The sequence below is a fragment of the Sceloporus occidentalis genome, unplaced genomic scaffold (genome assembly GCF_023333645.1).
Source record: "Sceloporus occidentalis isolate IW3139 unplaced genomic scaffold, rSceOcc1.0.p SCAF_338, whole genome shotgun sequence".
Lineage (NCBI taxonomy): Eukaryota > Metazoa > Chordata > Lepidosauria > Squamata > Phrynosomatidae > Sceloporus > Sceloporus occidentalis.
Window position 1 is genome coordinate 311,721 of NW_028317318.1, and position 288,358 is coordinate 600,078.

The 288,358-nt window shown below is 38.7% G+C and overlaps 1 protein-coding gene across 1 annotated transcript; it reads right to left on the reverse strand.

Annotated features, from left to right (window-relative positions):
• Positions 1-73,962: 73,962 nt before the first annotated feature.
• Positions 73,963-238,036, reverse strand: LOC149274292 (sperm-tail PG-rich repeat-containing protein 2-like). Its single transcript, XM_089505676.1, has 14 exons — positions 238,030-238,036; positions 228,223-228,348; positions 227,457-227,563; positions 225,895-226,050; positions 224,926-225,090; positions 202,766-202,881; positions 196,599-196,710; positions 161,122-161,229; positions 158,770-158,929; positions 157,714-157,877; positions 157,401-157,493; positions 89,672-89,810; positions 87,026-87,141; positions 73,963-74,067 (listed from the first exon to the last, which is right to left on the reverse strand). Exons 1-14 carry the CDS (start codon positions 238,034-238,036, stop codon positions 73,963-73,965), a joined length of 1,674 nt encoding a protein of 557 aa, XP_089361802.1.
• Between the last annotated feature and the right edge of the window lie 50,322 nt (positions 238,037-288,358).

A 288,358-nucleotide genomic window follows, 5' to 3' on the forward strand; every position in this document is an offset into this window, starting at 1 on the left:
TGCACCTAGAATGAAAAAAATGACTTGCTATTTGTGCCCCTTTGCACTCACAGAATTTTCTATTGCACCCATATTGCAAAGTGATGGACTTGCCACTCACCCACTTTGCACCCCCATAAATTGCACCCACTTTGCACCCATGTTGCACCTAAAAGACTTGTTTTATTCATTTAATATTATAAATATGTGCAGGAATATTTTCTCTGTTAAACATGTTATGCAAACAAATACATATTTTCAGGCTGCTGCTGGCTTATGCTAATTTGTTCAAAGTTACATCTGAAAAGCTGAGCAGAAGAGTTTTACAGCAGCTTGGATGTTATTAGCGTTTAAAGGATTTAAAGAAACATTTTTTCCCCACTATCGTTGTCCTTTAACCCCTTAATGACAATTGCCGGTTCTGGCACGGCACGGAAAAACAAGTCGATTACGACAAATGACGTGCCAGAACTGGCACGTCTTTAAATGGGTGCAGAAAGCGATCTACATTCGCTTTCTGCACCCAAACGGCGTTGGCATTCAGCAACGCCACGATCGGCACCAGGGGCCATGTCTGGCCCCTCCCTGGGGCGTCAACAACCGCCATACATTGTATGGCGGCGGACGCTCGTTTTAAAAGCGTTTAGGAGGCGATCAACGATCACCTCCTAAACTTAAATGGTGTCGCTGGAATGCCTCGATCAGGAGGCATCCAGCGACACCAAACACTTACCTCTGGATGGGCTGTGACCGCTTCACCATCAGCAAGATGGCGGCGGCCCGGGAGAAAAAAATAATAAAGATGAAAAAGTTCGCTAGACGGTCTCCAGACCCTCTAGAGAACTCTGGCTCCACTTGCAGGTTGAATACAGGTACTGCATTCAACCATGCAAGTCAATGGAGCCCAGCTTTCTAATCACAGTGTGATTAGTAAAAATAAATTAAAAAATAAAATAAAATAAATAATAATTAGAAAAAAATTGTAAAAAAAACAGTAAAATGTAAAAATAATTTCCCACTGATGTCACTATCAGGGGAACCTTCAAGTTAAAAAAAAAATTGTAAACATTTTTTTTAAAAAGGCAAAAAAAATTAAATATATATATAAAAAATATATTTTTGTGAGCAAGTCCTAAAATTAGCACATTAGCTTAAAACAATTCTCGCATGGAAAGAGTTAAAATACTGGCATATTAAATGCCCATGGGGTGTCTACTTTAAAAAAATGTATGATTTGATGGGGTAAATTGAATTGGCCGGGTTCAACAATGTCCCAATTAACACGGGGGGAAGGATGGCCACACATCTAATTTCCAATTAGAAAAATGCACACGTACCAAATGTGGCCTTTTAGTTCCCCCCAAAAATGACAACCCCATGCATGTGGGGTATCACTGTACTCAGGAGATGTTGCTGAACACATATTGGGGTGTCGTGTGACAGCGGCATATACCAGGAGCTGTAAATTCATACATAACATAGGTGTGGGGGGGGGGAATACACACAAAAGGATACTACTGCAAACTTTGAAAAAATTCTGGTGGTAAAATGTGTGCATGCAAAGAGTTAAAATACCAGCATTTAAAATACCCTGGTGTGTCTAGTTTTCAAAAATATATAGCTTTATTGGGCATACTGAAATGGCCCGGCTCAAAGATGTACCAAATAGGGCATGGGCAGTTGATCGCCAAACGCCAAAGTTCAACATTGAAAATGCGCATGCCCCAAATGTGGCCCTTTTGCCCCCAAACAGCCAGGCAAAATCATTCATGTGAGGTATCGCTGTACTCAAGAGATGTTGCTAAACACATATTTGGGTGTTTTATGATAGTGACATATACCAGAACCTGTTTATTCATACCTGAAGTAAAATGTGTGTGAAAAAACAAATGCAAAAAAAATTACTACCATAAAGTTTGACAAAGGTTGATGGTAGAATTAGTGCTTGGAAAGGGTTAAAATACTAGCATTTGGAATACCCTGGGCTGTCTAGTTTTCAAAAATATTTGACTTGATGGGGTAAATTGCATTGGCCGGCTTCAAAGATACCCGAAATGGCACATGGGGGGAAGAATTACCAGATTTGGAAAAAATGGCAAAACGCTACCTGTACTTATTGCCCCATAATGTGTAGAAAAAAGCAAAAAAACATAAAAACATTGGGTATTTCTAAACTCAGGACAAATAGTAGAATCTATTTAGCAGGTTTTTTCATTACCTTTTATAGATGAGTAAAAGATTTTTCAACTAAAAGTTAGAAACAGTCATTTTTTTCTAAATTTTTCACCATATTTTATACTTTTTTTAATAGTAAATAATATGATACAATCAAAACAATGTCATCTAAAGAAAGCCCTTCTTGTCCTGAAAATAACAATATATAATGTGTGTGGGTTCAGTAAACGGGAAAGAAGAAAATTACAGCTAAACACGAGCAGCGCAGAAATGTTAAAACGGCCATTGTCACAAATGGTACAAAAAGTAAAATCAGCCTTTGTCACGAAGGTGTTAAAAATGGCGAGATTCTCCTCTTATTAGTGTAGTTAAAAGGGTGGCCCAATGAATGAAGGAAGATTTTCGTATTGCGCATATTTGTTTGCTTTCGTCCATTGTCGCATTCATTTGTTCGTTATTCAAACACATTTTTACGAAAACGAATGTGTCTGATGTTAACACACACCTATACATAGACATTCATGCATAATTCTGTAAACACCTATTTCCAGTAACATATATGATACTATGTAATATTAAAAATAGAAATTTCACAGCAGATAAAAACCATTCAACCCATTTATCTCAAACATTCATCAGTCCTTGGTCTCGTCTTAGATTCAGTTTGGTCTTATGCCTCTCCCACACATGTTGACATTCCCACACTATTAGCTTTTACCACTTCTGCTGGGAGGCTCTTCTATCTACCACCCTCTCAGTAAAGTTAAACTTCTTAGAGCTCAAGATTCTAGGCAGATATACACCGATCAGCCATAGCATTATGACCACTGATGGGTGAAGTAAATAACACTGATAATCTTATTATCATGGCATCTCCAAAACTGCAGCTCTTGTGGGGTGTTCCCTGTCTGCAGTGGTCAGTACCTATCAAAAGTGGTCCAAGGAAGGAAAAGCTTTGAACCGGTGACATGGTCATGAACGGCCAAGGCTCATTGATACATGTGGGGGGCGAAAGCTGGCCAGTGTGGTCAAATCCAACAGATGAGCTACTGTAATTCAAATTGCTGAAAAAAGTTAATGCTGATTGGATGACCAGGTGCGTCGCTTACCTGAAGAACACATGGCACCAGGATGCATGCATGGAGGCCTCACCTCGCTACTTACAGGACTTAAAAGGATCTGCTGCTAACATCTTGGTGCCAGATACCACAGCACACCTTCAGAGGTCTAGTGGAGTCTATGTTTTGATGGATCAGGGCTATTTTGGTGGCACAAGGGGGACCTACACAATATTAGGAAGGTCATAATGTTATTGCTGATCAATATATATATATAATTTTACCCCAACTCTATAATTCCTGTGTGCATTACCCAGTATCCAGTAACCTGTCTTGTCCCATAAGATCTGAGAATTTAAGCTAGCAAATGTTAAAGAATAAACTTTTAATAAGTAATTCCTACAGTACTATTCTGCAGTTATACCACATTTTTACTACATATTCTCCTTAATGAACATAACTTGCAATAGAATTATAATTTACCATTAAGTTTGTAATCTAATTGAAAATTGAGTTAAGCTCAGTACTGTGTTCATTGAAGTTAATAAGCTTAGAAGACTAATGGAGAAATACAGTGAAAATTATGCTTCCATATACCAATCACCACTGCTGAATACTAAAAGCCAGGAAACCAAGTAACATGTTACATTTGCAAATACATGGAGATATGGCTATCTATACTAACATTAGATGTAATTAAATTAAGCTTTTAATAGAGAACAAAATATTACCCACATTTTAGTCAACACAAGCCATGTAAAATTTAGTCATTTTTATCGATTACTACCCAAGCTAGGAGCTCAATAATTAATTCATTAGGAAACATTGTAACAACATTATTACTTAGGCACATGCATCTGTTTGTTGCATGTATTGATAGATTCATGATTACAGTATTTTGGGAAGGTTGTACAATTCATAAGTGTCACAATCCATCGTAACGTGTGACCGTTTTATACAACATTGTGGTACATGGTACACAAAAACTGTGAAAGAGCGAGAGAGTTTTGAGGAACAGCATAAAGGACACCTGCATACTTCAAAATTCAATAGGTTTTTTTCCTATATAGCCTGTTAAGCTGTATTTTGTATTATAGTCAGCTTGGCCCTTTTCAGGGGTGGGGGCTACAGAAACGAATTTAGAGCTAAGTACAATATTTGTACGTTTCCTGCAAGATGTGTTAATTGAGTCTTTATTAAGAGCAATGCATGCTTGCTGAATGTAGTCTTCATTTAGTATACCTCACTGCCTCAACCTTTCTGTCCTGTAGTGGGCCATGTTGGAGGCAGACTGGGTTGTTGTTAGAGGTGGGAGGCCTGTCTGGAAGCCTTGGTGGGATAGTTACCAAACATTGGGGAAGTTGGAAGTATGATACTTGTAGAGCACTCAAATAAACAAAATTCTGGATTTATTAATTAGACCCTATAACAATTTTCTATTAAAGACTTTAAAGGTAATTAGTGATTTCAGCTCATCATGCCAGCAAAGTTCACAGAGATGCTTATATATACAGTATATCAGATGCCAAATTTTGAAACCGGGTAGCATTAATAAAATGTAAACTATGTGTGTCTGGTTACTTTTACTCATGTATACCAATTTCTCTTTTTTGTTGCTGTTAATAGCTTCCTAAACATCGGCAGTTTCACAATTAAGTGTACTATTTTTCAAATTCTTTCAAAAGAGCCAGACACTCCATGTATGATCCTAATGTCGAAATACATCATCAGTTTATAAATAATTAAGGTCATTAGGCCTCTATTAAACTAATTAGAAACTTGTGTTAAATTACTGAATCCTACTACGTTATATTAACAGTTACATTCCAATTAAAGAGCAATATAGCAACACTAATTACAATAAAAGTTCTTATTTTTCAAACTTCACTATTTATGAGAAATATAATCATATTTATATTTTTATAGAAAAGCTCACAATTAAGTTAGAGACATTATATTTTGCATGAATAATAACACCAATGTTAATGCTAATAGTAATGATAAATACTAACATATGTTTAAAATACATAGTAATATTGATATTGATATATATATACATTTTTAGACAATTTGCATATTGAATGACCTTTTAAAACAATACATTTATAAAATTATTATATTAATAGGGAGTCCCATGTAAAAAAAAAGTATTTTTTTCCCTGGACATAACATACAGTGTTGTATACAGTAGTGTACAGGGCCGGACTGGGACTGAAAAGCAGCCCTGGAAACATTTGGAGACCAGCCCCATATAGTTTATCTCGCAGTCGAGCTCTTGTACCCACACGCACCCCTTATACATACCCGAGTCACACTATTTGCCATACAAATAACTATAAAATATTCTTTTTATCACATTATTTGTATTAAAAGCATTTAATGCAAAATGGAGAAATATTTCTTTACCTAACGTAACAGTTTGTCATAGTCTGTCAGTTTTAGTTTTGTCATACCCTTTTATTGTATGTACTGTAAGAAGTGCTGCATAAATTGTTGGTGCTATACAAATAAAATATAATTATAATAATGATAATTAATAATGAAAAACAGGACAGTGTTTATAAAAGCTTATTTTCATTCTGATACAATAAAGTATTTGGTTGAAGTTCCCCTTTGAATGTTTTTAAATGTTTTTTTTTTTTATGAGAAACATTTGTGCTTCCAGGTCAACCAATTAGAAGTGGAAATCCATGATTCCTAAACAATGTCTCATGTAAACATGAAATTAATCTAGGTAAATTACACTAATCTAAGGTTACATTTACCAGCATGTAAAATTAAAATGGCTGATGGATGTGGCAACTCAACAGACAAGACCACTGCTTCCTATTGAAAAGTAATTATGGTTCTATTACTGAAGCTGGCTGACAATAGAAAAGGGTTTCTGAAAGACAATTTTGTTGTTCCATTGAAAAAAAAGGGCCTTTGTTCACAGAAGGCAATTACAGTAGATGAAATTACAACTTTAAGAATGGCTCTGCATCATTATTGAAGTTATACAACATTTCTTGGAGAAGACTTGTTCTTCCAAAGGTAAGCTAGCTGAGTGAATGTGAAAAATAGGCTTTAAAATGCAGTTAAATAATTTGTACATTTAAAATAAAAGCCCCACTTTAGATTTTCCTGTAAGGAAAGTATAGCATAATTGCCATTTGGAAATCGATGGAACAGCCACATCGACGTTTAGCGCTCACTACGTATAACTGACTGAGAAATGCGGTCTAACGACTCACGAAAACACACAACAAAACCATATAAAAACTCTCTCTCTCAAAATTTTTTTATTTTGATTACAAAAGTAGACTACACAGCAACAAAGATATGATTTTATGCCTCCTAATGAATTTCTGCATTAATAGAGCTATCTACAGTATATCACTAGAAGTCATACATTTCAAATTCAGTTCTTAGCCAACCAAACCTAAAGCAGACCAGTGATGTGATAACAATAGAGCATAAAAAAGCACACAACTAATAATAATATGATTGCTGAAAGGCTCTCTTTACCCAGGTATATCTAATGCATGCATTGTTAAGTATATATTATCTTTTCTTATGCATGAGCATGCATATCCAGAGCTACTAGACCTTAAGTTACTATAGTCATGTAGACCATACATATCAGCTACAAGCATGCTAATTCGACGTATACTAACAGCTATGTTAAAAAAAATGACTTAAAAATTATCAAGACCAAGTGATCACAATATGTATTGCTTGGTGGGAGATGTGATAGATGTGATATAAACATATAGCTGCATAAAGACATTTCACAAAGTACAGGAAGGATGTTTACTTCAAATGAGGATAAATGTTATAACAAGAGGTCATAATCTAAAGACAGAGGATCAGAAGCATAGATGTAAGAAACTTTAGACAGTAGGTGAGAAAAACAGCCTCATAGTGAAGTGGTAGATATTAACATAGCAAAGGATTTTTTAAATTCATAGGCAGACTAAATGGGTCAAATAGTTCTTCTCTACCGTCAAATTCCATGTTTCTATATTGTCAGAAATACAACTGTATTAAGAGCTGAGTGATAGTTATAATGTTACACATTTTGAGGATATCTTAAAATCATTGGAATTGGGGATAATAAGGTTTATGTGCAATCATATCACCACAATTTGGAATGTTTTCTTGTTTTCAATCGGAGTCCTATCTTTAGTTTAAATAAAAATGCTATTGTGTTTTCTTGTAGCTTGTACAGAAATAAACTCATCTTGTATGAGTGACTCACTTACAAGGTGAATGTGACTGTGCATACAACATGGAGGATAACGTCTAGAAAAGAAACAAGCCAAAAAAACATTACAGGATCAATTTGTTTGCCTGCTAAATTGGAATGAAACATGAAGATAGATGTATCAAATAAAATTATCTCCACTGAAATCTATATTTCACCTGTTCAGAAAGTGCTTGAAATTATAATAATGATGTCGTTTTATAGGATTATATGATGTGTAAATGTACGAAAAACTCCAAATAAAATTTAACCTGTTATTTTTAAAAACTGCAATTTGGCTATTTTAATCTACTGTGCCAAATGGCCTTTCATAAATTAGTTGCCGTAGCGTTATTATGAATATTGTTTTTTATGTCTAACTATTTTGTTTCTCTCCTGTAAAACAAAAATATATACGCAGATTTACAAAAAAGTTAATCCAATTATTCTGTTTTGCATAAAATGGTTGTACATTTTTATTGTTATAGAAATACATTTTTTATATTAATATAAATATTAAGTAGATGGATTATAATAGTTTCCAATAAATTGGAATACAAAAAGGAATATTGCTTTTCTTCCAGCATATCAAATGGCCAACAAGCAGCAAATATGGTGGTCAGTCAAGTTAAGGGTTAACATACCTGACAAGATTCAACTCCAATCACATTCCCTTGCATGCTAGCACAGTCACACTTCACTAACCTAGAAGTTGTTGACAGCATACAAATTTATTTTTTTGCGATTCTGGCAAGGGCATAGAAGGCCACATGAGCATGCATGTCCTCACCTTAAATTCAAAAAAAATCATAACCCACAGAACACATACAAAGATAATAATATTCCTTTGGACCCCCATTAACCAAGAGGGGACCAATGACTGTCTCTTTTCCCTTCACCCTGTGAGCTAACAATCGAATAGATACCAGAAAATACTATTGCAAATTTGGGTTCATTTGCAATAACAAATTGTTTAATGAGCCAGATTTTTGGGAACAAGGGGAAGCAGCATTGGTCAAATGAGTATGTACATGGTCAGGGTCATGACCATGGCCAGCTCCCCCATACATTTTTAACTTTCTCACCACTGTTCTTTTCATATGTCTCATACTCTTTAATGTTAACATCATTTTTAATGGTGGATACCAGATATGTTTCTGTCTTTAGTGCCATACCAGGTCACAGAAGGGATAACAAATTTGGCATGTATTGTCTTCCATGTTGGCATGTATAGAAATCAGAACTGAAGATGTAAGCCAATAGCTTTTGGGCATTTCTGCCTATCATTTTTGTGCACAAAGGTACCACTATATGTACATTCTTAATTTCTTTTGTGATGAGCATTTCTGCCTATCATTTTTGTGTAGAAAGATACCACTATATGTAATTTCTTATACAAATGTATACATTGAAAGACCAAATGTAAAAGAAAAATGCTACAGAGTGCTTCAAGTTTAAAAGTCATTTAAGCTATACTGTTAAAAAGCATTACACATAAAACATACCATAAAAAAAATAGGTTTTAGTGTTATGTAAAGTAGTAACTAAAAAAAAAAAATTGAGCTGATAAATTACAGTAAGCTCTCTAGACATCAGAGCAAAATAATTTATGATTTCATTGAAATGTTATCTGTGAAAGATCCATTTTTGGCCTATTAACTCAGAACATGAGTATAAGCACTAGTCTAGCATCACTCAGACTAGACATTTTATTCGATGGATAAGGTGTGATATACACTCATCTACATGTAATACACATGATAAACTTCAACATAAAAAACTATATGGGTCATGTAATTGTTGTACCTGTATTGAGATGATATAGATAGATAGATAGATAGATAGATAGATAGATAGATAGATAACCTATACCTAATTATACCATATGTATTGCCCTATTAGTGTAAAAGTAATGTATTGAAAGGTGTTGTTCTTCCCTCTAACATATCAGGGAAATAAATCGTAACAGATCTGTCCCAGGAGCCTTTCAGTTTCACATGACAGTTAAGCATTCCCTGAAAATTTAAGAATGAGGAAAAGGTGTTACATTACTACTAGCAAGAAAGGGCATGGCTTCAAAAACATCACTTACAGTATGTCCTTCAGGAAGTTCTAAGACCCCCAATGTTAAAGGTTGGAAAATTAATATTTCTAGTTTCCCTGCTACTTTTTTGTTATTTAATTCACAAGGAAATAAGTAAAAATTTCTCCTTAACTATTCCATGATGTTCCCAGTCAGACAACTATTGTGAATGTTAATAAACCGTTGTCACTCTTATTCTCCACCTGAAAGTTACCAAGACAGGATTAAATTATGGAGCTGCAAAGCACTAATGGACTGCATGTAAAACTGACAAGGTGCCTTTAAATTTATGGAAACTAAAAATGGACAATAGTCACTTTCCGAACAAGAGCTCAATGGACGAGTGCTGTTGACTAGAGTCCATAAATTAAGGACATGTTATTTATTTAGACAATGGATATAGCTCTTGTAAACTCTTGTTAAGCTGTTTAATTACTTTTATCTAGCTGCATTCATTAAAAAGATTAGTGTAAGAATGGTGTACTCGCCTTTTTAATATGTAATATTGATTATTATGTTCCTTGCACTCATGTTATACATATTTGCTCATTATTCTTATTTTAAATATTTGATATGCTATTTTTGTCGTGTATTTGTCTTAGCACATTGAATTACATTATATTGTGTTTTTCCCTCTCTGAAACAAATTATTTTTTAATTAACAATGATCTCATTAAATGCTATGATTTCCCATGACAAATAAGGGCACAATTTCCCAAGATGGTGGCAACATAAGATCCATCAAATGTTCTAAGAACATTTCACGTAATTGTCTAATAAAATTTCTGTTAGACAGAGGTTGTGCTATGAAATTGAGTTAATGGGTTGTATGTGTTTTTAGCAAAGAAGAATATATAGCTATGTCAAGGTTAATATGGACATGATTAATTAATTAAAAAGCTGCTCCACTAAAACCACGCCCACATCCATTAACACACACAGAAACTCATACTAATGCTCTCATTCAGAGACTCACACTCACACAGATAATCAGGTACTAACATGCATGCACACGATAGCATACTCAGATACACAGAGTCACACGCACTAACATATCAAGACACACTAAAATACTCAGACACACAGACACATACCCACCCAGACACTCCCGCAATCACAACCAGGCACATTAACACACACTGACGCTAACGCAACTGCACACACGTCCAGACACTAAAACATTACCAAACACACACTAACATACCCCCACACACAGTAACATACCCACACGCATACAGTAACATATCCAGACACACATACATAAGCAGACACCAACACTAACATGCCCAGACACGCAGAAACAGACACACACTAATATATACAAACACACTATAAAACACGCAAACTAAAATGCCTAGACACACACTAACATACCCTAACAAACTCACAGATTCAGACACACACAATAATAGACCCAAACCCCACAGACACACACTAGCAAACACACGCAGTCACCACACTAACATACCCAGACACACACAGTCACACACACTAACATAACGGTGTGAAGCCTCAGCCTGTCCTTAACACTGCTTGTAGGATGAGCTGCCGTGCTACTATCGCAAGGTCACGCAATGTGATGTGACCCTGCTTAACCCATCCTAGCCTCCTACTTTATAGTGCCAGAGAGAACTTGCACTGTCAAAGTCCTGCCTGGGTCCCATGTAGGGGCTCTGGTGGTGTATTCTGTGGTTTCATACAGCAACATTGTTTGGTGCTTAGAAACATGAAGAAAACTATAAAAAGAGGAGTAGCAAAAACTATACAAGGGGTATATACATTGTGTATAGATTTAAACCATTTGATATATGAAAATCCATCACCAATATCAAGAAACATTTATGAACAAAAGCTGTACATCATCAAAAATGAGGTTGAAATGTCAAAAGGCATTGGGAAGCTTGAATACATAATGTCTTTGAATCTTCAAAAAAATCAGTCTTTTCTATCACATTGACGCTTAGCTCAGTAAATTTTCAAAGCAGGGCATGGCAGAGGAGCAAAAAAAATCCACTTAAAAAAATAACAGGATTTGTGTCTCTCCATCCTATATGCTTTGAAAATGTATCCTGCTGAGTTCAAATGTGACTCTTTTAATCTTAAGAGTACCAAGTTTCACCTGATAACACAAACTGTAAATAAAAAATGTGAAATAGCAAAAGCAGCTCTATTTAACTGAGTTTTTATTCATTGACCCACTTGTCATGTCTTTAAATTAATGCATTATATTGGTGTCACCTTTCTCAGTAATTAGATTAGCGGGAATATTTAATATTCTGTGAAAGTGGTGTAAATAGCAAATGCTAACCTATAATGACATTTTTCTTCATCCTGCATGGAATTATCGTAATAAATACAGTATTAAGCCATAAGTGTAGCCCGTAATCTTTGACTTCACTTCTTAATGCATAGTTATCTGCCCTTTTCTCAGAAAGAGTAGAATTTTGAAAAATGTCACTCTGAAAATGTGTTGAAAATGACCGGTCATAATGAGTAGGTATATTTAATATCCCATTTTGAATGAACACGTGCACTGCATTTCATGAACAGCTACAGCATGTCTAGAATGTCCTCCTGTTCGTTTAATGAGAAAAAGGGATGCTTATAATCTCTAAGTGAGGAGTTACAAGCAAAGAAGGAGAGTATATTCATTACTATTGCAAGGGGGAGCACTGTGTTTGTTGGAAAATGTCCTCAAAAACAAGAGTACAGACACTCAATGGGAGATTTTTAAGAATATCTTAAATTGTCACTGTGAAAGGTACATACCGTATGGGAATAAAAGAGTCAGGAACAAGAGAAATAATAATAATAATAATAAATAAAAATGTAAAGGGGGCAATAAATGGCAAAAAAAGGCATTTAAGCTACTAAAACAGGAAGGCAGTGAGGAAGCACTAAAAAGCTATCGGGGAAAAAATGAAATATGTAAAAATCAGATAAAAGCAGCAAAATTGGAGACAGAAAGACTCATTGCCAAAGACAGTAAAACAAACCCCAAAATGTTCTTTAACTATATAAATAGTAAAAAGGTTAAAAATGAAAGCGTTGGCCCCTTAAAAAGTAATGAGGGAGAAGTTAGACGGGGATCAGGAAAAAGCTAATCTATTAAATATATTCTTCTCTGCTGTATTCACAGAGGAAAATGAAATGCCAGGTAATATACAGCAGGATGAGATAAATGCCCCAGTACATGTCGCCTGTCTAACCCAGGAAGAAGTGCAGTGCCGCCTAAAAAAAATCAAAATAAACAAATCACCAGGTCCAGATGGCATTCACCCCCGCGTTCTAAGGGAGTTAAGTAATATAATAGACAGACCCCTATTTCTAATATTCAAGGACTCTATAGTGACAGGGTCTGTTCCCCAGGACTGGCGCATAGCAAATGTTGTGCCAATATTCAAAAAGGGGACAAAAAGTGACCCGGGGAATTATAGGCCTGTTAGTTTAACCTCTGTTGTGTGTAAACTGTTTGAGGGTTGCCTAAGAGATTATATTTTGCAGTATCTCAATGAAAATAAATGTATGACTCCTTATCAGCATGGGTTTACAAGGGATCGGTCCTGTCAAACTAATCTGATCAGCTTTTATGGATCGGGGTGAATCGCTGGATGTCGTATATCTTGATTTTTCCAAAGCATTTGATACGGTGCCACATAAAAGGCTGGTACATAAAATGAGAATGCTTGGGCTGGGGGAGAATGTGTGTATGTGGGTAAGTAACTGGCTCAGTGATAGGAAACAGAGGGTGGTTATTAATGGTACATACTCTGAGTGGGTTACTGTTGCTAGTGGGGTACCACAGGGGTCAGTTTTGGGTCCTATTCTTTTTAATATATTTATTAATGACCTTGTAGAGGGATTGTATAGTAAAGTATCAATCTTTGCAGACGATACTAAGCTCTGTAACGTGGTTAACACAATAGAGGACAGTGCACGATTACAAATGGATCTGCATAGGTTGGAGGCTTGGGCTGGGATGTGGCAGATGAGGTTCAACACAGATAAATGTAAGGTTATGCACATGGGGAAGAAAAATCCAGGCTGGGAATATGTATTAAATGGGAAAACACTGGGGACGACTGACATGGAAAAGGACTTAGGAGTTTTAGTTAACAGTAAATTTACCTGTAGCGACCAGTGTCAGGCAGCTGCTGCTAAGGCAAATAAAATCATGGGGTGCATCAAAAGGGGCATAGATGCCCACGACAAGGAAATAATTCTACCACTGTACAAGTCACTAGTCAGACCACACATGGAATACTGTGTACAGTACTGGGCACCAGTGTACAAGAAAGATATAGTGGAGCTGGAGAGGGTTCAAAGACGGGCAACCAGAGTAATAAGGGGAATGGGAGGACTACAGTACCCAGAAAGATTATCAGAATTAGGGTTATTTAGTTTGGAAAAAAGACGGCTTAGGGGGGATTTAATAACTATGTATAAATATATAAGGGGACAGTACAGAGATCACTCCCAGGACCTATTTATACCCAGGACTGTATCTATAACAAGGGGACATCCTCTACGGTTGGAGGAAAGAAGGTTTCTACACCAGCACAGACGGGGGTTCTTTACAGTAAGAGCGGTGAGATTATGGAACTCTCTGCCAGAGGAAGTGGTTATGGTAAACTCAATAAAAGAGTTCAAAAGGAGCCTGGACGTGTTTCTTGAAAGCAATAATATTACAAGTTATGGATATTAGATTAATAGGGACAGAACGTTGATCCAGGGATTTATTCTGATTGCCATATTTGGAGTCGGGAAGGAATTTTCCCCCTGGTATGGGGCAATTGGCATCTGCTTCATAAGGGTTTTTTTGCCTTCCTCTGGATCAACACAGTAGGGACACAATATGTATATAGGTTGAACTTGATGGACTTTGGTCTTTTTTCAACCTTATGAACTATGTTACTATGTAATATACATGGAAGACTAATCAATATAAAGCTTATTGATTCTGAATTATCATTTCATCATGTATTATATTTTGGCAAAAAGAAAACAAAAACATGTTTAGATCTGTTTTATCAGCATGGAACAAAATGATTTGGATTATGTATTGATTTATTAAAGTAATTATTTATTTAATATCCAGACCATGTAACTAAGTACTGCAATACTAGACCCTATAGTTTCTATCACCAATCAATTTAGATTGATGCTAGGAGCTATAAAATATTGGTACAGAAATAAAGGGCCTCTTAAAAGTAGATTCCAATACTGCACTCTCAGAAACTTAAACACAGGTAAACATTATTAATTATTATTATAAAACTCATTAATTAATTTATTAAATATCAGAATTCATAAACAAGCAGCATTTGTGTGAATCACCACAAGAATAAATAGAAACCTCATATGCATGATTATACCAACATATATAAAGATCCACATCGATAGATATAATAGATGGAATATAATTTAAATGAATATCCATACAAAAATAAACTCTGCAAATAAACACTATGCAACAAGTCCTCTCCTTTCTCCTCATCCACCCTTATGAAGACTGCCTGGTCTAATCAATAATGGTCAATCAGCAACATCCAGCATACATAATATAAATAATCTTGCAGATCCTGAGAGAAATTAGAAGTTAAGATACCTTCTAACCATGGTTTACACATTATTTAGGTTTTTAATTTTATTTTGTAAACACCAATACATTCATTTTGCATGCCTTAGTTGCTTCGTGTGCTCATGGTAACGAATCTCCACTTTATATCATTTTAGTGCATTGGATAAAAACCCACACATTTATTTTCTAGAAAAATAAGAAAAATATTACATGATATATAGTGCATACAATATATATATATATATATATATATATATATATATTACACATATGATAATATGTATTTAAGGTATAGTATTTCAAATTGATATAAGATCAATTAAGGAGACCATTAGGCCCTTTTTTAAGACTGTATGTATCTTATACAAGATGCTACATAAATGCAGTGTAAGTAAATTACACAGATTATACGATATTGAAGATCCTTGAGATAATTTCTTCTGTATGAACATTCAGATACATACACTTTAAATACTAATTGATAGAAAATCATATTAAATTGTACTAAACAGGCTACGTTATGATGTGTTCACCATCTGGTCAATCAACGATTCTAATTTAAACTATTTATGATTGCCAACTTCTAATGAGAGGGACAGATATAATACAGTTAACATCTGTTTCTGCATTAGCCAAGTAAGGTCGGCCTATGCCGCTCTATCCAATCAACATATTTGAATTCCACAGTTGTTCAGTTAAATTCATTTGAGATGACATCGAGGAGGGCAAGTGGGCGCTTGGAACAGTTCAGATAAATTGAGTCCACCTGCACCAAGCAATCAGCTAAATGATAGGATGGCTGGCTGAATGACTACAAAGGAAAATGTATGAATCACTATAGCAGCCTTCCTGAAAATGATCTGTACAATTACTAAACAGAGGGATAAGCTTGCAGAAGAATTACAATGATAAGGATGTATTTGCAAATGCACACAGAAGAGGCATTTTCTAAGTGAAAGATTGACTATAATTTAAGTTGAAATGGCCTGATGACAAATGGTTTAAAATCAATTTTAAGCACCTAACTCTCAAATTCACCTTTATATATATATATATATACACACACACACACTGGAATATAAAGTGGCTACATTATGTCTCTGTTGTTGGGACTGTTTTTTTCTATATTATAATATCACACACTGATGTAGTGATACAGTAAATTAATAGCACTCATCCTACAGACTATAATTTAAAAAAACAAACAAAAAAAACCCCAGATTTTCTGTCTAGATATTTTTTTTTTACTTATTATTATTATTATTACTTGTTTTATATAGTCCCATCATATTCTTCAGTGCTGTAAAATGGGTAAACAGGACATAACTTGTTATATATAACGTAATAATTTTACTTACAGGAACAAAAGGTATCTCCTTTTTTCTATTGCAATATATGAGAGAATTCCTATTCAATTCATTGTTACATTGTTGTGGACATCTGCCATTTACAAACTTTTCATTGCACTCATAGACGACTCTACGAGATAGAACTTTATCCCCATACTGAGCACACATGCGAAGATGAATTTGTGCTCCTTCCATACTTTCTGCCCACAAAAATTGTATGACAGTATGCTGTTCCTCTTTGGTGCAATTCATAAGTTTCGCAGCCATCTTAAACCCTGGGTGAAAACTCTTATACTAAACTGCAAGGGTGGCTGGCTAGCCAGACAGAACTAGTCACATGACCCACTAAGACAAGACCAATTACTACTCCTCCCGCCTTCACCGTTTCCAACCAAAATATAAAAATGTGGAAACCTTTCGAACCTCCCTAGTATATCATGCAGCTAACCTGGATGGATAAGACATTTTGTCTATCTGCAAGTACTGCGCACAGGAGGGAAATGGGTGGCAGGTATGACTTCCTGTCATATCCAGTGGCATCGCATCAGATGGCAGCCATATCGCCAGTAGCCACAGGGCATCCCCAGGGCAAGCGGCCTACCCTGAATTTTCTCAGTATGCTGGTAAGCCAGTCTAGCCCCGTGGTTTGACCCTTAGTCTTTTGTACATCAATCTCAGACAAAATGGTACGCTGGTATATCACAACTGATATTCCTGCTTTAAAGCATGTGGCCTACTTAGTAATATTTTAACCTGACAAGTAATCAGTTTAAAAACTGGTGGCCACAGAGTTAGTGACTCAGTATATAATCTTTGTGATGGACTTTTAAAGGGTCAGAATTTGAGTCCAAGTATCAGTCTATTTAAAATGTTCCTAGATATGCCCATTTCCTTGTAGTCATACCTGGTGTGACCCGGAGCTTCTGGGTGAAGCCCTGCTTCCACAAGTCTCGTGACACCCACTCCCACCTACTTTCTCTCCTACCTTCCCACTCTGCCCCACACAAAGCCACTATCCCAGAAGGGGGAGACCTCCAGGTTGCATACCCATGTTCTCATGTATTTTAATAGTCTTTTAAAGTATTTCAGTAAAAACCATCACTTAGTAGATCTCAGATACTCCCTATTCTTATCTTGTACCCACTTCCCCAATCAAAGCTAAGCTGGTAATAAATATGATGAGGAAAATAACCACAATTGTCACAAGAAAAACTTTCATTTCAGCAGTCCAATAAAATTAATGTTCTACACAGTTAGCCCTGTGGCGTGTACTAAATGTACCCTTATCCTATTATATACAAGTATAATCTGTGCTTTAATTTTATCTGAATGAAGTCATTATATATGCTTGCAATTTAAAGCAAGTAGTACCCAGGGGTGAACAAAAAATGCTACCTTTTCTTCACTAAGCGAAAATAAAACAGCCTGAGGAAGACATTAAACATTCCAGCCTAGGCCCCAAGTAAATTTAGAACTTAACAGCATGGCTTTTGTAAGAAAAAAATAAAACCTCAGATTTCACTTTCATTTATAAGCTTCCTACAGCTGGTGAAATCTAAGCTGCGTTTCATGAAACAATTCAGCTTGTGAATAACAGAAGTGCTATGACTGGGGGGGGAAATATATATATATATATGTCACACTCCAGGGGCCAGAGGGGAAGGAAATATACTTTTTAACAACCATAAAGAATTCTTGTATTCCAATCCACTCATATGACCTTACGCACCTCAGTATGTTTTCATCTGCCACGTTTAATGTGAATCCAGAAAGCCAGCTAGCAGAGGTCTACCTAACATGCAGCACGGCATGCACGGCCGAATCCTTTGTGACATGTGTCTGTTGTGAACTAAGGCTTGTTTTATTCTATTTAGATGTTCATGAATGTATCAGAAGACAGCAGTCTTGTATTCACTAGCTTAAGCACAACAATGACCATCAATACAAAGGCTCAATGGTGACGCATGCCTGGGAGCTATTATGTCCACACAATTTTCTTTCAAGGCAAAAAGCATAAAACATTTTTCATGTTTCTCTTAAGTTGTCTTTTTTTTTACCTAAGTAATGTTGCTGCAAATTGCAAAATGGAAAAAAAACACATAGTACTTTCAATTTAAAAGCTTAGATTTCATTAACTGAATTGTAGTCTGAATGGTTTATATGCAATGCATGTGGCCTAGCCTGAAGATTAGTTGTTAGCAATTAAAAATGAACTGTCTGTTGTATTGGAAAAAAAAAATGGCTAAATGGTTAAAAGCCATAAAAACTGCTCTTTAGTAGAATGTAGAACTGAACAATACCATTTTCCTAGAAATATCTGATTGGCTGTACACTACTAATTATTTTAATGGCTACTGCAGATTAATTTTTAAAAAAAATATATGAAATAAATAGATAAAGTAGATGTATTGGAATCCCCAATTACCCCACCATTGCTTCTGTACAGAAGAAATTAAGGGGATTCTTGTCACGTTGTATCAACCATTTACATTGAGGTTCAACATTTAGAGCTATTAGAGACTGACCCATCAGGCACTGAAGGTATAGAATCAGACACACAAATCCTGTACTTGCAGGTATACAATAATAATGTATGGAAACATAGCATCGCAGGTATAGATCAACAGAACACACAAGCCCAGCATTGTAGGTATAGTTCAAATGGAAATCACATGTAAACTCAGCACTGATGGTATAGATAAAAAACACATGGAAACTCGGCAATAAAAGTATAGATAAAACCTCCTTAATTATAGGCATAGATCACAGGTTGTACACCCCAAAGCCAGCCTTGGCATCCACACTGCCCACATAGAACCTGACCAGCACCCAGATAACACACATAAGACTTGCCATCTTTGTCCCCAAACAGCCCAGCATGAGTCAACTTTGTCCCCAAACAGTCTGTCCTATGCCATCTTTCACCCACTAACACCCTGCCTGCGCCATCTTGGTCCCCAAGGCTCAAGCACCCTGCTTGTGCCAGCTTTCCCTTTGCACAAATCAATTATACATCTATGATACACACAAACACTTTTACAGTCACTCACTAATTCACACTTTCATTCACATAATAATTTATTCTCTCCCTCATTCAGACAATTCATCCACACATTAATTAATACTTCCTCATTCAGACAATTCATCCACACATTAATTCATACTTCCTCATTCAGACAATTCATCCACACATTAATTCATTCATTATCGCCCTCATTCACACAAATTATCCACACACTAATTCATTTATTCTCTCACTCAATTTCAATATTCTTACTACCCCCTTTCCCACTATCTACCCCCCTCCATCTCTATTATCTACCCTTTCCCCTCTTTGCAGTTCACTTACCTTCCAGAAGTCCTGCGGTGAGTGTGCGAGGCCTCTGACTCCCTGCTCTGACGTGGTGCGCACTGCTTCACTGCTGAGTGCCGGAATATGACGGCATATTCAGGCACTCAGCATGACACGCCGGCACCGCAAGCGAGCTAGAGGCCTTGCAGAGGAGACGGAGGGGCGCTGAGTGGTTGCTGAAAAATTTATAAGCGAAAACCACTCGGCGCCCCACTCTCTATCTCCCCTCCGCGTCAAAAAAAAAAAAGACGGCACTTGGGACTTAACCCTACCTAGCTGATCCTATATATTTCTCTCTCTAAGGTTCCTTATGTTAACCATCATGTGGGGTCCAGTTAATGAAGCAGGCTTGCAACACACTGGAGCACCAGGAAACAAAAGGCAGGAAGGTTGCAAAAATTGGGGCTACTAGCAATATATAAACTGTACATTCCAGAATTAGATAATAACTGTTACAAAAACTAAAATTGTTTACTCTTTCTATAGTAAAAAATCTACAAAAGAAAAAAAATATTGATGTTAGCTGTGATTTCTTCCTTGGTCTAAAAGAATTAGATCTTTACTGCCACTGGCATTTTCACACTGAATTCTGGTAATTGAGGAGGATAGGATTACTCTGAATTGGGAATTCTTATGCCTTTGAAGTTATTACATAACATCCTCGGAAGTTAAGGCACTTCATAATTCCTATAAAATATTGCCAAGTGAAATGTTACACCTTTATCCTTCTCAGCCCAAGGACATACAATGTGTACTAATCCAGTAGTAATATGGTTAAACATACCGGTGGGTTGGTTTTCTGATTTCTTCAAGAACCTTAACCCCCAGCTCTGATGAAAAATGTGTAACTTAGCAGCATGTATAGGACTCCACATGGTTTCTAGCTTCCCTTGCCAAAGATAGGGTAATTTAAAACATATTTGCTCATTCTGTGTACTAATGAAGTATGTGCATAATGTATTGAGTAAAATAACAACCTAGCAGCAAGATACTCATGCAGCTCAACTTTTATTGTTATAATGATACATCTAGTCACTTAGACCCAATCCAACAACACAACCTGCTTGTAATTTTATCATGTAATTACTTTCTAGGTTAGCTCTGTTTCATAGACTCATATACCACCTGTAGCTCTCTGCCTACCTTTATTTGTATTATCGCCTCCAGTTCCCCTGTACAGATATTATGGCTATCTATGAGTCTAGCTATATGCCTAATATTGATTATTTGGAAGATCTGGCCATAGTAATAAACACTATTTTCAGGCACACTTTCTACTTTAATCCTTGCATGTCTATAATCATATAAATAAGCCTTTTGTGAATTGTCTTTATCATTTTTTCAGGCTCTGCATTTAAGGCATTATCAAAACGTATCTAGCCAACTAATGAAATCCCCCCAAAAATCAGACAGCTTATGGAACGTTTTTATTTTAAATTTCACAACTAGAAAAAGCAGGGCATTTATAACAACTCTGAATTATAACAGATTTTTAGGTATATATGTTACTACAGGTGAAATGCAATAAGCAGTTTACTCCACTGTACATGTTTCAATATCCTTACATCACCCAGAAAAGGAGTAAACAACCTTTGTTCTCCAGAGTTTTGGTCTAAATCTCTCCTCGTGCTCGCGATTCGTCACTCCATGATGAGATGTATGAAACGACTATTCATGTTTCATTTTTGTCATTTTAGCTTCTTTAAGCACCCACTCCAGAGACAGCATCACAAGCCGCTTGTGGTTAAAGGTTTAGCCCGACACCTTCTTCTTTATCAAGGAAAAACACTGCCGGGACAGTAGTAAGCATACCTGGGAACTCTCCGGGTCAAGACACGAATCCTCCCGGTCGCGGGACCGGGGTCTTGACAGGCCCCGGCCCCCCATTTTCCCTTTAAATGGGGATGTTTCCCACTGCCGTCAGCGGGAATGCCCCCGGCGTCTCCGGGAACCCCCAATGATGTCATCAGAAACACCCCCGACATCAGCGAGACATCCCACTGACATCAGGGGAAACTCCCACTGACATCAAGGTACCACCCCCTGACGTTAGTGGGCAATCTTGGCCGCTTCCCGCAAGGGGAAGCTCCGGGTAGCCGGAGCCCAGAAGTTCCCAGGTATGGTAGTAACTGTGCATTATACAGGATCAGCCAAGCTCTTCCTGCTGCAGAAGGTCACAGGGGTTAGACCTTCATAATATTTGGTGAAGCCATACCTGAACTCTCATGACAATGTTCCTATTTGTGAATAAACACCAAAGTTGGGGAGAATGTTTGTAATGCAACAAAAAATGGTTTTGCATGCTTCCGGAACATGCAATACAACAACAGCTGAGTGGATGGTCGCTTCTGGATATCCCTAGATATATTATCATTAAAATCATACTTTTTGGTACTACCTGCAACCCTGGCCAACTACTGCCCCACATGATTATTGTCTAGCAATAAAAAGAAGAATCCTGAATGCTATCCTGTGGAACATCTGACAACATTACTTCAGATGATGACATTAAACCAATTATTTTATTTAATAGCATTTCCTAAACATAGTTAACTAAATGTGTTAATAGCTGTAAAACGGCAAAGTAGACGTAATACTTTCCAAAGACAAAGGCTAATTTATATTATCTGAGATGGAGTTTTAAATGGCTCTTGAGGAATTAAATACATACATCTCCTTAACATTGTGTTTGCTTTGATTTTTAATATACTGATGACATACTCATTTGCATGAATTACATTTCAATTGAAAGCATAAGAGGATCACTAAATGTGTTGGGAGCCAACTAAGGGTAATTGGGAATATAATTCTGTAACTTCATTTCCTTTTTAACAAACAAAACCCTTTAAGTGCCGGAGGAATCAGTTTACCACAGAACACATCAAACGTAAGTACACATATGAAAAGACAATGGTCATTACTGTCATTATTACTTAGGCTTGTTCCAAGATACGGCTTTCACAAAGCCCATATTCTGATTACAGAGATTGCCTGCAGTACCTTTCTATACATAAAGCTCACCATTGTACAGCAAGCAAAATAAAGTATATTGATACCAATATGTCTAAAAACAAAGCTATATTGGAGACATAAAAACGCAAGCACACGAGATATGTCACTTTTTTGACTCCTTACCTGTGGTTACATGACCATATGTCTGCAATTCTATACATAGCTTTTAGAACAGCTTGGGGTTGGAATTACATGAGCCAGAGGGTTCCATCTAGAGGACTGCATTGGGATGCAGGTTCCGTGGGTCCCGTCAAAAAACTTGCGGGTGTGGGCGGTTTTCGGGTGTTGTGGGCGGGAGCGGGCGGTCAGACAATGTACCTGCGGGTCCCAGTAATCCCGCGCACTCCCGCAAGGCTGCCTTTGCATTGCTCACGCAACGTCTCTTCTGTTGTTCTGCCCAGGAACCCAGCATCATGTGAATTTGCGTCACGTCACATGACTCTGCTCCGTTCCTGCGTCCCCTGGGCGGAACAAGAGAAGAGACACTGTGTGCAAACAACGCAAAGGCAGCCTTGCGGGAGTGTGCGGGAAATCTTCAGTTCAGGTAAGGGGGTGGGGGTTTGTATGAATGAGTATGTGTGATTGAGGGAATGAATAAGTTGCGGGAGTGGGCTGGAGTCGAACACACACGTTGCGGGAGTGGGCTGTAATGGTCAGAAATTCAGCGGGACCGAGCTGGAGCGGGATTAAGAAAACAGGCCCATGCGGGGCTCTAGTTCCATCAACATACAGAGCTGTTTATGTAGATATCATCAGTGTTGGGCAGAAACAAGCTCAAATAGGTGAACAATGTTATACCAGTCTATTCCTTAAATAGAATAATGGAACAGAATAAAACTTAAAACTTAAAATGTGCCGTGCTCTCTGAAAATATGTTCACTTGGGTGTGGTTGCAAAATCGCATCCATCCGTGTAACGCTCCGTCTCCTATAGTTTTCAAACCCACAGCGCCTGGTTTAATTTCAGGAGTGATATTTCATTTATTTTCTTCCTTTTTTTCCTATTTTGAGTGTGTTTCTTTTAAAAACAGAATATCTGTCCCAATTTAATTTTAATTCATTCCCAATTTCTACAAATTAGATTGTTCATAAAAAATGATAAAATATATTTCTACCTGTTCAAATTACAGAGGAATTTACAGAATTCTACTACACTTAAATGACATCTTCATTAAACTGGGCTGGCTGCTGATTGGTTGCTGGAGTCAATTACCATCACGTTTGCCACGCCCGACCTTGTGTGGGAACAAGTCAGCAGTAGCCAGATTTGAACTTACGAGCAACAGGGTGAAAGTTGAACACCTTAAACACAACTCCAAGTCAAAGATACTGGAAACTGCTTCACTCTGTAGCATATTGGGTAAGGTGTTAGCATGTTCTGCCCCTGCAAGCCACCATACTTTCGTTTATTTAGTGTGTTTGATTGGAGGTCTTACCTCTAGTCTCTGTAGCCTAGTGGCTTAGGTGTTGGACTTGGTGAATTGAGGTTCTGAATTCAATTCCCCTAGGCTTTAACTTTGGCTGTTCTGTTTTTTTTTTTGTTTTGAAGTAAGCCCATAGACCAAAACATAAGCCATCTTGTCTTAGCCCTTACAAGCCACCCTTCTTTAGTTTATTTAGTGAATTTGTCTGTGAGTCAGGCTAGCTAAAGCACTGTAAAAACTAAAGGATTGTTTCTGTAGGGCCTTATACCTGTTCTCTGTTGTGCAATGGTTGAGATGTTGGATTTAGTTTTTGAGGTTCTGGGTTTAATTCATTCCAATTGATTTATTTGGTGTGTTTGTTTGGGAGGAAGGCAAGCTACAAGATTGCATTGAGGTAAAAAAGCAATGGATTGTTTGCAGGAGACAGGTTTGCTAGTTTATTAATTGTGTTTGTGTGGGGGACAAGCTAGGTGCTGTTTCCATATGGCTATGTAGAGTAATGGTTAAGGAGCTAAGCTAGAGTCTGTAAGGTCCTGTGTTCAATTCCTCTGTGCTCCATCCTGAGCTTTTACTCAGCTCTCTTGAACATTGTATTTTTTTTGTTGTTGTTTGGTGAGGGAGAAAAAAGCTATTGTTAGCCACCAGGTAGACCAAAACACAAGCCACCCAGTTCATGCATTAAAATTCAATGATATAGTCAAAGGGATTTGGGTCACTCTGTCAGCATTAGCCATTTCCCCCACATCTGGATATTTATATCATCATTCAGAGGCCATACAAAATTATGAACTTAAAAATTACCCCTGCATTGTATATTTATCCCACCGTACATCCCCACATTGTGTATTTATCCCACCAGACAGCCCCACATTGTGTATTGATTTATGTGATGACCCTCCATGTAAATGAATGCCCCATTGCCCCCCCACACCCTTGTGTATTGTTCTCATCCATTTTCTTTGAGAGATCCAGGTGCTGTGGTTGCAGTAGAATGTGTCCAGGCCAGGGCTTATATTTGTACAATATTTCCCCTGTCTCTTCTTTTGTGCTTTAGTTTTTTTCCTGCCTCCACCTTTGCTATCCCAGTTTGGAGTTAACCGAAGTATGGAAAATGCTACACCCAATCACAAATAGTCTTGCTGAGCCAATAGAGACTCAACTCCCACCTAGGAAGTGACTTGACTTTATAGTATAAAAAATACTAATTTGGTTAGTGAACCAGTTTGGTGAAGCCTTCTGCTTACCCTCCTCCAGTGTGAGGATTCGTGGACTGTTGTACAAAAGCAAACATAGGGGTTTAATGTGAGTGAATTTGCAGCTCTGGGCAAGATTGTCCTGGCTATTTGTGGATTGTTGCTATAACAGACCACCTCAATATCAGAAGCAAGTCTACGGCAGAGACCTGATTTAAACTCCTTGACTTTGCTATACATTCTAATTTTCAGATTATTAATACGTTTCTGCTGCGTAAAGAGCTTGGCTGGCCCTGTATAATGCATAGCTAAGTCAATGTGATGTAGCTGGAAAATCCCTGACCTATTAATTATGCACTATACAGGAGCAGCTGAGCCCATCTAGCAAGAGGAACCTGTAAGTAGGGGCCCTATGGACTCTCCCGTCAACCCTCCTTCCAGGGAATACTCTCCAATTAAGAAAGTGACCGCTGGAGACTTTCTCCTGCCTGATGAGCCAAGACAGGCTTATCCTAGTCAAGCAGCAGCTGCCTCTCAGTCCTAGCTTCCTGATTGATCCCTAGCCACCTGATTGGTGGGTGATGTCACCTGACCAGGGCTGACCAATCAGAGAGAGGGGAAACTGGGCTGGCTGCTGATTGGTTGCTGGAGTCAGCTGACTAGGCTCGGCCAATCAGGGGCTGCCCCTCATCCCTAGCCTCCTGATTGGTGGGTGATGTCATCTGACCAGGGCTGACCAATCAGAGAGAGGGAAAACTGGGCTGGCTGCTGATTGGTTGCTGGAGTCAGCTGACTAGGCTCGGCCAATCAGGGGCTGCCCCTCATCCCTAGCCTCCTGATTGGTGGGTGATGTCATCTGACCAGGGCTGACCAATCAGAGAGAGGGGAAACTGGGCTGGCTGCTGATTGGTTGCTGGAGTCAGCTGACTTGGCTCAGCCAATCAGGGGTTGCCCCTCAGCCCTAGCCTCCTGATTGGTGGGTGATGTCACAGAGAGAGGTATCATATTGCATGGACTTGTTTATAGAGTGACATACTCCTAATTATTCAATGGAGCTGTAAACATACTATGTGTAACAATGGCGACACGAAGACATTGAAAAACTGTGAGCCTTGTGTGAGTTTCCAATTTGCATTTAGTATTTTCAGACTAGTATGTTCAATCACCTATAATTCATCTACTAAAATTAAAAGCGCTGATAGATCCAATCTCCATGAAGCAATATGTCAGAAAGATAGTTTTATAGCGTTCCTCTTGCTTACAAATCAATTCTGTGGAGTTGGGCTACCATTAGGAGCTTTTAAGTCTGTATCGCGCTGTGTCATTCACTGCTGTTTTGACACGTTAATGCATAAATGGTATGTGTAAGCTGACATAACTTCACCAAAGTACTATAACAGTAATTACTGGGACTTTTTCATGAGACATTTAAAGTTAAAAGGTGACAAAGAACATGTAAATACTGAAATATTTCTTACATACCAATTCAACTGACAGTGCATAATTAACATGCAGCAAACGCATCAAGATAATGATTGTCTACCGTGAATCCTGCCAGATCTCAGAACAATGAAGAGATAGTCACTTATAATGATGGCAGAGTTGTCAAAAGAATCATTTTGTTTCTGTAATAAAGCAGTAGAAAGAGTAGTGAATGAAGAACATGAAGTGTCTGACACTGCTACAGTATCGTAATCTTCCCAAATGGTATAAAAGGTTTTGATTAACTGTTTGACTGCCATAAAGACAAACATGTCTTACACCAGGGCCACCTTCAATATTGATTTGACCCTCAAAAACATCCCCAAACAATGAACCTTCCTTCACTAAACTTTACAGTTGACACAATGCCGTCAGGCAGGTAATGTTCTCCTGGCATCCACCAAACCCAGACTGCCAGAGAAGCATGATTGGTCACTCCACAGAGCACATTTCCACTGCTCCAGAGTCCAGCGGTGGTGTGTTCTACACCACTCGATCCGAAGCTTAGCGCTGTACTAGGAGATGTGAGGTTTGCATGCAGTTGCTCGGCCATCGAAACCCATTCCATTAAGCTCCTGCTGCATAATTTTTGTGCTGTTATTAATGCCAGTGAAAGTTTGGAACTCTTCAGCTATGGAATCAGCAAAGCATTGGTGACTTTTACACCCCAATGCGCCTCAGCATTCAGTGACCCTGCTCTGTGACTTTACGTGGTCTTCCATTTCGTCGCTGAGTTGCTACTGTTCCTAAACATTTCCACTTTCCAATAATACCACTTACAGTTCACCGTGGAATATCTTGCAGGGATGAAATTTCAGAAATGTGGCATCCTTTTAAAGTTCCACGCTTGAATTCACGGAGTTCTTCAGAACAACCTTTTTTTACCACAAATGTTTGTAAATGCAAATTGCATGGCTAGGTGCTTGATTTTATACACCTGTGGCACTGAGTCTAATTGATACACCTTAATTCCATATTTAAGAGGTGTCTCCCAATACTTTTTTCCATAGAGTGTATGTATTGTAAGAAGCGCTGTGTAAATTGTTTGTGACATTAATAAAATATAATAATATTAATAGTAATAATATTAATACATATGTTGCTTTCCTGATCTGAGTTAATTTAGAAACCAAGTTACTTTTCCAATATCACACTTCTTTAAGACACCGAAGAAAAGAGACTTTAAATTATAGGCCACTCATACCCTTTACAGGTGTCACTCTCCTATACATCTAGTATGAGCCATACTTAAACTATGCCTTAATTGCTGATTGTTACTTATATAGTTTGCAAGATCCACAAAAACATAATTGGACTAAACAATACAATTAGGAGATGCAATTGGGAGATGTTATGCTGCATAAAGATATAATTAAGAACCAAACATGGACTACCTTGGGTGTTTCCCCTGTTGTATAAGTAAAGGGATGAAATGGTAGAGTCACACAGACTGGAGCTAAATCCTTCATCTTCTACTAACACTAGACCCCACTTAAATATAAGTTAAAGGGAGACTGTAGTCCTCATTTAAAAAAATAATAAAATAAAAGGATATTGAAGTTAATTATTCATGCACGTAAATTGATGTAAGTGTTACAGGGCATGAGTGAAGAGCATACTTAAGTACATTTCCTGCTTCAGCTTAAGGCAAGCAAGAGGAGGAGAAAAATTAGACAAAAGCATTCCATGCATGTTACTTAAATGGGAAGCTGGAGTGTGTTTTAATATTTTTATGCATTTCATAAGGACTGATTTTGGAATCATATGGTTAATGGTAACTAGCACGCAGTGTTCAAAAAATTATGTTGAAAAATGAGGAGTAAATATGGCCCCTATAGACAAATTCTCAACAAGCTTTAGTATGGAAACTTCACACAATTCCAGTAAGTGTCTGGTGATCCATTGCAAATGTACAGTACGTAATGCTTGGTAAGCAGATTATTGCTAACGGTGCATAAAAAATAACTTCATATCTTTTAACATTCAATCAATGTAAATCGCTAAACAAAAACTTAATCTTTTTTCCAGTTATATGGGTCACCATATGGATATATAAGTATTAGCTGCTGTACAATACAAAAAACACACAACTGAGAGATTTCACATTTCTGCAGATTAAAAGCTAACAGGATATAATGCAAAACAATGCCAAAAAAATAGATTTTATCTTCAAAAAGTCTTAATGCCAGTTTATTGAGTAGAACACGTATAGCTGTTGCTGTGTAAGTACCTGGAGCACATTATTAGAGGAAACTCTACAATATGAAGCCCAAAAGCTTGGGATCAAATTCCACTGATTACAAGTTGGGTCTTGTTAAGTGCCATTAAACCATCCTGGATCGTAACATTTTATTGCTTTTTCTGGAAATCTTTTCCTCTTTATTACACAGTTACCATGATCCATCAAATTTCATATTCTGCTCATCTGGCATTTCATTAAAATAAAACAGAAAGAAAAATCTTTACCATCCATTATGTCGACAACCAATGACATTTTGGTTAAGTACATTTAATCTCCTTAGCGAAAGAAAAAAAAAATCATATAAAATAAAGTTGATTTTAAGAGCCGCTATGTTATGAACAGTTTGCAAATAATGGACACATTTGTATTTTCAAAGATAATCTTACATGATTATCTGAACCCATTAGTTATTAGGTTGTAATTGCGGTTTTGTTGCATTCTATCAAGACATACAATTAAAACCATTAAAGATGTGTCTGTTTTACTGTCACAGTTAAACCTTTCTATGCTACCGGCACTAATGAGATTATTATAAAAATAGAATTCTGTGTATCGTTCACAACTAAAATGTAAGGGCACACAGCTTTAGTCACTAAAATCACCTAATCTCAACAACTTTTATTGTTTTCAGAAACTGTCAAAGACCAAATGTATTGCTCTAATTATCCTAGAAGTGGTTCACAGCTTGACAACCAGCTACTTTTAAACTTCCAAGTGCCACGGAATTTAATAACTTGCTCCATAGTTTGTTCAGCCACCAGTACGGATTCATCTCTACTATATTTCCTGTCACATACAAAGAGTTCTACAAGGACACTGTGTTTCTCCAGCAAAATCGAACACAAAACTCGAGAAGAAAATTATGTCAAGCTGACATTCTTTGCGGTTTCATTTACATATATGCAAATTATATCACCTTGTATAACAAAAGGTCTGAAATTAGATGCCATAGAAACGTAAAACTTTGTTTTACAGTTAAGAGTCTTGTGGTTATGTCCTGGAAATGCTAACGTCATAAAATTCGAATTGGTTTTAACAAATCTTTTTTTTATGATGCTACATTTTGAATCCGTTTACCCATACCTCTCAACCATCTACTTTCTGTAGGTAAGTCCCTGTTCTTGGACACTGTTACACCAAGCTCCTGCTTTTGGAGGATCATGGGCCAGTTAGACTAGAAGATCTACCCTTACCAACACACCAAGCTGTAAGATCAACTGAGGTGAAGCATAGACCTCATCCACCGTTCCAATGTGGCCCCTTCACAGTGCATTAAAGTTGCATCCATGTTATATATAACAGATGCTTAAAAAAAACCTTAGAGCAGATTTATAGGTAGACATTGCTACTTTATATACTGTAGGTATAATGGTATAATGATACTGATGAACATTACTGTATGTACTGAGAACTCGCAGAGAGCACATTGTGTATCATGAGGTTTTGGCAATGAACATCCTTTGGAAAGTTTAATTGGTCTAATATATATATATATATATATATATATATATATATATATATATATATATATATATACACACATAAATAATTTATTGTATTAGGGTAATTGACATGCAATGCATTAGAGAAAATTGCCTCATCTAATTTTCTGATTCACTTGGTCCCATGAACTTGAATGGAAAAAGTGAAATAGTAATAATAATTAGATTATTACACATACATACTGTGACAGAAAGCAGGGGATGATAATGGAGGGAGTGTATATATCCCCTTATGGTTAGGTTACCCACAATAGTTTTACTAATTAATGGGAGAGGCAGTTAAGTAGCCTCCTGGTCTCAGGGCAAAAGAGAGATCATTTGGCTCCCTGAGAGAGAGCTGCCAAAAACACTGACTGCTGCAATTATTGCATATATTGTGTTATTTTGTTTTGTTGGAACGGATAAGCCGTCCAACTGCAGTTAGGTTGGAGTAACTTGTATTAGTTAGTGCTCACAAGAGCGAGGCTTTTTGTTTTGATTTATTTATTTTCTGTTATGCCTGTGACGAAAAATAAAAACAGGCCCAGCCTTTTATTTTACCCTCCTCGTGTCTGAGCTGTCTCTGCAGCCTTGAAGACTGTGTGTAAGTAAAGATTCCCGGACAGAGTACCAAAGTGAAGGGGTATTCTGTCACAATACATAGATACAATGCTTGCAGACTGAATTCTTCACAGTTAAGTGCAAATGTCTGTATGCAGTGTTTGTGCATAACCTTTGCACTCATTGTATAACCCATTGTATAACCCATTTTCAGCGGCATTAGCCATGGCAGTGCCACCAGCCACCAATATCTGTGCATGTCATCATACCTAGGCTCTCCATTTTTTAAGGCCACATGACATCAAGAAAGAAGACTTTGAAAGATGAGTTGGCACTGCCCTCCATAGTGTAAATGTGCCTGCTGGGGAGGTAAGTGATCTCCCTTTTAACTAGCTCATTGAACAGTGCCTCTACAGGGAACCTGATCGCAATAAGACAACTAGGACCCTGTTATATGGCAAACAGACTGTGTGCCCCGGACCTACCAAGAATCAGGTTCCTGTGGTGTCTGAGCAGTGAAAGCCAGATAAAATATCACATATCTTACAACAAGGTCTGCAAGCAAAGAAAGTTTTTTTGGAATAATATGAAATAAAAATGGGAAACAGCATTGCTCTAAAAAACACAAGGAGATTATTTTTTGACCATTGGAGTTTTCCTTTAGTGCTATGTACAGCAACGTTTCTTACAATTTCTAGCGTTTCTATAATTAATTTTTAATTAGCAAGAAAAGCAAGTCCTATTCTGTATATCAGGTATTATCGCTGATTTATTTAAACATGTTAAAATTATCTAATGAATATATAGTTTTAAAGCTAGTTCCTAATTTCCGAGCCATCACCTGGATGAAATATACATACATGATCCCTTTTTTTTACATCTTACATTTCAAAATGCAGTACACATAATAAGTATGTATTAAAAACTTTGTTATATGTATTCAGTTGGGACTATTGACCTGAATTTACTGTTCCCGGGATGTGAGTAACTATCACAACTGGTGGCAGCTGATTTGCTGAGGCTGCATTTATAAGGGGGAAAAAATGGAGGAGATAAACTTGGGAAGATAAATTAACTGAGGTGCTGTCTTTGACAACTTTGGCCACATACATCAGCTTTCCCAAGGTAAAGTAGTTTATCGTGTTAAAACATTGAAACAATGACAATGAATGAACGATGTCAGACCGGGTGACATTTCCCTTTAACCCTTTGAATGCAGTGTAAGTACTAGTAGATAATATAATATAGAGAAAGCATGCATAAGAAGGTTAAATATCATAACAATTCTAAATAAACATAGTATTTGTATAAAATACACATTTCCAGTTGTATGACATTCATCCCTAGCCTTCGAGGGTTACTACTCCATCACCCTCAGCATACTTAAAAATAATTTTTTTTGATATATATCAATTTTTTTTATTTTCCTTGATGGGGAACAGGGGTTTTATACCACCAAGTCTGATTCCCTAATACTCTCAGGTATAAACCCTTTACCTCTGCTCATTCATACACCCTCTCCCACCCCCTTACCTGAACTGCAGATTTCACTATGCTGCTTGCAGGGGCCAGCTGCTTCCCTCTGCATTGCTCGAACAACTTCTCTTTTACCACCCAGGGGAAGCAGGAACGCATCATATGATGTAACGTGACCCCCTTGGTGGTACAAGAGACATTGCTCGCACAATTTGTATATATTTATAGCTTGGAGGAGAGAGGGCACAACAGGTCTTTTAACTCAAAAAAATAAATATTTATTTTATATTTGTTTTATTTTACATAAAAAAGCTTGACGTTTTATTCCCACTGTATGACTTATCTATATCTATATATATATATATATATACATACAGTATAAATACACACACACACGAGTTGTGAATGCATGAACAAGTGATAATATCAGAGAAGTGTAAATTTTTAATAAGCAACAAAGTATTCCACAAGGATGCCAAACAATTATCTGCATATTCATAAGTACTCATTATCCTTCAATGTGTCAAACAGTTCACAAAACTATAGGAAACAAATTAACAAGTTAATGCTCAAAAACACTCCTTTAAAGGTTAGAAACAGTTTATAGTATGGCATTTAAAATAGAAGATATAACTTAAATAAAGCAAGTTATGCAAAACAATTGGCCCAGACATTAAACTGATTGATTTAAAGGGAACCTCCAGCCATCATAGGCACTTTAATGCATATGTTAGCTGCACAGTCCCAATTTTTGTGCTGTTGAATACTTTAATATGTATCCATCTTTAGAGGATATATAGCAGTAACCTGAGCTATGTGTTATAATTGTCAGTCTCAAAAAATTGGATTGGCCAATAAAGATGGGATCATTTTCTACCAATTTTGGATTTTAAACATGGATGAGACTTGCCCATGCCACATATTGAAAGCAAAGGATGCATTGCAGTATATATATTTTGAGGGCACCATAAATAAAGTGGGTTTTTTTTAAAGAAACCTATAGGTGGTTAGCATATCTCCCAGCATTTCAAACAGCCAAAGATGGACACCTTTGTTTCAAGGGGTGTTAGAGGGTATTAGTGGGCCTTACTAAGACTTTGGTGTAACCGTGTGGCCTCAAGTTATTTAATGCACTTCGAAGAACAACAACATATTTTATTCACAGTGTTTTTCAGCTTCAGGTATGGCACAGCATAAAATCACTGGAGCCTATTAACTTGCTTAGAGCCTGTAACATTTCCAGATTTCTTTTAAATATAAATGAGTGTTCCTTTAAGAAAGTTGCGTAAATCAAGCCTGGGAAGATAAGTATCATGAAAAAGCGATACCTATGGTGGGTACTGTTATTTCAGTCTATGGATTAACAAAACAATTACACCTTTGACCCTGTGGTCATGAGAACGTCCCCATCGGCTCTTGTAGCTCCCACGTTGTACTTTGACCTTGAAATATTTTTTAATTTGCCAGCTCTAATGAATGCCACAATCCTTGTGCATTGCAAAGGTCCCAAATGGAAAAAAATGTTCATAGCTAAAGATATTCTTTGTGGAGATGTTTTAATTATATTAGACTAAGCTCAGCTTCACAACACAGTAATTAGTTCTCATTTCATTTTTTCCCTCACTTCATTGTTTTTTATGTTGCTAGCATGCTATTCCTATTTATATACTTTAAATGCATTAGAAAAACATTTTAAAAATACAAGTCATTTAAATGAATCTGTGGCTCATAAAAACAATCCAAGTGCTTCTGTAGAATGAAGTAAAGTGAAGTATTTTCATTCCCAAACGCTAGTCTTTTTTTTTTTTTTTTTTTTTTTTTTTTTTTTTACTAACTCATAAACACCGTTTATATACCAGACGAACAAAACATTCAAAAAAGTGGGCTCAGGCAAGAAGGGAGAGTTCTAAAACACCAACCTTCAAACAGTCCAGATTGTCTCAGGATAGTCACGATTTTCGGGGCACTATCTGACACAGCTGCCCCACTGTTGGTCAAACGGATGAAATCATCAAAGTTGCCACGAGCCCCCTAACTTAAAAAGTGAGGACATACTCCAGCAGCCTCAAACACCAATAATATGGCGTTCCTCTGGGTGCTACAACATGATAGGAGTCACTTCCAGTCTAAACATAGAATACAAACAATGAGTGGGTGCACATCCAAGAGAAACCTGGAATGAAGGCAATCATCAAAGTGATAAAATCAAAAATGAAAAACTTCATTTGTGTCCTTGAACACCAGCAATAAAAAAGGCTTCTGCAGGGTCAGGCCTCATGCTTGACGCGTTTCGCATTAGCATGCTTACTCCAAAGCAGTCTGCTTCCTCCTGGATGTGCACCCGCTCGTTTGTTGGTTTGTAAAAAAGTGGGGACAAACAACAAAAGTATCCTAAAACAATAACTACAGAATAATTGTAGAAATAACTTCTAAAATAGAATTTAAAAAGTGAAAATAAATAACTAGAAAGCAGTGGGTAAGTCTAATTATCTAGGGTAATTCTAGAAGTGAGGAAGTTAATTAGCCCTGTTTATATCTAAACAGGACTGAATGTTCAATTAACCCGCCAGTGATGGGTTATTGCTCAACTTGTGCTTTCCCCGTTTAGAGCGAAATCGATTCTCTCCCTCACTACATGCAAACCCTTGATCCAAAAGAGGGAAGCCCAGCCCTGCATGTTTGCTGATAGCCCTACAACTAAATGGATCAATAAAATAAATTGGGGAGAAGAGAAAAACCCAACCCGGCACACGTTTGGCCGAGGCGAGGTTTCGTCAGGGGTATAGTGAGCATTAAGCAGCTCTTTAAAGCTTTCTAAAGCAAATGACTACTACTGTATTCTTAAGTAGATACAAAATATTTGTATACCATATTGTTTTAAAAACATAAAGATGAGGCACCAATCATTTTTTCTTAGGACCCTCAAAAGTAAATCTTCAAGTGTAACTATTGATCTATTGTTTATGCATTTAGAAAGGTACTTTTTTGGGCCCCCTGTCAGCTATAACAAACAGCATTATTTAATTGCCGCAGAAACAGTAAGTAAACTAATCTGCTCCAGGCAACCAGACACAAAAAAGCTTATTGTTGGAATTTGGAGGGGATAGTAATGACGTATTAAGGATTTACGTATTAGATATCCTTTTGTTTAGATTTTGTAGTGTATGGACTACTACATTTCACTAGTTAGTACTGTGTTCTTTGTTTATTTTTTACTGCAAGTGTGCAGAATTATGCATTATTCCATTATAATAGGGTTGCCCCATGCAGGCACCAAGCATAGGTTAGTCTGTCCCTAAAAGGAAGCCTGTCAGAGGTATTCCCAGAGTTTGTTCTGAAGACTTACCTCAGGAAGGAGGAAGAAATCTTGTTGGGAATTTATCATTCACTGAGAGGTGGACCCAAGAAAGGCCTTCTGGCCCGGGGCACAGGTAAAACCAAGTGGCTCCTTCAGCCTCTTGACACCCCTGGTATCTCACATACACTCTCGCAAACACACACATAAACTAACACACATTACATTACATTTATTTAAAACGCGCTGGAAGATTCCGCAGCACTGTTACAGTCAGTAGAACAATTTCACATACAAAAACACATACAATAACAAACTGGTGCAAAGGAGAGGAGGGTCATGCTCTTGCGAGCTTATAATCTAGTCGGTGGTTGATGGGTAAGGGAGAAATAGTAAAGGACTGCTTGGATGGGGATGAGTTGATCTGGTTCCAATGATGCGTCGAAGCTGTTGATTGTTCAGATGGCTTGATTATGATGGTTGGGAGTACTGGGAAGGAATGTTGTAAGCTTCCCCGAACAGGTGGGTTTTCAGAGAGGTTTTGAAAGTGGCGTATGAGGCAGAAAGTCTGAACAGAACCGGGAAGGGAATTCCACAGGAGGGGTGCGGTGCGGGTGACATCCTGCTTTCTGCAGTGGTACATGGTATGTCGTTTCCCTCTGGCTTAACTCCAGTATAACGCTTAACTGTCCACTTATGAAGAGTCCACAACAGTTACATTTCCAAGTGAGGCCTAGGAATTTATAGGGCTGCCTCACAAGTGGTCAGATAAGGTGATTGCATACAGGAGGCAGATGTTTAACACCTTGGCTAACAAATGCAATTAAGCTAGACTAGAGGGCACCAAATGTTACCATTTGAGAGCAGCAGGGTATGGAGACATGCAGGATAAAGACACACCTGGTGGAAAACAGGGGCAACAGCAGGAAATGAGGGGTTCAGGTGAATGGTGTGATAGTCATACATGAGTGATTGCCAGAAGAATAGTTGGATGAAAGCCTGAAGACCAGGGATGGATGTCTGGATAGTCCATGTAACTCTTAACTGCCCACTTATGAAGTGTCCATTTGGAGTAAGGCCACAACAGCTACATTAATGCACTCTTGCTAACACGCATGTATACTAGACTTGTGTAAATGGGCCAAAAGTTTAAACAAAATTAGGAGGGCTTTTTCCATTTGGAAAAGAGATTTGTTGTCATTCACCCTCATTCATTGTATCAAACTCTCTCTAATGCTCTCTCACATTCTCTCACTCACTCTCTTTAACATTCTCATGCACATTCTCTCACACTCTCATTAACCTCTCTCTGAATGTCAGGGATCTCATCTCTTCTCATATCATTGACAGAGTACATCAAGTATCTAGAGACCTGTTTTTTTGTACAGTACATGCACACAGCAAAATATAGCACCACATCAGCTGATTGATCCAGGGAGAAATTGATCACCGCATTTGGGGCCAGGAAGGATTTTTTCCCCTTCTGAAACATAATTTGTTAGAGTCTCAGTGGGGGTTTTGTTTGTCTTCCTGTGGATCAAGCCATAATTAGATATAATGTAAAGTAGATGCAAAGGGATGTACAGTCTATATGTATAAATCAAAGGGGTCATAATAAGGGAATAATAAATAGACGTAAAGTGAAACCAATGGCTAGGTTTTCATGCTATGCATATGGTTATAACTTCTTGTAAAGAACAAAACCCCTTAAATGGACACTGTAGCTATCATGTGCACTTCAATGTAAATGCATGCTGCGTGGCTCCTTTATTTTTTCAAGGTGTCCCTTTTTCAAATGCATGGGGAGATTTCCAAAGAATCCCACCATATGCATTTGCCCCCCCCATGACAAACGCAAATGGTTAAATAAGGGGCAGGAAGGAAGATAGTATATATATATACTGCTTTATTTCCTCATCGTTTCTTCCCATATAATGTGATTGCATTGCATATTATATAATGCATTCCCATAGTCTGTTTATGTTTTTATATATACACTGCATAAATATCTATTAGTATTTCATATACACGCCTTAAAGTGGGAATGACAAACTATAAATAACGTACATTAATAAATGTTAAGACTTCATAAATGCCGCACAGTGTGTAAATTTCCTGAAGACTGTTTAATCTTGCTAAATTATGTACATATTAACCTAAGTAGCACCAAGCAGGCAACTGTCGTGCAGAAATTGATATATACAATTAAATGGAAAGTAATAAAATCAGCAGGAGTTACAGGGAACACCTGCGTTCTAAGGAAATTCTGTGTTGGGTTCTCATATGTAAACTCATTTTCATTTACTGGAAGAACATACAGTATATAATAGTTATAACTGGAGACATGTTTTGTGCATCAAAAGTTATAGAATTGATTAAAAAACAGAAAAATAGATATGGACCAAAAATAGGTTTGGCCAATTGTGGCCAATTGTTTTTTCAACTACTGTGGTTTCCAGACCCACGCTGGAATATCATACGCAGCTCTGTACACAACAATGAATATGTAAATATCCTTACTTTGCTGTCTCAGCCTTCTTAAGAACCAAGCAGTATTTCAGTGGAGCAGGCACTCCACACTCCTGACCGTGCCCACCCCAGGGACTGACCCTGCCTAATGCTGATGCTAACCTTGCTCCTGACAGTCTCCTGCCCACCCCCCAAAAATATTCTAAAATGTAGGGGTATGTAATGTGGCTGGATTCAGCCAGGGATATTGCACAAGCACCCACAGCCTTGGCAGTCGACAAATGGCCCCTTTGAAATTGGCCCCGATCTGAGGTTAATGACATCTGCAATATTTTATTTTCAAGTATGCAAAAGATAACTGATGACTACTTTAACCAAAATTGTGTTTACTGGCTCCATAGTAAGCACTAGACTTGTGCATTCGTCTTCGGGCGAACATGAAAACAAACACGAAGAGTGTGTTTTCGTGTTCGTTCCGAAGACACGCCGAAGAGAAGACAGCGGCGGTAAAACGTAGGTGAAGACGAAGACACACACCACGAAGATCTTCGTGATTGTCTTCGTCTTCGTCTACCATTCTTCCCTCCCCTTCTAACTTACCTTGTCTTTGCGGCATCGCGGCAGTTCCTGGAATTAGAAATCCGCAGGTTCGCCATCACGGGTTACAGGGCAGTGCGAATGAGCCTATTGGTCGCCTACAGGGACCTCCAATTGGTTGATGCCAGAGGAAGAACCTGCAGGTGACCAATAGGCTCATCCCACTGGTCTCCCTCCCTGTTCAATTAGTTAAATGTCCGTACGAGCGACCAATAAAGTCGCTCGTACGGACATTTAAATAATTGAACAGGGAGGGAGACCAGTGGCATGTGCAGGGTAAGTTGCAGCATTGGGGTTTTTATTGGTCGCTCGTACGGACATTTAACTAATTGAACAGGGAGGGAGACCAGTGGGATGTGCCATTGGTTGACGAGCCTCCTGCTGACGACCAATAAAGTTGCTCATACGTACATTTAAACTCCTGGCGCCAGAGCTGCGTTAACCCCGTATTAACCCCTTAACTGGGGAAACGAAGAATAACCGAACACGAAGAATGTCCACGAATATTCGCCCAAAGAGAAGACAGGAACAGGCGAATATTCGCAGAATGCGGAGATTTTTTCCCCCCCAAAGACGAGCACGAAGACGAACACGAAGATCCCCCTGGTGCCCAAGTCTAGTAAGCACTAATTTTTGAAGTTCAATAACATTTTCCATGAAGCAGCCATTTTCAAAATGGGAGGGCCTTTCAAGGACTTTGGTGATAATTGACCTTAGTGCACAAAGCATTTCTGAGTAAAACGATGCGATATACAACATTTACTGCATATGTCTGATTACATGTAAATTAAATAAATCCTAAATGCTGGCACGAATATCGTAGGCAAAGAAACTAAGGTATGGTATCAATGTTGTAATTTTACAGTTTTTCATTTAGCAGCCATGTGTTCACCGTAAACATTGTTCTAAATACTGCAGTAGCTTATAAAACTGTCTCTGTGCCTTTTATGGCCATATAAAAAAAAGTGATTCTTTATCGTAAAACAACCAAAGGAAACAAATAATCGAAAAAGCCCCCTTTCTCTTGGTTTTACATTTATCTAAGCATATACAAAGGATATTATCAAGAAATATTTAAGATTATCTTTGTGTTGTAAATAAGAAATACATAAAATGCATCAGTAAACTGTTTCCCTGCTGTGATAAATGGGTTGAAATGCAGTACAGGACTATCTATGCAGGGAAAAATGTACAGTACATAAAATTACAGTAATAAAAAAACATATGTAGCCCAATATACTTAATGTCAGTGATGGTCTGACAAGGTCCCGATGTCACAGGGACCAAGGAGGTAAAACACCATCGCCACGGATATTTTGTTATCTCCATTTGAGTTGGACTTATTGCCCTTGACAATATGTATTGTTCTATATGTGATATACCTCTATTTTTGGGATCAAGTTAAATATACTACATTAGCAGTTAAAAAGAAAAATGTTATTTTTGTAAATAATATACATATTAGGTACGAAAAAGTCTGAAAAATAAACTAGCATTATGAGAGCATAACAGCGACCTCTTTTGGTCCTGATTTCCAGACTGTCCCACTTTTGCAGCTCTCAATCGATTTCTCAGCTCAGTGGGCTAGTCTTAGGCGATCAGAGGACCTCTCCAATCAGCCCATGATCCTAGTTGTTTGGCTTTACTACATTGAGAAGGGCAAGCTAGGTGCCCATGGCCCTACCTAAAGCCCAACTCTCCATAGAAGGTGACCCAGTTTGGGTCACCTGAGATGTTAAGAATGTGCTAACTATATGTTGTATTAACACATTTGAGACATTATAAGCATTACAAACACAATAATAAAATATTTGCCTTTATATTTGTCTCCCTTTTTGCTCTCTTAATATGATGTACCCAGTATATTGGCAAAGGGTTCCAGGTCCAGGAGGGGACCGCAGAAAGAGTGATTGGATGCACCAACCAACTGAAAGTAAATATGAGGCTGGATCTGTATCTCAGTATGCTACTGTCTTGGAGACCTCATGAAAGCAGGACTTCACCTCCCAAACCCAGGGTTCAACCCAGAGAATTTACAGCTAGGCATGTTTATTATTTGTATGTGTTCTAACTCTGTTGTTGTAGTTCAATAAGCAAGACAAATACCATGATTTGTTATAATACAACCTTGTGGTAAACAATAGAATGTCTCAGTCGTAATCATCCAGGCACTGATACTCTCACTAGAAGTTTATAGAAGAAACTGTTTCACTTTACAACCAAAACTGTATTAGCACTGCCATAAAGCATCACGTCTATCAACAATATTACATGACTGACAACAATGGCAGCCTCCACGTATGCTGATAAAGGAAGTTAATTGGAACAACATTAAAAAGCATTACTGCATACAGCACTCTATTTAATGTTTAAAAATATTATTTTTTTCCCCATAATGCCTTCATTTAAAACCTTATTCGGAAACTGCCTGTTACAAAACTACTATTGTATTTCCCAATTAATCTGTGTCTATGTAATGTTCACATTTAGTTTGTGCCTAATCCATTATTGTATTTGTTTTGTTCTCAAAAGAGCGCATCACTTCACAGGATCGACAATTTATTGCAAGACTCACTTTGTGTTTATATATCATGAACCATGCACTAAAATCCAAACACAACTATTACTGAAAGCCTTAAGTTCTAAACAAGCAATTAGTTTCTTGGTGACAGATTATTTTTTCCACAGGCCATTACTTCTGGAGACTATAAACTAATGATTACTAGCAAATGATTAAATGCATCACAACAAAAAAGCTTAATATATATTGTTGCCGAATATACAGTATATTTTTTCTCTCATATATCAACGTCAGAAAACCGTGTTTGTACCTTGTGAATCACAAACTCTACGAAATTTACGCATCATACAGTAGAAAGTACTTGATGCTGGATTTTTAGGAGTTTAGAAAATGTAGCCCCCCTAAATAAACACCTTGTCCTCCTTGAAGAAAAAAAAATGCCGTGTCCCAATTATATACTTAATTTGACAATACTACTGTCAGGAAACAATTTTTCGCTGCCTCAACCACGGCTTTTTTATACCTGTGGCGTTTACATCTGCGACCACTAGTGGCCACCCTCCGCCCTCTGGAGCACTCAGAACTCAGGTGTGCCTTGTTACCTGGGTTGAGCCCTAGTCTACATCCAGCTGGGCCTTGTTACCTGGATTACCCTGCCTTTATGAACCTGCCCTGCCTTTCAGTCAGGGCCTTTTTGTATTGAAGTCTATGGACCTTCCTGCGGTGGCTCTGCACCTGTACTGTTCCTGGTTCCCTGCTTTGTGTCCTTCCAAGTGGACTCCCTGCTATTGTGTCCTTCCAAGTGGACTCCCTGCTATTGTGTCCTTCCAAGTGGACTCCCTGCTATTGTGTCCTTCCAAGTGGACTCCCTGCTATTGTGTCCTTCCAAGTGGACTCCCTGCTATTGTGTCCTTCCACGTGGACTCCCTGCTATTGTGTCCTTCCAAGTGGACTCCCTGCTTTGTGTCCTTCCACGTGGACTCCCTGCTATTGTGTCCTTCCACGTGGACTCCCTGCTATTGTGTCCTTCCACGTGGACTCCCTGCTATTGTGTCCTTCCACGTGGACTCCCTGCTATTGTGTCCTTCCAAGTGGACTCCCTGCTATTGTGTCCTTCCAAGTGGACTCCCTGCTATTGTGTCCTTCCAAGTGGACTCCCTGCTATTGTGTCCTTCCAAGTGGGCTGTGTGCCTTTCCGTGCCCTTCCAAGCGGGCTCCCTGTCAAAAGACTTATTACCGGTATTTATTTTGCCATACGTCCGGTTTCTTGCTTTGACTGTATTACCCTTATTTGCTGGTCCTGTTATACATAAAATACACTACATTACCTAGAATTCTGCTTGTGGTGTCTTTGTTTGCATAATCATGCACCGTGGATTACATACTGAACCCCAAGTATCCCCTGCGCATGGGCTCCTACCCGACCTGATCACCCGAGTCCTGACAACTACCATTGCATTCTTTTTGGCCAAAATTGATTGCAGTGAGAGAGAGAAGACATAGAAATATACATTAAGGACAAAGTTATTGGGACACACCTCTTAATTATTGAATTCAGGTGTTTCAATCAGACCCATTGCCCCAGGTTTATAAAATCAAGCACCTAGCCGTGCAGTCACAAAGAAGAAGAGCTTAGTGACTTCACGCGTGGTACTGTGATAGGACACCACTTTTGTAATGGGTCAGTTCGTAAGGGGTATTATTGGTAAGTGGAAGCTTTTAGGAACAGTGGCAACCAAGCGGAAGACCATGTAAAGTCACAGAGCGGGGTCACCCAGTGCTGAGGCACATGGTGCGCAAAAGTGGCCAAAGTTCTGCTGATTGGATGGCTGAAGCATTCCAACCTTCCACTGGCATTGTAGAACATTTATCTAAAAAAAGTGGCGGGAGCTTCATGGAATGGGTTTCCATAACCAAGCACCTGCACGGAAGCCTCACGTCACCAAGTACAACGCCAAGCATCGGACCGAGTGGTGTAAAGTATGCCGCCACTGGATTCTGGAACAATAGAAACATGTTCTGTGGAGCGACAAATCACGCTTCTCTATTCGGCAGTCTGACGGGCGAGTCTGGGTTTGGCGGGTGCCAGGATAACATTACCTGCCTGCTGCATTGTGCAAACGGTAATGTTTGGTGGAGGAGGGATAATGGTATGGGGCTTTTTTTCAGGGGTTGGGCTAGGACCTTTACATGAGGCCTTTAGTTAAAACTCTTCGTTCTGAAATATATGGAAACTGCCTGTTACAAAACTAGTATTGTATGTCACAATTAATCTGTGTCTATACTGTATGTTCACATTTAGTTCCAGTGAAGGGAAATCTTAATCCCTCAGCATTCCAAGACATTTTGGACAATGCTATGCTTCCAACTTTGTGGGAACAGTTTGGGGAAGGCTCTTTTCTATTCCAGCATGACCAGTGCCCAGGGCACAAAGCAAGGTCCATAAAAACATGGTTGGATGAGTTTTGTGTGGATGAACTTGACAAGGTGCAATAACTTGCAGAATTACCCATTTTTTTCACAAATGTTTGTAAATGAAGGCTGATATACGATTTTATATATATATATATATATATATATCATATTGTTCATTTTAAAATATGTGTAATTTAATCCACTGAAACAGCATGAACAACACTGAACATAAAGCTCAGCTATTCTAAATGACTGATAAAGCTTTTGTGATTTGTTTGCAGCAAAATGGCTCCATCTATCTGTAACTCAGAGACAATATTTCTACAGTGCGTATTAAGAGTTTTTCATTTTGAATTATAAACTTGCATGAGAAAAGAAAATCTTTTTTTGTTTCGTTTTTTTAAAGAAAATGACATGGGGCTTTTTCTGTTGACAACAAACTTCTAGAACCTTCATGTAAAAAAAGTGAATGTGCATATCTGAGAACCTTATAAATGAGCTGACCAAACATTCTTTAACTATTAACCCTTTAATAGTCCATCACTAAGATTTCCACTAATTGTGTGACAAATGGTTAGCTAATTACGAAAACTATTCAATTCGAGCAAGTAAAGATATTCTGAATTATAACCTGTATTGAAGCTGTAATATAAGAGAAAATGTCGGGATGATCAGGTATTTCATAAAATCTGAGTAGAATATATAAGATTTAGTAGCCCTGATAATCTGTCCTGTCTTTAAGTCAATGAACATTGAGGCAGTCAATTGCATGTATACAATACAATGCAATTGGCTGCCACTGCACCCATGTTTTTTTCTTGAAATAGAGACTGTATTTTATAGTCATTAGGTGCTTGAGGGTAAAATAATGTTACATAGCCCTAGACCTAAACCAGCGGAATCTAAACACATCTCTTAGAGCATGGCTCAACAAAACCTAGGCACCAGATTGCCATGGAAACCAGGTACTGGAGCCTAGGGTTTCCCCTGCTGGACAGATGATACAGGGCTGGTTTGTGTGTACAGAAATCAATTTTATAGGGCTCATTCTCTGCTCTGCTGGGAAGAGAGGTCATGTGATGTAACATCATGTGACTCCAAAGTAGTAGCAATGCAGCTCCTGTTAATAAGAGCTCGATGCAAGCAGCAGCCAAGCGTACCACTTAGTTAACATACATGCGGTAGGCAAATCTGATTTCGACCACCGTTGCCGAACAACAGCATAGGAGGAAGAAACTGCCAATATTTTATCAGATTTCTCACTTAACAGTCACTTAATTTCACCTGCACAGATCCAGTAACATAAACAACAAATTTACATAAATAATATTTATTTATATATTTTGTTGCAAAACAGCTGATTAAGGAACTTTGAAACCAGACAGGTATTGTTTAAAAGCATTGAGGAGATTTACTGCAGCATAAGTCATATTTTACCCAGGGAAATTAACAAATGACAACATAAGGGAAATAACAAAAGTTCACATTCATAGAAAGGTTGAAGTTATCATACCAAGTGTGTATTTTTGCCGATAACATCACCGTTAAATGTTTTTCTATATAAAAAAAAGTAAGATTTACATAATGAAATACTCCATATAACTGTTCAACACAGTAAAATAATAGAATATAGAGTCTTCTGTTAAAGTGAATCATAACAGAATTTCGCCTTTAGTTGAAAACAGAATATGACCTATACAAAAACGTTCACATATTATATAGTCAAGCAGTCTGTGATAAGTCAAAACAAAAGGAATGATTTGTTTTCCATGTGGATAACAGCTTGACATTTAACATTCCTGGTCTTTAATAGCTTTGCAGAATGGCTAAGATTCATTATGTTTCTCAATGCTCTTAGGCATAGCTGGGAACTGTCTCGGCTTGACCCAGAGTGTCCGGGTGACGCACTACTTTCCTGGGTCTCTGGGTCACTTTTTTCTTTCTCCAGGCAGATGAGCCGCATTCTAGCTACGCCTACAGCCACCCAACCACACTCATAACCCATATAAAGCTTTCTAGGGCTAGCAATGCCTTTGTGTGAAATTAACCTCATCCCTCATGTGGTTAGTCTAGCCCCTTACAAAGCCACTTCTGCAAAAGGGGGAAACTCCAGGTAGCATAGCCTGGAAATTCCAAAGCTATGATTGTAAGCAACACAGTGGGACTAGGATTCATCTAAATGGGTTTAGGTCAGTCACTATAAGTCCTAATGCTTTGGCCAAAGCATAGTTATTTTCATGTATAATAAATGTATTTAGATAATTTATTCTGAAGATCTGTACTGATCTGTTTTTATGTGCTTGCAGTATGCTTGTTAAAAAATATTTGCTATAAAAGAAAGATTTATTTGTCACATGGTATATCACAAAGTGCCTGTATGCTATTTGCAGTAAAATAATGCCGAATTAAATTTTAAAATAAACAGATTAAACTCTGTTCTTTTTTAACATTGTTATTAATACATGATGTTCCTTTTACACATTCTAAACATTTTATTTTACTAACTGTATTGTAGCTAAAACTTCAAGCCAGTCTCTCACAGAAAATAATTTTAAAGGCATCTCCCAACAGGTTTTTCGTTCCAAAAATGTTTCCCTAGCCGAGCTGCATGTGGCGTAAATGCATCTGTCGAGTGTTAATGTGTCTGCAAAAGTGGTACTTTTGCTGCTCTTTATAAAGTCATGTCTTGCGTTTGTGCTCTTAATAAGAGATTTTGTTTCTTTTACTTGGGCTGTCATTTCATAAACAAGAAATAGAATTGTCTGCTGGAATTATTCCTAAAGTCATATAGCAGGCAAGAAGGTTCTAGTTCAAATCCAAATAAGAGTTTTTACAGTGTGAAGCTGGTCTATAATTTTCTCTGTCACATGCTGGTTCTGTAGATTTAATTCTAATTACTCTACTCATCGCCCAGTCTTTTCTTATAGTAGCAACACACCTTGTACTTCAAGTAGTAATGGAAGGCCCAGACTGCCCATCGGACACACTTGATACATGCCCCAATAGAACTACATACTAATTAACTGAGTAACATGTGGTTGAGCATACATCATATGAAAGCCACTGGCCTTCAAGTGCCAAGGCCACTGAGCCATCCGCAGCCTGACCCTGAGTGAGGACACAAAGATATTTCCAGGTCACCACCAAAATCTGTTACTGTACCTTCAAATTCCACATCTTAATATCCACAGTATATTTTAATAGTTCATAAAATTCCCATTCAAGCATACAACTGCCTTTATGAAATGTTTACCTAATAAGCCAAACAAATCAAATATGACAATTTTAGACACAGATTAGTCTGAAGGATTCAAGAACATAAATCAGCGTCACTTCTGTACTTTATTGTGTTATTAGCTGATACAAAAAAGGATATTATTTTAGTTCTAGTGTGTAAAATTCTATTCTTTTCATACAGAAAATTAATAAAAAATTAAACAAATGTGTTGCATTCAAATAGCAATAATTACAATTGCAACAGTAACTTTATTGCAACTTTAATACTGAATTTACATATGTATGGAGCTATGTATGGTATCGATGATGACCAATGATGGTCCACCCCATACCATTTTGATAACACTGTCAGCATCATGCAATATTGGGTTTGTTTGTCATCAAGGTGGCTAATTATAAAGGTACACTTTGCTACTAAGACAGATATACATTAACTTACCATCAATTACATATCTAACCTAGAACTAAATTAAAGTGATAGCAAAGCCTGCTCCGGTTAGGAAATATATCTTCAGGAAGAAAAACCTAGCCAAGTTCAATATTTTAAGAATGTCTTGAAAGTCCAAACTTGTTTAAATATTTTTCGCATGTTGCTATGGAAACAAAACAATTTCAAGGAGTGAAACAGAAGTTAAGAACTAATGGCAAATATATTTTCTAAAGAGTTGAAGGCAACCTGTTCTAACATTAGCCTTATGTGGAACTGGAAACAATAAGTATTTAATGGGGCAGTATTGCACAATTTGAAACAATGTGAAAAGCAGACAGTCACACTATTACTGAGCTGTGTCCCTATGTTGAAAATATGGGAATTCATGTGAGAAATAAGATAAAGAATGAAGGAATCTGACCATCAAAACATGAAGGTTTGTTAGAAAATAGTCCAGCCACGTAAGGACTGTAGACTTTGTCACGAGAGTTTTAAATATAAAAGAGTTTGCGGCTAAGTGGTCGACAAACTCGAAAGACCAATTTTCTTCTATTTTTACTATGAACTGCTTCTTTATGTTTGTACTGATTTCCAGTAATGTGTGATTAGGGACTTAACAGCAATTAGAATGTGCATGACAATTTTCCTAGAATTTCTTCACATGATTTCATTTAGATTTTTCTTCTGTTCACTCTCTCTGCATTTTGTTAAATGATAAAAATAAAGTATCAACATGTCTGTTTTTGTAAGCATTCTTACTTTACTTTTTACACCTGCCTAAAACTTTTGCACTGTATATACTACCATTCAATGGGCCACTCATGGAAAACAAAAACATTTCTAGCTGTGTAAGATAATTGCAAAAGAGTTTTCTAATGATAAATCAGCCTTTTAAAGTTAAACTTGGATTAGCGAACACAACGTGTCATTGGATAAAGGGCCTCTGTACGCCTATGAAGATATTCCGTTCAATTCAATGTTATTTAGTGGACAGAATTTGGGGGTTTTTTTGCGACTTTTCTAGGTGACTCCAAACTTTAACATTAAAATGTATAAGTCGGTATCAATTAATTGACGATTAATTGTCTAAGATGCCCCTAACAACTTCAAATCAATGCGATTAGTATGATTGCTGCTTGTACAATACACTATTTGTGACATCTGGGTGCTTGCTTTTATGTCACATTTATTTCCCATAGCAAAAAACTAAATGAAACAAAAAGTAAATCGATTGGCCAGTCCATCATCTTTACCCTCATCTTCTTTAGCAAGGCAGTGGTCGTCTTGGAGGTGTGTTTGGGTTCATTATCATGTTCGAATACTCCCCTGCGGCCCAGTCCACAAAGGGAGAGGATCATGCTCTGCTTCAGTATGTCACAGTGCATGTTGGCATTCATGGTTCCCTCAATGAACTGTAGCTCCCTAGTGCCAGCAACACTCATGCAGGCCCAGACCATGACACTCCGACCACCATGCTGCAGGCAAGACACACTCCTCACCTGGTTGCCGCCACACACGCTTGACACCATCTGAACCAAATAAGGTTATCTTGGTCTCATCGTACCACAGGACATGATTCCAGTAATCCATGTCCTTAGTCTGCTTGTCTTCAGCAAACTGTTTGCGGGGTTTCTTGTGCATCATCTTTAGAAGAGGCTTCCTTCTGGGATGACAGCCATGCAGACCAATTTGATGCAGTGTGCATATGATCTGAGCACTGACAGGCTAACCCCCCACCCCTTCATCCTCTGCAGCAATGTTGGCAGCACCCAAAGACAACCTCTGGATATGACGCTGAGCATGTGTACTCAACTTCTTTGGTCGACCATGACGAGGCCTGTTCTGAGTGCAACCTGTCCTGTGAAACTGCTGGACGGTCTTGCCCTCCGAGCTGCAGCTCAGTTTCAGGGTCTTGGCAATCTTCTTATAGTCTAAGCTATCTTTAGAGCAACAATTCTTTTTTTCAGATCCTCAGAGAGTTCTTTGCCATGAGGCGCCATATTGAAATTCATGAGAGAGTGTGAGAGCGAAAACACCAAATTTAACACACCTGCTCTCCATTCACACCTAAGACCTTGTAACACAAACGAGTTGCATGACACCGGGGAGGGGAAATGGCTAAATGGGCCAATTTGGACATTTCAACTTAGGGGTGTACTCCCTTGTTGCCAAGGTTTAGACAATAATGTGTTTAGTTATTTTTAAGGGAACAGCAAATTTGCACTGTTATACAGGCTGTACACTCACTACTTTATATTGTAGCAGAGAGTCATTTCTTCAATGTTGTCACATGAAAAGATATAATAAAATATTTACAAAAATGTGAGGGGTGTACTCACTTTTGCGAGATACTGTATGTTCATTTTTAAATGCAGAATCTTCGTAAATAATTTAATGTATATTTGCCAAGGGCTCATCCAACTTGGCTGATTCTATTGGTCTGTTTAGCAGGTTACAGGGTGACTGGCAGTAGTTCATAATGCTTGAAAATAACAGCTTGCAGAACAAAAACGTTTCTGGATTTAGTCAATTTCAGATGAAAAAGTAACTAATGGGAATTAGACAGAACCACAGCTATGGAGATATATTTGCCTTCTTGGACTGATTTAGTCGTGCCTTAGCTTTAGAAATTAATAAGAATCATTAATATCTTTATTACTTTGTTATAATAAAGATAATAAATGGAAATTGTTCTCTAAAATATGTATGTGTCCATCATACACATAACATCTTGTCAATATATGTAATATAATCAGCATTCCATATAATACAGACTCAGTAGAAAAAACAAGAAAAGTTTCATGACAACTCCCATTTGATTATTAATCCTATGCTAGCATCCATTACCCTTCCCACATGAGATCTTGGCATTTTCTTGTGTGTGTGACCTTTTGCAACCTTCTGTGTGGCATACAAGTTTCTATTTTCTCTTTTCTGTCACATCTTCTTAATCTAATTTGAACATACAGTGGGATCACTAGGCTACCAACATCTTTACACACCAGTGATTTGATTGATTGTTGCTAGTTCTGTAGAGTTTTGAGCTTCTTTCAGTAGAGAAATAAGTGTCATTACACAAGATTGAAGCATTTCTGCTGTTGTCCAGTTCTCTCCATTCTACCTGTGATTCGTACTGATTAATGATCTCATTTCTTATGAACTCATTCATTATGAATCATTCATTATTCACTCTTCACTCTCTGTAGATAAATTTTAAAGGGGGAAACTACTATTAAAAGTATCTTCCGTACATCAGTGTTTCTCAACAGGAGGTATTTCAACCTTTGATCCAGAGGGGTCTAGCATGTTTCCTAAATATTTTTAATTGTAAAAAATAATTGTGTTTGGAAGGAAAAAAACAATGCTTACTGAAGAGCATTACATAATGGGAGGTAGTGATATTTAGTTGGAAATTATATGTGCCCTAACTAATATTTTGAAAATATAATAAATATTTCTCCAACTTGGTTGTAAAAATGTTGGTACATGCTGCTCCATAACTTGGAGTCTTTTCAAGATGTCATAATATACCAAAGAGCTATTATAGCAACATAGTTTGAATATATTACATTTATCTTTAATACAAATGAAGTACACTATTCTATCTGGTTCAATATTCCATCAGAATTTATTATGCATCACTCAAGATATTTTATCTGTATATAGCCTACCAAAAATTTGAGTTGAATGTGAATTTGAATTGGATTTCATTCATGTAACTGTGCATGTAGGGCTAGTTCAGTCCATGGCAGTAGAAACTATACATAGATAGAAGGACAGCAAAATGGTCTAATGTGCGACTCTCAGTTTAGTTACTAAACTCCAGGTTACATGGTAGTCTAGCAGGCAGAGATCTGTGTCCTTGATGGTTTGCATATCTGTTGACTAGGGGATGGGTTAGATACAATGCCAAAACTCAGCATGCAGAGAGGTCTGTACATTAAGGTTCAAGATGAGTCAAGGTAGTGGTCAAATCAATTAGACTTGACCTCAGTTTAAGTAAACTTGACCATAGACCATCAAACATAGAGCAACTTCTTATGATAAATCATAGCGGCTTATCTATTCACTGAAATTTGGATTAAGCTACCTAGGTACCTAGACTCACAAGAGTTCATTTGACAGCACTCAACTCAGCACAATTTGCCTTTTGTGAATGGTTGCTGCATGAACTAGCTTTGTTGAGTATTACTGACTGTTTTTTCGCCAGTAATTTTCCAAACCACACACATCCGCAGTGAACAAAGTCAGATCTGTACCAGCAGAGACACAGATTTTTGTACTCATCATGCTAGGCAAACATAAACATCTCCCCCAGGACAATCATGGCCTCCCTGAATGTAAATGCAACAAGTCAAAACTTTTTGATCTCCCATGCCCTTGGACAAACTTAATATGATTCCCCCTCATCCTTGTTAATGCCGCTGCATATGTAAAATGTAGAAATGGGAAAGTACAAGTATTTTCAATTTATTTTCTGCATATTTTCTTACTTTAAAATGGCAGAATAAAACATATCTAATATAAAAGAAGGAATGGAACATTCGGCCCTCTTATTTTCTCTGACTATAGAGTTTCTTGTTAAATAGGATAAAGCCCTTGGTATAACACCATTCTAAATTGTACTGAGCACAAATCCATTTCCATAAAACTGAAGTCCCCTTTTCTCTAGATAAAGCAGTGAGTGTAGTGGCTTCTATTAATACTGAACAATACTATGGTACTTATCATTGAAAGACAATCAGCAGCAGGACTAAACCTGAATTTTATTTCAGAGAATATATAGAAATATCTCTTCAGTTCATACAAGGAAATGTACTGTACTGAATATTATATCTGCAAGCATATTCCAAAACTGAAACATAGGTTATGCGTGTAATACTTCTGAATATACTCTAGTTAAAAAAGGATCAGTCACAATATATATTTAAATTTAGTAAGGGAGAAATGAATGACAGGATAGAGGGAGAGAAGAAAAAAGAGGGAAGGAAGGACAGAAGTAGAAAGTAGAAAGAAGGGATAGAATGAAGAGAAAGGAGGAAGGATGGATGGAATGGAAAAGTGATTTCCATAGGAAGGGGGAAATGATGGACGGAAATTTAATAACATAAACCTATGACAGCAGACTAATCTTCATCTGCGATCTCCAATTAGCCTTCTCCATTACAAATGATTCTTTGGCACCCTGTGATCCTCTAAATGCTGTCTTAATGGGAAGCCTTTCAATGACGATTGAATGATACATCATGCCATTTCTGGCATATCATATGGTACAACAAAGCCACCAACCTCTATATGAGAAAGAATGCATGGTTACATCATTCATCTGCACAGCTGTCCTTGTATACAAATGAGTAACTTGCACATAAATGAGCTATAAGATAGAGGCTGTAAGCATTTGACTATGGTATCAGTGCTACCCATTCCAGCAAGTGCGGCTAACCCCTCTACCACATGTCATTAAGCATTGCAGTCATGTCTGCATCTCACTGTATCTTGACAAGTGATTTATTGGACACCATAGTGTGCTAAACCATGCATAAAGCTTCCTGATGTTTTAGTCTATCATATATTACAGTGGCATGTATTATTAGAAATGTATAAAAATAATGATACTTTTTTTTTTTTTTTAAACAAATCGCCAGAAAATGCAGTCTCCTAATTTCTATAGGATATAGATTCCCACTGATTTGGATTCTTATCACAATTACCAAGGCAGAAATCCATTCAGGTTTATATAACCTCTGACCAAGACAATTTGTGTTACAAATTAAATCAACCTCTGAAATAAAGTCAGAAGTTGTAAACCGGTCTATTTAGCTTTACCAAATAATTAATCTCATGCAATAGGAAAATGAATGAATCAAAAATACCACCACAGCAAAATCATGCTGCCGTACTTATGAGTTACTGGCCCATTTAACGCTATATTTGATTCTAATATGGCCTACAGCTGCCGTGCCATTTATACAGTTTCCAATTATGGAAGACTGCTTCAGGCACCTGAAACCCTAGTATTTGTATTATTATTCTGAAATGCTGTAGGTTTTCTAAGAAAATACACAGAATTAATTTCAAGTAAATTAAGTATGATGGCCAAGCTCTTCTAAGGACTGTGTGATGCCCCATGACCCCATGCTAGCTGGTTGATATTGCTAAACCCAGCTTTTTCTCACAGCAGGTACAACTTGTGGTCTGCACTCAAGTATTAGTTTGGGGAACTGGATGCAAAGAATGCAAAATGCAGACATGGCAAAGAACTCAGTAAAGACAGCATTCAGTTAAGACGTATTCCAGAGGCCCCAAGCCCCCTCCCCCCCAAAAAAGTCATTGTTGTTAAGCCTTTTATTGATCCAGCAAGATCCACAGATGGGTTATTTTATCCCAGTGAGGCTTTCTTTGGTTTATTCACAAAGAAGTTGAGTGACTTTAATTTGACTGACCAGACTCGATTGAGGTTGCACGCCCCTCCTTACATATTCCCTAGTTCCATCCCAGGGCATGCAAGTGAGAGGGTTCCCAGAGCCCCCTATTAATTAAGAGGGGGGAAACTATCACATCATGTCTTCCTCTACCCTGTGCATGGTTGGACAGGGGTGATAAAATATACCTTGGGGAGCAAAGATCACAAGAACACCTCCTCACACCCCTATCTGCTGTTCAGAGGAATTTTAATACATTTTAATAAAAGTAGCTTATTGGATGCATGGACCCCATTCCGTGCCCCCCGTTTATTTTAAATAAAAAAATCTTGACCAACTGCCCTCCTCCTCCTGTCCACCGGGTGGTGGGTTAAATTGCTTCAAAATCCTGCCTTGTGAAATGGAGAGGTTAGACAGTTTAAAGAAAAAAGTTAAATATTTTAAATACAGAATAAAAATTGCAAATAAAATAAGCAATGATGTAAAAACTCAAGTGGATAGTGTTCGTGAGTTCAAATTAATTTCTTTAATATCTTCTCTTACTCAAGAAAGAACCTTTGGAAGAAGGGCTGGGCTCATACTTATGCTTTAAACACATTTTTATGACAAATTACAATATACAAGGCACCTGGCGGTATTTTATATTTGTTAGTTTTCAAAGTTACTTATTTCCCTTTTAAAATCTTGTTCCATTTTATATCTCCTATCAGTACAGATGGGTTTTTTAGTGGGTAAATGGCAGCTTGTGATAAACTGGTTTTGATATCAAACACCTTTATATTTGTGTTAATTGTTTAGAGACCCAAACTGAACAAAAAAAAAAAAGTAGCGTGGCTAAAGAAATGGCACAAACAAAGAATTCTGCGATATGAAGGTTGCACTGTGCTTCCATGCAAAACAGCATTGAATGACTTTGGAGGGACCATACTCAGAGAACAGGCTGGGACTGTCACCTGGTCCAGAGAGGATGTTGTTAGATTGTGTTAGGTTGGGTGAGCTGTCAGAATAAGATAAATGGTGTTCAGTTGTGCCATTAACCTCTGACATTTTTGACAGTACAAGGCTGTGTACTATAGGAAAGCAGAATATTTACTTTGCTTCTCCTCATAATGTAAAAAATAGCAGAAATCAAGGAAAAGTAAGAAAAATAAAGGATAATGTATAATCTATATTAATGCACTGGCAGCACTGCAATCTTTAATTCTACAAAAGTATAAAAATGACAGAATACAATAATATAATCTAAAACAAAATATTTACCTTGACACATACGATCATACATTTAGAAAAGAAATAACAATAAACATCAACAAATGATTTATATTCTAGTCCTATTAACTGTAAGGAACTGGCTGAAGATAAAAGGCTAAGCAATCATGTATTGACAGAAGCACAGAATGAGAGTCTTTAAGTCTTGAATTAAGTCATAATAATTAAGTCGTAAGGACTTTTTTCATGACAAGTGCACATGAAGTGCACTTTATTCTATATATATATATATATATATATATATATATATAAAGTCCAAAATAGTTACCGGCACTCCAGGGACTTTCCAAATAACCACACAAACAACTTCGGTTTTCAAGTCAACGTTTCAGTCTTGTTTATTTCAGACTTTCATCATGATGTCCTGATGAAAGTCTGTAATAAACAAGACTGAAACGTTGACTTGAAAACCGAAGTTGTTTGTGTGGTTATTTGGAAAGTCCCTGGAGTGCCGGTAACTATTTTTGGACTTTATATTGTTTACTGCTGCAGCTATTTGGCACCGGGCATAAACTTGGCATTTGGAGTGCAATTGTTAATTTTGGACTTTATATATATATATATATATATATATATATATATATATATATATATATATATATATATATATATATATATATAAACACTAGTATAGACATTTTTTGAGTTAGTGGCCAAAGTGACCTTACATGTTTTGTCTAGGATATGCTAAATATTTTTTTATATAGTTTCACAAAAGACAAAGAACATTTAATTTATCTGAAGAAGTTAGTTAGGAAGCTAAATAATAATGAAGGATTCGAAAAAATTGATAGATTTATAAAAAAAAGTATAAAATAATTGAAGTAAATTGACATTAAGTCTTTTTATGTGATATAAACACTTTAAAATAAAAAGGCAAAAAGCATGCTTATGCCTTGATTTTCTTTGTACAGCAATACAAAAAAATCCAAATATTGAATCAGAGAGCCATGAAACCAGTACTGCCATGAATGATCATCTATAGGTGCACAGGGTCAAAGTAAGACAATAACATTGCCAATTTTTCCAGGAAACTTTGTGATTCAACATGTTGCAGACCAACATATGTACAATGATATCCTGTAGCATATGGGATGTATAAGCTCAAAAAAGGCAATAACTTATTTGTTTATACATTCCTCATTTTGCAAGGCATCTTGTGATGGAAAGTAACATGAAAAATGTATGCATTCTGGAAAAATTAGAAACGGCCAGTGTGGTAACCCAACGAACAATCTTGGTAGGGCCACTCATGACTTGGACTCCAGTGATTGAATGCTACCATAAGCAGCAGCAGACATCCTACGTACAGTTTCTTGGATACAGAATAATCGTAACCTTAGGCTTGTGATTATGGAATTATGAAAGTAAAATACAAAAAACGAGAATCCCAAAATATAATATAACTGAATAAGATTTTGGGGCTCATATGCCGTAACCTTGTTTTTTAAAACTACATGACACTCATGCAGTGTGTCTTGGGTACTGTCTACTATAGCAAAGTGACCATGGAGGAATGCTAAAGGAGCACGGATTAATGATAAGTGCCTCGGGCGGGGGACTGACCTGGCCCAGATGTGGTTTGGCGGCCGTTTGTCTACTTGCGCTCCTGACATGTAAAAAAAAAAGTGGCGGTATGAGCGTGTCATTCTCTGACCACGCAGGCTGACAGAAAGTATCCCTCACCCATCCGTCCCTTTGTACAATTGGAAATACTTGTATTTAATATATACATTACTTATATTTTTTTTTTTCTTATTTTTTGCACTATTAGTGAAATATGAGATACATTTAGGGACCTATACATGTTATGTATGCCAGTGATGTCACAATGAAGCTTATTTTATTGTTTATTTTTATTAAGTTATTTTATAATTTTAGTGATTTTTTTTCTCTAAATAAATGAAAATAAACCTTTTTTTTTCTTTTTCCACTTGTGGGAAGAGGGAGAAACATTATTTCTCACTCTCCTCCCTGCAACCCCACTACACTGATCACACTGTGATCTTATGGGAGTTCGTATCTAGTATAGGCTAGTTAGGAGGAAATGTGTACTCTATCTAAGATGTCTTGAGTCCTTACATCATCTCATAGGTATTTTGCCTTTGTTTGTTAACCAACCCCAACCAGGGCTAGATAACCCCTCAAATTCATGCCTCTTTGCTATTAGCTACGCCATCCACTGCGTCGTTCTCCCGTTCTATTGCAGAGCTTGTTTTATCTCAGGTTGTATGTCTGAACTCGGGTTACTATGCTAATTAGGCTCCTTTCTATAATTATTTGTAGACATGTCGCATTGGTCAGACCAAAAAGACATGTGGTTGCTTCTCTGTTCACCTGCTCCAGTTTCAGATGTCATGGCCTGACCATCGGTCAGAGCTTGGACTATTCCTAAACTGACAGCCAAATTATTAAGGAAGGGCATCTTGTTTTTGACCACGGCCAGGAAGGTAGAATTATCCCAGCTGCTATTTACCAGACCTTCATCTCCTCCGCCCTGGACTGGCCCCCCTCAAGCAGCCTCTGTCGAAATAGCTTAAATGAGGGACATGCTCACCTCACTGTTTTCTCTATCCGGGATACATTAGAGAAACTGGAATCCCAGCCTTTGGCTGCAGGTCCTTCCTTTTTAAAAAAAAAAAAAAAAAAAGTGATTTTCGATTTGATAGCCCCTCATTCCTCGTAATTTCCCTGCATCAGTTCTTTCATCCCTTAAATATGTCTCCCTAGATAACACCATTCAAGCTATAGTAAAATCAAGGATAGGAGCATGGTTGTCCAAAGCTAACATCACAAATGCTTTTTAGTTGTTACCAATTCATCCAGGACATCTGCATGGGATCAACTGGAAGGGAAAGTATTTACTCGCTACACATTTAACTTTCGGTTCACTGAGACCTTGTGTTGGCTCCTGTTGAATTCCTGTCGTTGTTCCATGGTTATCCATTACCTGAATGTTTTTTTAACCATTGAATCCCCAGATCCGTCCCCTTCCAATTTGTGTATTCTTCTGGAGTTGTTTGCTGAGCTTGGAATTCCAGTACCCCAATGCAACACAGCAGGACCAGACACCTCTACTGAATTTTGGGGTATAGTTTTAGACTCTATTAGGATGGAAGCCAGCTTACCTAAACCTAAGCTTTTAAGAACTCAGAAAGAAAATCTGAGTTTTATGAGTTCTTCAACCTGCTCAAGAGTCCAATTACAGTCCTTTTTAGGACACTTAAACTTCTCTATGCATATAATTCCCCAGGATAGGCCTTTCATTTCCTATATCCTGACCCTTTTGTCTAAATCCCATGAGTCATGCAAAATTATCTGTATAGATCAGGTAGCTAGGGCTGACCTGGACATATTGTCTAGGTTTCTTGGGACATGGAACAGACGTTCTATGTTTATTCCTCCTCCCTTAGGGGAAGTCATTTTCCCCATTCCTACCTATGTGCCCCTACCATAAATATAAAGTAAGTCTTTGAACATCTGAATCAATATGATTTATCTTGCTTATCCTATGTTCTTTAAATCAATGTCACCACAGGTTCATTGTTATGGTTTAGTTAAAATTCTCGATAGACTCTTTAGCTTCTAAACACACATCACAGTATGTTGATGGACTGTATTATGGAGATGTGGCATTTACTTTTTATATATATATCCCTCTTCATTAAGATATATCTTCAAATAACAGACATGAAATGTAAAACAGTGTATTATTAGACAGCATGATCTTTCTTGGTATATAATGTTCTGAAGTGTTTACTCGCCGCACTGCATTAGGGAAATAGCTTCTAAAAAGGTTTCTATTGAACCAGGAGACATTATTGTACAAATGCATTTACTGCAGATAGAAATTAGCGAGAACAGAATCCATTTTCAGAGAAGAAAAAACTAAGCTAAAACCCAGAACCTATTCGCTGTAACTTAATCACTGTAAAGAAAATAAACATTGCTCATTTAAAGTGCTTTCAATCTGACTTAGGGAACATTTTATATGTAGTTGGTTTTAAAATACTTAGAAAGGGGAATGATATATTCTATTGTACAGGGAAAGTTAACCTCCTGAGGAAGAACACACCAACTATGCAGCTCTTTTGACATGGTCATCTTGCTACAGTCTGAAGCTCAGCCCATAAAGTGGTTCTTTGGGTAAGGTGGGTGACTCTGCCCACTACTGTATGTATCAAGGGTTTTTAAGTAATTACTTTTTGGTCTCTGGGATACTTGTTATCAGCTATACCTCCTATACTTAGAGGAGGTGGGTTGTCCTAAGGTTGTCCTCATGTATGAGGATATCAACACCTCATTAGCAATGTATTGGCAGCAGTAATAGAGACATATTTGCCACCCACCACACCATTAAGCACAGAGATCTGTGAAGTGCATTTGGGCTCCAGTTGTTTCTACAGCACCTGTACTTGATCCAGTTTCTCTTTGATATACACTGTGTAGGCATAAGAAAAGTTTTATAGATGCCTATTAAGACACAAGCTGACTGCTGATGCTGTAGTTTGGGATCACTTTAATTTGTCCAATATCTTAAAGTATTAAGTTTGCAATTTTGATAAGGCAAGTGGTGTAGATATCAACTAGTGAAACTGTCTTATGATCAGGGTGATGCCATTGATTGTTATTGTCATAAGAATATATAATATAAATATATAAATATATTCGGGGCCAATACAAACCATTGTGTGGAAATCTGTTCATAAACAGGACTATGCATAGGACACGTGGTCATGTGTTTAGACTGGAAGAAAAGAGATTTAGTCTAAAGCCGAGGAAAGGGTTTTTTACAGTAAGGACAATAAGGATGTGGAATTCTCTGCCTGCAGAGGTAGTTTTATCTGAGTCTGTACAGACGTTTAAACAGCAACTGGATGGATACTTGAAAAAATATAATATTTGGGGATATAATCTTTAATTATGGGGAAACAGCTTATTGATCCAAGGAGAAATCTGACCATTTTGGGGTCAAGAAGAATTTTTTTCCCTGGTTAGTGCAAAATTGGAAAGAGCCAAACTGGGGTTTTTTGCCTTCTTTTGGATCAACAGCAACAAATTAACCGATATAGGAAAGGCTGAACTTGACGCATGTCTTTTTTCAGCCTATATAACTATGTAACTATGAATACTTTTCGCACTTTGCACCACTTCTTACACATAACATTTGAACTCCACAATGCAATTTTTTTAATATTTTATTGTATTTAAAGTGTGCTGACACACATTGGAAATCTCACCTACAATCTGGTTGGCTAAAAAAGATCAGTAGACTATAGCGGTAACAAATTTTGCTTCTGTTCGTCTCCTTTTTCGTAGGTTTTCTCTACCATTAAAATCATCTGCCTTATTTAAGATCAGTATATGCTGGGGCAGAACATTAATTGGTTAGTAAAAGTCTGTTCGCCATAGATTTTCATAAAGGTCAGTCTCATGGAACAACCAGTGTAATATTTCAGTAGCACGCTGTGTGAGCACAGCTATCACAATGTTATTATGAAGAATGACCTACAAATCTTAACACTATGAAAGAAATGCATGTAACTGCCAATGTTCCTGTGTAAACACACGATATCTATAATATAGTGCTGTTTGTATACAGTGCAATTACCTCAACTTATTTGGCGTTTGTGTCAACAATAATTGAGTCAAAAAGGTAAAAATTGCATATACGTGCATTCACCAATATGGCTGTGGCTGCACAATCAGTTTGGCTGCTGCAAAATTCGTTACCGCTATAGTGAAACGGCTATTAAGAAAGTTCGGAAAACTACATTATTTGGGCATTAACCTGCCCATATTTGTAAAATTGTATTTATAAATACAGAAATAAGGATAAAGTGACCATGGTTTCTAAAAACCTCATCATCGAATGCTATTAACATGGACCGCAAGAAACGAAGAGACCTACTCACTTAATTATAGGCTTCCTTTTCATTAGACGAGAGATTAAGGGAAAGGCTATATATGAACTCTGTACAGGTTCTTTGTGAAGCCACTTGATTCACAAAAGGTCTAAACTGTTACATTTTGTTTCACTGGATCAATAAAAGAAAGCATTTGATTGCACGATTGTCCTAAATTCATTGTCTTTGTTTCTAGGGCTTTGTCTTGGATTGCATAAAATTGCTATGTGATGTGTTAATTGCAGTAGTATATTAGTAACTAGCACAGACACCTGCACTTGCCTTTCTTCGTAGGTTAATAGCAGAAGAATTAACTCATTAACAAACAAGTTATGCACTGCTATTACTTATTCTATGTTGATTGGACCCATCTCCCCTTTTAAAAGCTCACTACACAACTTACCGATTTTGTCATCTTGCCATGGGAATACAATGGCTTCATTTTAACTCTTTACCATTTTTATTGCTTCGGGGGATACTTATAATCTTACATCTGGAATCCCAGTTAAGTCTATTCCTTTATATCTTTATGCATATTGAATAATTTCTTGTGATTAGTTTGAGTATTCCATGGAGAGGTTGAAGCGGACTCAAGTCCAGCTCTTGACTTTTATCCGGCCAACAAAGAAAAAGATGTGGAGTCACGTGAGCTTTTAGAACCTCACGGGTCTCATATTGCTAATATTGTTAATATTAACCCGTGATACTGTATTAACCAGTTATCAAGAAACAGATTCTCTCTGATTTTAAAATGCAATATTCACATGGATTTTTTTATTCTTTTTTTCTCTTTGGCATTTTTCTTTTTTTAGTTTATATGTGCAATGAGATTTGAAACCTCACAAAGATGGTACAAGGGTATTCTATATTTTACAACTGTGAAAAACTCTGAATAGAAAGATTGTAGAAATAGCCTACAAAGCTGGTGTATTTTATACACAAGTACTTATTTTTTTCCTACAAACTTGAATGTAAAATTATATCTGCGTATTATACAGAGATTCGTATTATACCCAAGATTTAGTTGGGTTTTGGGCCATTGATACATCATATTTGAAAACTCTTTCTTTGAAAATGATAATAATATTATTCATAGGCAAAGAAAAAGTCCTCCGATGTTGATCCTCTGGTAATTAATTTGCTAGAGGCATGCTGTCTCTACAACTTCTGTTTAAACGCATATGATTCTTTTTAGGTTGCATGGTAAGCTAATATTAACATGCAAATAGCTGGTGTAATATTGGTTTGATATTATAATAAAGAAATGGATTAGGCAGGATGATTAGACATTGGAATGACAGTGGAAACTAATAATAATCTTAATTCTTGCTTGATATAGGTTTGCTGTCTGTTTGAATGAACACTCTTGAAGTAAAACCCAACGGTAGTTATTGAGGAAACCCTCCAGCCATCCACTCCTCTCTTCTGAGACATACTTTAGAAGTGCAATCAATCAGCCATTTCATTTTTACTTATTGTTTAATTTGAGCTTCTGTCTAGGGAACGCACATTTGTTTTCTCCTGTGTGTGGAAATAAGGAAACAGGCTGCTCTTTGCTAAAAAGGCGGCTTCTTGCTTAAGTACTGAACATGTAGAGTTCTAACACTATCCTTTAAAGGGACAGTAAAGATTTACTAAAAATAAATATTTCTTATATATCCAGACACTCAGATTAACACACGTGCACACACAAACACAATATCATATCTATACACAATTATACACAAACATGTACTAACATACCTACACACGCACACACACTAACATACCTACACACACCATTACCCTCTGTAGCCTCAGCAACCATGTGGGAGCTGCTGCTGCTACTACCATGAGATTACGCAATGCAATGTTACGTGACCCCACTCAACCCTGCCTCCATCTTGAAATTAGGCAGACAAAGTGGATTGTCTGGAACTCAGGATTTACCTCTTTATCCCTACTGGCTGAGCATGCTTTCATCTTTCAATTTAATTGCCCCATTGCTGCCCACGCATTCCACGCATGGTCTAACCATGCGTCTATAGACATCCCATTGTAACCTCTACATTGTATTTTTAAATATAAATGCTTCACTTTAAAAAAAGGTTGCAATCTGAAAATTTGTAGTGTATTTTTAAATGTTAATTACCATTCACATTTTACAAAAGTACTAGTTGAGTTGCATTTATTTTAGATATGCAGCTATTATGTTTTACATCATATATCATTTAACTTGGCTATATCCAAATCACTATAGCAATTTGGCTTAACTAGTCACTTGTCAAAAGTAGCACCATATGCTGCAATGACAGCCAATAATAAAGAGGACCATCTGCAAAATGATGTGTAGCTTCATCCATCATTGTATTTTGTCTGTTCTTCTTTATTACATGTTGGAAAGTGTGACACAAGAGTAACCATAGCCAAAAGGATGCCACTATAGACTCATTAAATCAATACCTTGCACAAGTAAAACAAAGGATACACTTACAGCCAGGCACCAATTCAAACTGATCTTTCATAAAGTTTGCATTAAATTATATGCAGATGACCTAAGGTAAACAGAAACAAGGACTCAAGTTTAACAATGTCCAAAACAAGCAGCTTGCTGTATTTCTCAAGTAAGAATTATATTGTAAGCACATGTGAGCAGGCCCCTCCTAATATGATAGCACTATATAAAATAAAAAATATTTTTTTGTTTCTGCCACATAGACTATTATTAATTACTTTTTGACCTATAAGCAAATTAAACTCTGCTGGGTGGCTGCTTTACAAAATGATTGTCCACCCTTTATCTATTAAATAGAAAAAAACATGTAAGGAATTAGAGGTAATGTTCTAGGACCCATGGCTACCTGGTTCCAAGGGTTGTGCATCTCTGGGGTCTATTCACAATCACATAAAAGTGTTGAATAACTGATGTAGTGATGTGACTGAAGCCACTCGTATACAGGTAAGCAAACTGGGCTGTGAAGTTAATGACAAAATCACAAAATGTTGAGAATACTAACCAATACTGCTCTTCTATTTAATTAGGGTTTGAATCAAATGCCATCAATATGAACGTCATGCTGTTGAAAGAACGTCAATAGATTAGGTATGTCCAGAGGGCCATATTGTCTCCTAATGCTCACTGGACTTTCTGTGTTGCTTGCCGGAGGTGATTTCAGCAACATGCAATACGGAATTAAAGTCAGGATAATTAAATAACAATGAAGTTACAGAGGGACGCTTAAATCAGGAAAGAGAAAAAACTAGGGAAGAGAAAAGCCAAATTTTTAACAGCACTGTTTATTTCATTGTAAGTATCTATTAGGTTTAATGCAGAAAAAAACTTTTCATAATCTATCGAAGTAGAGAAATTCTGGATGAGTTTTCTTTTGTCATAAGGTTATGTTGCAGATTCTAAATCATTACCATTAGGACTGAGATGTTGGACCAGACTGTTAAATCCAGACTGGTAATGACTTTACAGTCTACAGAATCTCACAAACATTGACTCAGGGGTTTTAATGTACTTGGAATAAAACAAGGTGAACTCTGAAGATCAAAAACTTCTAACATTTTTAGTCCTGACCTATATATTCTAATAACTAACCATAAATCACACGCGTACGACAGCTCAAGGAGTCTATAATTCTAAAATATGAATAGAGTGTTGGACTTTGGGTCCGCCAAAAGGTTAAGTTCAACAGTGCAGTTCTGGGTAGTAAAAATATGTTTTTGCAATTAAATTGTAGTTATTATTTTTTAATGGGAAACCAAGTCTCGGTGAATAGTGCTATAAAACACAGCTTTTGCCAAGTAAAACAACACAGCAATCCACATAGGTCAATGTTGTCTTGCACAATAAACATGTAGTATAGGATTGTAAATAAAAAAGGGAAAATATACAATAAACGTGAGAAAGGTTGCATTTCAAAAATGACACTTTATAAGTGATTGGGCATGGAAATTCCATCTAATGAAAATGGCAGCATTTATTACTAAAGATAGTAATAAATATTAATTAAATTAATCTGTTGAAGGGTTTTAAGAAAAAAATGGTTCAATCATATCAATAAAAGTTGGAAATAATCAAGAGTAATTGATATATCATCAGTGGCGTCGCTACAGGGGGGCAAGGGGGGGCAATTGCCCCCCTAGGATATTCCTTGCCCCCCCTGTTGCCCCCCCCCCGCCGAATTTGGAGCCACCCAGGACAGTCCCCTTGACTGCTAACGACCGCATGGTGCCGTCGCTAGCAGTCCAAGTCAGGTGCTAACGACGGCACCATGCCGTCGCTAGCACTATCTTACCTTGATGGAGGTCTGTGGACCCCCATCACCACCTACCCCGGCGATCTGCCCCTCACACTGAAGGGCATCACCGGGGCCACCCGATCCGGCCGGTGACGGCACTTTATTAATAACTGACAATTGTCGGTTAAAGCGATATGGGGGCATGCTGCTTAGATGCCTGTATCTCAGGCATCTATGCCGCTACAGACCCCCAACATATACCGTTAGAAAGCTTGTAAAAAAATAATTTAAAAAAATTATGTTAAAAAAAAAGTAAAAAAAATTATTTAAACATAAAGTAGTTAAACTTTAAAAAAAAAAAAAAAAAGTTTAAGTACTCTAGCTAAATGATCACTGTGGTAGCCAATGTTACCACAGCGATCATATAGCTATAAAAAAGTCACATTCCCTTTTTAAAAATGGTCGATACTAATTTTTAATCCCATGATCCCTTTGATCATGGGGTTAAATTAAGCCAACGGTAGAGGGAGGCAATTTTTGAAATCCTGATGAACTGCAAATATTATTAAAATCAGCCATTTAGCCTGTGCGGTACGTGAGTAACCATCTCATCCCTGCAGCGCCTTGCATTTTTACTGCAAACCTTTTTTTTTCCTGTAAAAGTGATTTTTTTTTTCTCCCTTTACCATCATTTCTTTGGGATTGTAAGGGGAAAGAATGGTGTGTGTGCTTCTGTGAGTGAATGTATGGAAAGTATGGTGTGTGCTTCTGCGAGTGAATGGAGATATGAAAGGCGTGTGAATGATCAGTAATTAGGGTTGAAGCCTTGACGTGGCATTACTGCTCATGTAGGAAGTTAAATTATGGCACAAAAAGTACACATTTGCAAGAACTACACCCCTTGGCGCATCTAATGAGGGGCTGTATGTGTTTCTAGTACAAACCTGGAGTGCGCTAGACACAAATGAACATGTCGCTATGGTTAGAAAAAACATATTTTCTAGCCAAAGCGACATATTCCATCATTATTTGTGCACTCAACTTTTGTCCTAGAAATACATGTAGCCCCTTATTTGAAGCTCCAAGGGGCGTAGTTTCTTTAAATGGATGAATTGTCTGAATGAGGGAGAGCATGAGTTAATGTGTGGATGATTTGTCTGAATGAGGAAGTGCATGAGTTAATGTGTTTGTGTGTATCATAGATGTATAATTGTGGAAGGGAAAAGATGGCACTAGCAGGATGTTTGAGCCTTGGGGACCGAGATGGCACAGCCCGGGTGTATATGGGACAAAGATGGCAAATCGTATGTGTGTTATCTGGGTGCTGGCCAGGTTCTATGTGGACAGTGTAGACGCCAGGGCTTGCTTTGGGGTGTGCAACCTGTGATCTATGCCTGTAATTTAGGGGGTTTTAAATATACCTTTAATGCTGTGTTTCTATGTGAATTCCAATTGATCTGTACCTGCAAAGCTGGGTTTCTGTGTTAATCTCTAGATCCATATCTGCTATGCTATGTTTCCATACATTATTTATGTATACCTGCAAATACAGGGTTTGTATGTCTTGTTCAGTTGATTAATACCTGCAATGCTGTTTCCATGTATTTATTTGATCTATACCTGCGATGCTACGTTTCATATATTATTATTGTATACCTGCAAATACAGGATTTGTATGTCTGATTCTGTTTATTTGATATATACCTTCAGTGCTGAGATCACAAGTGAATTGCAATTGATCTATACATGCAAAGCTGAGTTTATGTGTTAATGTGTTGATCTATACCTGCTATCGGCAGCAGGGTCTAATATTTATATATATATATATATATATATATAGTAGAGGTTGTAGCCGTATTAGTCCAGTGGTGTCAATATCAAATAACAGATGGAATAAGTATCTTGTGATAATACCTTTTTTATTGGACTAACAAAATTCTGTTAGTCCAATAAAAAAGGTATTATCACAAGATACTTATTCCATCTGTTATTTGATATATATTTATATATATATATCGGCAGCAGGGACTAATATTAATATATATCGGCAACTGGGGCTAATATTAATATATATGGGCAGCAGGGGCTAATATATATATATAAGCAGCAGGATCTAATATTAGGCCCTGAAATCATTTAGTGCAAAAGTTAAGGTATTGTGTTGTTTAAAGGATTTCAAGGATTAGTCGTACATTCCATAGCACATTACTTTTGGCAATATATATATATATATATATATGTTTTTTCAGTGGTATGATTTAATGGTGGAAATTATTAATGCCCCCCCAGTTTGACTGTGGTATCTTGTGTGCCCCCCCTATATACTGTTTCTAGAGTCGCCACTGTATATCATTAGTATTTTATATTAATTCAGTATTTAAAGCTATTTGAGGTGACATGATTGGTTATTCTGATAGCCTTTCATTTCATAATTTGAGCCAAGGCCAGATATACACAAGACAATGAGATTAGAGGACTGCCCACTTTTCTCTCTCCGGGACCCCCCCATTCTACCCACTGTCTGATCTGGCAAACTTCATCCTATGGTAAGAATGTCTCCTACATGCAAATATGTAGCCATAACTTTTCTTATATGCTACTGGGTGTGTTAATGTATATCAATAAAAGATGGATTTTATATACAGGATTCTAACTATTTAGTTTTAAGTAAGCTGAATAACATGGAAGAGTGAAAGGTAAGATGTTGCAGATGTTTTATTGCAGTTTTTTTTAATACAGTTATAGTATAATTGTACCTTGCAAAAGCAGAAAGGTCTTCAAAATAAAGTCACAACCCATACTCATGGGATACATTATTGTATTACAATTCGGTAATATGGCTGCTTTGGTATTTAACACATTTGAGTGTAAAGACATTAGCTACTCTTCTATAATAGTATGCAATACACATGTCCTTATTTTGGTGGGGGAATGCATAGTTCATGGTGGCACAAATGTCCCTTAGTAGGATATGTATAGTATGTATATGCCAAGGTCTCAGTGCAGCCCCCTGCTGGATTATGATGCTCAGCACATTAAAATACCTTTATAACCTTTTCCATGATAGACTACCGTAATAAGGAACATGTCTTACTTTCTGCAACACCTATCACTATAAAAAACACTAATTGCCATGCAAATGAATATGCTATAGTGATGAAAGCTTTTTCCTGACAATTAATATTTTTGAAAAGCAAAATGAATTGCGCTTTATGCAATATTAAGCAAACTAATCCCCACCAATTTCTCTATAACTGCACTCCCTGGTTTTAAATCAGGCATAATTATTAGTAAGTACAAAATATTTCACATTTTCCTTGGCTGCAGAACAATTAGTCTAAATCCCTAATCTGTTTTAAACACCTATAAGGCTGATTAGAAATGAATAAATGTATTCGGTTTGCTATGATGGTTTGCGAGAAAACACACTCTTGCAGATTTATTTTTATTCTTCACGGATCAGCAGAATTTCAAACTGGGCCTGGAAAATATTTATTTAATTGACGCAGCTCTTTTTTGAACTAGCTGAGAAAAAGTTCAAGACAAGGGTGGTGGATAATATGCCTATAATGGAAGTACAGTAGGACAGAAAAGTAACACTGGGACTTAGAATAAAGGTACGTTAGCAGTTCCCAGTACTTTGATGTGTATTCTCCTTCACTGAAACAGCAGGAGACTTTTTGTTACAAGCTGTACAGAGACTTGCTCTCCCTAAGTTTTATTTGTACACCAGAAAACTGCTGGATCCATATCCAGTGATCCTCATCTGTAACCTTAAAGCCCTATTTATTGTTATTTTTTTTATTTGTTATCCTTTTAAAATTGACCTGTAGAATAAAATGAATCTCCAAGGACTTCTTTTTTTTTAATCATATGTTCCAGCGCAGCTCCAAGATGTGATTTTCTAATAGGTCGTTAGCTTGCAAGTGCAGGGTCATCTTCCCCTCCTGTACATGTGTCTTATTTTTGTTCATATTTTATTTTTTAAATTATGTCTCCCCTCATTGTAATAAGGCTACCACATTTGCTAGCCCCCTTAAATAAATAATAATAATAATAACTGAATTAGTGGTGTAGACATCTAAAGGACACTGCATTTAAAGGGCATGCATCAAAAGAACACTACAGGGATCACAATTTAAGTCATTTCAAGCTTTAGGTCACTTTCCTCCCAATTACCTACTTATGTGTCATAGAAAATATGCTGGCCAGTTTCTTGTATGTTTTCATTTTGTACAGAATAGAACAGACAATGGATTCTTTTTTTTTGGCAAGAACAGAATGGATATCGGACATTAGTCTTCCTAAGCATGATAGTTGATGATGCAATAGTGGTTTGTAAATGGGGGGGTCTCCTGCAGAAACCTAAAAATTTGCCTTTGCAGACTGAATGCAATATAGTGCTGTAACTCCAGTATAGCATTTCTTGCCTCCTGGATACAATGTATCTCGCCTCTTGGGTATAATGCGTCAAGCTGTCATATTGATCAAAGAAAAAATCCCATGCAGGCTTCAAGTAGTTTTACCTGTACCATATTATTTTCTTTAATACATGTTTTTCTTTGCAGATTGAACCCAATTATCAGCTGGGTTAAATTATCAGGGACATATGTATCCCTGCTTTGCTATTTTCTTAAGGTTCTTTTTTTTCTCTATAATCAAAAAGGGGTTATGGCCATATATACAGGTAGGGGTTTATACATAAAAATTACATTATTATGACCATGTATGTCCCTTCAAATGAAGATATGTACAGAGATAATTTTAAATATAAAGAAAAGACTGGTAGTATGAATGGTTGTTATGATGCCATGACAGCAGTTGCTAGGGGGGTGAGCTACTTGGGTTAAAGCCCCAAATCCCAACTGGTTGAAGCTCCCAAATGGAGACTCTAATGTAAAGCACACTCACCAGGAGGATGCCACAATTGCACCCGGGCCAGTCCAAAATTGTTCAAAGAGCCTGTCAGTTCAGGTCGGACCACCCCTTTTATGAACAATTTTGGACTGGCCCAGGAAGGTTGGAACAGATCATTGTCAAAGAAAGGTCATCTAAAACATGAGGCTGCTTGCACTGTGAAAATGTGAAAGCACCAAAGAAATTATGCAGCTATGCTAAGGGGGGGGTGAGTGAGCAAAGAAGAGGCAGTGAGTGAAGCAAGGAGGGAGTGGGTAAGGGTGGGAGGAGGGAAAGTGTTTGTGGGCATGCATGTATGTATGTTTGTGTGTGAGTACGTATGTTAAGCACAGTATGTGATCATGTATGTGTAAGTGGGTGTGAGAATGGATGCATGTGAGCATGGATGTGTGTTTAAGCATGGATGTGTATGAGCGAGCACAGATATATATGTGTGTGTGTAGGCATGTATGTGCATGTGTAAGGTGTGTGAGCATGGATGTGTATATGTGTGAGCACAGATGTGTATGTGTGTGTGTCACCTTTCGCCGGCGGGTCTGTCCAGGGGGCTCCGCTGCTGCCGTCCGCCCTTCTCGCGTCCCGCTCCCTCGGGTGGGAGCGTCCTCGATGGTGCCCGCCGTCGGGTCCTCCAGCGATGCTCGCCGCCTGGGATCGTCCTCTTCGCCGTCCTCGGCCGTCCTGGTGTCTGTCTCTCCTGCCGGGGGTCTGCGGCGGGGGTCCTGGAGAGGTTCTTCTGCCGTCCTCGGTGTGCTGGAGGTGCGCACACGTGCACGCTGTCATGGCGGCCAGGAATCCCATACCCAGCAACTGCGTATGCCACGCTAGGGGGCAGGTCCTCCCGCTTTTTATCTGATTGGCTGATTATTGGCTGCAGCTGTTTGGCACCAAATTTAAACCCCCTGCTCACTCTAATCTGAGCCCTTGTGTGGTACATACGTTATCACTGTCTCAGTGTGTTATATTCTGATTTACTGGTTTCCTGACTCTCTGATCGCCGCCTGGATTGACTTTGGATTGCTTTTTGGACTTTGCTTGTTTGCTGCCTGCCTCGACCTTGGACTGTGACCTGTTTATGCTATTGGAACTTTCCTGCTGTTGTCCCACTATTCCTCCTGCTACCACCTGTCCTGATATCCCACCATTCTGCAAACGGGACCCGTCTCTCGTCGGATCGTTACAGTGTGAGCATGAATGTGTGTGTAAGCATGGATGTGTATGTGTGTTTGTGAGTACGGATGTGTATGTGTAAGTGTGTGTGAGCATGGATGTGTATGTGCGAGCACGGATATATATGTGTGTAGGCATGTATGTGCATGTGTAACGTGTGTGAGCATGGATGTGTATGTGTGTGAGCGGGCATGGATGAGTATATGTAAGGGTGTGTGAGCATGATGTGTATGTACAAGTGAGTAGAGATAAAGGGAAATGGAAGAGATTATGGCAAAGGGGAGGGTCAAAGAGAAGAATAGATAAATATAAATGGAACAGATCAATGGGGGTAACAGGAAAAAGGAGAGATGGGCAGAAAGGGAAGAGATAATGAGAGAGATGAGAGATCATAACACAGTGGAAAAATTATGAGAAACGGGAAAGAAGAGTGCTTTTGAAAGTGTTTGTATATTAGAGTAAGCAAGTGTGCGCATGCAACATAAGTGTAAGCCAGGATGTTTACGTAAAGGGAAAGTGTGTATGCATGTGTTCATTGGCAGGCATTTGTAAGAATGGAGTACAGTATATGTGTGTATTTTAACAGTCTATACATGTTTTGGGCCTAAAGGGTATGGAATGAATAAAGGGTGTGCCAGAGCCAGACTAATAGGATACCTGAATGAAGACCTAAAACTCTGTGAGGAAACCACAGAGGGTGCAACTTGGGGGCCGAGTAAATCTTCTGGATGCAATCTGAGCAAGTCCTATGGGTGCAATCTCAGTGCTGGGGCAAATTCTGTGGGTGCAATCTGGGTGATAAGGCAAGTTCTCATGTGCATATTATATAGTAAAAATGGTATAGCTAAAGAAGGTAGACTTATTGCATATTTCACAGAAGTTGCTGGAAATAAAGAATTCAGAATTTTGTTAACTTTTTCTAATATATATATAGATATAGATATATATGGGGGCTTTTGCATTAGAATCATCATGTAGTATGTCATAATGATATGTTTGGCTTGGGGATATCTTGCACTAAAACTGCATGGAAAATTGGGTAGTGTATCCTAAGTATAGCATACACAGGAACATAAAATACATGGTGGAAAATAAAAAAAATAAAAAGCGGCCTATAGCTAAAGTAATAAATATCTAAGGATTTAATAGCCAAAGAACTGGAACACGTGTCTGTAGGAGGAAGCTATCACCTAAGGGCATATACTGACATTTCCAATTTACAAGGTTGCAGGTATAATGTAACATGTATAGCATTATTTTGATATAGGAATAGAAGAAATACAAAAGGGTTGATTTAATGCCCATATGATGTTCACATGGTATCATTCATTTCTTGCAACTGCTTTAATCAAGTTTCACAAGAAAAATAATTTGCTTTAAAATAACCCTTATTGTATTGTTTTATTAGTTGTAATAAATATCTAGACTAGCTACTTTGGATTTTATGTACCTGCTGTCAACAAGAAATCCTGCAGCTTATAGTTAACGACGACTATGTCTTTCTGCCTATAATTTTATTTATTTATAATTTTACAAAATTTCCTATAAAATGTTCAATACTTTTTTAATCACTCTGTGTATAAGCTCATTTGGGATTTATTCACTAAACTGTGAGATGTTGCAGTAAAACTTTTTAAAGGGCAAGTATTGTTAACATGATGAATCCCACTGAAACACACCCAAACAGTAAAATTTAGTGGTTAAAACCCAGAGAGAAAGTGGGTTTCGCTAGATTAAAACTTAAATAAATTACCAGGTTTTCTGTTTAATATTAAAACTCATGACTAGTGTGACAAAAAAAAAAAACCTAGAAAATGCTGATTTGACATCTATATAAAGCTGAAATCTTTATAATAACAACAATAATAATAATAATACATTTCTCTTAGGGTTTTTTCTTTTTTACTGCAGTGTATTGTGAAATTTGAGGAGGAAATGTGTGCTGAATGTATAACAGGTAATACATCCCAGCTCTTCATTTATAAATTAATCATACTCATGACTAATGAGGGCATGTAATTAAATTCTCTAATAAGCCCCCTACTATTTTTGAAAAGCTTAATATTCCATTGCGATTATTTGAATGGAATTGAGGAGAGCATGCATTATTTCGCTGTCAAGACAGAGGTGCCCCTACCCTCTTTCAATTATTTAACATGCAGTGGTAATGTGCGACTATACAGACACATTTATGCCACAGCGTAATGAAATCCGAAATTGGCGTTATATATATTAAAATATATTTATGCATGCTAACAAATTTAAAAATTCAAACTGTTTTTACAACAGATTGGGGAAAATAAGTTGGCTTTCCTTCAATTGCGCATAAATATATTCTTGACCTTAACTATAAGTACAAAAGACAGAGTATACAAGCTTTTCTGGCTAATGCAGCCATCAACTCTGAATATCGCTTGCTTTAATTTCCAAGAGTATGCGATTTGCTGTCATTATCTGGGATATGGAAGTGGGATGCACCGGCATCTACACGATACACATACCGCTTAAAAGCTACGGAAAATAGCTGCAGGAAAAAAAAGAAAGACATTTCTCATGTCAACTCATCAGTTATAGAAGTGTCATCCTAATGACTGAGCAGGAGCAGGGTAGCATTGGCATTATCCCCATTTATCTTGTTTTTTTTCCTGCAAAAAGGTGTATCTGTATCCCGATGCACTCTGTCTCCTGCTGTCGCCATGATGTGTGCCCACAATGACAGTAGACCGGATAGTCAGAACGCTACCTATCTGTCATTTTCATCTACTGAAAGGCACCTTGACTGTAGTTATGGACTATAGAAAGAAAAAAAAAACCAAGCATTGTGTGATGTAAAATGCACAGTTTTTAACATTATTATTGTTAGCACGTAGATAAATGTTCAGCTATCAGACACGATTATCTTCAAATACATTTCATACAGATTTAATTATGAAATGAAATGAGTAAATGGAATTTAGGTAACCGGTGAGAGCAGGTGCATAAAGCCCATTATCCTGATAGTGTTGCATGCTGTGCTTGCTTTCACTTAAAACAGAAATAACTAATTGGAAATCTGGTTAGATCCTTGTTTTGTTTTAGATATATTTCAATATTTTTTTTTTACATGAAAATAAAATATTCCGTCACAAGGATGATTCTACTTGACAGGAACCATGGAAACGTTATAAACAGTACTGTGACATTTACCTCCGATCATTGTACTGACACATATTGCAACAAATTATCATTATCCTGATTGACCGCTAATAGCAGTTATTAGGTGATACTTATTTATGCTTTGTTCTGATAAATGCATAAGTATTGATGAGAAGTACAACGTGGATAATATATTGTTATAAGTTACTACTGACAGATGTACCACCAGAATAATTAATACCACTGAAGTCTTTATTGTTCAATGCTGTAGTTTAGGAATATTCTGGAAATATATTTATATTTATATACTATTTTTCACAAGGTATTATCAGAAGCCCCATTTATAACTTACAGAGTAAAGGTAAAGACAAAGAGCAGTATAAGAAGCTGTTCTTGTTTTGTTATAAATATAAATTATAATACTTTATAAATAGTGTGTTTAACTACCGGTAAAACAAACTTCACCCAAACCTTTAGACAGGGTAAGGTATACCAAGATCTTTCATTAAAGTAAACTTGTCTACAACCCTCAATAGGATGAACAGATAAACTAATTTTATGCTGGTTCAGACCCTAAGATTAAGGTAGGCCTAACTGAATGGCATCACCAAATACCCACCTGATCTGCTCCAAAATACTGTGATATGTATCCTTGCTTGGTGGGACTGTTTGGAGCACTGGGGTGTCCCTTTGACAAACCCTCCTAATATAGACACCTGTGTTGGGGGGCATGAAAACCAGTTTGGAGGGGTGGGCGAGTTCTGGAAGTGAGAGTAGTTAGAGGGAGGGCTCAGCCAGCTGTATAGGAAAAGCAGCTTTGTGGCACTCAGTGGCAGCATTTCACAAGCTGGACATGTGGGAGCTCCAGTGGAGGTCTGTGTTACACCAGCACAGACCTCCATTAATTTTGGAGCTCCCTGGTCCAGCCAGAGGTGATCAAAGGATCTCCCTAACTGATCCATGATCCCCACTGTCCACAAGCACAGGACAGAAAGGCAGCTACCTGTCCCATGTGTCCACAAATCCTGATTGTCTTAAATACAGGACTATTGGGAAGTATACTTGACTCCAAGCCTTAGGGGCTGCATAGAGCACATTTTTGAGGACCAGGAGAGTGACTATATATATATATATATATATATATATATATATATAACCAGGTAAGCCTGGAATAAATCACTATTTCTTTAAATATCAGTGTGTATCCATCTTAGCTAGAGTCAGGGGCGTACCTAGAGTATTTGGCACCCGGGGCGGATCCTGTAAGTGGCACCCCCCCCCAAATGTAAAGACATCTACAAAATTATGTTGGCAAGAATATTTATTGCACCAATTTGTAAACTCTATGTCAACTGTAACCAACAAGAAATCTGAAAAAATAAATTAATAACTTATAAGTAAAATAAATACGTTTAAATAACATTTACTGAACATATAATAGTGCTTTCTTTAATAACCCTCAAAAAAACCAGCGTCCACATTGCCCACATAGAACCTGACCAGCACCCAAATTACACACACATAGGACGTGCCATCTTTGCCCCCAAACAACCCAGCATAAGTTAGCATTGTTCCCAAACGGCCGAGTGTACGCCATCTTTGTCCCATAAACACGCTACCTGTGCCATCTTTGTCCCATAAATACCCTGCCTGTGCCATTTTTGTCCCATAAACACCCTGCATATACCATCTTTGCCTTTTGACAAATCAACTATACACCTATGATTAACACAAACACTTTTACAGTCACTCACTAATTCACTTTCATTCACACAATCATTTATTCTTTTACACAAATTATTTACACATATTCATTGATGCATTCTCACAAATTCATTAATTCTCTCACTCATTCACACAATTCATCCACACATTAATCCATTCATTATCGCTCTCTCATTCTGACTCTATTTCAATATTCTTGCTACCCTCCTTTCTCCCTATCTAACCATTCTCACCCCCTTCTGACTCCCTTCTCCCTATCTACCCCCTATCCCCCCGTCTCACTCCCTTCTCCCTATCTACCCCCTCCTAACTATCTACCCTCTCCCCCTTTGAAGTTCACTTACCTTTCAGGAGTCCTGCGGTGGGGGTGCAAGGCCTCTGTCTCCCAGCTCTGCCACTGTATGGAACAGTATAGAGTGATGGGAGTTATGATGTACTTTAGAGCATAATGAAAAAGACATTGGAAATGGTACAGCATAACACTCATCACTCTCACACATTTACCAATCCACATTTACCAATCCACATTTACCAATCCACATTTACCAATCCACACTTACCAATCCACAGATTCCACACATACCAATCCACAGATTCCACACATACCAATCCACATTTACCAATCCACACTTACCAATCCACAGATTCCACACATACCAATGCACATTTACCAATCCACATTTACCAATCCACAGATTCCACACATACCAATGCACATTTACCAATCCACACTTACCAATCCACAGATTCCACACATACCAATCCACACATACCAATCCACAGAATCCACACATACCAATCCACACTTACCAATCCACAGATTCCACACATACCAATGCACACTTACCAATCCACAGATTCCACATTTACCAATCCACAGATTCCACACATACCAATCCACATTTACCAATCCACACTTACCAATCCACAGATTCCACACATACCAATCTACAGAATCCACACATACCAATCCACACTTACCAATCCACAGATTCCACACATACCAATCCACACATACCAATCCACAGATTCCACACATACCAATCCACATTTACCAATCCACACTTACCAATCCACAGATTCCACACATACCAATCTACAGAATCCACACATACCAATCCACACTTACCAATCCACAGATTCCACACATACCAATCCACACATACCAATCCACAGATTCCACACATACCAATCCACATTTACCAATCCACAGATTCCACACTTCCCAATCCACAGATTCCACACATACCAATCCACCAGGGGCGTAACTAGACGCCTCAGGGCCCGGGTGCGAGAATCTGTTAAGGGCCCCCCCACCCCCTCACCCCCCAAAAAAAACATGATTTTTACCCAACAATTATTTTTCAACTAATTCAACAAATTCAATTTACATATTGAATCATATCTGTAAAAAAATCAAAGAAAAAGGGGCGCATGTACAAAGGGCATAATCCAGGGGTGTCCAAGTTTTTTCTGCAGTGGGCCACTTCATCAGAATTGTATACGTGCGCGGGCCGCACTCATTTTTCACTGTGACAAAAAATATGGCCTTTAATAAAATATGCAGATTAAAATAAAGTAAAATGACACAAAACCTTTACTCTTCCTCTCACTGATTTCTGGGCCTTGAAAGTTTTGCGACTACAAATTCAGGATTCCCTAGATTTATTCTAGGGATGAACTAAAATGAAAATTCTGGACCAAAACATTCAGGGTTCACTTAGCCAAAACTGAAAATGACCCCCACCTTTAAAAATAATAATAAAAACTCACATGTTTAATAAAAGTAGGTAACACACAATTGGACAAAATTAGCAATTTGACTTGGCATGATAGGAGTGTGATTGCTAACAGCAATCACACTCCTATCATACCCAGGCAACCAGTAAATGCTGGTACCTAGGCATGATGGGACTGTGCTCGCTGTGATTGCTGTTAGCAATCACACTCCTATCATGCCAAGTCAACCAGTACATGCTGGTACAGGGTGGCTGTAAGTGATGTGCAGACCCCATACTGCTGGCAGCATCACTACACAAGGGGGGCAGCTAGCTAGGTTTCTGCATGTACTGGCTGACTTGGCATGATAGGAGTGTGATTGCTAACAGTAGTCACAGTCCCATCATGCCTAGGTTCCAGCACTTACACATCCATCCAGTAAATGCTGGAACCTAGGCATGATGGGACTCTGATTGCTATTAGCAATCACACTGCTATCATGCCAAGTCAGCCAATACACGCTGGTACAGGATGGCTGTAAGTGATGTGCAGACCCCATACTGCTGGCAGCATCAATACACAAGGGGGGCAGCTAGCCAGGTTTCAGCATGTACTGGCTGACTTGGCATGATAGGAGTGTGATTGCTAACAGCAATCACAGTCCCATCATGCCTAGGTTCCAGCACTTACACATCCATCCAGTAAATGCTGGAACCTAGGCATGATGGGACTGTGATTGCTGTTAGCAATCACACTCCTATCATGCCAAGTCAGCCAGTACATGCTGGTACAGGGTGGCTGTAAGTGCAGACCCCATACTGCTGGCAGCATCACTACACAAGGGGGGCAGCTGGCCAGGTTTCAGCATGTACTGGCTGGCTTGGCATGATAGGAGTGTGATTGCTAACAGCAATCACAGTCCCATCATGCCTAGGTTCCAGCACTTACACATCCATGCTATCACACACACACACACACACACTCATTTATTCATATAATCATTAATTCACAGATTCATTCCCTCAATCACACACACTCATTCAAACACCCTCCCCACCCCCTTACCTGCACTGCATCTCCCTTCGATGCCGCTCACAGACTTCAGCAGGGGGCGCGGCCTCCCTCTGCCTTCTCTGCTAAAGCACAGAGGAAGTAGGATGTCACGTGAACTCCGCTTCCTCTGTGCTGTCCAGAAGTCCCTCCCACAAGTAAGTAGCAGGGCTTTAGGTGCGGCTCGTGTAAGATCGGTTGCCCTGGCTGCCGATCTTACGCGGGCTGCACCTCGAGGTCTCATGTTGGACGCCCCTGCCTTATTTAAAAAAAATAAATAAATAACTTAAAAAAGATTTCGGGCGGCCCCTTGGCTTGGGCCCCCCTGCCGCCGGGGCCCGGTCGCTGTCGCGACCCCTGCGACCCCGGTAGATCCGCCACTGCAATCCACACTTACCAATCCACATTTACCAATCCACAGATTCCACACATACCAATCCACACATACCAATCCACAGATTCCACACATACCAATCCACACATACCAATCCACATTTACCAATCCACACTTACCAATCCACAGATTCCACACATACCTATCCACACTTACCAATCCACAGATTCCACACATACCAATCCACACTTACCAATCCACACATACCAATCCACAGATTCCACACATACCAATCCACACATATCAATCCACTCTCACTGTCACTCTCACTGAATGATTTCCTACCTTTCCTCTTTTCTTCTAACAGCAGTCAGCTCCTTTTCTTCCTCTTCGCTCCTCTTCTTCTGTCTTCTTCCGGTTCAGAGGGCACGGACGGCGGTGGGCGCGGCTTCAGTGTTGTGCGCCGGGATCTGACAACAAACCCCGGCTCACAGCAGCAGTTGCCGCGCAGATCCCGGCTTAAAATCACTCAAGGGAGCCGGAGGTCTGTTAAAGACCTCCGATACCACTCCCTCGCGAGCCTTCTCCTGCAGCGGCGGACATTACTGTCCGTCTCTGGAGGGGTGCCGGGTGCCGGCAAGTTGGCACCCCCCTGATGAGCGGCACCGGGTGCAGACCGCCCCCCCCGCCCCCCGCTAGGTACGCTACTGGCTAGAGTATACCAGCAGGCTTATACAGAAGAAAAGGGCAATAAATACATAGAGATGAGCACATGGCTGGGAGAACAGGGGACACAAATTCAAATGATCTGAATAGTGTGCAGTTAGTAAAGATAATGACAATGTTCTAGATGTGTTATAGTTACGAGAGATGTGAATAGGTTACGCTGAATATGTGTTTGAATTTGTATATGTGTCTTCTTGCTAATCCTGTCTTTATTTTCTCATCCATGCACACAGATGCAAATCCCCAAATCAAAAGATTCATTTGTGATACTTACAATTGTAGGAAAAAAATATCATCAATTATTTTAACATCTGCTGATTATGAATAAAGATGAGATTATCCGTATCGCTGGCATAATTGCAGTACATGAGATTTCTATACTTCCCTTACAAGTTAATAACTTTCATTTCACATAATACTCCCTTTTCTAATTTGTATTTTATTTGTTTCCGTGCTCTTCGGCTTTTGTCTAATAACATGTTCTCTCATTTAAACCTGTAGAAGTTAAATATGTTCTGGGTGTTAGATCACGGTTCCAAATAAAAGGAGACTTGCGTATGCCAGACAGTTTAGCATCTTTTTTTTTCTTATTTTTTTACTGGCTTAGCGGTCTTTGAGAAAATAATGCAGAGTCTGCAGAAGGCCAGAACCATTTTTGACATTGTCGTCACTAGATCATATTTGCTGAGTTCTTCACAAAATGGAACATAGAATAACTCACAAACTATAATAGCCTTGGAACCAAGTGTGAACATTTTGAAACTATATGCTGTTTTTATTAAAGCATCTTTGGGTAATCACCATGGAAACCAATGGAATCGTCTCACTGATTGCTTTATATTAAGCACTTTATACCAGCATTGCTATTTATACATACTGCATGATCCTATATATCTTTAAAATAATGTATTTGCAGAACTTCAGTAGGGCTGACTATATAATACTATACTAGATAGATAGATAGATTAGATTTATATATTTTTTTCTTTTCCTGGAGGCGGCTCCTTGTAACAGGGCCTCAGTTGACCTTGACCTTGATCCTCCCTTGCTTCAGACCACAACTAGACTTCTCCTCTTTCATTTCTCTTCGGTCTAGTGTCTAAAGCAAGAGTTAGCTAGAGAGTTTGTAGAAGAGTTGTGTTTTAGCTGCTTGACTCCTCTACATTATCAGGAGCGAACCCTAACCCCCTTTACAATGCACAGTCAAATCAGTGAAGGTCTTGAAAATATACATACACATAGATGTGTGCATTATACAGGGCCATCTCAAACCATCTTGCTAGACAAACTTGCTGGTGATGGCCCTTTATAATGAATAGTGCATACCTCCCAACTTCTACCCCTGGCAAATTGGGATGCTAGGGGCAGAGTTTAGGAGGTCGAGTGTCACTCAAACCGGCAGCAGTTTCTCGAATCTCGCTCTCCTGCAAAATGTTCCTGACAACTCCCCCTTTACTGAATAAACCCCACTGTCATTACTTTTCTAAGAGGAAAAAAGAGGAAAGAGGAAAAGAGATCACAGAAGATTGCACAAGATAAGAATTGTTAGAAACGTGTTAAGTGATACATAAAGCTTATGCATCATTTATTAATGCAAAATATAAATAGTAGCACATTAAGCTTTAAAAGACAATTTATAATTCTTAATAATTAAGTTACTTCCTTTGAGAATTAAAAAAATATAAAATACGTTTTATAGTCTGTCAAAATCATGCATCCGTTATCGCAAGACTACGATATTACATTTTCAGCAATTTTATTAATATAATAGCGTCACAGGTTATAAATAAAGTGACAGAAGCAGAAGGAAGAGAAAAAAGTAAAAGCATTCGGTAAGAAAAAAAAAAAGAATCTGGTTTGCGAGGCATCAACACAATTGTATGTTTTATATTCAGAGTAGCTTAGATGCTAAATGAAAAGCACAGTATTTATAAGTTACAAAATTCAAAACAATTTAACCCAATGGCATGCCAAGCACAGAAAAACACACAGTTGAAGACCAATGAGGTGTCATGGTGACATGTCATGGAAAAAACATACAGTAAAGGACCGATGACATTATGGGGCTAAAAGAGCTTAGAAAGCGATTGCTTTCTTCATTTAAACAGTATTGCTGCAAAGCATCGAGACAGTCAGCAACACTGTAGGGCCCTACTTTTTTAACACGATAACATAGGGCCCTACAGCGTCACAGGTTATAAATAAAGTGACAGAAGCAGAAGGAAGAGAAAAAAGTAAAAGCATTCGGTAAGAAAAAAAAAAAGAATCTGGTTTGCGAGGCATCAACACAATTGTATGTTTTATATTCAGAGTAGCTTAGATGCTAAATGAAAAGCACAGTATTTATAAGTTACAAAATTCAAAACAATTTAACCCAATGGCATGCCAAGCACAGAAAAACACACAGTTGAAGACCAATGAGGTGTCATGGTGACATGTCATGGAAAAAACATACAGTAAAGGACCGATGACATTATGGGGCTAAAAGAGCTTAGAAAGCGATTGCTTTCTTCATTTAAACAGTATTGCTGCAAAGCATCGAGACAGTCAGCAACACTGTAGGGCCCTATGTTATCGTGTTAAAAAAGTAGGGCCCTATGTTATCGCTCTATGGAGCGATCACAATCGTTCTGTTGAAGGACCCCAAGTCTTTTAATATGGTGGCAACTTTCTCCTGGCAGAAGCTTCAGTAGTGATCAATGATTGCTACCATCGCTCAGTGGGTGTTGCTGAATTGGCAACATCCAATCAGGAATGTCCAATGATGTTCCTTGGCATATTCATGCATAGGCAGCACTATTTTTGCTGTCTGTGCATTTTTTTTTTTTTAGGGTTCCTCTTAATGTGATTTATTTTTTATTTATTCATTAATTAAATTATTATATTTTTTATTAAATACATTGCAACTAAATTATATATATATATAACATTTTACTCAGTTTGAGTCAAATGTATTATTTATAAGTTAAATAAATACAATTTAAAAAATAATTAAATTTAATTAATCAATTGAAATTATTTTCGGGTGCACGTTTCAGGTTTTCGACTTGGAATTTTTAAATTTTTTCATCCTGTTCGCATTTCTCACATGGGGCGTCTAAAAAAAAATAACCAAAAGGTTTACCTTTGGCAAATTTTAGCAAACATTGGTGGTAAAATGACTTCATAAAAAGTGTCAAAATTCCCCAAGTTGAAAAAAATGATTCAGGGATTCTTGACAGATATCAGTGTTATAATGTCAGAATATCTTATTTTGAAAGAAAATCGAGAAATTTATATTTTGAAATAGCAATATGCTACTTGTAGTTATGTCCCTATAACTTGCAATAAAAAAGCAAAACATAAAAACAAACATAATCCATTTAGCAGTTTTTTTCATTAGCTTTTTTAGATGAGTAAAATATTTTTCAAATAAGAGTCAATTTTTATCATACATTATTATTTTTTTATAAGAAATTAGATGATATGATTAAAATAATGGTACCTAAGATATCCCTTCTTTTCCTGAAAAAAACCCCCAATATATAATTTGTATGGGTACAGTTAAACACAAACACTGCAGAAATGTTAAAACAGCCAATGTCCTGGTATGTTTTAAGCCCTCAAGGCCTTGAGTTGAGCCCCACCGAATTAGAGGACATCTATGTGGCCAAAGGCTTATTTACCATAGCATTAAGATGATGTGCTTAAATAAAGAGACAATAGAGGAGGGAGGGTCATTGCTATTTTAAAGTGAGTGAATTTCATCTATGTCTTCAGGCATAAAAATCTCACAATGTTCTCACGTTTATGTGCTCTGTCCAACACAAAACCCCAGGGTATGGTGTCATATCAAGCATCCTCTGCATCTTGTGACGACACTTATAAACACAATATAGAGGTTTGTTAGGAAGGAGACACATACTTTACTCTCAGGATTTGTGCCTCCTGGCAAAAAAAGACTAGACATGTAGGCAATTAGGCAATATATCTTTTAATTACTGATGCCTGGGCCCTAAGGAACATTTAGTCAGCAATTGTTCATTTATTCGCAAGAAATGTGACGGGTAATAAATAATTAACAGTGGCTATAGTCACTACCTAGAACCACCTTGAGGACTAGGGACTTCAGGGCTCCAAATTTCAACAAATGCTTCAAAACCTTGAACCCTGATGTTTATTCAAACTTGTAATATCCCTACCAGGGCTCTAATAAGATTCTGTACTATACAAAATCAGTCTTACGTCATTCTTTTTCATAGCGAATGAATTATGTAACCGGGCTGTGAGAACACTAACCAACTGTATAGATGCAATAGAAAGTTAAGTGATTTCTGAAATCCCTAATGCCTACATTAGCATAATTATTCACAACCTGCTTGTGCATTTTTATGAGGTAGGACTGACATTTATAATCATTGCAGATTCCGTACAAAGGTTAATATTTTTTCTTTATCGATTGTGGAGGCTTGTTAAATAGCTAATTACAAACCCGAGGGTGAACTTTTACAGAAACTGAAAAGTAAACATTTTGAGAGAGCTGTAAAAAATTTAAAACATTGACTGAATTTGTAATGAACTGAAAATTAAGGCAATATTTTGCACCGTGCAGTATCTACAATTTCAAGCTTATTAGACTTCAAACTGGAATATTAAAAAAATATAACATTTTAAATAAGTCAGCCATACTGTAACCATGGAGTGATAAAATGTTTCTGGTCGGGTGTAAACATAAAAATAGTTTTCAATGCAAATTCATAATTTTTCGATTCACCAATTTTGCAATATCTTAAATACTTTCCCAATGGTAAAGCAATATATATACATAATCTTCAGATTCCATTACAAAACTATCCTCATTTATATGGATAGCGTACCAATGATGTGTTGCCCCACTGACTTCTGAGTAGTGGGGAAAAGTGTTTTCCCCCCAAAGCATTTATTATAGAGATATGTTTGGATCAAGGAGCCAGTTTTCTCCCAATTATGTTTTTATTTTGATTCATTTAAAGTTTAACCATTAACTGTTATAATGAGGGAAACCTTAAAAGAAGCAGTGATTTGTTTAAAAATATTATGTAATATAATAATGCTTTTGCTGTGGAAATATAATATCAGGACACCCAAAATGAAGTGCAATGTGTCATATTTAATATTCTTAACTCGTTGTACTGTTAAATATTGGATGTGTGATTACATTCATTATAAATTAATAATGACACATCAGATATTCTCCCCTCAGCCAAACAGAATGTTGGGAACAGTATCTAAAGGGTTAAATATATTGGTAGATTCTAAAAACTACTTTGGGGCATTAAACCCTCCAGTGACTGGCATTTAAATAGTGAATGAGCAGACATTGGCAGAAAACAGGATTTCACAGAAAAAAAAAGTTACGTATTTGCCACCACTTTGCCCAGATTCTGTAAAGACCGTAAAATGGGGACCTTCCAACCGGATCTCCATAAATTAATCTAGTGTCATCCCATATAATAAAGATCAAGAACCATTTATAAAATATTATCAGTACTGAGAACACTGACAACAGCATGAATCTTTATATAAAAATCTCCAATATGAGCCACACACATGATAAATGCCAGCAAGCGACCTCAGATCACACGGAAATGAATTTTCCAGAGTGCCACAGTACCAACAAAATGAGATTTTAATCTGCTCTGCAAATAGTGGGTTAATAAACTGGCAGGATTAACCCCTTCTGTGTCAAATCTGATATGCCCTTGTGTAATCAGTGAGGTAGGGGTCCCAGATGGACTTTGTCTGAACTTTGCAGTAAATTGCCCTCTTGCCCTCTGTTGCTCCTGTTATCGTTCTGCCTGATGCCATGCTGTCCTTGCTGGGGGTCGTCGGCTACTCTCAGTGTGGTTCCTCTGCTGATTTCCCTCCTAGCTCGACTAAGACATACAATAGGGAATATTTTAAATGCAATGTTGTACTTCATAATTGTATAACTTTACTTAGAGCATGAAGTAGAACATATCAGCAGATGCTACAGGGACATAGAGAATATTGTTGCATACACTAACCCTCCCCTTACTTCCTCAGACCTGTCTGCATGGCATGTAAGCTGTCCACTGCTGGCTCCCTGCGGGCGCCTGCCTGAGCTTCCCCTATAGCCAAGCCCTAGGGGGACACTGAGGTAGGTGGAGCACTCGCACGGCACCCAGGTGCCTGCATTACATGGCCCAGACAGTCAAGTCTGAGGAAGCAAGAGGGGTGCTAGTGTATGCAACAATTCTCTCTATGCCCCAGTTGCATCTGCTAATATGTTCTACTTCATGTTCTAAGTAAAGTTATTCAATTTTGAGAGCAGCTGAAAGCCCAAAAGCTGGGGGAGGCAAGCCACAGCCAGGCAAACCTCCTAGGCGCCAGGTAGCGATTTTGAGTCACCAGGGATTTGTCGAGCCCTCAGATACGCTATTTTTGCACTCCAAAAGATTGGGCAGATAGTTAAATGTCTCAAAATACCATTACATTTGTACAGCTTATTGCAAGGACCATAGGGACTGGGGACGGAGAAGAGACATTGTTTGCATCTTTTCATTTATAGTGGACCTACCATACTCTTTACCACAGTTCTTTTATGAAAAAAAAACATACCTTGTGGCTAACCCTTCCCCCATTAACAACCAGTCCATAGCCTTTCTACAGCTGGAGTACATGGAAAAATGGGCAGACTAGATGCTCTGAATGTTTTCCCAACAAATCCTATGCTTCTGAAGACATGGGCTATATAAATTACCATGTTCCATGCTAAACACAACAGACATGCATTACACAATATTTCAGATACCTTGTAAGTCCCAGGTCCAGGTGTGTCTTCCTTTGGCTCCTTGAAACGTTCTTCTTTTGGAACAGATAAAGCAACTTGAGAGACCAGTTTCATCACTGGGTTATAGGCACCTGGTCCTACAAAGTAAGTGAATTGCATTTAGACACTGAAGATGTAGTTATATAGCTCGAGATATTCTTCATACATATCCCCAAAGCATTGGTAAGAGCACCGGTAGACCATACCTCCCATGCCTTGTCTTGTGACTGGCTGGTCAAGGTGAATATGGCACGTTTGAACTTTCATTTATTACACCATGAACATTTGTTTTTTGCACATATATCATGTTTCAAACCTAACATTTATTTATGTTATCAAGACTGGGGCATAATGTGTCAATCAATGTGTTTCAGCCTGTTCGAAACCTAGTACATTGTAAGATGCTACAGACCCTGTCGCTATTTGATAAATTATAATAATAAACAAAATAATTGGCTAATTAATAAAAAAGAAAAAAAAACAATAGCATATGCCATCTATAAACTTTGGACGAGTATACATCATTTCCATATTAAGGAGCAGAGCTATTGTCTGTACTGCAATTGTAGAATCATCTTTTTTCTTCTTTTACAATGCAGTAATTGCAAATGAGAAGAGCAAATGAGCAAGACAGTATTGGAATCAGCTTATGAATACGAAACAAATGAGTTGATAATCTAGTCTGTGTACACTTTTCAAAACAATTATAAAGCATGGGGACACGGAAATCTATTAGCTGTAAGAATTAATGAATGTGTTGCTCTTTGTTACCACGTTGTACGTTAAAAAAAAGACTTCTGATGCAGTAGAATTTAAAAGTACAGAGTGAAGAATTTTATTTATCAAGCATAAAATCTCCATTCTCTGAATATCAAAAATATTTTATGATTATTTTATGCTTACCTATTCTGAAACAACTGATCAACATCAAAATGGTTAAGGAAAAATATGCAACGTAAGGCATGACAAACCATCAATGCCAAATTTCCTGTGATGCTTTCTTTTAATGTATGTTTGCTACATTAAAACCACATAAAGGGGTATGTGAACAACTCAACCAATAACGGACAATTGCCTTTCACGGGGCCTTGCCAGTGGCATGCAGTTAGTATCTAATGGCACAAGTAAGCAAGGAGATCCATGTGTGGGTTCACCTTTATTACACTAGGGGTATATACCAAGAGATCCCCAAAGGAAGAAACTTCTTACAAAGACGCATGAGAACAACTCAAAAACCGAACAGACCGCAACGTAATATTGCGCCCTACAGTGTGTCCCCACCTGAGAGCATCTTTTGCTGACTTGTGCCCCTACAGAGGAAAAATGCAAAACAAATTTCTTCTGTACAAGGATCTCTTGTGTGACTATGTAACTATGATCATAGCAAAACTATAAAAAAAACTGCCCAAGCCTCCCAGGGGGGAAAATGTGTAAGAAAACAATCCTGACTGTATGTATTCTGTATCTCAGTATCTGGACATACTCTTAGTAGCCACCTTAACACACCATGATTTTTATGACCCCAGTGACAGTGCTTTTTGAGAAGTGTTCATTTTCTAGTTTTACATTTGCACGCAGTAGCTACCTGCTTTGTAAGGTCAGAAAGTATGCGTTCCTTTTATGAATATTTCAGTGGTGACGGGAACCTTTGTGATACGAATTGGCATCAAAGCCAACTAGATGTGCGGCATGAGCCAAACTTCTGCATACATATCAGTTGCATTAGTGGAACCTTTTTGTGCTGTAGTCTTTGCAATACCTTTTATCCTCTTGAGTATTGCGCACAGATCAGCAATAAAGTCAATTTGAAAAATGTTAAAGTGCATTAGTATAGCTCATATTATGCAAATATTAAGTGCTGCTTTCATCCTTTCTTTAATTCAGCATGAGATTGTCAATATAAATTAGGCATTGCTTTTTCTTGGACATATTTTTGGACAAGGTCGAGTTACGCTTGTCTCTGGTTTATGTGTGTGTTCCATAGATTTTTTTTTTCCCCCTGGATTGTAAAATATTCATTAAGTAGAAAACATTAAATGTAACACGACCTGTTTATTTAAACACAGCAAAGAAAAAAAAATAGCTATTTTTTAAAACTTAACTTATGCAAAAGCAATATGTTTATTTTCTAAAACTCCAGATTTTTAATCACAGGTCAGTGAAGAAAGAAAGTTATAATTCCAAATCAAACATATCTGGCTGTATCATAAAGTGTACGAAATGGGAAAATCAAAAGCAAGTGCTTCCTGTAATTATATTTTTTTTTCCACCCGGTGCTGGCTCACTCTCTATGAAATGTCAGCCAATGCTACAGGGCAAGAAATGTAAGGAAGTGAAAAATGTGAATAATTTAAAAAGAAATCACATGTTTTAGTAAACTAAAATGGTAGCAAATGAATACATAATAAAGACAAAAGGGGTAATATTAGATTATAGTTAATGTATGTATACATTTTAGAGTGGGTTTTATAAGGCACGATATAGTGAGCTGAGTGTGTAATGTTTTTTTCACATAAGTTTTTTGTGTGGCATTTTGTGGCATCATCATACTTGGGAACTCTCCAGGTTTGACATTTCCATTAATTCCAGCCAGTGCAGTTGTGTTTGGTCAACGGCCTACCCACTTACCAATACCAGCCCATTTAAGACTACCGGGGGCTATACTCTGTGCATATACCTTGTGCATGGCTAGCTCTGCCTCCATAAAGATGAAGAGCTTCAGGTAGTCTACCCTGTGATGTTCCCAGGTATGGTCATCATAGCTGCCCTGAGGGATACAACACTTTTTTTTTTACACTTTTGGGGTTTATTTACTAAAGTGAGAGTTGGTAGGTTCAGCTCAACAACATCATGTTTTAGGTGTAGGGTCGAAACGTTGTCACTTAAACGATGAAATAAACAGCACTATGACAAAGAGTGTGGAGTGACATCTTTATTTGTTAAATACATTTGTATCCGGAGTTGGTAAAGTCCCACCGGACTTATTATTTCATTACAAAATAGTTTCTGTGTCATTATATGTATCCTCTGTTTACCTCTAAATCAGGACACATACGCAGTACCCAGGGCCGGCCCTACCATGGAGCAGAGTGGGTCAATTGCCCCAGGCAGCACTTTTGAAAAGGCGGCACTTTGCCACCCCAAGCGCCTTTTTTTTTTAAAAGTGGAAGAGTAATGCTGAGCGCCAGAATATGACGTAATTTCCAGGCGCTCAGCAGTAAAGCAGGGTGCACCGTGGCAGAGCAGGGAGACTTGCCACAGGACTGCTGAAAGGTAAGTGAAGTACAACGGGGGGGAGAGGAAGGGTAGATAATGACCCCCGGGGGGGGCAGTATTTTAAACTTTGCCCCAGGTGGCATTATGTCTTGGGTCGGCCCTGGCAGTACCACTCCTTTTGATATCATACATGTGACTGGCAGATACTACTGCCATTGACCAGAATCTGAGCTCTACTGAGCATGTGCAAGAAGCATACAGAGTTATGCCCCTTACGTAGAGGCAGTTTGTGGAGGAATGAAATGAGTCTTATTTACTCGCTTCAATAAATAAATAAATTCCTCCAATGATGGAAAATACACTACAGAATGCATGAATGGGGACTTCTGATAAGTTAAATATATCTGCTGTTTGCCAGTAAAGCGGGTTGTGTACATGTACATTTTACAGAGCCAATATTAAGCATTTTAAATAACACAGATATTCTAAACAGGCCCTGGCTCCATTCTAGATCAAATGAAGACGTGAGAAACTGTCTTATTACAAATTCACACTGACAATTAAACATAATTATTGTCGATCAATTGGCTCTCACAAGTGAAAGGAATGTTTTGTGGTTCATATAAAAAGCCCTTCGCACTACATTTATTTTGGTGACTATAATTTACACTGCTACAAAATAATTCCCTCTAACCCACTTGAAAGCCTTTTTTGATTTAAGCAAATTTTCATTTATAGGAAAGGATTTTTCCCCCCATTTTTAATTGTTCTCTCCAAGTTTGTTTAACAAGTACAGATAATTGCAGATGTTGATTAATGATTCATAGATTTTATTATGGGTAAAAAATGCTAGCAGAAGCTTCCTCTCCACTTGTTTCTCTATTTCTGGTTGCCTAGCAATGCTTATTAAGCAATACAATGGCAAGCATTTTAATTGTGAATATCAAGGCTGACTAGTAATACATCATTAACCAAATTTCTGTCAAACGTTACATTACACTAAAACAACCTATGCTAGTAAAAGAGGTAATAAAGACCTAGTCGTTAAATGATAAAAAAAAACTGTTGCTGTTATAAGAAGAAAATGACATGCTTTTGATCGTACAATAATAATACACTACTTTTCAGGATGCTCGTAGTAGTAATTAAAGTGTATAATTTCAATCAATGGTTATATGTTGAAGATGGGGACTGCCTTGACCAAATGGAAACAGTTGGCATGTACAGGCATGGCCAAAAGTTTGCTGCTTCAGTGTTCTTAGATATTTTTGTCACTTATTTACGTTAAGTTTATGAAAATATTTGCAATCTTGACCTCTCTTTTTCAAGACCTCTGCAATCTATCCTGGCATGCTGTCAATTAACTTCTGGGCCACATACTGACTGATGGTAGCCTATTCTTGCATAATCAATGCTTTGAGTTTGTCAGAATTTGTGGGTTTTTGTTTGTCCACCTGCCTCTTGACCACAAGTTCTCAATGGGATTAAGGTCTGGGCAGTTTCCGGGCCATGGACAAAAAATTTTGATGTTTCATTCCCCGAGCCACTTAGTTATCACTTTTGCCTTATGGCAAGGATGTGTTGGTACCATTCTTTATTCATGGTTGTGTTCTTAGGCAAAATTGTTAATAAGCACACTCCTTTGGCTGAGAAGCAACTCCACACATGAATGATCTCAGGATGCTTTACTGTTGGCATGACACAGGACTGATGCTAGCGCTCACATTGTCTTCTACGGATAAGTTTTTTTCCGGATGCCCTCAACTGTCCGTGATGTTTTTCCCGGAGAAAAGTGGCTTCTTTGCTTCCCTTCCAAACACTAGGCCATCCTCCAATAGTCTTCGCCACACTGTGCGTGGAGATGCACTCACACCTGTCTGGCACTTACTGAACTTTCTTGGGTGACCTGACGCATCCTTCACAACAATTGAACCTCTCTCCTTGAAGTTCTTGATGATCTGATAAATGGTTGATTTGGGTGCAATCTTACTAGCAGCAATATCCTTGCCTGTGAAGCACTTTTTTTTGACAAAGCAATGATGATAGCATGTGTTTCCTTGCAGGTAACCGTGGTTAACAGAGGAAGAACAATGATTTCAAGCAGCCCTTGCCTTTTAAAGCTTCCAGTCTGTTACTCTAACTCAATCAGCATAACAGAGCGGTCTCCAGCCTTGTCCATGTCAACACTCTCAACTGTGTTAACAAAAGAATCACTGACATGATGTCAGCTGGTCCTTTTGGGGCAGGGCTGAAATGCAGTGGAAATGCTTTTTTGGGGATTAAGTTAATTTTCATGGCAAAGAGGGACTTTGCAATTGATTGCAATTCATCTGATCACTCTTCATAACATTCTGGCCACGAGTGTACAGCAATTTACTTGAAATGTGTATGTTACTATTTAACCTGTCCAAAAGAGGATTTGTGTTTCAGCTTCACTATATTATGAAAGGCTAACCTTAGTAAACTTCTGCTGTAGGAAGAGCTCTGCAGGCCCTGTATAATGTTTAGCTAATAGTGATATTTCTTCCAAGTCTTCTTACACATAAGAGTATGAATTATAGTGTTGGCCTTTCATATTATTATTATGCTGCTTTATGTATTGTTATATTTTATTTATTTAGCCCTAACAATTTACACAGCACTTTATTACAGCAAATACATTCAAAAAGGAAGACAAAACTAGAATTGACCCTCTAATCTTGACCGATACATGGGGTAAAAAGTTCAACTCACAAATTTACTAAATCCAACTCATTTATTTAACTCACTTATTTAAACTTACAAAAAACACTCACACCTGGCTTACTCTCTGTAACGGGTTCACCAAGAGAGCTGTAGTAACTCCCAGAGATCACCCAGATGTATCCTCCTGTTGTCCCCGAAACCACTTCCAGCTCCAGCCAGCATGCACACCTTGGAACCCTGCTATGTGTACCCAATAAGTAGACACAACTACCTTCAATTGAGTACAGCAGGAATGAACACTTTATTGTTGTAAAACATAGCCTCATATATCCACAGAATTGCATTAACATAAATTAACATTGATAAACAGGTACATGTATACAACCCAACCTTTAATTCCCCTGGCAGCAATCCTATTAATGAGATTAGTTAAACAATGGAGTTACCTGTTCTATCCTTGTTTGATAGCCAGACTGGAGCCATCTCTGAGTGCCTTGGGGCCCTGTATGACAGGTCATTCTGTCCCATATCTCCCCTTTAAAAAGAAGACTGAACTGGGGCAGGCCCCAACCGGGTCTGCAACCAGTTCAGTCGGGGAGCACCTAGAGTTGTGCATGCAGGGGACTGGCAAGAGGCACCTGTCCCACTAACCAGTACTGGGGTGCACTTAAAGACTGGGGAGTTCAGGTCCAAGGCGAGGACAACAGTCCCACTCACCAGGGCAGTGAGACAGGGTCCATAATCTGTGGGTAGTAGGCTTGCTTTCAGTCCTATCTAGGGGCCACAGTGTCAGACAGTTCCATCACACACTCATCATCCCAAACTGGGGTGAAGCGTTTTAAGAAACCTTAGAAATAATAGAGATGTACAATCTCCATCCCATGCCTTTCCCCCTCCTCCATGCAATTTCAGATGAGGACATGCAAAGCTTTATGTAACTTGTCAGCTCTTGCATACCCTTGCCCAAAGCCAGCAAAATGTAAAGTCACAGGCACTCACAAACACCTTGCATTTTTTTCCAAGTGTTTATATGCAAGGCCTATGTGAATTCAGTTGTGTCTGGTAAGTCAAGTTAACCCTTAACTCGACTGACCACGAAACTTGGGTCAATCAACCCAACCGAAAAGCAAAGTGAGTTAAAACCAAAATTCTCCTGTCAACCATCTGTCACGAACCGAGGACACAGGTAGATAAGGAGCCCAGGTGCAGGGGATACGAGGGGCTCTGTCTGTACCCCACGATACATGATGGCTTGGGGTTGGTACAGACAGGCGCAGGAAATAACTCAAGGACAGAAGATGCGGATTAAGAGTTGTATTGCATATGATGGTACAATATATATATACACAAAGAAAGTCACTTGGCAGGAAGCCCTCGGGTTGGGGCACACACACGGCAGGAAGCCCTTGGGTTGGGGCACACACACGGCAGGAAGCCCTCGGGTTGGGGCACACACACGGCAGGAAGCCCTCGGGTTGGGGCACACACACGGCAGGAAGCCCTCGGGTTGGGGCACACACACACGGCAGGAAGCCCTCGGGTTGGGGCACACACACACGGCAGGAAGCCCTCGGGTTGGGGCACACACAGCAGGAAGCCCTCGGGTTGGGGCACACACACACGGCAGGAAGCCCTCGGGATGGGGCACACACTCGGCAGGAAGCCCTCGGGATGGGGCACACACTCGGCAGGAAGCCCTCGGGATGGGGCACACACTCGGCAGGAAGCCCTCGGGATGGGGCACACACTCGGCAGGAAGCCCTCGGGATGGGGCACACACTCGGCAGGAAGCCCTCGGGATGGGGCACACACTCGGCAGGAAGCCCTCGGGATGGGGCACACTCGGCAGGAAGCCCTCGGGATGGGGCACACTCGGCAGGAAGCCCTCGGGATGGGGCACACTCGGCAGGAAGCCCACGGGATGGGGCACACTCGGCAGGAAGCCCACGGGATGGGGCACACTCGGCAGGAAGCCCACGGGATGGGGCACACTCGGCAGGAAGACCACGGGATGGGGCACACACGGCAGGAAGACCACAGGATGGGGCACACACGGAAGGAAGCCCTCTTGCAGGGCACACGGCACAACTAGAAGCCCTCTTCCAGGGCACACGGCACGGCTAGAAGCCCTCTTCCAGGGCACACAGCTTGGGAGTCCACTTAGTGGGGCGCTGGCCGCAACTCAGGAACACGGCAGGTTGCCCACTTGCAGGGCACACGGCAGGTTGCCCACTTGCAGGGCACACAGCTTGGGAGTCCACTTAGTGGGGCACTGGCCGCAACTCAGGAACACGGCAGGTTGCCCACTTGCAGGGCACACGGCAGGTTGCCCACTTACAGGGCACTCGACTTGGGAGTCCACTTAGTGGGGCGCTGGCCGCAACTCAGGAACACGGCAAGAGACAAAGCAGGAACCAACGCAGGAACCAACGCAGGAACCAACGCAGGAACCAACGCAGGAACCAACGCAGGAACCAACGCAGGAACCAACGCAGGCAGTCCTCAAACTTCAATGTCAAGGCCCAGACTGCAGGGCTGGGCAGGTTTATAAATGCTGACTTGATCAGGTAAGCAACTGCAGCTGGACCTGATAATTAGTCTGAGTGGTTCTGAATGGCAAGGGCGGCCACTAGTGGCTGGAAACATTAAATGAATGGCACAAAGTTTAACCAAGTCCATACAGCAAAGGGTGAACGTTACACCATCCTTTTAGTGAACAAACCCCTATGTTAGCTACTAGAATTCTTACACATTTAAGGTCACCACATTTTTTCGTTTTATGAAATATTTCAGAAAACGAATAAAATATATAAATGTTTTTGCTATTTTTTCTATTTCTTAAAAAAGCTTATTAAATAATTCTATTTTATAACCTTAACATGAGACTGGTCCTCTGTCGCACTTTAAAGGTTCAAATGCAAATTAAGTTCCCAGCATGGGACATTTACATATATATTTATATGCCATCTTTTTTTAATATTGAAGTAATCTGCCTTCATTATTTTAAATGTCATATTTCTCTCTGTGCCAAGGGTTCATGCAACAAAAAAATATTAAATGTTCTGATGTTGGACCTCAATGGATTGAATGTTTAATGGTCTGAAGGAAGGCTCTGGTGTCATTGTGATTAATGTATGGTAGTATCATAGTGTGCATTTGTTCATGTGATCTATACAGTAAAATGATTTTCTACCCCTCTGTCCAGTATAGCTTTCATGTCTGTAAAGAGAATTCTGGTTTGCATGCATCAAAAATCTGCTTTGATGGAGTAGTCAGGCATTAATAGCTTAATCAAAAATCTTGCCTTAGCACTCTTTTTTTTATTTAACCCTCTGCTAACCAAAAGGTTGAACAGACCCACCAAGCCCCTTTCTTTATCAAGTATGGTGGATAGAATAGAAGATTTCTTGTTTACCCACTTAGATGTCCTAGTTTAATACTTAATCAATTCAAATGGAATGCCTTTCTTTTCTTTCTTCTAGTTAACATTATTTGTTTTAGAACCCCAACCCTGCAATATCTACAAAAACAAATGAATGAACAAAGTTTTTGCAATAAATCAAGGTCAAAATAGGCAGACATGAGCCAGAGTTGACATTTCCTACCACTATGATCCAACAACAACAAACTTGTATTGGATTCAACTCCAATGGCGCATAGTCATGTAATAAGCAATAACTCCTCAAATTTGCATACACATGTAACAAACATAACTTTAAATTTCCTAAAAGGACTACCTTCAATTCAAAATCCCCAACTAAGAAGATCCGTTCTGGACTTCAATGGGAGCACGTTCCTGTCACTGATTGACTTCTTGGAGAATAGTCAGACCATGGAGGAGGGGGCCGCTGTTGCAGCATTTTCGTTTCATTCCATTAAAGTACACACAGAGTACTTTATTATGTATTTGTCTATAGTGGAGCTGTCAGGAACATTAAACTATCTCTTTAATGAACTTCTGTGATACTTTCCAGTAATGTTTTAAAAAAATCTTTATAACAAACAATATGAATTTTTTTTTTTATTGTACACCTTGTTACAATGTATTGATATAACGTATAAGACAAGGCTTTCACCTTGGATTGTACTGTATTGATACATGGCTTAGGTGAGGTTGTTTCAATTAATGTCTTTGTAGCATTTTAGAAGTAACGGCCTCAATTTAGTGCTAAACAGGTCATTAAATTGTAGTCCATATATTTTTCACCTCTGTTAAATCCAATAAAGGTTATGAATACTTATTAAATCAGGCCCACGTTGTTTGATTTTGTGAATGTAAAGGTGCTGGAATTTGTGTGTTTTATTTGTGTAAAAGGTAAACTGAGCATATGCAAAGAGTAATTTATATAGATTTTATTGACTGTCTCTTGAAGCAATTGAAGAGCAATTTTTGGGATCATTGTAGATGTGTGTGTGTCCTGTACCTCACTTGTTTGAGTCCGATGAAAAAATGTAATGTATTCCATGTATATGTTTCAATAGAGGCAACACGGTGTAGGAATGTGTGTCCAAGTGTTAATTAATTAATGCTATTTAAAATTATATTATGTAATAATTATATTATGTAATAAAAATTCGGACAGAGAGAAACCTGTAATAGATGCTAATGGGTTATACACCTTTACTTTCTATAGTACATAGCTTGGGGGGACTGCCTGCTAATTTCAGGGTAGGGAAAATATACTTCAAATTACAGGAAAGAGAAAGCCAGACAGTCTATAAGACTAAGATTGATTTGATTACCTGTAATACTGCAAGGCTTTGGAACTGGTTTTGGGACTACTCCGGGGCTTCATCCATGTTTATCCCACTACATAATAAAGCTATGTATGTAGAAGCAGAGGTGTAAAAAAGGGGGCCCTTGTAATAGTGAGTTAAGAAGTGACATACTATGCCTGGTGTCCTTATCTGCATGTCTCTGCCTAGAACTTTTTTTTTTTATGCCCAGACATAAGTGTGTTTTCATTTTCATTCCATATCCTGTACAGAGGATTTTTGTTTTTCACCAAAAGCTTAGTGAATCTGTTAATAAACAGAGTAGACATAACTTGCTATAGTAAGAAACCTAACTAAAAACATATTATTATTCAAAATGTCCTAGGGCGGTCATGTGATAAGAAAAGACAAACTTCTAGTCACGGGCGCTGATGCTATCTGAGATTCCTGTTCACCTGAGGCACCACAGTTAGCATTTGAACTGCAAGTGCAGTTTACTAATTAAACAGTCTGCTAACCCCAATCAGGGTTAGGCAGCAAGCTGAGACTGACGGCTCTGCTTGATTTCCTAGTTTAATTCTCTTTTTATACCTTGCTGTGAGACCAGAAACCTGACTGCCGTAACACTAGCAAGTGAAGAGAAAACAAGATGGTGGGAGAGATTTTTCATGCTGTGTACCAGATCCAGCTGGCTGTCACTTCCATTTATAGGAATTAACCGCGTTGAAAACGTAACAGTATGAGTTTTAACGGCAATGCATAGTTTCCCTGTTTTGTGTTAGATCATGAGCAATTTGTTGCAGTGCTGAATTCAAACAAAGACAAAGAGGTTGGTTTCAATAATCTAACCCATTACAGTGTACAACATCTATGTGCACAAGTGAAATTTTGAACTGTTTTTAAAGCCTTGTGAATTCTGTCATATATTAAAATCAGGGGTTTTTTTAACACATATTTGAATTCCCTCTTTTCACCTGGGTAGACACACACTCGCTGCCTTGTTTGTGTGGGATACCTTGGATGTCCTTGGGTTTGACCTGGTATCTGAGTCAATTTCTTTTTTCATCTGGCAGGGAATTTGTATTTGGCAACATACACCTGTCTCCCACCCTGTAAAGGCTGTCTGGGTCTAATTCTACTCCTATATGCAGCTATCTCTGCCCATTCACAAAGGCACTCCCAGAGGAGAGAGAAAGTTCAAAGGTATGGTGCTAGGGAATATAAGGTAATCTTTGAGTCAGGCAAAAGGGATATCTCCCCATATATTAAGAAATCCATAGGAGTCTACAGCAACTGGCCTTTGAAAGCAACTTAAATGAAGAGAGTGAAATGTGCCGATGAACGTAGGGGGGAAATAGAGTACTGCAGACACCCACAGCCTTTGTCCTGCTTGCTCTTATACCCGTGGAAGTGATTACAAATTTCATTAAGAACACTATTGTTAGCAAGGTAGGAACCACCAACCAAGAACCAGCCCTTCTCTCCAGATCAATGTAACGGCACAAGAAAGACACTTCTATCTACAAAACGCATCAACTCTTGACACCATGAGATCAAAACTTCATAGCATGAGGTTGCTGATCTGCTGGCCACAAATCCAGTAAGCTTAATGTGAAATAAATAACATCACCATTCCCATTCCAAAGGCAGCAAAGACATGTTATATATATTTATAAAATGTGCAAAAATGCTAATCCTAACGTTTTAATTTGACATTAATATTTAACCTTTTGGTTCAGTTGCTCTTCATTCTGGTCATGAAATGAATATATACGCAAAGACCCACAAGACCTACAAAGACTGAAGTGTTTACATTTGAAAACAACATGATTGCAATTCATAGCTACTGATCACTGCTGATCCCCTTTTATTTAGCAGTGTCCATGAAACAAGAAAACAGATTACACCTGTGCTTCGGCAAATACTAAAATCTATTTATATGCAAATAAGCTATCCATTATTACTGGTATGAGAGGAGACTTAAACTGAAAATGAGAAATAAATTATTGCCGGAAACCATTAACAAATTCCATTTCTAAACATAACATTTTACAACCCCACATTCTTGTACATGTTTCTTTTAGTTTAAAGGCAAAATGGTGACTCCTACACAAAAGTAATTTCAAGAGTAACATTTTGTGATATCCTATTTGGCTTAGTGTGTTTTGTCAGAAAAGACGTAATTATAAAATTACAAGGCCTTTAATGATGGATTGCTAGGTAGGCATAACAACGCAATACAGCTATACAGCAACATAACAAAAATCCTACCCATGATGTCACAGATATATGCTATAAATGTAACTCCCAAATTAACATGATAAATCACCCAGCTTTTGAAGCCTACCAAAGTACCCCAAATAAGCATTTGTAAACAACAACATATAAAGGTTTAGGCTATGCCTTAATCTACCAAAGAGCGACAAATTTCAAATATTGTGCCAACGTGTGTTACTCACTGGTGCTAAATAAAATATTCCAGTTAATAATAGCGATCACCATCACAAGGAAGTTAGATAACCTAGAACCTTGTTATTATGAGAGACTCCTTTAACTGGCTGCAAGTTCAGGAGGGAAGTGACTAAACAAAAAATACCTATTCTAGGGCATTTTTGGTTTGGGAAGGAAATTCATTGCTCGGTGCACACATTCGCTCTCTCAAAAATTCTCACTCTCATGCTCTCTAAATGTTTCCCTACGTTCTCTGCCAAGCACTTCTGCTTCTGCATCTTCTACATCTTCTCCCTTCTCTCTCTCCTATCTTCAAGAACGTCACCACAAGTGTCTCCTCGTTGCCCTCAGATTGCGCTTGGAGGATCAGGGTGGTGTCAATGCAATTGCCGCCATTTTGACGGAAGTTCCCACCTGGTTATGTCTCAACAATGATAGCAGATTGATGATTGAAGAAAGAAGAGAAGGTAAAGAAAATGCGTAAGAGTAAGTGGTCAGCAAAGAAGGTAGGCAAACGTTTAAAGAGCATAAGTTAACAAGAATGAGAGTGTGAATGAATGTGGACCCAAACATTTTAGACAGAAATAGTTTTCGTCCGATTCTTGTGGGGGGGGGGGTTATTTATGGGTAAATTTGCAATTTACAAATTCGATCAAGTTTGCTGAATGTATCACATGTATAACAGAATGTTATCATTCTTACTTCTGTTTAGTAGCCAAGACCCCTTTCACAAATTTTGCCTGTATGTATGGTATGTTTGATTGTCACACAAAGCAGGTATTGATAGATCTAGATTGTAAGCTTGTTTGAGCAGTGCCCGCCTCACCTGTTGTTTCTGTAACTAGTTATATACTACTTGTTGTGTCCTGTCTAACCATTGTACAGAGCTACGGAATATGATGGCTTTTATATAAAGCAAAACTTAATAATAATTTGATACAGAAAAAAAATAAGCTTTTTTAAAAAAAAAAGTCTCTGTTGCCTTTTACCAAGCATCTGTAAGTCATGTCAGCTTATAGTTAATACAGCATCTGCGATAATAAGTGGAGATAATTCATTTGACACAAGCTATGCAGCTAAAGCCACTTATTAACTGCCATAATAAGTTACTTAAAAAAGAGATGTTTAAACATCACATCAGTGCAAGAAAATATATCATATATATAATATAATATAAAGATTAATCATTATTATGCTAAGGCTAATGTATTCTGCCATTTTTCTGACCTGCAAACCTGTTGCATTTGATTATCAACACAAAACAGATTTTTTTTCTTAAATAATTCAAACGTTGGAAGAAGGAGGAAAACATACCCTTCTTTAGCAATGTCCCTCTGCCAATTTTCAGTTTTATTTCCTTTTCCTGGCGGGTTTTTTCCCCCCACCAATTTCCAGCCCTCGCATAACAGCAGAAATGTTTTGATTAAAAAGCACTTCTGAGCACTGAACGAAGAGCACTTTCTGCTTCCAAATGAAGAATAGAGCTGGAAGATAAGTGGTTATCAAAACTGCTGGAATTAAATTATTTATTTATTTTGTATTTTTCACTATAACTGGTAGCACCACAGCAAATATATTTTTCTAATAACATTTTAAATGTGCTACTGTCAGATGCCTAGAGATACAGTATAGAAAAACAAGGCTAATTATCAAGAAATGATGTCCTTGTCATCTATCTTTACACAGTGACCAAAACCCTGCGAGGATAATAATTTTTTTTATTTTTACTTTATTTACATAAACCACCACTCTCAATGCTGTTACATTTAGAAAAATATAAATTGTAGATAACATTTAACAGATTGCATTGTTGAATTAAGAATGGTTACCTCAATGTATGCTACAAATTCCCAAGTTCAACTAGGCTAGGGTCCTCGACTAAACCCCAGGTAAGTTGTCACATTCTGGTCAATATGAGCAGTACAAGTTTAAGTACACCTCGCCTTTCAGCCACCAAAACCGGTAGGTTACAAATCCCCGAGTCCATCTAGACTAGGGCTGTCAAACTCCAGGCCTTGAGGGGGGGCACAGAGTACTTTAATATGTGTTCTTCGTTAAAGGGGGGTGTCTTGATTATATTGTCCCTGTGACATCTGCCAACACCCCGGAGCACACGCCATGGAAGTTATTCACCCTGAGACACCTAACAACTAGTTGAGCCACAAGATAAGAGAATAGGGACTTTGATGATCCCAACAGTGTGGAGGTTCAGGTATGGGTAGGCATATATCGGCACTAAGAATAATACACAAAGCACAGAGAAATAGCCACATATCTGTTACAGTCGAATTGACAACATGTGCCAGAGGGTAATGCAAAACGGATAGTCAGCCAAAGCCAAGTTCGGTACACTTAGCAGAGATTCACCCAAGCCAAGGTTGGTACACGGAGCAGGTAGTAAGCCAAGCCAAGTACGGTACATAGATCTGAGTAATAAGGTAAACAATGGTAAAAAAAAACAACCCAGGAGCTAAAGTATAACCTTTAGGAATAAAATCTCAACACAGGACCACACTACGGTCCTCCTGCATAGCAGTTCTGGATTTTTATATCCAGCTCCTCATCTGTTCCACCCCTTGCTGTGCGTCTCTAGCACGTGTTGAGACGCTGTTACTGGTACGCCTCCAGCCTTTTCTACACAACAAGACTGCGCATCAGGCAGTCATCGGGTAAGTGAACGCCGCCTGGAGATCTTGCACAGTCTGGCAGCAGCGTGATGATAGCGGGACCCAACAGCGTAACGGTCCCTTTAAGTACACTTTATCAGCATGGGAAAAAAGTCTGCATTACAAAACATTCATGTTAATCTATACAACAAAAAAAACTTTTATATCCTCATTCAGTTCTACATTTGGTGAATAAAAAAAATGTTAACCACCTCCGCATGTCATTTTCAGTGCTATATTAATATATGCTGGAACATTATATTTTTGTGTTTAGAAAAAGCACCATGGAATACTGTATATCTTATTTTCTTTCAAACATTGGTTCATTTCGATTTGTATTAAATAAAATGCTGCTACTTAGATCCAAGAACTATTATAAAAAAGAAGCAATGGTCTGGAAAAGTGTCTCTGTAATGAAAGAAGGTGTATTTCTCTACGCCATGTAATGCATAATTTAAAATAGAAGATATTTTCTGGTTCAATCAAAGAATGTATCTAATTTAAACTGTTGAAAACAACTTTAACGACAAATACCTTGGAAGACTTTGTAGTGCATTTACCATATTGGACAAAATAAAGTATTTTATTCTCTCATTGATTTATTTGATTCCACTGAATTGATTTTGAAACAGTTTTTGATGTTCATTAAAATGCATTCCTGAGTGTATACTGTATAATGAAAACTAAGGTTAATGAATATATCTGCATATGAGTCTAGAGATAACGAAAAATGGCTTGCCCTGTGGTTGAGTCCTCAATCAGAATACCCTTTTGTTCAGTTTTGCTGTTACAGAAGGAGAAGAAGAAAAAAATGTTCATTAGCAAGTTTTCCCAGCATAAAAAAACAACACTAACATGCATATTTGCTTCGATTGGCTTTATCATGAAAGTGTGGATGGTAGCGCTCTCTGATGTTTGAACGACCCTTTACACTTTAAGGGAGAGACATTTGCTTCTTCAAAGAAAATGCAAATTAGTCTCAGACTACTGGCATCAGCCTGATATGTTTGTAGAAATTTCTGATCTGTAATTGCACAAGAAAGGATACTTCTTGAGAGTTTCCATAGCGAAAGGTAAAAAGTAGACTTGTGCAAACGGACCAAACTTATTTGAACTATTTTTTTTTTGTTTTGCTTTTGGTCTATTTATTTTTGGACAACACAATCTGTTTCCTTCCCTTTCTGTGCAGACCAAAATCGGAGAGCATTTTACATTTGGAAATTAAATTTTCCTCTCACCCTCTTTCACACTCTCTCACCCTCTCACTCATTTTCTCAGACACTCATTCACGTTCTCTCACACTCTTACTTACTCTCTCTCCTGGAGGCCATGTCCATGGAGAAGCAGATGAAGAAAGAAGGCACAAAGAGTGTTAGGCGAAGAAAGAAGACAGTAGAACAAAAAGATGCAAGAGAAGAACCAGAGCTGCACTGCAAGGAGACAGGGACACAGAAGAGGCTGGTGGAGAAGGTAGGGAGACATTCTGAGAGAGCGTGAGAGAGAGTGAATGAGAGTTTGACAGAATATAAATGAGATGGTGAGAAAGTGAGTGAGCATGAAATGAGAGTGAAGAAACCAATGAAATTCAAATGAAAATTTGGAGCTCTTTGCTTCATTTTTGTTTGTTTCATTGGTGGTCCGTCCTCCTTTTCGGAGATTTGTACAAATTGATGAAATTGCCAACATTTTAATAAAATTTAAATCTGTATAAATCTGAATACACAAGTTTAGTGTAAAGCACTCCCCATTCTTGATCCAACTAGTCTGAGAAATATCTAATTTTTTCAATCTAAAAAGTAAGGTCCAGGCATAAAACACATAAAAACATAAAAAACAGTGGTAACAAATATACAATGCCGGGAAACTTCCCAAGGTAGGCAAACCCGAGCTCTCCCTCTTCTGGCGGAGTAGTGTTGTGAAGGGGTGGGGCTAAGCCCAGGCAGCCTTTAGTACAGGGGTGTCCAACCTGCGGCCCTCCAGCTGCTGCAGGACTACATCTCCCATAATGCTCTTTCTGCTAAGGGGCTGGCAGAGGAGTATGGGATATGTAGTCCTGCAGCTGCTGGAGGGCCGCAGGTTGGACAACCCTGCTTTAGTAGGTAGGGAGTAGGCAGAAAGTGGGTGTGGTCAAACATTGCACCCCTGGCACAGAGAACAAAGAAACTGACCCAGTGCCCTGAGAAAGCAGGAGCTCCTTGGTATGGTAACGGCCCAAGGAAGCAAAAACCTGTTAAGACAAATGTAAACTTGCCATAAAACAAGCTATTAGTTTTTGTCTTTTTTTTTTTTCATTTTTGGTTCAGTTTCTAGTTTTTCATAACGGTTAAATAATTGAAACTGCACTATCACTGCTAAAGCAACAACCACATTGACCAGTTTGATGTCACTCAGGACTATAGCTGAGAACTAACAGCCTAGATACATTAGTAAGAGCTGCTGCTTGAGAACAGGTACATTTAAGACATTCAGATTAAGTGATCTTCAAGTTCAAAACAAAAGGGAAATGACACATGGTATGATCTTAAGAATTTGCTCCTTAACCAAGATCTGTCCTTCAAAATCCCGTTCCTACATCCTGATATCTGGAAACTGTATAGTATTTCAAACATGTTTATAAAACAATATATGTACTACTAACACCGTTGTGTAGTATCTAGGAATCTGTAGTGTCATTGTATCCATTAAAATAAATAAATCACATTTCTACAAAGAACGTGTTTGACTTGTCTACTGTTAACTCATAAGTAATACATTGCTGTCCTGTTTGCATTTATTTTATTCTGATCCTGCTGATATCGGTCGAGATGAACCTATATAATGCACAGTTAAATTGGTGAGATTTCATTAGTTTCATCTTGCTGATTTAACAGTTTATTATACATTATCACCCTCGGGCTTCGTGCAGGGGAAGCTCACTGGGATTGGTCATTCCTAGTGCAGTTAACGCTGTAAGACGTCATCTTTCATCTTATTTGCAACTCACCCTATTGCCTTATTCTTTGGGTGTAATTACGGCTATGGCGCATATGCATATTATAAGAACTTATAGAAGTATTTAAGTCAAGTTTAGGAGTATGTGGGCAAAAAACAATGAATGGCAGTAAGTGTCCAAAACCCTGCAGTTACTAACCTTATCACACCTACCAATAAGCTTGACTGGAGTGCGATACCAGGGTTGGCCCCACATACAACTTAATTACGTGGCTGCCTACAGTACTGACCTGGCTGTTTTTATCCCAGTGCAACAAAGGGTAAGGGTAACAAATAAAAAATGTTTCTCTTTTCAAAAGGCATAAACTAGTGATTGTACATATTATGTATTCATTTTCCCTTTTTTGTAACTTTTTTCCAATTATCTGGGATCATCTTGAATGTGTCCTAAACTGCAGAGATGTTCTGCAAACAAAAATTATACGCCTGTGCTTATGAACTGCTGAGCTTTTGAAGCCTATACATCTATTATCGCTGGCATAGAGTGAAACTTGCCTTCAGAAAGAAAGATTTATTTCCAATAAATAAGATTCATCTTCCAATACTCCAGTAGCATCTTATATAAAATTCTCATCGCCAGGTTCATAGCTCATGAAAAAGATCTTCGACACAGAGCATTGTTGACGAACAAGATTAAATAATAATTTAATTTCCAGATTCTATACACTTTTTTGCTTGTTAAATGTCAGAGAAAAGTCACATATGAATGACAGGCCACTCCATTTGCCATTGGCAGTCAGACAGCGAAAGCTGAACATATTTTAAGCAGAGGAAAACAGATTAAAGAAATTATTTCAAATTAATTGTAAAAGATCGTGCTCTGCGGTGCATATCTGTATAGTATTAAAATAGGGTATTATGCTCCATGTGCAAACTCAGTGAACCTTAAAATGTATAATGATATTATAAAAATAGATTCGTGCGTAGAACTGCGTGTATTTTTCAGAAAGACCTTGTATATTAGTGATGATAAATATAACCCCATTTCAGAAAAAAAGCATCTAAAAATGTATAAAACTATATTAACCTCATATAATAAAGTGCTTTTAATATCTCGCTTTTGCCAGCAAAGCTCACTGAAAATTTAATTATGCCCTTAAATTGTGTTTATATTTTCATTATCATTTCACTTTAAAATCTGATTCTGCAAAGCTTATCTCTGTTTCAATCCAATACACACAAGCAGGCATGCAGGCAGAAGAAGACGAAGAAGAAGAAAAAGACAAAGCATGAATGTTGTGTAGAGAAATTTCTTTTACATTGATTGTGTAACAGTCCGATATGGAAAAAATGTTTATAAATTAATTTGTTTTATCAAGACAACCTAAAGATTCCTTTAATTAATACAATGTCTGCTTTACCAACCCCTTAACCAACTCTATGGTTATTTAAACTGCTAGGGAGTATGGATTAACAGTAAAAGGTATAATAAAAATATTATGCTTAGACTTCACCTATCAATGTAGTTTACTAAATAAATTAGAAGTTTGCAGGAGAGTTGCAGTTTCAACACACAATTGCATAATACATTATGAAGGACTGACCCCAGTGAGCTTGGAATCCCCCTGTATAATGCATAGTTAAAAAGGTGACATGACTTTCTAGAAATCTCCCCACATGAACTATGCATTATATAGGGCCAGTTCTCGTATGAGAAGCTCACTGGGGTTCAAAACCCATTGTGAAGTGAAACTTCAGCTCTCCTGCAAGCTACCACTAAATAAACGCAACTGACTCGGAAACCCGAGGTTTAACACTGCTATTTCTACCAATAAAAAGGCCAGCATATATGATATCATAACTTAACATAGAAACGTGTTGGCCAATGCTATCTTATAAGGTCTGATTTAAAGGAGTTTTGAAAGCATACATCTCAGGCTTTCACTTTATGTATTTTCATTTCATGCATATATCCATAGTTTTTTTTATGTTATTCAATGTAACCTAACCCTTACAAAAACAGAGCCATTAAATGTACATTTATACAGAACTTTCTGCATCTTGAATGCTGTAAAGCACACCATGGGAGAATTAAGCAATAGGGGATTTAAGATAGTGTTGATTGTCGATCTTCCTTATAAGTGCACCAATATTTCATTTTGTTCATTCTGCAATAAAGTAAAGTGAATCTAATTTTTTAAATCACTGGAGCTGTGTAGTAACTCTTTGAGATTTGCTGTGCCTCATTACTTTTAATTTGAAAAGGGTGCAATGCTTCAAAAGAATCATAAAACAACTAAAACAAATACTGTTTAATTACTAGAACATTCTATACCAGTAAATGCTTAAAAGGAAGCTAAACCTCAACTTTTGCAGTTCTTTAATTGTTACGCACATGCCAAATAACACAGTAATAATGGCTTTGGCAGTGTGCACTGTGTATTGACTGCCATGTGCATACTCTGCCTGACAGATAGAGGGCACTGTTGAGCAGCAGTTGATGTATTTTTCTTTATTATGTTTACTGCTCCTTGTAAGTCTCTTTGGTATGTGATCATTGTTTTTCTTTTCCATGTCTTAAATTGTCTTAAAGTGTGTTAATGTATTCTTCTATGCTGTGAGGTTATGTTTAGCAGCTTCTTTCAGAGGACTAGTTGTGCTAGAATAGATACACACTATGACACTGCATCACACATACAATGGTTGGTTATTTGAGAGTTACTCAGGGGTAGCCAGAAGCTTGCAGCATGTCTGTTGAAGATACTTGGCATAAATAATACTAGCTGTACCACTCTTAGCCACAATGATCTCAGTTTTCCTGAAATGTACTGATTAAAATTATATATATATATATATATATATATACCTTTTGTGTGAGTAAAGCAATCTCACCCCCGTTGTTATTGTTGGTTATTGCTGGTTCAGGTAACCTTCGTTAAGGTGGGATCATGAGAAGGGAAAATAATTAGATTCTTTTCTGCCACTGATCTCAGGTTCAGTGAATTAACTTCTAAACTATATATCTCCAATTATGCTGATTGCCAGACAAAACTCATAAGGTAGTTTTGATGAATGAATGAGTTATGCTAAAAGCTACAATAGTGACAATTGCACTATAAGGTTCAATTCATACTGAAGGTTTGCTAGGTAGCCTCTGGGCTACATTGTATTATATTTGTGTTCTCACATTCCATGTATTGATTAATAAGAACGTTGATTCCATAAAAACCACTGTGAATAATGCCAGACATTTACAGATTCCTCTAAGCACATATCTGAATTCGTAAACTTAGCCGCATGTGTATGGATAACGTTACAATATATCTAAGCAATAGGTAAAATATAAGCTCATAAAATTATAATTGTCAATAGGATGGGCATATAAATTTTACTGAAAACTGTGAAATCAATTAATGAGCAGTGCTATAATATCCATTGAGGGGTAAGAGGGACAGCTGTTGCAGGCACTGTAAGATGAGGGACGCACTTGAGTAACAGCTCTGGGTATGGGTTTAGACAGGTGATCAGTCCGGGTTAAACAATCTAATCTGAATAACAGAATACTTGTTAGATGTGAGATTAGCATAGGGTATGGTGATCATATGTATTATAGAGAACACTGTTATATATATAGTCAGGTATTGCAGCATTGAAGAAAAGTGGGTTTTGATGATGTATATAAAATCAGTTCTTATTGACAGACCTATTGTTTTATTATATTACATTTCTCTATTCCATTTTATTAATAGAGCACTAGTAGATTCATAGGCATTATTAAAATGAGAGAAGGATAAAAAATTAAGTTATATCAAAATATTGAATATGCAAGATTAAAAAACATGCTGTGCAGAAGGGAAAGAGAATCCTGCTCTTGTAAAACTGATCTATTAGACTTGACGGTCACCATTGTAGGTAGTAGTCAATTACCAAATCATCATACATGGGAACCCTTCCAGCGTATGCTACACAACTCTCTCCCTGGGTCAAGTGGCAAAGTGTCAGGTCCCCGCCGCGGTACTCACCTTGGTCCCACGCCGCGTCCTCCTTCTGACCCACACCGCCGATATGGCGACGCACGAAGAGGGGTCCGACGTGGCAGAACTGCTCACTCCCCGCCGTTGACGATGCCGCGGTCTTCTTCCCGGCCTGGTGATCTTCAGGACGGCCGGAACACAACTGCAGGGCCGTCCCAACAGAAACGGAGAACATTTTCCGTCTCTCGCACGCCCTCTAGTGGCGCGCGCGCATACAACTCCTTTTCTTAAAGGCACAGTCACAATATTCCCAGGTGTATAGAATCAGGTTAATCTGGACATCAGAGGGAGTATCCCTTCCTCCTTCTTATAAATCTGTGCCGTTTAGTTCATTCATTGCTCAGATATACTGTGCTCTCTACGTATATACGTCAGTGCTCCCTTATCATTGTTTCATTCGATATTGACCCTTCGCTTTCCTTATCGTGTCTGAACTTTCGCTGCCTGAACTGACCTCTGCTTATCCTGACTTCGTTTACGTCTCATCCCTATCGGTACCTCGCTTTTGATTCATCCACGTCTCCAGCCTTGCATATTGGGCTCCGACTACTAAACCCGACACAAAGTTAGAACACACAGGGCATGGCTAGCTGCTAATTGTGATGGGGCTAGTCCTAGACATCCTTTAGAAGATGGACGGAGTTCAGGGAATAGGCAGCCAGTGGACGTGGCCAACACCACTCCCTACCCAGAGAAAGAGGAAACTGACCCCGGGACACGGGGAAGCTGGATCAAACACTGAGAGTACCCAGGTATTGTAAAACATCTTCCCTAGGCCTTCTCTAGTCAGAGGACCCATATGGGTGATTCAGGACAATACATTGTCTTGTTTGCCACAAGATTGAGTGGTATGGTAAAGACAAGTGTGTTTGTCTATTAGGAATAAGATAACAGAACTAGAACACCTATACATAAATAGTAAATATGAGATTATAAAAAAACAAAAGAATGTCCATTTCAGAATAGATAGGAAATGTGGTTATTACCATCCATCTACTGAAAAATGTGAACACAGATTGGCAATGTAGCAAAAAATGTCCATTCTAAAGGTATAATTTGTGTTGCATTAGATCTGGAAGGGATATTTATTTGCATGATTTCACAATGTAAATTGCTTCAGCTGGGTATAATTCACCTGATTGTTTAAAACTGACATGTGTTGAATAACTATAACTTTTACTTAGATGAGCAACAATGTAGAAGAACAGATGACAGAACAGTCACCAAAATGTGAAATCTATGAAAATGGGAATAAAAAAGGCGATTGTGATTCAGACAGCGTTTAACCTTATTGGTTTCATATTTACAAATGGAGTCTAATGATTCCCTTTTGCGGTAGTTACAAGGCTGGATCATTATAGTGTGTTGGATAGCCTGAGGTTTTCTGTTGCCAATCCTTGTCAGAAAAGAGGAGTTTTAATGTCATTCTGAAATGAGGTTTGGATGTCTAAAGTGTTTTTATATATTTCAAAGCAAAGAGGAAATGAAATTGCGTCACTAATAAAACCTGCATGATCTTTGCTGACCTACCATCGCCTTGCAAAATACCAACGTCCTGAGTATTTATAAGCCAAAAGATTAACTGTACTTTAGGTTTTGCCAAGCAATTCAAATGGGAAAAAATAATATCTCTATGAATTTATAAGCACATATTATGCCCAACATTTGAAAAAGATGTTCTAAAACAACCTCACAAATTGAGGTTTTTGATCATAACAGTAGATTCCATAAATCCCAACAAATGAAATGGCCAACTTTGTAAATGACTTAGTAACTCAAGTACTGCCCTGGAGCATTATGTGCAGGAGCTGCATGAACTGATATGGAGGAACAGAACATTAACCAATTGGTTGATGCCAGAGGAGGTCCCTGTAGGCGACCAATAGGCTCATTCGCACTGCCCTGTAACCCGTGACGGCGAACCTGCGGATTTCCGCTTCCGTGAGCTGATAAGGTAAGTTAGATGGGAAAGGGACCGGGGAGATTAGTAGGCGAAGATGAAGACGATCACGAAGATCTTCGTGGTGTGTGTCTTCGTCTTCGCTTACGTTTTACCGCCACTGTCTTCTCTTCGGCGTGTCTTCAGAAACGCCCGAAGACGAATGCACAAGTCTAGTCAGCACCACCCTTACTACAGATGTTCAGTTGGACTGGGCATCCAGTCATGTTATGCTTAATTTCTTCTACTTTTTTGGATGACTGGATATTGTGGGTGATTTAGCCAAAATACAGGAAGAAAACTAAATTTTTTCTATCATACATTAAAAACCTGCCTTGTGTCTACACAATGTGGTCAAGTGTCATGTCTTCATGTTCTCTGGATTTGAATGATTATACCACCCCATGAAGTTATATTTACCATATTGTTAAATTGTTAATTATTTTTTGACTGGTTCAGACAGCCTTTACAAAAATGGGGTATAAAGAGATTAAACAATTTCAAGATTAATTAGACCCAGTTTTTCCAAGACAAACTAGTTTATTAAATGTCTCCAAAATAGCTACACTGCAAAAGCAAGTTTTATATAAATGAATCTGGTTATCCTAATAGCTAATGACAGGGACAGCTGCCTATTACAATTAAACATTGCTTGATGTTTTGCTGTTGGAGCAACCCGTAAGCAGTCAGTGATTTGTGGTTTATAGAAACATAGAATTTGATGAATGAAGGTTGGATGATGTTAAAACATAATAGGATGTCTAGTACCTGATATTCAAAGAGGTTGCTATGGAGGCAAGACCATCAATTCTTCCAAGAAATGAGCATTTCTTACATTGAACCCAGTAAGTTTCCCCCAACATCTTAGATATTCATTGAAAACTGATGAAAAAGAGTTCATCGGATGAACTCGTTAGGAACTGAAATCTTGGGCTACATTTTGTTTTAAAATCTTTTTAGCCCCCCAAAAATGCATGCTCAGTATTTGTGTACATACCTTCCCATGTTTTTCTTAACGTTCTAGCCAAAATACAAGACCTACAGAATAGACTTTGGATTTTTATCATGATACAAACAGAAGTGAACTCCTTCACTAAAAAAGCTAATTGCATGGTGAAATATGGATAATATTTCTTATTTGCAGAGTCATATGTTTGATTGAGTAGCCTCATTTTTGGAACAAAACACAAAAGAAAACAACATTTTGTAGTGGAGCACACTATCAGAACACAGTTCTCATAAATGAAGGTTTTCTTGTACATAAGAGGTCAATGGTAGTATAAAGTTAATGTTTTTAGCTGACCTTTAATATCAATTACACCCAGGACCAATATACATTTCCTACATGCATGCCTGTAAAGAATATGTGATTGTTAAACCAAAAGAGGTGCTGGCCTTGCTGATCTTCTCCAGTTACTAAAACAGCAAAGCAAAGTTCATTCACTTGCACAATAGTGCTGGTCATTTAACAGCAACAGAATGTTCATTATGAAGACCTTATTAACTTAACCTTGTAACAGTATTGACTACACATAATGAAAGCAAAATGTGCTTTTTACTTATGGCCAATAAAAAAGCAAAACCTGTCCTTGAGAATGTATTTAGCGGTAAACTCATTGGAGGCTAATGTATGTGTTAAGGGAGCTGTTAACTATTCTTGACTGGGTAAAAAATTCCTCTTAATTAAAAACATAATAAACAAGAGTTTGTATGATCCCTGAGTTATGGTATACCGACTGGTAAACAACTGGTCTGTTTTTTCTACATACTGTTGGAGGGTAGTTTTCTGAATTATACATGTAGGATGTTTGGCCATTTCTCTTAACTATACTCAATAGAATGAGCAGCCCTAAATGAGAAGAAAAAAAATCATAGTACACTGAACTATGTTCAGTCTTTTCACCATCCTTTAACAAAGAAAATGTTTCATTAGTAATTCTCCATCATCCATAACTAGGATGATCATCTTTTATTATTAAGGCAGCTATCAAACAGCCTGCCTTAGTCAACTGCATTTCAGTGATTCTAGAAGCACTGGAATGCAGTTGACTGAGACAGGCTCATTGAAAATCACGGAACCTGTAGTTGAGAAACAGCTGCAGAACAACCTCTATAAATGAAGGGAAAGTAGAGGGAAAAAGCCATTTTCCTAGACTCACACCGCATGATGCAATCTTGTTGCGTGCCCATCAATGGGGGGCTCTTAAAGGCACCACATTCCAATTTCATCTGCAGCATGCCCAGAAGCCAGGTATTGTGTGCCTGTACCATGTGACTTAGCTTTCTCTACCTGCAGAACTTGGTTTTCCCTTCCCTGTGTCCCTACTTGCCTGGTTACATGTTCCTGTTACCTGTCCCAGTTACCTTTTTACCTGCCTGTGACCCGAGCACCTTAGAAGTTATGATAGCGGCCTGTTGGTAAGCACCTTTGCTATTTGACTTCTGTGGCCAATCTCCTGGCCTGACTGCTCCTGTTACATGGATTTCCTGACCTCTGTCCTGTTTGACTTCACTCCTGAGTTATCTTCCAGCTCTGACACTGCAATCTGCCTTGTAACCTCAGCATACCTAAACTGCCATATGAGCTACAGTTCCCCTGTGTCTGTGGTTCTGCATCCTGACCTTTTGAGGTCATTCCTACCTACAGTTCCTCCTCCTGTGCTAGGGACCAGGTAAGGTCCTAATAGCTGTTTCGCTCTATTGACCAACATTAAAGGTTTGAGAGTAGACACCATTACCACCTATGTAAAACTGAGTATAGAAACAAGAAATAATCTGTTACTTGACCACAACTACCGGTATATCTGCAAGGTTTGGGTTCTTTGCAGGAAATAGGTTTTGGTACTTGTTTCTGTACTAATGGGTAGTACTTGCTTGCCGTATGTTCGTATGCAGGTTTCATACATGGTAGTTTTAAAACAAACATTGGGTATAAGGTGGCTTTTAACCTCTTATGCTTACTAACCTGATGCTGGACAAAAAAAACCCCAACAAATATAAAATAGTTTGATGTCCACTTAGAGTGATAAATCTATTAGTTTATAGTCTTTCAGAAGCTTTGTGAGGCATTATAATTCTGATATTTCATTTTTATGGCAAATAGTTTAATGAAAAAAGCAAGCGTCTTACATGAAGTATTAATCAAATCTAGTGACAAACATTATACTATTTCTCATGGAATGTAAAGCTATTCTCATTTTAATTACACCTCTAATTTAATTGTATTTATTAAATTTTCGTGGTGGGTTTATGTTAAGACAAACACCGCAGGAATATTAAATAGGTGATTGCTAAAAAAATCAATAATCAAAAATAACAAAATCAAAACATTTTGTAAAACTGCATTTATCTACTCATATTGAACAAGCTATCAATTACATTGAGGTTTTTAATCTAAGGGCTCTACTCATGGGATTTTGTAGAATATGGGTGAAAAAAATGCTTGTTTTGAAGGAGATAAAATCACACTGCTTCTCTTCAAAGGGAATTCGGAACCTATTTGCTTGTGATAGTGTATAAAACAGAGCATACAACTGCCTAGACCTTTATTAAAGGCAGGGCTTGTGGGAGAGTGGCTGAACTGGTTCTGCATAATGCATAATTTAATGGGTGAGGGGACTTTGAAGAAATCTCACTAAAGCCAAGCTTTCTGGCAGTAGAAGCTTATTGAGGATGGGTCTACATTATATATATATAGGAGCTGAAACACAACTATCCTTTAAACTCTTCCTCAAATCTATCTTTATGCAGTAGACCCTATTGTGTCAGTGTAATTGTGTATTTGTCAGGGTTGCCTTCAGGCTTAGCGGAACAAGAGGCAAGGAGGATTTGCAAGACCCTTTTTGGTCTTCTTAAGAAGGGGCAAGTGTGCGTCCTGCGTTAAGCAGTAGAACCAGGGCCGGCCCAAGGCAAAATACCGCCTGGGGCGAATTTTAAAATGCCCCCCCCCCCCTTATCTACCCTTCTACCCTTCCTCTCCCTGCAGTCCTGCGGCGAGTCTCCCTGTTCGGTCTCGGTGCCGGCTTGTAATGCTGAGCGCCGGAAATCTTCCGGCACTCAGCATTACAAGCCGGCACTGAGACCGAACAGGGAGACTCACCGCAGAGGAGAGAGGGGTGCCGAGCGGGTACTGACAGCTTGGTAAGCGAAAACCACTCGGCGCCCCTTTCTCTCTCTTTCGCTTTAAAAAAAGTGCCGCCCCTTCAAAAGTGCCGCCTGGAGCGGTTGCCCCACTCGGCTCCATTGTCGGGCCGGCCCTGAGTAGAACTGTGGAGCTCTCCTAAGTGTGGGCCCAGACATGAGTCCCAATTGTCCTAGCCTTAAAATGACCCTTAGTTAATCTACTGTTTTATTTAAAGATATTACATTTATTATGAATCTTCAAATCAATGTCACATGGGAATTACTGTTCCCTGTACACATCTAATTGTTAGACTTACTTTAATTGGCTATACCCTTCTTATTACACTTTCAATGTCACATAGCTACCACACACAAAGTTCCTACCAAAAACAATATAATAATTACAGGGCTGCAATTTATCCACTGTTTACTGGATTTTAAAGACTTTGAGTACCATGTATAATAAGAAACTTATGTACAAAAACATGTTAAACATACAGTTACACTACATGTGATTATTGCCTGAAACTGTCATAGATTTTCAGTGATTCATGTAACACGCAGAACTCATCTGGTAAATACGGTAAAATCCTGATGTCTTTATCATTTCACCAACATTTTTATTTCATAAAATATGACTATTGAAAATGTATTGAGAAACATAACTGTACCAAACAATGACATGTAAAAGAGATGTTTTATTAGTCCTATGAGTTTGTGCAAATCAAGAGGAAAATTATTGAACCATGGTTGCACACTTATGATGAAAAGCTCTTAATAGTACAATCTATTTTTTGGTTTTATGTTATGGCAAAATCATATCGTATGACTGTGTACAAAAAGCAAATCGTCTTTATTGTCTTCAGTGCCAGTGTTCTAGAATCCAATTCTCATTTAATCCTGTCATGCTGTCTCATTATCATTTCAACGTAAATTACCACTGTGCTGTTTTATTCATAAGGGCTATCTCACAGTGGCCATTTTCAGTGTTAATCTGTTTTTTTGTTATATCTCCTTTACTGCTTTAATATTGGGCTAAAAAGTATGTAAGGTGCTTCATGTTTTAATGGTTCATGATAAAATAAAATTCATGCAGAGGCATATTGCATTTCAATACAATAAACTGGATGTCTTTTTAGCCAAACCTTTTTTTTATTATTCTTTATGAGAGAGATAACCTTAATTGTGAGGCTGCCACACTGCAAAATAAATACATAAATTTTTATGAAGCAAAAATGATTACTCCTGGTATTTTCTAAAATTACAAAGGTGTAAAAGGTGCAAACACCATGTGGATTAAACTGTTTTATGTGATAAATAATAAAAGTAGAAGAAAAAACAATAACTACATGAAGTACATAAAATGTGCTAAATAGATTTAAAGCGGAATACGGAGTCAACCTGCAAATGGATATAGAGATAATCTTTCCCAGACTATTAAACAGTAGCAGAGTCTGCAGTATTTTACACTATGACTCACTAGATTAATCAAACTACTTTTTAAGTCTGACATTTCGTGTGAACACCGCGGACTCCTGGGCCGAACCTTGGGTCACTGATGCCTGGGTGCAACAACGTTTTGGCGCTCCCCCTCAGGTGGGTGTGGCAATATTGCTCCTCTTAACAAACATAACCTCTCTAACCACACACCCATTTTCTACTCCATCTCTTTGAGCCCCACGATTTCACCATGTAACATGTCACTCACTTCCTACAGTGCAAGCTTTGTCCCCAAACAGCTTTTCTCACTATCTACCCCGTCTCCCCCTTCTCACTATCTATCCCGTCTCCCCCTTCTCACTAGCTACCCTCTCTCCCCAATTCTCACTAGCTACCCCCTCTCCCCCCTTGACCCTTCACATAATCTATAGTGAGGTGATGTAGCTAAAACATTTCAATTTTGCTATATGCTGTTTCTCAACAAATGAAACACCAAGCCAGGATATTCAATACTTTTCAATTAATATTTGTAACATAGTAACATAGTTCATAAGGTTGAAAAAAGACCAAAGTCCATCAAGTTCAACCTATATACATATTGTGTCCCTACTGTGTTGATTTGATTAGATTTTTCTTTAAAACTAAGATAGAAAACAAGTTGCATTCTTCTTCTCAAAAGTCATACACTTTTTTCATTTCTTGAGAACTATTAAATGAAAATAATGATGTATTTGCTTTTTCTTTCTAAAAATACAAATGTCTTCCAGTAAAACTCTATTTTGAAATGCACTGAAGTGTATTCATAGGAAGCAGCCAGCTAAACATCCAACACCAAAAAGTCAAAGAAAAGATAGTTTCAAATGAATTCATAAAACTTGAGCTCCTCGGCCCAGGCCAAATACATTAATAAGGCAGTGCATGTTCTAAGAAGTAACACATACAACTTCAAGCTAAAAATAAACTTGGAAACCGTGGTGAGATCTCCCTCCAGTGCGAAGGTTTCTGGAATAATGTTATGATATAATATACCCTCGATAGTTAAGATCTGGAAATGAGCTGAAGTTGTACCAGTGTCCTAAAGCTATAAAACTTGGAAACATTAGCGGAAATAAAACTCGACTGTGTTTATTATGGCATAACAATCCAATTTGTTGTTTTGAAACATGCCCTTTAAAGAAAGAAGACACACAGTTTTATACCTGCTATTAAAGAATGATTTAGGAAAGGTATTGAGCATGTTTTTTTCCTGTATATGGTATTAATTACTGTATATATATATATATATATACACTGTCTACCATCCTCAATGTATTTTACGTAATGATAGTTTATTGTACAGTAAACCATTAAGCTGTTGTGAAATTATTGCTGTAACAATTTACGGATCAATCTCTAGTGCTAGAGACTGTCTGCTAGAACAATCTAACTAGAGTATTCCTAGATTGTCTTTCTTATACTAATAGTAGGAGTACAATGTAATCTCCAGTGATCATGTGGAAATGTCCATGACATGCCATGGACATGCCTTTAATGGACATTGGTGCCCGTTGTAAAGCCTTGCTGAATATAACTGGGCTTTATTTATAAATGATAACAAATAAATATATAAATATATAAAGCATGCACAATGTGCCCTACAATTAACTTGTGTAAAGAAGCACAGAGGTGCATTCAATACAATTCATACATAGGCCTAATGACATTGACTGACTGTGATGTTTAGGATGACAAGAGAATTATAGGGAGTCACATAACTGTATTATCTTTGCATGAGTGATGTCATCAATTGAGAGGAGTTTCAGTTTGTTGCTGTTAGGTATGTGGGGATGCCATTATAATATTGGGCAGGAGAAGCTGAGAAGAGCTGAGAAGTAATAAACAGTTAATTAGTTTAGTTTTTAGTACCCTAAGTACTTTATGAGGGGGTTGCCATTTTACCATAACTTGGTTTAATCAAGATTCCCCTTTTTAGTGTTTGATGCATATGCGTTCTCATAAAAAAAAACCTGTATTTTCACCTATCCTAGAAGATTTAAATTTAGTCCATAGTCCGTAGTAATCCAGCATATGGAGAAATGGTTAAATGAACACAAAAACTTTGTTCTTAAAAGACCAGTGTAACATCCAGACATCAATTCAATAAAGCAATTGTCATGTGAAGAAAACAGTAATCAAATAAAAGACAATAAATCTGATTTGGAGAACTTCCTGGAGGAGAAATCACAAATCCTAAGGCGAACTAGAAATAAGCAAACAAGCTTATATAAAAACTATGGGAATGTTTCCTCTGGGTCACAAACAACAAAGGTGAATAACATATATTGTATACAGAGAAGTAAACAATTTTGATCATTTGTGTTTTTCTGAAAACATCAGTATATATATATATATATATATATACACTATGTATACAGTATATATATATATATATATATATATATATACACAATATATATACGACACAGTTGGTATAAGTCACAGTCTGCACACAGAAGATTTTTTATTTTTCTCTTAGGTGAAATCATTAGTTAGATAATAAATATAATCAACTATTTAAAACAAGTACCACTGACAATTAGTGGACAATCATTCGCAGGCTGTGTGATACCAGATTACCACCAACTATGAATTAGGTAATGTTATGGCATCTGTGAAAACAGTACAGAATATTTAAGTCTACAAAAGTCCTTTACAATACGGGACTGGGGAGACAATGCAAGAATTAACTCTACATGATCAATCTAGGTAGACTAAACTAGACTTTAAACAACAATGGTCAAATCCTTGCAAAACTATGCGAAATCTTCTGCATGGAACTGGTGCATGAGACCCAAGATTTATGACTTGACTGGGTGATAAACATGTTATTCAACCATTCCCCCTTTTTTCATCTCTGTTTATAAGACAAAGTGAAATTTGGCATTGTATGAGCTCAATGTCATAATGACAATAATAGATTGTAAGCTTGCAGGTCCTCTTCCTTGTCTGTAAAAGTATGTCTTAACATGTGTTAATGTTACTGTTCATCTTGTATATTGTCAGTTTTATTGTTTTTCGTTTTCACTTGCCTTTTGTAACATCGTTACAGAATCTGCTGGTGCTGTGTCAATAAAATGTAATGTAATTTGACGAGACTAACCCTTTCTTAGCCACAATTTTATTATGTGATATGTTTTGATAACATGATGTTCATTTCATTGGAATGTAAGCTTGCCTGGAGCTTAGGGGTTAATAAATGACATATTCGAGCAGAAATTTCACACATACTGTAACAATACATATATGTTGTGCTACATTTTTCCAAAGCTAAGCTGTACATTCTTGTGTTTTGATCCCCTGTTGGTACACATTGTCAGTCACCATAATTGGATAAAGCTAGGAAAGGCTGCCTGCTGATTGGGATAAATGAAAAAACTCCAATAAAGACAAATTACAATGGCCATAGTTTTGTGATTAATCTTTATTGAGCATTTCCTTTCACCCTAAAACTAACCAATTTAGATTTTCTTCAAAATGAAGAAATTAGATTTTCTTCAAAATGAAGTTAAACTGAAGTGTAGCTTAATTACCTGTAAAAGGTTGTATTAATGTTTTCCACATCCCCAACAACACAGGAAGGAGGAAACTATATGCACTATATACATTATATGGACAAAAGTATTGGGGCCGCTGACCATTACACCAAGAGGGACATTTATGACATCACATTCTAAATATATATGCCCCATTTCCAGCTATAACAGCTTCCACTCTTCTGGGAAGGCTTTCCGCAAGATTTTGGACTGTTTCTGTGGGAATTGTTGCTCATCCATCCAGTAGAGCATTTGTGAGGTCAGGTACTGGTGTTGGATGAAAAGGCCTGGCTCGTGATCTCTGTTCCAGTTCATCCCAACGGTGTTGGATGGGGTTGAGGTCAGGGCTCTGTGCAGCCAGTCAAGTTCTTCCACATCAAACTCAACTAACCATGTCTTTATGGACCTTTGTGAACTGGGGCACATTCATGCTGGAATAGAAATGGGGCTTCCAGCCAGGCTTTCTTGTCCAACATTTTTCTGGGGGTTAAACTTACACTTCACAACTTCCGACTGAACTGGCATTAGGAGTCCAATGCAATCTTTACTAAGCGATCATAGGAAATGATGGGGGATTCCCTTACGAAAAATTACTGCAGTTTTTCTGAAGTAATACTGCAGTTTTTTGGACATGAAAAAACTGCAATACTGCACTTTTACTGCAGTATTACTGCACATTTACCGCACTTTTTTTTTTAATACTGCAAACCTGCAGTTGTACTTCAATGTACTGCAGCTTTATTGCATTTGTACTTCCGTACAAAAATAACTGCAGTAAAACTGCAGTACAGTGAAGTACAAATGCAGTAAAACTGCAGTAAATGTGCAGTAATACTGCAGTAAAAGTGCAGTATTACCGTTTTTTCATCTCCAAAAAACTGCAGTATTACTTCAGAAAATCTGCAGTAATTTTTTCGTAAGGGTTTGCTTGAAATGCTTTAGCTATGCCCATGTAATGCCTTTATACAAATTAAAGCTTTCTTGCAGATGCGACAATACCTCTAACAACTGTTTCAGGGACCTACTTGGAAAACCAAAGAAAGGGAGTAGCCTGCAGAAATAAACACGCTTTATACTGTTTTTTCATAGGAAACAGTATAAACTAAGAGTTGCATCACAGAGACCTTTAGTTTAACCTAAAGGCCTAAAGTTGGTGGAGGTACATACTCAGTACAGATATTGTTAGTACTACACACGTTTAATATGTATTATTAATTAAGAATTTGAGTATCCAAACAAAGCAAATAAATATATCACTGTGCTTTCAATGTATTTTCAAACTATTTGTGCATTATTTTCATTATTTTCAATTTTGCTGATTTAGGAACCCTGAAACTTGTCATTTTGGTTATGGAATTATTACACTTTGAGCTGTGTCAAGTTAATAATGGAAATATTCTGTTCAGGCTAACTAAAAGGAGTTTATTAAAAATCAACTTGTCTAATCACTAGGTGCTGAACCTAACAGCAACCTGGTTGAGAGGTGTCTTCTATAACTTGATTGACAACTTGAACTTTAGTGAATTAGTGTTTATTTCTCTTGGTTATTCAGCTTAATACAGCATTGTTATGGCTAAAAATGGATGACTTTTCTCAGATATCCTTGGAACTCATTGAGGCTGCCTGTGCTCCAAAGAGCTTAGATAGCCTTTTTTTGTGTGTAGGTAACTAGTTAGTTATTTTAACAATTAAGATTGGCAGATTATAATATTCAACCATTACATGAGTACAGACACAAGCTTACCTGGCACTTCCGTGTCAGTCTTCAACTGAATGGTTCTAGGAGCCCCACTCAAAAAAGAGGCATGTTTTCTTTTGGCTTGCAGGGTCCTGGGTGGTTTGTATCTGCCTTTACCATGCAATATTTCAAATGATTCACAAATGTTATAGGAACCAGGTGGTGGTGTATCCTAAAGAAGTAAAAGTAATGATTTGTTAAATGTGAAATGTTCACACGGGTCATCACAAATACAAAAACAAGGTTGGAATACAGCACTCAGTTGTGATATGGAGCCCGAGCCTGGGCACCACCAAGTCCTCCAATATACAAAATAAAAAAGCAGAGGCTCAGCACTCAAATAATAAGGTGCCTGTGTGAAATAAAACTCACCTTATTATTTGAGCGCTGAACCTCTGCTTTTTTGTTTTCTATATGGGTCATAACAAGACATTTTATTTCAGGCCAGTGGGTGCGTATCCATAGGTAAGTAAAAAAAAACTCATTGAGACTGCAAGTTTCATCTCTAAAAAGACAAATGCAAAGAGAAAAACTAATGCTAAAATATAAGTTCATGTTTACATTAGCTAACATTTTAGCTAGTCAACATTGAGATGAAACATTAACCCCTTCAGGACCGGTGTTTGTGTACTGCGTCTTCAGTTGAAGACCGCAGTTTTTAAAAAAAATATTTTTATTCCGTGCTCGTGATTCGCTTCAAAGCGATCACGTGCACGGAATTGAGGGGGAGTGGCTGCTACGGATCGCTGGGGACACACAGCGGTCAGTAGCAGCCGCCCCTCGCGATCCCAGCGTTCATAGCGACGCTGGATCGTGCATCATCGATGACGTACCTGGTACGTCGCGGTCTAGCGGTGACCTTTGACCAGGAAGTACCAGGTATGTCCCGGTTTTGAAGGGGTTAAAGGGGAAAGTCTACTGTCTCAGTCAGCTGTACCAACAGAGAATGCATATTGAAGTACTTTGAAAGCACTTTAACCTGTAGAGAAGAAAATAAAGTGGCTTTGTTTTAGGAAAAGCTGCAGCCCAACGATCCTTATGTGGTCGCCATTTCACTCCACTGATTGGCTCCTTAAAGCATTAGAGGTCTTTTGGACCCTTCCCCAGAATCACACATCTTCTGCAACGGGTGGGAAAAGAAAGAAATGAATATAGGGGGAATTCTGCATATTCCCTCCATGCATTTGTGAGAGGGAATTACACAAAAAATTATAGGGACCACTCAGCTTCCATATGCATTAAAGTGCAAATAATGGCTGGAGTGTCCCTCTCAAGCTGTTTAATAGAAGTCCATGTTCATTTTCTTTGAATGATTTTCTTTAAGCCTCCAAAAAAAAGTATTTGTCCAAAAGTTGTCCATGGTGTATTTACTGTTAAACAGTTAGACTGATTGTAAAGTAAAATCAGGGCATGACATTAAACACTACCACCAGTTCAGAATGTATTACAATGTACAAGCTTATATGGTACATTAATTGAAAATAAGTATGTCAGAATTTTTATAATATGTATAGAACAGACATTTCTATGAAAATGACTTATAACCTAAGCGAACATATAATTACAGAATGTAGTACTTTTGACATAACTCTTAATAATCAGTTAAAGAAGGTTGTAGTTCCTCCATTAATGGCTGAGAAAATTACATTAGTTGCTGTGCTATTACTTAATAACAAAGAGGCTCTGTAATAGGTCACAGTTATCCATGGAGGTGCAGAGCTGACAAGCAATTTATTTCAATGTATAGAGCAAGCCAAAGTGAACAGAAAATGGGAATGCTCTATATGCATATTGTTACAGAAAAAAAAACACTGCAAGGAAACAGGTCGTTATGAAAAGTATTTTAGGAAAATGTGGAAAAGGCTTCTGCGTCTGTGTATTTGAATTGGTAGTGAAAATGAAAATAGTATTCTATTGTGGCAAGGACTACATTGCAGGTTCAAGATCTCCATTAAAAGTGTGGTACAGCAAATAAATGTATCTCATGTGGAAGATTTATATAAATCTAGATCATGGTTATGATATATAACATTATATTACTGTACCTATCCTATGCTGAGCACTAGTTAAATCATATTGAAAACAATCACGAGTCTTTGAATTTCTTTGAATGGTAGGGAGCACTCCAAAAAGGGAAATACTCCTGATTTGTTGGCATGTTCTCTGTAATTAGCACAAGCAAATCACTTGTTTCAAATCATGTCAAGTAATTAGTACACATACTGTACATAAAAATGTAGAATTCACTCCTTCCTTATATTCTACAGAACATTTGTTCTGATTTGCGTCAAGCAGGAAGTGCCCTCTAAAGGGCTTTATCTAATACCTGGAAACTTTTTAGGGCCGTTAAGTTCTCCCTCTTCTGGGGAAGTGTTTTCATAAGGGATGAGTCCAGGTTTCTGTGGATGCAGGTAAATATCACTGTTTTACCTCATCTTCCAATAGGGTGCCAGAATGTGTCAGGCCAGTTTGTGTACTTGGTCAATACACAGCAATAAAGCCCCATGCTTAATTAATGTATATACAGTATTTAGAGGTTCGTAATGATCTCTTCTATGTTTGTTAAATATGGCTTTCAAAGATTTCAAGTCATTTCATGCTGTCACTGAGTAATTTGGCATTGTGCGCAGACATCTTTTGTCCCTATGTATTCTGCAGTAGCCTCCAGTCCATCATGACATGCAACATGTGTTTATCCTCTCGCACTGCTTTCTCCTGTAGTGCCAAGGTTCCATCTCTGCCATTTGGCGGTGAAGTCTACTAAATGAAACGTCCGAGTTTACCAAAGTCAGAAGACAATGACAAGTTAGACAATATGTCAAGGGGTTGCAACTGTATCAATGATGATGTCAACTGTGGCGTTAAAAGTCCTCAAATATTTGCACCACTTCTTGCTGTTTTCTTGATCCCCCACTGTGACATACATGCAGCCAACTTGGAATGAACCGGGCTATAGCAGTGTCTGTGCTACAGAGTAGGATTGATGACTGCATTGTGGGGGAGAACCCCTCATACAAGACCAAGGATAAATTAGTAGATTATGTACACAGGTGCACAAATGTCTGCCTCGTGGCTGGGAAGGTTATGTTGATGAGAACTGAAGATAGTAGATTATAGAAACGATGTTTGAAAACACGGCCTACAGTAGTTTTAATATCCGGCAATTATCCCTATGTGAATAAAGGGAATTTGCCTGCAAAGTGATTTTAGAAGCCATGTCTAGACATGCACTCTCGAGTACAGTGAGATTTCTTTTTAAATATACTGACATTTCAGAACTTTAAATGTGCCTTTTCTATTATTACAGTAGCAAAGTAATTATCTTAGCTGGGATTCAGAGTTACTGGAACTGTAGCTTGACATTTATATTCATAAAAGTATTCAGTTTACAGAGAATAAATACTTACTCAAGCTAAAGTTTAAAAATCTGAAAAACTCCCATGTACTACTTGAAATAGAAAGCCTTAAATTACAGAAGCTATTTAGGCACAGAAACCATGGCAGTCACTAGATACAAATTGTATGAGTGCCAATATTAGCCCAAATGGCAATTTGCTGGGTACAAAGACTGCATGTACTTTTGCTAGGTACAAAGACTGCATGTGTTGTCTGCTACTAATATTGTCCCCATCTCGGCTTATGTCACTCTTGGGTCTATTCAATAGAAGGGTGAGTCGACTTGAATGACGTGGCTCAACAATCATACGCTTTTGTGTGTTTCAGCTCTCAAAGCAATTCAAAGATCCATTAATACACTATATGACCAAAACTTTTACAGAACCATCTCATCTCTATTGATTTAGAAATGGGTAATTATGCTGGCATCGTTCCTTTTAATGCACATTTGCAATTGACTGATATAAAGGAACATCATTTTGGGGTCGATTTTGTTTGTAGCTATTAGAAAATTGAGATGGCTTATATATTATTGTGTTGGGTTTATATATGATATACAGAACATAAATGGCTGCTTATGGGAAACACAACATACGTCATCTAAGTGTATACGTGTATTCACATTTATACCATGTACATTATTCATATACACAATTCTCCTTTGTAAAATAGAAACTATACGGGGTATATCTGAGCTTACATTGCGGGAACTAGACGAGCAACAGATCATCCCAGATGTTTGTAGTCTCAAGTGCGTTTTTGAACAGCAATACTTTTTTGAACATAAGAGCCTGATGTTCAGAAAGGTATTAACCCTTTGCACGCCAGAGCAGCATACAAGACTGTACTACATCGCTCAATAGTCCCTGCAGCAGAGAAACCTTCAACTCAAATTCAATTCAGGGTCATCTCCGTTAAAATATTTTATATTTACCATTTATTCGAGGTTTCTAAGAACTATACTGCTTATAGATTACCAAGTCCATTAAATTCAGTAGGTCTATAAATTTTAAAAATGCCTGTATTAGCAGAAGGAATTGCTGCCATGTAAAGACTCTGTTACTCATTTATATAATCGCTGATTTGTCAGGATGAAGAGTTAGTTGAGACATATTCCATGTATTTTTAAAGATTAAATTAAATTATGCTTGCATTATTTAATAATGGATTTTTTAATAGTAACACCAGCTCATTCTTACCCTCAGTCTGTACATTTTCATTAAACTAGTTACCAGCAGAATATATATAGATATATTAAGCATGCCCTATTTTAAAAAGCACTATGTGTATTAATGAGCAATTTGTGGACTGAAATGTTGACCGTTGCACATTTAAATAGCACCCACCTCACCTGAAGGTGAAGAAATTTAAACACATATGCAAAACAGTGTAAAACATCTGGTATCATAACAATAAATACCGTATTTGTTCGATTATAAGACGACCCTGATTATAAGACGACCCCCCAAATCTGAATATTAATTTAGGAAAAAAAGAAAAAGCCTGAATATAAGACGACCCTATATGAAAAAAGTTTTACCAGTAAATGTTAATTCATCTAAACTATTTTTTTTTAATAAAAGCTATGATTGAGAAAAATATTTTGGTTTTATTTCCTTCTATTTTCCAACCTGCCCCCCAGTTATGCATATCTGCCCCAGAAATGCCTTATACCCCCTATATGCCACTGTGCCCCATGATATGCCTTTTAACCCTCTAAATGCCACTGTGCCCCATGATTTGCCTTTTAACCCTATATGCCACTGTGCCCCATGATATGCCTTTTGACCCCCTATGTGCCACTCTGCCTCCAGAAATGCCTTATACCCCTATATGCCACTCTGGCATTTAGAGGGTTAAAAGGCATATTATGGGGAAGAGTGGCATATAGGGAGGTTAAAGGCATTCAGGAGGCAGAGTGGCGTATAGAGGGTTAAAAAAGGCATTTCTGGAGGCAGAGTGGCATTAAGGGGGTTAAAAGGCATTTCACAGAGCACTCTGCCTCCAGAAATGCCTTATGCCCCCCATTTAACACTCCCCCACCCCCAAACTTACGGGGGTTGTCTGCGTCCATCGCGCAGACCTTCCCCGACTGTCAGAGATCAGAGTTCCCGCACCGATCTCTAACAGTCGGGGAAGGTCTGCGCGATGGAGGCAGACAACCCCGCTGCTAGCCACGCCTCCTTCCTGCTGCAGCGGAAGTTGTCTACGCAAATTGCGTAGACATCTACACGCAGCCCCAGCTACACACCGGGGACTCAGAAGTACCGGTAAGTGGGGCGGGGGGGGGAGACAGGATGATCCAGGTCCCCTGCAGCTGCGGGGGATCTGGATCTTAGTCGTCTCATAGTCAGACCTATTTGAGGTCTGATTATAAGATGACCCTCATTATAAGACGAGGGGTATTTTTCAGAGCATTTGCTCTGAAAAAAACCTCGTCTTATAATCGAGCAAATACGGTAATATATTTTATATTTTAATGCAATAGTTTCCTGTTGCAAATTTTGTTCTGAATTTGAATTAATGTATGTAACGGGTTCACCAAGAGAGCTGTAGTAACTCCCAGAGATCACCCAGATGTATCCGCCTGTTGTCCCCGAAATCACTTCCATCACCAGCCAGCATGCACACCTTGGAACCCTGCTATGTGTACCCAATAAGTAGACACAACTACCTTCAATTGAGTACAGCAAGAATGAACAGTTTATTCTTGTAAAGCATAGACTCATATATCCACAGAACTTCATTAACATGAATTAACATTGATAAAGAGGTACAACCCAGCCTTTAATCTCCTTTAGCTACTGAATCTCCCCCTGGCAGCAATCCTGTTAATGGGATTAGTTTACACAATGGAGTTCCTGCCTGTGGAATCTTTGTTTGGCAGCCAGGCTGGAGCCATCTCTGAGTACCTTGGGGCCTTGTATGACAGGTCATTCTATCACAATATCTTTATTTTTTTAGAAAAATTATCAAATGATCATAAATACTGTTGTAAAGTTAGAAGTATGGCAATGAATTATACACCAGGATATATTGGTAGAGAAGAGTAGGAGAGTGTGATATGGTTTAAACTCCTACTCCGCTGTAATGTTTTGGTCTTTACAGGGATCCACATGGATATATACATGGACTTTCCCTACACAACGAAAGAGTCCAGCTAAGTACACAACTCAACAAGCCAGTGCTGGTGTCTTGCTTGTGATTTACCACTGGCCATTTTCACCAACTTTCATCCATGGGCTTCATGTTTTTAGGAGCGCTGTGGTAGAGAAAAGGGGTAAAAGGGTTACCATGGCTACCTATTTCTACTTGTCAGTTTTATCCCCTGCGCTTCTTGTCATGTGTAGTATATAAACTCACTTTCCAGTCTGATTTCCTGTCTTACATTGGAGCAATGTGGGCCATAATTAGATGCTTTTAGAAATAGTAAAAAAAAAAATAATAATAATAAAAAAAAAATCAAGAATGGTACTGTGATAGGGTGTCGCCTTTGCAATAAGTCAGTTTGTGAAATTTCATTCCTGCTAGATATTCCAGGGTTAACTGTAAGTGGTATTATTGGAAAGTGGAAGCATTTAGGAACAGCAGCAATTCAGCCAAGAAGCAAAAGACGACGTTAAGTCACAATTCAAGGTCACCGAGTGCTGAGGCGCATTAGTGCGTAAAAGTCGTAAAAGCTGAAGAGTTCTAAACTTCCACTGGCATTAATATCAGCACAAAAACTGCAGCTGCATGCAAGCCTCACATCACCAAGTACAATGCCAACCATTGGTTTGAGTGCTGTAAAGCACACCACCAGGACTCTGGAGCAGTGGAAACGTGTTCTGTGGATCGACATATCCCATTGTGCCAACTGTAAAGTTTGGTGGAGGAAAGATAATGGTATAGGGCTATTTTTAGTGGTTGGGCCCCTTACTTTCAGTGAAGGGAAATCTTAATGCTTCAGCATACCAAGACATTTTGAACAACACTGGTACAATGCTTCCAACTGTGGGAACAGTTTGGGGAAGGACCTTTTCTATTCCAGCATGCCTGTCCCCCAGTGCACAACTTGGCTGGCCCGCAAAGAGCCCTGACCTCAACCCCATTGAACACCTTTGAGATGAACTTGAACAGAGATTGCGAGCTGGGCCTTCTCGTTCAACATCAGTGCCTGACCTCATAAATGCTCTGCCAGATGAATGGGCAAAGATTACCACAGAAACACTCCAAACTCTGGTGGAAAGCCTTCCCAGAAGAGTGGAAGTCGTTATAGCTGCAAATGGGGGACCAACTTCATATTAATGTCTATGTATTTAGAATGCAATGTCATAAATGTCCCTGTTGGTGTAACGGTCAAGTGTCCATATAGTGTATCTTAAATGTTGAAATCTGTTGGTAAAAGGTGTATTATAGACAAATGAAGTGAAAATGTTTAGTGCAACATGAATATTTTGTGCAAGCACACAGAACCCATTTGGTATTGTAGACTACATCTAGTAGTTACTAGACTTGGGCACCAGGGGGCTCTTCGTGTTAGTCTTCGTGCTCGTCTCCGGCAAAAAAAAAAACTTCGTATTCCGCGAATATTCGCCTGGTCCTGTCTTCTCTTCGGGCGAATATTCGCGGACATTCTTCGTGTTTGGGTTTTCTTCCCTGGTTAAGGGGTTAATACGGGGTTAAAGCCGCTCTGGCGCCAGGAGTTTAAATGTCCGTATGAGCAACTCTATTGGTCGTCAGCAGGGGGCTCGTCTGCCATTGGTTGATGGCAGACGAGCCCCCTGCTGGCGACCAATAGGGTCGCTCGTACAGACTGTTAAACCCCTGGTGTCGTAATTGTCCGGCAGATCCCGCTGGTCTCCCTGTTCTATCATTTATTAACTGATAGAACAGGGAGACCAGTGGGATCTGCCGGGTAAGTTGAAGCATTGGGATTTTAAAAGTCTGTACGAGCGACTCTGTTGGTCGCTCGTACAGACTTTTAGGCTCCTGGTGCTGTAACTTACCCGGCACATCCCACTGGTCTCCCTGTTCTATCAGTTAAATGTCCGTACGAGCGACCAATAAAGTCGTTCGTACGGACATTTAACTGATAGAACAGGGAGACCAGTGGGATGTACCGGGTAAGTTGCAGCATTGGGGTTTTAAAAGTCTGCACAAGCGACTCTGTTGGTCGCTCGTGCAGACTTTTAAAACCCCAATGCTGCAACTTACCCGGCACATCCCACTGGTCTCCCTCCCTGTTCAATTAATTAAATGTCCGTACGAACGAACAATAAAGTCGCTCGTATGGACATGTAACTAATTGAACAGGGAGGAAGACCAGTGGCATCGGCAGGGTAAGTTGCAGCATTGAGGTTTTAAAACCCCAATGCTGCAACTTGCCCTGCAGATGCCACTGGTCTTTAACTAATTGAACAGGGAGGGAGACCAGTGGCATCTGCAGGGTAAGTTGCAGCATTGGGGTTTTAAAACCCCAATGCTGCAACTTACCCGGCACATCCCACTGGTCTCCCTCCCTGTTCAATTAGTTAGTCTGTGCCAGGTTAAATATCCGTACGAGCGACCAATAAAGTCGCTCGTACGGACATTTAACTAATTGAACAGGGAGGGAGACCAGTGGCATCAGCAGGGTAAGTTGCAGCATTGGGGTTTTAAAACCCCAATGCTGCAACTTACCCTGCCGATGTCACTGGTCTCCCTCCCTGTTCAATTAGTTAAAGACCAGTGTGTAACACTCCGACGAGAGACGGGTCCCGTTTGCAGAATGGTGAGCAATCAGGATGAGTAGTTGTAGGAGGAATAGTGGGACAACAACAAGAAAAGTTCAAATAGCATAAACAGGTCACAGTCCAAAGTCGAGGCAGGCAGCAAACAGGCAAAGTCCAAAAAGCAATCCAAAGTCAATCCAGGCGGCGATCAGAGAGTAGTCAGGAACAAAGCAGGAGTCAGGAAACCAGTAAATCAGAATATAACACACTGAGACAGTGATAACGTTTGTACCACACAAGGGCTCAGAGTAGAGTGAGCAGGGGGTTTAAATTTGGTGCCAAACAGCTGCAGCAAATAATCATCCAATTAGATAAATAGCTAGAGGACCCACCCCCTAGCGTGACGTATGCTGTTGCCGGGTATGGGATTCCCGGCCGCCATGACAGTGTGCACGTGTGCGCATTTCCAGCTCACCGAGGACGAGCGAAGAACCCCTCCAGGACCCCCGCCGCAGACCCCCGGCAGGAGAGAGCGACGCCACGACGGCCGAGGATGGCGAAGATGGTGATCCCCGGCGGAGAGCAGCGCTGGAGGACCCGACGGAGGACGCCCCCACCCGAGGGAGCGGGACGCGGGACGGACGCGCGGCAGCAGCGGGGCCCCCCGGACAGACTCGCCGGCGAAAGGTGACACAGTTGCATCTGCAGGGTAAGTTGCAGCATTGGGGTTTTAAAACCTCAATGCTGCAACTTACCCGGCAGATCCCACTGGTCTCCCTCCCTGTTCAATTAGTTAATGTCCTAGTTAACTAATTGAACAGGGAGGGAGACCAGTGGGATCTGCCGGGTAAGTTGCAGCATTGGGGTTAACTTTTTCATTAGGGGTTAACTTTTTTTTTAAAGGGTTAAGGGGCCGTGCAAGTGAGCCTATTGGTCGCTTGCACGGCCCTTTAACCTATGGATTTCCGCTCCCGTTAACCCCTTTGATGCCGTGTTAGATAACGCAGCATCGAAGGGGTTAATGGGAGCGGAAATCCATAGGTTCGCTGTCAGGGGTTACAAAGACCGTGCGAGTGAGCCTATTGGTCACCTGCAGGGTCTTCCTCTGGCATCAACCAATTGGTTGATGCCAGAGGAGGTCCCTGTAGGCGACCAATAGGCTCATTCGCACTGCCCTGTAACCCGTGACGGCGAACCTGCGGATTTCCACTTCTGGGAACTGCCGCGATGCCGCGAAGACAAGGTAAGTTAGAAGGGGGGGGAATGGTAGACGAAGATGAAGGCAATCACGAAGATCTTCGTGGTATGCGTCTTCGTCTTCGCCTACGTTTTACCGCCGCCATCTTCTCTTCGGCGTGTCTTCGGAACGAACACGAAAACGCACTCTTCGTGTTCGTTTCCATGTTCGCCCGAAGATGAATGCACAAGTCTAGTAGTTACATCTTGAAGTGTTCAAAGAAAAGACCTATTAATTTCCCATGAACAGTTGAGGGCATCATTCCCAGGTCACTATATGTCATCCAGTTAATTTCAATTGTTCAATTAAACTATGTAGTGTGATTTATAGAACTAGATTATAATGATTAATGACATGCTGCAAATGTTTTTTTTAAAAAGAACATGCATAGATGTTGTGTAGTGATTTCCATGTTACAAAAATCCCAGCATGGATATAATTCATATGGTTTATCGGCATGTCTAGTCATCTAAACACTGCTGGGAATGCCCTAGTCTACAAAATTCCTATTCCATTTTTTCGACTTTTTACTATCTGTCACTATAATAATACAGGTCTCTTAATGAAACCTTTAGCCCCTAATCTCAGTTGGGCAAGGACCTATCTTGTTAAATGACAAAATGGGTTCCGACAGGCAACAATTTCAAATCAATAAACTTTCTTAATTTAATAGAATAATTCTGGGATTTATGATACATTCTATTGATTTTAAGTCAGCATTAGTAACATCTGATATTGATTGGATATGAGGACATTATAAAAGCCTGCAATGTTAGTGACTTGAGCAATTGATGTGGCTACTGCTATAGTAACATCTTAATGCCAATCTTAATTTATGCTTTGCTATGAATTAATATTAGATCTGTCATCCCATGCCACAGTGTCTACAAAAACAGAAACAATATACATAATGAACTATAAGGAAAAGAAAATGTCAAAATAAATGTTGAAAATATTTTTTAATTCTGATAAAAGATAATGATGCATATGTGTATTATATATTGTGCAACATGCATTTTCATATGGGTTCTGACATATGTGTGAAAGAATGAAGAATGTGAGAATCCTCAGTATATGAATAACAAATTGGGTATATTATCTATTGTGGAATATTCACTAGAAACATTTTAAGAACTTGGAATAGGTTGTTGTGTTTTAACCCACATACCATTTTATAGATGCTAACAAGGCCCAGGACATAATGAGAGGCCTTTAGTTGTAAGGTGTTAGTGGTCTTTTCAGTTAATGGCTATTCTAAGTGAATCACATCATTACACAATGCTATAGTTTTAATGAGTACAAGTTAAATATTTATTGATTTTCTTTAACAACACAGTAAATATGATGGCATATGAAAAGTCATTAGCTAGATTAGTTTGGGAAACACTTAATTCAGGCGGCAACAAACCGCTCGTAAATAAGTAGAACAACTATTTTATCAGTACACTGAAGGATTAGCAGTTTTGTACTACAACTGCCTGCTTATTTATGCCATTAAATGAGTTTTCTATATACTACCCAATTGATTATTTCTTTTGAAATGTCACATTGAAGAGAAGAGGTTAATTGCTAATTACAAGCATCTATAATACTTGGAGATTTTCAATCCAAAATCGAAGCCAGCAGATTGTTTAATAGTCCCAGAGCAAAGGGAGGCTTTACAACCCACCACCTTAATACTTAATGTGGAAGATAATTACCGATAGCGCACAAACATTTAAAGGTCTAGTGTCATCTTCACATTTAACTAATTTATTTGTCTGTCCTCAGGTTATCTCAACTTCACACCTATATAACACACTACCTCTCAACATACATGGGAACTTTTCAAGTACAGGCTACCTGGAGTCCCCCTTACGGGATGCGGGTAGAAGGTCCCACAGATGTCGGTGGACGGTCCTGGAGTTATCCCTTAGTGAGCTGGAGACCAATGTATGTATTTCCCATTTTCTGTGGGACAGTAGCGAGTTTTGGGCCAATTTAGCAGGCAGAAGGGATCATGGACCTTTTGGGAAGGCCCTCTGATCTCCCCTGACTGGCCCAGGGAGCTATAAAATCTATAGAGGTCTGTGCTCTTGTAGCACAGGACTCCATTGCAGCTTCTTCGTGGCCACCTTGAGACATTATGCTGCTGAGCGTTGCAGCTTTTGTACTCACTGAGTACTTTAATGTGCGCTTTTCTTTAGTGGTGCTATCAGGGATAGTAAACGCTGAGGGAATTTAAAGGCACATGGGATCGGCATAAGGCTATTCAACACATATAACAGTCCTTTCACAGTGGCAATTTGTCTCGCTGGGAACATGCTGCATTCTGATTGGTATCTGTCTGTGCCACGTTTCAATTACCACAATGACACATGTTCCCTGTTGCCCTCCCTATCCTCTGCTGCCCACTGCAGCCTCTCCCCGGCCACTGGAACTCCAGCCCATTCCCCATTCAGCTCTGACCCAGCTAATCTTTACACCAGTAGGGCTAATTCCCTCCTGGTGCACATGAGATCAGACTGTGGTATGCTTGCCTTTCATACAAGTCAAGATCTCCTAACAAGTATGGTGTACAGCAGGTAAATAGGCAGTCTAGAATAATATTACCTGCCAACATATTCTTAACATTAGTTGCAAACTAAAAAGTAAAGTAAACCTGCACTGTACCCACAGTGGAAATATGAAATCACTGTGCTCAATCAGTCTTAGTCATAGGTATGATTCCCTTACCCGTTCCCCCACAACCTCGCAATAGGTTGTAAGAGCAAGACCCTGTTCTTATTCCATACCAGTACGCCTTTTGAACATTTATGGTATTGTTCATTTTGTATTATTTCCTATTGTAATAGCACGGTGAAATCTGCTGGTGCCCAATTAATGAAGCATAATGATGTTTTGGGGCATAACAATGAATTTATAAAGATTTGTATTTAATGAAGTTTCCACACAGCGACCTGGCATTTTCACTGCAGACAACATTATAACAAGCGCCTCTTTGGCATAAATGCTGTGCTGTGCAGATCTCATTTTTTTTAATGAAAATTATTATTTATAAAAGCCTCTTATTTCTTCTTATTTCTTAACATTAGTCAAGATGAACTCTCCACTAACAATAATAAGCTTTTTATACAGGATTAATGTAATAAGAAAAAAAATATAGTTGTTTATGACTCTTAAATAAAAGCAGAAATATGCAATGATTGAAGTCTTGAATTTAACAGGATCCTTTGGGATAGATTTAGCAAGTTTTATTTAAGCATTATTTGGTCCAGTGCTAACTAGCATTTAAAATATGGGAAAATCCAGCACTGCGGATCAATTAATCCAAGTGTATAATTTTGTTGTGCTCATCACCTCGAGAAATCCTTTTAACCGGTTCTTGTGACTTTGAAGCATATGGTATTCACGAGCTCACAGAATGCCCTTTGGAACTGTCCCTTCAGATTAATCCATTGTCACAAATCAAGTTGTTGCCTTTTTCTGAATGTCTCATGCGAGCCAAATCGTGACATTGATAATGAAAAGCAAATAAACTCACAAAACCGCTATTTTAAAAAGTCCCAGGAAATCGGGCTTTAAATCAGTGGCAAGCGAGAAAACTAGGAGCACCCTCTAGAGGGAATCTGGTTTCTCAACGAGCAAATCTATCATCTTTGTCACACATCAAAGACGTTAAGCAGTTAATGCTAGGTTATTAGTCACTCTTTTAATAACTCCTACCATGAAGCATAAGGAGATAGTAGCAAAATCCAATACTGACTGGCACAACACCATGCTGATTTTCATTAAATTTGTTCAAAGGGGACCCAGCATGGAATTATTAAACTTCTTTCATAGGCAGATGACTAAAGAGGCTTGTCTATTTATAGCGATCACACTCAATCTTTATTCCCACATACACGGGTGCCAGCCGGCAGTTAAATCCAGTAACGCTTTACATGTTATCTAAGCACAGATAAACATTAAAGGGATTCAGTCAAAAAAACGAGGCACGGTCATATATAAATTAGCTTCAAAATCAATCTATATCACGTACAAGCAGAACAACTAGTAAGTGTCTAAATCTCTTGGAAAAAAAATACTTACATATGCATTGACCTTTTTTTTGCTCTGTGCCACATCAGGTACATCTACTGTTCTTGTGCGTGTTTGAGCACGCAATGCATTTTCATACAACAGATTTCCTTTTAAAACAACAATTGAACGCGCCTCGTGGCCCCACCAAAGAAGAATGCATATTAAAGGACTTAGTATATGTAAGAAACATGCATTCTATATTATAGCGCCGCTGGACACATCTCCTGTAAACCAAGTGACTGATAAATAGCGCAAGCGCATAGGTGGGATTCCAGTGAATCTGTCCTTTCCTTTAAACGTTTTCAGTCTACATATTTATTTTCTCTATCCTTTAGCGTACAAGAACAATCAGTTCTAGGTATCCATTTCATTCTGCTTGACTTTTCATTAACTTGACTGGACTGGACAATAACACAGATGTAAATCTTTATTCTATCTGGTTGGCAACTTCATTTCATCATAGATACCAAATAATTAACTAAAACGAGGCCAATACAAACATTCACCACTAACAATACCTCAACTACATCTATTGCTCCTTCTGGTAGCTTCTGCTGGTAAAAGGTATCAATGACACCTCACCAATGTGGTTTGTTGTCCCCTCACCAGAGTTGAACTCTGTTATTCAATATTATTCCTTACCCAGTGCTCTGTAGGTTAAGGCATACATAAAAAGTTAAATTATCAAATGTACACATGTCCTGTTTTCATGCTTCCTAATATAATATGGCATTTGGATAATGAATGAAAGTAAGACTCATTCTCTGTTTCACTCACAAGCTCAAACGGGAAAAACAGCCCTTATAAATATGTTATGGCTGTTTTACACCAGTGGGAAGACAAATTCAGCTACGTTCAAACACGTTCAGCTGGAGGGTCATAGCTTCAGCTATGAGTACATGAAGTCAAAAATAAACCCCCCCCAAAATATATAAAGTTCAGTCCCTTGAGTTACATGATACAAAGTGGCCTTAGTGATGATACAAGTCAACTTGCTCTGGTTTCATTAATATATGCGGCAACAAACAGCCCATAATGAGGTTGATGTATAATGATGTGTAAAGTTCATGTGGAAAGTGGTAAAAGGGGAGCAATTAGCAGGAACATTTCAATAGTTGCTTGGGTGACTACATCACTTTTACAGCTTTGCACCAGAATTGCTTTATATATACATATATATATAGTCCTCAAAGTGTGCATTACTTTTGTAGCAGACCACAGTGTATTTAAGAATAATTGTTGAAAAGAGGATCTTTTACCTGTTCCAAGTTATTGTTCTGCACAAATTATAAGCCAATGTGAAGATATTTAAAGTTTAAAATAACCAATACACATAAAGACTGTTCTTACACGTTATAACGTACAGGAATCGCCTTGCACTGTGTCTGAGTGTGTAATAATGCTTAGCTGTGAAGATTTAATCACATCTAAATCTGTGTGCTAATTAGCATACCTGGGAGATTTGTAAATGAGCTGATCAAGTTCACTGACAATACTGACTCATAAAAGTCAACTACAATCATTCTATAAAATGTCACCTTTACTGCTAATAAAACTGGTTGAATGGCGAGTCACCTATGAAAACTATACATACCTATGAAAACTATACATATTATTTTGAGTAACATGCCATTTTTTATTCTATCAATCAGCAGTGAATATCAGGATGTGTAGAACAGCTATATAGAGTGCTGTAAAGTACTGGGTAACATTGGAAATTCAGTTGTCAAAGCCTGGAAGTGACGATCAGGTCTTCCCTTCAGTAGAAGCAAGTAGGGGTCCCACCATGAGCCCAGCAGGAAAGACAGATAGATAGATAGACAGATAGATAGATAGTCTTGAATCAGTGGTTTCAAAATTGTATAAAAGTCTTTAGGATAATATGCAAGAATACAGAATGAAATGTAAAAAAAATGTCCCAAATTAATCATATAGGCTCTCCAATCTGTCATATGGCAATCTAAATGATCTTAATATGTTTCAAGTATGTACTCTTTCTAATGAAGAGATTTAAACCTTTCAATGATGTGTAACAGCTAATGAATCAGGACTACATTGCAGATTGTAAGTAATGTATGTTAATTTGCATATGGGGCAATTACTGGCAGCTGACTGCTGAGTTTAAATTAATTACTGCAACTCAATTTATGATAGTCTAGACTGTATTCATATAGAAACATAAGTTCTGAATAAAAATAAATTGACTTTCAGAACAGCAAGATGTGTGGTACCCAAGCAGCTGGATGCTAGAAGCTCTTGCCAAATCCTTTTTATGTGAAAATGCCGCAGTAGATCTTTTGCATAGAGTGGCATGTGTTTCAGTACTGGTCCAGATGACTGTTGTTCTGCATTATGTTAATAGGTTGGCATTTACTGTATATCAAATGTGCACTTTGGTTTCAAGCTTTCGTCGAAGAAAATGATAGCCCATTACAACAAATGGAAGGATATTTCCAGAATAAACATTAAGTAAGAAAGGTTAAAAAGCAAAGAATACCCAAGAGCCAGAAAAAAAATCTACAGATTAATTGTTGGAACGGGAAAACAAATAATACATTTTTATTGTATTCGATTATGAGCATTTTATCAGGTCTTCGGTTCTAAATTAAGACTATCATTGATTGAAATTGCAGTGTTATTTCTTGTTTACTCAGCTTGAAATAGAGCGATTGTGAAAATAAAATGTGCCATTTTGCATTGTAACACTTCTTTCAGCCCCAGTTATCCAGATGTCACAAGTAAGTCTGCCACTTCATGCCAGTAAAGCTTGGCACTTGTGATTGATTTGTTTTGCTGGGCTGTGCCTTGCTGCAAGATAGATAGATAGATAGATAGATAGATAGTCAGACAGATAGATAGATAGATGATAGATAGATAGATAGATAGATAGATAGATAGATGATAGATACATAGATAGATAGATAGATAGATAGATAGATGATAGATACATAGATAGATAGATAGATAGATAGACAGTCAGACAGTCAGATAGATAGATAGATAGATAGATAGATAGATACATATTCTATTAAAACAATGGAGTTTGGAAGCTATTCGTATTTTTTCAAAGTCCCATGTTTGTACTTATTGTAAACACTTTTCAGGTAGCGTTTCCCAATTAATCCATTTATTTCACATTTGATTACTGTTTTTTGTTTTTTTTAAATGACTTCTCCGTACCTAATTAGATGACTCCTGAGAACTGATGTAAAAATACCCATTCTATGACAAATTTATTCTGCCGATGGGATTAAAAACGACTTCATCTAACATTTAAAATGAATCAGTTTGGGACACAGCTTTTCTACGTTAACTTGTTTTGCATATTTTAATTGCCAAAATATCTTAGACTAAGCATTCACGTTTCCTAAAGGAAAAAATCCCAAAACACTTTTTGTCAGTTCTACAAAATGCATCACAATAATTAAATATACCGCATTACACAATTGAACCCATTAGTTTTTGATAAATGTTAGCGTGTTGCACATTATTTCTAGTTCTCTTTGTCCACCCCTATGAGTAAAGATAATAGGTAATTGAGACTTTAATTGTACTGAGCAATCTGTTCACGTTCTGATTGCAAGAGGGCGGTTCAAATAATCCCCAATGGCACAGTTGTAACTGAATATAATGTTTAGACACAATTAGGCACAAAGATATAACCGATATACTCCTATATGATGAAAATATAGTCTGATACGTTTAATCGTTTTTTGTATATACAGCACCAGGAATCTGGGAAGTTCCAGCCAGGTGTAGGAGGTTTGTGTCACACAAGTACAATGCACACCCTTGGTAAATTTCACCATAGTGCAAACATAGTTGTATTAAACAACTTTAACATAATTCTCTTTCATCTGCTGCCAACATAGCTGTTGAAAATGCTTCAGTAGATATAATCGATTGCTGTTTTCTTTTTCTTTTTCTGTTCTAACCAATGAGAGGACAGAAATTCAATTACACTCCTGTTTCTTCTATTTTTGCATATTGTTCACACTTAAATGTTTTAGTTTATGAACATAACAGTACTCTTTCATTCTAATCAATATTAACCAAGCATTTCCAACTGCCTAAAGGTAAATTCCTATTAACACACCAATCTATGCAGGTTCAATGGAAGTTAAAGTACACTGTACAGAACGGCAATGACGTTGAATTATGCTTAATAAACCAATTAACAGCTCTCAGCTATGACATAGGTGACATCATTTTCTGCTTAAGTCTAACTTCTGTTAGATACGTTAAAATATATGTGTAAATGCTATGGGTCCTGCATAGTTTCATGGTTTTTTTTTTCATCTATTTTAAAAATAGATGCCAGCAGTTTATTCTCATCTGTTTATCTTCTGGTCAGTTGCCATGATTACAAAAGCAACTATTTCCTGATTGGCGAAACCATTAAAATGCCAATTAAAATGTCACGCACAGCTTTAGATAGAACCTGTTAGTCAGGTAGAACAACACGTGCAAGTCCAACAGACAGATAAGTCCAGTGCAGAATAGCCGAGGAGCAAGCCGAGGTCAGGAAGCCGGAAGTCAGGATCGTTGCAGGGTAAGCCGAGGTCAGGGAGCCAGAAGTCAGAATCGTCGAGGAGGAAGCCAGAGTCAAACGCCAGGGAAACAGGAACAGGAACAAGCCGAGTCGGTAACGGGAAATCACACAGGAACGCTTACCGAGGAATAGACACTATACAAGATAGGTACGACCATCAGAAGGCAAAGCTGGAAGTCCCTTAAGTAGGCAGAGGAAGTTAGGTATCAATTAGCGTTTTCCCGCCAAATTTTCAAAGTGCCGTTATGTCACTTCCGGTCTGCGGCCATCTTGGGATTGGCGAGATCGCAAATTCCTAAAAGGAGCGGTAGTACCGGCTGGCGCCACTAGGTGGCGTGCAGAAGAACGGGTACACGCAGCAGGAGCTGTCTTGCGGAGGCGGGAGGTCTCCCTCTCCTCCGCGGCGGTTGAGGCTGCTGTGTTGAGGTGGGGGGTCTTCCCCTTCTCCGCGGCGGCTGCGGCTGTAGCGGCAAGGCGGGGGCTCTCCCCCTTCTCCGTGGCGGTTGAGGCTGCTGCGGCAAGGCGGACCGGGGTCTCCCCCTTCTCCGTGGCGGCTGATGCTGCTGCTGTGATGAAGCGGGGAGTCTCCCCCTTCTCCGTGGCGGCTGCCGATCCGCGGAGCCGGAGGAACCGGCAGCCAGGTACGTGACAAAAAATGTATATTTCTTCCATGTTCCTTTGCCACTCTGCTGGCTTTCTCTAAAATGCATGGCTGGTTGTAGTAATAAAGTGAGAACTTCAAAACTTTTACAGATTTATTTGATATATATATACTTTATGTATACTACAATATATTTTTTAGACACTTGAATGAGAATATAAAACAAATAAAGAAAAATAATATGGTCAATTTCGGCTTGACACATGACACATTACAAATATACTTATACTTAGACTGGTGAAATTATTTACCCTTCATATATGTAAACTGGCAATACATTTCCAGACTCACAAAATACATTTTGCAACAAATCATTGAAATTTCCTCTTGCAAACAAATAACGACATCAAATCTGAAAGCTATTTTTTCCTTTTGATATCGTGGTAAATATTAAAATATTACGCTGGCCCTGAGGAATATGTTGGTTTTATATATCAACAGTACACATGACAGATAAATGGAGTGATTTCTTAGGAGAAGCCTACAATAATAAATTCAGATCGGAACAAACGATAATGATTTGAAACCTTGAGTTTTATGTCATGTGGTACATGAGATAAAGGCCTTGACGTGTCTCATGCATAACCAAGATAAGCCTTGACACAGAGCACGTGTAATTCATTTGTATTGCTTAGGCTTCTGATGCCAAATGTTTCCCAGCATGGTTTTCTGATAGTTAGTCACATGTCACAAGGGTAACAATCATATCATTTGTCATCAGAAATGTCCTACAAATTGAGATAGAAATATGTCTGTCATACAAATAATGCTGTTAACCTGTAGTGTAAAATGTTAATATTTATTTAAAGAAACCCATCATTTTATGTAGCACCATGCTTGGCAATATATATATATATATATATATATATATAAAGTGTATATATGTATATATATTCTAAATGTTGATAAAACTCTACACAAAGAATCCAGGTAACGAAAAAAACTGTTGTTTCCATTTTAGAATTTTCACTTTATATCATAACTGTACAACTCTTACATTATTTATTAGAAAAAGGAGCATATCTGTCAAACTTTGGTATCTAGGTTTGTCATAAAGCAGGGCTCGCCATGGCGACTGAGAATTTTGTCCTGGCGCCTAGGTGTTTGTCAGCTTGTTAAATCCCCCAAAAATGCCCCCACGTCGCCACAATCGTGGTGATCGCAGGGACACTGTTGCTGTCTGCCCAGGTGTCTGGGCAGACCAGCACAGCCACCCCGAGCCCGCCCCCGAGCCTATGATCACTCTCAGTGATTCTGTAGGCTGAAAACGCGATTGCCGGCAAACCAGCAATTGCGTTTCCAGCTGCCACAGACAGCTTCAGGGAAGGGGGTTGTGTGTTGATTGGGTCCCCACACAAGTGTGGAGACCTGACACAACATCCCCCTGCTGCCTGATCGCTCCATGACAGCGACAGTGCAGCGTTAACCCCCCCAATGCCACAATTGTGTATGACACATTCGTGGCATTGCAGGGGTTAACATTTGTCCCCACAAGCTTGTAGGGACTAAATATCAGTCACTGCTGTGCTCCAATGGAACATCAGCATTGAAAGAGTTAAAAAAATTATTTATCAAAAAAAATATTTTAAAAAAACCCAACAAAAAACAGCACTGACCTGAACGTCCAAGGTGCTTCCAGGTCAAATGTGGTGAGTTTAGTAAGTGGGCTGACCAACTGTTAGTTTAAAAAAAATCCTGGCTCCTAACTTTTTTAGCTGGAGCCTAGATTCACGACAAATTTGTCAAGCCCTGTCATAAAGTGCCTACATCATGGTCACACAAAGAAACACAAAGCTACAGCATACACTGTGCAGTGCAAAAATTCATTCCAAAATCAACTTTTAACAAGAATCTTTTTAAATAACACCCCTTTTAATAGAAATATTATGAATTACAATCAAACTGATAAATAAAAGAAACATAGTACTAATATATATAACATCTCAGCTAGAGGACTGAAATGAATTTGGAACAAATTTCTTTCCTGTCAGTTAAGACCCAGTTGTCTCAGTTGTTTAAGAATTCTCTATAAACATAACATTAATTTTTCCATAGTCCATGCCTTGCTACAATCGCACTTTGTTTTAGATATAGTAATTTTTACTTGTCCAGAATGACAAGACCAGTTGATAAAGAAATGTGATTCCCAACATAAATGATATGATCCACAAATGTATTTGTACTATTAATTAGCTATTTTTTTTGATTGTATTAAAACAGTATTTTTTAGATTTATTAAAAGAGCATATTGTAACATGTTTTTATAGATTAGGAATAATGACATTCAATTATAGGATGATTAAATATATACAATCTTTGGGGAATGTATCTTTAATATAACTGATATTTATTCCATAGTTTTTATAATTAATTAAAATAATTACATGTATTAATTGTAATTAATTGTATAATATGAATTCATTACATTTAACATAATATTTATTACAATTTATTTATTCCTAATTTATATCCATTTTACACTTCAATTGACTGTGTATAATTAATTCAATAACCCTTTAATTGTACTGTGTGTGTATATAAGGTAGAAAAAGAAAAAGGTTATATTTTACGGTTAGCGATATATACAACCTTTTGTTTTATCAATATTCCAATTGAATGGTAACTTTAAAAATCAAAAAACAGGAAAAATATATAGTGTAGTCATTTTTGTAAATGTTGATTCATTCTATCTGGTTATGTCCTGTATACAGTGGCGACTCTAGAAACAAAATATAGGGGGGCACACAAGATACCACAGTCAAACTGGGGGGGCATTCATAATTTCCAAAAGTAATGTGCTATGGAATTATACTTTTGTTATTGGGCTAAAATAATACTTGATCATTCAACATGGGAAGCCTGAAGCCACAATTGAGTGCGACTAATCCTTGAAATAAATATTATAACACAATAAATAACTTTTCCACTAAATGATTTCAGGGCCTTGAACGTTTTGTCCCCTGAAGTCACTACAACTTCAGGAGGGCATTTTATCTCTGGATAAATATAAATTAAATAATTCCTACTGTAAGTTAAGTGCCAGGAAACAGATGACCAAACACACACACCAACACAGGTTCTGTCACACCGACACCCAGACACACACACACCAGGACAGGCTCTGCCACACCGACAACCAAACACACACACCAGGACAGGCTCTGCCACACAGACACCCAAACACACACCCTAGGACAGGCTCTGCCACACCAACACCCAAACACACACCAGGACAGGCTCTGCCACACCAACACCCAAACACACACCAGGACAGGCTCTGCCACACAGACACCCAAACACACACCCGAGAACAGGCTCTGCTACACTGATAACCAAAAACACACAAACAGCAGGACACAATCTACGTCACAGACGTCTACATCAGGATGGATTTTTCACACTGTATTGTCGTTTATAACCCCCTTAGTGTTTTTGCCCCTTGTGTATTGATGCCCCTGCTGCCCATATATATTATTAGCCCCAGTTGCCGATAGCAGGTATAGATCAACACATTAACACACAAACCAAGCTTTGCATGTATAGATCAACTGAAATTCACTTGTGATCTCAGCACTGAAGGTATATATCAAATAAACAGAATCAGACATACAAATCCTGTATTTGCAGGTATACAATAGTATATGAAACGTAGCACTGCAGGTATAGATCAAATAAATACATGGAAACAGCATTGCAGGTATTAATCAACTGAATAAGACATACAAACACTGTATTTGCAGGTATACATAAATAATGTATGGAAATATATAGATATGGATCTACTGAATAACACAAAAACCCAGCTTTGCAGGTATAGATCAATTGGAATTCACATAAAAACACGTTATTAAAAGGTATATTTAAAACCCCCTAAATTACAGGCATAGATCACAGGTTGCACACCCCAAAGCCAGCCCTGGCATCCACACTGCCCACACAGCAATCACACTCCTATCATACCCAGGCAACCAGTAAATGCTGGTACCTAGCCATGATGGGACTGTGCTCGCTGTGATTGCTGTTAGCAATCACACTCCTATCATGCCAAGTCAGCCAGTACATGCTGGTACAGGGTGGCTGTAAGTGATGTGTAGACCCCATACTGCTGGCAGCATCAATACACAAGGGGGGCAGCTATCTAGGTTTCAGCATGTACTGGCTGACTTGGCATGATAGGAGTGTGATTGCAAACAGCAATCAAAGTCCCATCATGTCTAGGTTCCAGCACTTACACATCCAACCAGTAAATGCTGGAACCTAGGCATGATGGGACTGTGATTGTTGTTAGCAATCACACTCCTATCATGCCAAGTCAGCCAGTACATGCTGGTACAGGATGGCTGTAAGTGATGTGCAGACCCCATACTGCTGGCAGCATCAATACACAAGGGGGGCAGCTAGCTTGGTTTCAGCATGTACTGGCTGACTTGGCATGATAGGAGTGTGATTGCTTACAGCAATCACAGTCCCATCATGACTAGGTTCCAGCATTTACTGGTTGGATGTGTAAGTGCTGGAACCTAGGCACGATGGGACTGTGATTGCTGTTAGCAATCACACTCCTATCATGCCAAGTCAGCCAGTACATGCTCGAGGTGCGGCCCGAGGTCTCGCGAGCCTTATTACTTTCTACCCCCTCTCCCTCCCTTATCACTTTATAACCCCCCTCCCTACTCACTATCTACCCTCCCCCTTTGTAGTTCTCTCACCTTTAGGTCCAGCGACGGGAGCACGAGGCTTCAGTCTTCCTTCTCTGCTGCGGTGGCCGCTGCTTCACTGCTGAGCGCCAAAATATTACGTCATATTTCGGCGCTCAGCATGAAATGCCAGTACCGCGACTGAGGTAGAGGCCTCGTGGAGGAGAATGGGGGGCGCCGAGCAGTTGCTAGGCACCCCTCTCTCTCCTCCGCATTAAAAAAAAAAAAAAAAGACGGGATTTAAAGTCGCATTGTGACTTTATCCCAAATTCGGCAGGGGGGCAACAGGGGGGGCAAGGATTAACCTGGGCGGGGAAGCAATTGCCCCCCCTTGCCCCCCTGTAGCGACGCCACTGCCTGTATACAATCACATTTTATAGGATTATTTTAAACACTTCAAAGTGGGGCACTTTAGAACTTCTCTGTTAACCTTCGGATGGGCGTTCAGGCTCAGAATTGAAGGAATGATCAGCAGACACATATTCCTTTATATTTACTAAATTTAATCTTGGAACTTCTGTAGTATCAGCTACAATACATCAACATGAATGATTTATTTGTATTATTTAACACATATACAAATACACTGATATATTCATTTTAAGCAATATACACGTATCTTTACAAATCATTTGTATAATTGATTATGCCATGATATGGTCTGCTGGTTCCATTTTTTTCTTTTAGTAATTTCTGTCATTATTGCCCAGTAGGCGACACTACTAAGGGATTTCTAGCTGCAAGTTTTCTTGATTGCATTGCTTGTTCTTTCTTTTCATTCAATATTTGACCAACTTAAAGGCTTAGAAATGGTATTCAGGCACCAATACGGATAAGCTTTGATGACAAGTACCCAGCAGTACAGAAGTACTAAGAGAAAGGACACATGACAAAAGGCAAAACTTCCAAGATACCAACCAAGTTGCAACTTTATTATATCTTATAAAATTCTATACCAGTCATCAGCAATATACTAATACTACACTATACTAATAGGTTTTAGTATAAAAAAAGCAGAGAAAAACTATGGTCACAAAAAGCAATCACATTAAAAATTATGGATCAGAAGAAAAATGTCAGGTGTCATCACTGCCATTATAAGCATCAGCATCAAAGTGGATCTTATGCTCTACTTTCTTGAGGATGTATAGTGTGTGAAGTGGAAGCATTGAATGGATTCCACTGAATCTGTGATGGCTCATGTACTACATTCAATTTCTTTTAATGTAATAACATCTTATAATTGCTTTTCAATACACACTATATTTCATCTTCTCTTGCTGTTTATAAGTTTGAGAAGATAAAAGATTTAAAGAAAAGTATAGATGAGAGGTTGATGTCCATCTAGCACTTTGCACAAGAGCTGTACATCACCAAAGCTGTCATGATTGCAAACTGCATGGTGCTTCGGAAGTATTTAAAGAAGATATTGCAGAATATGGAATATTCAAAATAAGTTTAAAGAATACATGTAAGATGGTTGTGATTCACACAATAGTGTCTGCAGCTTTACATACTCCCTTGAATTTGAATACTTGCTGACCTAATACTTGAATATGTAGCCATGGTTTGAATTAACTGGATCAAATGAATCATTAGTAGGTGATTAAAAAAGATAGTATTGCATATTAGATTGTGACAAAGATCATATATGTATACAGTATATGTCATATAAACTGAGCCTCTGAAGCCACACAATAAATAATAAATAATAATATAATCCTATAGACTTCTATTAAATATATATTTTCAACAGATTAAAGATTTCTGGAACCTAAATCACAACCCCTATATTTGACATGAAAAACACATGTAATTACAAAATGCCACCAACTGCTTTCTGCTGGTATATGTAGTGGTTATAGGTTATATGGGGACTGATCCTTCAACCAAACATAATACAAACAGATGCATGAATTCTATTGTTACAGATAAAGACAAAAAAGCCAATTAAAAGTGATTTGTTGGAATTACAGTTTTTAGCAAAAACTATTCTAAAAATGTACTATAGTACACTATAGTGTAACTTGACTTTTTGATTTGTCAGTGAGTATATTTGTACAGTTCATAAATTAATCTTGTAGAATATAAAATCTGGCACTAAGAGTGGCAAAACAGAGTCTAGTCAATGTCTAATCTTTTAATAATATCACCCTTACAAATGCTGCATGAGCCAATCAACAGTAATCAGAAAGTTAACAACAGGGGAGAGATTGCGTATTTTTAATCAGTAACCAGCACATAGGTTAATCCAGTGCATAGAGTTGTAACATGTAAGAGTTGGAAAAAGTGAGAAATCTCATTCAGGAATACAATGTTTAATGGTTCCCATGGCAAACCGCATTATCCATAAATTAAGCATTAGAGTGCAAGTTCATGCTAAAAGGAATCCAGTTTATTCTCAAAAGACTACATACTAGATGTTGTGTCTATCTCCACCAAGGGAGTACATTCCAAATCTTTACCTCCCTCACTTACAACAAGGCTGTCTCTGGAACTATTATTATTATCTTTTATTTATATAGCGCCAACAATTTACGCAGTGCTTAAATACAATACTATGCCTCTTCTACTGCTAATTGGTGACCTCTAATAATCATTTTAATTATTTAGCGAACATACACATACCTGGGAACTCTCCGGATGAAGCACAGCTTCTCCAGTTCTTAGGGTCAACACGTGAATCCTCCGGGTCGCGGGAGCAAGTCTTGACACACCCCATTCCCCGCCCATTTGACCTTTAATGCCAGCAGGAATTCCCACAGACATCAGCATCCCGTCCACCGACGTCAGTGGGACTGCCCACCGACTTCAGTGGGAGTCCTGAGGGCGTCCCGCTAGTGAAGGCTCCGGGTAGCCGGAGTGAAGACGTTCCCAGGTATGAACATAGAGAGCACAATAAATACATGTATTACAAACATAAAAGAAGCATCCAAAAGAATAAATATTTAAGTAAGAAAAAGATTCCAAAGTCCAGTTTCACAAGTCCGTAAGCACATTACAATACCATTCAGAATGGTGTAGTGATCAACTGTTTGGCAAAACAGTAAAATTCACAAGTGATTAGTAACATTGATAATCCACAGAAAGAAAGGATCATAAAACATTATCTAGTCGAATATGCACAGATGATTATTAATAAGCCTGAGTTTCCGGGATTTCATGCAAGAAAAAAGTCTTATGTTAGTAGCCACAGAGCCATGGTAAGAGTCTTTTTAGGCATAAATCTTTTAATTGTGCTCCAAATTATTAAAAATAAAGGCTATGGCAACTAAACATCAGAATGACTGTTGGATGAGATAATTATGCCTTTTTATTATGTATTCAAGTGAAAGAAAAATCAGCACCAAAATCATAAAAAAACAGCTGCTTTCTGAAAGCCATTGAATAAGGAAGAATAATGAGCATCATTCCATCTATACCAGGTTACCAACATGAAGAGATTTTTCCTATACAATTCATTATAATATCCATGGGAGTCTGCACTGATCTTCTTATTCAATTCTCTAAAAACATACACCACAGTGATAAGAAAAACAAAGAAAAGGAAAATAATCTGAATATAAGAAAACTAGCCTTATTATTTAATTTCTGTGCTTCTGGCAGTAAAATGTATCACATGGCGCTTAAAGCCAGAGAAATCTATGACATAACATACACACTAGTGCGTTTGAGCTGGATCCCACAGGACTGAACATCTATTTCAGGGACAGGATGGCAATGGGTTGTTACTGAAGTACATCACTACCTTTACCTTTAGCCCATATAAGAAGCATGTACCACCAGCGTGCATTAGAAACTAAGAATATACAAAGCTGAAAATTGCTCTTCAACAGAAGACCATTTGTGGTTATGAAGGTTGTCATTTAAATGTAAGCTTCACATTATTTGAACTCTGCATTTACAAATCAAAGCCATGTATGCATATACTTTATATATCTGAGATGTGCAGCAGACAATTCATAAGGTGAGCCTTGAAAGTTTAATCTGTAGACCAAAACGAAGGAGCCTTTTATTGCCCATTTCCCATATCTCAATGAGTCATCCACCCAACAGAAGTTTTGGTACCTTAGCTACATATAATACAATTTCTATAGGACAGGGTGTACAAACCCTTGGTGGACACAATATCCTCTGTATTCCATTTCAGCCACCAAGCCTTATTGTACCTCCATGCTACTTATAGCTTGATGGTGCAGTTGGCAGTTCCAAAGATAAAAAGGTCAAATAAAATCCAATGAACTGGAATTAATATTTAGCTAGTAGTAATGTATATCTTGCTTTAAGCCACTCTATGCAGATGACTACTATCTGAATGCAAATATGAATGCCATATTACAGAACACAGTAATCATACAAAGTATAACACTGTAAAATGCGTCGGAAGAAGTGTAAAGAGTCAGCATACACCATGTAGACGGTTGTAACCAGAACCATCTGTTTATCGTTGGTTTCTTTGGTAATAAATAACATAAGTCTCTGCAACATTATATACATTTACACCAACCGGCTGTCACTGGCATAGTTAATCCACTCAACCATTTCACACAACCAGAAGCCTAAATTCCTGAGCATCTGGTCATCATTATATAGCAAAGCAAGCTCTAACGATCCTTCTGTTGAGAGTTTCAGATAAAACACAAATTTAACAGGCAATGTACCAGAATAAAAATAGACTACTTATACTACATCAATAAAAAAAAAAGGTGAACCAAACTCAGATTCAAGTGGTTACATTGTAAATTGCATTAATATCACTTTGGAATGCACAGGTTTTTTTTAACATTAATATTATATCATTATATGCATTTAAAAGGAGAGAAACTGGGTAATGTATTGGTTTGGTACTCCATGTCATCAGACATTCTCAAATTTTGAATTCAATATCTATATGATAATTAAATCATACATAGGCTAGTTCGTAAAGCATGTACATAGCTTTAAGTATTTTGTATACTTATTTATCAAAACTAGGTAATTTTTTTCTGTATAATAACTATAGATATATTAAAAGTAATAATATTACCTAAGTAAAGCTGATATCCATGGCAAATACAGGAAAACTTTGCACCAATAATTGTTTTTTTGCAGAACGCCATCCTCTCTGCTTTGCTTCCTAAGTCTTACACATCCCATCAACATCTAGCAAAGTAGAGGAAGAAATGATCCTCGATCACAAAATCAAGATGGCTGCTGAATCTGTTCTACAAACTAGCATATTTCCCAGCATAGAAAACAATTGCCCACTGTCCTGCTTTTGTGGCCAGTGGAGATCAAATGTCAGTTGAGGAGATCCTCTGATTTCCCACCACTGTCCTAAGTAGCTGACAAATCATTAGTGGCACAGTGTTGTAGCACAGACCCCCACTCCAGCTCCTACATGGTCACTTTGCGAATCTGAGCACCCCAAAGTAGCCATTCGTGCAGTGCAGGCACTCCCCAGCCCAGCGAGCTTGCAGTGCCAGCTCTGTCCCTCCCCATCTTTTGTAACACACTCCAACACAAGACCCGATTTGGATGCCTGAAATGTTGGAATGAATTAGCTGAACTCTAATATGTAGGACTTGGGTGGCTTTATTTAATTTTCCGCTGAAAAGTGCCTGCATTTGAATGAGAAACATAAACATGAGATTAATCTTCTTTTTCTTCTTTTGTGTATAGCAATTATACCATGTAAAAAGCAAGCCCTGTTTACCTTGCTAGTGCCAATGCCAAATGAAACACACAATTTAATGGTATCTATTACACCGCATTTGTATTGTTCAATGGATGTAAGAAGAATACAACTAGGAGTTATATTAATTGCACAAATTATATTGCTGTAACATTACTGTTCCAGTTCTAGCTCACTCCAGAAAATTTCTAATGAGCAATAATTCATATATAGCCCACAAAAGGCTCCTCTACATGGAATGAAAGAAAATGGCGAGTCAAGCCATTTAACACAGTGGCATTTTGTTCCGACACAAATTTGTCCACTATTATACCTTGCTTTCTTTTGTTCTAAGGAGTTCAAAGGGGCTTTTTTGACTAAGGACACTGGTTTAAGGATGGTTTTTCATTTTATTTTAAATGCTGACCCAAGAAGTAAGCAAGGACACAAAGTACGAAATAGAGAAAGAAAGGAAGATTATGACCTTGTCTTTGTTAAATTTTGAGAATGTTCCACAGGAAAATAAGCCTTATAGAGAAATGCAAAATGTTATTAGTCAAGCCAACTATTTACGAAGTACTGAAGTTACACTTTGTTAATATTGTGAGTCAGAAGAAGCCAAAGAAAACAATAAAATAATTGACTTCAAAATGTTATATTCTGAACTTTGAATCAAGAATATACATGCTTTCCAAACCCACAAACTCAGGATGATAAGCAGACAATAAGGGTAATTTATAAAAAGTTATTTCAAGGTAAAGTTTGAAAAAGTAGTTATATCGCCATCAACAAAATGGTCCATTTGACAGGGCTTGATTTGCTAGGGTTAGATAAGGTGTGGATACCACTGTCCTCTAGTATAGTATATCTAACATATTTTTGTATATATATATATATATATATATATATATATATATATATATATATTTGCACATATATGTAAAACACTTAATGGTGCTTCCAGAACTCATGCACTAGAAGAAGCTGGTTATGACAGTAGCAGAGAGATACAGGGGAAAAAAATGAATTCTGACATATTGATGTTTTCAGCCAGTTGGAAAACTGAAGAATTTCAAATCATGATCACTGACTGGAAAATGCATAAATGAGAATAAATTGATGGTAGCCACTGTTTGCTTTGAAATCGTTTTCATAATACTAAAAATACCCAAACCCTATATCGTTTGGACATAGTGCACAATATCCTGTTGCTGTTACAATACAAGTTGGTAAGATCAGAAATCTTCTCAGGAAGGTCCACAAAGTTTTAGAGAGAGCAGAGCAAGGTCTGTATCTCCATTGACACCGACCCGCATTCCGCCACTTGCTGCCATCTGAGGCTCAGAGCCAGCAGAAGACATCATATCATGGTTCTCTGAGGTTGAGTGTAGCATGAAGAGGGAGCATGAATATCTGTGCTGAAGAAGGTACAGACCTCCATTAGACATGGGCTCCATTGTCAGCATATGCTTGGTACCTTATACACCGTTGACCACAGCAGTGGGTGCATTATAGACAGTTTTTCTCATGACTCATCATTATAGAATAAGAACATCTCTGACTTTTCCTAGTATATCTATTGAACAGCTATTGTATAGGCCATAGATAAGACAACATATTCAGTACACTTAGAATTAGAACACATTCCTTTATGGGAATTACTTTTCCATATAACAAAACTTTAAATTTATGAAAACCAAGCTGCCAAACTTGATTGTTTTTAAACCAACACTAATACAACAAATTATAGCGTACAAGTCTGCACAATATTCTATTTGTGTTCACCTCGAGCTAATAGAAAGAAAAGACACCAAAGCCCCAAAAGTTTACAAATGGAACCAAATGTATTGATGTAAGATTTGTTTTCCCGTGGCTTGCAGACTTCTGGATTATCTTTCATTTATTCAAAAGAAAATGTGTTAAAACAATTCAACACCATGCCAGCTAAAGCAATCTGCATGGCCTAGCATTTTATAGATGAATAATTGTTCCTTCGGGAAAAAACTAAAACAATTAAAATGAGTTTATAGAAGCAGAGCTAAAATGTCATTTTCGATTCTTCTGAAAAAGTATAAATAGGATTAACTTGTAAAGCAATGTTTAGCTGCAGGCCAGTTCAAAGAATTGTTATCATCTGTTGCATATGGCTGTGCCAGAGATAATTTCAGTAATATTTCTTTTATTACTTTTCACTGCAAATGCATTTGCTTGAATATACTCTTTAACTTGTTTAGTTACAGTTAAAACGGTTCTTTTTACTAAATGTTATACAATACCATGGGATCTTTCGGTATTCTTTTTTTTTTAGCTAAAACTATGTCTTTGGTACAATTATTAAATGATGGATAAGAAGTGGATGTGGGACCTTCACCCACTTAGTAAACTAAATAACTTTATGAAGTTCAGTTTCTAATTTTATATATTATATATTTAATGCATACTGGTGTTAATTTTATATTGAATTCAGTGTACTTTACCAGATCAAATTGCTTAGTGTTTTTTATTTTATTTTATTTTCATATTTTGTTTATAGAGTTCCAGCAGACTCCACAGTGCTCTTACAATTATGGAAAAATACAAAATGAACAATAACATGAACAAACATAAGACACACTGGTAAAGAAGGAGAAGAGGGTATTACTCTTGTTTGCTTACAATCTATTGTCTTATTTTCCTCCTCCTCTGCCTGTTTGTACTTTAGCATGAAGTGTAACATGCTCAGCTTGTGTGTATTCAGGTTTAGCTCTCATTGAATAAATACTTTGTTCAAAAATTGCCTGCATTAAAATGCACTGGGGTCCATTCTAATTAGATTCCAATCTGCATATTACATGATGGGGGGTTCTGAAGTGTTCTTTTAAACTGTTCTTCAAAAGAGCTGAACAATTATATTAAAAGTGAAAATCAAATTTAAATTACTTCTTATTAAAAGTTATAAGTGTAGTAATTAAAAATATATTTTCAGCTGCAGGAATGTAAACAAAATGTGATAATAAAATACAACAAGGATTGGTTTTTATTTGTACAATGATACTCCTGTAGACCATGCAACTTGACCAATGAAGAACACATAATAAAGTAGGTTGTAATTACCGTATTTCCCCATGTATAAAATGCACCTTTTTCAAAAAATGTGGGGTCTAAAAACTAGGTGCGTCTTATACAGTGGTTGTAGATTACAGTTACTACTTCCCAGTACCTCCCTGCAGTCACACTGACAATTGGCCCTGCCCCTTTCTGATTAACAGTCTCTCCCTAGAGTCACACTGACAAGTGGCCCCGCCCCTTTTCTTATAGCGTCCACATGGCTCAGCAACTCATCTAACAGGAAGTATAACATTAATATTTGGGCTGCTGAAAGTTAGGGGAGATGGGGGTTAATTTAGGGGCAGTTATGGTTAATGGGGCGTTTAGGGTTAATTTAGGGCAGCTATGGTTGATGGGGTCTTAAAGGTTAATTTAGGGGCAGTTATGGTTAATAGGGTGTTTAGGGTTAATTTAGGGGCAGTTGTGGTTAATGGGGTCTTTAGGGTTAATTTAGGGTCAGTTATAGTTGATGGGTCTTTAGGGTTAATTTAGGGTCAGTTATGGTTGTGGTTCATTTAAGGGCAATTAATGGATGGGAGTGATGAGGATGATGAGGATGAATTTTATGATAAATAAAACTTGAGTTCAATAACTATGTAATACATTTTTTTTTCAAATTTCGGGCCCCAAAATTAAGGTGGGTCTTATACATGGGGAAATACCGTACATAAATGTGTTCTCTTTACATGAAAGAATGGAAAGAATTCAGAACTGCAGCCCACTGCCCATTCAGTTGTCTGCTTTTTTGTACCAGTTGTATTTGGTTTACATCAATGGGAGTGTTTTCTGTGATGGGTTTCATTAGATTCCCCCGGAGCTCTCGTTCTAGCCAGTGCTAGACTTGGCTGGTGGTGAGTATACTGCAAGCACACACTGGCAAGCAGTAGATGTGTACAACCAAATGATTTAAAATGGACCCTCAGTTATTACATACAGTAAAGTGCATATGATGGCTGGAGTGTCCCTGTGTTGAAGATTATCATTTTCTAGCTGATTTATAAAAACATGGGCAATTTTAAGGGCAATGTGCATTTTGAAGCCGTTACAAACAAAACCAGTGTATTGTTTATGGTAATTGCTATAAAGTATATAACCGTTTAAGCTGCATAGCATAAAGCAGAAAAACAAAATATGGCCACAAGAGATACTATTTTTCATTAAACTCTGCCGCTTCTGCTCAAATGTTACAGAGAAGCTCTAGAGATCCTTCAAGTATCCGACTTGTTCTTCTAGTACGGCGTGAAGACTTTAAACACTTCTTTGTTGCTAAGCTACAAGATGCTAACCTCTCAGATCAGATTCTGAGACTTATAGCCAACCAGAGAAGATACCATTCACCCAGAATTCAGTATTTCGTAAAACGATAGCTTTGACATTAGCTCAAGACAAAGAAGAAAGAGTCCCCTACTGGGACAAGAGCTGGAAGAACAATAGGAAATGTTATATTCTGCTGCTGCTTTTCAGACACTGTTGAATTGTTTATTGTGGAGTTTATTTCTGTGAGGATATCTTTTAAGTGTATTTATTTTGTTTTAATGATTCTATTTTTTCCCAAAAGTCAATAATGTCTAGCTTGCTTTTGTGTGTGTGTATCATTCAGTGCTGCTTGGGGCCTTATTAAATTATTGATGGGATACAACAGAATCTATGGATGTAGTGATGCATAAAAGCCTTGAGGCCCAAATGTTTGGTTTTTTTTACCTCCAGCTAAATAGCCCTGTCTAATGAATTAATGAAAACTGCCCATATGAAACACAATAAATGCATATTATTTAGAGTTAAAGGTGTATAGATTATGTCATACTGTACCTTCAACTCTGTATTCAATATCAGCCTCTCTGTTCCTGACGAAAATACAGAAGAAGTTCGATGCTTGTATGGCTCTGCGATTTTGTCCTTGACCTAAAATAAAATAAAATGAAGGGAAACATGAGATAAGTACTCTGTCTGTATATTATTATACCATTATATCATTTTCTCCTCGAGCTTAACTCCTATAAAGAGTCCCTATTAAATTCAACAGATCATCTACCGATTTAGTAACATATTTTATTTATTAAGAATCACATTATTTAGGAAACGGAATGAAAATGGTTAGAAGCTTGTAACATATTTAACTTACAACATAGTGAGCTGGACCCGGTGTTGAGATCACATCACGCTTTGATATAGAAGGTGCCCGAGCAGCAGATGATCCAAGTCCTCCATTTTTGGCACTGTCAAGATTAGCTTTTTTCATTATGTCTCTTGCAATTCCATAATTGAAGATATTATAAGATCCTGGACCTAAAAAAAAAAAAGTTTACTTATTCATTCTGTTTTGCTAAATACAGAAAGTTTGCAGGTTTTCCTTTTAATAACTCAATAGGTATAAATAAACCACTTTGGATATAGCACATGCTGATCATTAGTGCTAATTATGTTAACTGCAGGCTCCGTGAAGCACGGAGTATGACATTATAATAAAAAAAATGAAAAAAGGTTAATGAGAGCAAGTAAAATCGTTGATGCAACATAAAATATTAGGATACGTGTTATTATCATTCTCACAATTATTCGGTTGCCAAATTATAAGCAAATTCTAGGAGGATATGCAAAAATGTTTGCCTGTAGGGTACCTTTTTCTCATAAGAGATTTGGAGTAGGTGGTTAAGATGAAATGTAATTATTTTTCAGTTACACATTATTTTCTGCTGCTTGTTTTCCTCATTTATGGTTTAAATAGAAAAACTGGCAAGATGTATAACCATTGTGTAGAGTTTTTGGAACGAAGCAGCCAAGAACAACTACACACACTGTAGTAGGTCAAATACTGCATTAAAATCACAAATTATTTCATTTATCTTATTTATTTTATCTTAATTACATGGAATTTGGCAAAAATGGTGCAGTTAGAAAGTTGTGTCGTGCAAAATAGGCTATAAACACATTTTGTGACATATATCCTTGAGATCTGCAGATTCAGATGACAATGCCGACACGTCTACTAAAATATGATTTGATTGTGAATATTTTTGGAGGGGTTACATTTGTCTTACGTAGGTTCATATTGAACAATATTATTCAATCACTAAGGTATTTGTTAATTGGTCAAAAGTCTACCTTTTTGTAATAAAAATATATATATATATTACAGTTATGAACGTTGTAGTAACTGGTTCTTAGATTAATTGCGTACCTGGTGTTTTTTGCAGCCTTGACTCTTTAGTAAATCGAGCTGCAGTTTGGCCAAACGGAGTCTGTGCAAAACTTGATGTTTTCTTCAAGGACTCAAAAGCTGTTCGCTGTTCATTATATGTGCCCGGGGCTGGGGTGATTGATTTCACAGGTAGAAATCTCTAGTGTAGCAGATAACAAAATGCTGATGAAAGACTTTAAAAATAACCAGCTATTGCTTTGCCAACAGAATCATTTGGTGACATTAATTTAAACCCCACCTGAAAGATCTGTAGAACAGTTTAATAAAACTAACACTCTTGTAAGGCACCCCTGCACAAGAACACAAAAACTACTCCCATGCACAGAGTGTACAGTCTGTTTGGAGACTTAACTATAATGTGCATGAAAATGTCAGTTAAACATGCCTGTGTATATATATATATATATACACACACTATATGGACAAAAATATTGGATCAGTAATCCCTCGTCCACCAAACTTTACAGTTGGCACAATGCAGTCAGGCAGGTAACATTCTCTTGGCATTCGCCAAACTCAGACTCGCCCATCGGAATACCAAACAGAGAAAAATGATTCATCTCTCCACAGGACACGTTTCCACTGCTCCAGATTCCAGTGGCGGCGGGCACCACTCTATCCACTCTATGCCGTTGAACTTTGTGATGTGGGGCTTGCATCCAGCTGCTCGGCCATGGAAACCCATTCCATGAAGCTCCTGCCACACAGTTTTGGTGCTGATATTAATGCCAATGGAAGTTTTGAACTCTTCAGCTATGGAATCAGCAGAGTGTTGGCTACTTTTACGCACCATGTAAGTCAGCACTCAGTGACCAGGCTCTGTGACTGTACGTGGTCTTCTGCTTCATGTCGCACTAAACATTTTCCCTTGCATCTTTTTGTTCATTTGTCTATAATAACCTTTTACCAACAGATTTCGACATTTAAGATACACTATATGGACACTTGACCGTTAGACCAACAGGGACATTTATGACATTGCATTCTAAATACATAGACATTAATATGAAGTTGGTCCCCTCTTTGCAGCTATAACAGCTTCCACTCTTCTAGGAATGCTTTCCACAAGAGTTTGGAGTGTTTCTGTGGTAATCTTTGCCCATTCATCCGGCAAAGCATTTGTGAGGTCAGGCACTGATGTTGGACGAGAAGGCCCAGCTCGCAATCTCTGTTCAAGTTCATCCCAAAGGTGTTCAATGGGGTTGAGGTCAGGGCTCTTTGTGGGCCAGCCAAGTTGTTCCACGCCAAACTCATCCAACCATGTCTTTATGGACCATGCTTTGTGCACTGGGGGACAGACATGCTGGAAAAAGGTCCTTCCCCAAACTGTTCCCAAAAAGTTGGAAGCATTGTACCAGTGTTGTTCAAAAAGTCTTGGTATGCTGAAGCATTAAGATTTCCCTTCACTGAAAGTTTTCTTTCCTCCCGCAAACTTTACAGTTTGCACAATGCAGGCAGGTAACATTCTGGCATCCACCAAACCCATTAGACTGCCAGACAGTGAAGTGGGATTTGTCGGTCCACAGAACACGTTTCCACTGCTCCAGAGTCCAGTGGTCATGTGCTTTACAGCACTCAAATCGATGGTTGGCATTGTACTTGGTGATGTGAGGCTTGCATGCAGCTGCAGTTTATGTGCTGATATTAATGCCAGTGGAAGTTTAGAACTCTTCAGCTATGGAATCAGCAGAGCGTTGGCGACTTTTACGCACCATGCGCCTCAGCACTCGGTGACCTTGAACTGTGACTTAACGTCATCTCTTGCTTCTTGGCTGAGTTGCTGTTGTTCTTAAATGCTTCCACTTTCCAATAATACCACTTATAGTTGACTGTGGAATATCTAGCATTGATGAAATTTCACAAACTGACTTATTACAAAGGCCCATTATATCACAAAACCACACTTGAACTCACAGAGCTCTCCACCTGTGGCAATGGGACTGATTCCAACTGAATTCAATAATTAAGAGGTGTGTCCCAATACTTGTGTCCATATAGTGTATATCATATTAAATATATAATGTATACACATAAAAGCAAGAAACCAGAGCACACCCAACAAACACTATTTAAAAGCATCTATTGAGGCATAAATATTGACTATATGGTCAAATATTGCTATTTAATCCTAAAATGGCTGTATTGCTTGTTAGGATTAGATAGGACTCGCCAAAAAATTTGCCGTTATTTTGGTATGTACTTTGTAAAATAAATCAAACAGTGAAACACTTCCACTAAAAACACATCATACATACGTTCTATTAGAATTAGGTTTAATTAAATTAAAATGATCATTTAACATAGTCAGAAAAGGTTTTTCCTATGTCTTACGTCAGCTTTTGATAGAAATGGTGGTTGTGGAATATTTGCAGCTTTTGAAAGTCTTTGTTCTTTTTCAAACTGACGTATAATGTCATAGTTTCCTGGCCCAGGTACACCCTGAAATATGAAACATCACAATTTAATCAAGACTCTTACTGTTGTGTAAAGGCAGCATTTTCTAACACATGACAATATTATGGATAACAATAGATAAAGTCCACTTGAAGATGGCATTTTTAATTGATACCTTTTATTGGAACAATGCAGAACAGAATTGAGGGTCACAACATTTTCTTCTTAAAGTCATCTAAAGAAGAAATCACTGAGGTCCCAAAAGTTCAAGTCCTATTCATGTTGCCAGAACTAAGTTACATTGTATCTCAGTTACAGCCCACCATCCATGGTATGGTGTGCCCTGATGTAACAGGTGACCTTACATACTTTGTCTATAATAAAGTACTAAAGCCTCGTATTTATTTAATGTATGTATTTGGATCTGAGTGTCGTTAAATTGTTTTTCTGTGATAAATATAGCAAGATTTCTTGACATTGCTTGTGTGCATTAAATTACGATTAGGCGCAGATAATGGGCTTGATTCGATGACCCATCTATTTCCTGCACTATTACATTAAAAAAGGAACAAGGGAGAAACTACTACAAAGTATACAGCAATTCATCTCCCAGGGCACACTCATTGCTAACTGTTTAACCACACGTTCACATTTAGCGCATGTTACATTGTATAGCCTCACAACGAACATTATTTTCAATTTAAAAGCATCTATGTAACCATGTGTTTAGTGATTATTGTATGTATTAGAATATTTTTTGCAACCACAAACATTGGTAAGGCTAGCACAGTTTGCCTGTCCAGCTTCAAAGCTTAAAGTTCCCTTCTATTTACATAGATACAGTTTAGCAAAGTTCAATAAAAACTGGTGATCTGGTTATTTAAAAGTATACCTTTGTAGAAATGCTGACACAATGAAAACAGACTGAGTATGAGTAAAGGTAAAAAATGTTTTACTTTTTAAGATTAATTAACTCCAGGTATTTAATAAAGAAAGGAGGTGTATTGTGGGAGGTGTATTTGAGGTGTCTCAGGAAGTATTTATACCCCTTTATGACCCTCTCCTTCAAGGTGTTTCATAAGCACTGTAGTGTTGTTGGGGAGTTCCAGTGACATTCCCAGGGTGTCTCACAGGTAGGGGGAGGAGGACAGGGTTTAAGGACAGCTAAAAAACAAAAACAAAACCTCTCTCCCTACATTTGGTTACACCCTTTGCCATCTTCTGCCACACTAATCTTAATTTTCCCCCCAATACTATCAAATTATACATAGCGGGCATACAACAGAAGGTTTCCCTACCTCACCTGGATAGGCCTACCCTTCTTAGCGCACATCCCGAACTCAGAAAAGGAGTTGAGAAGAGCCTTTAAAGACCTTGCAAACGATAACACCGATGTAACACATCCTTTATTAATAAATCTTACTCTACTTTTACATTCCACATTAGTTAACATCTTTGGCCCCTAACCTTCCTACAAAGGGAGGCATTTTTGGGGCCTTGGCACATTTCAGACCCACTGGACGTTTGCTTATGTTTTAGCCCTAACACAATTATATTTATTATTGTTATTTAATTAAATTATATACATATGCACTATATAAACTACACTATTATGTATTGCACTTTAATGCTGCCAAAATTTCAAATGGCACTGAAAGGTTTAAGTGTTTGCGTTACATATTTAGCAAACTCACATTTTAAATGTGAGTTTGCAAAACTTCTACAGATAATGTTTGAGGGCCTAGAACATACATTAGATTATCATGTCATCAACACAGAGGTGGTGCCCGAATCTAGAATAATAATCCGGTTCTCCAAGAGAGGAGATGTAGACAGAGAAGAACAAAACCCTAAGGCACACCAAGGAAGAGTGGTTAGGGAGAGGAACACGTGCCATAGAAGGTGATGCTAAGGTATGGTCATGAGGACTTGAGTTGGGAGAGAGTGGTGTCACATGCCATAAGAATAATGTGTTTGTAGGAGATGAAAGTGGTCAAAAATATCAAAGTTTGCCTAGAGGTCCATGAAGATAAGTAAGGAGAGGTGAACAAGCTATGGGTTGTTTAATAGTGCCAATAACTGGTATGTTCACTCCTTGCATTCAGCATGTAATGTTTACATGCCTTTAGTTAAGGAGACTGATGGGATAATTTAAAAAAATGGTAGTGTGAATGGTAGTCAAGTTACATTAGTCATAACTTGGTGAATAGACCCAAGTGCATAAAACAAGACTCATATTTACTGCACCGCATTGTGAAAATGAGTTGTAATGGTACCACAGAAGCATGGGGCCAAAACTAATACATCTCCTCCTATAACTGCAAAACAGCATTGTATATCAATCTATCTATCTATTCTACATTCTATATATTGTATCTATTTATTCTATATATTGTATCTATCTATCTATCTATCTATCTATCTATCTATCTATCTATCTATCTATCTCTGTTGTACAAAGCTGCAGCATCTCTTGGCTCTACGTAACTATAATGAAAAACAAACCAAGGGAATTATTTTGGTCGATACAGAACAAACAGAACTAGTTTATTGTTTTGTATTATTTTTAGTTCTTTTATATGAGCACTGCTACATTAATACATTTTCTCCAAATAAACCAAGCTTTCTTGAGATAAGTGTGTGAAAATGCTTCCTTAAGTAGAACATAATAAAGGTTCCTGTTTTATGTCAGTGGCACTTAAGCCTCAATTTCTTTGTACCTTCCTTTGTAACAACACACTGTTCTTGTTATCTTTTGCAGAGAACATTGAAATACCGGTATATAGGGTAGTCAAGCCAATATTATAAATCAACTTTCTACATCGCTAAAAAATGTTCATAATGTAGGATTTTGTGATCAATTATTTTACAGTTTCAACATTTCTGTCCTTAAAGTAAAAATAATGTCATGAATTTAATATACTATTGTGGATGAGTAGTTAGTTACCATCTCTAGGACAAAAAAATTAAAAATATAATTATAATAATAATAATAATCATAAAGCATGCAGTATGCCTTGCAAGTAAAATGTGCCAGAGGACAAGACTTTATGTAATTCTTGTAGGAAGCATCTTTTATTTTTGAAAATGAAATAACATATTTTACACAATACTTCCTCAGTTTCATATTGACTACAGTTAACTATGTCTGTGCTGGCTTGAAACCTTTATATATTAAAGCACAAAGACAGACCTTTATTTATTGCACACAACAGTACCCTATAATTTAGCATAGCCTGGAACACAGTCAGTAGTGCTTTAGACCAAAGGAGTTTTAAATAAATGTATTTCCATTAAACTGAGTAGTTTTAAAAATACAACCGTGGAAATTAAGAAATATGTATTGGATAATGATAAATATTAGTGAATCACAGGCCATTGTTCATTCTGAAATTGATTAAAGAGATTCCGAAAACGAAATGACTTAATTGAAAAATGCAGCATCACTTCTATTATCTTTGCACATCATAGTAATCCAAGCACCTAAGGAGAGCAGCTATATCTGCAAAATTCTGAGTTAGACCTTTAAATAGGCAAAAAAAACACATATCCATAGTTATTAAACCCTGACTAATACCAGATAGACATACCACCTTAGGGCCACAATCCCCTTTTTGGGTATAGAATGCAAGCAGAAACTTGACCAGTAAATCCCAGTAGCGCTGCAGATTGATGGCATCGCAATTTTTTGCGATTTTGCCATTTTGGAACTTTTACCAAGATTTGCACTGTGCACCCTCCGAGCACCCAAAGTTTGATTAGATGGGCCTAATGTCCTCTACTTTAGAGGGTGTGTGGTTGATTTTAGAGGTAGGGTGTAATAGGTAGAGTTTACATAGAAGTTATAATAGTAGTTATAATATATACCTTAGGGAGAAGTACAAATAAAATACAAATTGGGTCCCTGGGGTGGAGTATTAGAAGATAAGGGTGGTCATTTTGCTCCACTCCATATACTCCTACTTAGCTGCTGCAGGTACAGTAATAACTAATTACCTGCTGTACTAATTAAAGAAACAGGCTGAGTAAAGAAGCTTGGTTGTGCCGAGAAGACTCTGAAAATACTGGTTTTGGAAAAGGGATTTGTTTATTGTATTGGGAAAACAATGTAGCTGTACCAATTGTAGTTAGGACTGCAAAAACTGTATAGTTTTGGTTTATGATTTGTTTTTTTTGTGTGTTTGGGGCAAATTAAAGCCCCAAATTTAATATTTTGGATATTTGGATATTTTAGATTTTCGGGTTGTCCATTTTGAAAATGAATGATGGGATTCTGCAGAATGCCCCATATGCATTTGACCCTTCAGATATACCCCCAGCTAAATGCCCTACAGGCATTTCCCTGCATGTGGTTTACTGCATATACCTCCAGTCAGATCCAGAGCTGCATGCAGAGCACTTTCCTGACACTGATTGACTGCTTTAAGCTGCCAATCATTGGCAAGAAATGTCAGATCATAGTTGCAGCTTTTGCAGCAGGACTGCAATGGGTTAAATGTGTACGTCAAACAATCAATCTCCTGAATAAATACCAAGTGGAAGAAACCTTCTTGGAAAAAGCAACGGAAGACCCTAAATCTTTCACCTGAGCACTAATGCCTTTTGCTTACAATATACCATAAACACTCCAGCCATTTCATTAGCTAATGAAACACTTTAAGAGCTGGCAAGACATGGTTTATCAGCATCAATAACTCACAGGTTAACAGAAACGTCCCTACTTAATTCTACATTTTTGTTTAGCACTATATTAAAGCTTTTTGGTATTGGGCACACATTTTGGTGATCACTTACAATAACTTTCAATAAATGCTTGTAATCGTGTTTGCTAATTCACAAGACTTGCATATCAATATACGTCTTCCTCTTCCATTTGGAGTTCAATTTAAAGAAATATGTCAAGGAGAAGTAGCCACGACAGCTGCAACATTTTTATGGATTTTAATTTCTTGAAAGGGGATGCAGAAGTTTAAATAACGACAGAATCCCGCGAGCCACATTAAGAAATAGGTGGTCGCCACTCCTGCAGTGTAAAACTGTTTTCGAAATGTTATGAATAAAATTGTTAAGAAACAGAGAAAATTAAGCAATAAGACATTGAAAAAATGGGTGTTCACAAAATAAAAATACACTTACGCCAATATGGATATGTCTAAGACATCCACAGGAGGTTACATACACAACAAAAATCTTGAAAGAGAAAACCTACTATTGTATATAAAATAATGACTAGAAGCCCTAGACGCACACATAAAAATATATGTGTACCAGCACAGGACACCAAACTGATGGGATATGGATGAAAAATGAAGAAACTGTGCTTTTATCGAGCAGGAAGGTACAATTCATTGCCGACGTCTAGCGCATGATCTGACAAATGGGAATATGATTTCCTAGATGATAATAACGAGTAGCAAAGTAATGATGTGTGAGCAAGTTGTCTCTGGTGTATCTTGAATGACCAATGAGAGCATGACAAGTAATATTAGACTACATGTGAAGTCACCTTGAGAAGGGTTAGTCTGAGTGACATCATATAATAAGCGAGCAATTAGATTACTGTGCTCGCGACTCTCTTGACCAAAAAGGTCATAAGAGCACATTCCATTGATAAAGATTTATGGATTAGCAAAGGACATCTAGCAAAATTATGCCTTTCTTGTACAAAGATCTTGACACGCACCACATATCACAATAGGATAATTGCATTGTACAGTTTTGTTCCAATAAGCTTAAGGGAGTGAGTTTGTTTTAGGACATTATGGCTGATAATGAACTCCCAATGTTCTCAAACAATGGACACATTACTTACTGATATAATTGCAGGTCTGGGTTTTTAAACCTCGAATTAATTAAGGTCTAAATGCCATTCTCAACCTCATGATTTGCATGATTGCAAGTTTCCATTGTTTCCAAATGTCCATTGTTATATAAATGTATGTAAGACTACACTTTAATAATGTAGGGCTAACTGCCGTATTTTACATTGGATAAGTCCTCAAAAAATGACAGCACTACTACATTGTCACTGCAGTTGAAAGCATAAGCATGCTTTAGTGGATAACCCCACCACTGAAGTGCCACCTAGTTGTAGCACAAATACAAATGTAGTTCTCAACACACCTAACTTGACCCCATTGGCACAGCAGCTCACATAGGGTGAAAGGATGAGGGCCTTTGGTCACGTATGTTTGTTCAGCCATGATTCCCCTTTTCATGTTTAATTACATTACATGAAGAGCACAATATTAACACAAATGCACGATCATACATGGATTTATACCTGTGCTGTAAAAAGACCTAGCCTATGGGTTCAAATTGTAAATTTGAAATTCAGCAACATTGAGCTGTTCTCAAAAGGGCTCCAAACAATAAATAACGTGCAGAGAAAGTAGTGTATGGGCAATGCTCTTGTGCATTCTAAGAATATAAATGCGCTGGAAAAAGGGTTTATAGATGATTAGTGATTCAAGGGGGCTGCTCTTCATAAAAAGACGAGTTCAACATTTCATTTGTCAGTATAATCCTTGCTTATTAATCCTGACCAGCACCCGTCATTGATGATGATAATGATCCCTGGAACAACTAATATAGAACATGGCCAGCGGCAAAGCTTCAATCTCAGTCTCACCCGATACAGTTCACGCACACGCACTTCAATCAAAACAGAATACGAACCACTACTATCCAGTTATAAATCTCCATAAAAATATTCTTGCAGTAAGCTTGTTACCCTAATTAGGGTAGCCCTACATTCTGTAAAAATACCCCATTCCTGCCTTATTTAGTTCATTATTTTTATTAGAAAATTAAAACATTTCTGAAGAACTCATTAGAAAAACGCAAATATAATAAGACTCACTTTGACAGATATGTATATATTCTGCTACCTTGGAATGAGTGATCTGTGTTCACATTATTGTTTAATTTTCCAAGACATCCAGAAATCTTAATCAACTTTCAATCACTTCTTAATTCAGAGCCAACTTCAAAATGTCACCAAATTTCCTGCGCACATGGAAATGAATTGCTAACAGTAAGGCTTAAAGGCTTTAGGTTAATCTAAGGTTCAGCCATCATAAATTTGGATAAATTGCGTTATTGCAATGGTTCTGCTTGCTGCATGCTCTCATTTCATCGTAGAGAAACAATTTCACAAGCCGGTAGCAGCGCAATGTATTGTTGAAAAACGTATATAAAAACCTAGTGGTTTTAAATGGGTTGCCGCAATTAGAAACAGATGTTTACAGATGCTTTAATAGCACTTATTTCTATAGTTTTTGTGTATTTATTAGAAGTTTATACCAGAAATATGAAAAAATCTTAACTAAGGTATAGTAGCATGCAGCAAAATATTTCTAAACAACAATACAACAGAGGTTTGTATGTATTAGTGAGAGTTAATTTTCCTAACATGATAGACATTTAACTTGTGACCCCGTGAAAATGTTATAAAGACAGCTTTCCATAATTCTGTGTTTACAGTGATCAGTGAAGCAAACTATGCATGCTTCACTGTATTACATACCTGGTGTTTATATGCACCTAACTTGGACAGGTACACAAATACTGTATGCTCCTGGTACGCTGACCACATTGGCATGTGTATTTATACAGTATATACTGTAAGTCCTGGAAAAGAAGGCCACCACAATATGGTCACCCTAGTCCAGAGGACCTTTGTGGCTAAACAGGGTTGGCTACAGGCAGATTCTGTCTGTTTCTAATGGAAATAATGTGCAGGGAAGATGATATTAATACTTTTCAAAAAATACTAAGGAGGAAACATATGGTTGACAAGGGCAATATCAGTTGAAGGAATTGGTCTACTACTTTTGAACGTGGGGAGCCCATTGGGGACGTAGGTAGGGCTGCTATGTCAGAATTCCATTCATGGTCATCACCCAAGTTAGTGAGAGCGGTGCCAAACAAGTTTTAAACAAGTTAGAAATGTATTCATGATGTTACATGAAGCTACATGTTTTTGATGATTATGTAAATCACAACAATCTCAAGCATTTATAAGGCATGGGGTGGCAAGGGCCAGGAGGCAAGGACTTCCTTCTTGTTTTCTTCTTCTTTGTTTTGCTCCATGCCTATTCTATTTTAACATGAACACATGCACTGGATAAAAAGACATGGAATACTCAGCAAATGACTCCTTCACCAAAAATACACACCTATGATATATTAAAACTAACAGATTCTATTGAACTCTTGTGCGTCAATTGGATATGAAACAGAATGCTGTGTATTCTTATCCTCACAAATAATAAAGATATTATTTTCTGGTCACGGCGTTTTATGCATTGGCTTTAGTTTATTGACTAAGTATTTTTGCACATTTTATTATCAATTGATTTATTTTGCTTTTAAAATAAAACATCTCTGTTTGGGGGACATGGCATTCCAGTTGTTTTTTTATTTATTTTTTTTATTTTTTTTTACAAGAACAGTCAAATCCTAAATTTTACAGAGCAGGCATTGTAGTAGAAAAAATATTTACTTCTATAAGAGTTATTAAGGAGATGAGTCAATATGGCAATGCCTGGAAAGGGAGCAAAGATATACGGAACACCTGTGAGAGGAACAATTACCTAGCTAAGTCTTTTCCCATTAACATGCAAAGCAAGCTGTATGTCACTGCAGGGAATGTAGTCCTAGGATATTCCCAAGATAAAGATGCTGTTTCCTAACACAAATACAGCACAGCTATGAAACTAAATGCCTTTTATACTTGGCACACAGACAACTTTCAAATGTTAAGATGCTGTGTAAAAGCTAAAAAAAAAAAAGGAGCAAGATGTTTGAATGCACATCCACATAAAAGCTAACGTACACTGCACAATATGCTGCCTGACTTTACCGAGGCCTGGAAATGTCAAGAAGGGCAAAAAGTAAACTTCTCCGAAGTTGCCAGAGTACTTTATTAACACTGTATTTTCGTTGTCTTAATCCGTTTAGACCTGATATCTATAGCTACTAGGGACAGACTTGCAGATTACAGGCTGGACTTGTAACTAATAGCCAAAACACTATGTAATCAACGAGGATTCTTACGATTCATTCAAGATCAAGGACTGATTAAGATCCAAGTCTTACTTCAGGAAGATGCAGAGCGGATGAGCCAAATGGTTCTTATTTGCCTTCAAATTCTATGTTTTTAATAAAAACCCTATATTGTGGTAAAATCATTATTAATTAGACAATGTGCTGGTAGACTAATTATTTTTATTAATAAAGCCAGATCATGCGGCATAGTTGCAAAAAAGCACAACAAAATAGTACTATTTCAATGAAAACAAAGGTTATTGGTTATACAGGGGATTGTAAAGTCATCTAGGTAAGTGCACCGCGCGTTTCACCCACTCCCTGTACAGCTTCCTTACGGACTCACTAGCAATACTTCTATAGCATATAATTTACATTGGGACTTAAATGATAACAGTAAAAATAACTTTAGGGTTTTTTATCTTTAATTCATACTTGCAATATACATACCAACCAATCCCATGTGTTTGACTTTTGAATTATGTTTATTTCACACATATTTCTAACATAAGTATTTTTTGTATCATCCCATATTTTATATTCTATAATAAAGTTAACATTTTAATTTATTTTAAGACTTTCTTGTGGAACATAAAAGCTATTTAGTTGGAAGTAAACATACACTTCCCTTACAATGTAAAGCAGAAACCTACAAGATAAAACTGCAGGGGGGAAATATTTCACATATAACAGATTGCACCCCTTGGGTAGCAAGGTGATGTGAATAGAAAGAAATACAGGGGGGGGGGAAGAAAAATTGGATAAGGAAAAACTGGAATAATTTTAAATAAGGGTTATAATAAATAGTAAATAGTTGGCTGAAACATTTTTCAATTTCAGGTAAAAGGTCATTATTCCTATATAGTCGTCAACTGCATCATACAGAAATCCTTGAGCAGCTAACATTAAATTCTGCCGTATAAATGTCATCTGTCCTGGAATTACATTTCTTGCTTGGGCAATTTTTCTCTGTGATAAACTACAATATAAATGACCTGAAATGCTGGGGAGAATAGAGGAAAGGATATTTTTTGCCTAATATCAAATTGTCTATTTTTTTGGTAATTGAGTCAATATGCTCTTGAAATTTAAAGCTTAGGATAAACATGAATATTATATAACATAACAGTGAATGACTGCTATAAAATTAAGAAACTACAAATGAGAACAAATTCAATGACACAGAACAGAATTAAAGAGGCACTTTGTAGACCTCTACAACCTAAAGAGATATATAATTTAGTATGCATTTTGTAATTGCTAGCGGTTTTGCTTATTTTAAATATGAAATTTACATTTTCACATAATGGGATGGATATAATGACAGATTCATTAGCTGAGATAAAACTGTATCACTTTTTAAACTATTTTTTTCCCCTACAAGGATTGCCACTCATGTTGTACTGTTATTGAACCTAGTCCCGTGTTGGATATTCATTTACAACAACTTAAAATGAAATCTTGAATTTATGAGCTCTGATGAACAAATTATGATATAAAGTTGTGTGAAAAAGAAAGTACACTTTATTTGAATTATATGGTTTTACATATCAGGACATAATAACAGCCATCTGTTCTTTAGCAGGTCTAAAAAATAGGTAAATATAACCTCAGATAAACAACAACACATGACATATTACATGTGCCATTATTAATTGATTTATCGATATATATATATATATATATATATATATATATATAAACAAATGAAAAGCTGCGACATTTAGTGTTTGAGAAGTGACGAAAAATGTAAGGCCTATGCACCATAATGAAAAAACAAGCAGACATTTTTATACCACTAGAATGATCACTGAAACCAGCAATTAACAATAAATATACCCAGTTATAGCGGCTATCCAATCAAATGGGTCTTTTAAAAGTCTGTATATTTACTGTCTTGGAGTGCTATAATAAACTCTACAGTCTACTGCTCTACAGTCTACAATAAGGATGTCAGTGATCATTTCTTGCAGTTTGGCCAGTAAATGAACGTGATCCTGCCCTTTGTGCACCATGGATTAATGCAACTAGTGCATTTATCACAGGTAAACATTAGTCCACTATATATACTATACTACAGTATACTGTATATTTTCTTTATCATTATGCTACAACAAATGATAAAAAGTCATGCTTTTTGATTCCATGTCCCAAAAAGAAAAGCAGAAAAGACATGAAAGAATGAATAATGAAAATGAAATATACAGAAAGGTAATAGGCCATTGGAATTAGAAAGACCCTTGCCTTCTATCTAGTGTCAGGACCTGGGCCAGCAGGTCGGGTAGGAGCCCAGTTGCAGAGGATACCAGGGGCTCTGTCTGTACTCCTTGATACATCATGACTGGTAGGTAGGTAGGTAGGTACAGACAGGCACACAACAGACAGAAAAGCAGGACTGAAATAAAAGAATAAGGGGAAACTGTAGCGAGGACAGGGGAAACCAGAGTGGCAAGGCACACGGCTTGGAAGCCCTCAGGCAAGGCACATGGCTTGAAAGCCCTCAGGCAGGACACAGTTTGGAAGCCCTCAGACAGGGCACACGGCTTGGAAGCCCTCAGGCAGGACACACGGTTTGGAAGCCCTCAGACAGGGCACACCGCTTGGAAGCCTTCAGGTAGGGCACATGGCTAGGAAGCCCTCAGACAGAGCAGACTTAGTCAGGCAGGCCAGGTCATTGCCAAATCGGAATCCAAGGAACGAAGTCAAAAGCAAACCAGGTGACAATGGGTTAATTCGAATCAGAATACTGTAGCAGGAGGACTGGGCCAGGCAGTAGGTAGATGAATTGTAATGCAAAGGGCCAGACTAAAGGGCAGAGCAAGTATACAGTAAAAGGGCAGGGCTAAACTCAGGTAACGTGGCTCAGTTGACCCAAGTAATGGGAAATGGGTGCTCCTGAGAGGGAAGGGTGGCTACTAGTGGCTGCAGGTGGACATGACAGGGTGGAATCCTGACAGTCAGCCAATTTACTTCCTGTAAATTAAACTTGTGAAAGGTGTTTCTGTTGTCCTTGTTTTTATTTTACTATAGAGATGGAGGCAAGAAAATTGTGGTAAAAATATACACAACAGTATGGCTACATGGCATTGAGGTTGCTAGGCAAGAGTTAATGGGGCTAAAGCCACCAGAGTTCATTGCATGCCCTAATCTGAAGCTCCAAAATGGAAAACAACTTAATATTCGTGAACAACGAAAGTTGTTTTGTGAGTGTTAGAATGAGAGGCTTCAGTCAAGACTGTTCAGTTGAGTTATATCTTGACTGACCCCTTGCCTTCTTAATGAATAGACCCATGGCTACTTTGCATTTTAGTGGAGACAGAAAAGACTTTGTTTTTAGTAAGAGCTCCAAAAGAAAAATTGTTTGTGAGACCAGTGAGTGCAATGAGGGGTTGAATGGAGTAGTTTTGCTTTAACTTTATATTTGCATATTGTTGTAAAGTATAAAACATGAATCTGTGCACACTAAATAACATCAACCTAAATTATTTAATATATAATAGCCAACAAATGCCCCCCAAAAACATTTTATAGAATGCTAATGTATGATTTGGTCCCCAGATATGACATCTTTATCAGGGAAGCAAGGAATAAGTATAAGCAAAAGGAATACATAAATCACATAACTTTGAATATCTGTTCTCCTAGAGGTGTGAAACAAGATGGTTGTCTGGGTGTTGAATGAACACTGGTGATGAAACACCTGTTGCTTATAGCGTGAGAAGAATGCAACAGGTTACTCAGTGACATCATAACAGTAGCATAAAGCCACAAGAAGAAAAAACGTGCAACAATACGTAATAAATAAAGAACGGCTTGACAGGTGAAAAACAACAACTGGGCCAAACACCTTTTAATTCCTAAAATAAATCTTCAGAAAATGCACCACCATGTATGCGACAGCAATGCACCAAAATAAGTTCCATCTGTCATTAGCACAACCAGAAAGATATCTTTTCTTGTCCAATACCAACAACACTCATAAATCTTCCCCATCTCAAGAAGAAGAAAGACACCAGTATCATCTGATTAATTCTCTGTACCTGCAGGTTCTCCATCTGAAAATTCACAAATGACTGCTTTATTCATTCTCAAGAAAATCATTCCTGACAACCAACCTCAGATAATTCATTTTATCAAATCATTCGAACTGTCACATAGATTTCGTTTTTATCACCATACCACTGTTGAAAATACCAGGTATTATATACTAAGTTACAGTTTAAAGTGTATGTGAATGATTACGGACACTGCTACTGTAATTTGATTTATTCATACATCCCACCTACCTGTTCCTTTTTTATAGATCTAATCTCTTAGCTTGCTGTCTGAGACACCCTGCATATTATTTTTGAGAACTGCATGTTTCCTCTCCTCCAAATTATTTAATACAGATCATATTTTGAATTCATGTGTTATATTTTAGAGTGACAATTCCTCTCTAAGATAAAAAATATTTGCTTTCTTACGCTTGTTGTCCAGTTTTTACAGAATCTGAGATTGTCCTTAGAGTATTAAAATTCCATATCACTAAAACTTGTGAGAATGTGAGAATGAACTGTAAATGTATAGAAACATAAAATAACATCGCTAGCATGCTAATGATACAGATTGACAAAGCCATACACAATGAGAAAATGCATTGGGAGCATTTTAGAATGTTCTTCCTGTTTTGGTGCATGAAGTGGCAAACGATAACAGTGTGAAACAGTATTAGGTGTTTTGGCCCTTTGGACTTATTATTATTATACTGTATCTGCCATTTTCCAGGACACATGTGAAATGCATATGTGCACTAGCATACCTAAGGGGGGGTGTGGTTCGCCCCGGGTGCCACTCGTCAGGGGGTGCCTGGTGGGCCTAGGGCTGGCCCGCAGCTTACCACTATTCGAGAAAACTCTGTTTTCCCGCCAAGGTTCCTGCTTCCCCTGGGCAGGAAAATAGTTTCCTCAAACAGTGTGCGGGCGCCACAGCGGTAAGCTGCAGGCCCATGTCAGGCTGCATTGATGTCTGCATGGCCCCAGTGAAAAAATGAAATAATGAATGAGTGAGTGTTAAGGGGCAGATATGGGACAGGCAGGCTGTCTATAGGGGTTGCACAGGCAGGCTGTTTAGGGGGCAGAGGTGGCATAGGCAGGCTGCTAAAGGGGCAGAGGTGGCACCGGAAGGCTGTTTTATGGGCAGCAGTGGCACAGGCAGGCTGTCTTAGGGGCAGAGGCCTACCATGTCAATGTCTGGCTTAGCGTATGGTGATAGGGGTTATGCTGCACTACCATAAATGTCTGGCTCAGTGTATAGTGATAGGAGTTACGCTGTACCATATCTGTTCAGTAAATGTTATTTATTTAAATTATTTATTTATTGTTTTTCAGTGACATACAGTTTACTAATTTGTATAACAAACTTGTACTAAATGATTCAAGTAATTATACATATACCTTGCTTGTAAAATTATCATTCATTCCCGTCTCCAACAACACTACACTAAAGTGTCATGTTTGGTTATTTGAAATGAAAAAAGAGTGTGTGTGTACTGTTACCTACAATCGTATATACATACATATTAGGTGGAGTCATATGAATTTGCATATTTCATCAATTCGCACGAATCCCCGAAAACCAAGCAAGACCCACTGTGAAATTAAGGAAAACAAAGAAAAAGCTAGGAATTTTCATTTTCATTCCATGGGCTCATTCACTCCCACTTTCATTCACGTTCTCTTACACTCTCATTCTCTCTCACTTTCTCTGAATGTCTCCCTAGCTTCTCTGAATGTCTTGCAGCTCTGCTTCTTCTCTAGCATCATCTTCTTTCTTCATCCATATCTCTGCGGACATGACCTCCTTGTGAACTTCTGCAAAAATGTCAGGCATCCTCTCCCCTGAATAGAGGATGTCACTTGAAACTCTGCCATTTTTGTAGATGTTCCCTGGAAGGTAATGTCTGCTGAAATAGGGGCGAAGAAAGAAGAGAGAAGAACAGGAAGATGCGGATGATGCTAGAGAAGAAACAGAGCTGTGAGACACTGAAGTAGTCGACAGAGAAGTTCTGAAAGAGTAAGAGAGTGAATAAGATAGATAGTATGAGTGAAAGTATGAGAGAGTAAGCGAGAGTGAATTTGGGAGTCAGACAAATTTTATTTACAAATTTAAAAAGCCCCCGCCAGATTTTTGTCAGCAACGAATGGGTAGGAAATATTAATCCAAACATTTTTGGCCATTTGTCTTATCCATATGATCATGAGGCCAAATAATTATCATCATTCTGATATATCAGTGCACGTTTCAAAACGCTTTCCTTGTAAAGCAGAAATCTCTTTACTAGTAAAGTCACGGAATAAAGGATTCTTTTTATAATTGGCACATTGTATACCTACAGTAAGTTAGACTGACAGTGCTACAAAAGCGAGACAATTTAATGATGTTGCTTTATAATAGTTACCAGCTAATGTGTGTAATTATGAAGGCATTTCAAGGCTGTAATTAATACAGAATGCAGCTGAAATTCTGTTGTGCTCACTAAACTAAAACTTTTTGTATTATGACTTTAAATTAATAATTTGGGGAGCTTAATTTTCCAGCTTCATATCAAGAAAAAAATAAACATATTATTGTAATTGTTATTCTTATTATAATCATTTTCTTGTGACAGATCCATTGCCATTTGCAATAAATTACACATTAATGTATTTCAGTCTTTGCAGAACCAAAAAGGTTTAGGTCTTGTAACTTTTTTCACATACTGTTGTCTTTAAAAGGTATCTTAAATTTATGCACGTGTCTGAATATTAATTGCTCTGTAAACAATACAAATAAAGGATACGAATATCAGTCTGTCCTTATTTTTGTTGCCCCTCATTTTTTTGCAGCATGAAAATTAGCCATTAAAAGTAGAGTGTGTCAGAAACACTACCCCTTCTATATTATATTATATTATTTATAGAATTTATGGTACAGAATTGGTACTTGCCATTTAGTAAGTAATTTTACATTTGACAAATTATAATTCCTTTCAAATACCAGATTTTGGGATATCCTTAATTAACCATTTAAGAATAGAGCTGTTTTTTTCGTGACTAAGGCTGTTTTATGATTTCTGCGTTTTTGTTTTTTTCATAACTGGTAATTCTACCCACGTGTCCTATTTGGGGCATCAGTTTAAGTTTAAAACTAGACACTCCAGGGTATTTCAAATACTAGTATTTGAACTATTTTCATGCACTAATTCTACTACCAGCCATTGTCAAACTTTGTAGTAATGTATTGGCACACTAATTGTACTTCAGGTATAAATTTACAGCTCCTGGTATATGTATCAAATAACACCTCAGTAACATCTCCTGAGTACAGTGATTTCACCCATGCATGGGTTTGTCAAGTTGTTTGGGGGTAAAAGGTCACTTTTGGGACATGTACAGTTCAGTTTGTCAACTTGTAATATTGATTTTTTATTTATAACCCATGGACTCCAGTGCATGATTTTTTTGTTAGAAAATGAGACTTCTTAAATTGAGTCATAAATGAGTCTTATTAATCTCCTCCCCTGACTGTCTCTACCAAAACCAGGGAGTATGAACTGGAAGCTTACTTCGTGTACATACTTAGTAGTGCCCCTTTTTTAATCAGTGGGAGTAGCAGAAGCAAATCATACATATGCAAGAAAAACACCAGTGTTCTGATAGCATACATGGGATTGTATTTTGCTACTCCCCTTAATTACAATTGATTGACTAGAATGTGAGTGTTGCTGAGCATGTGCCATAGGCGTCCACACAAAGGTTCCCTGCTTCTACCAGAGGATTTAAATGAAAGGGAGGTTAAATTGTTTATTTAAGCTTGTAATCAATTAACATTTTACATTAGAGTGTAATGTATTCTCATGAAAATCAATCCAAGTAGTCAGTTGACTGAAATGACTAATATGATTATTAATTTGCCTAGTATTTGGGAATCAAACTACAATTTGGGTTTTTGTTGCCTATCTTTTAGAGCTAGGCTGATGTGAGTATTAGCAACCATGGCTTGGAGTCTTCCAAGGGTAGGCTCACCCTCTGATGGGTCAGTGGCTTCACATGGGGCAAGGCTACCTATTCAGGGAGCTGTGGATAGCCACACCTAGGACATGGCTAGTCACACAAAAGGAGGCCTAGTCATAGACAGTGTCAAATGGGCTGGGAGTATAAGGTGAAGTGGAGGAGAAGTGGCCATGGGTAAACACTGCTTCCCTGTCCAAGGAAAGAGGAAAGTGACCCAGAGATCCAGAAAAGCAGTGCTTCACCCGCTGACTCCTGTTCAAATCCAGATAGTTCCCAAATATGCTGGCAAGGCCTCAGTTCAGGTAATGTCACACTACTGGTTAGTATGCCTTCCTCTACTAACTTCTGTCTGTGCTAATTATGGGTGAATTTTAGTATAAAACTTAAAATTAATGTTTGGCTTTATTGTTATCTGCTTTTTGTGAAATAAAACTATAACAACTGTATATAACTGAGCAATATCATATGTTTTATCCTGAAAACTGTTTTTGTACCGCTTTAATGGTAACAAATAGAAAAAAATAATTTCTCTGTGTAACTTGTGATACAGATCGACTCAATTAAATACCTGGGCAAACTGAAGTCATCTGGACAGCATGCAACATAGCTAACTGAAACAACATTTGTCTGTTTAGAGTGTGCTGATGAGTTGAATGTTGCAAGTCTTCTATTGAGTTGATGTCACACCGCTCTGCATAGCAGTAGAGCTGAACTCAACAGCTGTCAAGTTGGTCATGCAAGTTGAAGGTCGGGTCTGTCAGTCTAGCTGTTATATAAGTCTGCCACACGAGTCATCAGGCAAATTGGTGGTTTAGTTTGTCATTGAGTTTGGCAATTGAATTGAATTTAAGGAGTTCTGGGTCAACTCATCTCCTCACAAAGAGTCAAGCTGATTATGCTGAGTTGGAGCCCTTTGTCAACTATTAACTTGACTCAAAGTGAAACTTCTGTTGGCCCTGACATGTTGACATACACTTCATTTGATTTAACAGTTTAGTTCACTTCAGTTAACACATCACTTGCTCGATCTCATCTAGCTTAGTTAAGGTGGCTTGAGCAAAGTACTTAATAGCACAGAGCCCCAAAAACTATGCATATGATTGCAAGTGCCCAAAATGCTAACAAGTTTGACAACATTAGAAAAAATTGTTTTAATAAAATCTGTGCACAAAAAGAAAAGTCTTACGCTAGTCACATCCAAAATTACAGTACAGTTTGGATAAACAAGCTGCAAATACAGTTTCATTATTTGCATGGTGTCTTATAGTTACTGTGTACCAGTGTAAAAAGGCACAAAGTATTTTATGAAAACAAAACTATTTGCAATAAAAAGTACAAAATGCATAAGCTCTTCTTAGGACGACAAACCTCAAAATAACCATCATTTATCAACATGAGAGGGTAGCTTGGTATTTAAAGATGTTTCTTGCCACAGGCTGTAACCAGACAAATAGCTTTGTTTTTTTCTCAGGCCTATGCGAGATGCTTAGTGACCATGGTATTGTTAAAAGGTAAATGGCAAAGGACCCTGCTGGCAACTAATGTACGCAGTGCACAGGAAAAAAAACAGTATTATAAAAGTTTAAGACCTTACCTAACTTTATACGAGACAGAATTAGGTATTCCAAGTAAAGAGAAAAGTGAAATCTAAATTATCCTACTAAACTGCATAGGATAGAGTGATTATAAAAATTATAAACCTAAGTAATTCCTTCCATTTGCACTCTATCCCATGTATATAGGAAAAATGGGGTAATACATATACTTACACTCATGCCCCACCATTTCCTATGAGGTAGGATGAGGATTAACATGTACAAAAAATCAAACAAAAAAAACTACGTTTCATCTCTCTGAATTTCATGCAAGGGGAGCAAGGCCCATCCAATTTTCCTTTGGATACCAGTAAGTTTTTCTATATGATAATCTGGCCCCCAAGCTTATCAAGGTGCACTCCAGCCATCACATGCACTTTAATGTGACCATTTTCTGCAATGCAGTACATATTGGGATTTATCAGAATCCACTCTATCTGTTTGCTCTGTTAATTTTAATGGCAGCACTTTCCTGTTTGCGTCAGTAGACTGTCCATATAATAGATGATCCTAGGGCGTTCTTTTCAGTTTATAAAAGTACTTGTCGAATAGACTAGAAGCATAGAATCTGAGAGCCAGGGCCAGCCCAAGACATTGTGCTGCTTGGGTCTAAGTATGAAATGCTGCCACACACACACAACCATTCCCATCAAAACCATGCCCATGTCCTTTATGCTATATCATGATAAATAAAACCAAACTTATCATTAAGTGACATGAGCACATTTGTCAGATAAATGTAATTTTGTTTAGGCGATATGTTTAATTTAAGATAGCGTGTTCATATTTAGCATTCAGTAATGATGTTTTAGTAGACAGAATAAGTAAATGCCTGTTTTAAAATAATGCCAAATAGAGAGTAAAATTGGAATTCATTTGTACAGGGACATAAATTCACAACTGGAACTTTTGACGGTAAATACAATTGTGAGTCACATCCTAATCATAGCTGTAAAGATATGAATCATGTTTAAAGGGATTATGCCATGCATCTCTAGTGATGCTGTAGTCAGCATGATAATGTTTATTCAACTGTGTATTGTTACAAGATTTGGAGCTTTTAAAGTGGACCGGTTAACTCTCTCCAATCCTACATTTACATTTTGTAATTGTATATACAGTTATGCAGTTGACAGGGCTACTTTAAGTGTCTTTAGTGTAAAAAGCTCTTACAGTCCTATTGCAGCAGCTGCCCTAATCTTCCATGATCCGTCTGTTCTTGCCACTGATTTACTTCAAACTCTCAATCAGTGTCAGAAAAGCGCTTCCATTGAAATCAATACAAGAACTTTCCACACATGCCCACTGGGGTCTAAACAGACCCCTATATGCAGCTTTCACATGAGCCAACGCTGGAGCTGACTGGATGTAAGTATATTTGGCAGAACATAGTTAGCTGGGGTTGGGAAAAGGGGAACAAATAGATGCCAAGGGGTATACAGTGAATTTTACTGTCAAGCCTCCTTGCAACCAAATGGTGTATTGTGTATTGTTTAGATGCCTCACCCTTCTACCTGGGGTACTTAGCGGTAAGAAATGAAGGTAGGGGTTTTCTTTTGTAATTTTATCTTTTAACCGCTACAATCCACAACATAGGGAAGGAGGAAGCATGAGATTTGAGAGTTGTAGGATGCAAATGTATGACTTGACATTTTACTGTCAAGCCACATTTGGTCCTCCGTATGTGGTTATTGAACTCATGGTCTACTTTTGTAACACACTGTTAAGTGAATAAACCATTTGTTTTTGTTCAGAGGCACATGGATAAAATAATAAAATTTCAGAATAATTAAAACATTAATAACTGAATTAATTAATAACTTGTACTGGTGAGCCACATAAATCATATACAGTACAAACAGTGTATTTCAACTCTAGGTCTTACAGATGTAGTTGCTATATTATAGTTGCGCTATTAGAATATTGTAGTGCTTTGCTTTTGATAGGACAATATGGAGTTCTTATAAGGACCACAAAGGCAATCCAGCTTTGTTGTGACAAAACTTGGATTTCATTCAGATGTGCCATTACTCAATGTGAGTTAACGTGCACATGTATGTCCTGCACAGGATGACTTTGATTGTCCTCTAGGTAGGCCCACAGGGCAGTCTAGGCAATAATGACCCATCTGTTCGCTACTTACAGATAGGAACCTTCTAATGAAGACAGATGTGGGTCACCCTGCACTGGCAGCCAACAGAGTGTTAATGAAACCACATAACGGTCACTTTTCTGTCACCTTTTGACTGATTAATAACCAAAAGAGTTTATCCTGATATAAAGAAGGGAGAATCTAACGTGTCATCAGTCTTTCTTAGACATCTCTTTCACTTTCTCCACTACTCATTCTTCACAACACTCCTTTATTCCGTTGTTACAGAATATGCCATAGCCACTTTTGTAACTCAGTGATATACTATAACTTTGCTGTAACATGTCAGGAATTAATTCTTCCCAAACACCCCTGTCCAGTGAAATGAATGATCACACAGCTGCTGAAGATAAGGTCAAAAACACAATGCAACTGGAATGAAATCACTCTATATAAAGCACAACACTTTGCCCGATAAAATGAAACAGTCATTTTTTTCTTCAATATTTTACACTAGTTATTTGTATTCTTGTTCTATGTATCATGATATGAAGCTGGCTGGTGGTTATGAAATGTCAATTTACGTCCAGCTATTAGTCAACTTTGGCAAATCATTTCATTTCCTTGCAAAGAGATTAGGAAAAGTAACATGTCACCCTCACTTTCTATGATAGGAAAACTGTTGCTTTATAACATGAGCATGACCGTAAAAGAATGACAAACTTGAAATAACAAAAAACACGACTTCTAACAAAATTGGGGTTATTCATAAAAAAAGTGATTCTGGTGCAAAGTTTGAAAAAAGCTATTACCACCATGGCAATCAATGGAATGGCCCAACAAGCAGGGAGATTTTGTTGTTGATACCAATATTGCACCAAGTTTCAAACTTCTCCACCAAAATAATTTTTACAAATAACCCCAATATACTATTGTTTTTACTTTAACTATCCTCTAAATATATGAACATATCTCTTGTTGTTGACAAAATACATGTTATGTTTATTATAATAGTTTGGCAAAGATTTAAACTAATATTGTGAAGCAATGGATAAAGCAAGGTCGAGACTATAAACACCGGCACTGTGTACCCACCTCTTGGAACAATGTCAGAGGTGAAGAATACTTTTTTAATAAGAGTACTGGATGTAGTTCTATGGCAAAACTTTAAATAGTGTATTTTCAGTGAAACTGGCATCATTACTACCTGCCTCCAATGTTCATTTTCTTCCTCACCACTGTGTCTTTGTTTTTCCTTAATCGTACATTATTATGTAAGTGTCCCTGGACCTTTTGCCTCTACCTTACAGATATTTACAACATTTGTCATTATCCTTCACAGGACTTCCTCTGGGCCACCATACCGACCACATATGTTAATATATGTCTCCATAGGCCTGATGAGATAGTACCTTGCGTGGTAGAAATGACCATGGTGTAATGTACAGTGACGTCAGCACAGGGTGTGTGAAGCCATTCAGTAATGTTTGGTGCATCACAAGATGGGGTGGGTAGAATCGTTGCAGCTAACCAGGCCCATGTAGTTGTATTGCTATAACTATATGTTCACCTTGAGATCCCAACCAAGCCTTATCTGTAAAAACATAATTAAGAAGCCCCCACCTGGAGTACACTTAGGAATAATTGTTTGATTTCAGAGTCATCAGATTTGAAAAAAAGTCAATGCTATTGAGCCTCCTAAAAAAGTTAGCATTGATAGGAAAGATCTGTAAATGTGGTACACGGTTAAAACAGAGAAATATTATAGTTACCAATTGCAATAAATCAATATCCAAGTCTGTACCAGCACATTTCTTCCTATAACAGTAACCAAATAAAGAAGCTTGGGTTCATAACAATTTAGCTTGTTTGAGGTACTTTAATTGTTGTTGAAAACATCACATTTCATTAAACGCAAAATCCAATAATGTATTAGCCAAAAGATTATTCGAGACTGCCCTTGAGCTAATTATTCATTAGAAATATTGCTGCCGTACTTTAAAGTTATTTCATATTGCCTCTACTTTGTACATAAAGTATGCTGAACTTATTTAAACAGTAACCGAGTACCAAATTAACTCTAGCTGACTGTTTTACAACTTGAAACAAATCTTTTTCATTGCTTAAGCAGCAGGCTTAGTGCTCATATCTTTAAATAATCCTCAGAAATACAACCCTTTCATTAATTTTAGGCAACTTTATCCTTAACATGATCCCATCGTTTAAATTATGACATTGGTCAGGATCATGATAAGATTGAGTGAAGACACATTAAAGTCCTAACTGTAGTATAAATTATTATTTTGCCAGTAACAGACAATACAGATCTCTAAGTGTCCTACATGGGTTAAAAAATAGTAGAAGGGCATATATATTTTATGATCTTGTTTTAATGTCATGTAATAGTGTAGTGTCTATAATGTCATGTAATGTCATGTCTATGTGCAGTGGTAATACATTTCAATATATTATTATATAGCATGCTATAGTAAGTAGACATAATTAATCAAATCTTATTGTTTCCATGCATGCTATAACACACACTGGCGTAATAACAGGGTTCGCAGCAGTCACAGCTGCAACAGGGCTCGTTCCTCTTGGGGGGGCCTGTGCAACCCCTTCTTTCGGTCTTCTCCAGATCGGAAGGGCCCTTTCTAAACTATTTTGAACCGGCACAGGGAGACAGGAACGTATCGGGGTCACGTGTAACCGAGGCTGTCAGCACAGTGTGTGTGAGCAGCCGGGAAGAAAGCTGCAGCAGCAGCGAGAGGTAAGCGAAGGTGGGATGTATGTATATGTGTTTGTATATGTACATATATATATATACTTGTGAGTGTGTGTGTGCGAGCATGGATGAGTACTTGTGTGTGTGAGCATGTATGTGTACTTCTGTGAGTGTGTGTGTAAGCATGGATGTGTACTTGTTTGTGAGCATGGATGTGTACTTGTTTGTGTGTGAGCATGGATGTGTACTTCTGTGTATGTGTGTGTGTGTAAACATGGATGTGTACTTGTTTGTGAGCATGGATGTGTACTTGTTTGTGTGTGAGCATGGATGTGTACTTGTGTCTGTGTGTTTGATCATGGGTGTGTACTTGTGTCTGTGTGCTAGAGCATGCATGTGTACTTGTGTGTGTAAGCATGGATGTGTACTTATTTGCGTATAAGCATTGATCTGTACTTGTTTTTGTGTCAACATGGATGTGTACTTGTGTGTGTGTTTGAGCTAGGATGTGTAATTGTGTGAGATGGAGTGTGTTAATGAGTATGAGTAAGCATGTATAATTTGTGTAAGTGTGTTTACATATGTTGTATGTTTGAAGGGGGCAAGGGGCAAAGAAGGCACAGACCAGTTGTTGAAGTTGGGGGGCCCAGGGCAATTTTTTGCACCAGGGCTCAGTGTTTTCCAGTTATGCCCTGATAGCACAAGAAATGTAAACTACAATTCGACCCTCTTATGCACTTTAATGTAGCATTTAACAATTATTTTTATAGAAATGTAAGAAGTGACTCACTAGAATGAACCCAATACATTTTGCATGTCCCCTCCCCTTTCCTAGCTTCAGTCCTTTGTAGGAGATGCATTTGTACACCTCATAGAATCTGAGATCAAAAGCCAGGGGTAGAGGAAAGATAATGTAACCAATTTTCTGTTCCAAAGTTGTCTCCTTCTTGAATCCATACAAAGGCTGCCTGAACCAACCAAGAACAGTCAGCAACTTAACTATAAGGTAGACATAACCTAACAAGGAGGGAAGACTGTAAGCTTGCAAATTTAATGCTCCCTGCTTCTCCTTTTCTACTAGTAGTGCCATGGAATGTGCTGCTACTCTGTAATAATATGTATATGGGTCCTGAGAACAGAAAGTAGCTGCCACCGTGGTACTTATACTATATGAGTTTTTGATACGTATGTATTGACATTTTTTAATAAAAAAAACAACATTTTATACATTATGTTCAATTATGGTAGAATCACCTGGGAGGCAGGTGAAGGGAGCCAGTAACCCTTTTTGGGTGATCAGGTTCCCCAGTGCACTGCTTTTCAATGTGCCAGTTATAAGGGACATCCTCGATCTTCCAAAGCTTAGCTCACACTAAGGAGGTCTATGCTTAGCAAGCTAGATAGTATGCTGTACTTGGCACTGAGTGACATCATATCCAGAACTCAGTAGAAGTGACAGCAGCCATGGAGTTGGGTCTTCATCTTCGTGGGTACTACCTTAGGTCAGGCCTAGGGAATTGCCCAACTATTAATACAGATTATTTTAGTTTTTAGAGCTATAGAAGTTGTATTTGAGAAAAGTTCCTTTTAAATTAATTAAAAGATTGCCATCAAATCATACAACCTAAGGGGTGTAGATAAACTGCAATGTATTTTAATACAAACTAAACAAAATTCTTATCTGTGGTCACCGAACAATACAGTATATTGACATTCAGTGTCATAATCAGTTGAGCCATTTACAGACTTGACGTCTTTAGCAGTGACATTAGCCCTTTCATGCCACGCTTTCGAATTAGAGAGGAACCTTTATTTTTGCTTTTTGAAGCAGCAAAGGACTGGTCAACAGAGCAAAGGCCAATTACCCTACGGGCTGCTAAGATTCAAAGATTTTGACCCACCACCTGAACGATTAATGCATATATTACTTGCAAATCTGCATATAGTGGCCAGGGTGTCTAGATGTCCTCAGATGTCTTTACATTCTTACTATAATCTTCACATGCTTCGTATACTGGTTTTGTAAGCATTTCTTTTCTGTAAATGTGTGGTGGGCTCTATGATGTCTGCTAAATAAGTATCGGGCTCCTTGATCACTGGGCCACTTGGCAGAACATTCCCCTGGGCTGAGGGCTTACAGTACCGGCCATCACCGAGGCTTTTTGAATGTAACTAAAACAATCCGTACATTTTAAGTTGTAGCGTAACAATCCGTGCATATGTTTAGCAATGTCAACAAGCAACCTTTCGCGATAGTTACTGTAATGCATCATTCCTCGTAAGCTTCCCGTCTGTATAATGTCATTGGTTTTCTTCAGGACCAACAGCCGATACAGATTTGAAGTTAAGTGATCTTGAAAAGCTTTCTGCTGCCTAGAGCTACAAATAAGCTTTCTTAATCATTACGAAGCTGAGAACTAAAATAAATCATCTATGATTCCAAATCCATTCTAGCAGGTACCTTAAATGTTTCCGTCTCTTGCAGAGTGGCACGTCTTCGCTATAATGGCCCCTGAGCAAAGTGCCATATGGCAAGTCTAACACAGTCTGGCTGTCTAAACAGAAAGCAAGTACATGATGAAAAATATATTTGGTTAATAGAGTAGCATCTCTTTATTATTGTTTTGTGGATCACACCACTAATTAAACGAAAATTCAGCGGCAGGTAGGCATTTCAAGGAACTTGGAAGTAAGAGTGTGGAAAGGATGATAATAAATATTCTGCAATAAAAAAACTTTAATACATAATTGCAATTGTTTTTCTAACAATATTAGATGAAGCGAGAAACAGGCATAAATCTAATTATCTCTATAAAATGTTTAGCATTTTTTATTCATCTAATGCACTTGGATAAACTGTAGCTACCACGCTGATTTTAGTTCATAATTTACAGTTTTTAACTACAATAGTACTTGAAATTGTGTACTTGATCCAATTTTGTTTTACATATGTACTCCTGAGTTGCCTTCTTGGTTTTTTTTAATGACGCTTGATGAAAAAAAATATTTATTTATATAAGTAATATATATATATATTTATATATATATATACATTCTAATAATGGTGCTGTATACAGTAATGTAGCATAGCACAACAAAACCAGCCAAGATTTGGTTTATATCTTATGTGATGCAGTAGGAGTATAGGAATTTAGCGTGTTTGCCCTGCAGATAGCAGCCATGAACACATACAAAACAGCTGATTATTTGTAAAATCCCATCGGATTTGACAGCTGGCTGTAGATCAAAGGGCAGGCTGCATTTACGTGATTCAATCCTGAATTATTTCTTGGAATGAGTGAACTTGAAAGATTTGCATATTTTGTAACCTCAATAACTATGTAACTATACATACAAATTTTGGATCACATTTCATATACTGATGTCACAGCAACAGTAGGACCTTCCCTGAAAATGGGGAGAAGATCAAGTTAGCCTTTGGAGATAGGAAACTTTGGTCCAAGTCTACATTGATTGAACTGCTACGACAGCCTAATGCTAGGTCACAGCAAGTATTGATGCCTTCTCTCAGAATCGATGGGTTTGACAGCCCGGGCTTATGGTTTGGAGATTGTCCTGTAATGCTTAGAGACAATCTTAATACCTAATAATGAGGGGCTGGTGCTGCCCCCAAATACTGGTATAAGCAGTGCAAACATGGAGGAGTTTAGTGCATAGCAATCCTTCCATCACAGAATAAATACATTTTAAGCATATGGTATACTGGCAAGGCCCTCTTATTTTAAATACTAATGTTTTATGAATCAATGTTGTGATTTTTACCCATGTAGTTTGATTTGCAATAAAAAAAAAACCTGCTTCATTAGATCTCTGCTCATAGCGCCTAAGTTATCTTAATTTTTGTGTGTGCGTCTGCATTTACTATTTACAAGAATTAATTCCAAGTGTGGATAACACTACTTTTCTTTGGACTCAGCTTCAGATCTCTTATTATTATTATTAAGATTATTATTACGTTCGAACAACATCATTAACAACTCAGCTGATGAATTCCATGGAGTTTTTTTTTAGGAAACTGCATAATGTGAATATCGAAAAGGCACACTATTTTTACCTGTAAAACGAAATCGCCAACCATTTTACCTTTCAAATTGAGCCCTGTTTGTTCTACTGCCAGATCAAGTTTATGTGTAGGTAATCAAATGTTGTGTCAAACTCATGTTCATAGAAATTGAAGTTGATTCTAAAATACAACTGCGCCATTAGACCATCATAATAACCTCTTAAAGGAAGAATATGATTTTCAGCAAAGAGCAATTTGCCTCTATTAAATTTTCATTTTAAAAAATACATTTTATTCATGCCCTAATAAATGAAGCTACTGTGTATCGCTTTATGTACATCACAAATTGAGGCATAGCTGATTCATAAAGTATTGCGCTGGAGATCTGCTGCCATCTAGTGGTTATATGAGTAATGTTTCAGAAAAAAAGCGAAGCTTTCCCACATGTTGCAAGTTACATAGAAACCCAAAGGTTTATTAACAAAAGCAAGAGTTGATAGGAGAGTTTGCATGAGAATTGGCGTTTCAACTCCTTAACTTCCCTATAAATTATCAAAGTCCAACCCCAGTGAGCTCCTGTTGCAGAAGGAGCTTGGCTGTCATTGTATAATGCATAATTAAATAAGTGAGGGTTCTTCAAAGTCTCCTAGCCCATTGAATTATACATTATACATGGCTAGCTCAAACCTTGTTCCTGGAGAAATGTGCCAGTGTTGGCCTTTCGTAATGAATAGTGAAGTGAAGGAATTAACTCTCCTGCAAACTCTCTTGACAACTGTCTTTTTAGTGAATAAACCACAGGAACCAAGAATTTGACCACAGAGAAGAACCTTTCGTCCCATCTAGTCTGCCAGTTTTTTTTCTGATGTAAAGACTCAAGCCATCCAGGTTTAATGGTATATACTGTTTTATTAATTAATAGCTTAAATTACATGCATATTTGAACTCTGGCCCGTTTTTTGGCACTGGTTACTTTTTGGATTTTCATTGCTATGTCTGCATAGAGATTCATCATTTTTATTTAAGTGTGCTATTAAAAAAACAAGCAGAACCGTCCCTGATTACAGTCATCTAAATATGGAAGCAAAAACAGGGGGAAATGCAGAAATGTGCATTAAGATTGAGAGTACAAAATGAAAGAAACGTGTCTAATAACAGCACCATAACTGCACACCAGCAACAACATAAATGGCTTGTCATGGCAGTGGATACACGTGGGGACGACTGGACGAATGATGACGATCTTTCAGCACTTTTGCAGTTTGTTTTTGTCAGTTTCGTCAGGGATCACCCTCGTTATCCGTTATATGGACGTACACACGAAACAGGCAATTTTAAAAATAAAATTCATACGAAAAATGAATGCACACATAGACGTTCCTAGGTAATGCTTTACCCGCCTCTCTTCCATTTAACCCCTTCAGCACCCTAAAGACTTTTTGTTGTTGACATTTTTACTATATGTTGGTTCAATCAAAAATCCTCTTTTCCGTGTTTGATGTACCCACATTTATAAGACATGGGGTTTTTTTCGGTACAAGAAGGGCATTTTTTTTAAAGCATAGAAACATATAGAACATATACGGGAAAAAAAATATTTGCATTTTTGCATAGGATTTCTTTTTACACTGTAGGTGCCATTTCTGAACAGTGACCCAATTTAATTGGCAACATACCCTGATTACAGTGATACTCACATCCATCCCCGTAAATACACTTTTTTTAATTTTCTTTGCTCTTGGGGATCTGTATTATATCGTATGGATGCCAGTGATGTCAAAGCAACATAACAGAGCTCCCTATATTTAGGGAGCTCCCTAACATTTATTTATGTTATTGTCTCTATTTATATTTATTTATTTATTTTTTAAATGTTTTTAGCTTTTTCCATTTGTTGGAAGAGGGAGAAACTTTTGTTTTGCCTTCCCTCCAATCACCCCTACACTGATCACACTGCAATGCAAAGGATCCTGTTGGACCTCCCTTCTCCTCAAATGACCTTCTGGCAGGTGTCAGCGGCGACACCTTCCCGAAGAGAGTGCCTGATCACGCAATCAGGAATTCTTTAACCCCTTCGAGACAAAGGCTGATTTTACTTTTTGTACCCTTTGTGACAATGGCCTTTTTAACATTTCTGCGCTGCTTGTGTTTAGCTGTAATTTTCTTCTTTCCCGTTTACTGAACCCACACACATTAGATATTGTTTTTTTCAGGACAAGAAGGGCTTTCTTTAGATGACATTGTTTTGATTGTATCATATTATTTACTATTAAAAAAATTATAAAATATGGTGAAAAATTTAGAAAAAAATGACTGTTTCTAACTTTTAGTTGAAAAATCTTTTACTCATCTATAAAAGGTAATGAAAAAACCTGCTAAATAGATTCTACTATTTGTCCTGAGTTTAGAAATACCCAATGTTTTTATGTTTTTTTGCTTTTTTCTACCCATTATGGGGCAATAAGTACAGGTAGCGTTTTGCTATTTCAAAGCCATTTTTTCCAAATCTGGTAATTCTTCCCCCCCTGTGCCATTTCGGGTATCTTTGAACCCGGCCAATGCAATTTACCCCATCAAGTCATATATTTTTGAAAACTAGACAGCCCAGGGTATTCCAAATGCTAGTGTTTTAACTCTTTCCATGCACCATATCTACCACCAGTCTTTGTCAAACTTTATGGTAGTCATTTTTTTGCATTTGTTTTGTCATACACATTTTACTTCAGGTATGAATTAAAATGTTCTAGTTTATGTCACTATCACAAAACACCCCAATATGTGTTCAGCAACATCTCCTGAGCGCAGCGATACCCCACATGAATGATTTTGCCTGGCTGTTTGGGGGCAAAAGGGCCACATTTGGGGCATGCGCATTTTTCAATGTTGAACTTTGGCATTTGGGGATCCACTGCCCATGCCCTATTTGGTACATCTTTGAGCCGGGCCATTTCAGTGTGCCCAATAAACCCATATATTTTTGAAAACTAGACACCCCAGGGTATTTCAAATGCTAGTATTTTAACTCTTTCCATGCACCATATCTACCACCAGTCTTTGTCAAACTTTGTGGTAGTCATTTTTTTGCATTTGGTTTTCCACACACATTTTAATTCAGGTATGAATTAAAATGTTCTCGTATATGTCACTATCACAAAACACCCCAATATGTGTTCAGCAACATCTCCTGAGTACAGCGATACCTCACATGAATGATTTTGCCTGGCTGTTTTGGGGCAAAAGGGCCACATTTGGGGCATGCGCTTTTTTCAATGTTGAACTTTGGCATTTGGGATCCACTGCCCATGCCCTATTTGGTACATCTTTGAGCCAGGCCATTTCAGTGTGCCCAACAAAACCATATATTTTTCAAAACTAGACACCACAGGGTATTTTAAATGCTGGTATTTTAACTCTTTGCATGCACATATTTTACCACCAGCATTTTTTCAAAGTTTGCAGTAATATTTTTGTGTGTGTATTTTTCCCACACACACCTACTTTATGTATGAATTTACAGCTCCTGGTATATGCCGCTGTCACACGACACCCCATAATGTGTTCAGCAACATCTCCTGAGTGCAGTGATACCCCACATGCATGGGTGTGTCATTTTTTGGGGGAACTAAAAGGCCACATTTGGTACGTGTGCATTTTTCTAGATGTGTGGCCATCCTTCCCCCCGTGTTAATTGGGACGTTGTTGAACCTGGCCCATTCAATTTACCCCATCAAATCATACATTTTTTAAAAGTAGACACCCCACGGGCATTTAATATGCCAGTATTTTAACTCTTTCCATGCGAGAATTGTTTTAAGCTAATATGCTAATTTTAGGACTTGCTCACAAAAATATATTTTTTATATATATATATAATTTTTTTTTATTATTTTTTTTTAAAAAAAATTTAACATTTTTTTTCAACTTGGAGGTTCCCCTGATAGTGACATCAGTGGGAAATGATTTTTACATTTTACTGTTTTTTTACTATTTTTTTCTAATTATTATTAATTTTATTTTATTTTTTAATTTATTTTTACTAATCACACTGTGATTAGAAAGCTGGGCTCCATTGACTTGCATGGTGAATGCAGTACCTGTATTCAACCTGCAAGTGGAGCCAAAGTTCTCTAGATGGTCTGGACCATCTAGCGAACTTTTAAAATTTGTGGTTCCTGTTACAGGACGGCGGCCATCTTCCTTGATGGCGAAGATTGCCGGCAGCTGCGGCTGTGACCGCTCTCCGGAGCGGTCACAGCCCATCAAAAGGTTAGTGTTTGGTGTCGCTGGATGCCTCCTAAACGCTTTTAAAACGGGCGTCCGCCGCCATACAAAGTATGGCGGATGTTGACGCCCCGTGGAGGGGCCAGAGATGGCCCCTTCGTGCCGATCGCGGCGTTGCTGAATGCCTCGAGGTCGAGGCATTCAGCAACGCTTTTTGGGTGCAGAAAGCGATAGTAGATCGCTTTCTGCACCCGTTTAAAGACGTGCCGGTCCTGGCACGTCAATTGTCGTAAAGCACATGCTTTTCCGTGCCGTGCCAGGACCGGCAATTGTCATTAAGGGGTTAAATAACAGTGTACAAGTGCACACACCAAGCACCATTACACTGTCAGAAGGAAGCTAAAGATACTGCCTTCTGCTGACAAGGGGGAGTTCAGGCTGTACAGGTCCATTTTACCTCACCTTTTACAGACCTACCTGTACGTCTACAGGGCAGGAATGGGGTTGCTGCACAGATACATATACATGCATACACAAGCAGATATCCAATTTGACACATTGCTGTCAACTTTGCACAGGCTGGGATGGTAAGCAAGTGTATGCTTTATATAAGCAAATGTATAAATCAAGATTGTACCTACTTGCCATGAGCTCAAAACAACACACAATCTGTATGCAAATGTAGAAAAAAATGCAGTAATATGCACTGAATAACCCTTGTTAAGTTAACATGCACCTGTAGACATAAAGTCTCTGGTTTCAATTGTGGGAAATTTTATTTAAGAATTTGCTAGGAGTGAAAAAAAAAGATTTGTCAAACAGCAAACCGACCCTCTTAAGTTTTATACTTTTGATATTGTATAGGTATTCCTGGTAACGCTCTGTGTAAGCTCTCTGGCTATTCTCCATCCAGACAACCTGATTTCCATCCAGGGCCAGCCCGACAATGGAGCTGAGTTGGGCAACCGCTCCAGGCAGAACTTTTTTTTTTAAAGCGAAAGACAGAGAAAGGGGCCCCTCTCTCCTCTGCGGCGAGTCTCCCTGTTCGGTCTCGGTGCCGGCTAGTAATGCTGAGTGCCGGAAGATTACCTCATTTCCGGCGCTCAGCATTACAAGCCGGCACCGAGACTGAACAGGGAGACTCACCGCAGGACTGCTGAAAGGTAAGTACGGGGGGGGTAAGGGTATATAATAGGGAGTGAGGGAGAGGAAGGGTAGATAAGAGGGGCGGCAGGGACGGAGGGAGAGGAAGGGTAGATAAGGGGGAGGGCGGCATTTTAAAATTCGCCCCAGGCGGCATTTTGCCTTGGGCCGGCCCTGTTTCCATCCCACAAGCTGAAGTTGCCATAATGGAGGGGATGAATTGTAGGATGCTGAGCCACCACTGGTCAATCCACGTCCCCAGGGATGCTGAAAAGCGTGGTTGTATATTATGTGTATCACTGGTTATAATGTGGTCATTCATAACGTAAAGACAGACCCAACACTATTAATACTGTATGGAATATCCACAATATTGCAGTACTATTTTCACTTGATGTCTCATTATTATTATTGATATTTCTTTATTATTATATCTTTTATTTATATAGTGCCAGTTTACGCAGAACTTCTTACAATACATATATTCAAGGGATTTGGCAAAACTAGAACTGACAGACTAAGACAAATCAATGCATTAGGTAAAGCAAGCTTACACTCTAGTCTTACTCGTTTTACCACAAAATCCCAATAGGCGAAACACCTCATTTAGTGATTTTTGCAAGCACAGGTGGGGGTAATCTTTATAACAGCATTTCAATAAGTCATTCACTAAAGCAAATGGTCATTACAGAGGGATTTCAGTACTTTTGAGGCCACAGCATATGCAAATAATGATTTATCAGCCACGTTCAGGTTCAAGGAATTAAATTGTTTGCAGTTATTTTAATAACTACATTGTGCCTAGGATGAATAAGCATGAAGTAGATGTTATCGGAATTCAAAGCGAATAGCTTTGTGGCTGTGATGAGCATAAAAAAAATCTAATGACTCACATTGGAAAGCCCTGGCCATGTATGGACTTCTTTAAAGGTATTCTGGATTCAAATTTGGTTATGCTGTGGAACCACGTTACACATTTTACTGTTAAATAATCAATTTACCTTAAAAATCATTAACAAGAATCATATTTTCCAAAATGATAGCATAAACTTAAAATTCTGTGCTCTTTTACTAACATCTTCTGTATGCATTACATCTAGGAAAGCTTTATTAGAAAACAGGAATAAAGAAGATATTCCATTAGGGAGAAAATTACAGAGAGACAAACCGATTTAATTAAGTCCAGTAGATTTTTTATAAAGATTGATAGAAGTCACGGATGTCAATATTTTAATTCATATAATAAATGTAGATGAATGTAATCTCTATAACAGATTTTCAATAGGACATTCAGTAAAGTTACGCAAACAATAACTACTGAGGAATATCATTATTGGGAGGTCACACCTTATGTAAATACGCAGCTCAGTGCTATAATACCCAATTATTTGCAGTCTCCCAGCAACCAAAACTTATTAACTTATTTGCATCCATTGTATTATGGCGATATATTGAAGGCAAATAAGTATGAATTAAAAAGTTATTTGAAACGAAAAGTGATTATCAGACTAGACGTGATATCTTGGTAATTATTCGGAGTGATTATCAATGGAATGAGATGGAATGAGAACTATTCATGTTATTTTAAAAAATATTGCACAAAACATTGATTAACAGTATTTCTGACAGCTTATCAAACCTAAAACAAATTAAATGATGGCTGTCATAACCAAAAACACATTCACTGCAATAGCTGAATTTTATAATATAATGAAAATAATTCATTCAAAAAAATCAATAATAAAGCACAAACAAACTAAATGTCTACTAATACACTTAGTGAAAAACATATATATATATATATATATATATATATATATAAAACACTTTTCAAAAAGATGGTCAGTGAAAGTGTTTTACATGGAAACTGCTGGTTACTAGCACCGGGCTTGGAATATTTGGAATGGTGTGCAATGGACTCTGTGAGTAAATATATATATATATATATATATATATATATATATATATATATACTAAATTCAAAAGGCTGATGCTAAGGCTAAAAATGTGATAGAATATAATAAGCCCCACCACATAGGGATACGTGATCACTGGTTTCAATTCTTTCTCAATAAACATAAGACAAAAATCAGTGGAATAATGTATTGATCATCAATGCGGTGCAAAGTATGAAATGCGACGCCATTACCATAGCAACCAGAGAAATGATCCTGCTCACTGGATCATTCTATTGGTCGCTATGGTGATATGACCACCAGAATAGTTTATTATTAATTCCCAATACATGAGTAGTTACATATTAGATAATGGCATTTTTGTATTGTATGTCCCGGTAAACCCCTAAAAACCAGTGAAAGCCTCCGAGAAGATTAAGGGAGAAAAATGCACTTTTATACAAGCTGAAGACTGATCTTTTTTCTTTTTGGAAACAATTTTTCTTTCCATGCTAATACATTGCCTGGTGTAGTCATCTGGTTTCATTCTAATCATAAGGGCTAGGAATTCATGAGTTCCACTCTAACAGTAAATGATTTTATTTAAGTACTATGAACAGCCAAATTGACTTTACCTTCTTCTCTTCCTGTAATGCGATTACTTCGTGATACCGTGGAATGAATGGCTCATATTTCTTCTTGTCTTCCTTCTTAGAGTTGACATTCTCATAATGCAGTGCACTTTCCCTTTAGAAAGTTCAAAGAAAGATTTATGAGTCTGTAGTGCAGGCTGCTCAGACATCTAAACAAGTGCCATGAAAGCCTCTCTCTTCTGTGTTTACAGTAGCTAATAAGGGCCAAATCACTCTCTAATTGAGAGATCTGCACTTACAAGGAATGATACAATGAGCCAGCTCTTAGGGGAATTGGATGCATAAATGAAGTACGGCTATTAACCCATTCGGGAGCCCTTACTCCGCCATTCAAACAAATTGCCAAGGAGGGACATTTTTCTTTTAGGGTTGTGTTTAGAAGTATGGCTAGAGGTTGGCTTTACTGAGTCTTTTAATAACACTAATTTATAAACACATTTGCTGCTTTCACTCCACACCTTATAAATACTTTTAGGGCTGTGGAGCATAATGCACTCATATCCTGAAAACACTATGAGCACCTAGAAAAGATGGACACCGGGAGAGAAAACGAGACACAAATTGTAATGTATTTATGATCGGCATGGCCCTAGGTCTGTCACAGGGCAGATCCTTTATACCTACCTTGGTGGCCATCCATTGTACTGAGCACCAGACTATGATGTCTTTCCAAAGCTCTGCTCAGATGGACACGTGGCACCAGGTACAGCACTACGGAGACTGTATCAGCTAGACACAGTTCTCTATGTAGTAAATGCATCAGCTGGTATCAGGTCATTGATAACACCCGGAAGTATGATTTAATAAGGCTGCCTAATTAGAATATCCCACTGGACAGAGTATATCCCAAAGAGGCTCTGTCTCTTGAAATACAGAATACTTGAAATGTAAATGTGCTTTAGGTATATTTTAAGCAAATAAGCATTTTTAACCGGCGTTTCCTCTAATCTGAGATGTCCAGGGTCAAGACAGTTAGCTAAGATCTTGTTCTAAAACAACACACTGTAGTTCATACAAGAATATGGGGCCCAATTCAATTATCAGTCTAAATCTTTATTGGTTTCATTGGATGTAAATTATATAAAGTTCACAATATATATAAAATCAAATTTTATATCACACAAACTAGACCACACTCGCTAAAACATTCTACAATGAAGAGTAATGGTAATATCTCAATTTATGCAATTCAATGGGATGTACAGAAACTTAGCGCATGTTAAAATGATTCATTTTAGTTTGATTTTCTAGGCTTTCCAAAAGCAGATGTAGCTCAATTAATGCACCCTTAAAATGTATGAAAAGGACTCAAAATACACTTTAACACAAATTTACCCTTCTGTTGTAAGATGAAATTTAATGCAATACTGATTTTGATTTGATTTAATTTAAAAATAACTACTAACAATAAAAATACTAATGATAATAATTATCAATTGATTTAATTGCTTTGCTTTGAACCCCTTAAGGACAATGTGCGGTCCCTAAACCCATTGAAAACAATGCATTTTTAGTCCGTACATGTACGGGCTTTGTCATTAAGGGGTTAAATGACAGAAAATGTGCCCCATTACTGAGATGATATACACCTTGCTACAACTGTATCTACGTAAATTACAAGAGGGCTTTCAGCAAGGTTGAAGGTAGAGAGGTTTAAAAAGGGGTTTTGAAAGAATCCTTTCAATGTTGTTACTTTTTCAAATAAATCTGGGGGTATCAATAATTATTAGCATTATTATTGTCACTGTTACATCAGTAATTATTAACATGAATGATTACAAGCAGTTGTAATGTACCTATGCTGATAATGTGCGGATTTTTAAATATATACAGCACATGTTAAGATTGTATTTCAGTTTCTGTTTGTATCAAGAGGATCTGGACACATTTTAAAGGGGACGTTTCATGAAAAACATATTTTTCTCCTTGAGCTTAAAATATAGTGCTGTGTACAGTAATGTAGGTTAGCACTGACAAACATATACCTTTATATCTTGTCCTCCATTACCCTTCCTTTATCTGCAAACCCAGAGGCTGCCATTGTTATCAGTTATGTGACTTTCCCTGCTCAAACACCACACCAAGCTCATTCTTTATGACAATTCTAATGACGTCTGTTCCTTCATAGGAACGTTGCGTTAAACAGACTGTCCAGCTAGGTAAACCGTTCTACCATTCTGTCATTTACCGCAGGCAATAGTTTTTCTAGTAGATTGGACTTAAATAGCAGAGCTGGAACACATAAAATGATTAATATATAGCTGCCTGAAAACATTGTGTTATGCAAAACTAGTACTGTTTTAAAAAAGAAAATAGAACAATAATTTAATTTTAATCTGATCCTAGTCATAGTTACATAGTACGTAAGGTTGAAAAAAAGACCTAAGTCCATCAAGTTCAACCCTTCTACCTAACCTTCCTACTCTTGATCCAAAAGAAGGCAAAAAATTAAGTTACTTCAAATTCTGCCATTCAGGGTATTTGTTCTTGACTCTAAAAGGCAATTGAATTTCTCCTTGGATCAAGAAACTCTAAAATATTACAATAAGTGCAAATGTAATTTTAGTGTCATCAGAACAGTTGTGTATAAACACTACATGCAGACATTTACTCTTCCTCATTACATTTTATATATATAAATATATATATATATATATATTTGGTAAGTGTACCCCTTTAATCTCTTGTTGAGCATGATTACAGCTGATTGAATTATTTCGATCTCAATTGGCTGTTCGAAGGTTTGCTTTGCTTACACAAGCAGTGAATTTAATTGAAAATTGAAAAGTTTGTTGTGCGGTGATACAAACTGACATGTACTAAACATATACACAATGTTGAGCAGTTAGCACTTGTAACTTGACTGTGTCCGTTTCAGAATAAGTCTTAATTTGACTATTTACATGATGGACTGTTTACATTAAAGAATGCATGACTTCAAAGCAGCAAAATCAATCCACTCGTCGTAAAGAAGTGGCTTCACCAGAAATATGTCAGAACATGTGCGTGATATGTGAATCCACTTATGGTAAATAAGTTGTTTTTCCAGAAATAATGACCATGATTTTGCATTATTTGTATATTAAATAGACACACAGATGTGCTCACCTTGTGCCTTACAATATAAAATACTTGTTTTGCATCAGAGAACTGAAAGCCAAATTGAATATGAAAAACAAAAGATGAATAATTAATTTCTAATGAGTACAATAAAATATTTATATCACACAAGTGGTAGAATTGCACCAAATGATGCAATAGAAATATCATATTAGTATGATATTTTTAAAACATTTATATTTGGCAGAATAATAAAAATCAGAATATCTTGTTTTAAAATAATTTTACTGTTTCTTCAGAGTTGAGTTAATAACTATGATTCAATGTTGTATGAATGCCAGGAATAGCTGCCTCCCTGGAGATCAGATCATACAGAAAAAAGATCACAGTTGGTCATGCCTACTTCCCACAATGGTTCTGTACACTGCTGCCTACTCTCTGCCCACTTGAAGTCCCTCTAAAGTCTAACTGGGGTTACTCATGGCTAGCCTCAACCTGAACCCCCCAGGTGAGAGGGAGAACCCCTGAATGGAAACCCTGGGAATTCTCCAGGTATAGTTATAAGGCAACATATCACATTATTTGATGATTATTTAAAGCTATTAGGTCATCTTGACCTTGTCTTTTGCCAGCACATTGTACAAATGTGTAAATGCTATATGAATGTCTCCCAATATTAAAGTATCATAAAATAATTTAAAAAATCAGAACACCTGGAAACAATCAAGGATTGCAGCGGTAAACAGGGGCTTAAGGGCATTGAGCGTTCTTCAGCCAAGAGAGATAATAAAACAATTTTTAAGACTCAGGGACTCTCCTCTTGATAAAGGTGGGAATAGTTAGCTGGCCGCTATATTATATGGAAATAAATTAAGACATTTAAAAGACAGTGAGGGTACACATGACTTTACAAATATAAAACAAATTTGGTAAAGGCGATCCTTTCATTGGCTGAAGAAGAAACCTACATTGTCTCGAAAGCAATGCAATTCATTATACGTCTGCTAGCCAATAAAGGTATCATCTTTACCAAACTTGCTTTCTGAAATATAAAATGTAATATAACTTATATCCTTAATTTGAGGAGGACAATTCCCATTATATCATTATTATTGACTACTTCTGCTGTGAAGTAGTCCAACACCTTATTTTGGTGTATGGATAACGAATGTGACCATATTGTTTAGAAGCAACAAAATCAATTATTTGATGCATTTTGGGCAAAGCAACAGTCCGAAGGCCCACATGTAGTCCTTGAAATTGAGCAAAACAAGAACTAAAAAAGGGTCCCGTCATTGATTCCCACAGAACATTTTATTAGCTTTACTAGATTTACTAGAGTTAACCCTTTGGACATGCCATACAAAAAAAAGATGATAAACGCACCAAGAAAGCTGCTTAATAGCCTGTCCTACAGTGTATCGCCGCATGGGAGCATCTCAAACCTTAGCTCTCCTGTGCCATTGCAGAGAAAAAATCTCCATCTACATATCAGTCAGATCCCACCCAAAAGGGCAAACTTACAAAAGCATACCCCACTGACAAGGCCTATCAAGGTCAAGACGTACTTCGTACTCTTTTTGTATGGCATTTCACCGTTCTGGGATCTCTTGTGGTGGGTGTGTACGGTGAGTCTAGACGTGGGCCTTCTTTCTCTCTTGTGCCTAAAGACATACTCACGTCCCCCACCGACAAGGGCAATGAAGGCTGAAGCGTAAATCTGGGTTTGTTGGTTCCCTTGGGCAGAGGAAATTTGCCTCGCGTTTTCGTTATGGGCTTTTTTTTGGGTGGGATTAGATATGGAGAGTTTTTTTCTCTGTAATGGCACGAGAGCTGAAATTTGAGATGCTCCCAAATGGGACGCACTTTAGGACAGGCTATGAAGCAGCTGTCTGATGAGCATCTCATACCTTTATGGCAAAACTTTGAAAATACCTTATGTTATAAGAGCATCAAAAATAATGAATTTATATTATTTAGTTTCCTGAACTCTTTTACATTTTTGGATTGCACAAAAATCAATAACTTCATGAATTATTTGACACCACTTCCTATCACAGCAGTAAAATGAAAGAAAAAATATAAGGTAATCACTCAACTTCTGAAGTAAGCAGTTTATCCAAGGCTTTTGCTGGCAAAGATATTAGGAAGCAAAATAGCTGCTAGCTACCATTTATAAACAAGCCCATGGTGATGAATATTAAATTATTGTTAAAGATAAGTTAAACCTAAAATGTAAAAAAATCAGAATGGATAAGTTTTACCATTTGTATATAGCTTCATAAATAGTTTTGTAGGGAAGATGGCGTTCCAAGCTTTTATAGCTATTCAGGCCACTGTCCACATACTTCATCTAGTATAGCCCTTGCATTTTGCTAAATTAATCTCCTCCAAAACATAAAAAATTGCTGAACAGTTTGTTTCTTATCATCAGTGTAAGAAATTGAATGGGTGGGCAAAAAAAGCACATTTTTTGTCACGTATTTTAGAAGAGGTTGGTGGGATGCATTGAAATGAATGGGATCTGCAGAAGACATTCCATCACTGTTTATTATTTAGAAACTCTAACTACACACACTGAGATACAATGAATAATAAATAATTAGAGGCAAATTACTGTGTTATTAGCAGCTTGAGTAAAATAAAGATCTTGTGCGGCTGTACCAGACATGCCATAACAGTGTGGTTTTTTCGACCATCCTTGGATTCTTTCTAACACAAACGTATCTATTTTTGCTGTCTTCGAAGCACAGCATGATTCCAGGGCTCATTTTGGCGTCAATGTTTTGGCTCTCGTCCCTTAGTATGGTTTTTTCTTTATGAAGGCTATATTATCCATTATGCATTATATGCAAACTGGTTTTGACAGCAACTATTACAACACCCGTTGCAGTTAAATGTTAGACTGTAATTCACATTGCAATAAAATCTGCCAGCTCTGAATGCTAAAAGAAGTAATATTATCTATGATTCTCTCTTTAGGAAATTCATATAGCCGAGAATTTATTAAGAACAATGTAAGAGTTAATGAAATGTTTTGAAGGAAAAAAAAACACAAAAGAAAAAAAATAATTACTTCATATACTTACGGATCTATGTCATATTCACCAGGACCCGGTCCCTCTTGATTCCGAAATTCTGTGCGTTTTCCTGAATACTTTGCAAAATGCACGCCTTTATATTTCAGTGTTGCATATGTATCCTTCTATTAAACAAAGAAATGCAATATCTGTGATTTTATGTATAATTTTAACATGTAGGAATCTGTTTTGCATGGAAAATTGGCTTCAAATGTGCATTTCAAAATATAGATTTGCTCATACTTACTCAATAACCATGTCTGAGAATCACTTACAGTGAGCCTGTCCTGAGATCCTACAAAGTAATAATATGTTGTATATTCAATAAACCTCAGTTTGGCCCTGCTGGATACTGAACGAGATGATCACAGTACTATACCATGGATTATCTCCATGCATCTTTGCCAAAATAGCTAATTCAAATCTCTTGTCAAATCAAGCACAAACTGGATGCTGTACCTCCGGACCTGTGCATGTAAATACACGGAATCTCCTGAGACAGGTACCCCTTGAACTAAATTTAGACACGACGTGTGTAGAGTTGCAAATAGGACCAAAAGCTTTAAGTTTATAAAATAAATATGATGTACAGGTTTTAGTAGTAATAATTAAAATTCAATAGATAAATCATTTCGTTATATAAAATATTTATACCTACAACACAAATAAAAGTTTTGTATGTGTGTATGTGTGTTAGTGTGAGTGTCGAGGTGTGTGGTGTTAGTATGAATGTCTGCGTGTGTGTTAGTGTAAATGTGTGGGTATGTTAGTGTATGTGTCTGTGTGCATGTGTGTTAGTGTTGAATGCCCAGTAGTGTTAGTGACCGTGTGCATGTAAGCTTATGTGTTTGGTTGTGTTAGTGTGAGAGCTTGAGTGTATTAGTGTGTGTCTAGATCCGCCCCTGTTCTGGACCCTCGTGGTTCTTAAGGAGGACGTATTTATTAGATTTTCAGAATTATACTTTAGCCTGAAAGTCTTGCAGGCTAATAGACTGTTATGATTGGGATACCCCTCATGAGAGGGATACCCCTCATTATAGAGCCACGTACAGGCTGTAAAAGCAACAGAATCATATCATTAGCAACGAGAGATCAAGAATTTAGCACTCATACCCCATGTGTTTATCCTGTTTGAGATCCAAATGCATGCATCGTTGAACATGTTATTGAATATGTGAAATTAGTGCCCACTCAATGAGCAAAATATTACAAGTGTCATTAACAGTGAATTAGGGTCCATTTGCATCAAGAAGCTTAGCCCCCCAAACAGGCTGCTGGGGTCTTTTTTATGTCACCGGACAATGATACTCTTTCATTTGTGGGACAACTGAGATTTTCAAGCAATTATTTAATCCACACACCAGCTGAGTGATTTACACACTGTTGTCTGTTCCCATTTTATAGCATATGGGAAGAACAGGTGCTGCCGAACCTAGGAACTTTGTTGTATAGGTGTGATAAATGGGACATCATTGAAATTGTAAGAATGTAAAATATTTGCAGAATATGGCACGGGCTGCACACATACCTTGGCATGTCCTTTTTGTACTTTTTAAAACTTACTATACTATACTGTAAAATAACAAGAAGTAAAGACATTTCAGGGAAAAGTAAAAGTATGCACTTATTGAATTATATTGTACATTAGAAGGTTATCTAGCTACGTGCCAATGTTCTAAAGCAACATTTGGTGCAGTTAGGAGGTAGACAAGCAGAAAAGAGGTATTTGTTTACAGACAACATCATTTTACTAACTGGGAGCTTATGTCTGAAATGAGCAGAGATGCTCCAGCCTACGTGATCAATACTGTCTCTCCACCATGGCATGGAAGGAATCTCCATACTAGGCTCATACTGAGTCAAAAAAAGTTGTTTGCAAGCTCATGAAAATCACATATTAACTTAAAACGCCCGTTACATTTATTCCAGGATTCTAGGCTCCATGATCTTTGTAAACCTTTGGGATTAAGTAAGGCATTATGAATATTTTCAAATGTAAAAAAAAATAAGGCAGTTATGTTTAATGAAATATGAATATGATTTTAAATAGATTCATCTCCATTGAATTTTGTATTATGAAAAAAGCATTAAATGCGGACGATGCCGAAGACTTAGTGGGACAAGGGCAGAACTGAGGTTGCTCTACAGACAGCTGAGTCTCTGTGGTATGTTCCCCGGAACACAAAATAAAGTTGGGCAAGTCAAAATTTCACAGGATAGATAAGTACACAAGTCAAAATGTCCCACACATCATTTTTTATAGTCCCGCCATGTCTGTATCACATAAAATGAGTCAAACCAGATAACTGGCCAGAAATTGTACTGCTTTGCATATGTCCTATTCCGAGATAAGCCTCTTTTAGTCTTGAATAGCTTGATAAGTTTTTAGTGCATGTCACGCTTATTTAAAATAATGCTGGCAAACTAACTATTCTTATAAATCTGCTTACTCTGTTTTTTTTCTTTTCTTTTCATGTTTAACTAATACAATGATTTTACGGACATATAGCTTATATTGATTCACGGACAGAGTCCATGCACATCAATTTTATCGGAACCTTCCAACCTTCTCTAATGAGAACCTATTCCTTGGTAAATGAACACATAAAAATAAATCTATGTCGTTGTATGACGGTTGAAATCACTGCATTAAAATAATATAAATTGACTACTACTTAACTTGTAAGCCTAAGCAATAGGCATTACTCAGGTGGAAAAAAAAAAGAATCACATTCGTAATTGAATTAAATAGCCTTTTAAAAATACTGACATGGAAAAAAGAATAAATGGATGCTTTATTAATAACTTTAAATCACTAGTTACTTTTGTGCCAGAAAGTGTTGACAACATCCACTTCAAGGTCACTGTCAACTTGGTAAGTCATTACCAAATAAAATATGGCTTAATTGAAGCAAACTCAGCAAGGAACTACATTATGTTAAGTGAAAATTGTAATATAACTCCAAGAAGAATTACTAATCGCTACTCCCGGTGACAATGAAATGGATGAAGAGGTGCTTTGCAACTTTTTTCTTTCCCTCTGACTTTTCACAATTAAATATGGAAATAGATTCCGTAAAGAATTAGAAGTCTTGCAGTGCCTTCATTCACGCACTAATGGACTGCTTTCCACTATAGCTGCACACAGGTACTTCCCTGTATGCTTTCAAGAGTAGCTCATATGTCAGCGTCAGTGCTGGCAGCCCTTAGACATCCATTGTAATGGCAAGTAAAAAATTGCTCTTCAAAACGAGGGGCTATTACAAGAAAATGTGCATACAGTACATGTGCATTCAGTACATAGTACGTCTCTCAGGTATAATAGTCAATTTTACCCCCCCATACTATGTAAAGTTTTCTATGAAGTTTGGTTCTAGATTAAGAGTGGGTCTTCTACATATCTAAGAATTTACTGTAATCATTTACAATAAGTAAACAAAATAAGCAGATGTATACCAAATCCTGTACAAAAATAGGCAAAGCTGACACTGGTGTATTTAGGAAGCGTATGCTTAAATTACTTATTCCAATTTCAGACCTGTCTTGGTATATGAATGCACTATTTTATTAAAGAGCATTTCTAGGACAAAATGCTAACTCTAGAAACGTGGTACATTATTTTTTTATATACAGTGATCCCTTATTCGTATTGGACAAACTTTGCACCATTAAAAGAGCAGGGCCATCTTTTACTTCTGTACCAGCACGTCATAATATGTATTAATGGTATTGTCAGTTTTTGTATATTGTCAATTTTAATGTTGCTGTTAAAATTCACTCTGCTCCAATTGTAAAAGTTCTATGGAATCTGCTATATTAAAATATAATGTAATAGCCTGCCATGCCAATGATAATCGTTAAATAATCTCTATATTTATGAACATAATCACACCATTACTATAAACATGAGATTGTAAAATTGTACATTTTTCTATGAACCCTTGTTTTTAAACTGATGAAAGGCACCACTGTAGTCTAAAGAGGTCTGTGATACATTTTAGTAAACTTGTATTCGTAGATGTAGAGTAACACATTCTTTGAAGACCTCTGACATCCCTACTCAGGATGTAATACTAATTTCTACGTTTCTAGTCTTTTCATTATTAACAGCAAGGGTGGACTGACCCATCGAGCAGCCAGACCTAAAGCAGAAGCGTTAAGGAGGTGCAGGAGGGAGGGGGTATGTATGTTTGAATGCATGTGAGCATTAATGTGTATGTAATCATAAATGTCTATGTATCAGTGTGTGTGTGCATGAATGTCTATGTATAAGTGCATGTGAGCATGCATGTCAGAGGAGGAGGCAAAACAGACTAAAACAGAAGAAGAAAAGGTGGAGGAAGAATGGGTTGCAGAAGAGGAGACAGAAGTAAGGTAGGGAAACATTGTGAGTGTGTTAGAAAATGTGAAACATGTGTGTGATGACCTTCTGATGGTGGTACACAATAACTCCTATACACACAGAATGAGTATCCATCACACTAGGTAGGACAGTTAGAATATCCATTGGTATTTATGATGGAAAGCTAGTCTATACCAGAAACGCTCAACATTTGGAGAATAATACTTAAAAAAATAGTTTAAAAAAATGCAAAATGCAAACATTTTTAAATATATATATATATGCATGTATATGAATAGAGGTAAACACTGCTTTTTATCATGTTTAATATTCAGTTAGCAAAGTCTGTTTTGGCCACTATCCACACAAATAATTCTCCTCCTATGCGCTGATGAATCATTATATGCAAAGGCAATATATAGCAAGTTACTACATCAACAAAGGCGGAAATAAGTGATCTGAATTTATGAAGGTACATTACGATGGCTTTCTAATTAAATTAGTCATAGTGCTAGATGTCATTAGTGAAAATTTAATGAACACGCTTTGCAGAGATGTACCTAAAGCAGCAAAAACGTATTCCAGACACATTATTCTTATAGCAAACTTGCAGCTCCTAGCTTGACAAGGAAAATGAACCTACAATGCAGTGCTGTAAAACACCTCTTCCAGTAAGATTGCTTATCTGTGCAAACTGTCTGTAGGGCTTTGCCTCAATGTAAACCAATAACCAGATCAGGTATCTTCACTAAATAGTCACTGCATGATAGTTGTACCCCATACCCTGTGCCACATGGGATGGGAGTTAGGAGTTTAAAAATACTCTTGAGGGCATTGAACAACATATGCCCTTGAATCACACATCCTCTGTCTTTTGGCATGGAGGTGATCAACTGTTCAAAAACATTTTTTAACCCCTTAAGGACAATGGGCGGTCCCTAAACCCATTGAAAACAATGCATTTTGAGCCCGTCACTACCTCCCCCTCCATACCCCTACATCACCATGAGGGAATTTAAATGTCAAGCAAGTACACCTGATTTAGGTTTCATAAGCATAGATAAGCATACATACATACATATATAAGCTGAAAGAAAAAAGGAGAAAAGATTTATCTATACCAATTTGTCTGCCAAAGTTAACAAATCAAAGAAAAAATGTGGGACATGCTAACTCCTATCATTATTTTTCCATTTCTGTATTTCCTACTTTCTCTGCTAGTGTTTTTCATTCCCCACTAAAGCTGCTAAATTTCACTGTTGCCCCCCCCCCCCCAAGGAATGTGAGCATCCGTGCATAATTGTAATGAATTAAATAAACTTGGGTTTGAAATGTTAAAATAGTTTACATGGATATCAATGTAACTCATTTCAATGCTGTCTCCCAATTGCCTGCCTTACATAAGATAAATATCTGAGGGGTGTATTCAATAGTAAATACAACATTTTATTCCATGTGGAGTTGTCAAAACGAATGAGTATTAGAACTCAAGTCTGTTTATAAGTCTTTTCAATGACACTTATATTATTAAGGAGTAAAATGAATACCTTACTATACACAAAAATACAATTTCAAAACCCTTAGCTCTGGAAGGAATACAAATGTGGCTTGCTTGAACAATCTATTATCATGCTATTTTATACCAAAGGGTGTACTTTTTTCTTTATTGTTTCCTTTAACAAAAATCTAAAGTTATGACTAAAAAAGCAAGCAGTCATTCAAACACTGAATCCTTCTCAGGCATCTTTTAAGGGTTTGGGATGTTTGCAAAATGTTCTGTCAACCCCCTACTTCTTTAAAAAATATGCAGCCCATCAATCACATTAAATTACAATTATTTATATAGCACCAGCAGGTTCCATAGCGCTTCAGAGTTAATAGAATAATTTAAAATCACAAACAGTAACAAACTGGTAGAAAAGGAGATGGCCCTGCTCCTGCGAGCTTACAATCTAGTTGGTGGTTGAGGGGGAAGTGAAGCAGTAGGAGAGGACTACTTGGATGTGGATCAGTTGGCCGAGTTTGGATGAGCTGGGGAGGTTGTTGAACATTCCGATGGCTTGAATAGGATGCTGACTGAGAGTGTTATGAGGAAAGGTTGTGCGTTTCTCCAAAGTAGTGGGTTTTCAAAGAGCTTTTGAAATTTGCATAGGAGGGAGAAAGTCTGATGGAACAGGGAATACCAGAGAAGGGGTATAGCATAGGTGAAATTCTGGATGCGGGAGTAGGAAGAGATAAAGATGGAAGAAGATAGAGGAAAGTTATGAGAGAAACAAAGGGGGTGGTTAGGGGTGTTTTTGCATAAAAGGGTATCGATATAGGGGGGTACAGAGTTGTTAAGGGCTCTGTAGGTCAGGGTCAGAAATCTGAATTTGATTCTGGAGGGTATGGGGAGCCAGTGGAGTGATTGGCACAGTGAAGCAGCAGATGAGAAACAGAGAAAGATTCATTTAGCTGCAGTGTTAGTATTAGTCCAGATGGGACATCACGAGGGAGTGGATTTAGCTGTTTCTTGTATAAGGAATGGGCAAATTCAGGAGAAATGTTTCAGGGGAAGGCAGCAGGATTTGGTAAGGGACTGGATGTGAGGGATGAAGGAGAGAACAGAGTCAAGTGTGATACCAAGGCAGCGAATTTGGTCAGTTGGATGGTGGAGTTGTCAACAGTGATAGAGATGATAGGAATTGTGGACAGAGGGGATGGCGGGATAACCATAAGCTCAGTCTTTGAGATGTTATGCATCAAGTAATGAAGCAATGGCATCAACATGTAAAGATTACCCCTTATAAATATGCATTTTACAACAATGCATTGCTCTGAGCAACAATAAATGAAATTAATTAAAATAAAATAAATTAGAGTATTTTGCAAGTGTTTGGAGGACTGTTCACCTTTGAAGGAACAAAGTTAGGTTGCCCTGTTGCATTTGTTTATCTATTTAGACAGGAACATTGTTGGGCTGGTTGAAAGTGAGTTGGTTGGGGAGATCACAAGATTCACCCTGACCTTCCCATTGTGAGGAACACAGCTGAGAAATAACACTGTGTTCCTGCTGGCTCATAACTCTGTCCCTTACTGCTGGCCCTTACGAGATCAGATAGCATGGTTGGCAACATGTACATGAGGGCTGTAATACAGGCTTTGTGAAAGTAACACTGAAAGGAACTCAACTTAACCCCTATAACACCTTACACCCACTAACCTTACATTTATCCTCTACAGCTGTGGTTCACACGCTTTTAGTGCCTGATGACTAATCCTGGTAACTGGATTGTAGGAACACTACATATGCTATATCCCAAAAAGCAAAAAAAAACAAAAAACAGAATAACTGTAACAACTGTAACACAAAATCTTCTAGTTGCAAACAGCCTCCTTTGCTCACCCACCTCCTACTAAGAAAATATACTCTATGTAACAGTCCTTTTATCAACCTAAGGACCCCTTAAAGATCTTAGGGGCCAGTGATATTTTGTGTTAAGATATGTTGAGATATGTTGTTTTCCGAACTCCCCGTTTATCATTTACCCAAACTTATATTCCATTAACAGAATTAACAGCACAAAAGAAATGCCGTCTACTGAGCAGTACTATGGTTAGCTAGAACTCCACTTAACATAGCGACAGTTACATGGCAGAGTTGTACAGAATTACACTAATGGATGCATTATTTGAAGAAGTTTCAATCACTGTAAGTTAAGTCATCCTGAAATATCTACAATTATCTGTACCCCTTCTCCAGACATTACCATGGAATGCCATTATGCCCTGTTATGTTCACCTGTGCTTGCCATTGAAAAACTAGGTAACCTCATAATAATATCTGCAGACTACAGTTTGAGAACAACTGAGCTACAGCGTAAATTAAACTTATTCCCAAAGTATTTCATCTCTCATTACACCTTAACCGTAGTTGATACTTTTCTTTCCCCATATCACATCATGTAGCTGTAGTAGAAACAGAAAAGATATAAATAGATACATTTCCATCATTACCTAGACAAGAGAATGGGACTTGTAGGCCTCCATTACTGACTGCTTAAATATAAACCTATGTGAATAAATACGGCAAAAATACTTTTTTAAGTTTTGACCATATCAAATAAATTTTACAGAGGACCTTTGGCTGATACAGTATAATGTGATTTATCATATTTAATTACAAATCCCTAATCACATGCTTTATCACTAATTGGGAAATCTCACAAAATAGAGACTTGTGGTTAGAGACCTGAGGAAACTAGGAAAACATAATGCATGTACTGAGCTGGTACTCTTACTGTATGTATAAGGTTGACTTTGTAGCTAACAACTGAATATTTTGTTAAAAATAATACTATATGGAGGACAACTAAACATCCAAACAGTTTTGATAGATAATACAACATTTACTGCACAACATTTAATACACAACATTTACAACATTTAATACACAAATCCATTGAGCACATCTAATGGAATTCAAAATTATGAACCACAGGTGATTCCAACAGATTTTAAATGTGATACAAGAAATGTGCTTGAAAAGTGGATCAGCATTGCAACAGAAGTGATAGGGGATGATACATTTCAGGCATTTAAGAATGAATGGGATAAGCAGAAGGCTTTTCGAAACATAGTATAAGAAGGTCTGATGTCTTAAAGAGGGCAAAATATAGACTGATGAGATTGGCCAAATGTCTGTTATCGTCCAACAATTTTTAAGGTTCTATGAATGGAACAACAGTGTAGTACATCTGTCCAACAAATGGTTTAATGCACTCCACCACCAGCTGCATAATGTTGAGCTTTCTGGCACACTACTGCTGCCAAGCCAGTTGTTGAGATCGGAGTCTTGTAACCAGGCCAATTCAACTATGGAAATGTGTGCCTAGCCTCCATAGAACCTGCGCCCAGAGCCGCCCATTCTTCTGAGACATAAGAGATGTTGCCCATCCTTCTGATATATAATATCAAATCTTACCACCGAGAAGACAGGGCAGCAGGTGTCGAGGTAAAGGTAAAGAATATTAACCAAAGTAAATTAAGACTACACAAAATTGTGTGTTGGTATGTCTTAGGAGCCAAAAAATAGGTATACCCCCAGAGATCAATAATATATATATCCGGTGTGCCACTAGACCTGGGACTATTTTTCTGCAAGCTTTTTTTAAATGCCAGGGTCCTTCTTCTGTCTCTGTCCACCCCCCAAGACAAGATTTAGAAAATATGCCTCTTGCTACTATAACAGTACCCAGAATCATGGACATCATGATTTGTTTAAAATGTACAATCAGTTTCCATTTTTTATTTTGTACTGTGCACTGAATTTCAGTAATAATATTTAACTCCTCAAAGATCTCTTCACATTCTGAGAACTTGGAGCATGCAAGTAATTATTTCTTCTTCTTTAGCTTGTGCACCAACTGTAACCAGTTAAATTACAAAATAAGCAGTCGATCATCAAGAAGCAGCCAAGAGAATACCAGGGTATATTGAACAAAAGAGACTAAAATATTGCACAAACTTCTGTAATGCTTTAAAATACATTAGATTGCATGGTCCATAAATTAATGTGAAGTTGCAGGTCATTGCATATTTTAGTATACAGCTATCTCTTCTTTGGTAACAGTCTATTACTGGGCTGATATTTTAATATCCGTTTCATTTCTAAAATAAAATGTATTTTTGTTTAAGTACATGTGATTGAGCCATTCCAAACTTCATGTGCCCTCCACTGCCATGAATACGTCCTACTGTACTAGAACAATTACGCCATTGACTTTCAAGGTAACTCAAAATGAAAAGCATAAAACCACGGGAGACAACCTATAAACTTTATAAATGTTTCCTTCCACAGGGGTTTAATGTATAATGCCTTTCCAAACACATGTCCCAAGTATAAAAATATATGCCCTGTTGGATTTCATACGGTCGCATACAGAGGGTCTCTGTAATCCTAGCTACCTCTGCTAAATTGCCTAATTAATGCAAAGTTTTTTTTCCAAGCATGACCCTTTACTTTTTCTAATTTAATATGCCATCAAGTACAGGCAGCTGAGTGTTTGGCCAGAAGAATAAACCCTATTCCTCTTAAATCCTCATGTTCATGCACTATAATAACTGAGATACACAGCTACATATGATATATGGGCATTTTCTTATTCCACCCAACACAATAGAGCTTTCTTTGCCACGAGGTTCATTACATGCAAGTTAATGGTTTCCTTGTCACATCACGTTTATAGATTGGCTGCTACACATTGGGCAATCAAATCAAGAGTGCAAAGCAATATAATGGAAATGGAATATAAAAGATGTATCCATTTCATTAGGTTTAACAGGCTGTCCCTTAAAGCATGCTATATAAGTAGTTTAAAACTACTTGTCATAACAGTAAATGCAGATGTTATTTAAAACGTTTGGGAAGATACAGGGAGAGTAGAATCTCGCTGTTTTAACCCTCCAGGTGCCAGTAGTGTGTCAATTATAAAAATCTTATAAAAAGTTAATTTTATGAAATCTTGGGGGGGGGGGACAATGTAATACACATTTTTCAGTCTGGCATTCAAGCAATATATATGGAAGGGCTACTTGGAACAGTAGCCAGGTCCATCTAGAAAAAAACTTGAATATTTAGTGTTAAACAAAAAATGAATGCTTTCTTAATATGTGTTTAAATCCAGCTCGGAGAGTGAAAATTAAACTGCATGACATTATTGTGTAGCATTTTATAGAAAGCAACAGTGGCTTATCAATGGGATAGTGTTGTTATAAGAGCTATTGACATATAGCTGCCTGGAGCCTGTTCACAGCGGAGTGCTCTATAGGGTGTCTTAATGAAAGAGTGTGAAACATTTATATTGGCTTCTTTCATCTTATACTGTGTGCGACTTACCTTAGGTGTGCTTAAGTTTAAGGTGAAATCTTAGCTCAATATAAAATGTAGGGGGAAAAAAACATCTTAAATACCAATATGGAGCAGAAATGTTAAGCCACTTAGCAAACTATTGAGTATTGTAAGTAAGAGATGGAAGTTTGTTCCTTGTATCTGTATCTACTAGTTTTTCTTAAACATTTTTTTGTAACCAGCGACCCACTCATCAATCATTTTAAAGGAATAAAGTATGTGAAAGTTATATATGAGTTTCATTCTGCTTAATCTGATAAGCACATCCCCTGTTCTCCCTGTGCTCTGCTGTATACCTGTGTGACATACTCTACAAAGCTCGTTGGCCTGACCCCTTCAGGGTGATGGTACCATGCACCGTGGGCCATTCTGCCTTTGGCATGGACAAGTGTTTACGAGAAGAATGCACTGGGATCACGCAGCACACTCACTATGCTTTTGAATGGTGGCAACGCATGCCTCCCAGCTTCTACCCCCGGAGAGTCGGGACGCCGGAGCTTTGGGAGGTAGAGCTTGGTGGGAGAGCCGAATAGAGTGGCAAAATCAGGACTGTCCTGCACAAAGTGAGAGAGTTGGGTGGTATGTGACAGCATGCCGTTACTAAGCTTGGAAACTATCTGCCAGGTCTGCAACAAACAGAGCAAGAGTATGTCAAAGCCAGTGGGTTTTCTGTAGCTTCACATTCCTTTTTAACCCCCCTCCTCTCAGCATGGCTGCAGACATATTATTGACCAAGGGAATTAACAAATAAGGTTAAAAAATAGAGCAGCCTAATATATACAGGTGTGTGTATGTGTGTGTGTGTGGGGGGGTGTAACAGGTTTGGGGAGGGGAATATTCAAATAATGGATAGGATAGGCCTGAGAATGTTTTTCCTATCCCATGGCATTACTCTTTTAGATTCTTTCCTTTATGTAGGCTTGGGAGCTTTCTAAATGAGCTGACCCTCATACTATTAACCCTTTAATAGCCCATTATAAAGATTCTGTGCATTGACTTGCCAAATGTGTTCACCACATGGCTCTAATAGCAGTCCTTATGGAAACTTTCACTTGTCATAAGCATTTAAGCATGGATATCAAACATAACTTACAGGCACCATTTGGGAGTCATATTAGTGTAGAATAGAAAGGAGTCACCTTTACACTGTGAAGCCTTGAGAATCTGCAACTTCAGCCTGAGACCCTGTTATTGGGGAAAATACCCTCAGACTCCGGTGCAAACCCTGAGCGTTCCTAGGTATGCCTTTATTACACAATATTTACCAGTACTAGTAGCCATCTAGCAACTCAGCGGTAAATGCATATGCACAAACAGTTAAAAGTACATTGTACAAAAAAATGTTCATAATTACCTTTTAATAGCACATACCCCTTGCCTTCTGGGTCATATTAAAGCTTTGAGACAGAGTGCTGAGATAACTCTCAGCAAGTTTTTTTCACACTGAAAAACATTTTCTTGATGTGTAACACTTCTCACCAGAAAAGAGGTTAAGCGATGTCACTCAATTATCTCTGTGTGACCATGACATAATTTAACCATCTTCCTTGAGAAACATGCTACGAGAAGAAGAAATATTTTTCTTATAAAATATTAACAAACTCATAGGCTAAAATACACAGAAATCATAAAAAAGCAATTTTCTCACGGGTCTTTAAGGCTGGTGTAGCTTAAATTCTGGATATTTTATGCATCAATGAACAATTTCTGATCAAAATCAGCTAGACCTTTCAATACTCTGCTCATTTTTTCTGTATCCCATCTGAACAATAGGATGCTTTTCACCTTGATATGACATGTGCTATAAAGCTATTATTTATCTATTAAATTTAACAAAGTGTATTAATAATAGATGTATGTGCAAAGTATAATTGCATGTGATTATTATTTTTTTTCAGTTTTATGGTTGTTGAAAACACTGATTAATAATTTAAAATAAAAGTCACATCGAATCTAGAGCTATTCACACTACATTTTTGAACATTGTTATGCAAGAAAATAAGCACATTTTAGGCCACTAAAACAGACTGTTTTTCTTAAACAGTTTATTATAGATAGAAAACTCTACAAAAAGAAAATGCACTGGGATCCCTTACAACATAGTCACAGGGGCTACACCATTATTATTATTTTCACACTATAATCACAGCTTCACTACTTGCAAGGTCCTCCATATTACCAAGAAGGTCAAATAACCACACTTGTGCCCCATTGCATCCTTCTGTATTATCAGTTCTTAAAAGAAATGTTCCATGCATCATATGCACTTTAATACATATGATAGCCGAGACAACCCCTTTATCAACTCTCATGCACTCACCCCAAGAGTAAAAATGGTTGACTAGGGGTGGTCACCCCGAGAGATCAAAGATCTCCTCTGTAACTGGTTTCTTGAACAGTGGGACATCCATCCTACTCCGTTATTGTACAGCCTCCAGGAGGTCAAGCTCCTCAATGAATCCAATCAACTCAGTTCTAGTTTCATCATACCCCTTGAATATATGTATTGTAAGTTCTGTGTACATTTTTATATAAATAAAAGGTAATAATAATAATAACCCCTTTTGTTTGTAATACCGTATGTGCTACTGGAATCGCGCAGACGTTCATTGGCTTCCAGAGAGGAGGATCCCCTACAGCGCTGCAGGGGACCTGGATCCTCCTCTCTGGCAGCCGGTGAACATCTGCACGATGCACGCAGGCAACCTCCGCTGATACCGGACACTTCCGCCGGGGCTTCTATGACTGAGCACGTCACGCCAGTGCTCTTTCATAGACGCCCCTGCGGAAGTGTCGGGTAGCAGGAGAGGTTGTCTGCGCGCATCACGCATTCAACGGCTGCCCCACTTGACACCAGAGAGTCTAGAGCATGGGGACAAGTTTAGGGATGCATTGGTAAATCAGGAGGCATATAGGGGGGGTATTTTGCTATTGACATGACTACTGTTGCTTCTTTGTTCTACATTTTCACATCAATGTATAAAGGACAGTACTTACTGTACTTATGTCTAAGTGTTTTGATATCTAAGGTTTACCGTTTCCAATATTATTTACAGTAACACAGTATGCACTCGATACAACACAACTGTCGATGTTTTAGTTCTGTGCTGCATTGCAGCATGCTTTATATACAAAATGTTTGTTCTTTCTTGAAATAAACACAGTCAAGCCTTTTGTTTTGTTCTTGATTTCTTTAACGAGAAAGTTGCCGAGTAGGAACCGTTGCCTGTTTAGAACTCTGCTAGCCTTAACTTTTTATGCTTGACACCTCATTGAAAGATGGCAATAAAGATGCTACTAATATGTACAAAAAAGAAAATGTGTATGTTCACAGCATAAAATAAGTATTTTTAATAAAGTAATAGAGATCTATGCACATGTTATTTAGAATTCGAAGTGCTATTTTTTTTGGAAATGTAGAGTCTTTATTGATCTAAAATTTCCATGATTACAATTTAGGTTGCGTTAAATCTATGTTATATAATATAATGATGATAATCAAGAGTGAGCTCATCATCCAAATAAAAGCTTGGGTTTGTTGTCTCTGGGTCCGCCGTTTCATATGACACTGCAATATTAACACATTCACCAAAACAAGGAACTATGACTATAAGAAAATGAAGACTGAAACAAATAATTATAATAACCTAGAGTTGGGATCCAAGGCCACCTATTATTCTATGTTCTAAGCCACTGAAGTGAGAACATATTGAGTAGCAGCAGACTGAAGAAATAATTAGGCACATTTACCTCATGAAGCATACACTCTACTTAGCTCAAATATATTAGATTCTGTTATTTTTATTTTTAGACACCAGGGATGTATTTATTGACCAATAAAAATCTGTTTATGCAAATAATGTCTAGTATCCTACCATAAAATTACCTCACAGAATTTAGCAAATATCTTTCATTGCGATGGAATATATGAGGTGGTAATGGAGGATATATATATATATATATATATATATATACATATATAAATGCATCTTTGTATATTCTGCAGAGTGTCTACTCTGAGTAGTTGGAAATACTAGGCCGACGGCAGATGTCTTTCTTTGTTTAATGAATTGGGTGCAGTCCTTGGGGTGGAACATTTGGAGAGTCGGGTGGGCCAGTGCTCCACTCTCCAATTTACATGTAGCTAAGATAAAGCATGTAAGGAATTTGGTTGGGGAGTTCCAAACTTACAAATTTTGCTCACCTACATACACTCATTAATGGATGAGTGGAGAGCAGGCAAAGAGCGAGGGAGAAGGCAGAGAGAAAGAGAGCAGAGAGAGGGAGCAGACAGAGGGCTGCTGAATTGGATGTTCTGAGCGGTGCCTGCATACTTTGCATATATCTTGTTATTTTTGTTGGTAAACAGACAAGCCGTCCAACTGTGGATAGGATTAAGTTATCTGTATAGTTAGTGTTCAGTAGAGCAAAACTTTCTTTTGTTTGGGGTTTTTGATGTGTCTGCCTCAAACAAACAAACAGACCAAGGATATTTAAAACGATTGTATTTGGGAACAATAAAAAGTTGTGCGAGACCCATGGGGGGGCAGGGAGCTGCAGCCCCAGTGAAGTAAGCACTTTTTGTGCATATAGGGCCACAGTTCTCATTGCACGCAAAGGTGTGTGTTGGGGTAAATACAAAGTATGTATATTTGTAATTAATATGTGCTTGATTAAGTTTATGTGTGTATATATGTATGTATGATAGCTGCAAGCCACTTAGGGGGGAAGTAACAGGAAAGACAGCTGTAAGAAGATATCACACCTATACACTATGTAGAGAAGGAAGGAAATGCATCACCTGGAGATAGGCATGGGAAACATAGCAAGTCAATAACATCACACGGTGGGGTCTTGGGAACAGAGGACAGGGACCTCATTTACACATCAATAGAGAAATCCCTTAAAAAGACATTGTAGAAACACATAGAAAAGGAGACTGGATTGGTGAGTCTCACCTTTGGCACATCACCCACACAGCATACAGACTTAGCAGCAGATATTAGATAGATGGGATGTTTGTGAGTGGTATGAATGATTGTCATCTGTATATCACTGTAACTTTGGTTTTGTCTTTGCTGTAACATTAATCTGGGTAGATTCTAATTAAAGCTCTCTCTCTGGTAAGAATCTTGGGTTGGCTGTTTTGTAATATCAGGTAGAAAACCTTAGTAGAACTAGACATATATATTATCTGGAAAAGGGGATACGGTTATATGTAGTTCTTGGAGGAGGTAACAAGGGTATTACATTTATCATTAATACACAACGCAGAACGGATTATTCTCCACGCATATCAATTGGTGGTATTGGTTTGAGAGAGGAGAAGTATAGACAACAGTGTGCAGCACTAGGTAAAGTGATATGGAAGCTGTGCCGAAATGGCAGTTTGTCATAGTGTAAATGGACCTTTTAGGAAGATCTGACCCAAGGAGCAACAGTAGACAAATGTATCACTATAGAAATTCATTTTTCTGTGGGGAGTGCAGTCCCTTCCTCCCTCTCTCCCTATGTCAAACATAGGGAGAGAGGGATCTTCTAGGGTCCTCCCACTGAAATCCTCAAGGAGGGGTGGTGGACCCGTCACTCAGAATAAAGTGACGCTGGTCAATTATAGTAAGGAGGTTCCACAGTGCAGGGATTGGGTCCACACGCAAAGGGTTAAAAACAATCATAAATTAGTCACTAGTGTGGACAGGAAGGTAGCAGAGGAACATACCAAATTCGCTGTAGGTCAGAGCAGCCAGAGAGATACCGAATCAATAAAAAGCGCCAGGACTCGGTACACCGAAAATTCAATTACGTCAATTCAATTGACACCACCTGAGATGGTCACCTGAGATGGCCACCACCCCCCCTGACTGAAGGAAATCTCCTTCTAAAATTCCCTAGTCAGAAGACTCTTTATATTCATTTAATATAATCTTTACATTTCTCCAGATGAATCTAGATTATTTCTAAATAAATCGAAATAAATGAGCAACCAACTCAGATTGACAAATCTTTTTTGTAACTTTTTATAATTACAAAAGTTTTGCTTTGCCAGGCCCTGTCCGACTCTGACAATAACTCCTGAACACAATCTTTGGGTGCTCTGGGTCAGTCGTCAGTCGTCTGTATGGACCCAGTCCCTGACACAGCCCCAGTTATAAGAGGGTGTGTACACTTATGCAACCAGGTTATTGTGAGTTGTTTTTTTCCCCTCAAAGATTTCAGCTTGTTTTGCAATTGAATTGTTAACGTTATAGGTCACATTAAAGGTGGAAAAGGGTCTGACATGATTTATCTTTGTCTCATTCTTTAACATCACAAGAACCTGGCATTTTAACAGGGGTGTGTAGAATTTTTATATCCACTGTAGGTATAAACTAAGGCCTTAATGCCTATATCATAAGGAATAGAAAAAAAATCAGGAAAGTGAATGAAGTACAGCAAAGTATTAAACCAAATTGGCTTAAAATAGGTTAATTCAAAAAAATACATTCCACATTTTCTGCCAATATTGCTGTCATGGTTTGGTTGCTTTCTGCTGGCCAGTGGGAAGTATTTTAGGCACTTTGAATTCCCAGCATGTAAAAAAATTGGCAGATAGTAGCAAATACATTTCAGTTCCAGTGAACCAAGCAACAAACAGAGAGACAGTACAGCTCCTAAGACCCATGATTCATACTTAGCTCATCAATATGTCAACATTAATTGAACAATAGCTATTAAGCATAATGTCCCAAATCAACATTAAGCTATGACATGCTGACAGAGATTTAAAAAAACCAAAGATACTAACAAATGTCTGGAAAAACAATAACATTTTAATAAACGTTGTATATTAAAATTACTGGAAAATATATGTATGTAAGTTATTCATTTCAATCTGGCTTTTATGGAGTTTCCTAGGCACCGTGTGGATAGCATTATTTGATACTACCAAGAGGACTGTGGGTAAGCCCACTTAAGATCCATAACTAATTTTATAAAAAGGTCCCCAGATTTAAGTTTTCAATAAATAACCCAATATATACGAAAACACAAAATCAAACACCCAAAAAGGTGTTAAACCCATATGCTAGTTTTACCTCTTTAGTCTTCAAGTAACCTTTGGATATATAGAAACAGCTGGATTCCACACTTAGCAAGACCCTGGAACAAATTTGGAATGGAGGTGGGGGAGACAGCTGATGAGCCGTGCATGTACGCACTATTGTGTGGGAGAAAAGTTCAGCTACAGAATAAAGGTGTACATGCAGAGGCATATTTAGTAATCCCTTACCAGCCACCATCTTTACTGTGGAGCATAGGAATATGACACGGCACAGTCTTCCATAGTGTAAGTGGGCTTTGTGGGGAGATGAGAGATCTCCTTTGCAACTGGCCCACTGAGCAGCAGCACACAGGGGGTCATAATCGTCCAGTGTTCTGCCCTTTGGTGTTCTTTAAGGGCAACTGCTGCCCTCCAGGACCTTCCGCACTAGATCTAGTTGGTATTTTCTCCATTCTCTATTTTCGTTTCTCTCTCTTGTCTTTCTTTCTCACTTTTTTCTATCTCAATTCTTCCTCTTATTGTTTTTATTCACTCACCATTCCTTATCTCTCCATTTTCTATCATCTACTGTATTTCCCAACTTTTCAATCTCTTTTTTTCTCCTTTCTCGCTGGTCTCCCTTATCCTTTCTTGTTTTTCTTTCTTGTCTATCCTCTTTCTCTCAACTAAACCAAACATTTAGCTGTAAACAGTAAAACCCCAACCCATGGCTACACCACAGTTGCTCTCCTAGGTGCAATCTCTCAAAGAGTATCCAGGAAACTGCTCACCGAAAGATGGCAGCCCTAAACGGCTTCTATAGATAGTAAGCAGGCTGCACCAACACATTGAGTTCCTCTCAGAAATTCATATAATTCTCTGGGTCAATTGTATACAAAAGTGTTTGAAAACAGTTCAACTAAGAACAAACAGCAGCTTAATAGTCTGTCCTACAGTGATTTCGTGCTCAGGAGCATCTCAAGTTTTAGCTCACTTGTACCACTAAGGTGAAAACAAAATCTCTGTTCATACATCAGTCTGATCGTGGTTAAAAGGGCAGCCCAGAACTGAAACGCAAGTCAATTGTTCTCTGTACAAAGAAATCAACAACCCTATTCACACATTTAAGCTCCCATGGTCCTTTTCAGTGGGGTGCACATGATATACCTCTAGGAATAAGTGAGCAACGAGATCTGGACTCATCTATTCCTAAGAGTAACCTTGCATACAGAAAAACTTGACAACTCAAGCATGAACAGACAGCAGCTTAATAGCTTGTCCCACGGTGAATATCCACACAGGAGCAGCTCAGATTTTACCTAACTTGGGATATTCCAAAGAAAAAAAACTCTGCTGACATGCAAACGTTCTCTACACTAAGGAACCAACAACCACGGATATGTTTCAGCCTTCATGGGCCTCATCGGTGGGGTGCAACTGTATCCCTTTTCCACAAGTGAGCAAGGTGGTCTACTTCTGGACTCATACTAACATTGGTGGTGGACCCCAAATGATCCGTGAAGGGTGAAACTGCATAAAAAAGGGTCTGAGAACAACTCAACTGAGAGCAAAAAGCAACTTAATAGCCTTTCCTATGGTGTGTCACCGTTCATTGGCATCACAAACGTATGGTGCCACTATACAGGAAAAATCTCTATCCACATATTAGCCTGATCCTGCCCAAAAGGGCATTCCAGAACCAAAATGTGAGGCAAACTTTCTCCAGAGATACGTTTTGTCCCTCATGCCCCCATTTGGGGATCTCTTGTGGTCCACCCCAAGCGTAAAGGTGGGTCCAGACGTAAAGTTCCTTGCTCACTTGCACCTAGAGAGATATCAGATGCATGATGATGATGTGGCTTATGTGGTATGCAATGTACATCTGGAGCTGTTTGTTATATTCTCTATGATTTTGTTTTCTGATCACACCTTTAAAGACATGTGTACCTCTTAATCCCAAAAAACTATGCACACTGCACAGAAGAAAATACTTTCATTTAATAATATATGGTTAAAATAAGCAAACAAAAACAGGTGGTATATATATATATATATATATATATATAAAATATATATATATTATATGTTTGCTAAACAGTGAAACAATATTTAGTTCACAATACAATTATATTCAGTATATTTACAGTGTAATACAGTTCCATTAGTAGATCTTTACTGCCCCCCACTGTCTAATATGTGAATCAACACTGGCTTAGACTGACATTGCAAAAGGTTATACAGCTATCTACTAGCTAGCTACATAATTAAGAAATCCAACCACTAATAAACCATGTTGACTATTTGCAGTAAGTATACAGTGAATAGTTATAGCAACTGATTCATAAATGAGCAGCACATTCAACTGTCCCTTTGTACATGCACTTGTTACATTTAACTGAATTACCTATATTGGAGACATTTTAATTTTTTAATGTAACTCCAATTTTTGAGTTCATTTAATGCTTTTTTTTTTGCTAACTATTTGATGGAGGACTCTTTTTTTTGATCGTCTTACAACCTACTGAGTCCATGGCACTCTGCCCTTTAACTCATTTACTAGGACAGGCCAATGAAGATCTAATGTAGGATTAGAATGACATAAGAATTTGTAGGGTAAACTATCTAGTTAGTGTAAATTATGCACGCTGCAAGTCTCAGCAGGAACCACTACGAGACATTTAATTTCACATCTTCAAAGTGATTTATTTTTCCATGTACATAGACCGAAGAAACAGATCCTATACTTTAAGCTGCAAATATTTCCTTATTACATTATGACTGTAAAGTACATGAAGGGTCTGTCAGCCCAGAAGGCTACACAATTACATTTTTTAAGGAAAAAAATAATTTGAGTCTTATATTCCTAACTCTCTTCAGTACAAGGAGAAAGTTTTGTCATGTAATTTTAAATGACAGTCCATAAATATTTTCCCAACATTTGGAAATAATTATTTTTACACACAGGTATTTTTCCAAATAAAGATCCAGAAAGGAAAGTGCTTGTACATCCTTTTGAGGAGGCAGACTTTAGAAGATATAGAGTGTAGACCCGGTGCTTTTCTTAACAGTTTGGTGCAGGGTTTGAAACGTTCTTTAAGCACTGCAGCTCAGGATGCCGAAATTTAAAAAAGCCTTCCCCAGCCCCATACCATACAGATTATTTATTTTTTTGAAATATTCACCAGAGCAGCACTCCCCTTGTCTAAATTGTTCAGCAGGCTAGCATGGTGGCATGGATGACTTATGACTCCCCAGTATTTCAGGTGTCCAAAGCGGGACTTTATTGAGGGCAGGGGGCCATAGCAAGGCAATCTACCTGCTGCACCCTTTGTGATTAAGTGAAGCAAATGCCAGGATAGGGAACAGCACATCAATTTTACACTTTAGTAATCAAGTCAGTGAAGATCATATGATCTCCGCGTCCAGCCCATGATCTCCACTACCACAAAAAAAGGACGGTGATGATGCTGGAGCGACTATACAGGGTCTCGTGCCATGTAGTATGCACAGCCTGGGATGGGTAGGGGTTTGGTGGGGCTGCACTGGCGTTCGGGGCCCCACTGGACATGGGGCCTCCGTTACACCAGTGAATTCCTGTATAATTGCTCCAGTGCCCAATGATCCTAAACCTGGCCTTGGATACATCTGTACTCAGCATTAACAGTAAATCAGTATGGTGCTTTTAATCGTTAGTTAGCACCTCCCGCTGCATATGAAGAGTTCAACCTTCAAGTGGAATAAGAGGCACATAAGATGTGTCTGCTAAACTGTAGCAGAAACAGCTGTAAAAATATTTGTTTAAGACTGGAAATCTATTCATGATTGAATAAGATTGTTCTTTATGAGTCATGACCACTTTTCAATTAAAATCTGTAGTTAATGAAGTAAGCATTGTAAGAATGAAGAAGATTTCCACTCACATTACTAAGGAGATAATATGCTGGACCCAAAGTATCATCCATTGCAGGTGGTGGTTGTCTAACAAGAGAACCATCCTCATTTTCTTCATAACCAAAGGCTTGTCCAGGTGTAGGAATGGAGGGAGCACCTGGTTTGTGATGCCTTTTCACTTGGCTCAGCACTCTCTAAAAACAAAACAAATGTCAGTAGAGCGCATCAATGTCTCCATGTGGTAGGAACTTTTCAAGGACACTAAACATGCTGCCTCTAGAGAAACCACCTTGTCTCTTTGTTGTTTAGAGGTTATAAATCATATGTCCCTGCGAGTCAAAAAGGGAACTACCGCGAAGGTCCTCATATTAGGCTTTATAGTAGAATTACATTAAAAGCAGAGGAAAGGGTTTTTTACAGTAAGGACAATAAGGATGTAGAATTCTCTGCCTGCAGAGGTAGTTTTATCGGAGTCTGTGCAGACGTTTAAACAGCAACTGGACAGATACTTGGAAAAACAGAATATTCGGGGATATAATCTTTAATTATGGGGAAATAGCTTATTGATCCAAGGAGAAATCTGACTGCCATTTTGGGGTCAAGAAGGATTTTTTTCCCTGGTTAGTGCAAAATTGGAAAGAGCCAAACTGGGGTTTTTTGCCTTCTTTTGGATCAACAGCAACCGATATAGGAAAGGCTGAACTTTTTTCAGCCTCTATAACTATGTAACTATGTAAATTGGATAAGCGTGAATAGATACATAGGAGTGAATATACTCATAAAAATGAGAGCAGAACTAACAGAAGAGTGTCTAGCACAGATCGATAATGTTTCGGTTTACATTTTTTGTTAAAGAACAGTGCAATAGTTCACCCCCTAACCTGTTGATTATTCTTGTTTTACTATTAACTAATAATGCAAGGAAGGCCAGTACAGTGATAACTATGCAAAATAATTAGGCATACCTAAACACCTATCTCAAAAAAATGACATCTTACCTTTTGTGGTTTAGCAGAAGTGACCTCTTTCTTCCTCAGTACTTCTCTATCCACGCCAACGAGTAGGTCATATTCACCAGGACCTGGCATAGTTGAGACATACTCTTTAAAACGTAGTTCTTTGTTCTGCAAAGTTTGTCCTCCTTTCACCTTATCCTAATAAATAAAAATAATAATATTACACATGACTGATCTAATGGAGTCTGAAATATACTGAAAAATATTAACATAGGAATAACAAAGTTTATCATACAGAAACTGTACGAGCTTCTCAAAAGTATCCAGTTGAAACCATACTTTATGGCAAGCTGCAACCAAGCTTGTAATTGTTAAAATAAAATTTTGCTATACACTATAATAGTACCAAGATCTTTTAAATAACTCGAAGCATCCTTTTTGCTCATTTTCAGACTGTGTCTACCTCCCAATATTAAATTTATTTTTAAGCTCATTTGCTATATACAGACAACAATAACAAAGTAGGCATGTTCCAACTCCATTGTAGCACACACATTGCAGGTACGCTAAAATAACCAATATGTACATATAGCATGAGTACCACTCAACCATAAGGTTGCCACCTTTTGCCAAGCTGTTTCTTGAATGTTCTTTGAGAGGTTGCATCTGGGACATGACTGGGCCATCGTCATAGGTGTGGCCGTAGGAGTAGGTTACAGGTTACAGATATAACATTTGGGTTCAGCCTGCTTCAACATCAGAACTCTCCAAGTGGCATATTACCTCTCCTTCCACGTGTGTTCCCTGCACATTTCATTTATACAAGGGCTGCCCAGTGCCCTGCATGCAAAATTTGGACTCACACGAGATAGAAGGAGGTAAATGTAGTTCCTAGGTGAACCTCTTTATTCCTGGACTGTCCCAGTGAAACCTAGAGAGGTGGCAACCTTAGCACCTTAGTACCTCTTTTTTCCTGGACTGTCCAGGCGAAACCTAGACAGGTGGCAACCTTAGTTAAGAAGAGTTTGGACCTATGCAAAATTCTATTTTTTTTTTAAATACTTAATACTTCACATAACTTATAAATTCACACTGTTGTAGGTTAGTATCATTTCTAATTTCTATCAACAGAAAGTAAACTTTGTTTAACAAAATTCAAATGAATGTGTATTTGTTTTTAACATTAGCTACGTTATTGATACTGATAATGCATACTTCTTCATAAATGACAGTACATCATCCCAGACGGAACAGACATGCTGGGAGAAAAGTCATCTACTCTAAGAAAAAGTCTAAAAACCTGAAAAGAAGAAGGATTTGAGCCTATCTCTCTGTAACATCTTTTTTTTATTGCCAAAGTGTTCGGAAAACTCAGAGCTGTTTTTAGACATGGCCATATTAATAAAAACATAATTTTATTTTGCTGCGTGGACTGATGTCTTTTTATTTTGTTATTACTTTTGCTCAGAAAAGGCATTCTGAATCTATTACATTAATTGAATGTCTAATTTATATTAAGTAGTTATGTCACTTCTTGCACAAGATTCAACGTTAATCTTGGGTTTCACTTAAATCACGTCTCTACCAAAAAAATTCAAGTTTACCTTTATGCTGGATAAATCATAGTGACCAGGGCCAGGAGCAACCGACGTCTGCTGGATATCAAATGTGAAATCTCGTTTTGCAATTGATAGAAATGGAGCATATCCACCTGTAAGATCAATTCAGATGTTAAAAATAAATTAGAAATAAAGACAGATAAACTGAAATGATGCAAACAAAACAGCAATACTCAGAAATCAATTCTTTGATTTTAACTGCATAGCCATGGAAATCAGGATCATATTTATATGCTGTTGTAGGTCCACAAGTCATAGGTCATATATCTCGGCAACTGCAACACGACTAGCCCTGGATTTTCATAAGAAGTGAATTCTATATATTTACTGTTCTTCCTAAAAAAAATGTCCTCTTCTGCAGAAATGTCTACTTGTTTTCAAAAAAGAAACAACAAACTTTACCGAATGATGTATGAGGGTAAAATTAACCCAACCCTACCCTGAATTAGCTTTCTTGAGCAGTTATCTACTGTTAGTGTGCAATTTACTGCCATTCACAGAGTACTAACAGGTATTTAATGCCCAATTTTGTGTTGTATACACTGGATTGCCAAATGGCTTTGGTTAAAAAAGTGAGCACAAGTACTGAATACAACTAAATGTGTGGGGTTATTTGTAAGTCATTTTTGTAAAACGACAATTCCATTATTTAAGTTAAAGACCAAATTTCTAGTAAGACACTTCTAATAATATTCATAGACACTATTTTGCTGAACAGGTACCACGTTTCTAGTAGTTGTCATCTACTAACCTGTTGTCGAAGTCTTCTCGTGTCGAAGGTCATAAGATCCCGGGCCCACGTTTTCCTGGGTGCTGCCTATGCAGACAGCAAGTGAGCGAGGAGCCCGATCATACATTTTTTTACTGGACCTTAAGGCTGGGAAAAATGAAATAATTAGAAGGTGTTTAAGAGTTATTTATATTTGCTACTGTATATTACCTGTCTTGGTCTACTACTTTACCCCAAGAGTGCATTTTGCAGTTCAGTAGATTAAATACGGCTTTCATGTAGTATATTAAATAATGTTTCGTACTGGCACATTAACATACAGTATATAAAACACCAGTACCACCTTATGTGCATACTATCCTGTTGCAGATTTGTGGGTAATATATACAACAATATTGTGGCTCCTTGCACACCCGCTATAAGGAAGAGCTCCAGTACAGGCAATGCAAAGGGTGTGTGTGATGAAGCATGAGGTGTGATGTGTGGTGATTGATGAGGAGTGAGGTGTGATGGAGTGAGTATGTTTTAGTGAATGAGTATGTGTATGTTAGCGTGAGAGTGTAAGTGTGTTTGTTAGTATGTCTGGTACTGGCAAGACACTGATACTAGGACAGGAAATTGATTGATATATTAGTTCAAGCATCTCGGTCACAGATATAAGCCTCAGTAAGGTAAAATAGTGACAAATATCACTCAATCAATTATATTGACTGCAATCCAAAATGCACAGTAATCTCAATAAATCAATTTAATTAAAGGCTGTGATGTGACAGTTTTCATTTAACAATAAGGGACCAATAAGGGAATATTAAGGGTACATACATGCAGATTCCCAGAACCCATGAGAGTTGAGATGGTTTAAACGACATTACTTGGGTTTATTTAGTGTTATGTAAAACGTAGCATTTAGCAAAAGTGTCATCAGTGTTAATATTCGGTTATATCCTGCAAACTAGGCTTCAAAACTACACAACACAAGAAACCAAATTCGGAAAACTGATCTCCACAAGACACACACTCAAAATTAAAAACCTTAGAATTCTAGAAGTGCTTTATTATAGATCCAAAAGGAGTAAAAACAAGGTATTCTGAAGCTGGTTCACCAGTGGTCCAATAGATTGCCATAAAACAAATGAAGAAGGAAGCCAACAACACAAACCTTCACATTACTTAGTATTTTCCTTTTTTTATAGAAGAAATGTCACATAAAAAAAAAATCATAGAATAAATAGTAAGAAATAGAGGGTTATCATGATTGTAAAGCACAGGGAGCCCTGAGGGACATAATGAACCGAATCCATTCAGGTTGCAGATCACAAGCATTTCACTAATGGGACAACCAAGTCACCAGTAATTTATGGCAAGGAGAAGAAGAGCTTCCTCTACATAGTTACGCTCATAGTAAATAGGGAATGTCCATATTATATACCAATCCACGAAATGTAAAAAAAACACCACACTTTATTTGCTTTGCTGTCACTAATTAATGTTATCTTTATTATCAAGAATATTACCGTATTTGCTTCAAAAAAGTTTTCCGTCAAAAAGAAAAAAAAAACGTGTACGGACGTACCTGTAGGTCTGAAGGTATATTTCACTTGTGCATATATGCCCGCGATGACCCGAGATAAGTCTGCAGGGGCTAGCTGGATCGGGACACGGTAAAGAAACGAGTTCTAGATCGGGCATGGGCAGTTCGAGAATACGGAACAGGGACGCGTTGCCATGGAGACGTGGAAACGTACCGTATACACCCTGTGTCTCCACAGGAGACACTAGTGACCCGCACTGTCCCTGACTCTGCCATAACCTCTTATTAACACCGTGGATACTGCAGGTCCAAAATTCACATTAACCCCTTCAGATCCTATTGCATTGACTATGGACTTTTTTGGTCATTTTTACACTTATTTATTAGTGCTGACATATAAAAGTTATACAATCAATAAAAATACAGTGGGAAGACCCTCCCCACACACCTAATTCTGAGGGACAAAATACTCCTTTAGGCTAAGTTAAGTTTAACTGGGACTTAAATAGTTATTATGAGAGAAACTACTCCAGAGACACCTAGCAGATATAAACCACTAGATGTCTCAGGAGTATAAGGTGTCTTGTTTGTAATTAATAAGAATTTATCAATAAATAATAGTAATAATAGTCTTTTCCACGCAATGGAATTATTTTGCCATCAATAGCCAAATATGGAATAGACGTAGCCGACTTTAATGGTCCTTATCTTTAGAGGAGCGCTGGAAGGGATGGTTTCAGCCTAGAAAGTGTCATGATATAATCCTTGCTTGACTGTAGAGGTAAATCCATGCACATTTTTGTTTAAAGGCACAGAAATTGTTAATTGTATTTCCATATGAATTATGCTATTAATGTAATAAAGTGTTACTTAATGTAAGGAAGGTTTATTTTACTGAGGCGGCGGTGGATAAGTGGAACAACCTCCCAGTAGAAGTAATTTGAGGTCCACAGAGCCCCTGTGATCTTTATTTTTCCTTTCCTCATCTTAACACCTCTCTATTATAATTTGGTGTTTTGGATGAGATTTTTTTACATTTTTTTTGTACATAAAATAACTCAGGAAACAAATGCTGAGCAAGTGTACAAATTGGCACACACATTACAATAAACTTCCCACAGTAGGCATAGAAGCATTGTATCCCAAACCATGATCCTCCTACCCCAAAAGCCATCTCCCCACCCTTTAGAGGGACAACTGAAACCTTTACACAGAACCGTATAATTTAGTAGACTTGTTCATTTGTATTTGGAAGAACATGAAAATGAACATGAATGTTGCATTTTTGTTGTTCCAACTGATCAATGAACATACAAATATGGCGGCGGACAAACATACACGAAAACGCACAACACCAAGAATCTTTGTTTCTTTGTGTTCGTCTTTGTATATATATATATATATATATATATATATATATATATATATATACATATTTATATATAAATTTTGCAGTGGGCCGGCAGGTCCATGGGCCAGGTGGCCGGCAGACTAACATTCAAAACAGCCGCTGAGAGACTGCGAGCGAGATTGAAAGCCTCCTCCGGCACCTAATGAAATTAAAGGGGCTGGCGTGCACTCACCGCGCCGCCCAATGGCCGTCCGTTCCTCAGCACTTCGTCCCACGTCTTAAAAGGGATGGGACGAAGAGCTGAAGCACGGCCATTGGGCGACGCGGTGCGTGCACGCCGGCCCCTTTAATTTCATGAACGGCCCCCATCCGCTGCCCCCACCAGACACCAGGGAGTCAGAAGCACTGGTAAGTCGGGGGGGGGAGTGTTATATGGGGGGCATAAGGCTTTTCTGGAGGCAGAGTGCCCCATGATATGGCTTTTAACCCCCTTTATGCCACTCTGCCTCTAAAAATGCCTTTTAACTCCCTATATGCCACTCTGCCTCCAGAAATGCCTTCCCCCCATACAACTCACTGCCTCTAGCCTATCCTAAGTCTTCTGTAGTATAGCAGAGGTTAATACGGGAATCTGTAGGATCGCACCAGGATTTAAAGGCCCGTAAGAGCGACTCTATTGGTCGCTGGCAGGGGGCTTGTTTGGCATCAACCAATGAAGAGCAGTTTGATATCCATTAGAGTGGAGTATTTTTTGTGTATTGTTTAAAGAAAAGATCAAAGGGTTAAACCATAAAGACAATTTTTTCATAGCCTTCTTTGCTTGTATTCTTTGCACTGATCAAGAGTGCTAATATTTGTGGAGGGCACTGTATACATTACTGTCCAAAAGTTTTAGGCAGCTGTGGAGAGATGCTGTAAGGTAAGAATGCTTTCAAAAATAGATAAATGCAAAGTGAGTAAACATCCTTTGACTTCAGAACATCATCAATTCTTCTAGGTACACTTGCTAAGGGACTTTGCAGGCAGGATGTTCCAAACATCTTGGAGTTTTTCTGTTGATCTAGGCAGCCTTAGTTGCTTTTCTCTTTTCATGTAATCCCAGACAGACTTGATGGTCGCTTCCAGGACTCATTGTTCTTCTTTACGCTGAAGATAGTTCTTAATAATTATGGCTGTATGTTTATGGTAGTTGGCATGCTGCAGAATAAATCTGGGGCCAATCAGATACCTCCTTGTGATGGGATTGCATGATGGATAACTATTTGCCTGTACCAAATGAGACCATTTATACCTAAATCCATTTTAAAAAATGCAGCTCCGGACTTGCAAGAAACCTCTACTTTGCTCCACTGATGCCTGCAAACACTTATTCCTGCACTCCTTTCCAGCCAACTATTTCAAATTTTGACTCATCAATCCAGAACACCGACTGCCATTTTTCTGCATTGTGAATAGTTGTGTCTCTTGGCCTTGTTTTCACGTAAGAGGTATTGCTTTTTGGCCAAATGTCTTCCATGAAGACCACTTCTGACCAGCAGGGCTGGTGCAAGGATTTTTGCCACCCTAGACAAAACATCATTTTGCCGCCCCCTGGCCCCACCCCCACAAGCCCCTCCCCTTTTCCCAAACCCATAGTGACCGCGGCTGCAGCCTGCACTGCCTGTGCGGCTGCCTGCCTCCGGTCAAGTGACCGCGAGCCACGGCCGCGCTTCTAATGAATCACCGCGGCCAGCGGTTCGCGGCTGCGCGGCTGCCAGTGTCCCCTCCAAGTAGGTGCCCTAGGCGGGCGCCTACTTTGCCTATAGGTGTCGCCGGCCCTGCTGACCAGACTTCTCCATACAGTAGATGGGTGTACCAGGGTCCCACTGTTTTCTGCCAATGCTCAGCTGATGGCACTGCTGGACACTTTCTGATTGAGAAGGGAAGTAAGCATGATGTGTCTTACATCTGCTGCGCTACGTTTCCTTGGCTGACCACTGTGTCTATGGTCCTAACTATATGTCTACAAAATCCCTGATTTTGTGCAGGTATATCTACAAGAATGGATGCTGTTTTGGATGCAAAGGGTGGCCACACCAAATATTGATTTGATTTAGATTTTTTCTTCTGTTCACTCATTTTGCTAAATGATAAAAATAAATGATAAAAATTTTTATTTTTTAAAGCATTCTTACTTTATAGCATTTTTTCCACATGTACCTTACACTTTTGCACAGTACTTTATGTAGTGATATATACAGGGAGATTGCACGTGGAACCATGATAGGTGATATTACACAATATATTAAAGGGCAGAGATTACAACGCTATTACAAGTTGCACAGCTATGGTAAAGACACAAAATATAGGTAGAAAACCACTGGTGCTAAAAGGTGCTAAAAAGCAAGGTTCTCCTTTTAATTCAGGGAAGACACACCAGCGGAGGGGGTGGCTGGGGTAGCTACCCTAGTTTGGGGCTAGGGCAGCATGTAAGTGTGTATTTGTGTGTGTTTGAGCATGAATGTGGATGTGTAAGTGTGTATTAGAATAAATGCGTATGTGTAAGTGTATGTGAGAGGGAGTGTGTGTTAGCACGGGCGTAGGAACCGGGGGGGGGGGGCGGGGGGGACGGATCCCCCCCAGGAAATCATGCGGGGGGGACCGATAATATAGAAATCCCCCCAGGGCTGTACGTGAGGCGAGTGCACTCGGGTACAGCTGTGAGGGTGCTCACAGCTGCCCGATCGGCAGCTGCAGCCTGCAGGACTGGTTAGGGAAATCCGTGATCTCCCCAACCAGTCCTGCAGGCTGCAGCTGCATTAAGGTCACACTCACCAGCATGCTGTCTGTAACTGAGCGCCGGGCGACGGGATATGACGTTTATATCCAGCCCCGGCGCTCAGCATAAACAGTTGTGCGCAGCCGCACTGCACAGACTGCGAGCGGCAAACCAGAAGGAAAGTTGGAACAGAAATCAGAAAGGAGGAAGAGAAATCAGAAAGGAGGAAGAGAAAGCAGAAAGGAGGAAGAGAAAGGTAAGAGATGTGGAAAACGAAGGTGGGTAGGTGGGTGGTGGGGTCTGATGTGGAGAACGAAGGTGGGTGGGGTCTGATGTGGAGAACAAAGGTGGGTGGGGTCTGATGTGGTGAATGAAGGTGGGTTGGGGTGGGGGGGTCTGATGTGGAGAACGAAGGTGGGTTGAGGTGGGTTTGGTTGGGTTGGGGGGGGTCTGATGTGGAGAACGAAGGTGGGTGGGGGGGTCTGATGTGGAGAACAAAGGTTGTGGAGGGGGGTCTGATGTGGAGAACGAAGGTGGGGGGGTCTGATGTGGAGAACGAAGGTGGGGGGTCTGATGGTAGATTTGTGTGTGCATATACATATGGTGAGGCATGTGTACGGGCACTTGGGCAGGCATATGTGTGTGTGTATAGGGCAGCGTGTATGTGCATACGTGTGTATGGGCTGTGTATATGTGTACGTCTGTATAGGCAGTGTATATGTGTACGTCTGTATAGGCAGTGTATATGTGTACGTCTGTATGGGCAGTGTATATGTGTGCGTCTGTATGGGCAGTGTATATGTGCACGTCTGTATGGGCAGTGTATATGTGTGTGTATATAAGGAGTGTATTTGTCTTATAGTGTATACGTCTGTGTAAGTATGTGCAAGGGCAGTGTATATTTATGGGGAGGCATGTGTGTGTGTGTGCGAGCAGTTTATGTATGTTTGGGCAGGCGTGTATAAGGGTAGTGCATTTGTGTGAGTACTGGCAAGTGTGTATCTGCAGGCAATTGCAGCGTATATGTGTGTTTTTGTGGGCAGGCATGCGTAAGGGCAGTGCATATGTGTGTATGAGCAGGCATGTCGTACTTAAAGGGAAGATAATGATTCCCTGTAACACCTGTTTAACCCATTGTGTGTGTGTATGTTAGTGTGTGCATGCGTGTGTATGTTATTCAAGTGTTTAAGCGTGTGGATATGTTCCTGTGTGCATGACATGTTAGGAGTCTTAGATGGTTCCTTCAGTACATCATAGTAGTCCTGTGGCTGTGTCCAGTGCGGTCCATCTGTGGTTGTAAGATTTTTCTGTTTCTGTGGGAATTTTCTCCCATTCATCTAGTAGAACGTTTTATGAGCTGAAGGTGATAAACCAAGACATTTTGGACAACACTATGCTTCTAACTTTGTGGGAACAGTTTTGGGGAAGGTCCTTTTCTATTCCATCATGACTGTGCCCCAGTGTACAAAACAAGGTCCATAAAGGCATGGTTTGCAAAAATTCCCCACAGAAACTCTCCAAAATCTTGTGGAAGTCGTTCCCAGAAGAGTGGAAGCCAACTACATATTAATGTCTATGTATTTATAATGCAATGTCATAAAAGTCCCTGTTGGTGAAATGGTCAGGTATACCCTACCAGTAAAAAATCTATCCCCCCCCAGATATTTAGGGGTTCCTACACCCATGTGTGTTAGCTTGAGTGTGTAAGTGTGGGTCAATGAACAATTGTTAGTAAGTATGTGTAAGTGTGAGTGTTATAGTTGGTATAAATATGGGGGGTGAGGGGCATGCACATTAAACTGTGTGGTCATTCATATTCTGTCTAACCTACAATTGCAAGGATTGTAAAAGATTTGATTTGTATAAATATGTACATTTTCCAATAATTAGTAGTCTTAAGTATTCACCAAAGTCAAGTAGTAGACTGGCTGTTTGAGTTGGCATGATTTTGACTGTATTGCTTATAACACGCACTCATGTTATTCATATATTCACAGCAGAAGTACTGACCTTGCAAACCAGGAGTTTTAGCCTTATCTTTGTTATCTAAGCTTTTAGTGCTTGTGCATCCTAGGACTTTTTCTGGAACTAATATAACAAAATGGTTTGGTGTTAATGCTGCTTTCTGGAAAGTGTTGTCATCGAACCATTAATACAGTCACAGTTTTTTGGCATTTTCTTCATATTTTTGCATCCCTTGCACCTTTATATCACCATATTTAACCCCAGGGACCCAGCAGGGCCAGACAAGGGACTGAAAAGTGTCCCTAGCACTGCAAGGCCAGTGGCCGCTTAATGATGTATATGCAGCCACACTAAGAAGGACACTGGGCACTTGTTCTGTGTACCAGATGATCAATCTGAGCCTGGCCCAGTGGAATTGAGGATACTGAAATGTAAATATTTTTGTTCACGCTACAAACTGACTTTACGTTTTGGTGTATTTTATACATAAAATGGCACAGTTAGCAAATACCATTTCCATGTGTCACCTCTCATCTTTTTAGTACCATCCAAAAAATGTTTGCCACCCCACAGTTTAAAAACCACAGTTACAACAAAACAATAAAAGTGTCAGGCCAAATGATCTATCAAGCATTTACAAAATGTAAGATAATCACTTCTTAAAATTCTGCAATAGGTTTATGGTAGGCAGTAGAATTTATTACGCTACAAATACAATTCCCAGACTATTAACAAAAATACTCCAATCAAATTATGATACTAGTAATTGTAAAACTGAAATGAAATATACTCTCATACTATTTCTGGAAGTCAATGCACAAAAAAGGGAATCAGGATAATTATCTGGCAACAGCTCATTCGTAACTGAAGATTATTATATCACCCCGGTGTGATTTGAAATGTGTTAATTATTCACGGTTACATAGATAATGCGGTATTCGATACATTATTCCTATTACAATTTACAACACCATGATCAATATATCCTACATACATAAATGCATTTATTAGCACATAGTTGTAGGATGTGAATTAAATAGGGACAAATATCAAAGATCCCGCCCAGCACTTTCACTGTCCAGCTGTCCCTGTCAATTACAAACTGACCGATTAGTAGAACACCAAACCTTAGACAAAGTCATCATGCTAAAATAAACATTTTACAGTTTTATTACAGCATCTTAAAAACCATTGCACACCACATTATGATGATTTATGATGGCAAAGGTCCAAACATCACCAGATTACTAGCCGTTAGACATCTTATGTGGACGTGATACTGGCATTTGGGTTCAAAGTGTATGAAAATCCCAAATTACGTTGGATACTCTATAATCATACACTCTATTTAACTTAAGTGTTGGCCATGTAAATTTGGGGTTAATCAGTCTGGCTCACTCAAGTAAATCAATGTCTGTGTAAACCCAGATTTGCTTTCAAAATGTTCTGTCAAGCTGTGGTGGTGAAAAGTAGAGAAGAAACACGTCTTAGAGCTGCCCTGCTTACTTGGCTTTCTTACGGCAAAGTTCTTTATACGTCGGTAGTTGGGAAATGACGTCAGTGGTTGTCGGAGGCTAAATCATGCTGAAGGATATTATTGTTAAATATCTGGATGTGAATGGTTTGCCAGATGAGAAACAGCCCGTGTTTATTACAGGGAGAGCCTGTCAAACTTTATATCTGAACTGGATGACTAACACAATAGACAAAGGTGAAGCAGATGATATAGAATATCTAGATTCAGCATGGCATTTGCCACTGTCCCTTATAAATAAATTGCAGTGTTTGAATGGATAAGGCAATGGCTGAGTGATAGGAGACAGAGGGTTTAAGTTAATGATCCATACAACTGTTCAAAAGTTCTGGGTCACTTAGAAATATGCTCATTTCTGAAAGAAGAGCAAATTTTGTCCATTAAAATACCAAAAAATGGATCAGAAACCCCAAACCTTTAAACAATAGTGTATATTCAGAGGAAGGTCTTGTAACTAGTGGGGTACCTCAGGGATCAATATTGATTTTTATTAGCAATATTACAAAAGCTCTTAATGGTAAATTGTGTCTTTTTGAAGATACAAAGTCTGGAACATGGTAATTTACATAATCTTGATAAATGTAAAATATATGCACTTGGGGGGCGTGTCCGGCCACCAGGGAAGATGGCCGCTTAACCTCTCTGCTCCGCCGCCGCCCGCCAACTTACCGACGACCGACTGCACGTACCGGCCATGGGTCGCAACAAGAAGCTGCCTGCCGACCCTCCCACCCCGAGTGACCGCTCCCGTGGGTCTTCCTCGTCGCTACGCGAGTTTTTTCGCACGCCCGCCGACCTTGCTTCCCAGGCCCCGGAGGATCACGAGGCGCGATCCCCTGCCAGCCTGTCTTCTGTTGATGATGGCGCGCCGGCGCCGCTCCCGCCGCCTGACTCCCTTGCACCGGAGATCTCCCGGATTTTTTCCTCGGCACCGTGGAGGAACGACTTCTCCACCTTGATCCTGGAGTTAAAGCAGGTGGTCCGGGATGAGGTGTCGGCGCTTCGTACGGACCTCACGTCCTTACAGCACAGAGTGGGGGCTTTGGAGGATGCCTCAGCACAGCACCAGCTGGCTCTACAACAGGCCCGGCATTCTGCTGATCATCATCTCCACTACCTGCAGCTCATACGGCGCAGGGTCGAGGACCTGGACAACAGGGGCCGCCGCCACAATGTGAGGATCCGCGGGGTGCCTGAGGCCGAGCCTCCTGAGGATATCCATGCCCTCTTGACAACTCTGCTCTCAGACCTCATGGGCAGATCCATTGATGCAGAGACTGCCGTGGATAGGGCTCACCGTGCCCTGAGACCTAGGGGCTCCGCTGCTCACCCCCCCAGGGACATCATCTGTCACTTCCGTGACTTTCGTTTAAAGGACGCTATAATGGCCCGTGCGCGGGAAGTTGGCACGTGGCCCTTGGAGGGTAATGCCATTTCTTTCTACCAGGACCTGTCTGATTTGACCCTGCAGACGCGCAGGGCTCTGCGACCCCTGACATCAGAACTTCAAAGGCTCCGTATCCCATACCGTTGGGCCTATCCCTTTGCCCTGTCTATCCGTCACGGCGACTCTTCCCTCGTCTTGCGCTGCCATCAAGATCTTCCTGGCATCCTGCAGGCACTGGGGCTGCCAGACCTTCATATTCCTGATTGGGCCCTATTGGGCCTGGAGCCTGGCGGTGCCCCTCCTAGACCTCCTCTGCCACGTCGCCCTCGTCCCTCTGCAGCACCTGGACGTCCCCCGGTTCGGCTCGGGGCTGCCCGCGGCCCTGGATCGTCTCATCGCGCCAGGGAGGCTGAGGAGTGATCAGTAACTGCTACGGTTTATTTTGCCCTTTAAGGGGGTTCTGTATATATATATGTCTTTGTTTTCACGTTGATTTCTCAGATCTTATTGTGATTTATCATTACGGTGACCCTTCCACGGGTGCTGCTGATGTTTGCTACATGCGTTCCTCGGCGCACATGTTATATCACCCACTTCATGGCTGCTACCGCAGTCCTTAATGTGACTCACCGTTGTGTTGACTTTTTGCGCATGCGGGGTGTGTTCGCCTGTACCGTACCTGCACCGTTTCTGCACATTGTTTTTTTTGTTTGTTTTTTTTTTTTTTTTTTGTTTGTTTTGTTTTGTTTTTGTTTTTTTTGTTTGTTTGTTTTTTCTTTTCCTTTCAGCACTTATTGTGGTTAGCCGTTGCGGTGCCTCTTGCAGAGGTGCTATGGATTTTCGCTCCATGTGCACCTTTGCGGTGCCTCGTGCTAGGGTGCTGTTGATGTTTGCTACCTGCGTTTCCTCGGCACGTATGTTATGTTACCCACCTCCTGCCTGCACCGTTCATACCTGCTGCTACCGCAGTTATTACTGTGGCTCGCTTTTGTGTTGCCTTCTATGCGTGCGCAATGCCTCCATTCGCACCGTGCCTGCACCATTTCTGCACATTGATTCATTAGCTCTTATTGTGGTTCATCATTGCGGTCCCTCTGCAGCAAGGGTGCTGTTGATGTTTGCTACATGCGTTCCTCGGCGCATATGTTATATCACCCTCTACATGGCTGCGCTGTTTATACTCGTTGCTGCCGCAGCCCTTATTGTGACTCACCATTGTGTTGCCTTTTGCGTGTGTGGGGTGCATTCGCCTGTGCCATACCTGTACCATTTCTGCACGTTGTTTTTTTTTTTTTTTTTTTTTTCAGCTCTTATTGTGGTTAACCATTGCGGTGCCTCTTGCAGGGGTGCTGTTATCCATTGCGGTGGCCTTATTGCGCACTTTGTTGTTTTTTTTTATTTTTTTTTTGTTTGTTTTTTTTTTGTTTTTTTTTGGTTTTTTTTTTTTTTCCCCCTCCCTCCCTGACAAATGCACCACTCACCCACGTTGGTCCCCTAGGCCCGTCTGGGATGATACTATGGCCTCCTAACTATGTGATGGCTCTGTGGAGGGTCCTATGGCTGTTTGCCACAAGCATACCTCGGCACTTACATATCTATATCATGTCTGACCCCTTTCTTTTGGCCCTCAGCATTCTTTTTGCGCTATATTATGTTGTTTTCCTTTGTTTTGCGATATCTGCTTTGTCCTGTCTGTTGCGTGTTGTATGCAGTTGCGGGCGGCGGCTCGCGTTTGGTTCTGTTTATTGGTTGTTTATTTTCATTTTTCCTTATTTCGCATAGTGGCCCTTTCTTTTCTCTGGGCTGGTTCTCCCCCTTCACGGTAACGCCCGCGAAATACCGGTTCTGTTTTCCCGGTGGGCGTGGTTGGTGTTTTCTCTATTGGTTTGTGAGCTACTTGCTCCTTCCCTTTCTCTTCTCTTCTCCTTCTCTCCTCTTTTCCTTCTTATCCTCTCCCCTTCTTTCCTTACCCTATTGTCCCCTCCCTGTGCCCCCCCTTGTTTTTTTTTTGTTTTTGTTTTTTTTTCCTTTTTTCCCCCTCTCTTTCTCTGTTTGTTGCGCATAGTCCATCATGTCTGCTTCGCTTAAGTTGCTCTCTATTAACGCCCGTGGTCTGAATACCCCCGAAAAACGCTCCACCCTCTCTCGCGAACTGAGACGGGGACGGATCGATATCGCCTTTGTGCAGGAGACGCATTTCCTCGAGACTCGTGCTCCTAAATTGACCGGCAGGTCCTTCCCCGTTGGTTTTTATAGTAATAATCTGTCAGCAAAGACTAAGGGTGTGGCTGTGCTCTTCTCTAGTCGTGTCCCCTTTCAAGTGATGGATACTCATGCCGATCCGGAGGGGAGGTTCCTTTTGGTGAAGGGGACGATTCTGCATCAGTTGTACACTTTTGTGAATGTGTATTTGCCCAATCGGGGACAACATATCACCTTACGCAATGTTTTGCGGCGGCTGGAGGGCTTCCAAGAGGGGATTCTGGTGCTGGGAGGTGATTTTAATGTGGCCCTACATCCTCCTCTTGACACGTCTGCGGGTTCTACGAGAACGCCCCGTCGCGTCTTGCGGTCGATCTCTTGTCTTCTCTCGGACCATAAACTGGTCGACTGCTGGAGGGCCCTGCACCCTGCCGATAAGGATTTCACCTTTTATTCTACACCACACCATTCCTATTCCCGCATTGATTATTTTTTTCTCCCCTGCCGTTATGCCTCCCTTTTACGTAGCTCTTCTATCGGGGTTGCCACCTGGTCTGATCATGCCCCGGTTTCCATATCCCTGGCCTCCTCTCTCGCTTGCCCCTCGGAGCGCTCATGGCGTCTCAATGAGGCAATCTTATCTGATGCCACGGTTCGGGCGGCGGCTTCTAAGTTACTTGCTTGTTATTTTGTTGAAAATTTGGTGCCGGGGGCCCCAGGGTTAACTGTTTGGGAGGCCCATAAATGTGTGCTCCGGGGCCACTTTATCAGTGTCTGCTCCCATCGTAAACGCCAGGAGGCGGCAAAGATCGATGAGCTTTATAGTCAAATAGCTAGGGCTGAACAGGCTCACAAGGCCTCTCTGTCGGGGGACGACCTGCAGCTTCTGCTGACGCTGCGTAGGGAGCTAGCCACAATCCTTAATCAGAGAATGCACCGGTCCTTCCTGCGCACGAGGGCCTTGTTTTATGAACATGGCGATAAGACGGGCAAATACCTGGCGAGAGCCCTCCGGGCCACTCGGAAGCCTACCTATATTTCCAGGATTCGCTCCCCGGATGGTCAGGTCCGCTCTCTCCCTTCCGACATCTCTGCCTGCTTTCACGATTATTTTGCGCGGCTGTATAATCTCCGCTCTGGCGATTCTAGCCCGACGCCTCCTGATGGGTCAGGGGAGATTCGATCCTACTTGGAGAGGACGATCCGTCGGAAAATCACTGCGGATGAGGCGGCTTCTCTTGACTCTCCACTTACGCTACCTGAGCTTATGCTGGCTATAGCGTCCTCACCCCCTGGCAAATGCCCTGGCCCTGATGGATTCCCTCTGAAATACTATTCGGAATTTAAGGACCTCTTGGGTCCCCATTCCGTGAGCGCTTTTAATTCCATTTTGAAAGGGGGCCAAATTCACGATCATACCCTGATGGCTTCCATCACTCTGCTCCCCAAGGCAGGCAAGGACCCGGAGCAATGTGGTAGCTATCGCCCTATTTCCCTACTAAATGTTGACTTAAAGCTATTCGCCAAGATCCTTGCCAATCGAATAAAGCCTCTTATGACGTCCCTGATCCACCCCGACCAGACTGGGTTTGTCCCTGGGCGTGAGGCCCGGGACAGTACCATCAGAGCCCTATCCCTCATGCACTATGCAAAACTTACCCGTACTCCGGCTCTTCTGTTGTCTACGGACGCAGAAAAGGCCTTTGATAGGGTGAACTGGTCCTTTCTGTTATCCACCTTGACGCATATGGGTTTTGGCCCGGGTCTCCTTACCTGGATCCGTTCTCTATATTCCACCCCTTCAGCCCGCATCCGCATTAACGGTTCACATTCGGCTCCCTTTCATATCCGTAATGGGACCCGTCAGGGTTGTCCCTTATCCCCCTTGCTGTTTGTTCTCTCCCTGGAGCCTTTCCTTCAGGCGGTGCGGTTGAATCCGGACGTCAGCGGCCTTCGGGTGGGGGGCACCCAACATAAGATCCTGGGATATGCGGACGATCTCCTGTTCATTGTCTCCCGCCCCAACATTTCGCTCCCCAATATCCTCCGGGAGTTCTCGCTCTATGGTGCCCTCACGAACTTTCAAATTAATGCGTCCAAATCGGAAATCCTTAATGTGACCCTGCCCCGTGGCGAGGTTGATTCCTTAAAGTCGTCCTTTTCTTTTGCCTGGTGTTGCCCTAAACTGAAGTATTTGGGGATATGGCTCTCTCCCGACTTCCCCCAGCTGTTCCATTATAATTTCCCACCCTTACTGTCAACGTTACGGACGGATTTATTATCGTGGCGGCGTCTGACGATTTCCTGGGTAGGGAGGATTAATACTCTGAAAATGACCATCATGCCCCGCATTCTCTATCTCTTTCAGACTCTCCCCATATCTGTACCCCCTTCCTTTTTCTCCTCCCTCCGCACTGCCTTTGCGCGATATGTATGGGGCCCTCGGGCACCGCGCATCCGTTTCTCCACGTTGATACTCCCCAAGTCTAGGGGGGGTCTGGCCCTACCTTGTCCCCGCTCTTATTACAGGGCGTGTCACCTACTTCGAGTACTCGAGTGGTCTCATGGACCCCGGTCTAAGCAATGGGTGGGGATCGAATCTGAGTTGTTAGGTCTCCCCGCAGGGGTTTTACCATGGCTGCTCATCCCGACGGCTAGGAGCCTGGCTGCGCCGCACCCGTTTATTCATGCTACTTTGGGCACCTGGTTTTCCATTGTCCGGAAGACCCGGCTGTCTACCATCCCCTCCCCCCTTACCTCTGTCAGGGATAATCCTGATTTCCCTCCTGGACAGGGCATTGCTCTCTTTTCCACCTCCTCCCCGACGCAGTCCTCGTGTATTCGCTCGTATGTGTCCCCGACTGGTCTTTCCTCTTTGGACCAGCTTTCGTCTCACCATCCACCTACTTTCTCGGAGGTCTTCCGATATGCTCAGCTGAGCCACTTCTATCGGTCTTTGCCACAGAAACACAACTTGTCACGTGCCCTTACGGCTTTTGAGGAACTCTGTGTGGCCCCTACTCTTCCGTCCCATGGCGTTTCCCGCCTCTATGGTCTCCTCCTTGATGCTTTCAATCCTACCCCCCCATCGTTCATGGGGCGTTGGGAATCCGATTTGCAGGTCTCTCTCACAAAGGAACAATGGGACAAGATTTGCACTCTTACTCACCGCTGCTCGCGGAGCACTAGAGACCAGGAGATGGCCTATAAACTTCTGGCTCTCTGGTACCGCCCACCTGCGGTCATCTCCGTGTACCGTGCGGATGTGCCCAACCAGTGTTGGAGGTGCGACGCCACCCCGGGATCTCTTCTTCACATATGGTGGCATTGCCCACTTATCACCCCTTTTTGGGAAACTATCTATTCCCAGTTCCATCACTTTACAGATGAGATCCTCCCCTTCACCCCGGAATTCTTTCTGCTCCACCTCACGTCTCACTCAATCAGATGGTTCCGGAAATCGGTGATCCGCCACCTCCTGGTGGCGGCTAAGGCCTTGATCCCTCTGCATTGGGGTGATCCCGCCCCCCCCACCTTCAGAGACTGGGTTCTTCGAGTTGAGCAGATACGGATGCTGGAGGAGTTGAGTCTCTCTGCTGACGGGGGGCATGAGCGCTACTTGGCCACGTGGTTTTATTGGCTGTTGTATGTACAAGATCCTCTTATCTGCCCCCTGCTTGCGTAATTCTTTGTTTGTACTGTCCCTTTCTCTCCCCCCTCCCCCCTTCCTTTTTTTTTTTTTTTTTTTTTTTTGTACCCCTCTTCCCCTGGTCTCCTTTTGCCTCTTCCCAGCACCTGTACCCCTGTTTCCCCCTTGTGGATATGCTCCTGTTCTTCTTCCCCTGACCTCACTCTGTTCCTCTTGACTCCCTTGTCATTTTCCTGTGGCTGGGGTCCTCTTCGTCTCCCTCATTGCCTACTCCCAAGGCCGTGCTTGCCAGTTGGGTCACATTCTTGATCGGTATTGCCTGATGCTCACTTTCTGTTGTATTTGCTTGTCGTCTCTCTTCGGGGCGCAGCCGCCGCGTTTACACCTGTGGTATGTTCTTGTGACCGTACTGGTTTGATGTGATATGTTTTTCGCCAACTCTAAGGTGTACTCCTTGCTATTGAGCACCTGCTCTATTCACTTACTGCCTCTCTCGCGGACGAGGACGCTAGGTTTTCGTCTGTTGACTGCTCTTGTGACCGTCCTGGCTAGATGTGTTATATTTTATGTCAACTACGTTTTGCATTTCTTGCTATTCAGCTCATGTTGTATTCACTTGCTGGGAGCATTGTTGCTCTTTCTTGTATCTCAATTGAATCCTCATGCCGTTCCCCCCACCCTTTTTTCTTTCTGTACCCCTCTCCCTTCGTTAAAACACAAAACGTCAATAAATATTGATTTACCCTAAAATATATGCACTTAAGACTTTAGAATTCCAAGGCATATAGCATTGGGGCCACGGTTCCATCAGTGACAACAGATGAAAGGGACTGTCACAACAGCACTGGGTCCCAACTGCTCTGGTCCCAGTCACAGGTGTTCTATTGGCGAGTATCCCAGGGTCATGGTCTCCCTGTCCCTGCTGTGCAGCAGGTTACCACCTCTGGTGTGTAATTCCATGCTCGGACTACTAAGAAAAGATTTAAAGGGCAACACCTGCCTTATATTTTTAAAGGGGAACACATGCCCAAGCTATCTTGCCTGTTGTACTGTTACCATTGGATCCTGAACTGTGTACCAGACTTCTGGTTTACCTTGAACTTTGTTCTTACCTTATTACTGTGTACTGACATCTGGAGTCCGGCTCTGGTATGCCCAGCCCTGGCCTACCTTGAATATGATTCTTCCTTGTTTTCCTGCACTACATTTCTGGTGTTCCTGTGCCATGTCTGGCTCATCAGGTGATACTAGCTCTGCATTGGGGATCCTTATCCTGACACCTATACCTGGCCTGACAGGGATTTGGGAGTAATTATTTCTGAGGGCTTACAGGGCTTACATTACAACGTAATGTGTTGAAGAAAGCAAGCACGGTTTTGTATAGCTAGAGGAATTAGCAGAAAGAGGGGATTTGTTCTGCCACTTTATGGATCTCTGGTCAGACATCACCTAGAGTATCCTGTACAATTCTGGAGACCCCATCTACAGAAGGATATTGACATATTGAAGTTGAGAGGATGGCTACAAAATGGTAAACAGTTTGGATACAAATTATCAGGAAAGACTAAGGGATCTCAATATGTATACCTTGGAGGATAGAAGGGAGAGGGGAGATGTGTTTGAAATATTTAAATACACAGATTTAACAAAGTACAGGAGTAAAGTTAATTTCAAAGAAGAAAACAAAAGTTAGAAGAATTAGTCATAGTCTAAAACTGGAAAGTCAGGATAAACATAAAGCCATGACCAAAGGCTGATTAAGGTCTGAGTTTCTCTCTCTGCCTCAGCAAAAAGTGGCAGATTAGATGGGCTGAATGACTGTCAAGTTCTAGGTTTCTGTGTCTGCTGAGAAACAGTACGGCCTCAATGACATATTGCTACAGAGGTCACGTATGTTCTTCTTTACTTTAAGGACTGGCAACATAACTGGTCACAGTACAATAAAGTGTATTAATATAACTCTGTCATGGTCATTTAACTTTTCATATTCTAATTAGACTCTCTGGTTGCAACCAGAAAGCCAGAATCAACTGAAATGCCAGGTCCATGTAGATTTACTCTACGGATTTCCAGGCTTAAGAAACACCCAGAAGAAGTCAAAACCCTGGCTGTTTTAATCATACAAGAAAAGTAAATTGGCACAAATTTGGTCCTTTAGGCATAATCTTCTACATATAGTAATAAAACCCATTCGTGTTGGTATGGATAGCCCAGTGCAAGTCTAATAACGTTTAATATCATACAATAACTTACAGACATTTTGCTTGTGTCATTTAATAAGACCAGCAAAAATTGCTTACAACCTACACATGAATTGTCTAACAGCAGTACAGATTTGTGTTTTCACAGTTTTATTACAGCATTGCAGAGATACTATTTTACTGACATTACAATTTTTTATTGTTTATCTAACTGACATTAATTTTGTTACTGTGAAGGTTCAGGGGCAGACAGATAACTAGAAGGCTAGATACTTAAAAAAAACATAGAAGGGAAGGTTATGCAAGGAAAACAGAAAATAATCTGAACCATACAAGGAGAAAAAGATTAGTGAACAGCAATAAATCTACTATTAACAAAATATAATATATAAGCATCATGTCTTCCGCTTGCAATTGAGGACTGAGATTTACTTAGAGGTAAAAATCATCATGCAACGTGGACGTGTGTGTGAGCATGCATGTGGACTTCTGTGTGTGTGAGCATGCATGTGGACTTCTGTGTGTGTGAGCATGCATGTGTTATTCTTTAAGTGGGGTGAGATGGAGTGTGTGTAATTTCTGTAAGTGTGTTTACATCTGTATGGTGGAAGGAGGCAAGGGGCAAAGAAGGCACAGACCAGTTGTGTGGGGGCAATGATGGCACAGACCAGCTGTTGAGGTTTGGGGACCCAGGGCAATTTTTTGTACCAGTGCCCATGGTTTCAAGTTATGCCCCTATACAGCCAAGACAGGTCGGTAAAGTAAGTAAAATTACAACATTGGCTAGAGAAGATAACTAGGTAAACTTGTTCTTGCATATAACAAAAGATGAGGCTACTCCCATACATGCCGATAGCCCTGACACCAAGACTATTGAAGGGAGAATGGATGGAGCAAAAGAAAAAAATAAATAAAAAAAAGTAGACAGTCAGTAGCCAAGCGAAATATCAGATCTAAATCAAATTCAGAGCCCAAGGAACTATTTGAAAAGTGGCACACAAGCAGAGAGTTTATTGAACTATAATAAAAATAAAGCAACATTTTCTTTACTGTTAAAGCACTTTACTGCATACAGATGTTTCATTTATTTTTTTGCATGAGACTCTCTCTTTAATAATTCCTGCGGGCCCTCTTGAGACACCAATTATGACATAGAGCAGTCGTTGTGACATCACTGTCCATTGATGCCATAACGGATGAGCTACTGGCTATAAGCTCAGACTAGCACTCAGCTTGACAGAAGACAATGTCTCCTGGGCATCTGCGCTTGTTCTTTTTAGTTTTGCTGGCATCAAATGGCTTTTCTATGCCACTTGCCATAAAACACAGAAAAGGGCATACGAACATCCCAGAAGAAAAGGGAGCACAAGGTAAAGTGACTGAAACCCTCTCTATAAAGGACACCCATAAAAACGTGGCAATATACTGTGCTATCGGTGCAGGACTGTTGCTTGTGCTCATGTGCGGCTGCTTCTGCCTTCTGCGTCGCTGTTTTTACAAACACAGAGACAAAATTCAAGAGATCATGGAAGGCTATGGCCAACAAAAAGATGAGGAGGATGATGACAATGATGACAGTGATGATGACAATGATAAATAATAGCAATGTTGAGATCCCAATCTTCAATACTTAAAATTGCTACACTTGCACCAGAGAACTCCATTTCCCCTCAACAGCTTTTGCCACAATGAAAAACAAGGCGCCTGTACACCTTGGCTGTGGAACACCTTCCCTCAACCCATCATCACAACAGAAGACCACCCCACAGTCAACTACAATCTTGTGCATAGAAGCAAAGATTACCCTGTTTATATACTCATAGATAACTGATGTTAGAATTAAGTGCAGAATATGCACATTTTCATGTATCTCTTGTTGCATTTAATATATTGTTCAAAATATTTGAGAGTCATTGTTTCATTTTATTTACAGTTGGGGGAATAACTATTACAAAAGATATATAATATGTTGAAGATTATCTTCAAAAGAAAAATCAATGTTTTGTGTACACGGCATAAACTTTTTTTAGAAAAGGCCCTTCAGACCTCAATCGGTGCGGTCCAGGTGTAAAGGGTCATTTCTAAACAAAATTGAACCGGCACGGGGAGACAGGACTGTATCGGGGGTCATGTGACGTCACAAGGCTGCTTGCACACTGCACGGTAAGCGGGGTGGGATATATGTGTTTGCAGGGGCGAGATATAGGTGTTTGAATATATATATATATATGTGTGTGTGTGTGTGAGAGCATGCGTGTGTACACAATCCCTGATCCTTGCATTCCAGGAGGGAGCAGAGTTTCCTATCAGCATGTAATCCATCTGAGCATCCATTAATTTACCAGGCAGCAGGCTGGCTCTTTAAGATTTTTTTATAGCTTCCATGCTTTTCATGCAGAAAATACATTTGGCAGAACACTTCTCCATACATGTTGTTTGCTAACCTCCATGCAATGTTCTCAACACATAACCTAATCAATGATGATCTCTGGATTGTAAGATTGTACTCTTTATGTACCGTTTAATCCTTGTACAGTTCATTTACATTGGAGGCACGGTGGTTTCCATTGCACTGTGTACCGTGGCTGTGAGGTGGGCCCACTAAACATTTCTATGCATCTGTTAGCAATCATTTTGTGGGTTTGGGACCCAAAAGTTGAATTGCTTCTGTATGCTTTTACCATGTACTCGACATATTCAGAAACCACATTGTTTTTATGGAGATCCTAGTACAAGGTCTATTGACTGCGGTGTTTCTTGACCTTTTGTAGACTTTCATAAATAAAAGATGAGAGGTACAAAATAAGAGTACCTTATGATTTGGTAAATGCTGTTCCAAAAAAGATGCAGTTGAGTTATACTATAGTATGACATAATGGGTTTTAATGTGTGCTGTGGTTTGATCTGCAGACAAGCACAGAAAATCAAATCAGTCTTGGATGACAGGTTCTTTATTCCAGAAATGTCCACATCCCATGGTAACATGAGTGAGGAGGCATTTATGAAAAAAAAAATGTGTAAAACATAATGTGTAAAAAAAGATTTTTTTAATTACTTTTATTTTTATCACACGTGTATCTTACACATCAGCTTATCATGAGACATGGCTAAAAATACAGAAAAACGCATGCCTTATTCTGTTCAAATATGTTCATATAGGAATGTATTAAATTAATTTAATGTATTCTGTTGAATGCACCAAAAGAAATTTGTGTTCTGAAAATACTGAATACTGAATTGTACAGTAATATCAGAACATATGATAAAAATAAACATCTAAAAGTGCATCTGAACATATCAAATCATTGTTATAGAATTGGCGATCTGTAAAGAGAGTATGAGTATTTGATCCAATTACACATAACATGTGCAGACAATTGCTTGCTACCCTCTATTATTTGTGAAACTTTAACTGATGAATGAATTCAAAAACCAAAAACTGATGTGTATGATCAGTGATCATCTCCATTTAAATGTATGCTTGAAATTATGATGAAGTTGTTGATTGGAGTCCAGAATCAGGTGGACCTTTGCTACATCATAAAATACATTTAACACATCTTTCTGAAATGTAGGAATTTAGCTAATGGAAATCCACATTTAAAAGCAAAATCCTATCATATAAAAAATGTTTCATCCAATTGGAAACATCTAGCTGTTGGTTCAATACAAACGGATACTGTTCCAAAAGGATGCATGTGCTTGGCTGCTGCTATTCCCATGGACTTCAATGAGAGTGCTACTGGGCATGTGCAAGATGTGTACCTAAGAATGCTTCCTGCTTTCAGTAGGAGCAGCCAGGGGAGGAGCTAAGTCTCATTATTTATCTAATGCATGACTGCTGTGATTAGCATTCAGTAGATTGCATTGGAGTCCATGCAAAGAGGTGGCAAGTTTTTTATTGTTGGTATCAGTAGCGTACCTAGCGGGGGGCGGGGGGGCAGTCCGCACCGGGTGCCGCTCATCAGGGGGGTGCCAACTTGCCGGCACCCGGCACCCCTCCAGAGACGGACAGTAATGTCCGCCGCTGGAGGAGCAGGCTCGCAAGAGAGCGGTATCGGAGGTCTTTAACAGACCTCCGGCTCCCTTGAGTGATTTTAAGCCGGTTCCCTTGAAGGCAAAGATGGTATAAGCAGGGTGTTTATGGGACAAAAATGGCACAGGCAGGGTGTTTATGGGACAAAGATGACCAAGCCTTTGTCAATGTTTGTGGTAGTACTTCCGGTATGCATTTATAGCTCCTGGTAAATATATGTGCCAACAACAAGCCAATTTGTGTTCAGCAACATAGGAAATAACCTGTGTGGTTTGAATTGGCCATCTTCAAAGATGTCCTGAATTGGATATGGGCAGACACGCATGGGTGGTATCACTGTATGCAGGAGGCATACAGTACTACCACCCATGCATATGTTTGTCAGGTTGTTTAGGGGCTAAAAGGTCACTTTTTGTGCAATTTAGTTTTTCAACTTAGAATTTTGACATCTTTCGTCCTGCGCCCATATCCAATTTAGGACATCGTTGTAGAATACGGAGAGCAATCATACAGGGCAGTTAATAAGGCATTTAATATACCATATTTTCTCTTATATATACATATAATTAGGAGTTTTAGAGTTTCAGAGATTCTACAAAAAGAGGCATATTGAGGAGGGAAAGAAAGACAGAACGCTGTGCGTGGAAAAAAGGGCAATTGGAAGGTATGGCAACGGTATTTTCAATTGCAAAGCATTTAAAAAACTATCTGCCTTTATTAATGAACGATTTCTATTTAAAACTGAAGGAAGGATGTGTGTGTATATGTACGAGTGTATGTATGTGTGTGTTTATGTATGTCTATCTATCTAGCTTGGGATAGCCGTTAGTCCAGTAGTGTAAATTGGAAAAATGGTCCCTGAAATGGAATGTTGCTCCAATAAAAACCTATTATTGTATATTGCATTGCTCATTTTCTTTTCGATTTATACACATATAGATCTATAAAAATGTCCTCTTACGGAGAGCACCGGCTCCCTTCGGTACAGCGCCCTCCCTCTCTGTCGTTTGCCGGTAAAGCCAACAGCAGGGGCAAACGTGCAGAATGAGGAAGCTGCCCCCCGGCAGGGTGGGGCGCGGGCCGTGGGTCGGGATGCGTGCTGCGCATGCGCGCTCGCTTCCTCCCTCCCAGAGCAGTGTACTAGGAGCGAGCGCGTGCCAACTCTCGCGGTGTCTCCTGCGTGCTCTCCAGCTTCCTAGGCGCGTGTCTGCCTCCTCCCCGGGTACCTAACATACACCCATATACACATACACGGGAGAGGCAGCCTGCAGTCACGTGACAGGCCGGGACGGGTGGGGAATCAAAAACACGGAGACACGGAGAGAAAAACCGAGCAGCGGCATGGGTGAGTGCGCCTTGTGTGAGCTACCCGCTGAATGACAACGTACCGGGTGCGTGCATTTCATTGTATGAGTGTACGGACCGACTGCGACATCCTCGCACACACGGGGCTGCGCTGCGTGTGGAGCCTTCAGGGCACATTACCGCCTCATCGCAGGATGCCACCGAGCTTGTGTCAGTCACGGTGCGCATCCTGACCGGGCGGGTGTCTTCATTGATACTGACAGCCATCAAATCCTTCATGTCATGCGACGTAATGCCAAATACATGTCACGGTCTTGAGGAAGTTGACATGGTACATGCACACTGTAGTGGAGCTTGTATGTTGCGCACATGCTTTGTAATGCATGCATGTCCTGTGTCTTTATGAATACGGAACTCTCACAACTGGATTTAGGGATCGGCATCAATTGCATGTGGACTTTTGGGTACCGGTACCACACCCAAGGTGTTCATTTAGCCGAATCTGCTAACATGGGGGCCACTGACTGAAATAATATACATATGAAATAATTGCAAAGTGGTAGAAGAAGGGGAGATCAGAGCGTAATGTTATATGACAGCTCCCTGGCAGCAATTCTTAAGATGTTCTCAAGGGTTCCTGTACCATGACCAGTTGGGAGGAAATATAGTCTGAGAATGAGACATGCAGTTTTCTTTATTTTAAGGTGAAATCAATGTAAAGTGGCCTTTTTTTATGTGCAAAATAACCTTTGCGTTTTATCGCAAAAAACACATTAGAATAAATTGCAGGTTGTACGTGTTTTCAAATAAGAGCCCACGGCTGCATCTCATCTTTTATGAATTATGCATGAAGAATGACCAGACACGGCACGTTTCTTCTGCATAATGGGCACAGTTGGCTTACGTGATTTGTGCTTTTGCCACAGAAATGTTTACCATGTTATAGAAAATGAACAGATTCTTTTGATCTGCTATGTGGACTACTGAGTGCATCCAAGATGCCACCAAGATGATTTTCTAATGCCAATAAAATATTTTTGCCTCTCTATATCATTATGAGCCCACCTTTCAAAGTCGGCCGAGCCATGGAGGAGGTGGGCCGTACCGATATTCCCCCCCACACACACACTTAAAATAGCAAAAATAGTTGCAGAAATTCTCACGATAAGAGAAGAGAACTGATGGGCATAGTAAGTGTACATTTCCCTCGCAACATGTCTAGTAATGCTTCCTGTATATAGAAAGCGATGTAAGAAGGGACAATACTTCCTTCCATGCAGTTACCCGATTGGTGGATGAAGTAGTAGTCACAGAAAACTGATAGATGTTTAGTCTTGTCTGGGGTTTATTCACTAAAAGGAGAGTTTGCTAGAGAGTTGTCGTTTCCAACTTCCTAGCTTCACTATTCATTGTGGAGGGTGAGCATTCTATTACGAAATGTTGAACTGACCCTGTATAAAGCATATAATTCAATGGGTGAGGTGAAGTTGGAGACATTTCACTGATTTAACTAATTCGCTGACTTAATGTGAGGAAAAGCTTACTGGGGTTGAATCTTTTTAATGTATAGTAAAGTCAAGGGGCTTAAATCTCAACTCTCCTTTTTAGCGGATTGACCCCTTTGCGAAGAATAAAACGCTCAGTGTTTGCCTGTCTAAAATAATATATTTACGAGAAGCTGCAGCTCTAGAGGCACTGTCTCCCTGGTCCTACGGACCGTTTCCAGGGCATGCGCACCAAGGTGTCTTGTTAACCTTTCCTCGTGACATTGGCAAAGCCAGCGCTGGAGCTGACTGGCAGTAAGCGTATCACATGGCAGGAGATGTGTGTTTCACCTACATGCAACTGTTCCAATCGGCTAACTGCTCTCCTTGTGTTATTCCACATTTAAAAAGATACTTATGGCCCTCGCAATACAACCCTACACACACCTGATCAAAAATAATAATCATGGCATTGGAATGACATGACAGGTCAAAGGTGGCCTAGATTGTCATTTTACATCTGAAGACTTTAAGGTCTCTCTAGACATGGCAGCTTCACTTCCTTTTTTTTGGGAACTTCCGATTGAAAGTTTATTTTATGTTTTTGTGTTTATATCTGGATTATCCAATATCCTTTTGAAGACAAGGCAAGAAATGCGTTGAAACGGTTACTAAATGCATTTTCAAGGCTGTAGTAGACCATGAGGGAATCCATCCATGTGTTTGCATGATATAGCCACTCACCTGTCGCTGTGACAGGGCCAGGCTAGCTGGCTCATGTGTCATATGAAGTTTAGCCGGCTCACAGAGCACTTTTGTGTCCGGTTCCGTATACCGTGACCCGGTAATATTTTATATTGTGTATTATTGTGTAACCGGCCCAGAGACTGATGTGGCTTCAGCCTTCAAAGAGACGATCCTATAATCTGGCTGGGGCTATTAATCAGCCAACACAGCCCTGTCTGCCCAGACGGCACCCGCACTACAGGGGGGATAACACAGTTGGGGGAAAACACATTGTATCCCTTAATCCCCTCCTTGATACATCCCCTGTATACTGATGGGATTTGTGATGGGATGTGGCTGATGGGATTGGGGGTTGGGTTCGGTACACATTGCATTGAGATTGTATAAAGTTCTGTGTGTTTGTAATAAAGAGAGTTCTTCTTGGTTTGCTACGGATGGTGGTCTGACTGATCCGTGGATAGCTGAGTGCTATCCGTATGAGGGACTGACTGGTGATTCCTCAGCCCTCAAACAGGGGGACCCAGCCTTGGGTACGGTGACCCTGTAACAGTCGCCAGGCACCAGCAGTGTATGTTTTCTATTTAGTCTGTGGAAATGTTCCATGTCAGCTACTTCATTACATATTAACACTATAGCGGTATGTACCAGTGTCCAAGCCTCATGGACAGCCTGTTTATGATACGTTCATGCATGACTTTCACAAGAAACATTGAAGGAACATCAACCTTCTCCATGAAATGTGTGTGGAATTAAGTGAAGAATGACTTGGCGGTAAGACAATGCGTGTGCCAATGATCATATTGTTTCTTTACATTTTTGAACGTGGTGTTATATTTGAATGCTATATATTTCAGGCTGCAGTTTCCATCCGTGGTCTGATGAAGTATCAGTGATTTTCTGAGGCGCGTATGTGTTGCTTCACATTTTGGATCAGCGTGCATTTTGATATGAGTTCCTTTTATGTTTCCATCTTTGGTGGACACGCTGTATTGCAATAACCTTTATAGTTTTTCATTTCAACACTAAATGCCTTCAAAGCAATTGTGAATTTATTGCCATGCTGCACATTCCATTTCTTTTTTCTTTTTGTTACGTTTAAGGGAACAGGTTAACTGTGTTTCAAATTTTCTTTTTGGGGTGGGATGTTTTTCAATAAATATTTTTATACCATATAAAAAAAATGTTTTTCTTCTATTAGAATTCCTCTGGTAATGGGGTCTACTAGTGTATTTATCTATAATGTATCTGTAAGGAAATTGCCAGGAAAGAGCAAATCTTTAAAGGTTATTAGTTCCTTTTATTGTTGTATATGATTTAACCTCAATGGCCTGTCAGTCCCTAGGGATTGTATACATTATTCCATAGAATCTGAGCGCAGATAAGAACCATTATTATAGGCATCATTAACTGTAGTGTGATGTTCGTCTGAGATTCTAGTTTATACTATCAACAATTAATACGTTAAAGTGAAACCCTTTAGCATTTTGATTAATGTTGAGCGTAACCCACATGAACTAACTTCATCTTAATATTTCCAGTGCATGGATTTTGGGGGTTTCCAAGTATCTTTCCTAATAAATATAAATTCCTAAAATATATTTAAGGTTTTGGCCAAAGTGTATTTATTTTTTTTGATTAACATATTAAATTTAGTGTGTTAAAGTAACACGTGGATGAAGCGAAGGGATTTTAGTTATGACGTTAACAAACTTTGTTTTTCTTTTGCTATTCTGATACATAGTTAAATATAATTTGATTGCACGAGTAAAGTTTCTGCTTTGTATCTGTTGGTCTGGTTTTCTGGGCATCCTTCTAGGCATCCTCCTCAGATAACCTGATCATAGGAAGCAGGTGCTTTGCAAGTTAGATACAACATGACAGTCGTTTAATGTTTCAATGCCGAATTGTCTCAAGCATAAAATTAAAGGGGCGCTGTAGTTATCATACCCACTTTAATGCATATGATAGATGAAAGGTCCCTTTACATTTGTGTTGCATCCCTTCTCCACATAATCATCTACAAATGCTGTGGATTGGGTTCCATTCAGACTCATTTTGCTCATGTACATTAAATGTGTTTTCCTGCCACTGATTGGCTGCCTCAAGCAGCCAGTCAGTGGCAAGAATTGTCCAACCACAGAGGAGGAGGTCGGTTGCATCTTCTACCTTAGGAAAAATATTTTTTTTCACAGTACGATGAACTCTTGGTTTTTAAGTAGCCAAATTGTACGGTTAGTTCCTAGGCAGTTTGATTTTTCATTGACGCTATATAGTATAATTTTAAAGAAATAACAAAAAAAAAACAGTTGGAAGTGTAATTCTTGTCAGTCTGTAAAGCTATGTAAGCGTTACAAGGAAACTGTCACATTGTGAGCCGCTGTACAGCTGTTATGACAAATCTCGTAGGGTGAGGCAGCAATTTAAAATGTGATGCAGCAGCAAGATGGCAGCGCTTCCAACACAACAGAAAACAAGAGGTATTATTTTATATTGACACTTGAATGAGACGTTATTATTATTATCTTTTATTTATATAGCGCCAACAGTTTACGCAGCGCTTAATACAATACATATATTCAGGGGGTATGACAAGACGAGAATTGACAGTCTAAGGCAAACCGATACATTAGGTGGAGAGAGCCCTGCTCGCAAGCTTACAATCCTGAGGGAATGGGGGGACAAACATAAGGCACAGAGAAAGGGTGAGAGGTATTGTGGGGGTATCAATGACAAGGAAGTTCTAGCAGCTAAGATGGGTGCGGCTTCTCTGAAGAAGTGAGTTTTGAGATGTTTCTTGAATGTTGGGAGGGAGGGTGAATGCTGAAGGTTCGGTGGAAGTAGATTCTTGTAAATGGGAAAAGGAAGAGGTGATAAGGGGGAGGAGAGCCGTAGCCCGTGTGAAGAACGCAAGGATCGAGTAGGAGAGTATTTGCTTATGAGGGCAGGAATATGGAGGAGCAGTGTTATGGAGGGCCTTATGTATTTGTGCCAGGATTTTAAATTCATTGATGCTGTGTATAGGTGTAAGAGCATAAGGATTGGGGAATGCGAGTTTCACGTGCAAATATTTTCATATTTAAATTTGCACCATATAAGTAAAAGATAATACGCTATTAAGACCACTTTATGGTAAGTCTCTCTTAAGCTGCTGAGTGTACCTTACCGTGTGTAACCAAGAAGCTCTGATTCCTGTATATGTTAATATCTGTGGCTTCCCCAGCTTCTTGCTCGATCTTTGTCTATTTCTAGATTTACTGCACACTGGCTTTGCTGTTAGAAATAAACCCATGTCGCTGTACCGTTCAGCTGTTTAAATTGTTTTTTTTTCCCCTCTAAACCTGAAAAGCAACCAAAAATCAATCTAGCTTAATAAAACGGAGCAGAAAACGCCGCTATAGTATCAGATTTGTACTTGAAAAGGTTCCTCAGGCTTTCTTTCTGGCATTCTTTTAGTTGTTTAATATTTCCTTCCAGATCTTCTGCCAGATCAAAAGCCTCATCTTTTCCTATCGTAACACGGGGATTTCTCACTAATGGTTACTGTGTAATTGGGAACATATATGGAAATTTCAGATAATGTAAATGGGATCCTCATTAGGGAATGCAACATACTTTTAGGAGCAGACAAAACAACGTGTTCATATCGGAGAGACCACATTACCTATAACTTGATCCTCTGATTTCAGCTGGGATTTTTAGGCAGACATTGCTTCCATCATTCTCGTGTTGCTAGGTTTTGATGCACTTATCTCGTTACTTGTTTGTACATTTCCACATAGACAAGCCGTGTATTTCAAAACAAATAACTTGAAAAGGATCCATCATCCAAAAGGTGGGCCCGCTGCACATTGTATATACACATTGTGCTAGCAAATGTGTATATATAAGACGTTATACTCATCTGTATAGTGCTGGTGCCAATTTGTGGGACATTTCCATATGGCTTCCTGGGCACCGTATGCATCGATTCTTTGTGTGCGCACATGTCTGTAGCTTTATTACTTTATTGCGGCCATAGGATAATAAGCGAAATGTAAGATTATATATAAACTTTTCACCCATGCCTCTATTTGATTGGCACATGAAGATAAGTGACTTATGCTCTTACAAGAATACTATTAACTTGTTCACATGTAGGCAAAGATATGCCAACATCCTTTTTGAAATACCATTAACTCTATGGACTGTCTTTATCTAGGAACCATTATGAAAAACTTCTCCGTCGGAATTAGACTTTCACTGTTTTTCCTGATGCAAGGGCAGCGATTATAATTGATCTTTTTTCAATTTCATTTTGAATTAATTTGACAGTGAGAATATAAAATAAAGTTGAAGATGGGGGGGGGAAAGAAGAGTTTTTTTTCTGTTGAAATATTCACACTTGAGATGTCTTGAGCAGAACGGTTCCATAGTTCACATAAATTGTGATTCTGCCCACAAAGAAAATTGTTCTGTGCTGAAATTGAATTCAAATGGAAGCGTTTTCTTATGCAGATGGCAGATTCTGGAAGCCTTCTGAAAGCAAGTTGGACTGTGAACTACAGCAGGGGTTCAGCCTTTTCTTTAATGAGAACTACGTGGGAATAATGGAACACGACAGCTACTATAAAAATGTAATTTTTCCATAAGACCCTTGTTATACACCACTGCACTAGACTATTTTAAAATGCATTATTTAATATTCTTTTCAAATTTGCATATTGACAATATTAATGTTATTCATTTTCACTCTACTCTAGTCTCAGTGTCTTGTTTGCCATGAGAGAACCATCCTCGGGAATGACTTTTTGACATCTTATTACACACTTTTTCTTTCTAAAAGGAGCAGTAATGGCCAGACTTTTGTTCAGACACAAACAAAGACGAACGTTCCAACTCATCCCCTTCTGTCGGTTAAATGTTCCTTCACTCAGAAATTGTATTTAATTTTAATGTTAGGTGATGCCCACTCCTTAACAGCAAGAACTGCGAGGACATGCAAAGGGACATGGTCACTGCCTGTGTGTTGTTTTATAGAGACAGGGTTCAAATTGAACCTTGCTGTATCCATCCTGCACTATGACACCCTGAACCGCAGAAGAGGCTAAAAGCCAGAAACACCAGTTCCAAACAGTTTAGTCTTAAGAAACCGACATGTGAAAAGAAATGACGTGAGTGTTCCTTTAACTGTGTGGCATAGTGGTAGTTACACTATTTATTGAACTACTACTGCATCTTTGTTTACCTAAGATTCTGTTCCTTGTCACTGTGGATCTTACTTGCAACTACACTAATTAAATGCCTGGTGGAGTTTAACAGGTATCTTAACAGGTGCCCAGGGGGCAAATGTAAGAGCAAAACAGACTTATTAGACTAACAAGTTGTCAATGATAGCAGAGGAATAGGGGTCCTAAGGGACTTGGTGTTAAGCCTATATGTAGTTAAGTTTGTTCCATACAACGTTATCAATCATATCTATATGTGAGTAGAAAAAAAAAAGCAGGCACCTTGTGGATTCATTAGCATGAGAGTTAAAAATGAGGGGGGACTTGAAGTCCCCTGCCCTCCCATGAACCTTAAAAAACAACAACAACAAAAAAGACTAAGACCAAGAATAGATAAATTCAATTAAACTGGGTCACATTTAACACTGTGTGATGGAGAGAATAAAGAAAATACAAAAAAAAACCTTGGTGGATTTAGGTCCATCCAAGCGCCCTTTAGTTGAGCATGGACACAATTGCATTCTATGAGGACCTTGGGCGAACATGAAGATTTGTTTTTATTAATTTTGTGGGGGGTTTTTAACCCCTTTGTGTTGGGTGTTTTTATTTTATTTGTTTGAAAATGCCCTTTCCTTTGGCCAAAAATGAGGATTGACTATATTTATGAAGTTCATGTGACTAAATTCCTTATTTTTTATCTTGCCAGTCCCGAAAAGTCGTTTTGCCAGCAATTAATTAGGAACTGTTCTAAATAGGTGATGTTTAGTTTCTTTATTGTATATTCTGAGTTGCTAAAGTTGACCTAGATTGTGGAGCATCTGTAACTTCTTTCATAATCTATCAGTGTGCGACATAACTTGTTTTTATTTTTTCGTGTGCAGTCGTCCTTGCTGTAAATGTGATATTAATGTATTTCTTCCTTTTCACATCCTGTTTAATTCACTGTGATGTCTATTTAATTAGCCAGCTTTAATTTGGTACAGGGGTGATTCAGCTGGATTTAATAAGATTAGATCAATTATTTATCTTATTTTCGGAGGGTAGGGTTGTTTTTAAAATCGTGAGCACTGTGGATCAGAATGTGATGCAGGGGTTGTATTTCCAAAATATGACTTGTCTCTTAGTTCAGAGAAAATGCACCTTTTATCTGTCTTATTCCTACTTATTTCAACCCCTGGTTGTGTTGTTTGGTTTTAACATCTTACCTTTTTTTTTTTTTTTTTTTCCCCTGTGTGTTTTGTTAGCTGTGTTTAGGGTCTTACCTCTTTTCATTTTGGGGACTTAATTGGCCCTTTCCTAAAATACCTGGTAAATGAGCAGACATAGACGTTATATAAAGAAAGTTGGTTACAGGAGTATGGGGGAGAGGAGAAACTTGAGACTAGGATCAGGAATAAGACTAGAAATGGTTCTGCAAAGGATGTTTACTTGTTAGATGAGCAGAGCTGGTGTAGATTTGGGGTATATAAGGTTTTGGATATCATAATGACTTTATCTATGTGAAGCCGTACAGGACTTTGTATGTTTGTGCTTCATTCACAGCATAATTATATACCCAACATGCAGGGCCGGCCCAAGGCAAAATGCCGCCTGGGGCAAATTTTAAAATGCTGCCCCCCCCCCTTATCTACCCTTCCTCTCCCTCCGTCCCTGCCGCCCCCCCCATTATCTACCCTTCTACCCCCCCCCCCCCCTTGTACTTACCTTTCAGCAGTCCTGCGGCGAGTCTCCCTGTTCGGTCTTGTAATGCTGAGCGCTGGAAATCTTCGGGCCGGCCCTGCCAACATGTAATTTGAAACACCTTAAAAGGTTGGAAATATTGATCATTATCTTAGTTTATTTTTTGGTTTATGTAACTGTCATATATTATGCAAATAAAGCAACTTTTTTTTCCTTACCATTGAGTTGATGAGGCAGACCCGGGGGCTTCCCCCAGGGCAGGATAAAACTGTTAATCTAAACACTCTTTCATAAAAGAAAAAACAAAACCGAACAATCATGTTTTGTGTTTAAAATATATATATCCAGTACCCTCCAATAATAATGTCACCCTTGGTAAATATAAGCAAAGGAGGCTATGAACAATTGTCTTTATTGTTTAACCTTTTGATCTTTAAAAAAAAAATACACAAATACTCTGCTCTCATTGATATCAAATTACACAACACAGGATTATGCAAAGAAATGTAAATTGTTAAATGTATGTGTGCCAACGTTATTCGCACACCTATGGACTCATAGGAGAAAAAATTTATTTTTATGTTTTTATTCCCATTGATATTTTACATATTTTGTACACCTCGGTGACAAGGAACAGGAAACAGTTCAACCATTACTTGTTTTTGTGCTTCACAAAATGGGAAATGCCCATTTCCATCATCAAGGCTATAATTTAAACGTTCCAGTCAACTGGAAAGGTCATGAATTAACCTGGAAGAGCACATGTGTCTGTATTCTCTCAATGCACTGTGAAGCGGATTGTTTGAGTGGCCAAAATATCTTCAAGGATCACAGCGATAGAATTGCAGAAGTTTGTGGTGTCAGAAGGTCTCCAAAACTACAATCCGACGTTGCCTACATCATTATAAGTTGTTTGGAATGGTTTCAAGAAAAAACACTCTACTCCCACTCTTAGTTTGGAACTTCAAATGGGATCAGGTTCTAAGGTCAGAGGGTAAAAAAAATAGAGCTTTTAGGCAATAAACATACCAGGTAGCCATATGGAAAAGCACCTCATGCACACAGATCTGGTGGCTCTTTAATGTTTTGGGGCTTTTTCTTGAGCACTTGACTACCTCTGACATAAAGCTTAAAATGGGCCATGGCTGGATCTTTCAGCAGGCCAATGATCCAAAACATACATCAACACAAAAATGATTTACTGACCACAAGATCAGGGTCCTACCACGGCCATCCCAGTCCCCTGACTTAAACCCCATAGAAAACATTAGGGGTGAACTGAGGAGGAGGGTCCGCCAGTGTCAACCTCGGAATTTGAAGGATCTGGATTGATTCTGTATGGGGAAATGGTCTCTTGCAATGTATTCTCATGCTTTATAGGAGAAGACCCAGAGCTGTTGTCTTGTCAAAGGGAGGTACCACAAATTAATGACTAAAAGGGTGCCAATAAGTGTGCCACACATATATTTAACAACTTTTGTTTTTGGATAATTTGTAATTGATATCTACAAGAGCAGACTATTTATAGAAAACAGTGGGACGCTGCTACACCAGTGCTGACCCTTTAACTCCACTTTTTGCTTTTCCCAATTACCGTATTTGCTCGATTATAAGACGAGGTTTTTTCAAGAGCAAATGCTCTGAAAAATACCCCTCGTCTTATAATCAGGGTCGTCTTATAATCAGACCTCAAATAGATCTGATTATGAGACTAAGATCCAGATCCCCCGCAGCGATGCAGGGGACCTGGATCCTCCTGTGTTATGCCCCCCCCCAACTTACCGATGCTTCTGAGTCCCCGGTGCTTAGAAGTTGTAGAGCTCAACACGGGCTACGTGTTGAGCTCTACACGATACAATCGCGTAGAGCTCTACACGCTTCCCGGCCTAAGCAGTGGGGACCCAGATGCAGGGGACCTGGATCCTCCTGTGTTATGCTCCCCCCCCAACTTACCGGTGCTTCTGAGTCCCCGGTGCTTAGTCTGGGCTGCGTGTAGAGCTCTACATGATACAATCGCCTAGAGCTCTACACGCTTCCCGGCCTAAGCAGTGGGGACCCAGATGCAGGGGACCTGGATCCTCCTGTGTTATGCTCCCCCCCCAACTTACCGGTGCTTCTGAGTCCCCGGTGCTTAGTCTGGGCTGCGTGTAGAGCTCTACATGATACAATCGCCTAGAGCTCTACACGCTTCACCGGACTAAGCACCGGTAAGTTGGAGGAGGGGCATAACACAGGAGGATGCAGGGGACCTGGATCCTCCTGTGTTATGCGCCCCCCCCCAACTCAGACGCACCGGTAAGTTTGGAGGAGGGAGGGGGAGTGTTAAATGGGGGGGTGTAAGGCATTTCTGGAAGCAGAGTGCTCTGTGAAATGCCTTTCAACCCCTTTAATGCCACTCTGCCTCCTGAAATGCCTTTTACCTCCCTATATGCCACTCTGCCCCATAATATGCCTTTTAACCCCCTTTGTGCCACTCTGGCATTTCTGGAGGCAGAGTGGCACATGGGGGGTCAAAAGGCATATCATGGGGCAGAGTGGCATATAGAGGGTTAAAAGGCATATCATGGGGCACAGTGGCATTTAGAGAGTTAAAAGGCATATCATGGGGCACAGTGGCATATATGGGGTATAAGCCATTTCTGGGGCAGATGTGCATAACTGGGGGGGCAGGTTGAAGAAAAAAAAAGGAAATAAAAACAAAATATTTTTCTCAATCATAGCATTTATTAACAAACAATTGTTCACATAGTTTACATGAATTAAACTTTTACTGGTAAAACTTTTTTCCTATAGGGTCGTCTTATATTCAGGCTTTTTCTTTTTTTTTCATAAGTTAATATCCAGATTTTGGGGGGGTCGTCTTATAATCGAGCAAATACGGTACTTAAAAATAATTGGCAAAGTAGTTCACATTAGGTAGATATGCACATGTTTTGTGTTGTCAGGCTTTGTAAGTCATGGAAAAAAAGCTCTGAACACCAAAGAAGCTACAGGCTTGAGATTCTCTTAAATCTTTAAATGTTTTTCACTCTAGTGTGATTTGCATAACGAACATGCAGGCAAATGGTACTACGGTCTTTGTCTAGACCAGGGCTTGACAAATATGTTGTGAATCTAGGCGCCAGCTAAAAAAGTTAGGAGCCAGGATTTTTTTTTTAAACTAACAGTTGGTTAGGAGTGATCTGATCATCATCAGCCCACTTACTAAACTCACAGCATTTGACCTGGAAGCACCCTGGACTTTCAGGTCAGTGCTGTTTTTTGTTGGGTTTTTATTTTTTAATAATGTTTAAATGTTAACCCCTGCAATGCCACGAATGTGTTATATACAATTGTGGAATTGAAGGGGTTAACGCTGCACTGTCCCTCTCATGGAGCAATCAGGCAGCAGGGGGGTGTTGTGTCAGGTCCCCACACACATGTGGAGACCGAAGAACCCTCTCCCCCTGTCCCTGAAGCTGCCTCTGGCATCTGGGACGCAATTGCTGGTCTATAGACCAGCCATTGCAGGGGGGAGTCTCTCTGATGACTGCTGTAGGCTTCCATACCTACAGGAGTCATCAAAGGGCTTGTGGGGGGACTCGTTTTTGCTGTTGCTGGGCTTCCAGGCAGACCACCAGCAGCAGAGCCCCGTACAAAACGCAATCGCGGCCTTGAAGGGGTTAACGCTGCCCTGTCGCTCTCATGGAGCGATCAGGCAGCAGGGGGATGTTGTGTGGGGACCCAATCAACACTGAACCCCCTTTCCTGAAGCTGCCTGTGGCAGCTGAAAACGCTATTGCAGGTTTTCCTACAATCGCGGTTTCAGCCTACAGGATCACTCCGTGGGAGTGATCTCAGGCTCGGGGGCGGGCTCTGAGTGGCTGTGCTGTCTGCCCAGACTCATGGGCAGACAGCAGCAGCGCCCCCGCGTGGTGACGCGGGGTCATTTTTTTTGTGGATGTAAGAGGCTGACAAACTCCTAGGCGCCAGGACAAAATTCTGAGTGGCCATGGCGACCTGGCGCCTGGGATTTGTCGAGCCCTGGTCTAGACACCAGTGCTACCAGTATGTATCTGGGTATCAATTGTCAGTATACCGTATTTGCTCGATTATAAGACGACCCTGATTATAAGACGACCCCCTAAAATCTGAATATTAACTTAGGAAAAAAAGAAAAAGCCTGAATATAAGACGACCCTAAAGGAAAAAAGTTTTACCAGTAAATGTTAATTCATGTAAACTATTTTTTTAAATAAAAGCTATGATTGAGAAAAATATTTTTTTTGTTTTTATTTCCTTGTATTTTCCAACCTGTCCCCCAGTTACGCACATCTGCCCCCAGGCTTGCCACACCAATATGGCACTGTGGCCCATGATATGCCTTTTAACCCTCTATATGCCACTGTGCCCCATGGTATGCCTTTTGACCCCCTATGTGCCACTCTGCCTCCAGAAATGCCTTATACCCCTATATCCCATTCTGGCATTTAGGGGGTTAAAATGCATATTATGGGGCAGAGTGGCATATAGGGAGGTATAAGGCATTCCAGGAGGCAGAGTGGCATTAAGGGAGTTAAAAGGCATTGTATAGAGCACTCTGCCTCCAGAAATGCCTTATACCCCTATATGCCACTCTGGCATTTAGGGGGTTAAAAGGCATATTATGGGGCAGAGTGGCATATAGGGAGGTATAAGGCAATTCAGGAGGCAGAGTGCTCTATTAAATGCCCCCTTAACGCCACTCCAGAAATGCCCTATGCCCCCATTTAACACACATACACACACACACTCTCCCCCCCCCCCTCTCACCCCTCTCTCCCCTCTCAGCCCTCTCTTACCGGTGCTTCCAGCCGGGGCAGCAGGTTGACGTCGCCTTCCGCTGCAGCCGGAAGGAGGTGGAGTTGGCAGGGGGGGTTTGTATGCGTCCGTCGCGTATACTTTCCCCGGCTGTCAGAGATCAGAGTTCCCCGCACCGGTGCGGTTCCGGTGCGGGGAACTCTGATCTCTGACAGTCGGGGAAGGTCTACGCGACGGACGCAGACAACCCCCGCTGCTAGCCACACCTCCTTCCGGCTGCAGCGGACGTTGTCTACGCGAATCGCGTAGACGTCAACCCGCTGCCCCGGCAGTACAGCAGGAAGCACCGGTAAGTGTGTGTATGATGGGGGGGGGGTGAGACAGGAGGATCCAGGTCCCCTGCAGCGGTGGGGGGATCTGGATCTTAGTCTCCTAATCAGACCTCTATTTGAGGTCTGATTAGAAGACGACCCCGATTAGAAGACGAGGGGTATTTTTCAGAGCATTTGCTCTGAAAAAAACCTCGTCTTATAATCGAGCAAATACGGTAGTTCAGATCTGGAAGGCATAAAGCCCTTAAGCTATTTTTAATTATGTGATATTGAGGAAGCAACCAGTGTATGCTGCCTGAAGTTTGTTGCTTCGGTTCTTTGTGAAGATTGCTCTATCCACACTGGAGGAGTAAAGTCAAGTTCAAACAGCTCTTTTTATAGTAGTAAATGATTGTTGTGAATATATTGAATGCGTTTCATCTATATGTATCGGCTATTTGTGTATATGTGATTATTCTTTCCAAATCATGGTCTTCCTTGGCATTTTTCTCTGTTTCTAATGCACCTGATTTTTTTTTAAAATAGCTCTTACAAAATAACCAGTAAAAAAAAACAAAAAACATACAAATATAAAGGTACAACTGGAAAAAGTAAATATTGGTTATGATAAAAAATAACTTGATGATATAGCATTTATGTTACTTTTTTTCCACAACAAATTGCAGATAATTTAAGTGATGCCCTGGAGAAATTGAAGATAAGTGGAACAGATCGCACATCTGACAAGCTAGATGGGTGTTTGGATTGTCTGCTTCAAGCCCTTGGTCAAAACAGTAAGTTTCTTACTTAACCAACTTACTAATGGCATGTTAGGCACTGGATCTGAATCAATGTAAACATTTGTTTATATACTCAATAAGCAAGGTGCTAGAAAACAATCTAGAGTGAAATTGAACAGTCGAAAACTAGAGTGCTGTGTGCTCTGTGAAATGCAGAGAAGACGGTAGACAGTATAGTAGTTAAATAGGCTTGTAGGATGTAGGAAGTGTGAGAGCATGTTTGAAGGGATGGGAACACTCCGGTGGAAATAGAGATATTGAATAAATGTGCTGTGTTAAGTGACACTGGAAAGAGAAGGATATAAGAAACCTTATAGGGCAGGGGCGTCCAACATGCGGCCCGCGGGACCTCGAGGTGCGGCCCGCCTGAGATCGGCAGCCAGGATCACAAGAGCCCTGCTGCTTACTTGTGGGAGGGTCTATTCTCTGCTCCAGTCCTGCCTCCTCTGTGGGGAGAACGAGGGAGGCCGCGCCCCCTGCTGAAGTCTGTGAGCGGCATCGAGAGCTGTAGAGCAGGTAAGGGGATGGGGTAGGTTGTGTGAATGAGTATGTCTGATTGAGGGAATGAATCTGTGAATGAATGAATTTGTGTGTGTGATAGCATGGATGTGTAAGTGCTGGAACCTAGGCATGATGGGACTGTGATTGCTGTTAACAATCCCACTCCTATCATGCCAAGTCAGCCAGTACATGCTGAAACCTAGCTAGCTGGCCCCTTGTGTATTGATGCTGCCAGCAGTATGGGGTCTGCACTTGCAGCCACCCTGTACCAGCATGTACTGGCTGACTTGGGATGATAGGAGTGTGATTGCTAACAGCAATCTGCTAACAGCAATCACACTCCTATCATGCCAAGTCATATTGCTGATTTTTTTTGTCCAATTGTGGTGTGTTACTTTTAATAAAAGTGTGGTTACACACTAAAATTGGACAAAAAATACAATGCCCAGCCAACTAGTACATGCTGGAATCTGGGTATGCCTGAGATTGCTGTCAACAATCATAATATATAATTTTTTTTACAATTTTGGTGTGTAACTTACTTTTATTAAAAGTGTGTGGGGGGGGTCATTTTCAGTTTCGCCTAAGTGGATGTACTCATTTGAGTACATCCCTAAAATAAATAGAACTATTTTATTTTTACTTATCCAGAATCCTGAATTTGTAGTCACAAAACTTTCTAGGCCCAGAAATCAGTGAGAGGAAAAGTAAAGGTTTTGTGTCATTTTACTTTATTTTAATCTGCATATTTTATTAAAGGCCATATTTTCTCACAGTGAAAAATGAGTGCGGCCCTCGCACGTATACAATTCTGATGAAGCGGCCCACTGCAGAAAAAACTTGGACGCCCCTGTTATAGGGGGTTCACAAAACTATGTTGAAAGTAGATGTTATCTCAGATTCTTTCTATTTTATTTTTTAAAATAGCATCATCTTATGCAGAGAATTCAGAAGCATAGAAAGGTGGCTAGAGATAGAGGATTGTGTTAGGTGGGAAGGTTTACAGTAAGGGGAAGGGATTTTGGAAACAATGTTTTTTGACGGGGTGGAAACAGAGGGAATGGAGCATTAATTGTAGTGTGGAAAGTCACCAGTTAAATGTTATTGTCTCCATAGATGTGGCCCAACTTGTTCTTATGCGTGTTTTTCTATGCTAAAGTATATTAATGTCTAGGAACAATGATTTTATTTTTTTTCAAGATAATGCATATTCTGAATAATCCTCAATACATTATGTAGGGGATTTTAAAGGAATATAATGAATAATGTTTTAATCTATCTGAAACACGGTTACTGTGTACCTCATGATTCGGCCATTTAGCTTAGGATTTGAGTAATTGTTACTTACAGGGGATATTATTTAGTTTATGGAATGTTTGTGGTAAAGCAAACATAACATCTAGATGACTCTCTGTCGTTTCCATTATGAAAGTTGCCACATCAACATCCCTCAAAGGAGATATACAATAACAGTACGATCATAACATAATAGGGAGAAATCATCGCATTGATATTTAAGCTAGCTGTCCCCATAGTGTAATATCATTTAATAGTGTTTCATCTGTACAGCGTAGCGATCGAGAAAGTGTCTTTAACTTTTGTCACGCTGGATACCATGGCTTACACAACATAATTTTTTTTTCTTCTATTTCTCAAAGTCACCATCCTTCACAAAACAGAACATTTCTTTCTTTCACTCTGAGGGCACGTGGGTTGTTGGGCATTGTGTTAACCGCCCCCCAGTAAATAAACTGGTAATGACACCTCTCCATTGACTGGAACTTTATGTGAGCTTTGGAAAAAAGAATGTTTCCGTTAATCATTATGTTTACATGTTATTTTCTTTGGCTTGTGACCTGTCACTGTATTAACGCACCCGTTTTAATTATAGAAATTGCTAGTCTCTAAAGTGCACATTTTGTCCATTGCTATATACTGTGAAAGAGGAAGGTTAATTATGCTGGCAGCGAAAAGTGGTAAATTATAGCAGACGTATTATGGGGGGAAACATAAAATCCTTTTAAAATCATAAAGTCTGTCTTTGTGATCAGCACCTTTTATTTGAGTACCATAGCTATGGAATGTTGTGGTTATGTCAAACTCAACGTTATAAAATAATAATTATAAATGTTATCCATATAAGAAATGTTGACAACACTTTGAGTTGAGTGTATCGGTCATGTTTCCCAAATTCTGCATTTTACAGTTCTGTGTTGGAAGCAAACCCATGTCATTGTAATCACAGATGGAAATAAGCAAACTTTGTGTGTACAGTATGGGAACGGCTGACCTGTATGCTGCCCACTGGGGGCAAGTCCAGCCAAATGGCCAAGTAATAATGGCACATAAAACACATTTGGAAGACTAATCGGAGAAATCCGGGTAATTGCGTTACTAAATGTTATTGCAGGAAATATACACTTTATCCACTATAGCAAACGTGGTTTAGTTTCACAGAGGTTATTATAGTACAGGGATGTTCTCGCTCCCAGGTATTGCCTCCTCCCTCGCGGCTCTTCTGATACTGCATACTAGGAAGTCGTATAAAATCCTGGTGCTCAGTACTGTGAGAGCCCCGCCATGACCCAGTGGCAGGCATCACACAATCCATTATTTGTAGGGCTGCAGCTTACGATTATTATTTTCATAATCGATTAGTTGGCCGATTATATTTTGTCGATTAATCGGATAAAAAAAATAAATGTCATTTTTTTCATTTACTTAACCCCTTAATGACAAAGCCCATACATGTACGGGCTCAAAATGCATTGTTTTCAATGGGGTTAAAATAATTTAATAGGCAAACAGGATGTTAAAGACAAGCAGGATGTTAAAAACAAACGGCAGAATAAAAAAACTTTCCCAACCTGCCCCCCCCCCAGTTATGCACATTTGAGCCCAGGCTTGTCACAAATGCCTTATATACCCTATATGCCATTGTGCCCCCTGATATGCCCTATACCCCCAGATATGCCACTCCATCCTCCCCAGATATGCCTTATACCCCCAGATATGAACATCACATTAAATTTGTTGGGTTCTATTTGCAGAAACATTTAAAAGACCGCTGATCTGGGATTCTTTTGTTCTATGGTTTGGGTTGTGAACCTATAGCATGACTTTACCATGAAATTATGGGTTTAAAGAAAATAACTCTTTTGGTTCCTTTTTTTTTGTTTATAGTCTGGTTTATATAATCCTCTTTGTCTTTTTAAAAATGGTAGTTTGAGAGTCATCTGTTTAAATGTTAACAAATGTCCTTGTTTGACCCCGCCAAATGCATCTGCATATTAAAAAGCTTAAGAGTATGTCTGTCTCCAGCTCATCTAATAAATTCCACCAGGTCTGCCGAAATTCACTAATCATGACTGCTCTACTCGACTTAAACTGTTTCAGTAATTCAGGTCAGGCTTTTGCTTCAGTTCTGTGTTTTGCGGCACAAGGCGGAGAAGTCATCTCTGTGAAATTGGCCACAATATGCTATTAATGCAGCATTTGGTTATTGAATTAGTGAGCGTACTTAAGGTCTTTGTTAACCCACAACTATCTTGTATTTTGAGAAAAGTTACATTTATTTGCACTATACTATCTATTGGATGCTTAATTACCACATATGCTTTGTTTTTCATGTTTTCCTCTTTTTAGGGTCATGTAATCATCCTTTTTTTCTTCACAGATATAGAGAGCAGTGAAAAGATTCAGCAGAATGGCATTCTTCAAGTGCTCGCAAGTCTCTTGAATTCACAATCTTCATGCACAGCAAAAATAGCTCACATCATAGCAGAAATTGCAAAGAATGGTGAGGTGTTCCAAGGGCGATTTAACTGCTGGAGTGTCTCCAGTTGTGTCCCTCGTTTGTCAGTATGTTTGGATTCATTTTCATTTCTTAGGGTAGAGGGTTTTTATTTGTTCATTAGTTATGTAGCGTCTGTAATGTGTGTTGCTTTCTCCTGGTTCCATTAATGCATTTCATAGTAGACAAGACTAGAGACTCTTAGCCAGAAGCTACTGGTTTGTGGTTTTGATGGATTTCTAAGTGGCGTCACTTGATGTTTATGGCAAAATGGGCTGATTAACAGCTGTTGGTGTATTGCTACTTAAGAGAAAGTCCAAAGCCAAAATCCAGGCCTCAGAGATTTAGATCTTATATGTGGCCAGGGCTTAACGGCCGGGCTCAAACAAGAAGTACTGGGAAAGGTATTGATCAATAGGCATGCTTGAAATATAAGGGGTTTGTTCACTAAAATGGAAGTTTGCAGGTAAATTGCTATGAGTTACAACATGTCTTCACCGACGTAGCTATACTTTAAGGGGGACCAACCCCTGTTAACTTCTGTCAAAACGACATGATAATATATGTATTGTTCCATCTCTGAGTTTCATTTCAACAAATGTATGGCAGACTGTGCTCTTCTTGCTGGAGAAGGCTGTGGTGCTAACATGTTTCAAGTAATAGCAGCTTTAGATTAAAAAGTGATTTATAAAATAAAAATGGGACTTGTTACGCTTCCAGATTTTATCTGCATTATTGAATAGATCCAGCTTGCCGGGAATCTACACCTTAAGCCATTACAATTATCAGCTTTTCACCTGTATTAATGAATGTATTTATTTAAAACGCACTTTGCTTTAATTATGTGGGAAGCTGAATGTTGTTTATTAATGTATCGATGTCAAAATGAGTTTAAAGAAGTTAAAATTTATGTATGTGTATTTTAATTGTATAACGGTATTAATCCAGAAGCTATTCATGTCTCATTCCAGAATTAATGCGTGTCCCATGTGTTGATGCGGGGTTGATTCCACCACTAGTGAAGCTTTTGAACTCTAAGGACCAGGAGGTGTTGCTGCAAACTGGACGGGCCCTTGGCAATATATGCTATGATAGCCGTAAGTATGTTTGTACTGCTTATTGATTTAGCAAAACTGTTTTATGCATGTTAAAGTCTTGCAATTTTGTATAGGCTGCAGCCAGCATTGCATAAATTATGCACATCAGTTTGTAATAACATAAAAATGAAATAAAAATATTCAGTAATTCTTATATATGTATATAATCAAGGGTAAGGCTAAGTATTGCTAAGATGAATAGACATCTGGAAAGAAATAGGTTCTGAAAACAATCATGGATCAAGTACTTTGATGAATTTTACCAAAAGTTTGCATTTGCTGATTTCTCTCTTCCACTCTCCCAGTTATGGATTCTTGTAACACATGTCACTGTCTGTTGCATGGGTTTGATTTGTCTTGATCACATGGAGATTCTTTCCCACTTGTTCAGCTGCACAAGCTTTACTGTGAAGACCCTCACTCTGCGTGCATGAACCTGGCTTAATCACTTCTAATGTATTGCTTATTTTCAGTCTCTCTTACCTTTTGACACAAGTGTTGAGAGGGGAATGCACATAATTAGGTATGCTCCAGTCCCACGACCGCAATTCTTTCAGCAATCAGCAATGGATAACATATTCAGCTATGGGAACATTCAGTATGAGTCTGAATTTTTTTTTAATCATTTTTTTTTTTAATAAATAGGAGTCTCACAACTTTCTTCCATCATCATCATATTATTATTATGATAGGCTATTTTGCTTGAAACAAAAAATATGTCAGTGACAAAATCCACTATACATTCTTCTGGGCTAATGCTTTCATTCTGGTCTCTGTAACTAACAATACGTAAACATCTAATATGGTAAACATCTTTCTCAAGCTGAGTTTTTCACGCCCCGGCCTTTTCTGGTTCCTTTAATATTGCCTGTTCACTTCAGACTTTGTTAAAAACAAAGTTTGAAAGTTGCTAATTTAGTTAATGTTCACATTTAGTCCTTATTTAGCACCGTACTTCGAATGTGAAAGCTGTAATAAGCGTAATAGCGTTCTTTGCTGTTAGGTTATTTAAAGAGGATCTGTCACTTTGTGAATCCTACAATGCAATATACGGAATAAACTGCCTCTGCTAAAATAGCTAATCCAAATGTCTCACGCCGTTACCCTGTCTCGGAAATCTGTAAGTAGATTTGATACAAAAACTTAACAATGTGGAGAACTGTGTAGGTGACAGTTCCTCTTTAATTCTGAATATTCAGGTGACTGATATATTCTAGTAGGCATTTATTAGTTTTTTTTCCCCAGTAACTGGTTACTGTTACTAAAAACTAATAGCTAATTTTAACTTAAATGTTATATTGTAGTATTTTCCTTAGAAATATTATGAAAGTGTGTATTTTGCCAGATGATACAAATATCTGCAACAGGGTAGAAATTCCTTGTGTAACAAGACAAATGCTTTAAGTTAAATAGAAGCATGGTCGCGCGTGTGTTAGCTGCAGTTTAATGTTGATAAATGTAAAATAATGCACTTGGCATGTAAAAATGCCAAGGCAGGATATAGTATCGGGGGCCACTGTTCTGTCAGTGATGATAGAAGAACAGGACTTGGGAGTAATTAAAGGTAAGCAATTAATGCAATAAAGTGTCAGTTAGTGAGAGGCATTAATGGCAGGAAGAGAGAGATGGTTCTGCCATCTGGAGATGTCAACATGCCCCTTTGGATCCCATCTACAGAAGGATATTGACACAGATATCCTGCAGCAGCTGGAGGGCCGCAGGTTGGACGCCCCTGGACTAATGGATCACAATATGTTTAGCTTGGAGGAAAGAAGAGAGAGAAGATGTAATAGAAACATTTAAATACATTGTGGGGTTTAACAAATCTAAAACTAACGGGTAGTAGATAAGTGGAGTAGTTCTCAACAGAAGTGGTGGTGGCTGATGCAGTGAGGGAATTTAAACATGCATGAGATCTGTAAAGCACCATCCAGAATCTATGACAAGACTGACTGATTAAGGTCTGTGTCTTACACAAGGAAAAATGGGCAGTCTAGATGGGCCAATGGTTCAAATCTACCATTGAATTGTGGGTTTCTTTTAATAGCTCTATGGTGAAAGAACTGAATTGATCTGATTATATAGTCTTTGTGCTTTGCAGACAACTATGTTTGGGTGCAACAAATAAGAAACGTGTCACATATTTCTGCTCGCCTCATAGGTCTCGTAATGATCTGTTTGTACATGTGACGAAAGGAGCTTAAGTGGTCCGATTATTTTATTACTCCTGTAACTTGACCATTCTGTTGGCCAATATGGCAGTAAAGACCATTCTTTGCTCTTTAGAAATAATCCTAATGCTACATTTTAGTCAGCCTGCACTCAATCATTATTATGGTTATCATCATTTTTAATTAATTTTATTTAAATAGCTTCAACACTTTTCACTCCACTTCTTACAGTACGTACATTCAAAGGGTATTAACATGCTAAGACAAACAGATGCATTAGGTAAATACAAGCTTACAATCTAGAGGAACTAATTGTGTGGGGGACAATTAATGTTAAATTTCAAATAATCCAAATGTTTAATGTAAGATAAGGTAATATAGAGTAGCTACGGTATGTCTAAAGCTGTAGGTTTTTTCTTTTAAATGCACTTTGCTTGTTTGCTGAATTCCCACATTTATATAACCAGGCTTAACAACCAAGTGTATATTTAACGGAAATCCCCCGAGCACAGTAATACCCCCCATGTTTTTTATGTTTTGCTCTCCACAGCCTTTCCGATGGCAGAGAAATCACAAACTGAAGTCTGAGCGTTTGGCATTATTGACGTTAGCGCTGTTACCGAGCACCGTTCCCCGCAGTCTGTCAGCAAGGAGCCTGTATTGCTGCTCACAGGGGAGACTTCATTCTATTATAAGACAGCCTGATCTCCCGTGTACTGCCCATACAGAATACACGGGGCATACTACTATGTCCTAGTGATTGTTTGAGCCTCCCCGCAAACTGCACAGGAAAGTCAAATGTCACCCAAGCTTTACTTAGAACTGTGTAAAATCAGGACGGGATTTTCAGTGCACACCCTGTACAGTATGTCTTATAAGACAGCCCTACAACTGTATTATAGCTTTGTGCTTTAATACAATTATTTATGAATGTTTGTATTAAATAATTGCATTCTGTATGGGGTGCATTAATATCTAAATTCACATATCTAGTTCACATTCTCTACAAATGAATCATCTAGCAAAAGAAACTATCACTAAAGAAGTGTTGCATATCAGTTTATATTTATAGTGGTTTGTTTTCACTGTGGCAGTTTTCCGCATTCTATACTATTTTACCTTGTGTCTGCCCATTTTATACGTATACGTACTTATTGTAGGAGCTTGAGCACGATAGTCCATGTTCTTTTTGGATACATTTATGTACCGCCATTCCTGCAAGTAAACAGAACATCAAGTAGATAAAGGGCAGGCATTGTAAGAATTACTCATAAAACATCTTGGGTTCCATGGTAGGTAGTGCTCAATTTTTGATTAGTTTTTATATAACGCATGCACTATGTAGTTCTAATCCATAATCTGATTTGTTTATCTCTAACCATTAAGTCAAATCAAAGCATTGTCAATTTAGTATTTCAAGCAGGCGTTTGGGAATTTGAGCCTGTAAACATTTCAGTGTAATCTGAAATATTTTTCTAAAGTGTATAAATACTGTGTTTGGCTGAAATCAGAACAAAAAGGTACAACGTTATACTTCAGTATGTATCTGCTGTGCTGTATACATGGTGAGGGACTTTCTAGGCTGATACAGTTGAGAAATTAAGATAAGCGTATTCAGTAAATGGGTTAAAATGGGATTTTTTTTAATAGTAAAGAAATAAGTACCAGTAAATTCATTAGCGGCCTGGACCAAGCAATATTTACTAAAAAAGTAGGTTGGTTACTTAAAATTACAGGGCTGTGGTGGTTCTTAAAGCTGGTGAGTACACCCAGGTTCTCCTCAACAGTTTGGTACAGAGGCATTAACTATCTATAGTTATAAAGTTTAGTTTACAGTAAACATTAAAACATTTTTTTTTTACAAAAGAGAGCGTTTATGGACACGGTATTACTTTGTGAAGAATAGCTTTTTATAGTGTTCAGTTTTTGTGATGGCAGAAAAGACCCATTTGGCCCATTTTTCTGCTCTTTTTGCTTACTCTTTTTTTTTTTTACTTTACTTTTTAAGATAGTTTTATGCACGCTCCAAGCTTTCTTGAATTGCTTTACTACGGTTGCCTGTAATATTTCCACTGGAAGTCTAATCTACTACTACCGTTTCTGTGTAATTTTCTCAACCCTTTCACTTGAAATCATGGCATTCCTCTTTTTATCGAAAGAAGAGTTCTGCAATGCAACTTTTGTAATGATACCACATGTTATGTTTCCATACGACAAAATGTCCAACCTGATTTAGGTTACACGTTCCCTTGAAACAAATTTTAAAGCAACAAATACATTAAAGTGAACTTGTTACTATCCGTACTTTAACAAACAGTTTTTGCCACATGTGCCTCTCTAAAATAGCCCATATTTCCATATGTATAATATAATTCAATTGATTTAAAAATCATAAATTGTTTTATAATGTCAGATTATTAAATATTTCAAATATTAGCGAATAAAATCAGAGTTTTTTTTATGATGTGTTTTGCCCTTTTATATTTTAAGGATGGTCTACATTTTTTACAGCACCCAGTCTTCTTTACGCATGGCAGGAATGCCCATTATACCAGTTTGGTGAAGGGTCTTCCTGCAGTATGTTCTATTCCTAGCATTTAGAATCCGCATATTGTATAAGGGGGTGCTAACAGAATGCTTTCAATTATTTTTAATGTGCCTTTTTGTTTGTTTCCAGATGAGGGCAGGCGTGCAGTTGACCAAGCGGGTGGTGCACAAATTGTAGTTGACCATTTGCGGTCAATGTACACTTTAACAGATCCAGCAAATGCGAAGCTCATGACAGTCTTTTGTGGCATGCTGATGAACTATAGCAATGAGAATGGTAAACTAACTGCTTGATGCTTGTCCCGAAACACCCATACGTTAAAGGCCAGGGAAACTGTGCACACATTCCGCACAATATCGCACAATAAAGAAAACTGTCCACATTCGCCAGGTTTCTAGCACCCTCTTCTGGGTTTTTATAACAATACAACTTTTATTAGATTTTTGAAGCCTGCGTAAGTGCCACTGACGAAGATGAAGGGTTAATTAAAAATGATCTGTTGCCAGTTCTTCCTTTCTTCTCTTTCTGTCTACAATTCCAGTTCTATTCATTTCCATGCCAGATGGATGTTCACTTAATTGCCCAAAGCAAGCTGTTGAATGCTCGTGTTTTTATGTATGTTATTTTATGCTATAATCATTTTTGACTATTTAGTTTTTCTTTCACCTAATAAAAATGCCAGGCCACTAAATATGCACTGTAGGTCACCATTATAGACCTGATGTCTGCAAATTAGCTGTAATACGGTATATTAAAGGATACATGTATTATTTGATCATGGGGAAACATTTGGTGCTCATTCATGGGCGCGGTATTTCACTTTCCCCAAAAAATTGAGTGCAAGTGGCTCCCATCCTGTCTATTGTTCAGAAAAGGCTTTTGGGAATACGTTGTTGATACATAACTGTCCTCTCTTTTCTTAAATTGTTTTCTATACAATGTACCGTATTTGCTCGATTATAAGACAAGGTTTTTTTCAGAGCAAATGCTCTGAAAAATACCCCTCGTCTTCTAATCGGGGTCGTCTTCTAATCAGACCTCAAATAGAGTCTGATTAGGAGACTAAGATCCAGATCCCCCGCACCGCTGCAGGGGACCTGGATCCTCCTGTCTCACCCCCCCCCCCCATCATACACACACTTACCGGTGCTTCCTGCTGTATTGCCGGGGCAGCGGGTTGACGTCTACGCGATTCGCGTAGACAACGTCCGCTGCAGCCGGAAGGAGGTGTGGCTAGCAGCGGGGGTTGTCTGCGTCCGTCGCGTAGACCTTCCCCGACTGTCAGAGATCTCTGATCTCTGACAGCCGGGGAAAGTATACGCGACGGACGCATACAAACCCCCGCTGCCAACTCCACCTCCTTCCGGCTGCAGCAGAAGGCGACGTCAACCCGCTGCCCCGGCTGGAAGCACCGGTAAGAGAGGGGAGAGAGGGGAGAGAGGAGAGAGGAGAGGGGAGGGGAGGGGGGGAGAGAGTGTGTGTGTGTGTGTTAGTTAAATGGGGGCATAGGGCATTTCTGGAGTGGCGTTAAGGGGGCATTTAATAGAGCACTCTGCCTCCTGAAATGCCTTATACCTCCCTATATGCCACTCTGCCCCATAATATGCCTTTTAACCCCCTAAATGCCAGAGTGGCATATAGGGGTATAAGGCATTTCTGGAGGCGGAGTGCTCTATACAATGCCTTTTAACTCCCTTAATGCCACTCTGCCTCCTGAAATGCCTTATACCTCCCTATATGCCACTCTGCCCCATAATATGCATTTTAACCCCCTAAATGCCAGAATGGGATATAGGGGTATAAGGCATTTCTGGAGGCAGAGTGGCATATAGGGGGTCAAAAGGCATACCATGGGGCACAGTGGCATATAGAGGGTTAAAAGGCATATCATGGGCCACAGTGCCATATTGGTGTGGCAAGCCTGGGGGCAGATGTGCGTAACTGGGGGACAGGCTGGAAAATACAAGAAATAAAAACAAAAAAAATATTTTTCTCAATCATAGCTTTTATTAAAAAAAATAGTTTACATGAATTAACATTTACTGGTAAAACTTTTTTCCTTTAGGGTCGTCTTATATTCAGGCTTTTTCTTTTTTCCTAAGTTAATATTCAGATTTTGGGGGGTCGTCTTATAATCAGGGTCGTCTTATAATCGAGCAAATACGGTAAAACCTCAGTCATATGATTTTACCATCTTCAACATTCCAGTGCTTGAACTTTTGAAATAAGAAGCTATGTGCTCAACAATCCAAATCTTAACAAAAAGCTTCTTTTCTTCAGTTTTCATTGACTGCAGACAATAGTTCAATCTGCTCCCATTCGGAGGGCATACGTTTTCTGTGACCTTAGGTGAGAGGTGCCCTTAATATTGAAAATGTAAGTTGTTATGCTAGTTGTCATCATATGCACCTTAATGCCTATCACAGCTCAGTGTCACTTATAAATTAAAGTGGGTTTTTCCAGTCTTATTGCATGGAGGTATTAACCAGAATCTCCTTCTATGCATTTGCACTGTGGTCAGCTTCCTAGCTCATTGGCTTTCATGAGATATGCTTGGCCAAACACAACTTTGGAGCTGCAGTGTTTTAACAAGGTACAGGAAGTCTTTTTATAGATGCATTTGCTGTTGTGGCTGTGTTGGGCATTATCATGTATCTTTAAGTACTTTAATATAGGTCGTTAAGCATTTCTCAAACTGTGTCTCTCGGGGCCATTTTGAAAGCCTTCGTCTTGCCTGACCAACCAAACAGATGTTGACAGATATTTATATAAACCAATTACTCAATATTTCAGGACTATCGTTTTTTTATCGATCTTATAGCTCTGATTTATTTCCTCTTCGTGCAAATAACAGCCGTAGCTTACGTTTCTAATCAATTGTATTCTGTTTTGGGGACTTTTATTTAGAGGAAATGCTATTTTAAAAAGTCTTAGTATTGGGTGGGATTAATTGCTAAATGTCCTATAGAAAGTATATATATATATATATATATATATATATATATATATATATATACCGTATTGGCTCGGATATAGGCCGCACCCGGGAGTCTGCTCTGGTAAGTCTTGGGGGCAGAGGTAAAACGCATCGTGCAGACGGTAAAAAACCTCCGCAGCCGGTGACCGTCCGCACGATGCGCTTAGACAACCTTCCGTGCCGGCACCCTCCCGTGGAAAGTGCTGACAGGGGAGGCTGTCTGAGCGCATCGGCGAGTAGGATGCAGGTCCCCTGCACCGCTGCGGGGGATCTGTATCCTAACCCCGCTGCCTGCCCGGCGCCCGGGACTGCATGTCCCGGGCGTCGGGCGCTAGACCCCGAATATAGGCCGCACCCCCACTTTAAAGACTTAAAGTGGGGGGAAAAAGTGCGGCCTATATTCGAGCCAATACGGTGTGTATATATATGTGTGTGTGTGTTTTATTCAAGACTTCTAATGTGCCTTTTCTTGATTTTATGTTCCTAATCACCATTTTGCTTACAGCTGTAAAAGTCTTTTTCTGCAATTGCGTTAATGTACGATTTGTGCTTTGTCCATATTTAATGATGTCTTCACCTCTTTGCTTTCTTGAGCATCTTACCAACCAACTTCCCAAAATCATTTTACCAAGTTGTTTTGAAGTTGATTCACTATAAAGTAATTTAGATCTTTATTCTGTACTCTTTAAAATTGCTGGACCCATCTACAAAATGCACAAAGAGTAAACGCTGACCATGGCTATTTCAGAAATACTATAACAAAACAACACTACAGTAATAAATGGGTTTATTAACATTTAGCAAAAATTTAACTAGAATAGTATATAGTATATTAGGTATTTTTAAGATTGGATAGGTCGATTAATAAAATAACATTTTATATTTAATATCAAGAACACTTAATATCTTAAATTCACTGCTAGACCCGCTGCAGAAATTTCATTCAGACAGCAATTTTGCTAAGCAGCTTATGCAGCATATTTTATTTGGCTTTGGGAACTTGCACATTTTAATACTGTCTGCAAAAGCAAAAGACATGACGGTAAAATCTATATAGCATTCTGCTCCGCCTATGATTGGAAGTCCAAACCCCGTATAATCCTCCAAAAATAGATCAAGGGATTTGAATCTCCAGTGAGCTTTCTCCAATCCTTAATGTTATATCACTCATGTTATGATTATTGCATTCACAGGGTTATGCATTGCTAAACATTTTTCATGGTATGTAAAACAAATACTGACAATAATTTGGTACCCTTTAAAAGTACTCTTATTATCATTCGTTTACCTGAAAGAACTACTGATACATGTGTTGACATAGACAAAACAATTGTACATCCTTTCTTTCTCTGCAACACGGGAAACAAATGTAAGAAAAAATGAAATAGATCAATCCAAAAGAAAAACACATAAAACGCCCCCCTCTGAAAGTCATCAAAATTTACAGTTGGACACATCCAGATAAACACCCAAAATAATTCTACCTGTAAACGTCGGTATATTTATTGTTTTCAAGAGATTCCCTTGATCCTTAGCTCCAGCAAATGTTAATACACAGGTAATATTCAAATATGTGGTGCACAACTCCAAGCCTTGATGGCCTCAAATGCCAGAAACTTCCCTGAAAACCATTTATTTAATGCCCATTGTATGGTGCTCTGTAATATGGTGGCACAATACACATTAATAAATGATAACACAAGCTGGGATAAGCAAAAATAGTGGCCTGTTTGTGACCATCGAGGCTTGGAGTTGTGCGTCACTGTTGTCCAGAAGTTTTATACACACTCCTAAATGCTGATCTAGAACGAATGATAATGATATAAAGTAATACAATTAAACTGTGCCTTTAATTACTGCATGTAACATTAATTACACTTAAAGGATATACAAGATTTAATAAACACAAACTATTTTTCCATGCTCTCCCTTCCAATTCTTGTTGCTTCCAGGTTTAATTTACAGCTTCAATATTTAATCTCTCTCCATTAAGTTGATCTTTCTGTGTCATGGAGAATTTCCATGGACTCAGTGCTTACTTTGCTTGCTGTCCTGCTGTCCGTAGTATTATGTCGCAATAAAGCTCTATAAGTTTTTATGTCAAGGCAGTAACACTGGTGCAAGAAAGCAAGTAGCTGATCTCTGCACAACCTAAAGTAAAAAAGGAAAAACACAACTTGGGAAGGCGTATCGGCCCATCTATCTTTACTTATGGGCCATTAAATATTTTCTGTTTTAAGAACTAAAATAATTCCGGGCTCTCTTTCTGTGTCTAGATTCTTTGCAAGCTCAGCTGATAAACATGGGCGTGATTCCTACATTAGTAAAACTGTTGGGTGTGCATTCTCTGAACGCTGCTTTGACAGAGATGTGCCTTGTTGCGTTTGGTAATCTAGCAGAACTCGGTAAGTATTTTCAAATTGTAGCCGATATGTACCTGAATGTAAGCAATAGAGCAAATAAGTGTTGACAAATTATAATTTTGAACACACACTAATTAGGGTGACCACATTTATTTCTGCCATTCAGTGACACACTATGAAGCGGATGTTATACACACACAGGCGGATATTATATATATATATACACACACTGATTCACATGTGCACCGTCACATACACATAAAATACATTTTATATTATATATATATATATTTCTCACATACACACAGATTCACATATACTATTATATATTCACCAGGCATGAGCAGATTCAGAGAATTAACTCCTCTATTACCAGACATTACACACACAGTGACAGACAGACAAACACAGTCACACACACAGAGTCAAACACACATACCTGGTGCTGGCTGCAGCACTCTGAGCTTGGTGTGAGGGAGGGACCCAGCCTATCAGGAAAGGCTTCTGAACTCTCAAGCAATCAGGAGAGTAGAGAAGTCTCTCCTGATTGGCTGAGACCTCCTTCACTCAGACGTCTCGTGAAGGCTGCCTGGGACCCGGGACTTAAAGTCCCTTTGCGGGACTGTCCCGGGCAATCAGAGACATGTGGCCACCTTAACACTAATATGAGCTTTTGTTCCCTATGACGTCTGACACCTGTCCAATACTTGCAAAGAAGGCCATAATCAGATCTGATAGGCAAGAATGCTTAGATCAATAGAAAACGAAACTTTGCAAGCAGATTCTATAGCCCTGTTTAAAAAAAAAAAGAAAAAAAAAAAAGGTAGCGTGCACAACATTACCAATAATATTACAACTGATCATTTACAAAATTAATAGCAACAAGAACCGACATGATGCAAAAGGAGAAGCAGGCACTAAGACAAAAAGAGGGACTACTTGGGTGAAGATGATTTGATTGTAGCAGTGGTCATGTGGAGCAGTCAGCGGTGTGGATAAAATAAGCATCATGTGTGTGTTAGAAACCATATCTACACACGCATGCCATATGGACAAGCTTTTAACTCCCTGTCTTCGTGCTGCGCGCTGATTATTCTTCTCTATTAAATTTGCTCTGTCACTTGTCCTCAAAAATAACAATCCTCTGTAAAATAATAAGCTTGCTTTAAAGTAAATTATCTATCCCCATTTTATTTTTTAAGATATATATTGCTTATTTTTAAATGTGATACTATACACACCATTACATAGGTTTTGTAATGTACACAACTATAAAAGTATAGATTTTGGGAAAACGTCATCTCTGATAAGTTGCATGTTGATGTTTGTCATAACATGATGGAACTGACTAAATTGGTTTGTATTTTTCCGTTTTCATGGTTAAATGATTCTTATTATTATTATTATTACTGTTCCTTGTGTTTTTAGAATCAAGCAAAGAACAATTTGCTTCTACAAATGTGGCAGAGGAACTCGTAAAACTTTTTAAAAAGCAGACCGAGCATGAAAAAAAGGAGATGATCTTTGAAGTTCTGGCCCCACTGGCAGAAAATGGTAAGAGTAAAATAAGGGATTTGTTGGATGGTATTTAACTTATTGCATTTGTTGGATGGTATTTGACTTATTGCATTGCAGCAACAATTGAAGATGTAAATAAATCATATGTAAATGATGGAATGACTGGAAACAATGTAACCGGAAATAATGGATGCCACTTGTTACCTTTGGGCTGCCAGTGCTGCAATTATTACTGGGTACAAACTTTTCAAAAATCACATCACATTTTGCAAAGGAGTTGATTCACACGTAAATATCAATAGGATGAACTCTTTATGTACCACACTGTCTCACACTTAGAATTGATATTTGTACCTGCCCTTCTTGGTTTCTAAGACAAAAACTATATATTACTTTGGTCCTGTGTTTAGCCAATGCCTTCCGTATAAAAATATGGCAGGCTGCTTCTTATGGTTTTATTCAGAGGGTAGATTTAGCAACAAAATAATCAGCGATCATTATGATTTGATTAGTAATTCCTGCAATAGATCAACTCAATGTTCACTTGTGGTCCATCAAAGGCCTGGAGCCCAATGAGTCCAGAGATGTTTGGAACCCAGTGACTGCGTGGTCTTCTCTGGGCTCTATTAGCTATAAATATGGCCCTGGTCCACATTCACATAAGACACATGTTGCACAGTGGGGCTGACTGTGAAACGCATTAGAATTTAATTTCTGACACGATGTTAGGAAAGAGTCCCCCCATCAAAAGTGTGATTGCCCAGTTTTGGGAGGAAATAGTTGCAGTGTTAATTGATAGTTTTGCCTGTTTAATGGAGACTTTTCACATAATGTGATAATGGTTGTGTGTTCTTAATTTCCCTGTAATATAACTGTAATCTATTAATAAGATTGCTATATACCGTATTGGCTCGAATATAGGCCTATATGCGGCCTATATTCGGGGTCTAGTGCCCGACGCCCGGGACATGCAGTCCCGGGCACCGGGCAGGCAGCGGGGTTAGGATACAGATCCCCCACAGCGGTGCAGGGGACCTGCATCCTACTCCCCGATACGCTCAGACAGCCTCCCCTGCCATCACCTTCCACGGGGGTTTTTTACCTCTGCCCCCTCCCCCCCCGACTTATCGGAGCAGACTCCCGAGTGTCTTGCTGGGCCGGCGGGGGACATCTAGGCAATACGCGTATACAACTTCCGGTGCCGGCACTCAGCGGATGTGCCGGCACCGGAAGTTGTATACACGTATTGCGTAGATGTCCCCCGCCGGCCCCGCAAGACACCCGGGAGTCTGCTCCGGTAAGTCGGGGGGGGGGGCAGAGGTAAAAAACCCCCGTGGAAGGTGATGGCAGGGGAGGCTGTCTGAGCGTATCGGGGAGTAGGATGCAGGTCCCCTGCACCGCTGCGGGGGATCTGTATCCTAACCCCGCTGCCTGCCCGGTGCCGGGGGGGGGGGGGCAGAGGAGGACAGTGGCAGCATATTCCGGGGGGGGGGGACAGCGGCACCAAACTTTTAGGGTGCGGCCTATATACGGGGGCGGCCTATATCCGAGCCAATACGGTATTTTAACAACATGCTTTGTAATGCGGTAATCTAAGCAGAAACATCTCTTTGATTGGTTGGCTCTATATTTAACGAAATTCAACTTCGTAATCAAGTTTTGTTTTTGGACAAGGATACATTGTAGTTAAGTGCTCTTTAAATAGGTCATTCTGTGCTGCTGTGTCCAGTTACCATGGCTACAGAAAGTTGAAGGCTTTTTGTGCACTCTGTTTATTACAAAATGCATGACCATTTATCTTTTATAACTTGTGCATAATTTTCCATTTTATAATTTGTTACGCTATGAGATTTAATTGAAGAGACAACTCAGCCATGGTATCCACTCAATGCATATGATAGCTGAGAGGTCCCTTTTGCAGAATCCATTTACCTTTACCTGCCCCTATCTTTGTTTCATACAGGAAATGTACAGCTGAACACATCTCCTTGCGCATGATATACGTACCTCCATTCAAGCTGGGTTGGCAAACATTCTAGTTGGGGGTTTGTTCATTGATTTCAAAGGGTGCCACTCATTGGCTGGCTGCTTCAGACCATGTAGGAGGTGGGCAGCAGCAGAGTTGCAGCTTCTGTCACACCAACTTGTGTAGTGCATACATGGACTTGCTACTTGGTAGAGATGGTATGGCCAATTTCAGTATGAGAGGGGTTAATTTGATTGTACAGTCATGTGGTGCCAAAAGGTCTTGTGAGATAAATGTGTCCTTTGAAGCTCGGACTCCAACCGGGGCCTTCTACAGGGTGTTAGGTCCTGCAGTGGAGCTGCCGTTTTGTCTAGGTTCAAATGTAGACGACCATATGCCTGTTTCCCCCTCATAATATTGGATTCTTTGATATGCTAAGTGACCACTAGCAGTCAGGAAAACCATCTCATATCCAGGTCACATCCAACACATATCAATAATAACTCATATATTCATTATCATACCTCCTTGTGTGCATACCTAGAACGGGGAAAGCGCAGCCTACAAAAAGAGTACAAACATGACAGCGCAACGTAAACGGTTTGGAAGGAATTGTGAAGTCTATGATGGTCAGTCATATGTAGCAAGTGTGACATATCTATGGACTTCACAATTTACAGGAAATTCATAAATGCATGAATTATGGCTGTGGCGAGCACAGGAGGGACGATAAAATGAAAATAAGTTATTTTGACGGATATGTTTCCACTACTCAAGGGGGAGGTCACTTATGGTACACCTTCCCTCTGCTTATACCACCTCTGGGCCGGCTTGGAAACTCGAGATGAACTGGGAAAGAGTATAAAGTTAGTGAAAGAAGATTGGTCAGTGTGCTTACTAGGGGCCAAGATCTAATTTTGAGTAAGTCGCCATCTTTCCTTGCCGGAGCCCTACGGACAGAAAAACTGTTACTTGACCATTCAGTGAGTAGTTAGGTTTTCTGTAATTTTCTCCTTTTTATTTTATCTGTTTGGTGTAAATAATCTGTTTATCATCTTTTTGTGTATGCACTGTGATTTTTTTATTCATAATAAATATTCCTTTATTAAGTTCTGCCTTTGTCTGGTAAAGACTCGCGTTACCTGAAGAGACCGTTTTATTGGTAATTTTTGTGTTAAAATATACTGTGTGGGTTGTTATAGTCTGATTCACTTGGGGTACCAAGACACCCCATTTCTAAATTGTCTTGGTGGTGGCAGCATTATTTTGATATTTGTTATATCATTATAGTTAATTGCGGGTGGTATTAAGGGTGGATATTTGTATTTTTATCACTATTTCCGGTCTAGTGCAGACAGATAGTGAATTTTAACCCTTTTACCACCAGAACCAAGTCACGCGCACGCTTGGAGTAGAGTGCGTTCGTGACAAATTGGTGGCAGCGGTGGGATAGTTAAAGATTTTTTCCATCTTTTTCGGTACCAGATTTCAGTGTTGCTGGATTTGCTAATCCAGACACTAAAAAGAAATTGTTTCTCAATTTCCAAAGGCTGAACTCAGTGCATACTTAGTATATTTACACCTCAACAGTCCCCCCCCCCCCTCTTTGTTTTCTTTTCTTTTGCTATCATTCGTTTGGGCCGGCGTGATAAATGGAATACCAAACACAATCCAAGAGTGCTCTGGAGCAACGTTGCCGTGAACAATGTATTCCCATCCGGGGAAAATCAAAGGATGAACTTATTCAAGCGCTTGTGGACTATGATATGCAACAAGCAGCGCAAAGTGATGCTGCAAACACTTCTGAGGGAGGCATGGTCACGCGGGAGATACCTGCAGCTGATGTCGGTGACGTGCCAAGATCTGGAGATCCCTTGGACTCTTATCTACAAACTGTTTTCAAATACGTGGACTCAACAGATGCAAACCTCAGGCTGCAGCTTATCCTTAAATATCAAGAGAGGGAAGCTGCAGAGCGCCAGGCTGAGAGAGAGAGGGAAGCTGCAGAGCGCCAGGCTGAGAGAGAGACTGCAGAGCGCCAGGCGGCAAGAGAGCATGAACTAAAACTGGCAGAGTTGGAGAGGTTAAGTGCCTCACCTATCAGTGTGGTTTCAAGAGACTCTTCTGCACCCAAACCACGTGTAGAGAATTTTCCCACTTTGGACAAAGATGGGGATCTGGATGTTTTTCTGCGCAGTTTTGAAAAGGTTTGCAGGCAGTACCAATTGCCAAAGGACCAGTGGGCAAAGTACCTCACCCCTGGTCTCAGAGGTCCTGCACTGGAAGCATTTGCAGAGCT

What these genes read in the sequence shown, in the direction of transcription:
- LOC149274292 (XM_089505676.1), bottom strand. An exon ending in CTTCTGCTAAACCACAAAAG is followed by an intron (nt 225,091 to 225,894) that starts GTAAGATGTCAT and finishes TTTTGTTTTTAG; the next exon opens with AGAGTGCTGAGCCAAGTGAA. An exon ending in TATTGAATACAGAGTTGAAG is followed by an intron (nt 89,811 to 157,400) that starts GTACAGTATGAC and finishes TGTATCCCTCAG; the next exon opens with GGCAGCTATGATGACCATAC.